Raw genomic sequence first — 240,940 nt, 5'->3', positions numbered from 1 at the left:
AAGACAGCAGCGGTGCTGGACCGCGAGAAGGTGGCGCGCTACTCTCTGGTTGCCCGGGCAACGGACAGCGGCGGTCTGTGGTGCGAGGCAGCTGTTGCCGTGACGCTGCTGGATGTGAATGACAATGCTCCCCAGTTCAGCATGGCCCACTACACAGCCAGCGTTTATGAGAACACCGCCCCGAAAGCTCTGCTTACACGCTTGCAAGCCACGGACCCTGACCAGGGTAGGACATAAACACAACTCCCCCAGCCTCTTAGTGCACAGTCAGGGGTGTGTGTGTGTGTGTGTGTGTGTGTGTGTGTGTGTGTGTGTGTCGCGCTCGCTCTCTCTCTCTCTCGCTCTGTCTTTCTCTGTTTCTCTCGATCTCTCTTTTCCTTTCTTTTCTATTTCTCTGTCTCTTGCATTTTCTCTCTCTTTTTCTGTCTCTTTCACATGCCCAAACTGTTTGTTTTAATGTCTTTCAGGCTCCCAGTTGTGTGACGTGCAGGGCGAGTTCACCTCCATTCACTCCTTTATTTTGTAGGTTGTATAAAATGCAGTGAAGTGTAAGGAGGCTGCTCCAAGCACCGTGAGAGGTCGATAAATACAGTAAAAGTAAAATAAGGAGTACAATAAAATAATAAGCTAAAAAATATACATGAAATAGACAAGCCAAATGTAAAAGGGGAAATATGAAATAAGGGATCATACAAATAGTGCAAGTGTGTGTGTGTGTGTGTGTGTGTGTGTGCGCGTGTGTGTGTGCGCGTGCGTGTGCGTGTGTGTGTGTATGCGCCTAAATGATGAATCTAAATTATGAGGTTTTAGCTGTTTATTGTCCATTTGACCTTGAGGAAGAACCTCCTTCTTAACTTCTCAGCCCTGACCTTGAGGGAGACGTTTCCCAGAGGATAACCACTGAAACAGGTTGTGGTTTGGGTGGATACTATCCTTGGTGATACGAATTGCTGATGCCCTGCACAGACTGGAGTAGATGTCATTTAGTTCAGGCATTGCTGTGCTGGTGATGTGCTCAGCACAGTGGATCCCTCTGTGGTGGGCTTTCTTGTCCTGTGGATCCCTGTGTGGTGGGTTTTCTTGTCCTGTGGATCCCTCTGTGGTGGGTTTTCTTGTCCTGTGGATCTCTCTGTGGAGGGTCCTGTCCTGTGGATGTCTCAGGGAAGGGCCTTCTTGTAATGGGAGCTCCCGTATGTGCATGCCTGTCATGACACATTTAGGTGATGTCGTAGGTATGAATCAGGGGATGTGAAATGTAGGGGACATTAAGTTTAACACCCAGCTCACATCCCGCTCAACATACAGTTCATCACCCAGTTCCTCACTCATCTTAACCAGTTCAACATTCATGTTCATGACCCAGTTTAATACTCAGATCAACATTCAAGTCAACAGGCAAATCAACATTTAGCTCTCAGCTTGACACTCCACACTATCACAAAAAATTATAACAAATAACACCTCTCCCTCCCTCCAACCCCTACCTCTCTCTCTCTCTCTCTCTCTCTCTCCATCTCTCTCCCTTACACAGGAGAGAGCCGAAGAGTCGTCTACTCCCTGGTGGACTCTGCCGACGGCTTCTTCTCCATCGACAAGTTCACCGGCGTTGTGGCACTGGAGCGTGGGCTGGACCGCGAAGTGCAATCCACCTACCTCATAACGGCGCGCGCCTCCGACCAGGGCGTGCCAGGCCGCCTATCCTCCTTCGCCAACGTCACCATCGCCGTGCTGGATGTCAACGACAACCCGCCCGTGTTCGAGCGACGCGACTACCTGGCCACGCTGCCTGAAGACGTCGCCGTGGGAACGGAGGTGACGCGCGTGTTTGCCGCCAGCAAGGACATCGGCACCAACGCTGACATTTACTACAGCATCAGGTCTGGGAACCAGCAGGGCCACTTCACCATCAACATCCAAACAGGTGAGAGAAGGCGTACGTGTCTCGCACACTCAGGTCACACACTGTCAGCCTCCACAAGCACGCGACGCAGACACAGACACTTCATAACTCCTTATAATGCCGCGATACACTACACACAGCTACATGTCATCTTCGTTGTCCATGCCTAGAAATTTCATGTAAACTTTGTAAACAGTGCAGTTAGGGTTGATACCGCAGTTGGCAGGAACCGCCGACATTCACACGTATAAGGTTTCGTTAGGTTCTAACATTCAGCTGGGACCAGTGAATGAACATCCATGAAGATGCCGTACGAGTTACTTTTATGGCTTTTTCTTTGATCTCTGGGCCCTGCAAGCCAAACATCAAACAGCAAGTCGCTCGTGAGAAAGACTGTCTGGCACACAAAGCCCTTGAAGAAGAGCTTGCTGTTCTGACAGTGCCAGCCTTAATCGGGCCAAAAAAACTGTTGGATGTGTTTTAGGTTTAGGTTTGTTTGTTCATTCGATTATTATTATTTGCTTGTTTGGTTTTTTGTCACCCACCAGGCTACGCTTGCTTGATCACACAAGTTATTGTAGGCGTACTTCACAACCCACACAAGCAGACACACATGCCCCTGCAGACTCACACACACACACACACACACACACACACAAACACACACACACAGAGTAAAGCATGTGGACATGCCTGCCTGTTCACTTCACCTCATTACCTCAGAGCTCAGTTCACACTCCTGCCCCACATGGCACGCTAGGACACATGGACACAGGGCCCAGGGCTAGCTCCGTGGTTAAGATACTCACCATGGAAGTGGAAGGTTCCCAGTTCAAGCCCCCCCACTGCCCAATTGCCACTGTTGGGCCCTTGAGCTCAAGTTGTGTTCAGTCAGGATTGTCTCTGTGGGTTAAATGCCATAAATGTTCATGTGGGCTTGTGTGATCGAGTCCAACGGTGGCCGGTGTGATGAATGACGGTGCGGGGACAATTAATGTCAGCCAAGCTAATGTGTAGTATGGTGATGCCAGACCTGTGGTATGACTGTACCAGTCCTGCAGTCTGACTGTTGTAGTTTGACTGTACTAGACTTTTTTTTAAATGTTCCTGATGATGAAATGTGGTCTTCACCTAAGTGTTAGTGGAATAAAAAACTTCATATAGTGCTGCAGCTGTGGTGTTAACTGTTGTTCTTATATGAGTGTGTGTGTGTGTGTGTGTGTGTGTGTGTGTGTGTGTGTGTGTGTGTGTGTGTGTGTGTGTGTGTGTGAATGCAACCACAGGAGCAATATCAGTGTTTCGCCCCCTGGACTTTGAGTCCTGCAAAGATTACTTCCTCACAGTTGAAGCTCAAGATGGTGGAACGCCGCCCCTCAGTGCTGTTACCATGGTGAACATCAACCTGACGGATGTCAATGACAACGCACCAGTGTTTAGCCGTGACGTCTACAGTGCGCCCATTAGTGAGGGTGCCAGCATCGGCGATGCTGTTGTTACGGTAAACAAAACAAACTATTATGATGCAACATGGCCTTGTTAGTGACACAGCTGCTGTTGGGACAGCAGGTGTTTCTAATGATTAGACAGTTTCTGACGTTCCTGGCAGACGTCAATTTTACTGAGAGCTAGTTTCGGTTTGGTCACCTAGGTCACCGCTGAGGATATCGACAGCCAGGTGAACAGCGACATCTTGTACTCCATCGTTAATGGCGACCAAGAGAACCAGTTCTTCATTGAGCCAATCACGGGCCAGGTCAAAGTTAACAAACAGCTGGACCGAGAAACGGTAAGGAATGCCATTACAATGACAACATATCAGAAGCTTAATTATGCTATCGGTACTCTGTATTTAACCCTTTGCTAGACATCCTTTTCAGAGAGACTCAGTGCATTTGGTAAACTGCCCAGACAAAGTTGAGGTGCCGTGCTAATGGCAGTGACCAAGCAGATGAGAAACTTTTAGTGTGTGTTGAGGTCTCTCGTTGTGACTTTTACAGGAATCTTTCCCCGTTACAGCCCGTGTGTTAAAACTTCTGCCACGTGATGGACCCACAGTTCTAAAGAAATGGCAAGCAGGTTTTTCTGTTCGCTGGCGATTACCTTGTTCGGGTTTATATTTAGCGTGTTTGCTTCCGACTGTTTAATTCGCTCTTGCGTTGACCGATATTGACAACTCTTTCCTGCTGCGAGCGGTGTGGTGGTGTGTGGCTGGGTGAACGTGACCTAGGCCGTGGGTGTCAGGTGCATGTGAGAGGCTGGCCCTGAGGCCTTTCTCTTTAAGACTGCGGAAAAGGGGGCGAGTTGTTTGGCTTGAAAAGGCTCCGACCGCGCACGCAAGAGCACTGCCGCAACCTCTCCCCTACCATTACCGTCTCCAGGGTTACCGTTGCCATGGTGGCTGTCAGTCATTTCGAACCAGGAAGACCCTGTTGTGCTCGCAGTGATTTTGCCTTGTGGGATGCGGGGATGGAGGCGAAGAGAGGGAGGGAGGGAGGGAGGGAGGGATGACAGCAGGAGAGATGGGGAAAGAGAGAAACAGCAAGAGGAGATAAAAGAAAAACGGTGTAAAGGTTGTCAGAAAGGAGAGAGACTAAGAGTGATAATGACTAGAAGAGGAGCCTGCAGAGAGAGAGAGAGAGAGAGAGAGAGACAGAGAGGGAGAGAGAGAGAGAGAGAGAGGGAGAGAGAGCGAGAAAGAAAGAGAGAGAGGTAAATAGGGAGAGAGAGAGAGAGAGAGAGGTAAATAGGGAGAGAGAGGGAGAGAGAGAGAGGTAAATAGGGAGAGAGAGAGAGAGAGAGAGAGAGAATGAGAGAGAGAGAGACAGAGGGAGAAAGAGAGAGAGTGAGAGAAAGAGAGAGAGAGAGAGAGGTAAATAGGGAGAGAGAGAGCACAGACAGAGAGAGATAGAGAGAGGCAGAGAGAGAAAGAGATAGAGAGAGGTAAATAGGGAGAGAGAGAGCACAGACAGAGAGAGATAGAGAGAGGCAGAGAGAGAAAGAGATAGAGAGAGGTAAATAGGGAGAGAGAGAGAGAGAGAGAGAGAGCACAGACAGAGAGAGGTAGAGAGGGAGAAAAGTGTATGTTAAAGAAGGATAACCGCAGAGATTAGGTAAAGGTTCAAAAAAATAGTAGTTTAGGGGAAGAGGGGAAAAAAGATAATGACTCCAGTGTGTGTGCGTGCGTGTGTGTGTACACATGCGTGCGTGTGGTGCCTGTGCGAGTGTATGTATAGGTATATGTATATGTGTGTGTGTGCGTGTGTGCGTGTGTGCATGCGTGTGTGTGCGTGTGTGTGCGTGTGTGTGCGTGCATGTGTGCGTGTGCGCGTGTGTGTGCGCGCATGTGCGTGTGTGTGTGTGTGTGTGTGTGTGTGTGTGTGTATGCGTGTGTGTGCACTCATGTGCGTGGATGGTGTTATCATTGCCTGTCTTGCTCTGTTTGCTTCCTCAGAGTGGGTCTTATCTCATTGCCATGTCTCTGGGACTGAGAGTCTAATAGAGTCAAAGGTCTTTTTAATTAACCTTCCATACTGTTCAGTCAAAGCAATGTAAACACGTGTGTGCTGATTTACACTGTATGTGCTATTTTACATTGTATGTTCCTGTATGTGCTATTCTACATCTGTATTTTGGTCTCTCTCTCTCTCTCTCTCTCCAGACTGCTGATTATACTCTGGTGGTAAGAGCCCTGGACAGTGGAACTCCTGCCATGTCCACCACTGTGCTGGTTAACATCGACATCTCAGACATCAATGACAACCCGCCCACCTTTTCCCCAGCCAATCACAGCGCTGTTATACAGGTACAGTTAAAGAATGGCAGACGTGTCAATCTTATTTATTAGTCTATTCATGCATAACAATTCATTTTCTTTTATCTCTTTGTTATCGTGCTTTCTACCTCACTGCCACAGGAGAATAAACCAATGGGGACGAGCATCCTGCAGCTGTCTGTCATCGATAAAGATGCTGCCCACAATGGCCCGCCCTTCCTCTTCCGTATCCTGTCAGGAAATGAGGGGGTGTGGTTTAAATTGGACAAGGAGGGGCTGTTAACATCGAATCAGATGTTCCGCAGGTCAGAGGGCACTGAATACACCATTCAGGTGGAGGTAAGCTCGCTACCAGAAACACACTGAAAACCAGAAGTGAAAAAAAAAAACAATTAAACCAGTGATTATTTGTAGAGGGAGATGGATTAAATGCATTTGGTATGAAAAAAGTTACAATACATGCAATATTTATAAGTTATGTATTTATTTATTTTTGTAAAAAAAAAAATTTATATATAGGTTAATGAAATCTGCTTTAAAACATTGAAAAAACTTTTCAAATTGCTTCCAGGTAAAATACTAGTGAAAAGGTTGCAGAATTCAGATTCTTATCCTGACTGGTTTATTTTCTTACTCACGGTTTGACAAATCGGTGAATCTCATTGCCTGTGCTAGGCCCGGGACTCTGGTAGGCCCTCGCTTTCGTCGACAGCGCTGGTGCACGTGCGTGTGATCGAGGAGAGCGTGCACAAGCCTACGGCGTCACCGCTACACGTGCACATCATCACCATGGAGGATGAGTTCCCGGGGGGTGTGATTGGCCAGATCCATGCTACAGACCAGGACGCCTTCGACATCCTCACCTATGGACATGCACAACAGCAGAACAGCCTGTTTAAGGTTGGTGAGAGATACGGTGTGTGTGTGTGTGTGTGTGTGTTGGTTTGCATGAGATGTCACTGCCGCTGTTCCGATATTCAGAAACTAAATGCGGCCTTGTTTTTTGTACCATCTCTAATTTCCTTCATTCATTATGCGTTATTGGCATGTCTGAAAATACAGTTTCGCCAAAACAACATGAATGATGAGCTGTAATACGAAGCATGGCTGCTATATTAACGTGCATGCATAGCTGTGTATAAAGAAGCTCTCTCCCTCTGTCCTTTCATGTGTCTCCTGTTCTTTCTCTTTTCTTTCTCCCTTTCTCCATGTCATTCTCACTCCATCGCTCTCTTCTCGCTCTCCCCCAGGTGAGCCCACGTGATGGGCGTATCATCGCCTTGGGCGGCCTGGACGCGGGCCTCTACGCCCTCAACGCCACCGTGACGGACGGCCGCTTCCTCGTAAGCGTGCCTGTGAGTGTGCACGTGGAGCAGGCCTCGGCCGAGATGCTCCGCGACGCCGTGACCGTGCGCTTCGACCGCGTGGCGCCCCACGACTTCGTCTCCCGCCACCTGCCGGCCGTGCGCCGCGCCCTCGCCGCCGTCATGGCGACGCCGCGGCCCGAGGCGCTGCGCGTGCTCAGCGTGCAGCCCGTGGAGGCCACGGGCCAGCTGGACCTGCTGGTCGCCGTGGAGACGGCAGAAGGCAGCGGCTTCTACAAGGCAGCGTACGTGAGCCAGAAGCTGAGCTCGGCACGCAGGCAGCTGGACCAGGTGCTGCGCGTTTCCGCTGTGCTGGATAAGAACTGCTCGGGCCTGGACTGTAGGGAGGCGCAGTGCGAGCAGACCATCACGCTGGACTCACACACCCTGCTCACCTACACCACGGCCAAGAGCAGCTTCGTCTCGCCACGCTTCCACAGGAGCACGCACTGCGTGTGCAGCGGTGAGTCCCGCGCGTGCGCGCTCATGCGCACTCACACTCACATGCACGCTCATACACGCCTGCACGCTCACGCCCACCTGCACGCTCACAATCAAACGTGCACTGATACATGCACTCTCGCCACCGCACGCGCATGCACACGGCTCATGCACGTGCACATTTGCATACATGCGCTTGCTCGTGTGTAAATCTTACACACTCACTCATGCATGCGCACTCTCACATAGAAATGCATTTAAAAACATGCATGCACTCATACACACAGGCAAAGGTACGTTACAAAATCAGCCTCAGAATGACTTTCTCTCTTTTCATCTCTCCCTCTCTTTCTCTGCCTTACTCGGTATTACAGATGGGAGCTGTTCTGCAGTCTCGGAGTCGTGTGAAGACATGGCCTGTCCGGCCGACATGCAGTGTGTGAAGACAGACAACAACAGAGGACCTTATGCATGCCAGTGTCCACCCGGGAAACTTGGAGAATGTGCAGGTGTGTGTGTGTGTGTGTGTGTGTGTGTGTGTGTGTGTGTGTGTTTTGCTGCCACTTTCTGCATTGTGAATTCTGAGGATTTCAGGCATTTTACGTCACTGTTGCTGGAGACTCCAGCCCTCTGGGCTTTAATATTTTCCTGCTCTAACACACTTGACTGAACACCTGTGTTAAAGCTGGAAAAGGAGTCAGAATAAGGGCCTTTGGCCAGCAGGTGGCAGCAGAACTCTAAATAGTGGAACACTAGTGATCAGAACTCTTGCTAGCAGCTGTGTTGTGGTGGTAAAATTGTGGACACAGAAGTGTTAAGGTAGGCTGCAGCTGTCTCTCAAACAATGTGTGCAAAAGAACATGCTATTATTTATTTAGAGTCATTTTGTTAGTTATTAAGTAAGTACATTAGGCATTACATAAAAATGACAAACTTGAATTTTTGTATCCACACTCTTTCTGAATACATTTTGCAATGACATTTCCCTGCATGTGTAAACGTGTGTGTGTGTGTGTGTGTGTATTTTAGGCCACACGTCGCTGAGTTTCTCTGGTAACAGCTACATAAAGTACCATGTGATTGACAGAGGGAGGAGAGAGGAGCTGAAACTGCAGCTGAGGATCCGAACGCTGCAGAGTAAAGGCATTATCATGTATACACGCCCCGAGCCATGCACGGTCCTAAAGGTACCTCACACACACGCACGCACACGCACGCACGCACACGCACTCACACACTCACACACGCACGCGCACACGCCCGCACACACACACACACACACATGCACGCGCGCGCACACACGCACACACGCGCGCACACACACACACACGCACACGCCCGCACACACACACACACACGCACACGCCCGCACACACACACACACGCACGCACACACGCACGCGCGCACACGCACTCACACGCACTCACACACGCACGCGCACACGCCCGCACACACACACACATGCACGCGCGCGCACACACACGCGCACACACACACACGCGCACACGCCCGCACACACACACACGCGCGCGCGCACACACGCACGCACGCGCACACGCCCGCACACACACACACACGCACACACACACACATGCGCGCGCACACACGCCCGCACACACACACTCACACACACACTTACGCCCAAACCCTACCCCACACTCCTCCTAAACCCCATTCTTAAATTCACTAAGAAGTTTTCTAAATGAAGTTGCTGATTCTGACAATGTAGCTGCACAGTCCTTCATACTCAGGACATTTTTGTCCAAATGCAGACAAAAACCCAGCTGTCCCTTTTTTATGTCATTTGATTGACAGATTGAGGAAGGCCGTCTCTGGTTCCAGCTCGACTGCGACAAAGGCCCTGGTGTCCTGGGCATATCCAGCTGGCCTATCAATGATGGCAACTGGCATCACGTGACCCTCGAGCTTGGCGGGAACTTCAGCAGCCTCTCACTGGATGACAGCTCCGTGCTGAGGCGTCAGGCCCCGCCCAAGTTCCACTCACCAGGCCCAGATTGGTCAATATATTTCGGGGCGCAGGTGTTGCCGGAGCGAAAGGGCCCACGAGTCAGTAATGGCTTCCAGGGCTGCTTGGATTCTGTGGTGCTGAACGACAATGAGCTCCCCCTACAGGACAAACGGAGCCGCTATGCTGAGGTGGTGGGGCTCTCTGATCTCAAGCTGGGCTGCGTTCTGCAACCAGATGCCTGCAGCACTCAGCCCTGCCTCAACAGTGCCACCTGTGTCAGCCTGCCATCAGGAGGTGCTTGCAGGGAGTGGGTGTGTGTGTGTGTGTGTGTGTGTGTGTGTGTGTGTGTGTGTGTGTGTGTGTGTGTGTGTGTGTGTGTGTGTGTGTTTGTGTGTGTGTGTGTTTGTGTGTGTGTGTGTTTGTTTGCGACATATTTTCTCCAGTGGCTCAGGGCCTATAATCTGTGGGAGCAAGCCCCTATCCTTCTGGCCCCTAGCCTACTAGACTCTAGGCCCCTAGCGTCCTGGACCCTAGGCCCCTAGTCTCCTAGCCTCCTGGTCCCTATGCAGCTGTCCTCTGGCCTCTTGACCCTAGACTCCTAGACTCCTAGTCCCTAGGGCCCTGGCATGAGGAATTGTTCTGGTCTAAAACTCCTCTGTTATATGAAAATAGTCTGTGCAGGTGATGATGGCAGGCGAGCTAGACACTAACCATCAGTCTTGTCATCACTTTGCAGGCAAACCATGTACAGTATTGTGCAGTCCTAGTACTCCAGTATTTGACTGGTGGTGTACCTCATATTTCATACTTCTCAAATATTTACTGTGAGTAGATAGCTAGCTGGCAGCAGCGTTCGTACTGAATATGGCATCATGCCTGCATATTCTTATCGGTGCATCCCTTGCACAAGCGTGCGTGTATGTGTTTTTGTGTGAAGTAGCCTGTATAATGAAGATTACTCTGTAATTATTGCATAATTACACCACTTAATGGCTGTAATTAGTCTCCCATTCTCTTCTAAGTACAACAGAGCTAAGTTCTGTTTAACTCAAAATGAACACACATGAATTTCTCCATCTTGAAAATGAGGGTGTGTGGCTGCATTTATGGTTAAGACAGAAAGACTGTGTGTGTGTGTGTGTGTGTGTGTGTGTGTGTGTGTGTGTGTGTGAGAGAGAGAGAGAGAGAGCGAGAGAGAAAGTATGCAGTAAGTAATCTTTCATTTGTTGGTGGACCACTCTCCTCTCCTCTCCTCCCATCTCCTCCTCTCCTCTCCTCCCATTTCCTCTCCTATCTCCTTTCCTCTCCTCTCTTCTCCTCTCCTCTCCACTCTCCTCTTCTCCTCTCCTCTCTTCTCCTCTCCTCCCATCTCCTCTCCTCCTCTCTCCCCTCTCCTCTCCTCTCCTCCTCTCTCTCCTCTGCTCTCTCCTCTCCTCCTCTCTCCTCTCCTCTCATCTCCTCTCTCCTCTCCTCCTCTCTCTCCTCTCCTCTCCACTCTCCTCCTCTGCCTCCTTTCTTCTCCTCTCCTCCCATCTCTTCTCTCTGCTCTCCTCCTCTCTCCTCCCTTCTCCTCTCCTCTCCACTCTCCTCCATCTCCTCGCTCCTCTCCTCTCTTCTCCTCTCCCCTCCTCCCATCTTGACTCTCCTCTCCTCTCCTCTCTCCTCCTCTGCCTCCTTTCTTCTCCTCTCCTCCCATCTCCTCTCCTCCTCTCTCTCCTCTCCTCTCCACTCTCCTCTCTCCTTGCCTTTCTTCTCCTCTCCTCCTATCTCCTCTCTCTCCTCTCCTCCTCTCTCCTCCCTTCTCCTCTCCTCTCTTCTCCTCTCCTCTCTCTCTCCTCTCCTCTCCTCTCTCTCCTCTCCTCCTCTCTCCTCTCCTCTCCTCTCTCTCCTCTCCTCCTCTCTCCTCTCTCTCCTCTCCTCTCCTCTCTCCTCTCCTCTCCTCTCCTCCTCTCTCTCTCCTCCTCTCTCCTCTCCTCTCCTCTCCTCTCCTCTCCTCTCTCCTCTCTCTCCTCTCCTCTCTCCTCTCCTCTCCTCTCCTCTCTCCTCTCCTCTCTCCTCTCCTTTCCTCTCCTCTCTCTCCTCTCCTCTCTCCTCTCTCCTCTCCTCTCCTCTCCTCTCCTCTCTCCTCTCTCTCCTCTCCTCTCTCCTCTCCTCTCCTCTCCTCTCCTCTCCTCTCTCCTCTCTCTCCTCTCCTCTCTCCTCTCCTCTCTCTCCTCTCCTCTCTCCTCTCCTCTCTCCTCTCTCTCCTCTCCTTTCCTCTCCTCTCTCTCCTCTCCTCTCTCCTCTCCTCTCTCCTCTCCTTTCCTCTCCTCTCTCTCCTCTCCTCTCTCCTCTCCTCTCTCCTCTCCTCTCCTCTCCTCTCCTCTCCTCTCTCCTCTCCTCTCTCCTCTCCTCTCTCTCCTCTCCTCTCTCCTCTCCTCTCCTCTCTCCTCTGCAGGTGTTCTATCCCTTTGTTTTGCTCCCCTCTCTTTCTCACTCCCCTCCTTCTTCCCATGTGCTCTCTGACCCCTCTCATCTCTGCCTCCCTCCTGTGTCACTCTCTCTGGATTTGGGGCAGGGTCAACCTCATTGTAAAGGTCATGTGTGCACTGAAATGAGGGTCTGTGTTGGATCAGGTGCCCATCTATGTGTGTGTGTCTGTGTGTGTAGCAATGATAAGAAAAACACCAATGATCCATGACATTTTACACATGATTTCCCAAAGGTGGACATGTATGCGTGTGTGTGTGTGTGTGTGTGTGTGTGTGTGTGTGTGAGAGAGAGAGAGAGAGAGAGAGAGAGAGAGAGAGAGATTGCAGTTGTACAGATCCTCCTCTTTTGGCATCTCTTATGTAATAATCTCTCTCTCTCTAAATATTTTTCTAATTCAAGTTCAAATATATTTATTGGCATTCATACATATACAGATATTGTAGACCCAAACATTCTCTCTCTCTCTCTGCTTCATGTTTTTGATCTGTGTTGTGGGATGATAGCATTGTCACATTTATACATGTATAAAGGATTAAATATCTCTGTGTGTGTGTGTGTGTGTGTGTGTGTGTGTGTGTGTGTGTCTCTTCAGGTTTCTCCTGCACTTGCAGTGCCCTGCACACTGGGGGGCGCTGTGAGACTGAGATCAGTGTGTGTGTGCCGAACCCCTGTCAGAATGGCGGCATGTGTAAACCTATCGGGAATGCCTTCATATGCAGTTGCAAGAGAGGATACACCGGAATCACGTCAGTACACACACACACACACACACACACACACACACACACACACACACACACACACACACTGAAATAGCTACATTAGCCTCCTAAAGCCTTAGTCAGTAGATACTGCCATGGTGAAGTAAGCTTGTTACAGCTGCAATAATAGAGGTGTTTGAATGATACCTTTCTGAAGGTTTCTAACACTAAAGGGCATCATTTCTTTATCCTTGTCTCAGTGGCAGTTTCTGCTCTCTCTTAAGTTATTTTTCTATCCCTTTAATTCTTTCTGTCTCTAGTGAAAGGAACATTACATCACTGCACTCTCTTGGGCTATGCTACTCCATAGCATATGTAACCACAGAAGCTTTATTTGTAAAAAAAAAAAAAAAAAAAAAAGACACATGCATGCACACACACAATCCTACATACACACATCCAACCTAAAACATTATTTTTTACAATCTGTACTTTCACTTACGTGGCATTTAGCCGTGTATCTCCTCACACACAGATACACCCTCACACATGCACACAGTCAGTTGTCTGCTTTTGCAGTGCACATGCGAGTGTGTGTGTGTGTGTGTGTGTAAGTATGCATACATTTATGTATATGTGCATTTCTTTCTTATGTAACTGATACAAGTGAGTGTTTGGCTTATTTTAGCACAGTATCCCAGTCAAAGCCGTCTTGTCAACATACTAGTCAATTGCTTGTGTATCTGACCAGGAATTCACAAAGATCACAATACTGTGTATATGTGTGTGTGTGTGTGTGTGTGTGTGTGTGTGTGTGTATCTTTGTCTGTGTGTGTGTATACGTGTGCGCATGGGTGTGTGTATACACGTCGTTTTGTGCATGTGCATGCATTTCCCGGCAGGTGTGAAGAGGATGTGAACGAGTGTGCGCGGGAGCAGTGCGAAAACGGTGGCGTGTGTGTGAATACGTTCGGCTCCTTCTACTGCAACTGCACGCTGGGCTTTGTGGGTGGAGCCTGCACGGTCCGGCCTGTCCTTGTGCCTGACATGCAGGCTGGCCACGCCTATGTGGGCAAAGAGGAACTCATCGGCATCATGGTCGTCCTCTTCCTCATCATCACCCTCATCCTCCTTTTCATTGCATTCCGGAAGAAGGTCTTCCAGAAAAGTTACTCGCGGAATAACCTCTCGATGATCCAGGATCCGGCCACTGCCGCCCTGCTGCACAAGGCCAATGGGGGCCATTACCCGCCCCTGCCCTGTGGACTGGGAGACCCCATCAACTTGTACACGGAGGCAGGGAATCTCTCAGGACCGCCCCAGGTCCCTGTCCGACCAATGGCGTATACGCCCTGCTTCCCTGGTGATGCCCGTGGGAGTCTGGATAAGAGAGGTGGGGACAGGAGAGGGGTGGAGCTTACAGAGATGAGCACGTTTCACCCAACAACCGAGTCTCCGCGGATTCTGGGCGGAGCCACGCGACGAGGGGTAGTGGTGTGCAGCGTGGCGCCTAACCTGCCGCCGGCATCACCATGCCGATCAGACTGTGACTCCCTGCGCAAGAGCCCCTGGGAGGACGAGGGTGAGTGTAGCTGTAACAATCCAATCACAGAAGCTGCATTATTTAAATGAACTTGTTGACACACACACATACATATAAACACACACACACCATAATTCATAAAAACCATACACACACAAATGACATACAAAATTTTGTTCACTCTTTCATCATCTTACACCCACACACCTGTGCACATATAATACTGTTCCTATTTTGGCAGTGCAGCCCTGCATTATTATTGATTCTAGTTCATGTCCCAGTATATTTTCACCCATAATTCCTGACCTCCTGGCACAAATTAAGAGAACACATGGGGGAGACCCTCCAGTCAGAGACTTTCCACCCTGTGATTTATGAATGAGAAGCAGACATGCACACACCTTAACACCATTTCAACTTTTTAATGCCTGCTGGCTCTCTTAATTAGATTAAGCCTGGAAATTAGATTAGATGCCTGCTAATAGGATCTGCTTCTTGTAGAGAAGCGCTTACATGAACGCTTTTGGCCCGACGTCGACGTCTTCTGACGCTTGTCCCCATCTGTCCATGCTGACACAGATTTTTCACTTTGCATTGAAGAGCAAACATGCATTCAACCAGTTCCACCGATTTTGGCGGGAGAACAGAACGTTCTCTAAAAAGGATTTATATTCAGTGAACGTATTAAGCACAGAATCACTCTGCAGGTATCTGTTGATTTTGTATGTATTAAAACTGGTGGATTTGGTCAATTAGTGATACCATCGTCTACTCCTGTCAAGGTTAAACATACGTCACTGTTTTGGACATGATAGGGAGGCCCTTCCTCCCTCTGAACCAGAGAGGACATGAGCGTGGACCGATGTTCAAAAGATCTCATCAGGAGGCAAAACACTTTGGGAAACTGGTTGCACAATACCTTCCCTTTTTGCTTAGATGCTTTTCATTGCTGTATACATCGTGTTTTTCCGTACAAACTGCCCTTTATTTGCCTGGTATTTCTCATTAAACTTAACATATAAGTCTTTTCTCTGGTCTGCTGCTGCTGAGATTATTATCCATGCTTTTGTAACATCTAGAACTGACTACTGTAATGCTGTACTATACGGACTCCCTGCTCCGGCTTTGAACGGGTGTGCAAAATTCAGCTGCAATGGCTTCAACCCATAACAGATTCTGGGAGCACATCAGTCCAACTTTGAAAAATCTTCATTGGCTCCCAGTACAACGGCTTTGCTGGTTTTTAAATCTTTGCGTGGTCTCGGTCCCTCTTACCGTGGTAGTCTGCTACAGTCTTACTCTCCAGTATGTGCTTTTGCTCAAAGTTCCTCCCTCTTAGCTGAGTCCTCTTGGTGAGGTCGCTTCCTTTTAAGTTGCCGCTTGTTTGTCTGCGGCTATGTTCAAAGCTAGTCTTAAAAGTCTCTTCCTGCCGGCAGGCGGGGGAGCCAGAAATGAGATTTTTAATTGATTGTGTGTATTGCATTTGCATGTTTGTACATTGTTTTTATTATTAGCCTTATTGTACAGTGTTCTTGGGTGTCTTGAAAGGCACTTATCCAATAAAATGTTTTTATTAACATGCCCTCTTTGGACATAACAGAATGATGTGGGCTTATGGATCTCAGACAAATGGTCTAGAAACAGTCGGGTTTTCTCAGCATTACAGAGAGAGAAAGAGATTGAATTTCTTCAGTATGGTAGTTTTATTTTTCTTCTCATTCTGACTGCTGTGCTTCACAGCTTTGAGCGTGTGTGTGTGTGTGTGTGTGTGTGTGTGTGTGTGTGTGTGTGTGTGTGTGTGTGTGTGTGCATGAGTGTAAGTGCAAGTGTGTGAGTGCAAGTGTGTGCCTGTGCTTGTATTCGACTTAGACAAAGACTGTGTGTGAGAGAAAATGTATGGGCTATGTCTGACCTTTCATCTTTGACCTCGGTATGTAGGGAAAGTGGACATGTTGGAAGAGGTCACATGTTTCTCAGGCAGTAACAAAGGAAGCAACTCTGAAGTCCAATCACTGAGCTCCTTCCAGTCAGACTCGTGCGACGACAATGGTAAGCCCTGCCTACCTGTTTTTGAGCGTTCTTGTGTGTGTGTGTATGTGTGCGCGTGAGTGAGTGTGAGACAACCTTCATAATTTTTTTGCACAGCACATGGAATGATGACATGCCTGCCTTCCCATCTGTCACAGAACAGGTCATCATCAGCCAATCAGGTCACAGAAGCTTTGGCAGTGGACCAATGGGAGCTCGAATTAATGTGTTTTAAAATGTTTGAATTTACACTGTGATCGATTTTTGCCTCTGGTCTGTCGTATAGGCCTGTGCTGTCGTCAGGTCCTTGTGTGTGCGAGTGTGTGTGGAGGTGTGTGTGTTTCTTACCACTCTCCATTGCTCTCTCCTTCCCCAAGCTTCCATAGTGACGGTAATTCGACTGGTCAATGATGCAGTTGAAACTATCGAAAATGAAGGTACTCGCCAACACCTTCATACTGTTGACCGATATCTCTCACTAATGTTAGCCCCACCCACTCTGCAAACACAGACTCACAGACCAACTCACATTCAACAAATGGAATGGAGAACTTTATATCGAACGTCATCATTGTAGCGCAGCAGACTGAGCTGTGAATAAGCGAGACAAATAAGGTGTGTGTGTGTGTGTGTGTGTGTGTGTGTGTGTGTGTGTGTGTGTGTTAATTTGGACTCTGTCCAGCTTTGCCTGGAGCTCCTGATAAACCCACACTTACATTATATCAATCTCTCTCTTGCTTTCTCTCTCACACCCACATTCAGTCCCAATCTTTCACTCGTACGCACCCACACACACTCACTTGCTCAGACTTCCACTCTGGCAAAAGGATTGTTACTCTGCTTTGAAGCTACACTCTGCATTAGGCCCCGTGTCCCCTGGACTCATGGACTGATAAGGACTGCTGTTCCTGATTCAGTGCAGCACGTGTCCTTGTGATCAGTCCACTCCAAGATCTTTACAGCAGGCAAAAAGGAAGCCACAAAAATCTGTTTAAATTCAAGTTTAAAAATTAGCTTAAAAATGAGATTACTGGTTTAGGGAACCTGTTTGACTGGGCTCACCTCAGCAACCCAGGCAGCAGTACTGCGTTGTAGTGCATTTTTTGGTTTGTCTGCAGTTTCACGGGCTGCATGGGAAATGTAGTTCCATGTGACATGTAGAAACTGCAGTAGCAGCATGGAGTCCACACCAGCGTAATCCTGCCCAGCTATCACGCTATGCACAGACACGGTGTTGCATCTGCGCACAAATCCTGCTCCCAACAGCCACTTGTAGCTACTCTAATGTTATATGTGCATTTTATGTGCACAGCCACAGGCTGTAATCTGCTAGCACATGTGGTTGGTCAGCCGCCTAGTGACCCACGTATCAATGGTCAGAATTGGAGAGGTCGATGGTTGAAACGTCCGGTTGTCAGCTGCAAAACTTTCTCATTCTCTATGAGACAAGGGTATCAGATGCTGCAGTGTTCTGGGAATTTTTATACGCACAGTGGCACTGCTGAGTGGCAAACTGGAATACCAAGTCGCCAGGGGTCCCATGGTCAAAAAATGGCCGTTGGCGAAGAGTCCGAGGATGGCTAATGCAGATTATGCAGGGAAAGAGAGAGGCTACACATCTGCGTGGTGTTCCTACTAAAGTGGCTGGTGGAGTGTATTCATTTCGATCAATATGTAGGCTGCAAATGTCTGCTTGGATCGATGAATTCAAGGTGTAATGAGATCAAATGAATCCCATCAAAATGCAGCGCCCAGCAGCAGGGCCGCGTGCAGATTCAGCCGAGGTTTCGATCCCACAGGATTGAACGCCATCATTTTTACCTGCAATCAATTTCTGCATCCACGCAGAGAAAACCCAAATCGCCGCGCACACTCCCCCACGGCTGTAGATTCATATTACTAGCAGTATCTAGCAGTTGGTTTCAGAGCTACTCAATTTCCATAGTTGTGTACCGGTTTGCTGTTCATGCTCCGGTTAAGACTCCGCGGGCTCCGTCGGTACGTTACATATGTATCACAGACACCTTTGACAGGGGTGTCTGGCATCTGGTACGTGAGCTCAGAGGAGTCCCTGGAATGTGGCTCAAGCAGAGAGCATGATCCACTCTCTGTCCTGTGCACCTGCATCATATCACCTGGTTTGGGGAATGGGATGAAAATGTGGACTGTGTGTATGTGAGAAGAGGGCAGTGATCAGTGAGAAAGACGGATGCTGTTTGTGCAGAAGCTTTAAAGGTCACACTGCACTGGCACTCCTGACATACTCAATCAAAGAAATCAAAGGGAAAGCCCCCCACCACACACACACGCACACACACACACACGCACACGCACGCACGCACACACACACACACACGCACACACACACACACACACATACACACACACACGCACGCACGCACGCATGCACGCACACACGCACGCACGCACACACACACGCACGCACACAAACATGTACACACACATACACACACACACACGCACACATACACACACGCACGCACACAAACACATACACACACACACGCGCGCGCACACACGCGCGCACACAAACACATACACACACACAGTGCTGTGTTGTGCAGTTGGTATTGTGCTGATGCAGAGCTGTTTGTCTCCTCTGACTGCCAGTTTCAGTTATGGACCAAGGTCAAACCTACAGCCGAGGTGACTATGTCCTCCTCCCCCTGCCCCCGCTGTCTGCCTTGTGCTGCATTACTGACATAGTGTGCTGTTGCATTTTGGGAAAATGTCATATCATCCAGCAAACAGATGATTTTTCTTGCACATCACACCACCACATTTATACAGGCACAGTACCCGTTTCTCGCTCTCTGTCTCTCTCTGACTCTCTCTCTCTCTCTCTCTCTCTATCTATCTCTCTTTCCCCCACTCACCCTCTGTTTGGTGATGGTCAGGTTTAGGCTGTTTACAACGTGTGTGTTTGTGTGTGAATGTGTGTGTCACTGCGCTTCTGTGTTCCATGCATTTCTGCATGTGCTGCATTTGCATTTGTTTCCATATTCTTTTTCTACTTACTGTTGTTGTTTTGTTTTGTTTTTTGCTTTTGTATTTTGAACATTACATTTTTTTGCTGTCTGACCTTTGACCTCGTGACCTGGCTGTTCCACAGGCATGCCACTCACTTGCTGCACGCTGCAGAATGTTGCATGCCATGTCTGAAGCATTCCTGAACAGCATGCAGAGCAGACATGACCCTGAGGACCCCACGAATACATCTTAGCCGTCCTCACATGTGCCTGAAGGACCTCACACGGCATTTTTGAAACTAAATGCCTTGTTTATGATCTTCATTCAATTCTTGCTTTGTGTTCACAGCATATCACTGGGACACTTCTGATTGGCTGCCGAGCACACGTCTCCCTGACATCGAGGAAGTGCCCACTTATGAGACAGGAGAGGTGGGTGTGGCCTTGGAGGCGGATTACTACCTGGGAGGCTTTGACATCGACAGTGACTACACACCCCCTCAGGAGGAGGAGTTTTTGTCACATGATCAGCTGCCACCGCCCCTTCCCACCGAAGAGTACGAGAGCATACCTGCCAATCAACCCGTTTCCACACAGAGCACCCTGAGTGGAGGCCGCGGGTCCCGCCCTAACTTCCACCCTAGCCAATATCTGCCTCCACATCAGCTGCCACTTGGCTCTGGGGGGGAGGAGTTTAGCACTTTTCTGGGTGGCGACGAGCGCCTGTCTGTCAACGCTTCTTCCGCCTCAGACGTCTCTGCCCCCTGTGGGTTTGACGATTCAGAAACGGGAGGAAGCTTGGACAGTTTAGAGGAAGCACAGATGCTGCCTCTAACACAACAGACCGAGGTCTGAGCCACATCCCAACACACACACACACCCAAAACACACCGCACACACACAAAACTACAGACTCACTTTCTGACTGTTCCACACTCTCCGAAACGGCCCTAAACATCCACCGACAATTGTGTGAGTCTGGTATAGCTTGCGAGGACAAATTTACACACCCTTGCAGAGACTATCTGAGTTATAGACTGAGGGTCAGAACACCCAGCAGGAAGTGGAGCCGCCCACACATACAAGCACAGGAAGTGATGAGCGGGGTGTGGGACTCTTTTGACTGGAATGACAGAAAGTATTGTGAAGACAAAAAGATGGAGTCATGTGAAATAAATCTCCAGTTTGTTGGAATGACAGTGGTATTTTGGAGCAATTTTATACAGGCAAACAGCACAACTTTTCTTGTCTTTGTGGCCGCTCAAAACTTGCCGACTTGTTTTATTGTTGTTGTCATTGTTGGTTTTTAAAATGTGTTTTAAAACAAATGTTTTGAGTGTGGATGCTTTATAGCTTTGTGTTTTTTTGTTTGTTTGTTTTTTTGCACTAAGATGTAAGACATCATATACAGATCTGTCCCTGCCAAAATAATAATGTTATAGTGAGTGTCTTTCTGTCTCTCTCTCACAAACACACGCACGCACACGCACACACACACACACAAACACACGCACACGCACACACACGCACACACGCACACACACACACACACACACACACACACACACACTTTTTGTAATCAGAAACATTGCAAAGTGAAACATTATTCTGTTTAACTGCATTCCCACAAATAGCACTGTTTTTAAAACTAACCAAGACCATGTAGGTGCTCTGTATAAAAATGTGTGTGTGTGTGTGTGTGTGTGTGTAAGAGAGAGTATGTTTTTTTGTGCTTTTGTGGTTCTTTTTCCTTTTTTTTGGTTAACTATTTTTAAAACATAGACATATATCAGAAAGCCATATCACTGGCACATGTGTTTGTTTGTGAGAGAAAGGGTTTGTGTGAACGTGTGTCACACAAACATACATGCAATGATTGCATGCACTTCTCCTTCTCTGGAATCTCCTGACGCATGCTGTCTCCTACCCCTCAGAGAGAGGGAGAGAGGGAGAGAGAGAGAGAGAGAGAGAGAGAGAGAGAGGGAAACAATGCATAATAGAACTGAAACCCCTGCAAGAAGAAAGGACTGAAGAATTTTGCAGTGAGCTGGAAGAAGGAAAGGGAAGTAAGTCATAGAACAGCTAGGTGCTGTGACCCAGTCCATGCAGGCTCGATGCCAGTCCACGTTTTGGTTCTGTTCCTGTGCCTGGAACAGCTAAGACAGTTACTGAAGAGTCCTAGCATGGTAATGACCCTGCTCAGGTGCACGAGGAACCAGAATGGGACAAAGCTTGGAGAACCCAGAGGACCGGACGCTGAACCATGGGAGTCCTGTAGGGGACCAGGGTGCGTGCGCGAGAGGAGAGAGGGGACCAAATGCAGCAAGCGGCCTGCAGAACGCGTGCGAGAGATGTCAGTGTGATTCGAGTTTTATTTGTTTGTTTGAATTTGTACAGTGTATATAGCTAGAGGTTGTTTGAATGCCAATTTTGTAGATATTGAACTGGGATTCTGGCAGGGGTCCTGGATACTGTAAGAGTTGGTTATGGACAAAAACATCAGACACACATACACTCATACATGTGCAGACATGCTTCGCAAACACTTTTGCACACACAGACACACTAATATACAGACACACGTGGGCTCGCCACTTTATAACTATGTTTTGTTACTAGATGTCATTTCAGGATTTTTCTCTCTAGAATAGTTTGGGTGGGTTTTTTCATATTTGATTGAGTACTCATCTTCTTCTTTTTATATAGAAGGAAGAAATCTGTCTGGACCTCCCAATTGCTCTCTGCAGAGATCTGACTCCTTCCACACTTCATTCTGTTCTGTACATTTTGTCAGTATTAAAACAACTCTAATCTAAATGAAGTGTATAAAATGCATTTTTAACTGCTGGTTTTGTTTGTTTTTGTTTTTTTAATCGATGCAGAAATTAAAAAATAATCTTGATCAAACGAAAATATCTATGGAATAGATGTGTGTGGATGTGTGTGTGTGTGTGTGTGTGTGTGTGTGTGTGCATGCATTTCAATTACCATATTCACTGTATCTGACTATGTTTACCATCTATGCAAGTTTCCTAATGATCTCCCCTAACTGTGTGTGGTTAATTACAGTTAGCCAAATACCAGAACAAAGCCACACAAACACACACACACACACACACACACCCTCCTGCCCTCACACACACACGCTATGTCATTAAGTGCATCTGAAGCTTGTATAATCCAGCCTCTGAGTCAGCCCGGGCCAAGAATTCATTCAATATTGTGACTTTGGAGCTGTTGGAGCAGTCAGCTTGATATCTCACTCGGAATAATCTTTGGCCAACTTCTCCTGATCCCACCTTCACTGAATCTGAGTAGGATTGAGGTTTGCAACCATCTCCAAAGAGGCGTTATCAATTCAATAGACACTTTTACAATTTGTTTTTCACAAATGACAAATTTACAATTTGTATTCTGACTACAGTTGGTCTGTGGGTTCATATGAAGCCAAAAGAACTTCATAATGGAATATTCCATACTGGAATATTCCATACTGGAATATTTACCATTGTGTTCTGGGTCCCAAAAATCACTTTATCGCCTTATGAAATAGAAAGAGTTCAGTATAATACCTGATCTACCATTTGGAGATTATCCATGTTTTACACTGCTTTTGGGAAACCTACCCCGGATCAGTCATAAAGTATCAAGACCTCTATTGTTTTGCAGTGAGAAAAATGTTTTCCCGGGAATCTTTGTTCAACTAGAGAAAGAAAAAGCCAATAAAAGTGTGTGCTTACATATATCAGATGTCACAAACACTGCATTTACATTTGATTACATTTGATTGTGAAAATTAATATTTGATTGTGCGAGGGGGAAGAAGTACTACGTGGCCGCCTGGCAAGGTCTCGCCTGGGCCTCGGCCACTGCAATGAATTTAGTGCAACAAATACCCTGCATGGCATGACAGGAGTCACACAACTCGGGGGACTGATGTTTGATAGCATTTGCTACTTTTGCTAGCAAGGTAGCTAGCGATTTGGAAGTTCTAGCATTCATAATGTAGGTTAAGTAAGCCAACTGTTCACTTTTTTATAGCATTTTGTAAATGATCCCTCAGGCTAATTTTGTCACATTTCTCGGAATTGAGTGCTGTAAATTTATTTAAACAAAAATACAAAAGTGCTCCTGTACTGAATACACAAGCTTCAGGCGTTACTGCAGGTCCCCAGTGGTTTGATTATTATTTACCCATTTCATGTAATCTAAATAGTTCTGTTTCTCGCTTTAGGCTTATTGATTTGCACTCTTTTAGACAAAAGTATAAATATAGATATTTGAATGGTTCAAACATATGTGTTTATTATAAAGAATAATCAATCATCATTTTTGGCATATTGTAACAGCGCTATCAAGCATATGCCATGATCTTTGGCAAGAAAATGGCATCTTATCAATCGTATTGATTGCCTTCATTCAATGCAGTCATTGCTTAGTAGTATTACTAAGACTGATACTTCATAAATTGTTAAAAAAAAAAATGAGTTTCTTTTCATTTAAGCAAAACAAATGTGTGAGGTGGCTCTGACAGATGTATCTTAGAATGTGATAGTGTTATTAATCTCTCATCTGTGTGGCGCGACATGTCACGTATGGGTGATCAATTTCTGGTCTGGAATAACACTGGAGCATAAGGTGGTTGATGAGGTTAATCACAGAAATTGATTTGACCTTATTAAAACAGATCACATGCACATACACACAGTGATATTATGAAGATTTCCTGGGGCCACAGAATCATTATAGATAAGTGTGTGTTTGTTTGTGTGTGTGTATATTTCTACATGACTATACTTACCTATATTGTCTGTCCTGCTCTGCTCACTCACCCTTTCTCTCAATGTCAATCTCTGTGTCTCAGCAGGTTTCTCAGTTTAAATGATAGAAGTCAAAAGAGAAGCGAATAAAAGACGGTTCAGGCTTTGTCAAGAAGATAAATAAGATGATAAGGTTAATCTTACTTTATAAGGCTACGCCCAGAATGTGTGTGAATCAGCACATCACCTTACATTGCACCTTCCTGAATTGATTGAACTGGAACCTGGCCAAATGTGTGTGTGTGTGTGTGTGTGTGTGTGTGTGTGTGTGTGTGTGTGTGTGTGTGTGTGTGTGTGTAAATTAGCCTTAAATTGCCAAGTATGTGCACCCACATTGTAATGTGCGGTGGGCCGAGCACACTTTAACACAGGTTTATATACATAAAGACGAACGAGGTGCAGGTGTGGTTACAGACAAGACAGTCCTCCCACTGCACATGGCGGGCCGAACCACGGAGGCGAGCGTTCTGTGACCCACGTTAGATATTGGCAAAGTGTCAAAGCAGTGATATGTGTTTGCGGGATTTTCTCTTTATCCTTTCTCTTGACTCCATGTTTTCTATCATAGTTTTCTTGCTTCTGCCCGACTTGTTTTCTCGTTCTTATCTCACTCTCTTTTTCCATTTCCTTTTCAGGTCTGCCCTGATTTAGAATCAGGTGCAAAATAATAAAGAAATGAAAGTTTATTCAGAAACGCAGCACCATATTTAGCGTTGATCTGTTTTAGCTCGCTATTAATCACAAACATCAGGTTGTTGTTGTTGTGCCATATTATGGTTTATTCATGTGTGCCCCTTAAGGTTCTGTCACTGGTGGAGGAGTTGGCCGTGATGCCCTAAATGCTGCATCACCAGCTGTCAGACTAACAGTCTACCTTGTATTGTACTCATTAATGATTTGAGGTATTACTCTATTGTTTTTGAATAGGCTCTTCTCTACAGGATTCAACACTCTATTGCTTCTTCAGTAACTATCTCACTTATAAGATTTAGTTTACTGCTGCTTCTGTTGTGCTGAAGCAATTATTGGATGTTATTAAGGGAGTTTCTCTAGGCTTTATATCAGCTCCATTATTGTTTACTACTTTTATTAATAATGGAGGTGCTGAAATTATATAGACTGCAAACCAGGGGTAGTAATACTGCAAAACATGTTTGTTTTTCAACTGTAATGTAATTCGGTTATTAACAATGCAAAGACCAAGTATAAAACATCTCACAATACTAACTGGCTCATATACGAGTAGCTCAGTGGATTTGAATATAAGAATGGGACATATCTGGATTCTTGTCCATGTATATGGCTCGGTTTCCCAAAATTACAATTATAATATAATCACCATTATGATCACAGTTGTATGGCAGGACACTGTGCCTCCTTTATTTATTCTCCACACCGCAGAGACTGTGATAGATGTAAGAGATGAGAAGTTGAGCTTTTCATGGCGCCTTTAAAAGAACTCTTAATGAATGGATAGCCTTATACGCTGCCTGGCCAAAAAAAAGGTCACACACACTAATATTTTGTTGGACCGCCTTTAGCTTTGATTACGGCACGCATTCACCGTGGCATCGTTTCCACAAGCTTCTGCAATGTCACAACATTTATTTCTGTCCAGAGTTGCATTAATTTTTCGCCAAGATCTTGTATTGATGATAGGAGATTTGGACCACTGCGCAAAGTCTTCTCCAGAACATCCCAAAGATTCTCACTGGGGTTCACGTCTGGACTCTGGTGGCCAATCCATGTGTGAAAATGATGTCTCGTACTCCCTGAACCACTCTTTCACAATTTGAGCCCGATGAACCCTGGCATTGTCACCTTGGAATATGCCTGTGCCATCAGGGAAGAAAAATGCATTGATGGAATAATCTGGTCGTTCTGTATATTCAGGTAGTCAGCTGACCTCATTCTTTGGGCACATAACATTACTGAACTTAGACCTGACCAACTGCAGCAAGCCCAGATCATAGCACTGCCCCCACAGGCTTGTACAGTAGGCACTAGGCATGATGGGTGCATTACTTCAGCCACCTCTCTTCTTACCCTGATGCACCCATCAGTCTGGAACAGGGTAAATCTGGACTCATCAGACCACATGACCTTCTTCCATTGCTCCAGAGTCCAGTCTTTATGCTCCCTAGCAAACTGAAGCCGTTTTTGCCGGTTAACCTCATTGACAAGTGCTTTTCTTAAGGCTACACAGCTGTTTAGTCCCAATCCCTTGAAATCCTTTCGCATTGTGCGTGTGGAAATGCTCTTACTTTCACTATTAAACATATCCCTGAGTTCTACTGTTTTTCTACGATTTGATTTCACCACACGTATAAGTGATCGCCGATCATGATCATTCAAGATTTTTTTCCGATCACGTTCCTTCCTTGAAGATGATGTTTCCTCACTGTGCTTCCACTTTTTAATAATGCGTTGGACAGTTCTTAACCCGATTTTAGTAGTTTCAGCAATCTCCTTAGATATTTTCTCTGCCTGATGCATGCCAATAACTTGATCCTTCTGAAACAGATTAACATCTTTTCCACGACCACAGGATGTCTTACAACATGGTTGTTTAACAAATGAGAAGCTACTCACTGCATCAGTTCGGGTTAAATAACTTGTTGCCAGTTGAATCATAATCACCCATGCAGTAATTATCCAATGGGAGGCTCATACCTATTTTATATCAGGGCTGCCACTCATCCCGTGGCATCCTTGGTTCTCCCTTTTCCCATGCTCTGCGTGGTGTTTAGTTTTTTCCTCTGGTTTTGTCGTCCTCCGTTCCTTTGAAGGGCAATATAGAGACTGCTAGTTGTATAGCTGCCGCCGTCGAGCGGGTATTTGTTTACCTTGCAAAAAAACGGCTGGGGTTCATTCTCCACCTTTGGTAACTGTTTCTTGTTTTACCGGTTCTACAATCTAACTGTTTCACCAACTGGTTCATCCTAAAGTAGGACAATGACCATAAAGGACATACGCCCAGGATATAACAGGGCAGCCTTAGACAAGACTGAGGTGGTAGGCTTCCAGTGATGGAACAGCCAGCACAGTCTCCAAACCTAACCCATATCGGGCTGGTTTGGGATCAGTTTCAGAGTACACTTACACTTTAAAAATATTTTAAAATTCCCCACTTGCCCTCCCCTGCTTTGCCATTTTGCTTTCGAGCTCGTGTCCACTATCCGAGGCCCGAGAACGTGAGGGACCTGCGTAACATCTTAACTGTCCCCAGGACTGCACTCTTCTAGATGGAGATCTTAGATGGTGTTTCTGGGATCTGCCACAGACAGTCTCCCAGAGTCCCGAAGCCCCTAGAGCTTTGATTACCACGAGAACCACTATTGCCTTTTACTGTCTATATCTTCTAATTCTTCTTTCAGCCCTTGGTATTTGGCCCTCTTCTACTGTTTGTTCATCACTACTATGTCCAGTTAGCCATTGTCATTATGTCAGTCTGTTTCTGGATGTCCCACAGGATATTAGCCTGGTCATTTGCTTTCAGGTGTATCCCACTTTGACCTTGGATCTTCCAGCCCATAATAGTCACAGATGTTTCTGAATAATACCACTTGGTTACATCATTCCATGTATGCTCTACCTGCTAGCATCTTGCATCCTGCTATATGCTGGATTATCTCAGGGGCATTTTTGCACAACCTGTATATGTTTCAGTGTCGCTCTAGATGTTGGGTTTTGTGAATCAAAGAACAAAAGGTTTGTGAATTATTTTTTGGACACACAAATGGCATATTAACCCAAAATGGTCATATAAAAAATAATTCCCATTTAGTTTGTCTTGAGATCATGTAAAAGTACATATACATTTATACATTTATAAACACTTGTACAGGGTGGAGCATGTCTACACTATAGCTCATATGCTCAATGTGCACAAAAAGGTAAGATGATGTAGATTCATTAGGGAGAGGGAATGATGGAGAGAATGATGGAGAGAGAGATGACAGTGCTACAGGTATTATAAATACTGGCAGGCACTTTTAAGAATGCTGTCTGATCATGCGTTGCATGTTATACTGACGTTACCCAGGTTAGCCTTTCCTATAAGGTCTCATCATGATTACATGAATGATCCCTCATTCACAGCGAAAATGTGTTCCACTTACAATGTGTTCATTTATATTTAGGCTTACACATATATACATTCAGTAGGCATTGCTGGGGAGTTTACTGTCCTTTCCATATGACAATGACTATTGTGCAGCAAGGCTTTTGAGAAGCCAAGTCCCACATGGTGTACCTCAAGTCAGCATTGACGGTGTGTGGGTAGAACTCACACTGGAATGTTCACTTGCCTTATGCATTTTCCAGGTTTGGACAGTGGGAGAGGAGGTATCCAGCATTTCACACTGCTGTTATATTGAAAGACTAATCTCTCTCTCTCTCTCTCTCTCTCTCTCTCTCTTGCTCTCTCTCTCTCTCTCTCTCTCTCTCTTGCTCTCTCTCTCTCTCATTCAGCACATTCAGCACAGATCCCGGGAGGTTTTCGACAGACCAACATCAAAGGACTCGCACTCAGAATCCAGGTACACACTTACATATCTCCATCGTCTAATGAGTTGTGCACTGTAACAGTCAAACAAGAACTCGACAGCATGATCACTTCACATGTTATTGATAGTAACCCAGCCACATACACACACACAAACATAATTGCAGATAACAAGCTTGTAAAAATCTATTCATATAAGTGATTTAACATCAATGCACCTCATTTGTATTTGGCCATTGGCTCATGGGAGCCCCAGGTGACTGCCTCATGCAAAAAAAACCCATGCCTAAAAAGTGCAAAACCCAAATCCAGTTAATTTTTTTTTTTATTCATGATCTGAGCCTGAGATCTTTGATAAAGGCTAGCATAGGCATAATTTTATTTTTATTTCATTTTCTGAATGTTTGTAAACTTTGTCTAGCTAGATAAGCAGTTTGTATGCAATGTTGTCTAGCAAACATAGCGGCTAGCCTGTTCCACATTATATAGCTAGTAAACTATCAAAAACTCACATTATTATGTATTTCTAGAGGTTTTTTTAAAGCTTATACTTACCTTTGGTGCTCTGCTCTTCCAAAATGTATGCAAGAAACTCAGTATATGGATCAACTTTTACTTTTCTATTCTTTTATATGTATTAATTAGTATTTTTCTGTACAAAAATTTCAAAAGGTTCCAAAGTTACGGAACCCCATGATCTAGGGTTTTCCTCTCTGAAACAGCACAGTCTTAATTGATGAAGAGGAATCACAGGACATGACTGTTTGTTTGTTTGTTTGTTTTAAGTGCATGCAATACATATTGCATCATTTACTTGATATATCTGTTTTTTTTTAACAAGTCCAACATGGTCTCTCTCAAACACACTCTGTGCTTTAAGTCTGTATTTTTTTACTTGCATAACTCTAAAAACCCCACAAAAAAAAATGCATCTGCATAAAATCTGCGCACTCACAGACACACTGCACAACCTTCCATAAAGGTTTGTTCAGTTTCAGTGGCTTCCATGTTATTGCATCCTCAGGTCAGGCGCCAATCCATTTTTCACACAGTTTCAGGTGTTTGACAGGGGAAGAACCTTAGTGCTTTCAAGCAGTGTTCATTCGAGCATGGTAAAAAAAAAAAAAAAGTTTAATGAGAGGTTGTATATTCTTACAGGATTGTCAGACATTTCCTGATTACTGACACTGTCGTTCTTATGTGCCGATTTTCCCGTGGGAAACCTATCAAGAGAACATTTGAGGTGGAGATAAGAAGTGTGTCATAAGAGCTTGCACTAGTGGAAATGTCAACAACTTGGAAAAATAAATTGTTCAAACTCACTCAGGTAATCGGACAACTTTGTCCACCCCTCCACAGAAGAGGCTGAAGCTCTATAACCTTTGTTATCATTCGATCTCACCGCGTGAATGTGGGTAAACCGTTTAGTTGTTACAGAGTAATCACCTGAGCATGCGGGGAGTATAAAACGTGCGCTCGCCCGGGCTACTGCTTTAACTAGGCGTGCAAAAACTATGCCCGCGTGGTCGCCGCTGGAGGCTTCTTCACGAAAGACTCTGGGAGGTTTCCGGTGCAGAGTGGATTTAGTGGTGTGGAGTTAAGACTAATTTAACGACAAAAGCAAGCTTCCATATGGAGACACGGAGGATACCTGTAATCCGAGACACTGTGGTCTTAAAGCCATGCACCGTGAAGTTTTGAAGGTCAGAATCCCCATGAAAACGAAACCCGTTCCCTGTTTTCATGCTGTATGAAACCTCTACCGCTGCTGCATTAATAAAGCCCAAACGACCGGACACACGAGAGACGAGAGCCCCACCTGACAGCGCTGAGGTAGCTCGCGCTCACCATCTCAGTGAGAGATCTCAGGAGAGTCGATGCAACTGACTCGAGACGAGACGATGTAAGGTGCTCGTTCGCGTTCCTCTGGACATCGGTGGGAAATGCTGGAAGACACAAAGAAGCCGGAGAGCCCGTGCCAGCCGGAGCACTGCGTTGGCTCGTAGCAGAGCCACTGTTGAGACACGAAGCATCGGTGTACCTCAAAGTTTCGCAATATTTATCAGTTAAGCTGAACAGTTCGCGGTGGCCACGCGTTACTCCGTGACTCGCGTAAAGGAAAACGGATCGGAGCGGGGAAGTGCAGCGTGGTAGGCTACAGAATGTCGAGGGAGTGCTACGAAATGTCCCGATCGAAAACTGTAACGGTTTTCCATTCCGGGAAGAGGAAACCGCTTTAGTGATCAGGGCACTAGTTAGTCGACATGACCGAGAATGTGACGCTCATTAGAAACCGGACAGAAGTTGGGCAGGGACGCACGTGGGGCGCTGGAGCGAGTGCGCAGCCCGCGTGGGTCGTTATAGTGCTGGCGAGCGTTCTGATCTTCACCAGCGTGGTGGACGTGCTCGGTAATATGCTAGTCATCGTGTCGGTACTCAGAAACCGAAAACTCAGAAACGCAGGTGAGTGTGTGTGTGTGTGTGTGTGTGTGTGTGTGTGTGTGTGTGTGAGACGATAATATTGACTACCTGTAACTTTAAGATGTTTCAGTAAATTACAGTTAATATGTTCCTGCCAATAGCTCGTGTTGGTAATTGGGTGAAGAAAAATGGTCAATGAAAAACGCTAAATGAATAAACAACCGAAAGTTTTATTCACAACACTACTCACGCGCAGTTTCTCTCCCTTATGAATGATAATCTATAAATGAAATGAATGACGCGCACGAAACGCAAGCGCGCTGCGGGCTTCCTGTGGTATAAAATGAAACTCCCATATACTTTAGAGTAACGCGAAGTAACACGTGTTACAGAAAATCGCTTTGAGAACCAGTGTGCTTTCACTTGGACGGATTTACGGAGCCGGAAACAAACGCGGTTGGAATCGGCATCGATGTCTAGTACTAATCCAACAATGTAGGTAGATACTACTGTCTGGAGACTAGTGTTAGGTGTTGTGAGGGAAAGCACAATTCAAAGGGCCTGCAGATGACCGTTACCCAAATATAGAGCATTAGGTCATTTTCTTCATGGGGCACCAAATCCTTGTGTAGTGGTTCGTACTGTAAAACAGCGAACAAGTTGATCAACAGACTGACAATCCATCAATACGTTTTTGTCGTTAATTTATTTGAACAATTGCCAACATTCGCAGCTTCGGGTGTACTCTGGTGTACATGTTAAACTGGAAGATTTTACCTCAAACTTTTGTCGTTATGCGAGATGCTTATACGTTACGTAACCCAACAGTCAACAAAACTGTTCTAGCAAATGTAAAATATCATTGTATGTGAAGGTCTGTATGAGACCTAACGGGAGCAGTAACCCTGTGTGTTGGGGAAGACTGCGATCCGTTACTAGCGCATTAAACTCAGGTAATTGCGGTAGGCTTTCAGGCTTTTAAAATGTGACACAAACTAAGCTAGCTCTGTTTGCACCATTGGATTTTATAGCCTTGGATATATCCTCATTTCCAAGGCTATAAAAAAACATAATGCTTGTGTGGGGGGTTTGTGTGTGTGTGTGTGTGCTTGTGTATTCACGCACATTGTGTCTACCTACACGCAATATGCACCCTGGCTTTTCACTAAAACTATTATTACTACACAGTTTATAGCAGTAATAAGGTGCATATGATTTAGAATGATGCCTCTTCATCTGTGTATCTTCACTAATAGACTACCATCTCTGTATCATGCTTTAAAGTCCTTACTTGGAGTCTTTTCCTAGAGCCCTTACCTGAAGTCCCTGGGTAAAAAATCTCAATCAAACTACTCAATCAACAATTAATATAAAAATACAAAATAGATGAAACTAAAGCACTAACATCCACATAAGCACAGCAAGGAGTGGGTTGGATACTGGGTAACCAGGAGCACGTAGCCCATGAGAGCAGCATTGATTTCGAACAGCATCATGCAGCAAATGTGCCAAAGCTCTCCAGATGGTTAAGAAAAGGCCATTAAGGCCATTATAAGCCATAAAGTGCTTCGAAGCTCTAAAGAGAATACATAGTCGCAGTAGCTAAGGTGATGGATAGAAGCTGTTTATGTGTGTTTTGTCGAAGGAATAGATGGAGAGTGGGATACAGAGACAGTGAAACAGAATGTTACATGAGAGAACTAAAGAGAGAGGAGAGGACACTGTAGATGCAGGATCGAGGGGCATATAGTCAGTCCGAGCACTCGGCCTTGGCATGTACATTCAGTAATCCGATCTTCGTTTCCGTTCATTTCATAAGAGGGAACGGTGAGAAGGGAAAGTGAAGATGACCCAGAGAGAGAAAGGGGGAGACAGATACAGGATAGAGTTGGGTTTTAGACATTTTGACATTTGTTTATCTGCAAATGTGCTACCAACATTCAACACATCATCACAGTATCCATGATGACACGCCCCCTTTGATGAGAGTTTACCCCAAACACGAGTGATTGTGAAGAGTTTGTTATAAAAGGGGACTTGTTAACAGGACACAATTGCAAGATGCAGACGTCACGGGAGGGGCAGACAATCTCAGAATTAATTAAGAAGCAGAGGTTTAGGTGATGAACAAACAACAGCGTGTGGGGTACTCCAAAGACAAGGGCAGAGATGAGTAAAAAAGTTCAAAGAATGCCAGTGCAGATCTAGATAGTAAGGTTTAGTCCTTGCTGCAAAACACAAGAGGCTTCACAATAGATAAACAAACAGGCCTTTAAATGGGGGAAGACGATTAGGCATAGGTGAGGGGGCGTGGCAAGTGTAAGATGGGGCTGAACACTGGAGGAAGGTGGAGACATAGTAGGGGAAGTGATAGGGTCTCTTAGATAAGGATTCTCAAACGCTTCTGCTTGTAAGCCCAGTACAAAATAAGAGTCTGTCTGTGTGGGTTTTTACTTTGTTTTATTAACTTAGAGTGATGAATTTGTCAGCATTTTGCATAGCTGGGTATTCCTATATAGTATAGATGTTTTTTAAAATTTGCATTGGTATGCTCATTGGCCAGTTCCTACATGATGGACAGTAATAGTCCAATTCTCCTCCCATGCACAGTAATAATCAGCCGTGCCTGTGTAGCATAGTACATAGTAGGTTGAGAGTCTGTGAGCGCAGGAAGATTAGCATACTCACTGGAACATTAAAGTCAATGTCAAAGTCAAATTTATTTATATAGCACTTTTTACAACAGCCGGTGTATACACACGTCTGAGTCCAAGCCACCAGTGAGTAAGCCACGGGCGACAGTAACGAGGAAAAACTCCCTAGATCATGAGGAAGAAACCTTGAGTGGAACCAAGACTCAAAAAGAGAGGGCCCATCTTCCTCTGGCCAACAGCGGACACTATAATAGTAACAGTACAAACAATAAGGAATCAGGGGGTGTTGGGATAAGCCATGGCAACTGAGACGTGTTGAGACTCAGTAACAGTACATCAGGAAGAGGTTTACCTCAGCAGAAAGAGAGAACAGATTATTAGGTGTGTAAATTCGGGAACTATAATGTACAAAGATGGACTCCGGCAGATGTAGCTATGACAGCACAGCTATAAGGATAGAGCCGGAAAGAACCAGCGGCATGAGGGCACCCTGGACTCCACTGCTCTCAGTCAACAAACTTGAGTGACAAAAGAGAGGTGAAGTGACAGCATCAGAACATCCCAGTTTACCATAAGAAAGTGTGTAGGCAGTAAATATAGTAAGCAAGTGGAAGGTTTTGAGAATGATCAGGGATATAAGTTCAGGCTCTTGGATAAGAGTAAAGGATTCCAGAGGGGTTTTTTTTTTGGCTTGGTTCTGATCTCTCAGTAGCTGCCTGATGTCACGTTAATACTTTGAATGTTATTTATAATATGCTTAATTTTCTCATTAAAAAGAAATCATGAACTCATTACTACTATGTGATGTTGTAATCAGAGCACTGGTGACAGTTTTATTCCTACTTAGATGTGCAGTTGTACTAAATAAAAATCTAGGATTAGTTTTGTTATTGTGTAACTCTTTGGTTAGTGTCGAGAGAGTAATAAGTTCGAGTGGTAATAAGTGCTTTTCTATGCTTGAGAAGGCTCTCCTTCAATGTGAATGGGAAGACTACGTTTAGTTCTGCACCATTTATGTTCTATCTTTCTGTTTTAAATTGCGAATGTGGTCATTATACCAAGGTACTAATTTTTTGTCCCTAGTTTTTTTATTCCTAAATAGAACATCATTGAATGTGCAGTGAAATAATGTTTTTAAGCATTCAGTCATTTGATCAAATTCTGTGGGGTTTGAGGGTACCACAGTCACAAATGATAAGTCTGGGTGATTTGCAATAAATCTAGATGCAGTGGGTGACGTGATCATGCACCTGGTTTGGTAGGGAGGTGAGGTCATTATATTGTGGCTCGTATGTAGTTCAAATGAAATGAGACAGTGGTCTGAGATGGCATTAGACTGGGGTAGTATGACTATGTTCTCTATGTCTACACTGTATGTCATTACTAAATCAACCGTATCTCCACCAGAGTGTGTGAGTTCTCTTATACATTGAGTGAAATCAACTGATTCAAATATAGAACTAAAGTCCAATTTCAGAGGGTCTTGTTTACACCTAATGTGTCACTATTAATAACTGCAATGCCACCCCTACGGCCAGTTATGACGGAGCTGTACATAGCTGTAGCCAGAAAGACACGATTCATTTAAAGCTATGTACTCATTTAGCTTGATCTAAGTTTCTGTTAGACAGAGTACATTAAATCTATGATCTGTGAGGATTTCATTTATAATGAGTGCTTTAGATGTTTGGGATCTAACATTTAGTAATCCTAGCTTGAGATCAAAAGTGCTCGCAGTGTTCTGTGAGTCACGTACTTTAATACTAATTAGGTTTTCTGTATTTCTGCTTAGCTCAGGAAACAGACACAGTGTCAGTATGGTAAACCTTGAGTGACGTTTTGTAGAGACCGGCAGACGGTTTGTGTAGCCTCTTTGTCTGCTGCCTGGCCTCTGCTATAGATTGTCAGAGATGAACTAGGTCTGTTACAAAACTGTATGTTACAAGAAAGAGGAGAGCAGCGCCCTCCCTGGCAGGATGGATGCCATCCTGCCCTAAAAGCAAGGCTTGCCCGCAAATGTGGTCCAATGTGACAGTGCCCCCACCTCAATGCGCCCCCACCTCAATGCGCGCGAAACAAAAAACTAGCAAAAAAACAAGAAACACGGAACAGAACCAAGACTAGATCTGTACACAGGACACAAGAAACATGGGTAGAACAGGGCACTGCACCATGGAATGGACTGCAGATTGCACAAATGACACCAGGACTGGAACAAAGAGAGACATAGGCATCGGAACAGAGAGTCAATGGCACAGGGACCGAAATGGGCAGACAATGGGACTGACACAGGTATAACCACAGCGACTGGGACTTGAATCACAACAGACATTATCATGGTGTTCTGAACAGGTGATTGGAGGAACATGGGGGTAGTCACAGGTGCCGGCTTGGCAGGCACAGAGGGTACAGGAAACACTGGGGTCTGGGAAGCCAACAAAGAGGCCTCATGAGTCACGCGAAGCAGCTAGTATGGGCACAGGAGAGCCTCGAGGTGCGGCCAATGGATCAGGCCTGGTACAAAGCACGGGGACAGGCCTGGTACGAGATACGGGGACAGGCTGAGTGGCATCCACCATGGGAACAGGAGCTGGCAGGGTGACTTCTTCCACAGCAGGAACAGGAGCAAGCTGGGTGGCGTCCTTCATGCCAGGAACAGGAGCAGGCTGGGTGGCGTCTCTCCTCCGTAGACTGGTTGAGACACGTGACAAAGTCAGACGCTTCCTTGATAATGTCCTCTAAATTTCTAAGCTGGATACGCATGTCTTGAATTCGATAACTGCCGACTCCAGATTTGGTGAAGTCTTCTGTAAGGTTCTGAGCATGTGCAGAGATGGAGCCGCTTGCAGTAAGGCAAATGCAGCTTTATTAGAGGACAAGGGAACTCCACAAATGTAGTACAAAGTACTAGCCAGGGTCGAAATCCAGGAATTAGTCAATGAAGCAGCCAATCAGACAGGGAACAGGCAAACAGGGCAAAAAGAACATGCGGAAATCCAAATAACCAGGGAAACAGCCACGATAGCAACTGCTCAGAAACATAACCAAGTTGGCAAGACTTCACAAAGACAAACTGAACACATGGGGCTTATACACAGAGTAACGAGGAGAAACAAGATACAGGTGATTACAAAAACTGGTAGGTAATAGAACTAACTAGGGGGTGGAACCAAAAGAAATCAAAACAAGGAAACACCAGGGAACAGAGGTGCTGCCATGGGAACCATGATGCCATTAAGCAATTCAGGTTTTTTGTGGTGTGAGGTCAGTTGTTTTCTAGGATTTACATTTTTGCACAAGCACAGGCTTTTTTTGCATTCTTCTATTTTTAAGTAGTATTTGTATTTTTCTGAACCAAACTAACCTGTATAACTAGAGTTGTAAAGAATCATTTGAGTCTTTTTTGCAAGTTTTGACATCAGAAATAAAAATTGCATCAAACCTGAAAATGTGCATATCGATACACCTCCAGGAATGTGGTAATGTTATATGATATTTTTATACAGGTATATACAGCTATCGATAATTAAGATTGGACAGTTTGAACTTCAATAATGTACTCTTAAGCATTTTAATACTTAAAAACAATTACAAATTACATAAACTACATTTAATTACATAAATTAAAAACACACACTAAATGTTAACATCATAATAATGGTCCTCATCTTTAAAAAAGGGGAAAAAGTATGAATTTTCCATTGACCTACTTAAAAACCATACCTACCACTGATATATCTAATTTTCTTATTGTTCATAGTAGACAAGTTGTTAGAGTTATTGGCTTGCTATGTGGAAGATCTTTGGCTGTAACGCCGAAGCAGAGTAAATGGAAGAGTTTGGTGTTTCCAAAATATTTATGGTGATTTTTCAAACATATGTGTGAAGATTTATGTTTAGGAAGGTTTAGGGAGCTGTGAAGGTTGCCAGTGCTCCTTGTGACTCATGTGTCAGTGTCAACAAAGCAGTGTGAGATATGATCCGAAGCTTATGTAGAAAATGTGCCTGGTGTATGTGTATATGTGTGTGTGAGCGTCTGTGTGCATGTGTGCAGACACCCCTGGAATGTTATGTAATTTGGCCTTTAGAATTGACTACCTTTCCACAAATGACCAACATTTTCCTAATCTTTTATCTTGGTATAGGTTATTTCATTTGTTACTTTCACTATGCAGTTGACTGTAACACGTAGAAAACTATGAATATAAGCAACATGACTACAATTTCTGCCTGATCACATTTTAATCAAATATACAATATACATTAACTTGTATGTATTTGAAACGATGAGCGGTTAGGAGGCGTATGCATACTCTGAGAAGTGTGATATTTATTAAGGGCAAGTCCACAATCAGAGTCCAGGGTCAGTGAGCCAGCATGGGGAGTCCGGGAATACATAGCAAACAAACAAACAAAAGCACACAATCACAAAAAGGGGGAAGCAGCTATAACTATAACACAAGCAGAGAAATCACAACAGAGGCATGGAATAACAATAACACCCAGAGAAACCAAGAACAAGGCATGGATTAACACACAGAGGCTAGGAATCGCAAACAGCGACTAGGATTAACACAATGACCAGCAAACAAACAGGGAACAAGACAGTTTAAATACAAGTACTAATGGGGTTAACAAGACACAGTTGCTACAAATGATAGGCAGAGATCAACGAAACATACAATACAAAACAAATACACGAGACAGGGTAACCATGACAAGACACTAGGAGGGGCCAAATGTGACAGCATTCAGTCAGAGACTAGATTCCATTTGTTGCGCAGTTTTTTTGGTCTGCAACATTTAATCTCAAATTAGGTTCTTACTACTGGGCAGCTGCTGGCTGGATCCTACTCTCAACCCATCAGTGACAGTGACACGTCAAACCCACCAGCCACACCGATGTGCGTAATATGCACTACCGGGGCAGTGGCAGGAGTAAACAGTAAGGAGCAGTTCTGTAGTCAGAAACTGACCAATTTCTGGTCAAGATGACTGATTTCATAAATGTAGGCAAAATGATATCAAGGGATGTCAAACTGCAGCCAAAACAAAGATTTTGTACACAGGATGTCACCCATGTTTACTGGTAAAGCAGTATTTGGCATATTGTGATTTTGTCTCCCCATAGTTTCCTTTGTTTCCATTTCTGTTTTCCAAAAAGCCGGAGGGCCATGAGTGATTTGATTGAACAAGTCGCTGTAAGGTACCTTCTCCCAAGCCGGGACTCGGTTAAACCTAGTGGGGAGTGGGGAAAGGAAGACCAAATGGAGTACTGTCTGTTCTGCCTTTATATAATTTAATGTCAATAGTTAAACATTAATAATGATTGAATTGTTGAGCCTCTTGTCTTTGGTTGGGGCCATTGCGATCATCCTGACCCCGCACTCCCAAAATGTGTGTGTGGGGGGATGCATATATGTAAGTGTATGTGTGCCTAATGTAAGGCCAGAGAATCAAATTAAGATGTGTCTAGTGTCTGTCTACCAAATGCAAGCCCCCAAAACAGACGTTTCCACATGCCCAGTGGTGCTGATTTCTGAGTAGGATTTCAGTGGCTCATGAAGCCACTTTTTGTTTCATGGGATATCAAAGCAGGACCAGTAGTGTGCAATCCTGATATACTGAAACACACACTGGCATGCAGCCACCGAGCATACCTGCAGAGATGTGAACACATGGCACTGCAAACCTTCCACGATGTAAATATAGAATACTGCAAACACTTGATACTAAAAAAATACTTGATACTAAAAACATTGCAAACATCTCATATGCTGAATACAGTGCATTATAACTTATCTGTCTTGCAAGTACACCACACTGCAAACATGCCACATTGCAAATACACTTGTCATGATTGCTGTCTACCTAACAAAGACCATGAAAAAAACCCAAAAGGTGTCACCGTGGGAGTGGTGTCTTTGTTGGCGTTTTTGTTGACTTACTGGTCTTTGTTACACGTGTTTCTTTGTTTTGGTTTAGGTTTTATCTGCCTCCTTAGTGGATTCACCTGTGCCTTGTTAACCTTCGTTAGTGTGTGTATATATAAGCCCCGTGTTTAGTTGGGCTCATTATTGATTGTTTTGGTTCTCTTCCTGTTTTGTGTTTTTGTACCTTTTCGATTGACCTTTTCCGTGTTCCGTGTTCTCTTGCCTTTGTTTGTTACATTTTGGTTTGCCATTTTTGTTCCTACGTCATCGTCATTGTGCTTTGTCACGTTTCTTCCTCGTGTTGTCCAGTTTATTTTAAGCAGTAATCCACTCCTTGTAATCCAGTAATCCTGCCTCTCGCCTAATTACTGCGTTACATCAGTGCACTGCAAACATTCAGTAGTAAAACATTTTGTTTTGCAAACATTCCACACTACACACATTTCACTCAAGAGATTACACCACACTAAATATTTTACACAACAGTTTCACCATACTGCAAACATTCCATGCCTCAAAAAAATGACTCACTGCAAATGGTTCACACTATAGCACTCTGGTTTCAAACATTTTAGGTTGCATGTGTTTATTACATTACACTACATTTATCTGGTTTCTAGATAGACTTTTCAAAATGACCCTTTATAATAGTAATCAATCAGAAATGATGCAATTCATAAACGTGTGTAATGGGTAAAACAGTTATGTAGTGAAATTCCTGCTAAATTAGTTTGGCACATCCTTTCTTGCATCATCTTATGCAGCTCTGGCAAAATTAGAGAATTGGGATATTCGCGGTAGAACACATTTTGCACTGCTGTGAGTAAGAATGAGCTCTTTGCCGAGTTCAATGAAATAATGACGTAATGATAAATTGAAGCGACAAAAACTTTTATATCGAATGTCAGTAAAAAACACACACACAAAATTAGTTATATATGGACACTTTCAGTTATTTTTATATCCGAAGCTTTTCAATTATAGTTTTTACTAATATTTGCCAGTTTCATGTGGGCAGACGCCGCATGCTGACGAGACTACAAATTAATATATATTTTGTGGTTGCCGTAGGAATTACAGGTCAGTGTTTATTTTTCTTTCAAACCTGTACAACATGAAACATTAAAGTTGAGTTTATATTTACAGGCACATACTACCAAACAAGGCCGCTAAGAGTTGGCTAGTTAGTTTTATGATGCAATACCATGCAGTTGTACCAGACTGTGATTTTTGTGGTACTGCCGACAGGTATAATTTTGTATTTTTGTATTCCTTTTGGTCTGTTAAATTAGTACTAATGGTACAATGTTCTTTTGAAAATGGACAATTGTGTGGCGTACTCTCTAGCTGTGTCTATGAAGTAGATATTGATAGTTTAACTCCAGGCAGAGCAGATTTTGCACTGCTGACGAGACTACAAATTAAGATATATTTTGTAGTTGCCGTACTCTACAGATTATACACTGCTGCGTGTGCTGAGAATAAACCACACATCATCCACTACAAAGTGTCCTTCCTGACTCAAGATGGGTGTTTTTTATGAGAATGTATGTGTGCATGCAGGCATGCGTGGTTCTTGTAAACCTGTGTGCCAGCCCACATGACTCAACTCATGAAGTCCTTGATATTTGCCACTAGTTGAAGGGGATTTATTATGACAGAAAATATATGAAGACATTTTAGAAGTGTCCCAAAAGTGTGCGGTCCTTCTATATTTCCTTCTCTGTTCCTTGACAAAGTCCAATGAAAAGAATCTGACTCATTTCATTACTGTTTAATTATCGATTGTGATCATTAGGAACTGTCTTTTGTTCATCTATGTATGCGTGTATGTGTGTCTGTGGTGGGTGGGCATGGGTATATGTGCTGTGTTCCGATTTCATGGAGCCTACGCATGCACGCACACACATGCACGCGCACACGAACGCACGCACGCGCACACACACCTTCCCAGAATGTTGTGAAAGTGAAACTCTACCTTATTCTTTTCCTCTCTTTCCAGAGCTCTGTGTGTGCGTGTGTGTGTGTGTGTGTGTGTGTGTGTGTGTGTGTGTGTGTGTGTGTGTGTGTGTGTGTGTGTGTGTGTGTGTGTGTGTGTGTGTGTGTGCGCGCATGCCTGGATATGTTGGTGGATATGTACTTCTCAGATGCTGCCAGGCTGCACATCTGCCATAAATGTCAAAGTTAAAACCAGTATTTTCTCTTTCCCTCTGTCCAGATGATTCAGTGTGTGTGTTGGGGGGTATATTTATATACTCAGAACTCATATGTGACATTTAATGAGACTTGCTCAGATCTGAATTTCTACTGCTCGTTTGCATGCTTGTGTATGAATTTATTTTTTAGTGAGTGACACCTTTACTTTTCATATAGTTTAGAGAGAATAGAGAAATTAAACGAAAAATGAAAGAGAATAACGTCAGTAGAGAGGGGTAACAAAGCAATATTACTGTAAAGGAATTCAATCTGAGACAAAAGAAAGAGATGAAGGATAAAAGAGAGAAAGGATAGAAGAAAGTTATGCGAGGAAGAAAGAGAAAAGCAGAATGAGAGAGAGAGAGAAAGTTACTGAACAAACAACACAGAGAGAGAGAGAGAGAGAGAGAGAGAAAGACAGTGTTACTGGACAAACAACAGAGAGAGAGAGAGAGAAACACAGTGTTACTGAACAAACAACACACAGAGCACATAACATTATCCTTATCATTCTTCAAACTGAATCCTTCAAATTCTTCAAGTGGTTTAATTCATTCTGATCATTGATGGAAAAAGAATTATAACATCAAAGATCATGACCGTTGCAAGGACGACAATTCAGTTCCAGTCAGTCATGGTGCGGACTGACCTTCCCTGACCTATAAACGCCCACACACATTTGGTTACCTGCTTCTTTTTGCAACAGAACTCTGCTTAACTGCGATCTGACTTTGGATTTTAGAGGACCTACAAAACTTTTTTTGTCAAGCTCAAGACCGGAAGGGGATTCAAAAGAATTTTCTGAAAACCTGGACCTCTCCCCATCCATAGTGAGGATGAAGCTTTTACGAATGGAAATGCAGCAACTTTCCCCCTAGCAGCGGGTGCCCTGCCAAGACGAGTGCACGAGCACACCAGAGAACCGTCAATCAAGCAGGTTAGAGCCCCAGGGGTAATAGCTGTGACTTCAGTGCTCCGAAACATCGGAGTAAGTGAAGAATGGAATCGTGTAAACTTGGGAGTAAGTGAAGAATGGAATCACGTAAAACAGAATAAATTCTGTATTTTGGAATAAGGAGTATTCCCACAGCCTGTGCCAGATTAGTGCTTGACAGGAAGCAGACCGTTAAAAATATAAACTGAAAGTGTAGGGTATAAAAGATTTGATCATACAGATATTCAGAATCAGAATCAAGACAATGGTGCAAACAGAGGAGATTTCACATATTGGAATCTAGAGTATTCTTGAAATGAGAAAAAAAAATGCCATCATTTGAAGTTGGCTGTTCAAAACATAGAGTTGACTATAAAAAGCGCTGAAGGGTTTCTTAATGGTGCACAGGACTGATCTAACAGGAACTTTAATTAGTACGTTAAATATAAAGGTTTGCATTGTATTTGAGTCAGTGACCTTGATTGTTTAAGCTATTTGGTTTAAACTCTTCAAGGGACATCCAACTGAGGGCCTAGTGTCTATAGGTCTTTGGGCATAACCATGCAGAGAAGCACCAGGGTTCACTAAATTAGATTAGAATCTGGGTTAAAGAGGTGTGACTATTAGCAAAAGGTTGAGCTCCATTTTTGCTCTGGTTAATCAGTCTTCTGTTAAATAGCCCTGGTCTAGCACAGAGTTAATCAGTTCAGGACCTAATTTCTACAGATTTGTGAGCCAAATCTGCAGAGAGGCATCGGATTTCACTAGATGCTTCACTAGGATCCTTGTGTTTAAAGAAGTGTCATGGTTAATGAAAGAGGTCGAACTCTGCAACAATGGACCAGAGATCTGCCGACTGAGACGTTTGACTCAACAGCCCTGCTTAAAACCATTTATTCGATAAAGATGCAGTAAAATCTTTGCATTTTTGTAAAATAAAATGCCTTAAATAAGATGTTTCGTTTTATTATTATGATGTAGACAGATAAATACTTCCTTTTACTGCAGTGTCTGGCTCCTTCAGGTTCAATAAAAGAAAGCATATAAAGTGCATGGTAAGAGCATAGAGTGGATATTGGACAAAAGCTTCCTGTGAGAGTGATAAAAGTGTTTATGCGACATGAAGACATTTTCCCTCTGAAAATATGGTTAAAGTGAGCAGCCCTGAGCGTTATTTTTTGGTTAAATGGACCATAGCAGACAGCTATACTGCAGCAGTACACATATCCCTCCTGGGGTAACAAGCTTCTTGAATTGTTGGGGATGTTGGTGGAATATGGGGAATTTATTTCTCATTCAATAAGATTAGGTTCAGCAGAAGCAGAGTGCTTCTGATTGGTTGAGTAGTTTTGCAGGAGGGAATGTACCACTGATGTTTAGCAAATTCTGCAGATGCTTCTGTTAAAAAGGAACATGAAATGGAAATTAATAAAAAATAAATAAATAAATGAGTATTTGTGGATATTTATTGTTACTGAAAAGTGTGTGTGTGTGTGTGTGTGTGTGTGTGTGTGTGTGTGTGTGTGTGTGTGTGTGTGTGTGTGCGTACGCACATTGCAGGTAACGTATTTATAGTGAGCCTGGCATTTGCGGACCTGCTGGTTGTGTGCTACCCCTACCCTCTGGCGCTACACTCCATGCTGCATGCAGGCTGGTTGCCGGGGGAGACGGAGTGCAAGGTGAGCGGCTTCCTGATGGGCGCAAGCGTGATCGGCTCCGTCTTCAACATCATGGCGATTGCCGTCAACCGTTACTGCTTCATCTGCCAGGCGGGAGCCTATGAGAAGGTGTACGGGCGTGCGGGCACACTGGTGCTTCTCGCCCTGGTGTGGGCGCTCACTGCCGTCGCCATCCTGCCCAACCTGGCGCTAGGCTCGCTGGACTACGACCCTCGTATCTTTTCCTGTACCTTCAGCCAAACGGTCAGCGCCAGCTACACCATCGCAGTGGTGACCGTGCACTTCCTGCTGCCCATCACCGTGGTGACGTTCTGCTACCTGAGGATCTGGGCACTGGTGCTCCGGGTGAGGAAGCGCGTCTCCAGCGATGTGAGGCTCCGCCTCCGCCCAAGCGAGCTTCGCCACTTCCTCACCACGTTTGTCGTGTTCGTCTTGTTCGCCATCTGCTGGGCGCCACTCAACCTCATTGGCCTGGCAGTGGCAATGGACCCGCCCCGCATAGCGCCCATGGTACCCGATTGGCTGTTCGTGGCAAGTTATTTCATGGCCTATTTTAACTCATGCCTGAACGCGGTGGTGTATGGACTGCTCAACCAGAACTTTCGTCGGGAGTACCGCCGCATCCTGTTGTCACTCTGCAAGCCCCACCTCTTCCTCCTGGAAATATCAAGGGGCGGTACAGAACGCAGCAATAAACAGTTGCCTGGCAACAACAACACGCAGCAAAAGGCAGCAACTATCTAGCTCAGCCGCCACATTCCAGTAACGCCAATACGACTCTTCAGAACTTTCCAAACCAAAAGGCTGAGAGAGACAGAACTAAAAAATGCCAAATATTTTCATGCTTATTCTATATTTGTCACTCAAACATTTTGAGAATGTTTTGCTTTGGTTACCTATGAAAAAAGCCTCAACAATACCCCATTCACAGTTCTAAAACAAGATGTACAGATCTACACAAAGTAGATTCTCCTATTAATTTTTTCCCTTCAGGTCTCCATGGTGTCATGTTTCTTGTAGCAATTACCACAATAAGATATACAACCATTCTACTGTGGTTTTAAATAATTGTGTAAAATACCAAATTGGATAGTGTAAAACAGATTTGTTCTAAAAGAGAGCGTGGTTAAAAGATGTCTATGACAGTAGCGCTGTTGTGTAGTATTACTGGCCTGGCAGTGGTTACGGTATTGACTATCAGAAGCTTTATTGTTTACAGTAATGGCTCTCCAGTAACATTAATGCAAATATACTTAAAAAGTGTTCCCCCGCAAAGCCAAAGAACACGATACTGTGTGCAATGGCCAAGAGCAAACTCCAGTGCCCCCACAAACTCTCACGCATTAAATGTTAAAACAGCATCTTCTAAAGGTTTCGGTGGGCCCAGTGCACTCATTTACATTTTCACTATTTGGCAGATGCACTTATCCAAAGCAACATATGTATATTTACCACATAGGCATACATCAATAAAGTGTGTGCTTCCAGGAAATCGAGCTCCCGACCTTGGAGTGCTAGCACCTTGCTCTATTCAAATCCCTTCACATTTTCTAAACCTTATGAAAACTTTAAATTGTACGACCTTTCCCCCAAAGCATACACTGACTTCTCTTAAGCCTTCCTCTGCATTTTGCTAAAAGCTAATGAGAAACTCTGAGCAGAAGCTGGAATGTCAGTGATCCCACATTAATGTTACTTCCACGTTTCCCAAGCAATGCAGCACACACTGTGTTGGGTGGTCAAAACATTTTTCAGTACTCTTATTGAACAGCCAAATTACACATGGATGCCATGAAATATGTGCTATTTTAAAACTCTTAAGTTTGCTTTCGCTCTTCCTCTACACAAGGAGAGATTTAGTAAGACTGAATATTATTGAACATTTTACCACATTTTGCACAATGGGATACATCATTATCTGGGGAGCCCAGAGCTTACACGGATATTTCACAGACACGTCAGTGAATTTCTCTTGTAATTTACCAATGGAATGTGTTGTTTAAATGAACATATTTATTGAAGGAAAATGTTTATGCTTTTTTGATAAACTAATATGGACTTAAATATTTTGGCAAGAAGCATCACAGATGATCAGTTAGACGTATAGAGATTTTCCAAAAGCTTTATATTTCTAAAGAAGCTTTTTGGGGTGATGTGTTGAGAAAAACTATGATGTGATAAGACATTGCAAAGTAGCCATTTGTGATCAATTGTTTTACTTCAAATTCAAATTCACTTAGTGAGTCCTCATAATAATAATACAGTTGCCCCTTACAAATGGACCCTTGTTGGGTGACTTGTTGCCCAGTGAAAGTGTGATTAGGTGCACCAGGCAATCCTTCAGTATCTTAGTAATGATGTTTGTCTTGTGATTTTATGTCTGTGTGAAACACTCTATGCATCTGAACTCATCTCACCAATAGTCAAGATGATCACTCTTATCTTAGTGCTCAAGTACTCTTAGTATGTATTAGCCACTATCTTTCTTAATATTATCTTAGTATCTTTGGGTACTCTTATGCAAGTGTATAGGAGGAAGAGGGCATCTTAGTAAATTTGGAGTACAACCTTAACCATGCGACATTGGTGGGATTGAGTGTTGTTATCTTAGTATTTACTTTTATAATAGGATGTAACAAGAATATTTATTGGCACCCATTCTCCTGTTTTAGTGGTCCTAGTAGCTGTGATGAAACGATGTTTCACAACTTAACTTAGCGTGTACAAAAAGCAGCACAATCTTGCTCTCTGTGGTGCCAGATTGAAACGTTAGCGTGGAAAAGAATGAGAAAGGTGCAGATATTACAGCAGCACCGAAAACCAGGCATACTTTTTTTCTGAGTTTTTGCGTTACTTGTGGATTCGTTTTGTTCTCATACACATTGAGCACCCATACCTCGAAATGACTCTGGATAAGCCTCCTGTCTCTGTAGCACCGGGATATAAAGTAAGGGCTCTAAGTACCGTTGGCCAGTGCTCTTTTCATTACCTTTAGTTCATACTTTTCTCAGTGCTTACAGAGACTGTTCTCTGAAATGTAGTAACAACCTTAGTAACAAATGCTGTTTCTTGGTGGTATAGTATTTACACACGGATTCCTTAAAAAACGTTTTGTACATAAGAAAATTTCAAATTATAATGAGTAAAAGTTCTGAAAAGCCAAAACTTGAGATATTTCATAAGGCAAAGGAATGTGCATGAGCTTTTTAAAATCTTCTGACTGGCGACAGAGCAAAGCACCGAGGCACTAGAAGACACTGGCTGTGATCTGCTTCTGCACGTCAGACGAAGACTGAAAAATGGCATGTGGCTCAAAAAGAAGAAACTTTACCAAAAAAAACTGCACAAGGTGTTGCTATGATTTCATTACATTTACCTTTCTGATGACCACTGGTGTAAGATTTTCCATGTTAATAAAAAACTTTATTTTTAAGGTGTCAAATGGATTTCATCTGTTTGAAGTGTGTCTGAGCTGCTGTTGGAATTTTAATAGTAGGATAAGTCATGGGTGGGGAACTGAGCCAATAGGAGAAACACGTGTAGAAATATCACTGTGGTCAAAAGCGTTCTCTCTCTCTCTCTCTCTCTCTCTCTCTCTCTCTCTCTCTCTCTCTCTCTCTCTCTCTCTCTCTCTCTCTCTCTCTCTCTCGTACAGTGACTATAACCCATCTGTATCTGTTTCTATTAATTCCTAATGGCATAGATTCAACACGGTGCTAGAAACATTCCCCGGAGATTTTCATCCGTAATGACGAGAACATCACACAGTTGCTGCAGCTTTGTCCGCTGCACATCCATCATGCAGAATTCCCTTTCCACTTCATCCCAGAGGTGCTCTATTGGATTGAGATTCACTGAGTGTGGAGGCCTTTTAAGTACCAGTTTGAGATGATTTGAGCTTTGGGACGTGCTGTGTTATCCTGCTGAATGTAGCCTTCAGAAGATGGGTACACTGCAGGCATAAAGGAGTGGACATGGTCAGTAATACTCTGAGGCTGTGGTGTTTTGATGATGCATTCAGAGATGCTCTTCTGCATACCTTGGTTATTACAAGTGATTATTTGACTTACTGTTGCCTTTCCATCAGCTCGAATCAGTCTGGTCATTCTCCTCTGACCTTTGGCGCAACCAGGCATTTTTGCGCAGAGAACTGCCACTCACTGGATATTTTCTCTGTTTTGGACCATTGTCTGTAAACTCTAGAGATGTGCGTGAATATCCTAGTAGATCAGCGGTTTCTGAAATACTAAGAATAGCCTGTCTAGCACCAACAACCATTCTACATTCAAAGTCACTTAAATCATCTTTCTTCCCCTTTATGATGCTCGGTTAGAACTTCAGGGGGTCATCTTGACCATAACTACATACCTAAATGCATTGAGTTGCTGCCATGTGATATTTGCACTTATCTAGTATATATTGTTTATAGCACTTATCACTGTTTAGGATAGACCTTATATATTTTGCACTTCTAGGTATCAGCATTCATTCCTGTATTCTACAGTATTCTAGTTCACTGGTATGTTTAATTCTAACCTACTGTACTGTACTTGGATGTATTCTATGAGTAAATGACAAAGCACTTTTGTAAGTCGCTCTGGATAAGAGCGTCTGCTAAACGCCGGAAATGGAAATGGAAATTTGCATTAAGGAACAGTTGAGCAGCTGTACCTGATAAAGGGGCCAGTGAATGCACGTATATATTACTACCACAGTGACACTGACATACTAGTGGCATGGCAGTTGACACTGCACCCCCACTTAATGTATCACGTACAGTAATGTTGCTGGAGTTTTTACACGGTTCTTTTTACCATTGTTCATTTTTTCATTTTCACATTTCTTCTAGTTACCTGCTTGTTTCGTCTTTGTCTGCTTGTTAGTCAGCCTTTGGTTTCTGTTCCTGTATTCTAGTTTTGTATTCCCCAGTATTTCGGCCTTGGATGGTTGTATGGACTGTGTAACTGGATATGCCCTTAATAAACATCTGTATGGACTATATAACTGGATATGCCTTTAATAAATGTCTGTATGGACTGTGTAACTGGATATGACTTTAATAAACACCTGTATGGACTATATAACTGGATATGCCTTTAATAAATGTCTGTATGGACTATATAACTGGATATGCCTTTAATAAACATCTGTATGGACTATATAACTGGATATGCCTTTAATAAATGTCTGTATGGACTGTGTAACTGGATATGACTTTAATAAACGTCTGTATGGACTATATAACTGGATATGCCTTTAATAAATGTCTGTATGGACTGTGTAACTGGATATGCCCTTAATAAACACCTGTATGGACTATATAACTGGATATGCCTTTAATAAATGTCTGTATGGACTGTGTAACTGGATATGACTTTAATAAACACCTGTATGGACTATATAACTGGATATGCCTTTAATAAACATCTGTATGGACTATATAACTGGATATGCCTTTAATAAACGTCTGTATGGACTGTGTAACTGGATATGACTTTAATAAACGTCTGTATGGACTATATAACTGACTATGCCCTTAATAAAAGACTGAATGGACTGTGTAACTGAATATGCCCTTAATAAAAGACTGAATGGACTGTGTAACTGAATATGCCCTTAATAAAAGACTGAATGGACTGTGTAACTGGATATGCCCTTAATAAAAGACTGAATGGACTGTGTAACTGAATATGCCTTTAATAAACGTCTGTATGGACTATATAACTGACTATGCCTTTAATAAAAGACTGAATGGACTGTGTAACTGGATATGACTTTAATAAAAGACTGAATGGACTGTGTAACTGACTATGCCCTTAATAAAAGACTGAATGGACTGTGTAACTGGATATGCCCTTAATAAACATCACTCTTCTCAGCACTTGCGTGATGTGCTCATTGTCTCATTGTCATCACCAGTCAGGCTGCTCTATGAAACCTGTCTCTGTATAAATGAGGCGTTTTATTCAAAGTCACCCCAACTGCCTTCATATCCCATTTTGCCTCTTCATAATAAAACTTTGCTTAGAGCCTGTGCACACAGAAGCTATCAAAGCAACAGACTAGATGAATACAGATTGGTGAGCACAATGATGTACCCCAAGTGCCCTGTTCTCCTCTCAAAAGCAGTCACACAAAATCTTACGCATGCCAAGTACAATGAAACACTGGCTTTTGAAATTCCTCCAGATTAAATATCCACATCGAAGTGGAACAAGTTCACACAGTGCAAAGTTCCACGAGTTAATAGATTAGGGAAACAGTGGAAGAGCGAAGGGGACTGCAATAAAAACGAAAATCCTGACACTGTGTGCCATTAGTTGCCATACTGAACAGGTTTATCCACCAGCAGCTTAAGAAAAACCGTGGCCTTCCGGTGAGAATGAGCTGCCGTCCATCATAATGGTTATCATAGCCGCGCATCCGACAGTGCAACCAAAATGATGAAAATGAATCTTAAACTTTTTGCGTGGCCATTCGACATACCACGTCTCACCAGCCTGGAGGGGAAGTTCAGCGGCTCTCATTTATGCTCCTTCCGGTTCGCTAACGACTTGTGATGTGGCAGTTTCCCAGCACAGGCTTCTTAGGAAACGTGACCTGCCCATCGTTTTAGTGCTGTCCACCGGAGTAAACCGCACCCTTTTGCTGTAGCTCATATGTGTCCATTGACTCTCGTGGTTACGAACTGCTGTCATGCGCATCAACTGGTGTAATGAATACAACCCGATGAGGGATGAAGGTATTAACTGTGATGTGTCTTTATCAGTTCTCCTCATCACAGCTCCCAAGATAAGCTAGAACCTGTTGAGGTATAATAAATGGCACAAGGAGGTGCAGTGCCGTATTCCCCAAGGCTGTCACTATAGCTAAATAATCCACTGTCACAAGTACTTCTGAAACGTCTGACATTTTGCCAGTGACATTTTGCCAGTGATCAGATTGTACCTGAAGGGACTGGAAAGTGCAGTATAGTGCCAAGCAACAAGCTCACTTTTTATCTTACTGTCTCTGGTGCTCTTACGCAAGTATGCAGGAGTCTCTAAGTGTATCATATTATGCTTTGTGTCAGCACCTGCCCAGAACTAAAGACTTTCCCAAAGTTGATCCAATGGCCATGTTGTTATATCCAATCTGGGCTTTTCTCCATCACTGTTGCAGTTGTTGCCTTCTCTGACATCTTTGTAGCTGCTTGTGACCCTGTCTTTCAACAAAAAAAACATCACTGTGAAATATCAGGTTGAAGATATGCAGTGGAATTCCTCCTGTCTAGGAAGACACACCAACATGGCCACAAGCACCCCACACATCACAAATTCAGCCAGTTCAGAACTGACACAAAGGAGCTGTCCAATTAGAAATCAATACTCTGTTTGCCCACATATGCATTGGCATAAAGTCTGTTACCCCTCTGTTATCCCTCTCTTGTGACCAGAAGAGCATCTTGTAGATCAGTTTTTATGTAAGTGCCCTCAGGAGTCTCAGTATAAGTCTCAGTATAACTGGATGCTGAAGTCTCTGTATAACTGGATGCTGAAGTCTCTGTATAACTGGATGCTGAAGTCTCTGTATAACTGGATGTTGAAGTCTCTGTATAACTGGATGCTGAAGTCTCTGTATAATTGGATGCTGAAGTCTCAGTATAACTGGATGCTGAAGTCTCAGTGTAATTGGGTGTTTGTGTAATTGTCATGTTGTCGTGGAACTCATGCTGGACTCTCAGAAGATGCGCATCCTTTAGATGTTTGACAAAAGTTCTGATCCACTCCTGATCCTGCTGTACAGTCAAATACATGGTCATATATCATCTGTAAGAGTCCAGAGTGTGAGGGGCTGTTTGAGATGTTGGACAGTGTCCGTACTGACTGGGTTGGTGATGTCAAAGTCAAATATAGTGCTTTTTACAACATCCGTTCTCACAAAGTCGGTTTTATACATATCCAAGTCCAAGCCCCCAGTGAACAAACCAAGAGCATCAATGGCAAGGAAAAACTCCCTAGAGCATTTTCTCCCGCGTCATGTTTCCCTGGGTAATTTAGTGCATGCTGACCCATTTGAAACAGGACGATCCAAACACGTCTTATTCATGTCACAGCTCACGCATTATGAATGGTAACTCCCAGAGGGCCACTTCACCACATATTACAGAAATATTATGATAGCTTTTCATGTGAAAGGAAAATGAGAGTCTGCGCAAATTTGCGAGAGTTTGGGTGTTGTCTCTGGAAACGCAGCTGTCTCACTCACACCGTGCAGGCCTGGTCTGAGAGCTGAGAACGATCAAGGGGCCTCCAACCTTCTGTCTCACTGTGGCTCTTTCTTCTCCACATAGCACAAGCTATTATGGATGTAAACCGTCTGACTTGCCCCAAGTGGCACGGATGTTAGAGCTCCTTCCACGCTGTCATTCCTCAGACGTATCTGCAGTATCCTGACTTGTGGGAGCACGAAACGCCTCTGTGTCTTTGCCTTGGTGGGTGTCTTTATATCGCGACATTGTCACAATTAGAAGCAAGCCACATTCAAATCAGCAGGCTGTGATTTAATGGGCCCCCATGCTGAAGTGAGGTGGAAGTCTGGAATATGGCATAGCATGTACACGCACAAAAACACATAATACACACACACACACACACACACATGCACACATACACATACATTTAGAAAAAAAAAGATGAGCAAGCACAAGACAGCAATAAAAGACTACATAAAAGACAAGACATGAAGTATAGTAATAAATGAGAATGATGTGTGAAATTCTTTCCGCGTGTGCCGTTGTTCTGAGGTCTGTACTGGTTGCTAGCTGACAAGATTGCATGAGCAAAAGCACTAGGGCTGTGTCCTAATAAATGTGTCCCAATAAATCCAGTACGGATTTATTGAATTATTCCTGTGTTCACTTGCTTCCTTCTCTTCCTCACTAGCTCCTTACAGTGCAGCCGATGAGCCGTGGTGTCTGCAGATGCTCTGAGTGGACTCGATGCAATAATGAGGGCGAATGCTATAATCCTACCAAAATATGGCTGCATACATACATATATACTCATGCCGAAACATACACAAACACACGCCCACACACTCACATATATGTGTTACACATATGTCCTCTTGCACATGCACCTTATTATTGCTAATCTCCCTCAATGTGTTATGGGTTGGTAGAAGTAGGCTCCACCCACTTGTACCAGCTATATGGTCAAGGACATTCATCTTTGTTGAGATCCATATGGCATGCACGTGTGTCTCCTGCGCAGGCCAGTGCATTTGCATTAGGATAATGTGGGCACATGTGAGTGCATACCCATGTGTGGAATGTTCACTATGTGGTCGGTCCCCAAATGTTTCGAATCCGGAACAGATAAGTGAATTCTAGACAAATCGAAGAAGAGAACAATGAAATGAACACACACACACAAAAAACAGTTTATAACACAAACACAACAGGGCTTGTTACATCCAACTAAGAACACCAAACACAACAGAGGCTGACACTAAAATTAAAAAAGGCAGCACAAACACAACAGAGGCGGGGAATCACAATGACCAGCAACAAGACTGAGCAAACAGGGTATAAGTACTAATTAGAATTAAACGAGGAACAGGTGATATAAATGCAACAGTAAAAACCTAAACAAGGAGCGGAACTGGGTCAGAGAAAATGAAACAATGATGTGAAACCACAGGAAGACAGGATGCTAGGAGGGGCCAACTGTGGCACAAACACAATACATTTTGTTTCTGGGATTTCTCTTATGGCCTCAAACATAGTGGAAAATGTGGAAAAATATACCGAAAAATGAAAACATGCAAAGTAATGCCTTAACATGTGCAAAAGTGCAGCATTTTGGGGGTTTAGAGCAGTCAGGAGATCCGTCAACGAGGTGAGAGTGGGAGAACGTCTTTTGTTCAAGATGAACAAGTTTGAATTCCAAATAGACAGGTGTGGAGGTATATAATATTTAATTTAATGGGATATTTAATTCAATATGTAATAATAAAAAATAAAATAGAAATCTCTCTCTCTCTCTCTCTCATATGCAAACACTGCCAACGAATATCGGCATGTACAGTGCAAGCTCAGATAAGGTGAAATAGTGCACTGGAACTGCACATAAAAATTATGAATTATGTTTAATTTAATGTATAAATGTTATACAGCCTAAAAGATCTGTTTGACCGTTAAGAAGCAGGCTCCTTTCTAACTATCCTGCTTCAAATTTCGTCTCTCGTATTGTAATATTAGGTTTTTATTATTTTTGCCATAACACATTCCGCTACCTACCATAACACGACGGCGGCGACGGGCAACGATGACGCAATAGAAAGATTGTTTCATGAGCTTCATACACGATGAAACTACAGATGCACTGCAGACGCAACAGTCTCGCCGTGCCCTGGGGCAGACTGTTTTATACTTGGGTCCTGTGTTTTGTACTACTCGGCACATTATTGCCCTCCAGAATGTTGACAGTGCAAACTGAGGTGCGTAAAGCCCCCAGTGCTGGGTCGCAGAAACTTTTATTTCCTTAAATGATGATAATATGACCAGAATCGCCAGTCGATAGATCTTTATTACTTTTATTACCACTGGTAATTATTTGGAGAATTCTCTCCTCCTGTCGACTGCGTCTTAGACAAACACTTCAGCGCGGTTTGTAAGCCGGTGCGAGAGACGACTAAGTAATCGCACCTCCTTCTTTGTGCAATGTTCCCGCTCAGGTTAGTAAATCTCCGCATCTTGGTCATTTGCACAAATTCCTGCACTAATTTGGCGCCTCAACAATACCGTTCCTTAAAAAGCATATGCTGGATATGGCACTAAGATATGCAGCTCAGTGGCGACCTCGTCTGTGCGAGCAAATGTGGCGCATTCCTTTGATAAAACAGCCTTTGGGCATGCAAAATGCATTAGTACACGCAACATGCTTGGTAAATGTGGCCTAATGGGTATTAGTACATTCTCCTGTAATGCATTTTACATTAACATTGTGTGCGTGTGGTTGTTGTAAATTACAATATAGTTCTATAATGGATATTACTTACTGCACTCAGCAACATATTACAAAATTGAGGCAATAAAGTCAGGATGCATTAGCAATTCTCAACCTGATAGGAACACATAAAAAAACAGTCAGTAAAGGCAAACCTTTACCTGATGTCTCATACTGGCAGTGATGCTCTCTGGTCAGTTTGCACATGTGCAGTGCTGTTCATTGAGATGCAGAAGTCTGCTATATTAAGCATGTTGTTAGAGAGAGAGAGACTCAAATCCAGGCCACCCTCTTCACTCTGATGAGACAAGCAATGGCTCGCACAGTGGCAAATTAATCAGCCCCCAAAATGTGCTTGTTAGACAGAACGTCTGTTTGAAGTACTATAGTGAATTTGAAACATGAATTTAAATGAGATGGAATTAGAATATAATTTAATTGGATTTGACCCAAATGTTGATGAGCTCATTAACATGGCTTGTTAGTGTGATGGATAAATATAGTATGTTTGCTGATATTTTAATAGTCATGGCAAGATATTTGTGTGTGTGTATGTGTGTGCACACATGTGTGTGTGTGTGTGTGTGTGTGTGTGTGTGTGTGTGCGCGCACGTGTGTGTGTGTGTGTGTGTGTGTGTGTGCGCGCACATGTGTGTGTGTGTGTGCGCACATGTGTGTGTGTGTGTGTGTGTGTGTGTGTGTGTGTGTGTGTGTGTGTGTGTGCCTTTCAGGGCAATTGTGATTGCTTGATGGATTTGTCCCACCTTACTCATAATCAGAGTGTGTCTGGGCATAACATTTAAAAACTACATACTTCAGATGAAGGCAGATAACGCTATTCTGACTTGTATTCTTAGGCTAGTTTTTTATTTTGTATAGCCCCATTTTGTAAATTTTAATCTTACTTTGTGTCACTATCGGACTTGCTCACACTTTATTGTGCAAATTTGTTTTTTAAAAATTTGATCTGTTATGTTGCTCTTCTTTTTTGGCTTAGTTTAGGGTGCTAGTTCCGGTCCTCACAGCTGCACCCTTCCCCTGATTAAGCAGGGACGTATCTGTGAATATTCAAAGAGGAACATATAAGATCTTGAAGGATTCGGCTGTACCCAGACCATGATCCAAAAAAGCCTAGCCAAAGACAGGGATCCAGTGGGTGGAGCAGTGCCAACATGCTTTAAATTGAGTTAAAGCAGTTGTCTGGGGAACCACCTTGCTGTTGCATTCACTGGATTTCTCAGGTCCCTTTTGTCTTGCAGACATGCCAGACAGTTTTGTTTCAAGGTGGTCAACGGGGAGGACTGACCTGTGCTGCGCATTAGCCGCAAGCTAAAGCATGAAGTGCAGCACCATCGAGAAGGACAGTGTGTTGGTTGCATTAATTACACTAACTAGCTTTTAAGTATGTAGTATGCATTATAGGCACAAATGGCACTGATGCCAATGGCAGTGTGTGTGTGTGTGTGTGTGTGTGTGTGTGTGTGTGTGTGTGTGTGTGTGTGTGTGTGTGTGTGTTTTGGGGGGGGGGGTTCGCTGCAGGCCAGATGGCTCCCTGGCGTCAGTTAGGTGGTGAGGGTGTGTGGACGCACCGTTGTACTGACACCGTTGTGAGAACTGGCGTGTAACTAAAATGGTTGCACCTGCATCTCGTTAACGGTAGCCTATTTAAACTCTGTCTAGTCTTTGAGTAGGCTCCCGGATACAGAGAGACTTCCCACAAGCAGCTCGGCAGCACAAATTTGACTCCACTGAAAAGTGATGATGAAAAGAACAGAGAATGTTGACTGATCCTGCTTTTGGGGTGGGGTGGGTAACTTTGGTTTTCTTTATGTGAGATTAAAGAGCTCTGTATCCACTCCTACGTTCCTCAGCGCTCCTTGACCCAGGATAGTTTACAGGTGAGTTTTGGGATTTATTTTTCTTAGTTTTCATGCTTGCTAGACTCGTATAACGTTGTCGTTTTTATTTTGGGCTATGGGTGTAATGCGCGGTGGCCCGAGTGCCGCAGGGCACTTGGCAGGATGCACATTTATTAACATTTAAAGACATAAAGGCACTCACACTTATCACAAACAAGAAACGGTTAACGCGAAACAAACACGATACACAAGAATACATCCAACAGAAACACGTTATGCATTAGACATTATGCCGACAATAACCAACACCCTGCACACTTTAACACGGGTTTATATACATAAAGGTGAACGATGTGCAGGTGTGGTTACAGACGACACAGTCCTCCCAACTGCACGTGGCTGGCCGAACCACGTGACTCGCGGGAGGCGAGCGTTCCGTGACATGGGTTGCGGAGCCGAGTTTTCTTTTCCTCACTCCCCTTTTTAATGTCATTCCGCCACTTTAGATTGGGATGTGTGCGTGTGCATATTACTTTGAGTTAGACTATTTTATTAAATTTTCTTAATTAAATTTCAGCGCATCTAATGAAGAAAGACCTATTTGCATACACAATAAATTTATCATAACAGTGGGTGACAGTTTCTCATTCATACCATCTGGCCCCTTTCTCTTTCTCTGACTTATACATCAGATATTAAGTCAAAGTCAAATTTAGTTATATAGAGCTTTTCACAATGGGCACTGTCATAATCCAGCCATACACATGTCTGAGTCCTAGCCTCCAGTGAGAAAGCCAAAGGCTAGGAAAATGTCTCTAAGAGTATGAGGTAGAAACCGTGAGAGGAACCAAGACACGAAAGGAGAGGCCCTCCCTACTCTTGATATCCCTCAAAATGCTAAATGTGTCTCCAAGAGGGAAGTCTACATTACATTACATTTATTACATCATGTACCCGAAATAGGCATATAAGGTGATAAAAGCTCATTCTGTATGGATGAAACTCTTAACAATAACAATCATGTATGTTATTTTAATTCATATGTAGTAGCATTAGTAAAAGTTATGCATTTATGATTTAGGCATTTGTATAAGACTAATTATTTGAAACTAAATTGTTAATGTAGAATTTTATAATCCACCTGAAAGCAACATAATTTGTATGCATAGAATGACAACACCTCCCCCTGCAACCATCTCACACACGCCAACAAGATTTCATAACTATAATACACACACAGTTTCATAGATGCCCACACAAGGTTTCATGAGTCTCCATGATTCATGGAGAAGAGGAAATGACCCGTTATCCAATTTCCTTTTGGAGGTTATTTCCTTTTGGAAATGATCCATTATCAAATTTGAGTTCTTAAAAAAAATACAATTTGCTTCCTATTTTTTCAAAACAAATGGCCAAAACATATACACATTTGGCATGACTAACATGACAATAAGACATTTCAGTATGCATAACAGGGTCCATGACTGCAGACGGAAATTAAGTGTGAGTGTAAAAGTGCAGCGTAGTGCCAGTATAAAGTGGCAATGCATTAATGGTTGTGGATCTGAGGAGAATTAGATTTGAGATTTAAAGAGTGACATTTAAAAGTCATATGCGATAACGTGTGAGTCACATCAGTTAAAATATCACGGTATCTTAGTGCTGTAAACAGCATGGTGTTCAGGAGTCTTCCAGCCAGGAGGTTGGAGCTATTGTCCAGCTTGGCAGTCCTCGGGCAGATGTTGCAGGACCATATGCCAGATGGCATATGGGGTCCAATAGACTGTGGTAGGAGTGGGAGGTATTGTCCGCAATGCTGGACACCACGAGGACGCTGCGGGAGTGGAACATGTTCTGCACGGTGGGGAGAGGCTGGCTGGTGATGCATACAGCTGAGTCTAGTGATCATGATCAGTTAAATCAACATCTCTGATGGTCTTTGGGGTGGTCCAATGGAGGTCTGTGTTCCTGTGATCAGAGATGTTGCAATTGCCAAACCAGGCACTGATGCAGCTGGTCAGGATGGTCTCTGTGGTGCCCCTGTAGAATAGAGTGAGGATGGGTTGGAGGACGTTTGCCTTCTCAAAGAGCTGGAGGAAATCTGGGCTGCTGGGATCTCTTGGCCAGGGTGGTCCAAGTGAGGTTTTCTGTGATGTGAACTCCAAGGAACTTGGTGGAATAGTAGGGGGGAGTCTGGTCCCGATGTGATTCATGAATAGCCACTTAAAGCCACCTGAAGAACATGATGACTGGCCTGAGAGCTGCAGGTCGGTAGGCATTGGGGACTGACACTTAAGGTTTGGGAATTACCTGTAGACTTGACTCATCTGTACGGCCCTTCGGGAAAACAGTTTAACCAATGCTAACAGTGCCTCAGAAGGCCTTCATAAGCATCATACATATTCATATCTGATTAGAAAACACATCTCTCTAGTAGGTGTGTCAGTGCTTACATCTGCAGAGCTTTCTGGAGTCCTTGTGTTAGTGCAGTACTTTAAGCATGTTTACATGTTAGTGTGTTCCCTGCACTAATGCTGCTCGCAAGAGATCTTGTAATTAACGGATGAGTTGAGGCACGAGTGAAAGATGAGTGGACACAAACATAAACGCATGCAGATGTTGTCATGTTGAACCATTGCTGGCTACATTGCTCTAATATGGCAAGTCATTTATATTTATTTGTTTTTAGATTCGTTTGTCTTTGATGCACATTATATTCAACGAGCTCAGAGCTGCCACTACCCTGAACCACTGTATCATACAACTATACTTGATTGTCTGATTTAACATGAGTAAGGGAGCATGTGTTGTCCCTGATCTAAGACATCAGAGTGCACTTATGAAGAGGTTGCTTAAAGCAGAGAAAAACGCATTAAAATGCACTGTGGCTAATGTAGCAAGATGGTTGTTCACTAGCACCTTATTACAAACTCCTGAAATCACTTTTACATTGCACATTCACAAATGTACAGTTCAGTTAGTTCACAGATCTGTGCATGAATATGTAAAGTGAATATGCATATATTCCGAGTTTTAGTCTTCTACGTCTGTGTGTGTTTACAGCTGGGCTACACAGTATATCTGTTCCTTCATACAATGTTTGTTCATGCTTTGTGTCTAACAGGCACAGCTGCAGTTGTGAAAGTGGCTGTATCACAGGGAAAAACCATAAACCATCTTGTAAATGGAAATAAACATTAGTAGGCCTAGATCATCGCATCAGTGGGGGCACATGCTGCCGCAGACTGAAGGTGTGTCGCCTTGCTTGCGGCCCCTGAAACATGAGCGCTTTCGAAAGGCTCCTGAGAGAGAAACCACTGGACCCAATAAACAGAGAACAGGAACAGATACCAGAGTGAGTAGGCAGGGAAATGCAGAGTTGGAGAAGACTGTGTGTCTGTATAGGCTGTGTGTGTGCAGAGAAAGGAAATATGGTGTTCTGGAGAACAGAGAAGGGATGACAAACGGCTAAGTTAAATGAAGAGAAAGGTGACGATATGCGATGACAGTGTGTATGCGTTCGAGTGTACGAGAATGACTCAATGTACGCACGTGTGTATGCCAACATTTGCGTGTGACATGCGTGTGTATGTGTGCATACCAAATGTGTGTTGTGAGTGGGCACATTGGGCTGGTGTTTGGGTATTGAGAACCAAGCATTGACTGGCAGCGTCCTGCTGCTGCTCTGGCATGTCTGAATGGTAGCTGCATCCCTGTAAACTGCTCCCAGCATTGGCTTTTAATTCTCCTAAAGCAAGTGTTTTGTCAAGGTCAGGTTTTCTCCATGACGCATCCATCCTCAGAAGTGCTGCTGGCCAGGTTCCCTGCTGTTTGGTTAGAGAAAGTATAACCTAGCATAAGATGCATCTGTTAAATATAAAGTGATCTCTTTAATTGGACACAGTGTCCAGCATTGTTTATTTATTTATTTATTGTCTTCATATATAGAATATCTCATAATCTAAGCTTTAGTATCTTTTACCACTAAGATGTACTCTCCATAGAAGACCACTTACAGCAGGAGACTTAGACGCATTGTAGGTCATGCCACAGGACTGATGGGTTAAGTTTCAGAAACATAACAAGGGCAAAGCAGAAGAACTTTATTGTTTTACATGCTTCAACTCTCACTCACACTCACCTTTTTCACTCCTTCACCCTCTTTCACTCTCATACACATACATAGATACAAGACCTTTAATTCTGTTTTATGTGTGTTTGTGGAGATCCAGTCTCTAATCTCCTTTTTCTCATCCTTCAGTTAGAAACCACAGGCATGTGGTATGGCAACAGGAGCTTTCAGTGATGCAGCAGTTATTCATCGAAAGTAACCCATTACAATGATTAATTACTTCTCTCAAACTGTAATGGGATTAATAACTAATGACCAATGACTAATGACTTTCTAGAAAAGGTATTCATGATATTTATTACTGTACTTCTGAGCAACTCTTAAAAATCTTCTGTAAAGATCACTTCAAAAGCATGTTACTTTAGCCATGATTTTTGCAGCATGCAGTCTGATCAAATGCTTTGATAAATGGGTCTTTGACTTTACAGCAGCATACAACAGCATAAAACAGCAAAATTAATCATTTAAAATGTAATTTCATTACACCATTTTTTAAATAGGGAAAAGTAATGTGATTACATTAATGTGTTAACGTGTGCCCCATTATGTCATTACACAGCCAGTCATATTTCCAAAATGGAAAATTTTATCAAGTCAGCTGCTGTGAAGTTTGAATTATTGTAGGTTAAGTAGCTCTGTAAAGTCTGACTCTCAAACGGCAAGATGCCGTTAAGAGTAATATACATAGGATCTTTTTTACATAAAGCTTTTAATATAAAATGCACCGAGGGGAAATTAATTTTAATATGATCATATTTCTTGACAATGCTTCATGATAAATGGTGTCTTCCATTATATGAAACTAATAGGTTAGCAGTTCTTGAACATGAGGCTAGAGAGAGAGAGAGAGAGAGAGAGAGAGAGAGAGAGAGAGAGAGAGAGAGAGAGATGCAGCTAAGTGCAAAGCAGTCAATAACCCATGAGTCCTCAAGTGCCTACACACACACACAGTCTTGTATTATTAACATTGTGGTGTTTGTCTACTGAATTGTGTATTATTGTAACTAAATAATAATAATCTCACCAAAAGAATGATACTTATTTAATAATGATAATCTAGCCAAAAGAAAATCTTTACTTCTATAAATAAAGGCTGCATCTTGTGTTAGGAAGAAAAAGACACAAGACAAATGGCCCACACCTTAAACATTCACATGTATTCTTATCATCATGGGGACATTTAGTCTCCACAAAGAGCTAAATATTTTAAAGACATGAAACCAGACTCAACCAAACCACCCCCAATATTTCTCTCTCTCTCTCTCTCTCTCTCTCACCCCACAGGCTCATAAGGTTTTCCTGAACTGTCTGCTAAACCCCAGTGCCATATACACTTGCAATGTTTACATTTGCACACAAACACACACAATAAGAGCCTATAAAACTTTAGCAACCAGAACATTCCCAGCAACTTTGGGCCAGTAGAAAGAACCGTAACAGTGGCCAGTTGTTACTAATGCTGTTATAGCATTATAGCTTATAGGCAACTGGAACATATCAAGTGTTCACAAATGGGTTTTAATTAATTACAAGGAATGGCATGATCATAATATGTAATGATAGAATTGCGATGGCTGAGTTTGGGCCATATTATGAAGCCCTATGCTGTCACCAGCTATTCTTGACTGAGAGTGGAGAAAAGCACAATAGTGAGAAACAAACACAGGAGTGTGTGCTTGTGTGGAGACAAACACCGAAACATGAATAGACACTGCAGATCAAAAAAGAAAGATCAAAAACTGAGCTTTTAATAAGCAGTCCCTCAGCCTACTCTAAATATATGAACCAGAAGAAATGTGTCTCCCATGAAACATGTAGCAGGGCGACGGACTGGTCATGCTTACTGGGAAGAGAAATGCTACACTGGTGAGGTCTATAAATAGAAACCTAAACTGAGAGAACATTTTCAGAGGGTGCGCCACTTAAATATCACTCCTAAGGGAGCCTATAGGACGACTCTCTGGGACTCTCAGCCGTGGTCTATAAATAGAAGGCTATTTTAGGGACGGCTATTTTTTTCCTCACGAGCCAGACTCCCGCTCCTTTGTTCTCACACGCCCTTTCTCTCTGGTGCTTTTCCCTTCCACTTTTAAAGGCCTAATTTACTCCAACTTATTTGATCTGTTCTATCACTTCTTCATTCCCTGTCTCTCGTACCTGACCGCAGTTGTGTGGAGAGAAGAGCAGGCATGACGAGAATGCAAACACGGCTGACCTAATGAGCCAAAGCCGGGGGACGGAGGGAGAAGGAGAGCATATTGAGAGAGAGAGAGAGAGAGAGAGACAGGGAGGGGAAAAAAAACCAGACAGAATGGAGAGTAAAAAAGAGGAGAATAACAGAATAAAAGGTACATTCAATGAGAAAGATGAGGATAGAAACTTCCAGCAGCTAACAGTTTGCGAGTTTATATTTACGTGTGATCTTAAAGTGCTGGGGGAAAAACGGTGACACAGGGCCACTGTCCACCTGTGCGAGGCCAGATTAAAAGCGTATAATCAGCATTAATGCAAACATTGCCAACATTCAGATCACAACGAGGGGCGGTGAAAACCGCACGCTTAGTTTTCCACAACATTTAGGCAGGAAAGTCCTGAAATAACACGCAACGAAGTAGGTCAGATATGTCCATGCTCATACATTTTCATCATAAAACCTTACGTCTCTGTCAGGTGTGACAAACTGACAGCTGCACACTCCAGAAATGTGACAAAACATTTTAAAAGGGTGATGTTCACAAAAGGCGCTTTTCGGGTCACAGCACGCGGACTGACCCACTTAGGAACCTTTTAGCACAACAAACATCGGAAATGGCACAGACTTTACGGCAAGCTAACCCATAGATTAAACTGCAGCCATTTCATCACAATGCGCCGTGCTCCAATCCAGAAGCCATGTCTTCTGCTGCAGTCTGCACGGGTGGTCATTTGCATTTCTCATGCTCGTTTAATATTTGGGCCACCATACAGGACACTGTTGGCGATCATTATAAATGTCTTAGAAAGAACAGTTAAGAGTCTGGAATGTTTGTTAAAATATTTCATTGTGGGCTGAGAAGTAGTTTGTGCTTCACGGTGCAAAACATTAAGACCCCCTGCCACCGCCCAAAAACGTGTTTTTCAGACTGTCATAAGGAAAAAAACTCATTAAGATATAAAGGCCAAGAAGCATGTGAAACACGTGTCGGTCCTATAATGGTATGCGATTGCATATTAGCAGGTGATGTTGGTGTTGTGAAATTAGAAGGCATACTGAATTCAAAGAGGTATCAAGAGATACTTGTATAACAGATCTCAAAATGATAGAGGTAGTGTGTGTGAGTAGGGTGGCTACCTTCAGCCTTCATTATATGTGGTGTGGGATGACGTGGTGGCCTTTGGGCGTGTGCTCCAAGCTGATGAACCCACCTTTGCTGTGCGAGGACCCCTGATGAGGGGCATGGGCGTGGCCCTGATGGAAAGGGCAGTTGTGCGGTGGGACATGTCACGTGCAGGGGCACTCAAGGACACTCCCTGGAGGTGACGGAATTGTGATGGTCACTCTCTGAAGGGGAGGATGGTGTGATGGAGACCATCACTGAGGAAGGTTAAATGGCTGCTAAATGGGCACTATGCCAGGAGCTGGCTCTTTGGTCTTGCGGTCAGATCTGGGTTTGAGTCCTGGGTAGGGTGACTGCCTTCAGCCTTCGTTACAGTGTGGGATAATCTTAACTGTGATAGACAAAATCCAGTCAAAATCAAAAGAACACATCTAAGCAACACTTTATAGTGGTTCAGTGGCTCCCACTGAAGGTGTCCAAACAGATTTGTGTGAAGGTTTACTAGTCTAGATGACATTCAAGCTACAATTTTGAACCTTATCAGCTGTTACCCAAACGTGTTTAAGGCAATGCAACCTTGTACTAAAGTGAGCTTTCTCCAGAGCATTCACATCCCTTAATATATTGTGATTGTTCATGATCATTTTAGCTTTTTAAGGGCCTTTAGTATTAGGCAGATATTAATGCCTTAGGCAGTCCATGCACTACTCATCCAGCAGCTGCTCAAACATCCCTAAATTCTCATCGGCTAATTAAGATAATTAGTCATGCGTGTTTCTAAACGCAGCCCTCGGGAAAACCGGTGGCCTATGCTCCTGCTTTAGCCCTGCTAGCAGTACACCTGCACCAGGTGCTCGGTGCTCTTAAGGGCTCGGTTCAAGTATGCTGGGAGCCCGAACAGAGCAAAGACCTCAGACCACCTGGTGAGCTCTGAACAGCGGTCGAGACAATGTGAGGAAATACTGTGAAAAAAAGAAATTATAGCATGTCAAAAAATGAATTCCCTCACACCCCGACGAGAAGAATTTAAGGGAAATCAGCATTTACATCTTCACGTTTTGGCAGATGTGCTTATCCAGAGAGACTTACATATATTCAGCAGTATGACGATATTCAGCAGTTTGTTGATATTCAGTGGTTTGACCGCTTAAGGTGCAGTCTGTCGGAGGAACCACGTTCCCAACAGCCGTTCCGGGACCTCATTTTAGTGCTCGCTCTCTCTCTCTGTTTCTGCAGGAAGATCTTGCTATATAGTGCCTCATCACTGGGTGAGTGTACAGAACGTTCAATTGCAAGGCCAGTGTTGATTAACCACTAGAAAGCCTTTAGTCTTGGCAAAAGCTGCATCTGGGAAATTGGTATGTTGCGTCTAATCCTGGCAATTGAAATCTGATCAGTTGAATTTTCCACAGTGTGGGAGAGCTGTGGGTATTCCAGCCTTGAATGTGGTGGAAAAACAGTTTTGCATTTCAGAAAGCAAACACATCAACTGCTTCCTTATAAGCAAATGCCTATGAGTACCACAAGCACCACTTGCTGATGTGTTTAGAAAAAAAAAAACAGCCCTAGAATTCAGAAGGATCAAGCAGCAAAAACATTAGAGCACTTATTATTGTAGTATTAAACATCTTAGCTTTGGATCAGATATACATTTGAAAGCGTTACTACTTGCAGTGCCTTGTATTGGATGATATGGTGGATTATTGTCAGTCTCCGCTCTAGGCAACAACACTGAGTACTCTTCTCCTGACTGGCCCTCTTCTACTTTTTTTTGGATCCACACCCCAACTTCTATGCTAACTTGTCTTGCTAACTTTAACAGTTCATTTATAAATAATCTTCCCTGGGTGCTCTGCGTGGAGTCTTGCTTGAGTTCACTAACGCGTTCCTAGCTCCGTTACTTCCGCTCACTTCCTTGGCTGTTAGCTGCTGGCTTATTTTTGTAAGTGGACTCTTTAGTAAACCTGCCTGCCTTGGAGTTTCATTACTTTTAACTAAAGCTCTTGCAAGACTTGAGCTGACGACGCCTGTAAATTTAAATAATTTGTCATTTTGGAGACTTATGGAAATATTTAATGTAATCACCCTCATCTTTATTTTTGCAAAATCTCAGTCTTTTACATAGAAAAGATTCAACAAATTTTACATGATTAAGTATAGTACATTAATGAAGTAACAACACTGCAAATGATGAAATATAAAATAAATCCCAATAAACTACATACAGGTCAGCCTAAACAAATGTATTTCTAAAACACCCACAGATCTTGCATTCCAATTTTTCCCCCCAGTGTTTAGGAGCTAAATAAGAAAACAAACATCCTTCAGTGTAGTTTTGTCTTTTACAGAATGGCCACCAAGGTCTCATAAAATAGTAGTACTCATTAGCACTTCTGCTTTATAAGAATTTGTAAAAAGGAAGTTATTGGTCATCTCAGTGTTTATCTTAAATGGAGTCTCTTTTTGTGTAGCCATTTATGAACTTATCCAAGTGAAAACCAAGCATTTGTGAAATTGTGAATTGTATATCCAAAGGACTGTATGTGAAGGGAGGACAAAGGACCTAAACCAAAACTTTGTGATGCATCACTGCACTCTTTCAGGTTCTGAAAAAAATCTGCATTTATGCCAACAAGCTGGCACTCGTTTGTTGATTTAAAAAAAACAAAAAATAATAATAATAATTTGTGTATCTAAACTGACCAGCTTCTTCCAAACCTTGCCCTTTAAAAAAAAATAAATAAAAAATCATGGTTGATGGTGTTAATTGCTTCAGTCAGTTCCAACATTACATAAAGAGAAATATATATCCACAGGTTGAAGACAACCTGTAATTATGCTTCCGTAAACCAGACACAAATCCTTGGCTAAGCTTAAGTAACAGCTTAACCTCCTTAAGTAAAGGCTTAAAATGGCCTACACTGAAAAGTTACCTCACGTGGGGAAAACCACTTGTGATTAGTCCTGTGGTTAGACACAAAACCCAACCACTGTTAACTGGTGAGCTAAGGAGCTTTAAACCACTGGTTTGATGCACCAACAGACCTCTGCAATGAGTATAGATTGTTTTGGTTGGGCTGCACAAGTGTGTACACAAGAACATTTTTTTGGTTGGGATGCACATGTACGCATTAGAGTTTGCACCGCAAATGTAAACACCTACCTTGCGTTTACACAAACTAGACACTTAGTTTTACGCCTGTAAAACACAAAATGTCAGTCACCTTCTTCTCTGTTCATTACTGATCAGTTTCTGACAACTAGACTGCCTACCAGATAATATTTGGTTAATACATATAAAATGTGCAAAGTTATTAATAAATAAGTCTACCAAAATATTTGGCACATACGTTACAAATCGATAAATCAAATATGTAGAATAAAGTTTCAGGGTCAGATATTAATTTATTAATGATATCTCTGATTAATCAGAGAATAAGCACAGTACATACAGGCTATGCTGCATGACACTATCTAGCACTTTCAGAATACATTTATTGTTTCATTTTATATTTTACAGATATCCCCTTATCTGGGTGAGGCGACTGGCTAAAAGCCATTCTATCTGGAAGTCTATGAAAACATCTCAGAGGTCTCTCATGAAGACCCCTTGTCCAGTCCATCAGCCTTTCACAGGCACACCTACTCACACTCATTCAAATCATAGGAGGTATACGATTTCCTGCAAGGTGCAGACAAAGTCAACCATATATTCACCAGGTGCAGACACACATGGGCACACACACTCACACCCCCTTTTGGATATGGCAGTACCTAGAAAAAGATGCACAACAGATGTCAGCCACTATACGACTGAAGAGCTCTCCTGTAACCACAGTGTTCCTATATTTCACAATCTCTGCAGGGAGTTATCAGGGTTGTGTGTGTGCAAGTATGAATATGTAGTGTTTAACATTAGAATGTAGTTATCTTATATTTGTTAATCCCATTTTACATCATATAGTATTATTCATGTTGTAAAATCTAGTGAGTGTGTGTGTGTGTGTGTGTGTGTGTGTGTGTGTGTGTGTGTGTGTGTGTGTGTGTGTTTTTCTCTCCTGAGGCTAGTGGGTGTGATCATTAAGAGGGCGGGGCAGTAGGTGTGGTCCAGTTCCTGGCGTCATGGAGACGAGTCTGTCCCTGGCTGTCAGGGTAGATAATCTCTCCAACGGTTACGTATGTCCCTGTGAGGAATCCAAGAAATCCTAGTCCAGCGATGGACACATCCTTTAGGATGAGGAGGGCAGGGGGCCGTGTTGGCATGGCGACAAGCTCCACCAGTGGTGGGAACACAAGCGCAAGGGCGGAGCTACTCACAGCACCCACCAATGAGATCACAAGGTCTAGTCGAGGAACCAACACTGCAACCACACCTATAGAGAGGGGACCCAAACGAGAAAGGAAAGAAATAGTCATCTTTAGCCTTGTTTTGATCTGGGCAAGAATAAAATTTCCCATCACAGTGGCTTGTGAGTTTTATATAGTTACAGAAATAACATCACCAGGGTAACTTTAGTGTACCCAAGCTACTGACATATAACCCAGTGCAGAGTGCAGAATACACACTCTACATTACAACATTATCTGTTACTTCAGTTTGTGTGCTAGATTTTTAAAGTATAAACATATTCCTTGAGAAAAGGCTGTTTGGTAAACCTCATTAGTCCAGTGCCACTGTACCCACCAAAAATACACCATATAGGTAATCTCTGCCTTTTTATGAGTAATGTATATGTGTTAGCAAACTAAAACTAAAATGTAATCGAGTCTAAAGCCAAAAACTAACCACATATGGAGGGCAAAATGTGGGTGTTTTCCCTCCTGCTGAAACATGCCATTTGGCATATTTATTTGACCACTCTGGTCTTGCACTTTGTGTATTGAGGTATAGCTCACGCATGTTGCACCAGTAAGATCTGTGAGAAAATACTGAAAATACATTCTACTGGCAGAATGACAAGTAAACTGAATTTAACTGAATTGCTGTAGTGGAATACAGACATTGTGTCTTATTCAGTTTGGAACCAACTCTGCCTCACTATAATCCATTGAGAGAAAATTTGTGACCATTGAATTGGGATTACTGCATTACCGGCTCAGAAAATGTGATCTGTTCTTTAACTAATACAATAACAGACAAATGCAATCCACCTAAACTAATAAGACAAACTGTATTTCTTGTCAGTACCAATCACATTATTTTAATATTCGATTGATGTTGGGGGAAAAAAAAATATGGAAATCTCCATGCTAATGACTTCTTCAATAGCAAAGCAGAGGCAGGTGTTCCAGTCAATAAGAGGAGATGGGATTATTATGCCCTGCTAAATTAAAATGCGCAATTTAAAATTTTGCAGGGCACAAGAAGGGTTCATGCGAACCCTGATCAAAAGAAACATCACAGGACCTTAGAAGGTGTTATTTAGAGATGCATACATTTGGGGGAAAAAGCTAAGCACATTTCTGAAGTTCATGATTCCAATGTAATGGTGCTGTGCTGGATAACCCTATTACCGATAAAAGGGAGTAGACCATGGATAACAACCCAAACGTCTAACAAAAAATAAATAAAGATTCTTACAAAAGATAACCTGAATGCATGTCCCAATATGCTTCTGAGATAATGTTCTTCCCCCCCAGCAGCAGATGCTTTAACCCAGCTGAGCACGGTGGAGGGAGCATCGTGGTGTGGAGCTACTCGTCCGTCCTATTAATACCACAGCCTTTCGTGGCGAGGAGACTAAGGGGACTAACTTCCACTGCTCTCTCGGGGGAGGGATGGCATGCTGCTGTAGGGATCACGCATTTTGGCGGAAGCATGTGCTCCCCACAGCCTTCCTGGCCGGTAGCCGACATATAGTGGGGGGAATAGGCCAGCGAGTTGGTGGCTGGGAAAATGAAGGGTGGAATAAATCTGATCGGAAAATAAAATGAGGAAAAAACAGCAGCGCACCAACGCCGCAGTTTACAGAGTCAGCTGATGTCTTTTTACAGTCAAACTGATGGATGTAGAGAGAGATGTGCACCAAACACACCGGGGTTGACAGAAAGAAAGAAATATGAAAAAATAAAAATAAAAAATAAGATGATTGTGGAGCTGGAAAACCATAGTGAAAACAGCTTTTGATATGGCTGATTTTCTGCTTGAACAATCAAGTAAACTTTAGCACTGTTTAAGTAAACTAAACTTCAGGGCATACAACAGTAATTTAAAGGCGATGCAAAGTTCACGATTCACTGGAGAGAACAGACACCGCTCACAGGTGTTGTTTAACACGACGTTAATTTCAGCTCGCGTTCACACAAACTTCTTCAGTTAATAAACTGTAAAGGGAATATCCATGGATTGCAGGTTAAAATTAGCCTCCCGGGATTGGAGACATTTACGGCATTTAGCTGACGCTTTCATTCTAAGTGACTTTCAATTATGACTGAGTACAACTTGAGCAACTAAGGGGTAAGGGCCTTACTCAGGGGCCCAACAGTAGCAACTTCGCAGTGGGGGGGAATGAACCAGCAACCTTCCGATTACAAGTACCTTAACCACTGAGCTACCACTGCCCCTGACAGACGAGTTACCCAGCAGACCAATATGTGACTTTGCATAGTACAGATGGCGTGCGTTTTGTGTTTGAAATGTAGTGCGTGTCAAGGTATTTGCCGATGGGCATCTAAATCAATATCAATACTGTGTGTTGTGCCAACAGTGAGAACAGAACTTTTCCACAGCCCTGAAAAATGAGGACAAGCCAATTAACGCACAAACAGCTCCAGGCTACAATGGTTCATAAAAAGGCTACACAGAAAGGCAGAGAACACACTTGATTAGTTCATGATACGATACTCTTAGTGTCTTCTCTTTCAAGCACACACACACGCAAACATTTGCCAATATGCACAAATACACATAAAAGACAAAAAGTGCCGTTCTCTCCTTCTCTCTTGTGCACCCACATGTGTGTGTATACACACACACACACACACACACACACACACGTTTATAAACCTGCCTGATGCTGCCACCCTGAGGACATTTGTGCACAGAACAACAGAACACAGAAAAGATAGGAAAGAACAAGGAGAGAAAGAAGGGAGTGATTGAGAGAGAGAGACTTACAGGAGGTGTAAGACACAAACAGGGAGAACGAGAGACAGGCACAGAGAGAAGGGAGAAAAGCATCCGAGTCTGAGTTTGATGCCCTTTGTGTGCTGTAGCCATGAAGCCATTTTGTTTAAGCTGCTCGAGTAGGAATACCGCGATCTCCAAGGGGAGGGGTCAGATCGACTGTAGCGCAGGTATAAATGCTGAGAGCTCCAAGTGCTGTGCAGATACCAACGACTAAGAATACTAATGTCATTTCTTTCATTGACAACGCAGCCTGACTGCAGTTTAAGCCGAACTGAAGGAGAGGCGCCTGATCCATCAGTTTTAACATTGATTAGATCCATTATGTTGCATCTCATAGGCTCAAGATATTTTCTTGCTATATTAACATGTTTTCAGTTACATTTATGACAATTGTGACAGAATATGAAAATGACCATAGATCGTCTCATCAGAACACTATGAAATGGATTTTTTGTTTGTGTTTTGCTTGAAATATGATGCCACCATAAACATATAAGCCTCACAGCTAAACAACACTGCGTCCCACCATGGAACTTCCATCACAGGCCACAAATACAGACAAAAAGCACACGGCGCAAGTCAGGAACTTACCCAGCACAGGGTACACGTGCACACCCACTCATTCATAATGCAGCAATTTAGAGATGCTATTTGGCCCAATACACACATCTGTGTAACTTGGGAGGAAACCGAGACAGAGGCCAGGAACTGGTACCAACCTCTGGCCTCTGGAGCTGTGAGGTATGACTGCTAACACTAACTTTTACATCAAGAATAAAAATTTGTTAGCTGGCTCCAACAGAACAGGATAATACATGGAGAACAAATTTCAGTAGTCCTAAGAGACATTTAAAAAGAACATGGACGATGGAAACAAGATAATGAAAACTTGTCACATTACCATCTTTCAGAGAGATCCACAAATGACAGGCTTGTTGTTTAAAACCTCTTACGATTCTTACGGTACAAGAACCGCCATTGTGAACATCACTACATAACCCTCTCACAGGCTCACTACAGAGCTAAATGAGGAGTCTCATGATTGAGCTCTGTAATAGGGATCTCCACAGAGCTCTGGGATAGGCCTCACCACAGGCGATGGTACCCATGGTTCTGTCATAACTAAGTGATGTGTGTCATGGTTGGTAAATGGCCTTAAGGAGGAACCCTGAGATGGGCCTCCTGGTGGAACTCCATGACAGGTCTGTCACCATAGGGGCGGCAGGTAATATTTCAGAGAGACTCCTGGAGACAGAGATAAATGAGTGGACACTGGATGAACCCTCAACTAGGCCGTGCCCCCCCCCCGAAAATCTATATCTTCACATATACTATGCACAATGAAGATATCCAAGCCAAGAGTCATGTTAAATAAAAACACACACCACTTCAGCCACTCACACACAAACAGTGTTCAGGCGCTGGTCTCAAACCATTATGGAGCTCACAAGGACAGGGAGCAAAGGCCAGACAGTGAGGGAGAAATGTAGGAGCAGAGATGAGAAAAGGAACAAGCGCAGACTTACACTCACACTGATGAGGGAAAAAAAGTACATCTATCCGCAGGGTGCGATGTGATGGACAAAGTGCAACACATGGAAAGGAAAGTGGAGAGAGAGAGAGAGAGAGAGAGAGAGAGAGAGAGAGAGAGAGAATAAGAATAAGATGAAGAAAAAAACTGAACAAGAAACTGTAAAAGGAGAGTAAAAGAAAGAGGGGACAAGCGAGAGAGAGAAATAGACAGACACAGACAGAGATGGGATAGGGAGATGAGTAAGTGGTTGCTTAAAGAAATATTCCAAGGCTGAGTACAACTATTATAAAATTATTATTAAAAACTCAAGCATCTCACAAGCACACAGAATCACACTCACTCTCTCTCTGTCTCACACATGCATGATCACGTTCACCTTCTCAATCTCTCCCTCACACACACACCATCAATCCTGTATTCTTTCTTTCTCCCGCGCGCACACGCTTCTTGCAACAATACAAAATAAAACCTAGATATGCATGCCGGTAAACATTGAGAAGAATCCTGTGAGAGGAATCCAATTGAAGAGCACAATTCTCCTCTATCCAAACAACCAGCAGAGGAGAGAGGGGGAGATGGATACACACGCAAATATGTGCGCACACAGATTTACTCCGTGGTTTATTGCTGCCATGGTCAAACAGAACAAGCGGTTAAGTCTGAGAGAGAATAAGTGTGTGTGTTACACTTACAGGTGAGAGTGGCGAGCAGGGCTCTGGTGAAGAGGTCAGCTGTGTACCTCCATGGCTCTGAGATGTTCTTACACACCACAGGCACCAGTATCTCAGCAGGAACAAAAAACTGAATAGCAAAACTCACAAACACGCCAAACGAATACAGAACCTTCACCAGCAGATTAGACCTGCAAGACACACACGTGCACGCACACACATTTAAATACTTCATTTGAATTCTCATCTAAGATAAATGCTCAAAACATAATCCATACACTTGTTCAGAGTCATTATGCAATTCAAACTTCTGCCCACAGTAAGTCACACCTTAAAGATACAAATAACAGAGTCTTCTCCAGATACGCAAGCTGTCTATAATGGCTGATACCGAGCAGTCCTGTAATAACTGATACTGAGCAGTACTTTGCTAGCTTGGCTTTACTTTACCCAAGTCCAGCAGTGTGTAAAACCCTTACACACATTAGTCTTAACAAACTAGAGAGAGCCTCACCCACTTGTCACCATTAATACAAACTAGAGGGAGCCCTGCCCTCTTTGTGCCCATTAATACAAACTCTGCCCCTGTTACACCCACATTAGTGGGCCTGCACTAGCCTTGGCAGTCAATTTTAACTTACACAATGTCCAACAGAGTTCTTTAGTTGCTGTTTAGCAGCTCAAACACTTCTTTTTTGGGGTTCTCCTTGACTGATTTTTAGAATAGCCAATAGCTAGAATAGCTGTAGCTAATTGAGAGATACATGGGTTTTATAACTGAATTTTCAGATAAATATCAAAATATAGCCAAAAGTTTAGAATACAAAACAAAAAATAAATAGTCATATCTAACAGAACAAAAGTCAATCAACCATACATATAAGCATCAAACTTTTGTTCAAAGTTAGACAACATAAGAAACAGATTAAAAGATAAGTTTACGATGATTGCTTTACCAGGTGTCATGTGGCAGGTTGAGTGTGATGCTTCCTTTGATGTCATCACCGAAGTGCAGGTAGCCCAGCGTCGCCAAAGAAACGTAAAGCACAATAACAATGGCCATACCGATGTTAAGAGCCTGTTGAAAACGCCTCGACTCTCTCATCTGGTTCTCTAGAGGAAGCACCTGAATTACAGGATAGAAAAGGACTGTTTTTATGTATGTGTGACACACCATGTACACACACCCCTCAAAAATGTTTAGAAGGACAATACTCACCACCCCAATCCCTTCAAAGGCAAAGATGGCAGTCCCAAAAAAGAAAGGGAACTTACTCCATGTGGAAACATATGGAAGCTGCCGAGGATCCCCCACATCCTACACACACACACACACACACACCCCAATTCCAACACTTTCCAAAACCCAGAAATACATAGACACACCATTTCATGCTTACACACCACAAATATCTTCTCTTTTGGCATACACTTTAGCATAAAATTCTTTGACTTGCTTTTAAAGGGGAAACAACTTTGCACATGTGCCCAATTCAACTGTGTGTGTTCTCAACTGAAAACATCCCAAAGTCCCAATCAAGCTCATTTACAGCTGTCTGAGAACTCTGGTGATTATTTTATTTCAGTTTCTTCCTGATTATCGTCAGTGTTCCATTTGTGTGCTATTTATTTGGGATTTATTAAATTGTTTTGATAAAGTGCATTTTTATTGGAGTGTTAAGCACTTCAAACTGCATTTAAATTTGTAAAGCATGATTAAAGTGTTTCCTTCGTCATCATCATCACCACCACCAGGTAATGCTTGAACACTCACACTGAGGACATAGGTGAAGATGAGCACCAGACTGACGGCCATGCAGAGGTTGGCGGCCGCACAGAGGGTGGCCATGTTCCTCAGATCCCTGATGAAGGTCAGGAGGATGAGGAAGGGCAGGAGGAAGAGAATGTACAGCCTCTGGTCCAGCCCCGTCATCACAGAGACGGCAGGCTCGTCCAGAGGGGAAGAAACACTCCCTTCTGAGCTGTTGGAGTACAGCATTGCCACTACCACTGCAGTTGTGTTGGTATAGTGACCCTCCACTACCTGCGTGTGCACACACACACACACACACACACACACACACACACACACACACACACACACACACACACACACACACACACACACACAACCACACACAAACAAACAAACAAACTCCAATCAGTTACACTCTCCAACCATAAATGTGGTGGATTCTTACTGAACAATTGTGTGTGCTGAAGTGTACGACTGGATCGGGGTGTTTACCTGTTTGATGTTCTCAGCCAGGAAGACAAAGTAGACGCTACAGAAGCCCAGCTGGGTCAAAACCAGAAAAAAATCAACTAGTTTTCTAAAAGGGGAAAAAACAAATCATGAAAACATGAGAGAGGCAAAAAAAAAAAAACCAGCTGATGAAGATAACGTGGAAGTGTCTGGTCTCATGTCAAATCATTGGAGGCATCACAGATCACAGAGCCACTACAAAATCAGGCATAAAAGTCAATTGTCCTGAAGAAAATGTAGTTCTAATGGTTAATATCAGAAAGTTGTCCTTTCCAAAATATGGTAGATTATGTCCAAACATTGTCACATAAGATAAAATGAGGACAGACACTTTTCAGTGACAGAGGAAGTTCATTTATAAATTAGGAAAAACTAATTAAAAAAAGCTTATTATACACTCAGGCATTATTAAAGCACTTTCGCACACGGGGTCTCTGTTCAAATAGGGACACAACTGGTAAACTGCATGATGGGATAGCTTACCTCCCAAAAGGGGCACCTTTCTTCAGGTACTGGGAGGAGCTCATCTCCATGGCAACAGCTACAGTGTTACTGTAACCAAGGGTAGATCTCTTCAATCTGAGAGAGAGGTGTGGGGGGAAGAAGAGAGATTGTGTCTCTAATGTGCTAGACATTTGGAATGCTGTAATTCCTGGCCACTTCAGACCTGTACTACTCTTTCATTTTTCAAATCTAAACTTAAATTTTGACATTCAGTAAGTCTAATCTTCCTCAACCAGCATGACTTACACTGTTGTTCTTTCGTATTGTACATGGACCTTTGATCTGAGAAAGCCGCTTTAGTAATTAAACATGTTAGCAGTATTACTACCAGTAGTAGCATAATTATTTGGCTATTCTAGAGAAAAAGAGAAAATTATTGTGTGAACTGATAAAAACAGTAGATCCTACAGGTGTGCTTATAGATATGTTTTCTGCGTGTACAAACTGTACCATGCAGGTGTGTATGAGATCAAGGTACTGTCAATCTTACTCAGTCTCTCATTCTCACTCAAGCATGAACACGGACTTTTTTCTATGATGCCGTGTTTGGAAGTCTACCACTTTACTCCTATAGCTGGGAATTAAGTGACTCGTGTGGGTATAGGTGTGTGTGAGTGTGTGTGCTAATAGAAAGATGCATGTCCACACACACCCAAGGTCACAGTTTTGTTTGATATACAAGTGCACTCATAAGGGCAAATGGCTTTATGTGCCTGGAGGACTAATTAAGGGCTGGATGCTCACCTTTCACTCAGCTGGTGGCTGCAGTTTACCAAGATGTGCATACAGTGAACACAGACCACACCCATCAGCACCAAACACACCGGCCCCAACTACGGGGGGAGGTCAGACAAAGACAGACAGAAATGTGAGGGAAACCAGGTGCATACAAGATTTTTACATGCCCCAGTGTTTGTATAGTCAACTCACTCCAAGCAGAGGCCCATGTATAAGAGCGAGTAGAAACAAGTTGAATTGTACCTGCTGACAACACTGAACTACTCCTCAAGATGGAGAATTAAAGAACGACCTCTCTAAGAGAGGCACAGGCAATTTATTAAGGATGCGAGAGTAGGGTCTGACGCTCATATTACCATATGAATAAACCCACTAACAAATACAGGATGAGTAAATAACAGCACATCATTTCAAACACACATTTAAGCTTATTAAGTAACATTCAGATACATTGGTAGACAAATACTGTCCGAGATCTACAATATATTACAGGTTGAAACTACGCTAATGGGATAACCACACTGGCCTGGAATCAGCTGCAAGCTTTTCATATTCTTATGCTTACATTAAATGACCATGAGAAAATAAAGATCATTCTTGAGGAGCATAGAGCCTGTGCCTATAACAGGCAGTATAGTATAATCACATCACTAACTTTTATCTCAATTGCTTTATGCCCCAGACAGATTGTCTAATTATACCTTTTATTTAAGTAACATGATACTTAAATGTGACTGTTTTCATATAAGAACATCTATGAATGTGTCATTAACTACCATTTCAAACGAGTGAATGAGCAAAGATATACAGTGAATGATCCAGAACTGCAGTCTAAACCCATGCTTGCACTTCTGCAGGGTCATTGTGTCACAGCCACAAAAAGGGCATGGTTAACATGGGCAACTTCTCCTGAATGGGTGACAGGCCTAATACTGAGCCAAACCAGATTTGAGAGATTGCTACGTATAAGTGAAGGGGCAGCAGGAAGCTGGTCCAAGACCGGCAGTGCCGGCCAACGAAGCCAAGCCAGGGTGAGGGCAGGCAGATGTTACCCACCACTATCCCAGCATTCTTCAAGGCCAGAGGCAGTCCAAGCAGACCAGTGCCAATATTGCCTTTTAACAGATGAAGTAAGGTCTGAGTGAACCTGAGAGAGACAGACAAGACACAGAAAGAGAGATGGACAGAGTTATAGAGAGAGAGAGATCAGGAGACAGAGATACAGGAAAGAGAAAGATGGACAGAAACAGATGAAGAGAGAGAAAGACCAAGTTATGGTTAGTTTTAAAAATTATTAAATAGAGAGGCTGCTCATTTTGCACATGGATGCAATGCATGCTTGTTTTGTTCAGCAGAGTTCCACTCTGGACCCAGTAAATGGATGCACATACAGCCTTATGTCAGTGACAACCCACAGGCCTGCATCATGAGCACACACCCTGGTGTGGAACCCCCTCAAACAAGTTTCATCAAGTCCTCAGAAAGGCAACACAAGATCTTCATTTTGGCTAGACTGGAATTCTGGACCTGTGCTCTCATTGGTCAATGCTTTTGGCTGTTTCTGACTGCTTATTTTTTGAAATGCTCTCAAGGCCCCCTTATTACAGCCACTGAAAGACATTTCATCCTTCTTTGTGATTCCACTGGCTGCTAGGGACACTTTTATACTGTAATTTCTGTAAGTAAATGAACAAGCAGGTAAGCAAAGCCAAGAAGCATAACCTTACCCTTCTTGATGTTTTGTTTTCCAGCAAGACCATCTTGACTCGCTTTGGGGGTCTTACACTCTACTTTAAATTCTAAATGCAACAGTTCCAGAAGAATGTGGGTGACAAAAGCTTTGGTAAGTTCACCAGGCTCACCTCCGCCCTCTAGAAGAGTGGGTAGCTCGCACACCAGTCCAATTTCATTTAAATGAATAAAATGCACTGGCCAAAAGTATGCGGATGCCCCTGTGAATTAGTTCATCTGTCTCAGCCACATCAATTGCTAACAGGTGTATAGACTCGAAACACACAGCCATGCAATCTCCATAGACAAACACTGGCGGTAGAATGAGTTGTATGGAAGAGCTCAGTAACTTGGCACCGTCATAAGATACAACACTTTATGCCATGCTAGGTCTGCTGTAAGTGCTATTATTATAAAATGGAAAGAGCAACAACAGCTGAGCCACAAAGCTGCCAACCGCATACACTCTCAGAGCAAGGCTACCCAGTACCGAAGAGCAGCCCATGTTAATTACACATACTGTGTTACGTCATTGACCACAGAGCTCCAAACTAACCCAGGAAGCAACACCAGCACTGTGTGAACTGTAACTGACGTTTCACAAAATGGGTTTCCATGGCCGAGCAGCTGCACAAAAGCCATATGACTCGATATTAACTCGATATTAATGCTCTTCATACTGGAATGGTATGGCTAACAAGCTCATACAGGTGTTATGGTCAAGCACCCAGACACTTTTGGCCATAGAATGCATGTGCCTGACTTGTGACCTTCCGTATGCTGTCACCCAGGTTTGCAGGAACCAATCAGACTACCGCTTCGTTGGTCTTCAGAAGTGTGCGAAGAATGCTGAGGTTGTGCAGCACTCTGGACGGTGGGAATCGGGAACCGAGGAGAGCAGGCAGGCATGCCCGCGGTTTGGCGGTCAGACTCACGTGATGCCATGCGGCTGCTGCTCCTTGTCGAGGTCTTCGTCAGAGCTTTCCTCGCCGCTTGCCTGCTCCATCAGTGGCGTCAGTACCTCCATATCTACTCAGGGCCAGAATACAAGGCTCAGCAGGCCACACTGTGCCACCACCACCTTCCTGAACGTGCAATCTTATGCGCACATAAAGGAAGATGGGAAACACTGCAAAGGCATGTGCCAGTGATGTTAAACAAATGCCAGACACAGCATATTGTCCAACTGTATCTCAAAATGATCATTTTCATATCGTCTCTGAAACACAGAACTAAAGTGCAGGAGGATTCTTTTACAACCACGGGAATTAGCAATTAACAGTTCATGCACCAAGGAATGACCATGCCTTCAGCATAGCGCAAATGACGCAGTGACTCTAGGATTTCCTGTGGTATAAGGTAACATCTGTCTTACTCCAGTGCTCATCTGCAACAGCCTTCAAAGGTTTCTCCACTGAAGAACCTGCCAGGTCCCCAACTACGTCTCCTTTTGGTAGGTGAGGTGTCTAAACATCCCCAACTGGTGTTTTCACAACTGCTTAGACTCAAATTTGTGGTAATGAAGAGCCATTGAAGGGCTAAAGTAATAAGGAGTTAAGAGTCAGAGGTCAACTTTACCACAGGCATCTGGTAGCCTGGACCTGCCGGGCCGGAGTAGTCCATGCTAGCAGGCCCGCGAGGACAGTGTCACGTGCTGCTAAAGTCATCTCTCTGAGTGTTGGCACGCTCACATGAGAATCACATTTTGGAATGTAACTTTGGAGATTTGAGAGAAAGTGTACTTGGCTACATAAAATATACTAAACAACAACAGGGGAGTGTACTTCCCTACTTTATATCAATACTATTAATAAAGATACTTTACTTCCTTCCAAGGAAGAGAAGGAACCACCCCTATATAGGGCAAAGCTCCCTCACAGGAAGGGAGAAAGAGATCCCTAACCCTACACTACGGGTAGCCTGTTTGAGACAAAAGATGGGGAAATCGGCTTAAAGGTGTTACGGAGATTAACGAAGGTTTACCTAGCTGTTCCGGTGATGCCATCTTCTACAGGTCATTTGTGCGGCGTGAAGGAGTAGTTCGCATGCGGGCGAATGCTTTGCCTTCCGGAGACTATAACCTGCCACTTCGGTGGTACCGTCTCACACACCACACACACACACACTTATCAGCCCTGCGGTTACATTGATCCCGTGTCGGTGAACCGGATATCTGCAAATAAGGTTTACTCAGCGCAGCCAACAGCGGCAGAGGCACTAAAAATATGCCAAGTCCATCCAAAATACGGTTGTCTTATGCACCGTTAGACTGATGAGAAACCGGTTACTAGCTGCGACCACATGGGATGGATGCCATTTCAGTTTATTAATCCGAAGAATAGCGAAGCGATTGTACACCGCAGCTTCTTACCCACGGAGCGCAGAAGCACTCTCGTCCCCACTGACGTGGAAGCAGCGTCGGCTGTGCGCCGTGGCAAAACACGCAAACGACTGGCAAATTCGTCTGTCGAATCGCGTTACGGAGAGCACATACACGAGATAAAAAAAAAAAAAAATGTGCACAAATCAGTTTCGCTCGTCCTCTCGAACGGTTTCCGGGTCCTCACGCAACTTGTATCCTGCCTTCCATAGCGTACATGACTGACTCTCGCCGACAAAATGTGCGGAAAACGTCACCCGTCCCTCTCCCTGAGGTCCCGTGACGGGAGCGCTTCTTAAAGTAACCGCAACTCCACGCACAGTATCAGATTAAATCGGCGCTGAACTCACAGCGCGGTACCGTTCCTTACCGATATCCTCATCATCTTGGCAAGTGTCCCTCTAGGGACACTAGGGTCCCTCTATTCTCGGTCATGTGGACGTATATTATGACTAGTCTATAAAAGCTAGACTTGCTGATCATCCGCATTGGCACTATTATTTGGATTGTAACTTGTCTGAAGCTGTTAAGTATTCAGACTGATGTAGCGCTTAGTCTTTTATTTACCAGTCATTAATATAGCCCTTTGGTTTGATTTGTAGAAACATTCAAACTAACGCCTAATCTTCTTGTGGAGTTTACCAAAGATCCGGCAAAACGGGCTTTTCCCCGGTATAGGAGCTGACATTCCTAAACGAGTCTTGTGGTAATAGAACCTCCCTTCAAACAAGAAGCACCACACCCATTAACTCACACTACTAGGTCTAGTTTGAGTTTTCTTCTAGGAACTTCTAGGAATCAGGAACTTTCTGCGTTTTAATGCGGAGCCAACACGTTTAAATAAACCTATCATTCACCGCTAGGGGGTGCCACTGGAGTAAAATAGCCGAAGCAAGAATTATACAGGAGTGTCTGTGTAAAATGTTACGTATTATTGTGTCATTTTAATTAACTCATTCATTATATGCAACACATTCCAAGTTAAGGCACGTTTCCAATGTGAGGCCAATCTGACAAAAATAAAACCTGCATATGTATGCTGGCCTCTGCAACTGTACATTTCAATTGTACACTTCACAAATACAAACTCAGAATAGTGAACACATGTATGTGCATACACCCCCTCGCTCACACACTCACAGACACACAAACTTTGAACTGTGAACATAACTATCCCAAAACCTAGCTTCTTTAAGGCACACTGTCTGGGTTGTCTGAGTGCTCCGTTGCTGTCACTATGTGCTAGCTAATCAACTATTTCCAGAGTGAAGACATGAGCACACTTTAACCAGGCAATGAACTCTGAGTAACACTTGAAAAGTCCAGACACAGATAAGATTATATACACAGATAAGACTATGTACACAGTTACATACATCTGGTAAGTGTACTGCTAGAAGTCTCTTTGATGGTCATGCACGGTTTGTTACCCATCCTCCGGCTCACCATTGGTCAGTTTCTGACCACATGATGCTGCTGGCTGGATGTTTCCAGGTGGAGGACTACCCTATTCAGGAGTGACACTGCTGCATGAATACTCCTAATGGACAACACCCACTACTATGCCATTATGATAATATCACCTGCCCTCATTGAGGATGGTCCTCCACCCAAATAACAACTGCTCAGCTGTGGTCCCACAGACATAAACTGACCACTGGTGATTAAGGCAGGAGGTGGCTGATGATTTGTGCTTGGCAACAGACAAGCTAGAGTCTCCAGGGAACTAAACTCTGAAGGGGGATAGAGCTCATACAGCAGGGTTAATGCCAACTATTACTTTGCAATTACTAAATATGAAAGCATAACTAAATACCTTCAAATGGTACATTTACATAAAGAATTAGGGCAATTTTCAGAGAGAAGTGACAGTTCGAATGCATAAGTGGACGAACACTGTGTGCATGTATGTGTGTGTATGCTAGAGAGGTGTAATGTTAAATGATGGATGATTCAATGCATGAATGAGTACTGCTCCTGGCTCAGGCTGGAGCTGCTGAATTTTAGGTGCTTTGGCATGAAACTAGAACCCTGTAAACATGGCCTGAGCCAACATGGCTGCCTCAGTGGTTCTGAGCTTGGCTGTCTTGGAGTGGTTCCTCCTCCAACTGAAGCCAAAATGGCTCCTTCACAGTCATGTGGTGCAAAGCAAACTTCTCTACCTTATGCAATCAGTCCATGGACCATTTTAGTCTGTCCACTGAAGTGGAGAAAGAAAGAGAAGGAGGGATGTCTGGGTATTTGGGTCACATGTCCGCTGGACAGCTCCATGTTTGGGGGGTGAGAGGAGGTGAGAGGAGGCAGTGTCCGGTGGAATATTTGGTGCGCGTCTTCTGCACATCCCCGGGTCTGTTGGGATGGCTGTGATTGGGTATACTGCTCATCTCCAGGTTTGTTAAGACGCTCGGGGGCAGGTTATCCAAGTGCTGTGGTATGTCTGAGGGCGGGTTTTTCCAGATGTTGTAGATGTGGTGGGCGTGGCTGTGGGCAGGTCTTTGGGGGTCGAGAGCCTATTGGACAGCTCCGGGTCGGGTGGCCACGTAGACGAAGACGACGATGAGCAGCACGAGGACAGCGAGCGTGGGCAGTACCACGGTGGCCACCTGCTCGCGGGCCTCCTGCATAGCCTGCTTCCTCTCCTTTTTATCCTTCCACGACTCCTTCTTCGGCTTGCCCTTCAGCTGCCGCATGATGCCTCGCACTCATTCACACAGGAAAGGCTGTCTCACACTCTCACTCACAAACACAGACGCACACACACACAATCCCTCACACATGCCAGAGCAGCAGTGATCACATATACAGAGCCTCCAAATCAATGTTCTCAGCCTGCAAAAAAAGCAGTGTGTGAAAAAGACATTCATTATTTACTTACTGATAGTTGGCCTGCTTTTATGTATAAATTAGACTAGACCAAGAGTGCATAAAATGAGATTGAGTAACATTATTGTAATATATAGGCATGAGTTATAGGTCGATTCAGGAAAATTTGTGTTTTTCTCCCTTTCTAGGTTTCTGCAGAAACTTTCCACTTGTAGTCATAGCAACTGTGCAAAGACCAGCAGTGAAAATGCTGATGTGGGGGCAACAAAACCCCTTCCAAATACAGGGTAACATTCTCCCCACATACAGACATGTGCACACCCACCCCCACACAAACACAAACATGCACACACAAGCCAAAACAGAAATCGAGCTCCAAATGCCTCTTCCAGGCAAACAGGAACTGGGTGTAAAATGCTAAACTTCCTGTACGTGTATCTGCTATAATAGCTCACTCCACTGTACACAACAACCTTTAGGCGACAGTGTCATTTCTTTCATATCATCACTGACTGCAGTCAAGAAGGTCTGGTGGTGCTGTTGGCGACTTTGTGCAACTTTATGACGACGATCTAAAGATACTGACGAAAAACAAAATCAAACACCTCTCTGATCCAGATGTGTCCGGTTAAACCCAGCCTCCTCTCAACAAAGCCACACGTGGGTGTGACGACGTTCCTTCAAAACCCGACTGCTCGCGCACGTTTGATTTATTTACTAGAAAGGTTCGAGTTTTATGTTCGGCTTTCCAGGGCATTAAGACAAACTCTGTCCGAAATTCTAGTAATCTCTATCACAACATCTTTAAAGTTTACACTTGCTGTCTTAGCCAAGAGTTAGTAACTTTTTGTGCAACTCGTGGAAACATCTGACAGCCAAGGAAAGTTGCAGCTTCGCCACAGCCACGCAGTACCATAAACGGTCCGCATGTGGCAAACTCATTACCCCTGACAAAACACGGGACGAAAACAAGGAGAGGCGTTATAAACCCACTGCTCGATATGCTTGAAACGACCGTATTGAAAATCTCAAATCCACGCCAGCTAAAACGACAGTCTTGCTAAACGCATGAGTCTGAAATCGGACTCTGTTGCCGTTTATAGCAAGTGGATTGTGAACGACGTGTAGTCACATACTTTCCAACACTTTCGCTTACCTCGTTTAGTCCCGTTTAATCAAACGGGGAGTGCCGTTCGCAGCTCCCTGATTCTGTCAGCACTTCCAGTCGGCTGTATCACTATTTTCCCTCCGCTCGTGTGCTGTTCCGGCGGCTCTTGACTGCGCGCGGAGGCTCGTTCGCCGTCGCGTGTTTCGCTTGACCGGGATTACGTGGCAGAAGAGCAGTCAGTCTCGTGCACGGGGGGGGGGGGGGGGGGGAGATGCGCGAACGCGCGCTCTGTGGCACGAGCGTCTCCGCTTAGGAGCAGTTGCTGCTTGAAAACAGCTGCCGGGTATCTCAGTTACAGCGTAAATGAAAAAGTAAACTTGACAGAATATAAAACCGTAATAACTTTATCGCATCACTTATCTGCGAATATTCCCAAGATTACTCTAGAATTATGCTGATTTTCATGCAGAGGTGTATGTGAACTTTTTAGTTTTCACTTGCATGTAGTGACACGAAAGCACATCGTCCTATATATAATATAAATGTATTCTTATATATAAATTTTGTCCCAAATGCAGATTGTCACAACAGTTATTTGAACTCATTACTTGTTCAAATAACAGTAACTGACACTGTTTTGATCTAACCGTGAGCTCCATTTGAAAACTGGAGCAAATCATTCTGACACAAATGCCACATATGTTAAAATTTGAAAAACATGAAACATATAAATCAATTCACAATAGTTTTATTAGCTATAATTCTCTCAGAGATATATACCTGCATTATTTACCTGAGGCTCATAGCCTCAGGTAAAATGACAGAAAATATTCTACATTTTCCACACTCTAGTTTTTAGCAGCCAATAAATATAAATAGAGGTGTACCTCATGGATTTTCTAAGTACTGAAGCATACTTTTATACAACGTGGTGTGTGTGCGTATGTTAATGTTAGTGAATGTGCAGTGTGTGTGCGTGTGTGTCAATGTTAGTTAGTGTGCAGTAAGCGTATGTGTGCACGGCTGTGTTCATCCTGTGGGTTTGCAGCCCTGGGCAATGCGAGCCAGCTCTCTCTTTGTCTCCCAGCGCTGCAAGGTAGATTCCCAGCGCTCCACCTCTGGCTCAGCCACACACAGCAGGACCTGAGCACACAACAGCACAGGCTTCAGGGCTTGGAGGACACCAGTCATCTATTTAAAGTAGGACACATTCCCTATTCCAAAAAAGGTCCTAGTACCTATCTGGCTGGAGGACCAGTTCAAGCTGATTGCAGACCAAATTCTAGTGTTGCTGAGGTCACAGGACAGAGTCAATCTGTACCAGATCTAGATATCCTTGTGGAAGTCAAGACTGGTGGAATAGAAAAACTATAACAGGAGACTCATGGGTGGACTCATTGTTATGTTGTACTAAAAGTACTATAACCATATTAAGTGGGTTTGTTTCAATTCAAACATCTAGCAGGATTATAACATGTAAATCCTTCTAGTTATACTTAGCGTTTTGAAACTGCTTGTGAAAGGGGTAACCTATGAAAAAATTAAGAGCAGGCTGATTTAAAGAGGGATGGAAACAGAGTCCATGAGACCATTACCCTGGTGCTGCTCAGGTTTAGTTAAAAGCAGAGGCAGGGGAACTGAGGTAATCATCAGGAGCAGGACTCCATCCTTCCTGGTCTGAAATTTGAACCCACACAGCCCCTATTGGTCCTACTGGAGAGCACCTTGCCAGTGTCCTCTGTAAGAGAGCCTGTTGTGCTGTCTCTTGAGGTTCCCCTGGATTGCTCAGCACACTCCAGAGGTTCCACCCCATTCTGCTCCACCTCTGTTTTTAAGCTCTCGAACTTGGCACGGAACCAACAGTGTGCCTCCTGCAGGTTGTCGGAGATCTGTGCACAGAAAAGGGTTAAGATTGGACAGCAAAAATGAAGTGGAAGAAAAAGGAATGCTGAATAAGTCTCTGAAGTGGGAGCCAAATAATCAAAAGCCATCAGTGAATCGATCAATGACTATTTTACAAATTGATCAGAGACCAAATATATTGATCCCTGCAGTTTAACTTAACAGGTTTACTGTCTACAAAATTCCAGAGTCTCACATTGTAAGGGTGTTTCTACGATCTCCATTGTTATGGATTTTAAAAAACAACTTATAAAATGAAACACAAATAATAATATGCTGAGCATTTATATATTTCTGATGTTTCTGTAACATTTGCTAGTAGTAGGCGTGACTGTGTGATGGTAGCATAATGGAAGTGTACAGTGACAGTGTGTTATGAGAGCATTGTGACCATATGACAGTGTGACTCTGTGGTAATGCGATAGGAGCAGCTGTACCTGCTGGGACTCCAAACTGACTTCCCTCATTTTCACTTCTGCTTCATCCCTCTCCTCTCTCAACCTTGCTACATACATCTCCAGCATCTACACACAGAGTTCAGAACTAACTGCTCATTATTTATTTCTAGTTTTGAGGTAGAAGTGGTCTATTAGATATTTTCCTGGGTTGAAAGACACTAGAAGAAAAAGACAGGGTAAGGAAAGTAGATTTACATTTATTTGATGCTTTTATCCAAAGCAACTTACAATTATGGTTAAGGGTCTTGTTCAGGGGCCCAACAGTGGCAACTTGGCAGTAGCAGGGCTTGAACTGGCACTCTTATAATTACTAGGTACATACCTTAACCACTGAGCTACCACAGCCCCACAGAGTGGAAAGATTGGAAAGAGCCTGATGTACAGAGAGAAGAGGAGGAAAGAAAAAATTAACCTTGCATTTCTCTTGTAGTCTATGAGTGAGGTCTCTTGCTGCCTGTAGCTCCCCCTGCTGGCTGGAGGACAGACTCTGCAGCTCAGTCTGCAGAGATACCATTTCATTGCGCACCTGCAGCAATGACTGAGACTAACAGACACAGTTTTGCAACAGTAAAACTTTGGAATATAACCATAAAACCATCCTCTTTCTGTTCCAAAGTGAAATAGGATGTGTAAAGTATCTGTTATGTGCTGGTATCTGTAAATTTGTATGTATATGTATGTGTGTGTGTTTATTTGTCTGCTTTGTCAACTGAGTTCTGTGTTTTTGTTGTCTGTTGAGAATGTGTTTTTGTTTGTGCGCGTGTATATGTGTCAGGTACCTGTTCCAAACACTTCTTCTCATATTCATTCTTTGAGTTTTCCAGGCTTGTGATTTCTGCTTCCAAATCCTGTACAACAGATGCAAGGCTTTACCAGACTTAGGTTAAGTCAGTGTTATAATTAGGCTTAGGATAATGAGATGATTTAGATCATACTTACAGTAACACCAGTGTATGCTTGTGTTTAATGTGTGTTGACTGGATGTAAAAGCTACATGTTGATTGCAAAGCTCCTCTGGGTTCTGAGAAAGACACTATATAACTGACTGATTGACTGACTACCCTCCTTCTTTCCATTCTTCATTCACTCACTGATTCATTCATATCCTGTTTGTTTGTCTAGATGTCACACCTTGACTTTCTTTGAATGTGCCAAAGCCGTTCTGTTGTCCAGGTGCTGTTTTAGCTGGGCTTTCTGAGCTTTAATTCGAGACTTCTGACTGGACACTATCTTCTCCAGCTCTGAAAATTTCTCCCGTAGCTCTCGATTGGCTTGTGAGAGGTCACCTGACCTGGCTGAAGCTTTATCAAGTGCTTTCTTTAGCTGGTAGTGGAGCAGATAAAAGGAGAGGACAACAAAGATAACAAAAAATTATCTTAACAAAAAGAAAGAAAAGATAAACAAACAAATATTTAAAAGGTGCTGAATCAGATAGTACCTCGGATATTTCCTTGTCAGCCAACTTCCTCCCATAGTTCTTTTCTCTCTGGAGCTGCTGACTAAGGGTGTCAACCTGCTCAGTCAAATGCCCAATCTCTTTCCTCGCTTCGTCTAACTCCGCCTCTCTGATGACGGAAGAATGCATACATGTACTCAGAAAAAACTAAATGTCAAATATCACTAATTTATGCCCCCAGTCCTCCCCCACCACACCTATGCTTGAGGGTGCTACCCTACTGTTTTTGGCTTTGCTGTAATTTCTGCTGTGCGTACCGCTTGGCGTGTAAGGTCTGCTCTAAATTCTGAGAGAGTTTCCTGTTGTCCACCTGAGCTGTGTCCAATGCCTCTCCCACAACAGCCACCTAGAACAGCCTTTGAGTGGGTTCAAGACTTTGTTTATGTTCTTGTGTATTATGTGTGTGTTTATGTATGAATGTAACCTTTTCTTCATGCATAGTGTTTTTCAGCAAGCTATGTAGATTTTCCACTTCCTCTTTGAGCTTCTGGATTTCTTGTAGACTCCGCAGTCTAATGTAACACATACAGACCATGACACTCAGATTTCTCTATTACAACATGGAGTCTTTTGATAATCATGATCACACACACACACACACACACACACACACACACACACACACACACACACACCTTTCTCTCTGGAGAGTACGAAGCTCCTGCTCTTTGCCTCCCACTTCCATCTGCAGAGCCTTAGTGTTCTGCTGCAAACAGGAGTGAGACATTACAACATTCCCCCGCATCTCAGTCACTTCACCCTGTTACATACACACACACACACACACACACACACACACACACACACACACACACACACACACACAAATCCTCTGGTCTCTAGCTCTCTTGGTGTTGGTCTTGCCATCCAGATCCTCTTCCTCACCATGTCTCTGGGCTGTAGCTGCAGTGTGGTGAGCTGCTCTCTCAGCATGTCCTCGCCCAACATGCACACCTCACAATCCTTCATTCGTAAATCTCTCTTTGCCTGGGAGACAGACAGACAGACAGACAGACAGACAGACATACACACACACACACACACACACACACACACACACACACACACACACACACACACACAAAAAAAAAAAAGAGAGAGAAAACTTTCCCAGAAAACACAAGATAACAAACCAGCTGAATTCACTGAACAAACCTATCTAAGTCTGGATGTTGTACTAATATAATGGTCAAGCTGGACTGACATCTGACAGACCATCTACACTACTCACAACTACACACTGTCACAAGTGGGAAGAATCAGGCTTTTCCAGCCCTACTTGTACAAACATAGATAGTGATTGAAGAATGATCACAGTAGGCTACACTTGCTAAGTGAGCTTTTCATCGTGAGGGTTCTTTCACTGGTGAGGCTGCACAGATCATTAAAGTGGGAATTCAGTTGTTACTGATGTTATGGGGCGGGGCAAGCAACATTTGATTATTGAGGGTGAAATGTACATAAGATTTACCAATGATTAGGACTGCCATATATAAACTGAATGAGGAGAATCTCTGGCAAAGTACATGTAGACATTAAAAGACACTATTAATTCATACTTTGGGCAATATTAACCCATTTAGAAAGCAGCCACAAGTTAAGGCCTCTTGGGGCTTTAAAACTTTTGAAAGTATATTAAAGTGGCACAGTCACCATTTTATCAGGAAAAGTAATTTATATCAACCTTAATTAGTTCACAGACAGTAAAAGATGGTAAGAGTGTGCATATACCTGTTTGAGCTGCTCCTGCAGACTTTCATAGTTCAGCTTCACACACCTGAGCTCTGTGCTAACCTGAAATAGTCAGAGAATGTTACAGAATGTGTTATACTAAATGCAAACTCAACAAGGCCACTAGACAAGCTCAGTTTCTACGAACTGCCTCCAATGCAAAGCAATTTTTCTACTAGTGTCAACAGTATAACATCAAAAATGCTTGGAAATCTACAAAGGAAGCACAGAATGTGAGTGGTGTTCTATATCTTATTGCTTAGAAAAAAGCCTTGGTTCTAAGATAATCCGCTGTATAAAGTGCCAAACATTAGTTTACTTTACTGTTTGTTTGCAAGTGTTAGTCATAGCCACAGATAACAATGAATGTTAAATAAAGGGCAGTGGTAACTCAGTGGTTAAGGTGCTTGCCTTGTAATTAGAAGGTTGCCAGTTCAAGCCCCACTACTGGCTCCCTGAGCAAGACCCTTAACCCTCAAGTTGTATTCAGTCATAAACAAAAAACAACAGCTAAAAGTATTTCTAGAATAAAACTGTCATGTTCTTGTATAAGAGGAATTATGCAGTGGTAGTTTAGTAGTTAAGGTACTTGACTTGTAATCAGAAGGTTGCTGGTTCAAGTTGTCCCTGAGCAAGGCTCAGTTGCTCAAGTTGTACTCAGTCATAATTGTAAGTTGCTTTAGATAAAAGGTAGCTGGGCATTCATTTAAAAAACCCCCAAGATCTTTATAATGTATGGTTTCTCCAAAGAGCCTGACTGCAGTGATATGACAGATCTATCTTATAACATAGCTAGACAATAAATATGCATACTGTCTCACTAAGAGGCTTGTGTTTGCAAATCAGAATCATGTGTTTGCTAAGTGGAAAAATAAATTTTTTTCCGCACTTGACAACGTGGAAAAGGCTAATCTGATTAATGATGATTACAACAATCCTCATTCACATTAATCTCATCGTAAACATTCCAGAATACAAGTTAGCAAGTTCAAATGTTAACATGAACTGCCTCCAACAAATCCCACTAGTCAAAACTCATGGAGCCCTGCTGGTGACATTACTTTTAATAAAATGAAGGCATGGCCATGACTTGTTAAGGTGTCGGAACGGGATCCTAATGTGTAGAGTTACTAAGGAATAGGGTTGAGATCATTAAAGTATGGGAATGAGATCATTAAGGTGTGGAAACAAAATCAAGAAAGTTGTGGGAATAAGATCATAAAGGTGTGGGAAGAACTTGGTAAAGCTGGAACATTTGGTTGTGCCCACAGTTTAGGTATATATATAGGTACAGGGCATATGGCGTCATGGATTTATAATTACCTTATGATTGTCAAAGAATAGCAAGGCTGGCTTTTAGGCTGCTATTTCAACAGGTCTACTATTAAGAAAGGTTGTTAAATGTTTGAAAATAACATCTAATAATTATTTATTAAAAAGATAGCAAAATAAAGGATAAATAGCAATGCAAAACATTCACTCATTCACTCTGGTGTCAGCAGTAGTTAAGTGTGTCGGATCTTGTCAAAACAGTTAACCCTTACATTACATCCGCTTAGACTGTGGTATTATGAATCATATTGACGACTTTAATTAACTATTTTAAAAATAAAATGTATATAGAATAAATGTATATACATTAAATGCTGCCGCAGTTGTATTTTGATGCTCAAGCAGACTACAGAAGGAATTGCATGTAAAACTTTCAGATTTACAAAGACATATTACTATGACTAAAGCTTGGTTTAAAGATGAAAACAGATTATGCTGGGGACAATTCTGGTGGTCTACCAGGTTTTACAGTTGTTAGGAGTCCAAATGTCTTTGTAACATTTCTTTGAAATATAGCTAACTATATAAGTATATTTATATATATTTATAAAATACATGTACTTATATATTTAACTAAACTAATATAACTTTAGATTTGAAAACTCCTGTTTCTCCACTTGCATTTCCATGACTTCATTTCTTCTTCCTTATGAAAGATTATCTCCTGGAAAACTAGTAACTTGGACTATTTGACTGGAAATGAAATTAGTGGAGGGTGGTTTGTGACTTTTGCATAGTACTGTATGCTTATGTTAAGGTGATACTTCCAGCAAAGGTAGTCATTATTAAAGTGCAAATGATTTGACATCTTTGATGTGTAAGAGACAGGTGGAAGGAACATTTAACTTATATTAACTGCTTTTCAAGCCAGTGAATACAAAAAGACAGACTGAAGACCCATCTGTTTGTGGATATTTAAATGACCACGGATCTTGCTCCTATGTTGACTACCTGAAACTCTAATACCTATTGTAGGGTATTGTTTATTGCACTTATTGCTGTCTGCTATAGAGCTTATATGTGTTTTGCACTTCTAGGCATCAGCATTGATCCCTGTATTTCAACAGTATTCTAGTTCAATGGTATCTTGGACTCTAGCCTACTGTACTGGCTAGGATGCATTCTTGAGTAAATGACAAAGCACTTTTTAACTTGCTCTGGATAAGACCGTCTGCCAAATGCTGTAAATGTAAAATGTAAATGAATATAAATAAATGATGTTGATTTTCCACCATCTTTGTATAAGTAAACAAGTGTGGCTAGGCCTGTTATTTCTTTAGAGACAGAGTGAATGTATTTTAGCATTATATCCATTGTCAAAAATAAATCATGTAACATAATGTCTACCACCATATGAGGGTTTATTTGTCCTTTATGCTATGGTGAGGTTTGTGCTTGTGTAGCACCTCATAGTTTGCCATGTACCCTCCTTAGTTTTTCTTGAAAACTAATATATTATTCAATTGTGCCACAGTATTGGATCACTCAGTTCCACAGAAATTATTGATTTATTTTACAAATATTTGTACTTCTTGATTTCACAGATTGGTTGGTAATTCCACTGATGTCTGAGCAAGACATTTCAAAGTACATCCCCACTGTCACAGTGCACTGGCCACCCAGCCAGAGGGACATGCCCACTGATTCACACACAGGCACCACGCCTACCTGGTTCACAATCCCCCACCTACTGATCACCTGAACCTGAACCTCATTTATGTTTCTGCCTATTTAAACCCCAGAGGCCCCTGCCTTCAGTACAGTGCACTGCTCCAGCTCAGCGTGCATGCCTCGTTCAAGCCTACGGCTGCCAAGTCTATGCCAGAGAATTTACTGCCAGCGCAATTTGCTTCTGCTTTCTTTTTGTTCAGCCTCTGAGCACCTTTTGTTTCTCATCATCATGTTCAATAAAGAAACTCCACTGGAACACTTGCATCTCACTCCCTCCCTGCCTCCACCATCACACCCAGTTACAGAGACAGATTGGCAACTGTTGCTTTAATGTCACAACTGTCAGCCTGCAGCTTCTTCCTCTGGAAAAATCACTTGATCGAAATATCAAAAGCAAGACTCTGTGCTTCAGAAGAATAAGTAATCAAAAGAACAAAGACTTTAAATAAACTGAGGGGAAATGGAAGTATAAGCAGCATAGAAATCAGGTGGATGATTTTCAGTGAGACAGACAATGATTTTAATCAGGTATGAGCTGTGAAAGGTGGCAGGACATGTCAGACATGTCACTGTTGATTGGTAGACAACAGTGAACAGCATCCAACAAATGGCAGGATCACTTTTTCCTCCAAATGGTTTCTTCAAGTCACAAAAGTCACTTTTGTGACATCCATAACTTTTTACAAAACGTGATTGATGTTGACAGTTACATTGAGGATCTGTATGACAAAATCAAGTTGAAAATCCTTAGATTATATATCTGTACCAAGAAACAGATGGAAGACACAAAACACTACAAGTTCTCCCAAAGAAACAAATCTCTTCAGTCTCATAAATCATTCTAACTCTTAAGAAAAGCAATCTACAGAGACTAATTTAGTAACTATAGACTGAACTGTCCTGCAAGTTGTAGCTATAATTGGCACTTATAGACTCTGAAATAACAAGTGTGCAAGCAAAGAGCTTTGTGCAGTGTTATGTATACCTGTGTGACTTGAGAGATATCACTGAGATCGAATAATTGATTGGATAACAAGAACACAAATCACAGGAGAGGCAGAGACACACTTCAAAACAATAATAAAAGCTCAAAGCACTGGTATCCTGGGGACCATGAAACCGGGAAAGATTACACTGTTCTTTGTCCAAATACACCTACATTACTCCTCCAGATACTGATCCTCCCCAAATTTAAAACAGTGGCTGGATCAAACAATGAATGGTGACCTCACATTGGATTGTTTTAAATTCATGGAGAAGGAGCTGGATGGTATCAGCAACAGTAATTTTAAAGCATTGCACTGTCCACCCGAACACCGCCATGTTTCTAGCTACATTACAAAACTCACAAACAGTAATTAAACATAACTTCTTTAAATGCTAAAGTATTCAGAAAGAATCAACAATTTAACCTGTTTAACTAGGATGTTGAGGGTTCAGGGTTATTAAGCTTATTTGTGACGGTGCCCCCCCACCCTCTGCCTGCCATCAGGAGGCAGTGGTTTTTTGTTTATGTTTTGTTTTCTTTGCACATATTCTGTGTTTTGGTTTAATGCCCCGCCCCACTCAGGTAGCTCATATTGTGCATCATTTACTGCATCACCAGTATGTTATGTCATTTCCTTTATAAGCCTTTCTAAGTGTTTCTTTGTCTGACTGTCAGTCACTGAAGTTATGTTGGCTTTCTTTAGATGTGGTTAGTGTACCTTTAAGCTCAGTTTCATTTCACTGGTTTTTTATTAAACTCTTCAGTTGCAGACTGCTAAAACAGGGGCATATTAATCAACTGTGCTGATATTAATTAGATTAGTGCACTTTTATGTTTGGTTTCATTTCATTAAACTCTTCAGTTGGAGAGCTTCCTGCATATTATTAAAATTGTTGTTGTTGTTGTGTAAGAACAATGTGTTGTAGAAAGCATTGTGGGCAAATTATCAGATTCCTTGACATTAAAATTCAAATGAGATCACTATAGTAGCCAGCTCAGAAACATCACTTGCCTGGATGTTCCAAAAGCATAAACAATTCCTGGGGACTATTCCATAAAGCAGATTTAACAAACCTTAAACTTAACCTTGAACTCTGAGTTGAACTAACTTGACCCTACATACCCAGAGTTCTTGGTTCCATAATATCAGGTTAAAATTTCAGAGATAAAAGTCAGTAACTGTGACTAGACTGAACTTAACTGAAGCCCATTCATGGTTAACTTTAAAGGCCATCATCAGTTTAGCACAGATAATGGTATTCTACATAGATGAGAGCAATAAAAAACAGGAGAGCTTCTTATTACGTTCTGTTGGAATTTTAACTCATATAAAAATTCCATATATACTTTAAAAGGTCATATATTTTAAAGGGTAATACAACAATGTTAGCAAAGGAACAACAGTCAATATGAGTTCATAAAACTGCAAAATTGTATAGCCTAAAGCCTATTTAATCATTCAAAATGTATCAGCTATTTCGCTGGGTTATGATTTTGTTTTAAAATGTATCCTATATAATCCAAGGGTTATTAAACAGTGTTTACAGTGAAGAAAATGTAAAGTAAATGTTTGTAAGCATAATTCAAAATGTTGAGATTTTTTTTACTCATAGCTACTTGTAGTGATATGCATATAGTGGCAGTCTTATAGTTGAGCGTCACTCTTCTTAGATTACAGGAAGAAGGCTAATGGCTAAGGATTATTTAAGGATTATTTTGAGTATCGTACATCAAGTTACATAACATCTACATATGTACAAAGATGTAAGTGCATGAAAGGCAGTATGTGAAAAAAGCCAGGGTCATATGATTTTACAGACCTTTTGTAAATTGGTTGGGAGATGAAATATTCGCATGACATCAAACAAATTTGAAAACCTTCTTATAAAGATTTTACTACCGTTTTCAAACGTATGCAGGGGGATGGTGAGGGATTTGAGAAGTAATTTTATGCTAGTGGTGTTTCTTAAGAACTTTACCATCTCTGCCATGGTTTCTTCCTCTGGTCATTGTGTGGTATGGCAGGGTCTGCTGTACCAAACAACCCAAAATAAAGTGTCATGCCTTCTCAGGGATGAACGCTCAGGGCTCACCCCGGCACCGGAACTTGGCCTGGCCTAAGTTTCTGTCTCATTCCTGGCCCTAGTCCTGCAGTCAGAGAGACTTTAGCAGGGTCAAGATGTGGTGTCATAAGAGGCAGCAGGCAGGGATACCCTCTGTGATATAGAAAGAAATCCTGTTTTAAATCACATGTGAATGAACATGTGATTATCATATAATGACATGAAGTGACATGCCTTGTGCAAATTTGTTGGAATATAGTGTATCATATAGCCATTATTATTAGGCTATTGAAGACTATTATTATTATTATTATTATTATTACTACAATTTTTTGATAGTGGAGAAAGCAAGTGCATTGTGAAACAAAGTCTTGAATTGCAAGAAAACATTTTGTAATTGCCTTAACATTAGCTGTATGGAGAGATTTCAATTTGCATATATTTACTACTGAAGGACCAATAGGAATGTGAATCTATGCAGGCTATATGAAATATAGATTCATGATAAGAGTCATAGTCTTAAACTGGCCTGGCCACATATATATATTTTTAAATGTCTTGTTAATATAATTAAAATTTTATGGAGACCTTGTTGACTTTCACAGATGCCCAGGAAAATATCTGAGTAAGCTGAATGGCCTACATTTTTAATAGACCAACAATTGATGCCAAAAGGACATTCCCTACATAATGCTCATCATACTCTGTTAAAAGAAAGCTTAAAGTAGTAAAAATGTTATTAAAAATAAACAGAATACTGATGCATACAATTTGAAGTTAAATTGAGGGCAAATCCTACACCTGTTCTGAGCCCAGTTTTTTGAACGGAAGGCCAAGAGTTTCCACAATCTCTGAGATAACCAATGTGGATTAGTGGCTAAACCTGCTTTCTGGAATACCCCCCTGGTCTTTCACTTCACCCATCAGCTGTATCCAATACTCCAACGTTATCCCCAACAATTTCTTTATTCTTTGGTTTATGGTCATGATTGGCCACCCTCCTAGTGTCCCCGTCTCCATGGTTTCCCTGTCTCGTGTCTTTGTTTTGCGTTACTTCCTTGTTGTTTGGTTCCATAGTTTCCTAATTTCTAGTCTTGTTGTGTTCAGCATTTAAGCCCTGTGTTTGCCATATTTCAGTGCTGGTCATTGTCCTAGCTTGTCATGTACATAGCCTTCGTGCGTGTAATATCCTAGCCCTTGTTTGTTATTCCTAGTTGTTCGTGTTTCCTAGCTTTGTGTTTATTCTAGCCTTCATTTATCCTAGCCTCTTTGTTATAGCCAACTTCGCTTTTGTCATATGTTTTGTTTCATTTAGCTAATCCTGGACTCTACGTTGGTAAATTGACCCTGGACTGTTATAATGGTTGCAACTCTGTGTTTGCCCATAATAAAATTTGCTCTTCTCTGCACATACGCCTGCCTCCTAATCGCTTCATTGTAAACTTGTGGTACTTGATCTGCTGCTTTCACTTTTTTCCTCTGCTTTCTCATTGGTATCATGCTGGCAGAGTAATATCTGGAGGTCTTGAACCACCACATTCTTCAAATTTGCACGGACGATTCTGGGGCAGCCACCTATCTGCTCCACAGCCTATAACATGTGGGTCACCGTTTGTGTGTCACTTGAGCATGGGGTTTTAATTTGTCAAGAATCTATATGCTAGACATAGTTAAGCCCACCAGCAAAATACCACCTATGTTTAAGTCCCTTGCAGTGTCGCATGGCTGATGCTTCAGGGTTTACAGCTGCAAGAATTAGTCCAATGTCTTCCTTTCCTGCTTCAATAACCAATTCCAAACATTTGGTGTACACCTACCTGTAGTCATGTAGCCTCCCACAATGAAACCAGTCACTTCTGCCAAGTCTGCATACTGTCTGCATCTGAGGCCATTTGCTCAGAGTATGAGAATTAGATGTCTCTTGCTTAGAATTATGTCTCACTGCAAGTGACTCCAACATATCAGCATAATTCATTTAAAGGTTAAAATTTAAAAAAAAATCAAACAACTCTCCCTTTTCCGCAAAAACCTAGCAGTGTTGCCCTTGATGCTGCGTGTGGTCACATCTTAATGAACATCACCTTCATCATCTTGTTTGTTGTTACACCTTAATTATATCATTCCCACTTTAATTATCTCATTCCCAAGCCTTAATAACTCGTTTCTACGCATTAGGATCTCATTCCCACTCATTAATAAGTGGTGGCCATGCCATCATCTTATTAAGAAAGCATGCCACCAGCAGAGCACTGTAACTAGCTGATCTATACTGCTAATCACTGCTAGACACTTGTGTGTACTGCTAAGTTAGCTAGATACCTCGGTAGCTAGCAACTGCATAGGCTAGTTGGTCAGTCAGTGAGAACAAACACTTACAGTAGTGTTACACGTACAGTAGAAACTGGCTTGTGATATTAAAAGTGAATGTGTGCATGTGACTGTGTACCTCTGTAATGGTTTTCCATAAAATAGTTGGTATGCGTGTGTGCACGTGTGTGCGTATGTGTACTTGTGTGTATTTGCTCTCTAGAGAGGAGCTTGTCTGCCGTTCCATTGTGCATTCCACCTCCAGCTGTTGAACTTGAGTCTGAACAAAAACACACACACACACACACACACACACAGAGCCTGAGAATCATATATATATATATATATATATATATATATATATATATATATATATATATATATATATATATATATATATATATATATATATATATGTATGTATGTATGTATGTATGTATGTATGCATGCATGTATGTGTGTGTGTGTATGTGTGTGTGTGTGTGTGTACGTTTGTATGACTGTCTAGTGTGCGTGTCTGTGTGTTTATTAGTTTTTTCATGTGGCTGTTTAATGATTGGGTTAATGTGTACACGTGTCTCTTCTTTGTCACCTGCAGCTTGCTGTTCTCATAGGCCAGCTTGTTCTTACTGTCCAACAGCTGCTGCAACACCTGTTCTACTTGCTGCCGAGAGAGAGAGCGAGAGAGAGAGAGAGAGAGAGAGAGAGAGAGAGAGAGAGAGTGATGCTTGGAGGTAACACCTGCTCACTCTCTAAACACTGACCACCTGACCTCTTGGCTTCTATACCTGCTGATGCTGCACAGCTTCCAGCCTTCCCATCAGCCCCTTGTTCTCTTCCTCCCGATTCTGAAGGGTGGAGTTTGTTTCAAACAACTCCTCCTGTTAGTTATATGCAGAAACAGAAATAGTGGCAAAAAGAATTTACAAAAACTAAACAAATAAAAATACATTTTATTTTTCCATGAATCTGTACCTGGAACTCAGCAAGCTGTGTTTCTAAAGAGTTACGCTCTTTTTCCAGTTTAGAGATTGTTGTAGTCATCTGAGAGACAGGGGGAAGGTTAGAATGATTTTCTCTTTTACAAAGACTTTACCATTTATAACATTTGTACAGAAAATGCCAGGCATGTCCATTTGTAACGTAACCCAGCAGTTTACCTAAACACAGCACTGTTTCTCAGGCAGAAGCTATCTAAGATGGCCTCAAAGATGGCGTACTTCAGTCTTTACCTCATCCTTCTCCTTCTGCATGGTTTCTCCATTTCTAACAGCACTGCTGACCTCCTCCCGCAAGCGCTCAATAGTTCTCTCCAACAGTTCCTGGTGAGTGACAGCTGTCTCCAAGGCAACAGCAGAACTCTGCTGCAGTCTGACATGATCCGACCTCAGAACCTCCCTTTAGGGGGAAATGAGCACACCTGATTGGCTTCTGATCTCGCCAGTCATTTTATGTATCATGTATTTATATATAACTTATTTATATATAACTTAGTTGATATACCTACAAACATCAGCCAGGCACTGCACTAAAAATCATATCTACACTCATATCTAACTTTCTCTTAACCAACCATACCCTATATATAACTTATCTATAACCTTAAACACTGTTTATAACCTACCCTTTCACCTATCCCTTAACTATCCAATACCTACTCTTAATACTTTATACATATGCTACACAAAGCCTGTCCTCAATCGTAATCAAACATACTATACCCAAATCCTCCTCTATCTATCAAACATCTCCTGCATATAACCCACCCCGTACAAAGACCACCCTTTAGCCAACCATGCCATACACATAATATTAATCATAAAGTCATTATATGATTGCTAGAGAGCAGTGCAACATCCAGACTATCCTCTTTAACTTCATCAACTAGACTTTAGTTACAGTGCAGTCCATATATCACATGATGACACTGTTTTTGCTGTTACTTTCAGTTCCTTTAAAAGTTTGGGTTGGTTGGCTATTTACCAGATGGGCTGAATTTCCTCTGTGGTTCACCCAGTATAGATGTATGTACCCTCAAATTAAAGCTGACAATTTAATCTTTCTTTCATTTGTAATTCAATATGCTGGAGACAAAATAACAACATCTACGTCAATGTCTCATTATATACCAACTACATTGTAAGGAGAGTATATATTACCTATATTGCAGCAATGTGGTGTGTGTCTGTGTATCTGTACATTTGTGGTTAGCTAACTCACAGTTCCTTCTTAATCAAGAGCCTATCAGCTAGCACCTCCTGCAGTTCAGATTGGATATTTCTTCTGGCACTGTCTAACAACAGGTCCTGCTCCTTCACACGCTGGGCCACATGCTCCTGCTCCGCCTAAAAACAAAACAGTAACAATCCAAGCAAACTTAGTTTAACACATGACATGTTCAGGTGCATACATGACATATGGGAGGTACTTCATTCTAAAAAGCTGAAAAGACAAAAGTTGTTTAGACTTAGCCAGTCACATCTGTCTGGTCCCCTTTAAGTGAAACTGCTTGTTTTGACAGGCACTAAAACTTTTAAAAGCCTCTTATAAAAAGCTTAAATAACCCAAATGCTTCCTTGGCATAATTTCCTTCCAAAAGATCACACAAAAACCTTCAATAGAATACAAAGAATATATGGTAAAAACCCAGTGATTGGTCCCGCATGGGTCTTCATAGCAACATCATGCCAATTTATGGCTTGAAGCCTGCTTAGCCTGTGGTGAGTAGTGTTAGCTTCAGACTGACCCCTATCCAGCATGTGTTCAGTAGTGTTAGTTTCAGACTGAACCCTATCCAGCATGTGTTCAGTAGTGTTAGCTTCAGACTGAATGCTATCAAGCATGTGTTCAGTAGTGTTACCTTCAGACTGAACCCTATTCAGCATGAGTTCAATAGTGTTACCTTCAGACTGAACCCTACGTGGCATGTGGTGAGTAGTGCTACCTTCAGACTGATCTGTAGTCGGTTGTTTTCCACAGTAAGGGAATGAAGTGCTGAACTCAAATCAGAAAACTGAGTGTCCAACTGATTATTCAGCTCCTGAGAGAGAGAGAGAGAGAGAGAGAGAGAGAGAGAGAGAGAGAGAGAGAGAGAGGCAATTGATTACGAACATGAAATACAATGATTGACAAATAGGCTAGCAGATGACTTAGACTTGAATGTGGATGCACATTATTACATGTCTACAAGTATATACTTTGCATGTGTGTGTTTATGCTGCTTGTGTCTAGTATGTGACTAGTATATGTGTGTTTGTGAGTGTGTTTGTGAGTACCTGGACTTTATCTGCAGCTGCTCTCAGTTCTCCTCCATCCTTAACGAGTCTGCTGTTTTCCTGCTGCTGCTTCTGCAAAGCTATTCTGACACTCTATACTCACGCACATGCATACACATGCAATCATAAGTGGTGTCCAGTTTTCTGTTAGGTTTTTGAATGGTCATCAAATTTGAAATCTGTCTCTTACCTTTAACTCCTTGGTTAGCTCTGATATGAGATCTTCCTTATGCCCTAATGAGCACAAAACACTGTCCAGTTTCAGTTCAAATTCAATTAAAATTAATTTGTATAGCACTTTTTGCATGTACTGTCAGAAATCATCTATACAAAGAATGCAGGTTCAGACACTAATGAGCAAACCAAGGCAAGGTAAGTGGCAAGGAAAAAACTCCCTGAGAGCATGATGGAGAACTTTCGAGATGAACCAAGGCTCAGGAGGGAAACCCAACCTCAAATCATGTCCCTTATACTGCTCTACTCACCTAATTGGTCCCTGAGCTGCTGACACTCTTCCTGCAAGTACTGTATAAGATTGTCCTTATCTTCTAGCTCTGCCCTTGCCTCCTGTCCATCAACACGTAGGGCATGGCAGTCGGTTTGAAGAACCTTCACCTATAGAGCATTAGGAGGTGGTCATCTCTGCTTAGCTATCTAACAGTAGTTTGCTAGGGGAAGGCAATTTGGAAATTTAACTGAAAAATATATTGTTTTAAATTAGTAAAAGTGGTAGCACATTGCATCAAGGTTCCCTTAATTAACACTAGTTAACATTAACAAACCATGAACTCCAGTGTTAATAAACCAAACATGTTTCTTAAACATCATGAAATGGAAGATTGAGTATTTCTTTGATCTTTTTCAATCATGTTTATGGTCAAATTTGCAATCACTTGCAAATGTGTTCCAAATCAGAACCAAAAAAAAAAATCAGATTAGATTCCTAAGGAACAGCTCACATACAAATAATAGCTATTTGAAAAGAAATGTGCAGTTTGACTTGTCATAATGTAGTTTAAACCTTTCTTTCTTTTCCTCTCCTCCTCTGACCTGCTGTCTCTCTCTTTCCACCACTCCTTCTATCTCCTCCACTCTCTGAAGCAGGGCATTATGGGATTGCTCAGCCTCCAGGCGGGCCACTGTCTCCTGCTCCAGCTCCTCCTTCATCTGAGGTCAGAAGTCAGAGTCAGAGTAATGTGTTATCTGTCCAGGAAGAATGCAACTAATAGTGGTTTTATTGTTCTAACTGTATCTCTAACAGGCTTTCTGACCTGGATGACCTCTCACCTGCCGCAGTTTCTGACTCATCTGAACTTTGACCACCTTCAGTTCATCTGTTGCCATGGCAACATCCATCTGGGTCAGATAGCATGTGCAGAGAAGTACAAATAATAATAAAGTACAACAGGAAACTTCACACTGAAATCACATGAACACTGTAAATACTGGTTTGGTAGACATGATCTATTTAGACCGCAATTCATAGCAGATTCTCAAGAGGAAATGCATTTGAGAGGATAATATATAGAAGTGGTTAACTTCAGCTCAGATGTTCCCTAAAAGTGAGCTACACAGGTGATATACTCTATAAAGTATGCACTTCAGAGAAGATGTGCACAGTCACATCAGAACATTACGACCACCCCTGGTTTGGAATTAACTCAGCCCAGGACAATACAGGTGGCATATGACAGGGTTTGCTGCACATATAAATAAGTGAGGAGTTGTAGCAGAGCACAAAATGATCATTATGGGTATAGAACAAGATTTGACTGATGTCCAAAAGAGGATGGTAATTCGAAACTTGGGGAAGGATGGATCATCTCAGAAACTGCTAACCTCATGGGAAGTTCTAGAGCTGCCAAAGTGGAGGTGAACCGAGAAGGGACTTCTCGCACATTGAGTGCCTCCCAATGGCATAACATTGGTGCCCCACAGGCCATTGATGCCAGCGGGGAAAGCCAACTCTGGCGAGTACTACAGATCAATCGACGTGCCACAGTGGATCAATTCATCACCACTGAGCAAATACTGTTACACCTGAACCTGTGAAGCAGATACATGCTTAAAGCACCAATGTTGGTGGCAATGTTCATTTCTAGAGGATGGTTTCCTTGCATGATCTTGGACCACTAGTAGCACTGCATGAGTGTCTGAATGCCAACGGGTACTTGGAAATCCTAGCAGATCATGTGCACCTGTACATGTTGATGTTCTTCCCAGATGGTAATGGTACCCATCAACAGGATAACGACCCACCTCACCATGCAAGGGTGGTGCACGAGTGGTTTCAGAAGCATGACAGTGTCCTTGGTGTCCTTTCCTGACCTGCTAACTCAACCAATCTCAATCCAGTAGAGCACATCTGGGAACACCTGGATCACCAGGTTCACCATGCTGATACACAACCACACAATCTAAGAGATCTCGGTACTCTGCTGCAGTTGGAATGGGCAGGAGTGTGTCTGGATACCTTTCAACACCTATACCATCCATGCCAAGACGTTTCGCTGGTGTCATCCAAACCAAGGGTGGTTATTCCCACTAGTAAGGGGCACATCAGCTGTTTTCTAGACGTGTACTATATAGGAGCTGTATTCCAGATAAGACATATAAATGGAGCTGTACTTAAGAAAAGTTGTACTTTAGAGGAGTGCGAGATGTCCAGCTCTTGTCTGAGTCTGTGCGCCTCCTGCCTCGCCTCCTCTCTCTCCTCGCAGGCCTGCTGCAGCTGGTCCCTCAAACGCATCACCTCCCGCTGTGAAGAGCGCTGCTCCTCCTCACACTGCTCCTGCAGGGCCGCTAGCCGCTCCTGCAAGCGTGCTGTCACGTGCGTGCATGCACCCAGAATACGTCATTCAGGATGCAGTTTGCGCTCTCGCAGAAAGAGAGCAAAGAGTGCAAAACGAGTATGCACACACAGTGTAACGCATATACACAGATATACAGCAGCACATGCACATACAGTCACACATGAACAGAGGGAAGGAGATACAAAGAATTATGCAGGAAAAAATTTAAAGAAGCTAGATGAGAGAGAGAGAGAGAGAGAGAGAGAGAGAGAGAGAGAGAGAGAGAGAGAGAGAGAGTGTAAGAGATAAACACAATTAGCAAGTGAGAGATGCACAAAGATATGAAGTTAGGAAGAGAGCCAAAAAAAAGAAAGGGATTCAGCAATTACCCGTGTGGGATGGGTTAAGCTCTCTCTCTGTCTCCAGACGGAAGGTGGTCAACTTTAACGTGTGCAAGAGGCTCTCCAGCCGACACACTCGTCCCACCAGGGACTCACACTGCCGCCATAGCACTCCGTCCCCCACTGGCCTCAAAGCTCGGTACACCTTCACTGGACTCAACGGCCGAGGGGGGGGGGTTCTATCTGAAGTCCTTGCTTGCAGCTGCTCCCTGGACGCGCCCAGCGAATCCAGCTGCTCTGCAAGCTCTTCCGCCTGCCTTTTGGCCACCAGGAGGCGCTGTTGCAGCAGGGATAGAGACTCTGGGGCTGTTGCCCCAACACTCAAAGGTGGTATCGTTGGCCTGGACATTACTAGAGTGAGGACAGGAGACTCGTTTAAGAAGCATCAGTGACTCAGCTGAAATACGTCACTTAGTGTTCACACAAACGTGCAATCTTATCCCAGATTAAAGGGAAAAAATATTTTCAGTGGAGAATCACTGGTGACAGAGCAATTCAGTCCAAAATTAGAGTTCAAGCCTAGGATTCATGTCTCGGACCTGTGTTAAGCTCTGAACATATGGAAGCTCAGATGCATTGCTGAATGGACATGGCACTGGCAGACACTTTGCAATTCTAGGAACAGAGAGACGATACTGGTAATTAAGATATGAAGCTGGATAAAGACACCTAAAGCCAGGTTATCAAAAACTGACAAACATAACTGGAAAGTCATGAACCAACAGAGAAACCCAGAGAATGACGGTTCTATTTTTACTATGCTTGTACTTGAGTCAATCGCTCATTAATCATGGTACCAAGGTGAAAAAAAATCAATTGGGTTTATTAAAATATGTTTTTAAAAAACTATTAAATGAACCATAGTTATAGCTACTTTATTTGTTAATACTGTGTTTTTAAATGCCAGGAATTCTTATGTCTTGGCTCTCACGTGGGTAGGACAGTTCTGTGCACATTAGGAATCTGAAATCTTAGCTACTGAGTTTCAAGAATATATAAATTGATGTATACCTAGCTAATGGTAATGTTTTAGGCTTGGACAGACAAATGAAAGCCCTTTGAGATTTACTACGTTACCAAGTGACATTAGGGAGTAAGGCAAACAAACAACCAAGTTAACGTGAAATATAAATCATTACTTATTAAAAATAAGACTTGGCTAGCTAGTGTAAATGAAGAGAAGAATTCACAAAACTCGGCGCTTCATAGTGTAACTTAGTTAGCTATCGTTAGCTAACATCACCTGTTAGCTAAGATAGCTAACTAGCTACCACATCTAGCGTTAGGTTAGAGAGCTAACAGCTAGATTATTAAAGACAGCAGAGATTTAATTCGTATTACTAAGTAGCTAACGGCTTGGGTTATACCAAAATAGACAGGAATGGAAAATACTTTAACAAAATAATTTTTGTCGGATATATTTGTTTCGCTGAATACGTTAAACATAGTTTTGCCCAATGCGTTAAACACTGAATAAACTATATTGCGCTACTCACCCTATGGACTTCCCTCGCTACACTTGTTTCTATGGAGACATCTTAACGTCTTCCCCTCTGGTGCTCCTATAAATCCTCCTGTGCAGTAGGGGGTGATAATCGCAGGAAGAGCGGCCTGCGTGTTATTTGCATTTCGTGGTCGGCGGTGCCGAGGTTTCGATAAGTTGATCCCTTCAGTGTTGTCATTTGAATCTAGTTAACGATAGCGGATATTTCCTCACTTTCAGATGAAGATAGGTAGCTAAAGAAATACGAGTCCAAGCTACCTAAAGAGAACCATCAGGGAACATGGATGCGGTGAAAGCTTTTAACGCTGAGGTAGGACATATTTGTCATAGTTTTGTCGATGGCGCTGTGCGTGATGGCTATTTTAGCTAACCTCGATTAGCTTAGCTAGGGAGGTTAACGTCCAAGACTCGCTAGCGTGCAAGTATAGCATAACTTTACATAACACGTTCTAGCAGGACCTCCGCCACCGATTTTGTTTATATAAGCGTAGAAATCAAAATAAGTGATGTTGTGTAATTGTAATTATGTATCTTAGCTAGCTAGTTAATTGGTATAAAATTTACCCAGCTAGTTAGCTAACTCGCTAACGCTAGGTGTTCTGAGTGAGGCCTCCACCATCAAGGAGCGTTAGTTAGCTAATCTCGCAAATCGTAATCAAATTAAACCGGGTTATTTTTAAAACATGTGTTTCTAGATGTGTAAAGAGCCTTCCTTCCTTACTTCCGTCCTTCCTTATGTGTCTTGTTATACTTCTATGCAATGAATCCCACCTCAGATTTTTGGGGGGTTTAGGCCTAAACACTGCCAACCACCGATATGGTAACTTTGATCGCTTGCTTCAGTTGCAACAGTCTACCTTGTTTACATTAGTTACACTCGAGTCGAAAGTCCGTCAGTCAGTTAGGTTAGCTATACGCGGGTATTGATACTAACTAATGGTTCTGCAGTGAATGCCACCTGTTTGTCGAGTCTAGCTATAGATGTAACATCACAAAGTGAATATAACTGCGAAAACGAATTTTTAACGACATCAGTATTACGAAACGTTAATTCCGCCATGGCAGGAGTCGCCGACAAATACGCGCGCATTTCATAAGCAGAAAAATGTTATATTTATTTTATTTGTTTATTAATTGGTGTGGGTGTTTTTAATCTTTATGACTATAAAGTATAGCGCCAGTATGTATTGTATGCTGACTGGATTAACTAGCTGGCCCAATTAGCTAACGCTATCTTTCTTTACGGATCTTAACGCAACTGGAATGGTCCAAGTGTATTCTGCGCAATTAGTCTATAAGTTACAAGAATAACGTGTATAGCATTAAAGTAGTCATGTGCTAAGAAAGCTAACACAAATATGGTAGCAGAGGTTAGCTAGGTTTCAGCTGTTCTGGTTTTGGTTGATCTTTCGATTGGTGTTTTTGCTTATTTCCTTTTTTTGTTTATGCTATGGTCACATCTTTCGCCCACTGTATAACTATGGATGCTAGTCTTTTGACCTGGCAGGGCCAAGGTTTGTCCGCTGAATGTTCAACTTCCATCTTTACGGCAACTGGGAACTGCCTAGTTAGGCTATGTAAAGGCTATTTCACAACGCCGAACACTTATTTACTTTTCGTTACGAAATGTCATGATGCAGATATCCAGTTTTGTTAAAACACTCTCTGGATGATTAACCTACGTCAGTGAAGGTAGTATCAGTTATTCTTGCAATACAAACATCTATTACTGTGCTAATACATTTGCAATGTTGGCTTTTAGTAGTAATGGTGGTGGTGGTTTTTATCCTCAACAAGTGTGATATTTAAACCACTCACGATCAAACCTGTTTACTACCTTATTAAACGAATTTATTGAACCATTTATCCACTCACTTGTTTCCATCATTTTCAGTTTCTGAATCGAATTTGCTTTTCCCCCCTCATAAAAATTCACTCTGACTACCTTGAGTCCACATTATTGTACCACTCCTGAGGGTGAAGTACACATTGATCATGTGGCATCAAACCTATCTCCCTATTTTACCTATCTTGATGTGTCATTGTGACATTTCAGCATTATTAAAAAGGGCAACTAGGGAAACTTGTTTTATTTGGCTAATTATTAATGGTGTTCTTTTTTGCCTTGCGTGCCATACTTAAAGCAGCCTGTTAGTTTGGCTCATTTAGCATCCGTGTGATGAGTAAGGTTACTTTTTTCATAAAGATACTCTCCATGCTCTCTGTGGGATGAGTCACACTTCATTCTTTATCGGATTAGTTGTCCGAACCTGTTTGTGAGAGTGGTAGTGAGTGAATGAGAGAAAGGTTTGGACTCTTCCACCTAACTTCGACCACTGCATAATCATGGTAGTGTGTGAACACGGTAGAGAGCACTGCTGTCATGTTATCTGCCTAGAAATTGAACTGTAATGTGTGAGCACCTCGTTCATTAATCATTGAGTCTCATTGAGCAAGTCTGCCCTGACAGACTTGGCTAGCAGCCTGCCCCATTTTATAATGTTGAGCATATCCATCAAAGCTGAATGCGTTGTATAACTTGGCTGTGTTTTACTATTGTTTAAGTACATCCTTGTTGACGCGAGTTGTCTCTTGAAAGCTAAGCTTTGTAACAGAGTGAGTAATGTTAGATGCATGAAAGAGAGCTGAGTGCTTCTCTGTCCTGTGTACCAGTGGGATGTTATCTGCATGGATGGGTGGGGGGATATTGATAGCAGATTGTAGTACTAATAGGAATTTGATCACTTTAAAAGGGATCTTAAATGGCAAACCTGAACATGCACTCTTCAGACTGTTAAACCTTTTTTTGTTTTTGTTTTTTTTTCATTTGCACTGCACTGTGACATCTCACTTGAATTTATGCAGCTCCAGAGTTCGAGCTGCTGACTGTTTTGTGTTTGGACTGTTTACCTATGTGTTCTTTTCATATAGTGTATAAAATCTGTTTCTGTAACATGCATGGTTCTGGATGAAGGAATGTGGGAGTTGTGGCAGCAATTGTGTAATTTTTGCTTCTTTGATTTCTCACTCTCAGCTGCTGTCTTTGATGGACATGAAACCACCAATTTCTCGAGCAAAAATGATGTCTATTACGAAGGCTGGGATAAAAGCTATCAAGGTAAAGTAGGACACGAATCTTGAAAAAAGTGAAGCTTTGATCTGCTGCACATTTAAAGTTAAATTTGCTAAATGTTCAGTCTGTTGATGTGTGCTTGTTTCTTCTACCAGCTTTATAAACACGTTGTTCAGATAATTGAGAAGTTCATCAAGCGGGTATGTTGTTTTAATACAATATATTTGTAAAAAAAAAAAAAAAGAAGAAAAGAAAACCTACAATAATATGTATATTACAATTTATCTTATGTTGTGATTAAATTTATATTCTTGGGTTTAACCAGTTTGACCAATTTATTGATTTCCTGTTACTACCCATCAGAAAAAGCCACTTTTTATGATCTTCCAGTACTAAAAAAAATGGTTATGATGCCCGTCTGGAGAAGGTGAGAATTAACTTGTGTCCTGTCTGGATCTGCGCAGTGTAGTCCAGAGCTGAAGGTTCCTGGCCTGTATGTGGTGGACTCCATAATCAGGCAGTCTCGCCATCAGTTTGGGGAAGACAAGGATGTGTTTGGTCCAAGGTTCCTGAAGAATATCACCATAACATTTCAGAGCCTCTACCAATGCCCTCCTGATGATAAGGTACCTATAAAAAGCTTAAGACAAGAACTTTAAAATGGCCCTCACCCCACCATGTATGGTGACAGAACCCTGGTGTCTTTATTTGATGGTGTGATTTCTCAGCATAAACCAAATAAACTGCTGGCTATCTTCTACCACAAGTTTTTCCTTTCAGTCTTTATTTATTTTTTTAATATATATATATATATATATATATATATATGTATGTATGTATATGTATGGATGGACTGTTTGTTTATTTATTTTTTAAAATAAAATCTTGCCGCTTAAAAAAAGGATTTCAGAATTTTTAATCTCTAAGGGAAAATGCTTTATTTAAAAAAAAAAGTAGCCCAAAATAATGTTATTTTGATGATTTTGTTTGTTCATTTTTTCAATTCAGATTAATATAACTATATCCTGCCTGTTGATCATCGTTTCTTTTTTAAATAAAGGCCAAGATCTTGCGCGTGTTGGATCTGTGGCAGAAGAACTGTGTGTTTGGTATGGACATCATCCAGCCACTGCTGGACATGGCCACAGCTTCCCTGACACCTGTGCTGGAGAATGGCAGCATGCTGGAAGGTGCAGAACTGCACTACGCACACCCACCTAGACCTACACACCCTTTCTGCTTTATTCAGACTCACTGGTAGTTTATGCATTGAGTGGTCTTGTGAACTTCACCATGTCTGATATTCATGTGTGTATTTATTATATGGAATTTATTCCCAGGGTCTCCAGCTGCAGTGGGTCCTGCACAGCCCAGCCATAGCGCGGAAGCAGCAAACCCAGCAGCTCTACCACAGATCCAGACCCCTGCAGCGCTAGCAGCCATTGCTCAGTTCCTCCAGTCCACTCAGAGCCTAGACGTGAGTTGGCTCTTAGCAGATTTGTGAACTAACTAACAGAAAATCCATTTGAGCATTGCCTCTTGATTAACTGAGAGCTGAAAATATCTGGAAAAATTACTAATAAAATGCCATTTCATGTAGAAGATGCATCTTGAATTATGAATGTAATATTAGCAATAGTATTAACAATGCGCTTATAAACATTAATACCGATTTAATGACTTATTTATACATCCTTGTTGAAAAGACAAACACCAATTACGTTTGTCCTTTATGGGCATGTTTTGAGTATTGCTGCATTTTTGTGAGGAACTGTGTGCTTTTCTGCTTGGAGTGACCTGTAGCGTGGCGTTTGCTGTTGCAGCTCCAGCAGGTGCTGCAGACCCTTCAGCAGGGTGATGCCGCACAGCCCAGTGCACAGACGCCCACCCAGAACGCTGTAGCCACCCAACAGAAGAACTCCATTGCTAAGGTACCAGTCAGGACAAGTGCGATCATGGCTAATGATGTATGGAAGCTGGCATTTCCTGTTGGCGTGCTTTCGTACATTTCTGTTTGTTCTAGCCCAATGGCATGTTTTAATTTTACATTTTGCAGAACCACCAACAGTGTATTCCTGCAGTTTATATGACCTTTGACAGACCTCAAAACAGCATACTCTTGATTATATATTTTTTCTAGTGGCTTTATAATCTTTTTCTGTTGTTAAATATTTACATTATTAACAAAGCTGTCTGTCTGTCTATATGTCTCTGCTTTCATCTTCAGGTGTTGCTGGACCGGTTTGACTATGATGAAGAACCAGAAGTGGTGGAGGAACCACAACAGGAGGAAACGCCTTGTCCAATGTAAGACGCCTCGTGTCTCAACATTTATATAAGACTTTTTGTGGCTCAGAGATGATTTGTAATAGAACCAACTAGAAGACTAATGGCAATGAATTGACAAACATTGTACAATTCCACCATGTGCACAGTGAATGTTGGGTAATTTATTGGGGGTGGGGCAGGGGAAGAACAAGTCCCAAATCCCCAGACTGAGTAATTACAAATGGTCTGAAAAATCATTGTAGAAACCAAATTGCTTTTTTGCTGTGTAGAAACCTACCAGATCTGCAGCAGGCTTTGCAAGCTCACCTGCTTGGTCATCTCTCCAATCAGGTATTGTGTTTAACCAATAGTACAAACCTGCCTGGTTTGAGTAACACACTGCATTGTTGGAACAAGTCTGGAATTGACAATAGTAGTCTGCTAAATAAAGGGTTTAGCCATTGCAGTGATTTTTAGGATGGTCCTTTGTGGTTGACCTGCTTAGCTGTCATGCTATATCCTCGAATACTGTGGTTTTTATGTGAGCATTAAATGTTTACGCCTCTGTATACAGTGCACATGCACTGAGCTGGGTTACAATTCCCATTACGTACATATCAGTAGTCAAGCACACAGGTATGTAATGTCCTGTTAGGAGTTTATAAATCTAAAGGGCTGGTTTGTGGTCCAGGTGCTTCCTAACGTCCAGGCAGCCCTGCAGGGCCTGGTGGGCACTCAACCAGCTCAGCCCGTTACAGCCTTTCAGCCGCACGGGGTCAACACAGCCACCCAGGACAACAGCCTTGCTCATGCCATCACAGAGCCACTGGTACACACCACTGCTCCCTGCAGTCTGCAAGAACATGTTTGGCCTTCTTAGAAAGTTCACTTGTTCAGTTGCCCACTGAACGCCTTCATGGACAAAGACCAACATAATTTGATTTCCCTGCACATAAGAAAAAAAAAAAAGCCTTTCAAGAAATAAAGAGCCTTTAGTAGACTGTGATGCTGGCAGGCACTTTCGTTTATTCACTCATTTATTAGGCTAATGTATTAATTTATTGATTCATACATTTACTTTAATAGATATTTGCATTGCTAAAGAATTGTTTTAGTTCTTGTGTGGGAGAGTCCGTGTAAGTGTATGCTCTTGGCTTTCAGGCTTTGACGATGGAGCCGGTGGAGCAAAGGACAGATGCTGTAGATGGGCGGTATGCTGGCCAGTCAAGGTTGAGCTGCATCATAGTTTAATACTTTTAGTAAATTGCAGATTAAAGAGTATGCTTTTAAAATAGAACCCATGGCTTCTCTACCAGGTCGCCCAGGAGACGGTCGTCATCACGGTCCCGCAGGTCCCGCTCAGGGTCTCGCCCACGGCGGGCGTGGTCCTCCCGCTCGCGGTCCAGAGAACAGTGGCGGGGCTCGCCGAGGTCTCGAGTGGAAGAACGGAGGGACAGAGAGCGGAAACATAAAGGACTCCCATCCATTAAGAGGGAAACTCTGAGTGGTCAGTAGGCGGGTGCTAATTTCTCTTCTCTTCTTTTTAGAGATTAGGATTGTGTTGTCTTTCCCACTTATGATGAATTTAAACAGGGAAATGAATGTCACCTGGATGTGTGGCTCAAATGTCTGTGCAGTTTTTATTAAACTGTGTCTGTGTGTGTACATGCAGTGTGTAGCACTACCCTGTGGATCGGCCAGCTGGATAAGAAAACCCAGCAGCAGGACATCAGCTGCATGATGGAGGAATTTGGACAGATCGAGTCTGTCAATGTTAGTACCAACCAGCATGTTTGACCTCATGAGATTTCCTCAGACTGTGACGATGCCGGTGATTACGGTTCTTGGCCTCGCTTGCTCTGGCCCGTCGCTGATTCTGTTTGCTGGCTCTCTTCCCCCTTTTAGATGATCCCCCCTCGAGGGTGTGCCTACGTCGTCATGGTGCACAGGCAGGACGCCTACACGGCCCTTAACAGACTCAGCAGAGGCAATGCCAGAATCAACCACAAACCCTTCAAGGTACAGCAGATGTGCCATTTCCTCCGCAGTCTCTTCACACTGCTCCAGCCCTGCTTTGGAAACTCACGTTTTTGCATAACACTTCTGATCTGTGTGGATAAACCTGACTTGGTAGGCTTTTGGGGGAATTAAACATTACCTTACCCAAGTAAATTTTAACCCCAGTTTAGTTGTAGGATGATATTTGTCATGGATCTTTATTCCTTGTTGAATGTGCTTCCTGTTTCACCAGGGATGCATTTCAGTCGTCGTTCGGATCAACGTTTTATTGTTGCTGACTCATTAAAAAAGCTATTGCGTTCTCTCCCCGGCTAGATTGCATGGGCGATGAACAAGGGCATAAGTGCGCGTTTTAAGAAGTACTGGGATGTGGAGCTGGGAGTCACCTACGTCCCCTGGAGCAGGTTGAAGGCTGCAGAGATATCGGCTCTCTGCGAGGGTGGCACACTCGACCTGGAAACGCTCAAGCCAGGTACCCAGCATCCCCTCGAGCTCACAAAAGCTTTTATTACCACATGCAAATCGTAAAGATGCTGAGTATGAGGAAACCTAAGCAAGGATATAATTTTGCTTCTGTTGGGAATTGATTCCATTGTGCTACTGTTGTCTTCCTTTTTCTGGTTTCTGTAGCTTTTGAATAATGGGGAAAGTCATCATTTGTTTGAATATTAAAAATATAAGTAATAAGTAATAAGTAAAAATGAGTATCATTACACAACAATGTTATTCACCACAATACTGACTTTTGCAGATATGGCAAAAATCTTAAATGTGTAAATTAAGCTAACAAATAATTTTTCCACTGTGAGCATCCTGATCAATCTCAGATGTTCCAGATGAGGGTTCTTTAGGCTATTTGGAAATCATAGTATTCATTCCAAGAAAGCAAAATAATTTTTTGTACACAGTGTAGGCCAATGCAGCCATTTCAAATTGAGCAATGAATTGTTTGAGAACAGTGAAGATATTTCTAGAAGAGTTCTCATGACACATGATTTGGCTGAGGTTAGAGACACAGTTCAAAGACCCAGGTATTTAAACAGGGACCCAACAGAAGGTCAGCCTACTAGATCCTGTGACCAAATATGGAAATGCCGACAAACCTATAAGGCTACAGTCAGGGGGCATCATATTCTAAGATTATGAAAAGTTTCAACATACCACTTTTTTTAATCACTTGTTGGTGTTCCATGTGTTTCTTATTGATCCCTCTTCAAACCGATCTCTCCCTGTAGAGTGGGCTTCATTGCTGACAGACCTCATTAAGCCTACTGGCAGTGGCGGAGGACCTGAAGGAGAACAGGCAGATGGAGCAGCTCACACCATAGCTGGGCCACAGGTAAAAGCCGAGGGCTTTCCCTTGGAACTCCATTTGGAATTTTCAATGTCTTGTGCAATTTCTCTACTCTCCTTCACTTTTTTGTGTTTTTCGTTTGGGAGGCAATGTGTTTTCTACATGTCACATACTCACATACACATACCGGTTTATTTTATATTTGTCGTGTTTTGCGGAATCGTTGGCCATAAGATTCTTCTCCAAAGCATGGCTACAAACAAAGCATCAACACATTTCAAACCAGCGCTGAACTTAATAAAAAAAAAAAAAAAAAAAAAAAAAGGTTCTTGGTCTTGGTTGTAGGTTGTCTTGCATACTGTCCCATGCATAAAGAGTAATACCACAATCCTTTGTGGTAGCCTGTGTGCACACACTGAGACCTGCGTGATGTAAAGGTCCCATAAGTAAGCTAAACAAACTAAACATTGCTAAACTGTTAAATCACTTTCGTACTCAAATTAAAATGCATGTTAGGGCCTGATAACCAACCTGTTTAGCCAGCAGATGAATGCAGGTGGTATATCGCAGAGCAAGAACTGTACTCAGTGATTTCGCAATATGTGTGCCATCCCAGGACCCCTATATTCTGCCACCGTTTTATATACAGCCGTTTAGTTTTTTGGGTTTTTTTTAGCCCTGGTGGTGAAAACTAGGTGTCATTTGAACGGCACCCTTGACAGGGGTGGGTTGAAGAGAAATGGTGACTAGAGCAGCTCACCAGCTATGAGAAGACTGCACTGGGAAATCTCAAGCAGGTGGGTTCGTGAAATAGCGATGGTACTATTCCAGTGGGAACAGTGATGGCCAATGCAGGGTTGTCCAAAGTCAAATGCCTCTCTAACTTTTGGTCGGAAATGTTTAAAAACTGTCAAGCGCAGCGGTACACCAGTCAGTGAACAGGCGCTGAAGGTGTTAATAGGCAGTGGTGCCAATGATTAGGCAAAACCCACTTTTTTGCATCATTAGAAACTAAAGGATTAATTTGCAATGTCACATGTATGCACTGCTCAAATATGGACGTGATTTAGTTCGTTTTGTCCAAGTTCATTCAGTTTTTCTTGTTTTCTCTATATGTACTTTTGCAATTGGAAGATTTTTCAAAAGGTAAGCATGACGTTAGAACCTGCCATTATAAATTGTTTTGAAAAAACAAAAGGCATGAAGACATGCGTGACTACAACGCATTTTTTCATTGAGGTTTAATGTTTTAGAAAGGCCTATTGGAAACCTCAGAGCTACAGAGCACCTGCAGGACCCCGCCCTCCACCCGAGCTTTATAAGGCATGTCTGCTCTAGGAATGATGGGGAAACCATTTACAGTGTGCTACTCTGAAGGACTGGAATGCTTGCTTTTGTCTTTTTCTTTTTAAAATTAAACTCCTGTGCGGTTAATTGACATCTGTATGCTAAAAGCAGCTTATTTTCGTCCGATGTGCCGATGCCAGTAAGACGTGTTGCTCTAACATTGACACTGATGCAGCCATCTGACCAACGAGCTACCCAGATGCTGTGACCCATAATGCAAAAACTGATGCATTGATTTCATTCATTCATTTGTGCGGATTCATTTTATTAATTCTTATCTAGATATGGCTACAGTTTGTGTGCAGGAATTTCTTGCATTACAAATGCTGGACTTGTGGGAATTTCTAAAACCGTGAGCAATACCTTCTATCCTGCACTGAAAATCAGGCCCTGGATTAACGACTATTTATGTCCTACCGTTTTCAGGTAAGTCCAATGTGCCCTTCATTTTTGCGTTTGGGATATATGGCAGAATTAACAAATTCTCCTTTATGGGTGAAAGGATTACTTTTACAAAAAGCCTGGTTAAAGCATTATCGATTTACACCAAAGCAGTGAGAGGACACTGGATTGGCTTATTTCAAGCTTACTATAAGCATTTAAACAGGTCATTTTCAAGTATGCCATAACAGTAATTTTAAAAAACATTTTTAACTTAAAATGTCAGATTGCTATTTCAATTAAATTGCACTTTATGGGTAATATGCACATGCACATTTAACTTGGATTAGCAACATATTTGGCCTATGATGGCCACCGTCTTTTAAAGCCTTTTTTAAAAAAAACCAAAAAAAACCTTGTACTGAGTAATTGTGAGATGGGGAAAAATGAACACCATCCCCTCTCCTAGAGAAACATATTTTTTAAAATAATTTATTCTGGAAAGTAACAAATGTTTTGTTGTGATTTTGGCTATACTAGCACTGGTTTTAACATGACCCATTGATGGTTAGGTTTTTCAGTTTTCATTAAAATTTGAATCTTCTCAGGGCCACTATTTAAGAAATGCGATTGACATTTATATACGCAAAATATTTGGAGAGCTTAATTTGCTCGTCATACTTTTTAAAGTGTTTTCATAGAAGGGCAATTATCTGCAAAAGTAAAGCAGGTCATCTTCACACAATGAATTCATTAATCAGCCCGGTTGTGGTGTGGTGGTGGTGTTTTTTTTTTTATTTTTGTTTTTTTTTTTGTTTGTTTTTTTTTTGTTTTTTTTAAATAAATACAGGATGGTATTTTGCAAGGGATGTGTTGCGTATTTGGAGTGCTGGAGCATGTTTCATACCTGTCTTAAGTGATTGTGTACAGAGATTTATTTTTATTTTTTTCCCCTGAATACATTCTAACGTATCAGCTGTCTTGCTACAAGAGAAACCCTAAAGGAGTACCCTTTTGAACTGGTAGAAAGATGGATTACCTTTGCTGTCTGCTGCAGCCACATGTAAACTGTCAGCCTTGAAAAAAAATCTCTGCATCAGGCATCATACTATGCTTCTGTGGGAGATTTTTGAATATGGATTATGGGATGTCGATGCCAGATGCCGAAGTATTTCATAGTTCCGTGGAACACTCCGCTGATGCACAGGTAACCGTGCACACGCACACCAGATAACCTTCAGGTTCTCCTGAACCAGCGTGCTCTAGTAATCATGCCATCAGTACTGGCATGGCAAAATAAAATCGCTTGAAGGAGCTTTTTTTTTTGTGCAGTGTGAAAACAAGAAACAAAGGCACCCATGTCTGGGCAAAGGTGCTGTTCAGGGGCAGTTAAGTTTATGTGGCGTCATGACATTTGACCAGCATCATGTTGGCGGTATGTGACTGACAAGCAAAAAAAGATGGGGGGGGGGGAGAAACACCACATGGGTTCACTGTACACTAGTCACTTTGTTTCCTCCAACAATAATAGTTTGTGAAACAGTTGATCTCATGCAAATCCATCATTCTTTCAACACAGAAGTATTTAGTCATACATCAAAGGAAGAAAATGCTACCAAACCCACAGTTCTAAACGATCATGTCTCGCTATGACGGAGCACGCTCTCTTACTAACTGCTGCAGAGGTAATCTAATCTTCACGGTGGAATTGAGGATTGAATCTGTCAGTATAGAATGAGCCCAGCGGTTTATCGATGGAGTGCAGCTTCCAGACGGCTGGACACAGATGATCCAGGGTGCATAAAAGCCCATCTGTCTCCGGATTCTTCTCTCATGCCCCTCGAAGGAACCAGAGAGTTGGTAAGGCAAAGATTTCTTTTGCTCGACCGGTAATCCAGCCTGCCCTCGCTTGGCAGTTTGTGTGGTAGGAATGGACCTTTTTGTTCTCTGGCTTTAGACCATCAAGGTAGGAACATGAGTGCCTGTAGCAGGCCCTACACACTTCCCACAGATTTCCTCAGAAGCAGCTACCTGGTACTTGCAGTAAATGGCCACGTACTTACTTACGCCAGAGTTATAGATGGTTATATAGATGTAGTTACTCCAGCAGATCTGTTCGCCTGCGCGGAACTCTTTCGTCATTTAATCGATTTCTTATCACAGGATCACTGACTGCATATGGTTTGGGTGCCACCCAAAAATAAATGGACAACACTTCTATAGTTAGAAACTAACCACTGATGAACAGTTAAAAGTTGACTAATCTCTAACATGTTGATACATTTTTGTGTGCGATACCTCATTAAACAGTTTTCCTAGATTTACTTAATTCATTTATTTGTTTTAATTCAATTTGATTCTTAATTAGCCAAAAATGTATTGGGTGCAAGCTCTACTAGAGTTTGTAAAAAAAAATAATGTTCTGTTCAATTTCTTCATAATTTCCAATTTTATATTTAGAAATGTACATCATTTTATGTACCAACTTGATTAAACTACTAAGGTCATTTTGAGCCTTCAAGCATAACAGGGAACACCTACTCTTTTAGGTGAGTGATGGCCCAGCATAATTAATGTTACAGCCTGGTGGGAGCCAGCTAATGACACACTACTCTCCCTTTGAAACTGTACATGATTGAAAACATGCATGTAACAGCATGTAACGTTTTGTTAAGCTGCAATTATGGCTTGCTATGGCTTATAATGAGCACTGATCTGGTACGAGCACTTTGCTTTTTCAAAGAGAGCCTGAAACATACTAAATAGAGTTTTACAGTTCTTCCTTGAAGTTAAGCTACATTTGTCTGGTTAATATAGATACGTATCCGGCAAGCATGCACATGAATGGTAAACACTGGCCTTTCAATCTGGTATGGACAGCACCAATATAGGAATGCTGTAAAACTGTTTGTTTTAATATTTTACACGATAAAATGCAGATGATTAAATTTGTTAGTGAAAAATCAAACCCTTCAAAATTGACCGGTTTTAGGTCATGGTGAACACTACGGTGCATGTTACTGAGATTCTATGAGTCTCATTTTAGCACCCCAGAGATGTATAGCTACAACCGTCAAAATGGAAACGGGAAGTACATAGAACTGGTGAACTAAGTTTGGGTAGCACTCAGAACGCACAGCATGCAAATGAGCACATTGGCCTGCACTGAAATGGAAGTCACTCGAGCCTACTGCTGCCTCACTCCGCCCCTTCAGCTGTGCAGCGTGTTGGTTCACATCTTCTGGCTGCGGCTCCTCTGTCCTGTAGTAGTCCATCAACACATCTGTGTTTGTGGACAGAGATGATTTCTGAACTATTTTTTGTTGTGACCTTCTGAAAGTGTTCTCTGAGCACCTATCGAGTACAATGCTCAGAATCCACAGAGATTCAAGACCTGCTCAGGAGTTATTGAATATGTGAGTGAAATCTGATTTGGATCCTTGCCAACTCTTGTGTAGCCAGAGGGGTATGGGACCATGGTCTTTCCCGAATGACAGATGGAACTAATGAAGAGCCTGAATATTCCCTGTAGAGGAAAAATGTTTTTAAGCAACACAGCTGTGATCTTGAAAGCGGCTACGCTGGTGTGATGCCTCACTCCAGCGACATACTATTCTTCCTGTTCCTTCAGTCCATATTAATACAAGAATGATATCTGCCCATATGCACCATCAGTCTGGCTTGACAAGCTTCCATGTATTTCCTGCATTTATATTTTATGAACAGGAATTCATACTGCAGGTAGCGTTCTCATTTGGATCATTGCCAAATGCAAAGACGTGCCTGTTTGCATGGCTGTCCTGTTGAACTCACCCATCTCCCCACCTTTTCATCAAAGGTCTTCAACTTTACAAAGGTCTGAAATTTAGGGCACCAAGTAGTGCAACAGTGTGTCAAGGGGTGTCAGACTGAGGCTTAAGTGTTTGCCCTGTTTCAACACACCTGCCCTGAAATGACCCTTCCAGCCTGGGGTCTGAAACTCCTTTAACTCCAGAGGAAATGACAGGGCAGGTAAAAGTGCACCATTTTCACCGTTGGGTGCAGCTGCAGATAACTGCTCGATTAACTCTGCTGCTCCACAGGGTTTAAGAAAACCGTTGACCATGTTGCAATGGTTTAAGGAAGTCGGCAAAATTATTAATTGAGCTGGTTGCATTTTTTTAAAACCCCAGATTGTGCTAAAAGAATGCAGTGCTTCAGCCCAAAACCTCAAATCACCATTCATGAAAACTCCTTAATTAAGCAATCTATGCTAAACTACTAAATTTTGGCCCTCCAGAACTAAATTCATGCACTCCTGGGGTAAGTAAATAAACATGTCCATGTGTCCAAGTTTCCAGCAACACATCATAGCTGTTAAAAATGCGTTTACACACATCATACCTCTAAGATCTGAAAGGCAATATAATGTGATTTAATGATATTTGTGCCTTTTATACCTTAATATAACAAGGCTAGTGCACCACTCCTGGACAGCCCAAACTCACTTCGTTTTTCTGTTTTACTAATCTAACTGCCTAACGTACCTCATGGAGGAGTTTGTAATTGACCAACTAGCTCAATCAGTTGTGCATACATCATGGAAAATGGAAGAATGTTCAGCGCATGGGCTGTCCATCACTAGGATGGATGCCTGCTGAGTCCTGCCCCTCTTTGAACCCTGCCGCCCTGAGCCCAGACCAGGGTTTTCAAACTCTGCTCCCACTTGCTCATCCTGCTGCGTGTTCCCTGTGGTGTACGCCTAATCCGTCTCGTCAGCTTATTCCAAGGAACACTATCCTCTGCCGTCCTGCTGAGAGGGGGGAAAGCTCCATTTTATACGCCAGGCCACTGTGGATATTTTCTGCCGTGTTCTTATTAATGCAGTTAATATACACTTTTATATGCAGTTAATGCATATTCAAGTAATATACATTTACTGGACCTCTAGCAATGCACATGTAAATGCTGCCTATGCAAATATTTAAATATGAGCCAAATGGTCCCTTTATTAGCTAGCCCTCCCTTTTCAGTGAAGGATTTGGGCATTAATGCCCCAAATTGGACAGTGCTGAGAGCAATTCGGGGGCAGTTTGAATTTCCTTTGAATTTTCCTTTATTATTAATTTATAGAATTTATAGACCACTATAGAAGGTTTCAATCATTCATGCTGTTTGGTTGATTGCTTAAGACATGGCAGGCTCATAAGTACAGTTATGGGCTAGGTTATGAATGTCTATAACCTATAGTGTTTAGAATTTTTTTAATAATTGGTCATTAATCATTCTAATTAACATACATTGTTTTTATTTTATTTATGTAAATTGAATTCACCACACATTTGATAAAGCAGTGAAAACAAACCTGTATGGTTAGTGAATGTCCCCTTAATAGAATGGGACTTTTAAAATATCACACCAGTTCATTAAAGGTACAATCAGGGGTTTCATCTTTGGGCTTGTAGGAAACCTTGTAGAAGAATCTCTGAAGGAAAGAGTTGGGACAGGGAAAGCAGCTATTTAAAAGCATCTCATAAACCCACCATATAACATATGATGGCTAAATAAATAACAAATGGCTAAATTATGTTTGTAAACCAGTAAATTGATGATACTACAAATTTGTGGTATAATGGACACATTTGGGCAATTAAAATATTCAAGAGGTGATTATATTGTGGATCAGTGTAAACAAGTTATTGTAAGCATGTAAACTCAAATGGTTTTCTGAGTTGTTGGTTGTGGCTTTAAAACCCCCATCATAAAACAGCTGAACAGAGCTATTGCTTCCCCTGGGCTGTCCGTTTACTAATGTCAGAACCCAGTCTCTGACTGCTGAAAGGAGTCATTACTGAATCTTTGAATTGCATTAAAAATAAGTCCTGTCATATATGAATTTGTCACCCAGTTGATGTCAACAATTAATTCAGAAGGTTTTAGCTAAATCCTATACATGTTTCCTATTAAACATGAACTATATGCCATATTATAATCAGTGCAGTAGCATGGATTACAGCAGTGCTTGACTGATGATATAGTTCAGAGGGATTTAAACGCCTTTCATCACACCCGACTCCTAGGCAAAGAAAGTCCTGTTTCTTCAACTGTTCGATTAACTATCAACGATCATAAAATCCAGAACTCATACTATATTTGAGGTCCAGATTTGGTTATCACTAATATTCTTATAGGCACTAGCAGTATGAACATCAGTGAACATGAATTGCATGGTTTGTGAAGTTGCACCAAAATGGTCTGACTAGTGTTCCATTTTTTAAAATCTTTATGTTTATTGTTTTAACCGCTTGCCACATTGGGTTTCACAGTGCGACACAGTGAAATGGGTATTACGGTACTGCTGTTTTCATTGTCTGCTTCTTGAGCAGCAGTAACGGGCAGGTTGGCTATGGAGGGCAACCCACCTCCCTCCTGCACCCTCGAGCAGCAGTAGTCATACGGTGCTGAAGTCGTTTCCTACAACCACAACCACATTCCTGGTTTCCTTTTGTTTTTGTTTGTTTTTTGTGGGAGGTGACATGCACATGTTTCAAGATCACCACTTACTTCAGGTGACTGTAGCCCTGCTGGAGCAGTACTAAATTGGCCACGAGAGGTCGCTGTTTCACATGTAGGCTGTGTACATGGAGAGTACTCGCAGCTGGTTTGTTTAGAGAAGTAGAATTGTGTTTAAAATATTCTCGCACCTGCCCTGTCATGGATGTCACCAGAATGTTGACTACATCCAAATTTGCCATTCTAAACTCGCTCAATAAAATAAATGTTTTTGTTCTCTTTTTATTTTTAATTCAAATACATGCACAGAAAACACTTTGCCTCCCTTTTTAAAATGTAATCTTTCACATTCCTTTTATTTTAAATCATTTGTGTTTTGTTTCATGTTAATGCGGTTTCTGTATACGACAGTATCTTGAAGTTCAGACTTTTCTTTATCTCTCAGATACCTCCTCTTGTTTTGGATGTGGTTGGTGGGATTCCAGGGAGACCCTCTCCATCATCATCCCTGCCGCTCGCTGGATTCAATCCCACACACATGTCCCCAGGTAGGAAACCTCTGCTCAGCACTTTCTATTATTCTCTATTGTCTCTTCCTAATAGTTCCTTCATATAATAAAGATATGGCTAAAATGTCTTTTTAATATGATTATTACAATTTGAATAGAGATCATCACATTTTAGGAGCCAGTAATGCATAAATCTCGATCATTCATATTCAAATATGTATATGACTTATGTTGTATGTAGAGCATAACTGTTATAAGAAGATTCAGTATATCAGGGCAGCTTAAGAAACAGGAAATGGTGGTGGTGGTTGTTGTTGTTGTTGTTGTTGACAAGGGCAAGGCACCCATCCCAGCATATTCACCTATTTTTGTTTCATCCTAAAAACAGCTGACCACATAGAGGGTCCCTTGGTAGATGCTGGTGACCATCCCAACAGCCATACAGGATCACCAGCGTCTCCCATGATGAGTGGCCCCTGTGCAGGGGCTTTTATTGGGCCTCGGACAGGGCCCCTACCCCTTCAGCAGCCTCCACGACCTCTGCCTCCATTTGTGCCTCCCTTCCCCAACAACGTGCCCCCATTAAACATGCCCCGTCTGAATATGCCACCAATGAACATGCCCCAAGGCCCTGTGTTTAGAGAGGGGGGACCCCCAGGCAGATTCAGGATGCCCATGCCTGGACCGTATGGAGAAGATTTTCATTCCCCCATGGAGGGCTTCCCTTCTCATGGCCCACCCCCTGGCCCCATGGATGAAGATCACTGGGACGTTGGGCCTTTTATGGATGACTGGCGGGACTATGGGCCAAACAGGGGTCCAGAATGGTTTGGAGACGAACCGCCATTCAGACGTGGTGGGTGGGGCAGGGGTGGTCCCAGGGGGCATGGTCGCTTTGGAAATCGATAGTCCCAAAGACTTCCAAAGACTCACAGAGACTGTTGGTTAAGACTCAGTAATTTTGCAGGATGCAGAAGTTCATATAGAAATGTCTTTGGTATGGAAATAAGCACGTCATCCTGAGGTCTTGTAGACCAATAAATGTGTTTAGACGGGTAGAAAAATATTTTTCCCCTCCATTGTAATATAATCTTGGTCTAAACATATTCAACCTGAAGTCTCCAATTGCAAATGTTTTTCAGCAACTGCAATCAAGTGTATAAACTGAAGGAGCATCAGTATGTCTTAAGCAACTATGGACTGTGTACATGAATTTGAAAAGAGACTTTTATAACTTTTCCCCCAGATTTTGAAAAGTGTTGCTGAGTTACTGTTGCTCACTACTGCCACCTGTTGGACAAACACCCTAATAGTCATCTTTGAGGAGCAAGGTGCTGTTCAGTTCCATAAACTGTTCAATGGACACAAACTGGCTGAGTTTGCCAAAATTAAAGCTATAGTAAGTATATTTTTAGAAACAAATTGCATCTAATGTTTAAAGTAAACCAGTTTATATATCACTAAAATAGTTGTGCTGTGGAAAAACAAAAATAAGATCAAAAACAACTACTGGATGAAAATTCCAGTCAAGTAAAGCAGGAGACAATGTTCATATGTGAAAACATATTTGAATTTAAAGAAAAAACATGCAAAGCATGGTCTGAGAACCCCTTGGTGAAGCAAAGTGCATACTGTAACAATTGAACCTATGAAAGTTAACAGTATCTCCTTTATAAGTGAAAGAAACCATTTTCTGACAAATACATTTACAACTCACTGTCATTTCTGGGGTTTGTATATTTTGGGACTGCATGTTTGGACTTGTACCTTACTGTGTGGAAGGAGAAGAACCCTCAAACGGCAGCTGTTAATATTGTTCTGTTCTTTAATGGGAAAAGCATCTGCTTTTTTATCAGACGACAGTGTTCTCTTTCAATGCCTCACCATTAATTTTAATAAACCATTTTTTCTTTACTAATCCAGTGGTGGTGTGTTCTTCAGTAAGTGTGAGTTCACTTCTGCAGTACAATATTATGTCACTCTGTCGTAGTGGTAGCTCAGTGGTTACGGTACATGACTATAATTGGATGGTTGCTGGTTCAAGCCCCACCACTGACAAGCTGCCACTGTTGGGCCCCTAAGCAAGACCCTTAACCTTCAATTGCTCAAGTTGTATGTAGTCATAATTGTAAGTCACTTTGGATGCTGTAAATGTGTTAGTTATCCCAGAAACATGATTGACTTGGTTCCTTGGCCAGTAATGAACAGGGTTAGAACTCACTCTGCTAGTATAGGCTGTATAGATTAAATGATTTAGAAGATGAATGAATGTTGCTTTGACTTGAGGCCCAGCAAGGACATATGAAGAAAGGCCAACCAGGAGCAACAGAATTTACATAGCCTCTAGATGGCGCACTACCTCCACAGTCAGTAATTGACAAATCGAGAGAAAACACTTTTTAAATGATACCCCAAGGTAAAGTTGAAACTTAAATATAGTCCTCTCTCATAATTTTAGTGGATTATAGGTAAATGGACAGGTTAAATTAATCCTAGTCCTCAGGGTCCAGAGGTATTTGCTGTCACAATCATTCTATTTTATTTAGTATAGTACTCTAACTTTTTAAACATTTCCAGAAACACATTAAGACTTCAGAGGGTTTTAAATTAAGATGTTGTACTTGGTAAATGGTTGTACTTGATGACTTCCTGAATGATGATGACAGTCAATGATGATGACAGTGAAATACATAATCAGTAGGCTCTAGGTCAGAACTAGAGGGAAAAAAACAACAACAACTCCAAGTATCCAAGTGTTTACAGTCTGTACTGTAACACGTTTGGATTAATTTCATGCCATATATTGAGCAAAATGTCATGCCATATATTGAGCAATATTTCATCACAAGGTGTGTGTGTGTGTGTGTGTGTGTGTGTGTGTGTGTGTGTGTGTGCCTATACTTTTACTGTCTTTGTGTAGTTTAAATACCCTCATAATAACACAAAAGTACCGAGGCTCCATTGTGGGAATGTTTTGGGTTTCCATGGATAAAAACGTTTTTAAATATATCCTGCAGCTTTCACCTGAATAACTAGGGACCAGAAGATCTTGTTTTGGATACTAAGGTTATGGTTATAGTTGAGAATAGGTGGAGCTACAGTAATGCATGATTAAATGGAAAACCACTGGACACGAATAATATAAGAGGGACTGGGTGCGTGCGTGCACAGAGACAGAAAGCATCTTACAGATGGGTTATGTATCCCTGCTCCTTAAAAATCCATTCACCTGCCAACACTTAGGATACACGGAGCCAACAAGTGTCCGATCTTCGCGGATTGGTTCACACTAAACGTGGCGGTCTCGTGGTCCATTCGCGCGCCGTCTCCAAGGGCCGCGCGCTCCTCCCTTCGCAGCGGTCTCGAAACAGCATGCTATCGCCTTGAAGCGCACTGCATGGCGAAGGATGTGGTGATGCGGTGGATGCCGTATTCCACAACATCCCACATCGCCGTGCGGGGGGAATTAAAACGACTGGGATCGAAATGACACACGAGTTCCTTAGAAACAGAGCCTGCGCGTGTGTTTTTTTTTTTGTTTTTGTTTTTTTCTTGTGTAATTAACTGGACGCGTTAAAGGCGAGACGATTATGTCCCCCAGGTCCTAGCGAAGGGATGTCCACGACTGCAACAGCGCCAAACTGTAAGTTGTACGTACCGTTTATTTCTGGTTGACAAGCAAGTTATGATCCCTTATGCAGGGTATTCACGCACTGCTTCTATATGCAGTTCTAAGATCCAACATTATTGTTGCAACGGTATGTTTAAATATGGGCGGTGGGTGTTGTAATGTCAGTTCTGCTTTAACCGGTAAATTCAAGCGCATTCGAATTTCGTCACGTGCCGAGGTAAACGCAAACCTACACATTGAGAACGTCGCGCGTTGGCCTGTAAACAATTCCTAGAACGTGTACGTGCATGCGAATTCACGTTTGTGTCGCGCCGCGCCGCGCCACTGGTTCATCATCCACCTGTCAGTCTCGGTAACGGGGTGTTTGTCAATGCCAAGGGCATCGCAGCCGCCTGACCTGTTGTGTTCGCCTTTATTGACCAAATCATGTCCCCCAAAATCCTTCCCCTGGATTTATTTTTTAACACCGACATGACACACCCACCACGTATGTTTTATTCACTTTCATGTGGATTTGCCTTCTCTGATGGCTGTGATGTGGATTGTGTAACCTCCATAACTCTTGATGTGGTAAGTATACATCATGAAGAGCAACACTTGGGCATCCTTCCATTAAAACGTATTTAAGTGTAAATACCCTGATATTGATTAAGGCATAACAAATTATTCCACTTTGTACAATATAAAATTAGATATAATTCGGTCGGTTTGTTTGTTTTTTCCTGGAGGAGGTATTCTGTACAGGACTTTTAAATCTGATTCAGGACAAAGCACATTGTGTGACCATTTTTGATAATCTGATAATCTGACTTCTATGCTTAACATGGATTTGTCGAACATGAATTCTTGGGTGTGGGCAGAAGGGTGGATGTGAGCATGGTTTGGGTAGATCGGATTTGGAACGACGCTGTTCATGTTTTGTTGGATCTTAAAAACAAGACCAGAAAAGTGTTTAAAAACTCAACGTCTAGTCAAAGGTTTGGGCAGATAAATGCTCGTGACTGTCCATTGTCACGTCTCTCTGAGTAGCATACAGATATGCTCCCCACCTGCTGTGATGAAACTGTAATTCCTTGCATCCTTTGGCTAGGTTTCAGATAGGCCATAGCTGGTTAGTTTGTACTGTGCTCAACCTTGGGCCATAGCCAGCCCCACTCACAGCTCATTGGAAAGATTTCTTAAATTAGCCTCTGTTTTGCTTTAATACCAGCTTCAAAAACACAACAGGTCCACTTTAAAGGTTTCTGCACCAAAGGAGGCTCTCCACCATTTGCTGGAGAGGTTCTGGCCACTTGTGGGATGCTTTGGTGTGACTCATTTGTGCACGTCAGCCCATGCATGTTCTACAGGAAAGAGATGCAGGCGAGATGGATTGTTTGAGTCGCAGTTCTCACTTTGTCTCCGGGCAGATAGTTCTTGCACAACCACAATACTGTTTTGCCTGAAAAGCAAAGGAATGCCCAGGCAGCTGCAGCTGTGCTTGAACACCACTGAAGTGCTCTACGCTGGTCAGGTAAGTGGGAAAGATCAGTAATTCTGTCACTGGTGAATCAGCAATCGAACTGAAGAGTCTCTCCTTTACAGTTAGAACCAGGTGTACAGATCTCGTGTTCTCACAAGTGCAGCTTTGAATTTTTCATTGTAAAGATCCCCTTTATTGGTCCATTTTGTATGAAGTTTGTCTTCCACACATGCTGCATTACAAAAATATCTCGTGTACATTATATGTGTTAAGTGCACCAAAACAGGATCACAGTAACTATTTATTTGACTGGGTCTCACTCCTTTTTCCCTCGCCACATTAGGCTCTTCATGGAGCTTTTATAGATTCCTCCAGTTAGGCCGGCTTGATTCATCTTAATCTCGAAACACCTGATGATGTGCTGAAATTTCAGGGACAGGCACCGCCTGGTTTTTCAGACTTGTGACTCCAATCTCAATCTTTTTCTTCTGATTCTGAGATCATCTATAGCCTAGTTTCTCAGACCTCATGAGTGTAGGTGTCGTCAGAGAACTTGATGGATCTTGACCACAGAAGTAATGGATACTTAAAAATGTTCCGTGATATTTCTTATAGATTTATGTTACTTTGTTTATCTATCACTCTGCAGATAAAGAAAAGGGCTGGGTTGTGTGTGTATGTGTGTGTGTATGTGTGTGTGTGTGTGTGTGTGTGTGTGTGTGTATGTGTGTGTGTATGTGTGTGTGTATGTGTATGTGTGTGTGTATGTGTGTGTGTGAGTGTGTGTGTGAGTGTGTGTGTGTGTCTGTGTGTGTGTGTCTGTGTGTGTGTGTGAGTGTGTGTGTGTGAGTGTGTGTGTGTGAGTGTGTGTCTGTGAGTGTGTGTCTGTGAGTGTGTGTCTGTGAGTGTGTGTGAGTGTGTGTGTGTGTGTGTGTGTGTCTGTGTGTCTGTGTGTGTGTGTGTGTGTCTGTGTGTGTGTGTGCGTGCGTGCGTGCGTGTACATATTTGCATGTGGGGGATGATGATGATGATGATGTATGGGTATAGAGCTGCTGCATGAGTTGACTGTTGTTTGTCATGTAAAAACAACAACATGCCATCCCACTCCAAACATGCATTTTTTTTACATCTTCTCAGAGTCTTATGTGAGTTATTCATTGGGAATCCCACATAGCTCGTGCATAATTGCATGCATTGTTTATTCCCTCACCAAAGTGGCCAAAGCAAACAGCACGCTTGTGTTCTGTATTTCTTTATCATTCCTTCTTTACTTTTTTCCCGATGCCGAGTCAGGATTTTGGGTCTGACTTTAATGGGGCCAGCTGTAGCTATATTTCACCATTCCGCGATCCTCCTTATCTCTGAGTCGGCTAAAAATGCACACATTTGGTGATCATTTTTGGCATATGGCTTTAAAGTTATTGTTACAAATATTTCTTAAATAAAGAGAACTGCGTTTATTTCACCAAGCCCAGAATGTTCCAGAATTGAACTGTAAACTGTGAGACGTGTTTGCTAATGCATTGGCATATTAATTTGCATAACTCCCAACATCTCTTCAGCAGGGTAAACTAAGCCTTATTAAACATTTATAAAAATGTGCGAGGATTTGGTTTGCAAAATAAAAATGTTAAGTAAGTAAAAAAAAACAAATAGGTGCATTTGATTATTTTTGTTTCCTCCACAACTCATGGTTCTTCATATTAAAACATATTTATACTTAGTAAGCTCTTTGGATCAGGTTATAGGATATGTCAGAGGGTATATATGAAAAATAAATGACAAAGTGGGCCATAACCTTAGACAACAATATATGTTTTACACATGTAAACCTGTGATGGGGAAAATATTTTTTGGAGAAAGCACAGAGATGTAGCATGGCTCATTACATGGCCCGTGGTCAGTCATTGTCTACGCTTGTTTCTTGTAGACATCCTTTCGCGTTTCACGTCTGGCAGTGTGTGCAGTCACGGCGGTCGTGGGGCAGTCATGTTGGCAGCTGATGCGCTGGGTGTCTCGTGGGCCAGAGTGCTGGTGCGATTTTGGATGTTAATTACTCAGATGAGCTTTGCTTTCATGGTGGAGTCATCCCATCCACGTGTGCACGAGAGGACGGCCAATAAGCAGATTGCATAAGTGTTTTGTGGCTGTGAATGCTGGGTTTTGTTCAGTCGACTGTCAGATCTGCACGCTGCCCTTCAGATGAGGGCCTTGTGGGGATTATCTGCATCTCCAAAGACAACAATCGGTTTCTTGTTCTGTCCTTGTGTTGCTCCGTTTCTCTCTCTCTCTCTCTCTCTCTCTCTCTCTCTCTCTCTCTCTCTCTCTTTCTCACACACACACACACACACACACACACACACACACACACACACGTAAACACAAAGGCTTATAATCTGTACAGTGTCCAAGTGGGCTTTTTGTCCCTTTAACAAGTTATCTTATGGATTCTTTTGTGTGTGTGTGTGTGTGTGAAATGTGAGTTGTGTAAGGTTTCTCTTTTTCTATGGGATGTGTGGTCTTATCCATGTGCTGTCCAGGCTTGCTAGCTTTAGCATTTCAGTCTTCAGTCTTATGGAAAGGTTTTACTACATTTGTTGGCATGTTTCATTTATATTGGATTGTGTTGCTCTCAGTTTAGCAAATGGATGGATGGAGTATTGTCAATGAACAGCACTTCAACATATCAAGTTTGCGAAAATGCATGAAGATCAGTACAGTTAGTAGTGAGGCAAAGTTTGATTAAACTCAGTCTGCTTGTTTTTGACTTCTTTTGCTTAAGTATTTAAGGAAACGGATTATAAAGAATGCAGCAGTGAATGTAATCATCTTTTTGGCAAAAGCATGTTACTTTCCAAAAGTGCATATCCTCCTGCATTTATTGTCTTGCAGATCTCTTTCTGTCTCTCAACTGGCTGTCTCTTCATACATAAGCCTCATCATTTATAGATCCCTAATGGAGTCTTTACTGGAAAAATAAGAGAGACAGAGAGGTAGTAAATGTTTCCATGTAGTATATAAGCTTTCTTTGTGAGCAAAGGGCTTCTGAGGTTCTAGGAGGTGAAACCAATTGATGTTCAAAACTGTTATGTCTACTTTCATTCCATGGGGTTCTAAAGTTCTGACGTCTTGTTTCTCTGGAAACCTTGTGTACTACACAGCAATTATTACTACAGCTACAATTTTTACAACAGTTCACTGAGGTAACTCCCTGGATTGTAGTACTCGCATGCTAACAGTGGCCCAACGTCTGGACATCTTTGTGTTATCTCATTTGCTCCCTGGCTCCCACTATCTGTCATTTGGAATTACCAACGTTAGCAGTTTGTGGTGATGTATTGCATGGACTCTAACCAGGTCACAGAGATGGCTTGTCCCAGATCCTCTGTGCAGAAAGGACTCACTTCACCGCTGCACATTTTAGCAGGGCTGGTGCGTATGCAGTGACTCAGCACTTTTAGAATACGTTGGTGTCTCCCGTGAGCTATAGGTCATATTTCACTGTGACACACACTGTGGTCATCTTGGATACATCTTAAGAGAAACATGGGAAAGATTAACACACAGGCAAAGGAGCGTTCTTATATTCTCTCTCTCTCTCACTCACTCACTCTCACACACAGCATATTTCATTGTAACACATATGATGGCCATCTTAAATACAGCATAAGATACAGTTGCTTAACTGAAACGCACATACAGGACATGCCCACCCACAAGTAGTCACCGATCCGGTACTTAAATATGTTTCTGTACATGTGTATGAGAATGTTGGCTGATTTGACCTTTTAAAGTCATAAATGTTTCCATCATGGCAGATATGTTGTGGTCCCATACACCATCTCTGCTAGTAAAAGAACAGCTACCTCTTCAGTATCTAGGAGAGTGTGAGACGCAGTAACTGTAGAATAGACACTGGTAGCTCTTTGACGAAGTTAACTCATAAATGAGAAGTGACCTTCTATGCGTCTTAGTAGGGAGTGGGTGCACCACGCTGTCTATGCAGTGCCATGACCTGTCCGTGTTTGTTTGTGCAACAGGAGTGAAGGAGCAAGTCCGGAGACATTACAGCTCATCCTCAGCTGCATGGGACGGTGCCTGACTTCGTCTAAAAGTCTCAGAACAACAACAGAACAGGCTACAGCATACAGCCAACTAAGTGCAAGCCTCTCCAAAAGCGTGTGCGTGCGTGTGTGTGTGTGGTTGGCTGGCCTACACTGTGAATGAGTCTGTTTCTACGCTGTTTCTCCCTGTCCCTAACGGCTTGTTTCTGTACCGAACTCTTGGCTCGCACTCTTCTTCCTGAGTTTTCATACCGCATCTCTGGTGCTCTACAATGCAAAAACTCCTCCACACTGCAACGATTTACATTCGTTCACGGGGGTGGCGCCGTGCACGCAAGGGCCTTTCGGCAGCCGAAAACAGGACGAGTAGCGTTAACACACGAGTGTGCCCACCTCTTCTTTCCATTTTCTGTGCTGTCCTCTTCCTCCATTGCACTAATGTCTTCCCTGCCCTAAACGCTCCTGATTTAACCTATAAGCTAATTACCGAGCCCTCATTAAGCTTAATCATGTGTGTCTGAACAAGGGAAACATTACAGCAGTGATACTCAACTGTGGCCCACTGAATCAGACATCCAGTCCTGGACTTTGTAATCAGTGGTAGCCTGTTAAACAGATAATGCAGGAATGTTTTATTCGCCTTACTCGAGGTCTGGGTCCTATAGTTTTTCGATCTTTTCTTTACCTAGACGGCATTCGTGATAACACCCTGACCGATGATTACATTATCTGGGCAATTAAATACCAGGGATTTCAAAATCTGGAACAAAATTGTGCTGTTCGTTTTGCTGTTTATATGATGATATGATAACTGTACCACTCTGTACAGTTTAGGTACACCCTGCTACTAGAGACCTACCACACTACAACCTGAAACAGTGAAGATTTTTGCTAGTTTTCAAGACAACTACACCAAGTGTTCAGTGCTCTTGATGTATTGCTTGGTGCAGGAGTGTTTTGGCTCTAGAACAGAATAAAAATGTGGATCATCTGGATGTCCCTGCAGACTGGGTTGGAAAACACTGCATGGAGGTAGATTCTCTAGGCGCTAGAAGCTCAAGGGTTTGCGGAACCCTGATGCTTCCTGTAGTTGGATCCTTAGTCGGCTAAACTCCTGCCTCCTCCACCAACATCCGGATGCACGTCGGCCTCTATTGGGCTCGACAGCGCTCCCAGCGTGAGGTGGGAGCCGACTGATGTCTTAGCAACCACGGCAGTTGGCGGCGCAGGGTTGTCGCCTGCCGCGGCGGCAGCATTCCTGCGGTCACGCCCAGACACACACTCACGCCGTGGCCTTCCTGTTCCAGCCTATTGCACCGTGGTTTCTGTTAGTGGAAAGCCAAGTGTGCGCTGATGTGCTGCAGTTGAGAGAAGCTGTGGCTGGACGCGATGGAGTTAGATGGTTGGTTAAAAAGGTTAAAAATGGAGCGCCTGTTCACTTTTGACTTAACATCTTAGCAATAAACACATGATGCCCTGCTGTAAAAATGGGTGTGTGCAGCAGGCGCTTAAGGGGACTTATTGTCTGGCAGTTTGTGCTGTGCACATGGTCTGGGGGGCTTGCTGTTATAATACATCCTAGTGACACTTTTGCATGCAAAAATAAGCCCCAAGCAGTTCATAAGGTATGGCTTAGCAAGCAAGGTCAGCTCTAGTATTCTCTCTCTCTCACTGAAACACACACACACACACACACACACACACACGCAGACACACACACGCAGACACACACACGCAGACACAGACAGAGGCTGTCATTCTGCTTACAGTGCTTTGGAACACTACCTCCATGCTCCAGAAGGCTGCAGTAGTAGAAAATTCCTGACTGTTTCTTGTTCTGTTCTGTTCCATACAATTAGTATGTACTGTAAATCTGAGAAGGGGTGTGTGCATGTATCCAAGTACCTTTTTGTCCCCCAAATGAGTGCTCTGCAAGTGCCTCTCTGATCTACTTTCTCATAGATTTTGTGGTTTCTCTGCATATCCAGAAATAAACTGTCCAAATGTCACAGTGCCCTATGTGACTTGTGAATGTTGGCGCACTGAGAAGTTTTGATTCTGGTACATTGTATATCTTGCACTTGGCATTGGGAGCCAGAACACGGCTCAGTACACAACACTTCAGGAAAGCGCGTGGCTATGTACATCTGCTTCCACAGGATTTTACTTTGTTTTGAACTGCGGATCTTGATGTGTGTGATTTTCAAGATGTGTTGGGTTTTTGTTTTTTTTTAATTTAGGTTGTCGTCTTTGCTCCTGCTGAGCTGCAGCAGCTGTGGGATTCCGTAGTGGACGCCCTGTTTTTAGGTTCTTCTGTCTACCTTGGTGACAGTGTCACACTCTTGCCTGACCGGCACCCCCACCTTGAGAGCCTATAGCTTGTCTTAGAAGTTGTCCTGCCTCTGGACTGTTCGTCCTGCGTTATGGGCAGTCTTCCCATCAGATGCTACACTCTGCATTAAATGGGGATGTGCTGTGTTTGGGGAGGAGTTTGAAATGAATCGCAGAGTTCTGTGACTTACTGTATGAAAGACAGGACTGCGTCTGTGTGTTCGCTGTTTCTATGGCGCCGTGGCGAGCCGGAGTGTGTGTCCTTTAGGTGCTGTGTAGTCTCTCTGTTTCTCTCGCTTGCTTCTTCACTCCTCCGCTTGTCTTTCAGTCCCTCTGCAGCCTCAGCCTGGCAGGCCGCGAACGCTTCACTGCTGGTGGTGGTGCGGTGGCGGGGTCGTGACCTTGGCTGGAGATAAAGCCTGTGTGTGTGTGTGTGTGTGTGTTTGTGTTAGTGCTTTAGTAATAGCGCCAGCGCAATCTCCATTCTGAGCTGAATATGTTGGCTGATTTTGGCATTTTTAGTCACATGTCTAGACGTGAGGGCATGCTCTCCTCCCCTCCTCCACTCTGTGCTGCACCACTGTCCTCCCCCTCTCGTTCTGCTCCTCCCCTCTCTCCCTGCTCCTCTCGTTCTGCTCCTCCCCTCTCTCCCTGCTCCTCTCGTTCTGCTCCCTCTTTTTTTTTTTTTAACTCTGCAGTTCAGGGCAGTTCACAGTCCCTGTGTCCCCAGCCAACACGTCTGCCCAGAATCCAAGCATTCAAAGGGCTGCCTGAGCTCATCTGCACAGAACAGCCCCTCTGGTGTGTGTGTGTATGTGTGTGTGTGTGTGTGTGTGTGTGTGTGCGCGCGCACGTGCGCGTGTATTGGGGTAAAACCATTTAGCTGATGTCATGAATGACGTCTCCCCAGCAGAGTGGGTGCTATGACAACAGCACCACAGTACCCAGGTCTGCTTCAGAGTCGACATGCATCACACACACTCGCACACACTCCCAAAGACCCGCATCTACTTAGACACACACACACGCCCACATCTACTCACATACAGACAAACGGGTGATTAGATGATCTACAGACACATTTTTGTTGTAAACTTAAATACGTGAAAGGTGTCTTGGAAGGTTGCAAGGGTGAGGGGTGGGTGTGATGCAGAATTCATCTGTAATCTGATGCTCGTGGCTCTCACGAACAAAACACGAGGGATGACAGAGACACAGAACCCATCAGAGGGAGCGAGGGGGGCGAAGGAGTTAACAGACACACCTCTTCCTGACCATCATGCTGTAGCCCATGTGCGAGTGTGTGCCAAGCAGTCCGTGATCGCGCATGTGCTTGTGTGCACGAGGACAAGCGTGCTGTGTGCTCATCCACTCACAGATCGTGCATGGTTGCGAGTGTAACCGTGGAATTTGTCTTAGGAAAAACAGGAGCTGCATCCTCTAAATGCCCCTGTAGTGAAGGTAAGAACCCTGTCTGCCTCCTCTCGGGTGGTTGAGAGCGCTAGCAGTGTGTGTGTGTGTGTGTGTGTGTGTGTGTGTGTGTGTGTGTGTGTGTGTGTCTGTGTGCGTGCGTGCGTGCGTGCGTGTGTGTGTGCGTGCGTGTTTGGGGCAAACAAATGGCTCTTTAGATCAAAGCTGCTCAGTCTCAGGTGAGAGGAGGAGATGAAAGGGAATCCCCACATCTGAACCACAGCGCTCACTCGCTCGCTCTTTTCGTCTTCCCGCTTCTCCTTTTTCCTTCTCCCCTCATTCTTTCACTTTTGCCTTTCCTTTATCGGAGTCCACCCATGCTTTATTGGCCCGAGTGCTGTAAATTACATGATTATTAGAGCAGTTCATATGAACAGCGGGTGGGTCCTCCTGAGAAAGCTTTACCTCACTTCTTGGGAAAAGAGGCTCTGATTTTTGTAGCAGCAGTGATAGTTTCTTCTTCTTGTTCTTCTTTTTTCCACTGTTGCACTCTCTCTCTCTCTCTCTCTCTCTCTCTCTCTCTCTGTGTACAGATATCTCCTTGTCATATACAGATCAGCTACAGATCCCTGTGTTTCAGGTTCTTGCTCACTTTGCGTGTGCGCGTGTGTTTATGCTGGGTATTTGCATGTCCGGACAGCGGTCCGGTTAAACTGCTATGAGATTAGAGGGAGCAGAAGCCTCCTGGCCCAGAGCATGTCTGTTTTCCAAGCATAGCTACGAATGCTACCTAAATTCTCATTGACAATACCAGCGCACATGCTGTCTCCCTCACACACACACACACACACACACACACACACACACTTGCATTTACATTACATTTACAGCATTTAGCAGACGCTCTTATCCAGAGGAATTTACAAAAGTGCTTGATCATTTACTCATAGAATACATCCTAGTACAGTACAGTAGGTTAGAGTCCAACATACCAATGAACTAGAATACTGTAGAACACAAGGATCAATGCTGATACCTAGAAGTACAAAATACATATCTTAAACAATTATCACATCACAAGCATCAGATGGTGCAAATAGCCTGAATTTTTGTTGTTGTTGTTGTTGTTTTTTTATCTGGAAAGGCTCTTTTGTGGAGTGCTGTAAGAGAGACGACGAATTGCAAATAGGCAAGTCCAGCCGAGCCTGGTGCCCTGGGGTGAAGGAGCCTGGAGAAAAGCGCGAACAGGGAGGGGCGAAGGGCTCATAGTCTCTCTGCCTCCCCCCAAACAAATGGAAATGAGCGGAACCTGCGGAGCAGAACGGGGTAAGGGGTCCCAGAGAGAGAGGGAGGGAGGGAGGGAGGGAGAGAGAGAGAGATCATCTGTCTCTGTGCCTTGCTAGTTAGTTATGAGTTTTTGGTATAGGAATTTGTGTGCAGGCATGAAAGCAGATATTCTTGCTATAGACTTACATATGGGGACACAGAAGAATGTTAAAAGAAATATTGTTATAATAAAAGTGTCGTCATACTTGATGTATTACTATTGCTAGTATTCAACTTGTCCAAAAGCAAGGAGGAGAGGAGGAGGGAAAGAATAAGTGTTATAGCAAGAGAGAGATGTGGAAGGACAAACGAGAGAAGGGGAGGTAGAGAAAGGGGAGTCCCAGCCGACGCCATCGGGACCGTCGGCGGGCAGGACGTCCTGTCGGACGGGAGCGTGTTGCCCACCGCTGGCACCGGCAGAAGCGCCGCTCACCGTCAGCCCCATCACTGTTTTAACTGCCATGTGAGTGCTATTAACCCGGGCCAGGCCTCGTGGGAATCTCCAGAGCCAGTGAGCTGGGGATTAAAATGTGCTTTCCCTGCACTGGATTTAAGAGGCACAGCTGTGTTTGGTGGAGAAGGCAGAGGTTCCTCACAAGCGGCGTGCCTGCTTTAGGGAGACAGATTTGAAGGTTGAAAAAGAAGCTGGGTGGTTCACATGTCTGTTTTTTTTCCTACCTCATCTACCAGACTCTGTCCTCTAACTTCAATCACACTCCTCTCCCTCACTCGCTCTCTCTCTCTCTGTGTTCTTTCCACCGTCCTACCCTCTATCTTTCTTGGAGGGGGTTATAACTGCAAGGTCTTCCCATCCATGCCATATCCAACCGTCAGCAGTAGAGAGTGACGACTTCACACTGCCAGCTGTGTTTAGATTGAGAAAAAGAGAGTTTAAGAGGGAGAGAGAGTAAGAGATGGTTTACAGCTTTTGAACTGTGCCATTTCTTTTACCTGCTCTGTGTATTGGGGCTTGTAGTGGTTTATCATTCAAGCTTCAGCGGATCGCACTCGCTCTCTGTGCGTCCGTCCGTTTTAACGACTGCGTGTGCTGATCTGCGGTGTTATGCCAGTGCTCGATCTCCAATCTCCGTGCGTTGTAAATGCTCCCTCGACGTCCGTGCCCACTGTGAGAACGCAGGTGGTAAAAATAGAGCGGAGGAGCGAAAGAATACGGGAGAAAAAGAGAGAAAGGCAAAAACACAAAACAGCTCGCAGGCAAGGGAACATGGTGGGGGTTGCGGTCGCAGCTGGGGCCCAACGGAAATCAGAGACGCACGGTTGGCCGTGCTGGCGTGAGCCGCACCCGTAGCCCAGCACTGCTCTGTGCAGCCACGCCCCACTGCACCGCGCCACGCGGGGTCCCCGTGGCGGGGCGGACCCCAAAGGGGGGAGGGGCGAGGAGCTACCTGGCAGACTGTTTGGGCTAATCCAGCCTCTCCACGGTGCACAGGGACGAGGATAATAAAAGAAGCAGATGAAGCCCTGTGTCCTTCAGAAGTTCATTATCCTGGTGGGGCGTCAGTGGGGGGAAGTTTTCATGCGCGTAGTTCCATGCTCTCTATGGGTGTCTGAACCAAAGCAGAAACGGTCTTAAATTAGTTTGTACAAATGTGTTTTGTTTTTTGTTTTTTTCCCCCACCAAGAAAGTGTCCAGTAAATACTTGTGGCATTGGGATGGAGCTCGGTTTGGTTGAGCTATGTAAGGGTTAAGCTCCTATAAGCTAAGTGCACTGGATTGACTTTACAGCAAGGAATTCTGGAGATCACTATGCGGAAACATCTTGGCTGGATGTTTTGCCATGTCTACAGAAGTGAACCCTGAATGCTGATTAGATGCATAAAGGCCATCAAATGAAATCACAGACAGTTTAAGATCTGGTGTCAGACCTTTTTGAAGGTCTTGGTTAAGTGTTAAACTGCAGTCCTCAGCATTTTTATACTTACATTGTTTGTCTTGTCCTCTGTTGTGTTTGTGTTGGGTTTTTTTTTCTGCAGTGACATTTATTTCGCATTTCATGACGCGTGTACTGTACATGCCAGCACAAGACGCCTACAGAGTCAGATAAAGAGACAGAATGCTGTGGGAGTTGATAATGTGAAGTGTGACTTCCTGTTAATTATACACGCACCTGCGTGTCTCATGGGGAAATAAACAAGCAAGAAGAAATGGTTGCTCAACTTTGTTAAAGGACGTTTGGCCCAGGTGCTAGTTAGTGTTGCATTAGTGACATTATGCTAAATGTCTCTTTTTTTTTTCAGGCCCTGAGGCACTTGCTGCAGATGGCAAGCTAGTCTTTAATACAATGCCAACAGCGAATTCCAAAAAACTTCAGTGCTCACACTTAATTACACAATATGTATAATTTGGTGACCCCAGTACTAGGTATCTGAGCACAGTGCTTGATTCTCAGCAGGTCTTGGAACTTAAAGTCCTTTGATTGGTTGCTAATGCTAATATAACCAAGGTGGGGGTTGGCGGGGGGGGGGGTCTGTAATATGCGGATTACTTTAAACGGCACCTCTGAGATGTAAATGCCTTTTAATGGCTCTATACACTTGCCGTCCTGAGGAGCTGCGTCCTGCTGAGTTGTAACTGCTCTACGTTAGGGAATCAGTTCGGTCCCATTGCATGACAATGGCATCTGTGACTTTTACAAATGCGCTGAGAAGAACCCCCAGAAATAGTGACACTTAAAATGTTCTTGTGAAACCCTGGAAACCCCCCGAAAAAGAAAACAGGGGAACCTCTTCCAGATAACGGCATTTCTTGTGACTGAGCCAGACGTCCCAGACTTCACTGAGTCCTCCATCCTTTTATCTGCACGCAGAGCTGCCGATCTATATTTTCTTGACTAGAAATAGCAGAGTATGTTTTCTGCTTTGGGAGCCAGAGCCCATACACAGTGTCCTGTTCGTCTTACACTGCTTAGAGCATTGTTGGAATGGGAGGCCATTGTGCTGGGTATCAGGTGTGATTACAGCCCATGCCCCCAGAGAACGCCCGCCCTAAGCCGGTTTTGGGGGGGTACTCTAAGAAGGTTTTACCTACTCCGGAGGCGCTGGGGCTTGCCTGTGCTTACCCTCCAGCAGTCTGTGGATTGACACTCAAGACAGACGAGATGTACGGGTGAGTTTAGAGGTAGTATTGCTGGAGAAGTCACCCTGCTGTTTCACTGGATAGTGTTTATTACTGGATACACTAAGGCCAACGTTATGAATTAGGACTGCCGTGTTTCTGATGGACTTTCAGGTAAATCTGTGTGTATGCTGCTGGTGTTGTGGCGATGGTTTTGTATGTGTTGAACATGGTGTTGTTGTAATGTTGTAGCCTGACTAAAGCCTGACTAAGTGGGACACTTGGAAGTGCAGTGTGACTGTACAATTGTGCATTACTTGGTAACTGAAGCACTCTTGCCTCACACAGTCCATAAGTGAGCATGCCAGAAAGACTGTAACTGAATGAAAATCTTTGGTGCTTAGCCATTTACCTCTCAGCAGTATTAAATACACAAAATAAACACAGCATATTGAGTATTTACACTATACACATTTTCACTGTCATACTGCACTCAGTCATGCATGCACCATCATTCCGAAGTTTGATATTGTTGCTCAAAAGTTTGGAACCAATGTTTTTGATGATGTAAAATCCATTTTGTTGCAGGTACATATATAAAAGTATTATAATGTAGTAGATCTATACTACCTTATAACATTTAGAATAAATTTCATAATGGTGTAGCGTGCTGCAGCTGACACAGAGCTGTATTGAGAATGATGTTAGGATAAAATTCAATATCCAGAATGTGTTGCATTGAAGCAGATACTTTGATAAGAAATTATTGTATAAACGTTTAGTGAATTATTTTGCACTTAGTAGCCCCCCCCCAAATAATTGAAATACTAAATGAATCTAAAGCTACAAATGATTTAGTGACTATATTATGGTGTTTTAACCTTTGAATGGTAATGTACATCACACACACTGTACACTACACAATACACACTACAAGCTGAAATACAAAGACTGAACTGGCATCAGTAGTGCAGTTTATATTTGAGCTGTTAAATATTAGCTACTGTGTATGCTACTGTACATGACTGTAACAATAACATGCAGAGTTAATAAGGGTTGTTTGGGGTGAGGGCAGAGAAAGAGATCATCAACGTGAGTTCTAGGTGTGTCTGAGAACTCAAAGCTGCCAAGTTCTGCCTTTTATGCTACGCTACCGTCTGCCAGATGGCAGCAGCGATAACAGACTGTGGCTTTGGTGGGTGGAGTCTCGTGTGATCCTCCTTCACTCCCTCAGACAGTGCATGGTGTATAACTCCAGGAGAGATGGGAGCTCAACACCCAGGTGGTGCGCGGGCCGGTCCGTGCCACCCTCTGCAGAGCGTTGCGGTCGAGAGCAGTACAGTTCCTCCTAGCAGGCAGTGATGCGGCCCGTCGGGATGTTGTCAGCAGTTCAGGCGTAAAATGACCTAAAGATGCAGGAATTCATGCCACAGCTTCTCCTCAGAGGTAGACGAGGCACTGTTGTGCCTTCTTCATCGCACGTCCGGTATGTTCGGCCCATGCGAGGTCCTCTGTAGAGTGTTTGTCGAGGAACTTGCAGTAGTCCCAGTGGAAGCTGAGTGTGTCAGAAAACTAACTTACACAAGCTGTCTTGTCATCGTCAGAGATCAGGCCTGCTTTCGTGTCATCTGGAAATTTAACGATGACGTTGGAGCATCATCAGGGCATCTGTTTGTTAGGCAAATTGCAGTGGATCCTAGAGCCAAGATGGCAGTAAACATGGCTGCCGTCTTGCCAGCTTCCTCTAGTCCTGTACTTGGTGTATGGTGTTGCACTGAATGTCGTCAGAACCTTTGTCTGTGACTAGCATACGTTAATGGAAATCACATCAATGATCACTCAATCACCTTGAGTTCATTAACATGGATTTGTTGTTTGCTATCTCTGAAGAGACTCCATTCCTCTGTTTACACATAGTGTTACCATAGTGTCTCTAAACACACTTCATTACCACTGTGTATGTGAAAGTTCATGGGTGTGAAGATATGTTTATTGATCTCAGGGGCAAACTGTGTGTGTATGTGTGTGTGCGTGGGTGGGTGGGAGTGTGCATGCATGTCTGTGCGCATGCGCATCTGCATATGTGGTAAGCATGTTTATCTGGGTTAATGTGTCCAAATTTCAGCATCAGGCAACTGGTATTTTAAATACATGGTATGCATACAATATATATGATTTTTTTTTTTCAGGCTGTACCTTAGAAAAGGTAAACAGAGTTTCTGTATTTGTAAATATTTGTATAATTAAAATGTACAGCTATATATGATATGATCAAAGTTATCAGTATATGTAGGAGTTCAGCAGAGAATGACTTTTGATTCCGTTTATTTATTTCATTTACTAGTCTTTCTTGCAATAATACCTTCAGTGTTTTCATGCGTCCCCCCCTCTCCCAGGGGCCATGTGTATTGGGCCTGCGGTGCAGGACGCCCTGCCAGTCACCAGCCTGGCTCCGGCCCCGAGCAAAATTCAGCATGGGCTGAAGGGAGGAGTTGTCTTGGCTGCCAGATCGATTGGCCACTTCATGAAATTGGCATTCTGTCATTTCCGAAATGCCAGAAGGCTGCGGAATTTGTTTGTTTATTTGTTTGGCAAGCAGTCAATGGTGGGTTGGGGGGGAAAAATGGTAGTTTTCTGTTTGTTTGGAGTGTCGTTGGTGACTGCATATCACAATCGATATTATAACAATATTCAGCAAAATCATTTAGGTCTGATTTCTGTCCATATCGTAGTCCATATCTTATGGCAGTTTAAACAGTTTGCTGTTACTGTAACATGTCCCTGTGTGAAGGAGGGTTTGTTCAGTGAGGATAGTGTGTCAATACCGTAACTAATATTAATAGTTCTGTGGCCTGCAATGATTTACTAAGGACCTTATACTGCTGCCCTTAGTGACATCTGTAGTCTGTGCTGTCAGTGAAGTGGTTTGGTAAAGGTCTTATTGTGCCATCATTACTGCAACAACTATGTGGTTAGATCTGTGTGTAGTACTGTAGTTGTATTATTCTGTTGTCATTACCACTCAGAACCCTCCATCATTTCACATTTCACTGGTTAATGAAGAAACTCAGCAGAAGAGAGACTTCCCAGTGCTACAAAACATGCACACACATGTGCACCGAAGCTCAGAAATGTCACACAGCATGTGGTGTGTAGATAGGAAAGGGAATCTCCTCTCACATTTTCCTCCTCTGAAATGGTAGTGTTAAACTTTGGTCCTCTTCTACTAGTCAGGCATTTTGTGTGTGTGTGTGTGTGTGTGTGTGTGTGTGTGTACATGCATGTGAGGGAGAGAGAGAGGATGCATGAATGAGAATGCCTTCAGGTTCATTGTGTACCATCCTTGTGTTATGCAAATGTACAACCTAATGGAAAATGGGGAACCTGGACCTGTTCACACCTCAAGGCGTCGGAGCCTGGCAGGTTTAAACCTGAACGAGGATTGTGGATCGAGGAGTATGTAATCCTAAAAAAATCAGCGTGGCCACTGATTTCAACAGTAGCTAATAAAAAAGGATTTTTTTCTATTTGATAAACCATACTTGTCCTGGATGATGGGGCATCAGTTACATTATGGACATGTCTAGCATTCTAGGCTTTTTGTGTGTCTTAATTCTAGCACATGAAGACCGTCAGAGCTACTTTTGAGAGACACTCCAGGTGTGGAATCCCTGTGAATAACAAACATCTGACTCATCGTTTTAGCACAAGGGGATTCTGCTTTTGATCTAAGATGACTCAGCAAAAACACAAGCTTCTGTATGTGTACAACTCATTTAGAGGTTCACAGGCTTTGTAGCTTGTGCTTTTAGTTTTAACTGAGACTTGTACTCTTTGTTAGACTCTAGTCTTGGTTGTGTTTCATTCAAATTAATGTTAAGTAAATAACTGCAAACTTCAGTTTAAAGGGGTAATAAGTCGGGTAGCAAACGATATGAAAGTGTTTTTAGCATTTTTACATTTTTTTTCTACAAAGCGCATGAAAGAATCAAATTGCTTTGTAGTCCTCTGTGGTATTTGAGAGCTGGAATTCAGATACCTCAACTCAACACACATTATACACGTGGCAGCTACATATTGTCTCATGCATTGATAATTACTGCAAAATTGGACTATTCAACAGTGATATTACCAAAAGCCAGAATATGCTAATCCTAATAATCACACTACTAAATTTTTGTTCGTTATTTTGCTTCTTCTCGTTTATTATTGGGTGTGACTAATAAGTGTTCTGTGTGTTTTCTGACATAGCAAAGCATTCCCATGATTAAGCAAAATGAAATAATTTGGGTCAAACTAACACATAAAAATAACACTAGTGTCCTCTAACCTTAAATATACACAAGGTGTAACATAACTTGTTTGCAAGTTTTGAATCATGCAGTATGTTTGGCTATAAAACGTTGTTCTGGAGTGAAACTAAAAAGCTTAAAAAACAATGCAAAAACCCTGACCACTGGGCAAGTAACACCTTCACCTACACGGGCTGCATCCCCAGGTTTCTCCTCGCATAACAAGTGCCAGTTCTTAGCTCTAATCGCACGCACTCCGTGGGAAACCTGAGGAGTTTCCCATGAAGGAGGATCAGAGGAGAGGATCAGTTCATCTCATTCAGCTGGAAAACATTCAGCTGGGAAACAGAAGGGATTGTGCAATCTCTTCTGGGGTTTTATTTTGTTTTGTTTTGTTTTTGGAGAGGTTCATGGCACTTTTTGATGTGTTTCACCCATAATGTTTCAGCAGTCTCGGTGGGCCCAAACATCTGCAGTTTATGCAAGTGTGGTGATTTTTCTTAAGGCTTAATTTGTCGTTGGGAAGTTGAATGCAGGTTTTTTAATTGTTTGGGCGTTTTTTTTGCAAAATTTTGATACTGGAATAATTTAAGAGGACTTGGACTAATTTAAGAGACAAGTGTCTCGTAAACTTAGAGAAGGACTGTCTAGTTGAAGTGGCATTTGAAAAAAATGTTTTTGATGGACAAGACCATTTTATTTTATTATGTTTGTTTGTGTATGTATGTATGGCTAATGGGTCACCAGTTCTGGTTGGTTGGTAAATATCCCACTTTAATTTGTTATATCCAAAAAGCCTCATCGGTTTTGTGTGTAGGTTGTATGCTGAAAGGTACATTTATGTTTGTGTAGCTGTATGTTTGTATATGTGTGTGCATGTATGGAGACATGTGAATAAGTGTGGAGGCCCATATGTGTGTTTATGAGCATGTGTATTTGCACGTGTAGTTATGAGTATATAGTTATAGTGTCTGAGTTTGTGTGTGTGTGTGTGTGTGTGTGTGTGTGTGTGTGTGTGTGTCTGAGTTTGTGTGTGTCTGAGTTTGTGTGTGTGTGTCTGAGTTTGTGTGTGTGTGTCTGAGTTTGTGTGTGTGTGTGTGTGTGTGTGTGTGTGTCTGAGTTTGTGTGTGTGTGTGTGTGTCTGAGTTTGTGTGTGTGTGTCTGAGTTTGTGTGTGTGTGTGTGTGTGTCTGAGTTTGTGTGTGTGTGTGTGTGTGTGTGTGTGTCTGAGTTTGTGTGTGTGTGTCTGAGTTTGTGTGTGTGTGTGTGTGTGTGTGTGTGTGCGTGCATCTATGGGTTTTGTGTGCCAGGCATCCCTTCATGTCCTAGCATGTCTTGGTATTCCTCTAACAGTTACCTCAGAACTCTAATAACAAACCTGCCCCAAAAGCACCTGTAACATGTTACAGGCTGGCCAGGTAGACAGGTGTGTGTGTGTGTGTGTGTGTGTGTGTGTGTGTGTGGTGTGTGTGTGTGTGCGTGTTTGTGTATTTCTCCCTCTATGAGAAAAGTAGCTGGAATGTCAAGCGCTCATTTCAGGCCCCATACTGCCTGCAGGTTCTAACCCCCAACATCATCATCTGAGAACCTCTTAAACAAAGTCTTTAGAGAGGATATGGCAACACAACGTTTCAAAACTGCATTCAGGGGATTGCTTTGACTATGTTCTTTAGTCAGTCAGAGATGATCTAGAGAACCACGTAATGAGATTAATAGGGCTGGAGGATTTCTTTACTACTTATAGCTAAGTAAGTCTAAAGCAAGAAAATAGGAAAATCCATGAAATGGATAACATTCTTCAGCAATACTGAATGCTTTTCAATAGAACTGTGGCTCCTGTGGGAATGTTTGGGTGTCTGGTCCCCATGAGTAACTGTGGGTGTTTCCTGTGCATTCCTCCAGCATCTAGCTCCAATGGTTCAGGACACAGGTTCCTTAGAAAAGGATGCTTCACTTTCTTGGACCAGAGAAGTGCCCTGGTTTTATCAGAGAGGGAAAACTGTGGAGAAAGCAGGAAAATGTGAAAACTGGAGGGAGAGAGAGGGATGGATGCAGAGATGGGAAGAGAGGGAGAGATGGAGCCAGATTATTCATACTTCTCTAAGCAGCTTCAAAGAGGCTCATGCAGCCGGCGTGCTGCCTTCGTCTTCCTCTCATCCTCTTCTCTTCTCCACTATAATCGATTGGCCTCAAGTCCTCGAGTCCACAGCCGTGCACAGAGCGGAATGCTGAGAGAAGTGTGACAGGGAGACACACTGCTGGAACTGGTTCAGCCATCACTCTCTCTCGTGTGTGTGTGTGTGTGTGTGTGTGTGTGTGTGTGTGTGTGTGTGTGAGAGAGAGAGAGTGGGTGTGTGTGTGTGTGTGTGTGTGTGTGTGAGAGAGAGAGAGAGTGGGTGTGTGTGCATGAGAGAGAGAGAGAGAGAGAGAGAGAGAGAGAGAGAGAGAGACTATGAGGTTGTGATTGTGTTACACTCCCTACACACCCTGTCATCGTCAGTGGTGGAAGTTCCTTTCACTGAAGTGACAATAGAAATCAGTACAAACTGACAAATTGAAGTTACAGTATTGAAATGACTCAGGTTCCATTATCCACCGCCCGGTTCCACACCTACTCTTCTGGTTTTTCGTTCTCCTAGTTTGAGGCTTATGGCAGCTATCCCAGAATTGAAAGAGCTTTTCAAACGAGTTACCCGAATGCTACAATAGTGTTATTCTTCAGCTTCAGTTAGTGTAGGTGGCAGGAATTCTGCTATTTATGAGCTTAATGTCATGTTGTACAAACACAGGTCCACTCTGCCATCTTAAAGACAGTGTTGAAAAAAATGCTAACATAGCTGTCTACGATCAGGATCTCAAAAGCTCAGGTACAAATGGCACCCTGGGCTCCAATTAGTTACCTTAAATGTCAGCTGTCATCCCTATGATGTAGAATACGGCAGTTATGCTCTGTTGGATGGGTCATGTTTCTCACAAGACATATCTGCTGATCTGAGACCAGGTGTTACTTTTTGCATCCTTACTAATCTGATAATGTAGCTGGGCAGGTTAATCCAGCATGCATGACTGTAATGGCTAGTTCACATGTCCGTGTTTGGTACATGTGTTTGGTCTGTCCATCAGACGGAAAGACGGGGAGAGAGCAGCAGATTCATTCAGAGAGGTGTAGGCACTTGTTCAGAGATGGAGCACAGCAGTTGTTAAAATCTGAGAGCTGTAGGCCAGGACTCAGCTCAGTACTCCCAGCGCTGCATGTTGGGGCCTGGAACAGTCTGACAGAGTTTTAGTCCTGCTGTCTCTACCTGCCACTCTTCTTCTCTCCTCTCTCCTCGTCCGGTCTGGTCCATTAAGCCCGATCCTTTCACATGGACTCGCTCCGCTTTTCGACCCACAGACCAGCCCTGGGTACCGCGGAAACCGTCCGTCCAGTTTATTCGCCCCGTCCGCGCTTACTGTAGGACTCTCAGCCGCCCACCCAAGACTAAGTGGTTGCCATAGCAAAGCCATGGCAACAGGTTGGAGCGGGAGGCTGTGGGAGACAGCTCCACCGTCTGTCTGGGAGAGGAGGCCGAGTCACCTGCCTGTAACCCTGTAAGACAGCATTCTGTGTATGCGAGCCAGGTCCTGTAGGGAGCAGACCCACACACACACACACACACACACACACACACACACACACACACTTCTACTCTCCGAGCCCTCCGGCTCCAGCAGCGTGATGCAGAGAAGCCTCGGTCGAGTAGAAGTGACCTTAATCATTGCCATGAGCCATGTTTTTTTATTTGGGTTTTTCTTTTTGTGCTCTGCAGAAAAGAGGGGGGAGGAGGGCCGAAAAAAAAAGGCATGAAAATATGGTGAGCTTGCGCGAGATCCTCTTCATGGTAAGCTCTATAATAGAATCTCACACACCTCAACACACACTTTTTCCAGGACAAAGCCTGTGGGGGTCCTAAATGCATAGCTGAAGCATATGATGAAGACCCAAACACTGCTGGGTGTGGGTGTGGGTGTGTGTGGGGGGCGTTTGTGTGAACGTGATCTACTAAACATTGGACATGTTGGTATGTGTATCATTCTAACTCTGAAGGAAGATCATTCAGTTTGCCCTGAAAGAAAGTGTGTGTGTGTGTGTGTGTGTGTGTGTGTGTGGTCATCTGTTTCATATGAGTAATGAGAGCAGTAAATGTGGGAAATGGGAAAAGAGTGCATGTCTGTCCGCACATGTGTTTGCATCTACAGACCGACCTAGCTGTGTGTGTGTGTGTGTGTGTGTGTGTGTGTGTGTGTGTGTGTGTGTGTGTGTATGAATGGAACAGTGCATGTCCCTTCTAAGTGAAGCTTCACAGAGAACTCCAGCTGAGCCTAAACCATGCAGGCCGACTTCAGTTCTTCAGAGACCTGCTGAATTAACCCCCCCCCCCACACATTTCCTGCTTTCACTCTTTCACCACTTGCCCCCAACCCTCCTCTCCCAGACCCCCCCCCCCCCACAAACTGTCTGACTTACATGCTGCAATGCCACCCACTGTGTCTTGAGTGCTTGGCCTCTGCTGTTGTGAGGCAGGGTGATACGCCAAGACATTTCATCTACACAGCAGGCGTACACCCTGGACTCTGTAGGGGTGGAAGAGGAGAGGCAGAGAGAGAGAGAGAGAGAGAGAGAGAGAGAGAGAGAGAGGGAGACAACCTTGTCCTCTCAAAGGAAAACCATGTGACGACCGTGTTCCCAATGCAGCAGCAGCTACAGAGCGAGGCTGAAATCACCTCAATATATTGTTCAATATGGCAAAATTTAAAAAAAAAAAGAAAGAAAGAAAAAGATCATTACAAGCTCCAGAAGCCACAGAAAATGATGCCCTATCCAGTCCCCCTGGTGGACGCTTTGTGTATTGACGGCGGCCTTGTGAAGACGTTTGGTTGGGTAGCTGTATGCTCTCCTGGGGCTGCTGCTACAATTCCATGCGTGTTCTAGCTCCTGTCTGATCCCAGCCTGAGGGCGATGACTCAACCAGAGTGCTGCCATGGCTACTGCACTTCACTGCGCTTGTTTGCATGTGCCATCTCTTGCGTTTCGAATACTTCATATCGAATTTTTTTTATTCGATTCCTTTCAAAATAAGTCCAGGATGCTAATGGCATTTTTATTAATCAACTGTCCAGTTAGTTATTGTTGTTCATATGGAGACTCATAGTTCACCTTGAACCCTAGGACTGTTATTGGAGCAGAGAGTATTGATTAGTTCATTATAGTGCTGCATCCTCATAGTTAGCACTTGTTTCTGGGGGGGGTTGTGTTCTTACATTTTGGAGTACTGGAACCGCTGTGTTGCCAGTTAGTGTTTTCTGCTCTTTAATAGCTAGTAGATTGTGATTTACTTGCTAACTATATGTTAACATATGTGTTTATTATAGCTTGATGTATGTGTAAATACGAGTATGGCGTATGACTCTTTCCATGTGAAAAGTAGCAGTACATCTTGGGGTGCAAAAGCTTATTCACCTTTGATTCTGCCTTGGACTTAAAGAAGTAGTAAACGCTGACACACACTCACGCGTGCACGCACACACACACACAGCTCTTATAGGGTGGTGGTAAGATGAGCCCCTTTTACATATCGTTTACTAAAGCTTGCGTAACCGCACGGTCGTGTGTGGTCCCAGCCACAGAACTGCATTCTCGTAAATCTCTCACTCCTACACTCTCAGATCCAGCCCGGCGCAAGGGTTTGAGGGAGTGGGGGAATTGATCCTGCTGCAGGAAAACGCGCTCTCCTGCACTTGTGTGCGGGGCAAATCTCGCAGTCTGATTCGAAATGAGGCATATCAAGTACTGATAGGGACTGAGGGAGAATGCTGTGGTTTTGCATTCCTTCATCAAGCAAGAGATTTTAACTCTCTCTCTCTCTCATTCTCTGTGTGTCTGTCTGTCTTTCTCTTTCTCTTTCTCGTGTCTTCTACTCTTTCCCAGGGCACAGCGGGTCTCTAGGAGCTAAAGGAGCCTGGTCCCCCAGTGGAGATGTGTTTGGCTCTGTTTGACATGCCGCTGACGTCTTCACCACCCCGCAGGTAGAGCACGCCACATGATCCGGGATCATGGAGGTCCCTAATCATGGGTCTTCTTCCGTTTGTTTGTTTGTTTTGCTCCTGTTTTTTGTTTTGTTTTGTTTTCCATTTATCTGACCAGTTCTGTCAGGCTTTACCTGTTCTCAAAGAGCCACAACAATAAAACCACTGAGAAATAAAGCATGTTTTGCACTTTAAAAGGAGCGAGTCACGTGAAAAGTGTTGCGTGTCACCGTTTGGTGTTGGTCTGAGGGGGGCGCTTCGTGACTGCACGCAGGAGCAGAGCGGCTCGCGGCTTGCCCTCCTGTTCATTCCCTTGATAAAGGCTACAACGCATCCGGTGTTGAGTATAGAAACTGAGCTCTCCATGTAACAGACCTGAATTAGAAGTGGCTTTAGCTGGACAGGAGGCACAGTGACACGGGTGGTTTATAATTGTGGCTTCTCTGCCATCTCTAGACAGGTCTCTTGAGCTTGACAGACATCTCATCTCATCTCATCTGTCCGCTGAATTCCTGGGTACCGTCTTCACTCCTAGGAATACGAAAGTTTATATCGGCACAGAGTTGTTCTCGTTAGGCAATGAAAGGCAGCCACTGATCACTGCTAAGAGACATTTAACGTGCAGCTGATCCCCGAAGGTTCTGCACCAGTGGTCTGTTTGTTAACTGTAAAAATTGGCAGAACAGAACGGACGCAGCATGACCGTACACCTGTTCTGGGCAGAGGGCTGGTCAGGCCTGCACTGTAGATGTGAACTCATATGTATTTATAGCACTTATACCCCCCCCCCCCCCCATCTCTTTTTTATGTTTTCTTTCTTTCTTTTGCAGCACACAAAATATGAATGTATATAGAATATATAAGAAATAATATAGAATACTTGCCCCAATGTATAAATGCACCATCATTTTTTTCTAGACTCTGAATTATGGGTAACGTGGAGAGCCAGTGTGGCAGCCATAGTTTCTACGGCGACCGGAATCGTCAGCTCTCCCGGAAGCGCGTGTCCCGATCCTTGCGGTTGTCTGGGAAGCAGTCGTACCACTCCCGCCATGGCGCGTCCGGAAAGCCAGAGCACCGCAACTCGGAGACGAGCACGCGCTCGAGCAGCACGCCCAGCATCCCGCAGTCGCTGGCAGAACACGGCCTGGAGCCGTTCAATGACGCCGATGCCCTTCCGGACTTCAGCGGCACAATCTGGGTGGACCGGGTGGCCATGAACCTGCGGCCAATGCCCTTCCACGCCGAGACAGGCGCCCCCCTGGCCACAGGCCTCACCGCCGACCGCGAGCGGAGCGCCGACCAAGAGCCGGACGGCTCCGAGCCACTAGGGGGAGCCACCTCCCTCCAGCCCACCCAGGACGGGCCCCGACAGGACAGCGACAACTTCCTTAAGAAGCGCTCCAAGTCGGCAGACATGTGGAGGGAGGACTCACTGGAGGTGTCTCTGTCCGACGGGAGCATGGAGCACCTGACGAGCACGGAGGAGATCGCTGCTGTGGCCGAGCAAGGCCACGCCCCCGACGCCACCCGAGCCAGCTCATTGGATGAGCTGTACGGGCCACAGAGCCCGGCGGGTCGCCCAACTCACTTGCGCTACGTGAAGCGCCACAAAGGCGGCGCTGTAATGGGGGACGGTGACGAGGACAAGATGCTGTCACTGTGCGAAGATGATGGCGCCGCCTACGGAGCCTTTACTCTGCCCTGTCGCCGATCCCACTGTCTGTCAGAGGGACTGACCAATCACCAGGGAGCCATGCAAGGGAGGCGGGCACAAACCATACAGGTACATAACTGCTGTGTTTTTCAGTTCATTTTAAGGGTGAATTGGGAGAGACTCGAGGAAAAAGCCTGATGCTCAAACGCTAATACATAACAAGTTAGCAAGCAGTTGTCCATGTTAACATTTTGTTAGCCATGTTCGCACATTTGGCTAAATTACCTTTTAATAAATCCTCATTTGCTTTAAAAATCTGAATCCAAACAAAATGGGAGTACTTCAGAACACACATTCATGCTGAGATCTGTAGAATGTTACATACACACATAAATAATTCAAATGAATTCACTTAAAATGAGTTTATTACGCCAGTTTATTACACTGAGTTTATTACACCAGTCTCACATTACAATACTCTAGATTTCTCTTACTTTTTAAACTTTTTTTAATTAATAAGAATAGTCAAGTCTGTAGCTGTGCGAGATGTTTCCCATTTATCCAGTATATTAGCTCTTCTGAAGTGCCAAGCTCAAAGTTATTGTTGGACTGCAAAGTATCTCAAGAAATCAATGAGGAGAGAATGATTATTCCAAGATTGTTTACAGAAACCCTCAACAGCTTGAGGAACCCCTTAAACAGCTCAGAATTTGTGGGTGTTTGTGTTCCAATATTGTGCCAGCCCAGAACGATCCCCCCACCCCCCATTTGAACACGTGCGTGGAACATGACATGCGTGTGCAGATTCTTAACTCCCCCATTCACAGCTCTAGCCATGCTCACGTGGATGTGCTGTACTGTGTGAGCAGTATGCATTCTGAGCAGAATGCCATTTGCTCCTCCTGGATGTAGCATGCTTTCTGCCCACGCACGCTGTGCGCATGTTGCATATTTGCTGAGTGTGCAGTATTCCAGCTCAATATACTTGTATACGCAGACGAAACCCTGATTTGGGGTTCTTCGTTTTGTCACTGTTCTCAGGTCAAATAATTACTTCCACAAACCATGAAGCCCGAGCGCTAATGGCTCCTGTAAATCAGAACCCAAAAGCTGAAATGTTTAGATCCTGCCATTTTGTTCTAGCCAAGCAAATAATCTCCCCTCCTTCTTCATTTGTGGAGCCAATCTGGACAGGCAGTGAATACTGCAGTGGAATCATACCGTACTGAGACTCGCAGGCTCAGCGGAGCTGTTGGGAGACCTGTGCCTGTCGTAAGGTGGTGGTAACGAAGTATGGCAGTGTGAGGGCCAGTGGGGCTCTGTAAAGGGGTTGTTTATGCAGGGGTGAGAAGCAGTGAGGGTCACTAGTGGGCAGGGTTGGAGGTATTGGGTGGAGTCGGAATGGGTGGGAGGGTTGTTTTGTGAGTACACCAGAGCAGCGCTGCTTTTCCCAGCGCTTTATGGTTTCTGGGATTCTCCAGCTCTGCAGCTCAGATTCAGGAGACACACCACTCAATTGCTTTGTCATGCAAATGGGTTTTTAAAGTTCTTACTGACATGGGAACACAACAGTAGGAATTATGTGTTTGGTGTGTGTGTCCAGGCGAGATAGAGAGAGAGAGAGGAAGACAGAGAAAAAGAAGACAGGAGGGGCGAGAGAGAGAGAGAGAGTGTGTGTGTGTGTGTGTGTGTGTGTGTGTGTGTGTGTGTGTGTGTGTGTGTGTGTGAGAGAGAGAGAGAGATCTAAGTTGTGCTGCTGGGGTTGTGTGTCGCCCTGGCCAAAAGAATGCCGTGCTGTGTCACATGACCCTCAGCAGACGACAGGTTTGGTGTGAAAGCTCCCACCAAACCCCTGCCCTGCCCTGCGTGTAGCGTACGAGCATGCCAGCACTCCAGGCTGCATCCTGACTGCTTGTTCACTGGGAAGCCAGATCACTCAGAGGCAGGGCTGTGACCCGTTCCCCAGGCAGGCTCCTGCTCCCTTCAGAGGTGGCAGCATGCCTTCTGCTCGCCAGCCCCTGGAGGGCCTGTGGGAGAGTTACAAGGTGCTTCTAGTACCTGTGGGCCTGAGAGACCGCCTGAGCCGGATGGCGGGGCTGCTTTGATTGGTCCACTGTAAGATGACACCCTTGCAAATGATCGTGGGAACTTTCGCAGTGTCAACAACCTTGAGTCGCTTTTGCATGTGTATCGCGCATGTCTCCGTCGTCAGGACGTCACAGCGGGGGACGGTAGCGAGCTGGAGGAAAGTGGGCTCGATGGGCTGATTGGAGAGAGCGAGGGGTCCCAGCACCTCCACTCCCGCCGTTACAAGGCCATGTCCACCTCCTTCTCTGCGTACTCCACGCCAGCAGGGGGCGCCTTTGCCGGCAGTGACAGCGGCAGCAGCAGTGGAGCTGGGCCTGGAGAAGGAGTGCAGGTAAGGTGGAGGAGGCTTGGAAGGTTTTTGGTACCAGACAAAGGCACACTCCCAGTGTTTCTCAGCCTAATTGCGCACCGTAACGCGACTATAAACGGATGTTTAAGGGCAGGAGTCGAAGGCGCGTTGCAGTAGCTGCCCTTACTCCCATCATTTGAATTTCTAAGCACAGGGGAGTTTTTGTCCATGGTGATCGACCATGTGTAACAGATGTGGTAGAAGGATGGATACTCTGTCAAAAAATGTTGACAGAGAATCCATCAGTGTAATAGGTGTTTCCTGTTCCCAATGCAAGCTGTAAGAAACCATCCATTCCACTGCGATTTGAAAACTTCAATGATTATTTACTGTTTTCTTAGGTAAAAACAAGCTTGCATTGGAAATTCCGATATTGTAACGACTCACAAACCGCTGCTTACTCCATCTCAAACTGCAGGGGGTGTATGAGAACTTCCGGCAGGAACTGGAGCAGAGCGCGTGTGAGGCGGAGCTTCCAGAAGAGCAGGTGTCAGCTCTGAGCGACGAGCAGAGCAGCGTCACCCTGAGCTCGGCCTATCACACGGAGCCACTGCTGGGACTGGCCTATCACACGGAGCCACTGCTGGGACTGGCCTATCACTCAGAGCTTGGCATAGCCGCCGCCCAGGGCAGCGTGCGGAAGGCTGGCCGCCTCACTGTCAAGAACCTGCTCGTGCACAAGAAGAACAAAAAAGTGGAGCTCGCCGCCCGTCGCAAGTGGAAAAGCTACTGGGTCTCCCTGAAAGGTATCTGAATATTAGCTGTGGATAGCTCAGTTTCGCGAAGTAAAAGTCTCAAGGATTTTGTTACAGCCGCGTTGATTAAATAATTAACTCAATGCAGCAGGTACAAACGATTAGCAGAAACTGGGGGACACAAATCGATGGCAGCACTTTTATTTTGTGAACTCGACCTCAAACACTTTTGGCGCTACTCGGTTATCTCAGTAGTCCTGCAAGAGGTTTATGGTGTTAATATTACTATGTTAAATTCCCACCATGCTTTTATTCAGAAGTTGCCTGAAAATTGAGCTAACACACTGCTGAGTCACTGTAACAAGTTTATTACGGTGTCTGTTATAGTCTTTACGATGTTGTTTGGGAGTTAATTTCCCTATAAGTGCATGTATGGAGCTAATATATTTTACGTGATACTCATGATACTGAAAGAAGCTTATAATGGTGATTATTATAGTGTTTATAATCCTGTAAATTGAAGAGTTATGGAAGAATTTTTCACAATGCTTAATATCCATTTAGTATCTACTAACAGTCCTGTTCTAAAACCAAAAAAAAAATCATAATGATCATTATATTTTATGGTTTTAAATACCACATTATAACAACAGCTCAAACCAATATCATATCGATCAACTCCAAGCTCTTCCTGGCATTGTGTGGAATTAAATCTGTTGAAATTAATTTAGGTAAATCTGTATTAATGTGCACACTGACCTGCACTTCTTACCATTGGCCACTGGAGAGCAGAATTAAATCAATAAAGCCAATAAAAACTGGCAGTAATGGGATTTTCCCGTTGCTGTTTTAAGTGAGAGCTCCGTTGGGAAAAACATGAGTGGACTGAATCTGTTGGGCACACACCTGCTAAAGAGAGTGGACACATAGCACATAGCGACTAAAAGAATTGGACCGATTTTTTTCACTGGTGCAATCAAAGTGGACATTCTTTTAAGATCTGCTAAGGGAAGCTTGCACCTTTTGAAGAGCGGGTGAATATCTGTTTCCCCAGGATGCACTCTTTTTTTCTACGAGACGGACGGGCGATCCGGGATCGATCACACCAGCGTCCCCAAGCATGCTGTTTGGGCCGAAAACAGCATCGTGCAGGCTGTTCCGGAACACCCCAAGAAAGACTTCGTTTTCTGCCTCAGCAACTCAATGGGTGATTCCTATCTTTTTCAGGTACACACTCCTGTTTTTCCACAGAATGGACTGCGGCCCGAAATCTGTCTGAGGCTATCTGGACATGTAGTGAGGTCAATGTTGAGGATGAAATGTCTGATATTATGTGTGTGCACACTCTCTCTCTCTCCCTCTCTCCCTCCCTCCCTCCCTCCCTCCCTCCCACACAGACGTGTAGCCAGACGGAGTTGGAGAACTGGGTCACGGCGATCCACTCTGCATGCGCGGCGGCTTTTGCTCGGCAGCATCGCCGTGACGACACCACGCGGCTCCTGCGCTCCGAGCTCCGCAAGCTGGAGCAGAAGATTGACATGGATGAGAAGATGAAGAAGATGGGAGACATGCAGCTGGCCTCTGTCACCGACACCAAGAAGAGGAAGACAATCCTGGAGCAGGTAACGCAGCGGGGGGGGGGGGGGGGGCTAAACTGTGGGAGAGGCTATAAAAGGTGTGGAAAGCATTTGATATAGAGGAGGAACTACAGCTGGACGGGGCAGAGGAGGCTGTTTAAAGTTCTATGGCAGGACTACACAGATGCTACCTATAAACCCTGTCTGCCAACGAAGGATTCTGTCCATACAAATGGACATTCCATGTTTCTAGAAATCTGTGTCTGTATGCTTTACGCTGAGGAAGTCTTGTTTCTGAAGGTCCTTCTCATTTAGTCAGACTTGAATACATGAGTATGACCAGGTAGGGTTTTATCTACCAAGGTGTATAGTCCGAGTTCATACAGTAAAAATACCCTCCGGATTTTGTCCCGCCCACCTGGTCAATGAATGAATTGGCTCAGGCCATCTAGGAAGATGAATAAACTGGGCAATACAACATCCTGACAGCACTGCACTTCTACACATCTGTTTGGGTGGAGTTTCTCTCCTACAGGATATGACTGCTGCCACCGCAGTTGCCTATAAGATGATAAGAGAACATCATTTTACCCCAGTCACTAATTACCGTCTTTGTGTGCAACTTGATAGATGTTCACTAAAACAGGGAGAGATTGAGTAGCTCTTGTTCCAATGGGAACAAGTGTGTGTGTGTGTGTGTGTGTGTGTTGGTGTATGTGACTGCCAGTGCACTCATTGTGAGTTAATTAATGGCAGTCTGGAATGGTCCAGGAATGCACATTATTGTGTTTCTGAGTTACAGGGTACACACACACACACACCACACACACACACACTTCAAAATTTCAAACTTTCACTTTTAAATGTATATTTCAAACAGCAGTTCACCATTCTGTTTTGTAGTTCCTCAGACAACAGCAGTGTCAATCCAGAAAAGTGTGAAATGTTGTTGACACTGTAGCAAACATTCACCCTTCATTCTCTCCCCCTTTCTGCCACCTCCCACCCACCTTCCTCCTACCCTTTCAGATCTTCCTTTGGGAACAGAATCTGGAGCAGTTTCACATGGATCTATTCCGCTTCCGCTGTTACTTGTCCAGCCTGCAGGGCGGCGAGCTTCCCAACCCCAAGCGCCTCCTGGCCTTCGCCTCTCGTCCCACCAAGATGGCCATGGGCCGCCTGGGCATCTTCTCCGTCTCCTCCTTCCATGCTCTGGTGACTATCCCATCATCTTGCTCTCCACTTCCTCCCTCCATCTCCATTTCTCCAGTCTCTCTCATCTCCGCTTCTTCGTGTACAGCCGCACGCGTTGTGTGCGGTTTGGACAGGAACGTTCAGGACTGGGTGATGCCGCCCTGCTCTGCGCCATCTCCTCAGATTCCTCCTGCAAGTTTAACAGAAACCTGCCGCAGCTATATAAATGAATGCCAAGCAGCATTGGATCAGACTTATTTTAGTTACAGTGCTACCGGGGGCACCTGGCCCCCTTCCACTCTCATGTCTGTTAGAAATTGAGTGTGTGTGTGTGTGTGTATTGGACAGATTTGGGAGCATGTGTCTTTGTCAGACATGTTTGTGTGTGTCTGTGTGCTTCTTGGACATGTTAATGTTTTGTGTATGTGTGTGTGTGGGGGGGACATTCTTCTAAAAGTCTGCCTTGGTTTTGGCTGGTCGATATGGCGTGTATGTAGCCACCCATAGCCGGAGCAGCAGGAGGGGGAGAGAATTCTGGGAAGGCAGTGTATAGAAAGTGTTTTGAAAGGCTAAATGCACACCTCTATCCCAGCATGCTCGTTTGGTCTTTTAGTCTGGACTGGGCTTTTTGTTCCTTTGTCCAGAACATTTTAGAAAGGAAATCAGAAGAGAAAACAGTAGACAAAGAGAAAGAAAGAGAGAGAGAGAGAGAGAGAGAGAGAGAGAGAGAGAGAGAGAGAGAAAACACACCATGAGTCTCAAGTAAATGTTGAATAAAATTTTTGGGGGTGTGTGTGTAGGTGGCAGCACGTACAGAAAGTGGTGTTCGCAGGCGGGCTCACGCCATGTCACGCTCCACCAGCAAACGCAAGAGCCGCTTCTCATCACTGTGGGGGCTGGACACCAACTCCAAGAGAAGGAGTAAAGCGCACCCCAGTATCGAGCAGGTACACACACACACACACACACACACACACACACACACACACACACACCCCAGTATCGAACAGGTGTACACACACACACACACACCCCAGTATCAAACAGGTACATACATACACACCCCAGTATCAAACAGGTACATACATATACACACACACACACACACACACACACACACACACACACACACACACACACACCAGTATCAAACAGGTGTATACACATGTGCATATATACCTCCCTCCCCCCACACCCCAAAATCAAACAGGTTTACACACACACACACACACACACACACACAATGTTCACACATCAGCAAAAATTGGATACACACACCCTCACCCCAGTATCAAACAGGAACACCTACACACAGATACACACATACCCATTTAAACATAGTGATTAAATAACTCTCCTCCCCACACACACCAAGATTGAACGTGTACAAATGTACATAAATACACACAAATATACAAATACAAACTTAATACAAACTCCCACCCCAGCATAAAGCAGAAACGCCTATGTGAATGTGTTTTCATATTGTTCTTCATTCAGTACACACACCTTCCTCTGGCGCTGTGGTCTCAGTGCGCCCACACACAGTATTCAGTGCACGCCATTACAACCCCACAGTTCTGTTTGGAGTGGAGATTATTCATCCATTCACTTTTGTCATGTTGAGTGTTTTTGTATTTGAATGTATTTAGTAACTTAGACATTTCTTTTCGCAGGTTTTCGCAGAAGGGGAAGAGCCAATGAAGAGCGCTCTGGAGGGCATGTTTGGGGAATCTTCAAGGGAGACTCTCGTAAGCCCCACTTACCCGTCCGCCCTTCACTCCATCAATCACTCTGTCCATTTATCATCTCGCCATACATTCATTCATCCATCCTGCCTTCTCAGCCCCACTTATACATTGATTCAATCATCCTTTCCATTCATCATCTAAACATCTTTACTACCATCGGACCTAGACACCATTGTCACCCTGTCAGCCCTTGGAAAGTTCAAGGGCCCTGTGGTATCTGGGATTGGTTTTTGCCTTTTATAGTTACATGGGCCAAAGGAGCTGATCCCAGATCAGCTCTCTCTGTGAGTCTTGTTAGTTTTGGCTCTTGGCCATAGCTTTTAGACTCTCATCCTGCTTCACATTCCATATCTGTAGTCCTAAGAATTGTTGCTAATCTAGGAACAATTCCAAGATCATTTATATTTACAATTACGCCATTTGGCAGATGCTCTTATCCAGGGCGACTTACAAAAGTACTTTGTCATTTACTCATAGAATGCATCCTAGCTAGTACAGTAGGTTAGAGTCCAAGATACTCATCATAATCCAGGAGAATACAGTTCTAACGAATTTGGTTGGGGTTTTTTCGATGTGATGCAGGGTCAGCAGCCTTATTGCATAGAGAGCCTAGCACTTGGAATAAGCCAAATTTTGCTCTGTCCTCCATCTTTCTGAAAGCACCCCAGTTAGCAGTGCCTGGGTGTTGGTAATGATGTAGTGGCACCATAAGGTCATTGGTATGGCAGGTTTTGACTTGATGAGACATTCTTCAACACATCTCTTCTTTTTGATGGAGCTAGGCTTGGATTGAACCATTCTGTTTGGCTGTGTAATTGTGAAGGTGTGTGTTGTAGTGTATATCAGTCTAATACGCTTTGTAAGAAAATGTTTAGCCATGCCCCTGCCTTGAGAGGGTTTGTTTTGTTGCCGGGGGGGGGGGGGGGGGGGGGGTGTTCGTTTCCCAAGGAGCTCACATACTGTCATGCTATTAAATGTGTAAGTGGCTGTAGATAAGAGTGTCTGCCAAACGCTCTAAGTGTGTGTGCATAGCTGCTAATGTGTTGTTAGCCAGTTTCACGGTCTGTTTGCTGCTCCTGCTGTAGAAAGGTGACCCAGCATGTGTGATTGGCTCACTGAGGCCAGGAGCAGAGCAGGACGCCTGGGCAAGAGGCCACCTCACGCCCTCCTGGGTGTGTCTGCCCAACGGGCGCCCCGTGCTAGCCATCGTGCGACCTGGAGAGTCCGCGCTCGACACCCTGGAGACCATCTGCAAGGTAAAGCCCATTCCTCATGCCAGCCAATTACACACAGCCTTTCTGAAGAGGCAGGTTAGCTCATCGTTAGGCTTATCTTAATAGATGAATGTAGTCGCATGCTGGCATTAATTCATTAATTATTGACCAGCTCAGAAATAGCCAATCGTGCAAATAAACAAATTCAATCTCAATCAGTTTAGGTTTTGTTACCTATAGCAATGTGAGAAATGTGTAAATTTAGCAAAAATGCTAAATTGTGCAAGTGAGTGCTCTGTTAACCTGCTCGTGACGCTCTGGGTATTTGTCTCATGAGCCTCTGCCCAGTCAAGCTGTCTCCTTCCTTCTTCACACATCCTTTCTAAAGTATTGCTTCTCTGAAACGGCACACAATCATTCATGTTACAAAACATATAGCCATCACACTATGCAGGATATTGGGCATTAGATTGGCTCACTGCTCGCTCGCTCTCGCTCTCTCTCTCTCTCTCTCTCTCGCTCTCGCTCTCCCCCCCCCCCCCAGGCTAATGAGTTGGATCCCACCAAGCACTACCTGCGGCTGAAGTTCCTGATCGAGACACAGGTGCAGTTCTACATCCCCAAACCGGAGGAGGACGTCTACGACCTGGTAAATGTGCGGTGGAAATTATTATTATTATTATTATTATCCCCCCCCCCCCAAAACCCACAGCTTAAAGATGCGTTTGTGTAGTTAAAAGAGGCTGTATTTGAAATCATTCACTTAGTTTATGCCATTTTGGGTCACAAAGTTCCTATTAGTTTGTAATTTCTAGGATAATTATCACGTACATTTGTTCCACTAAGAATTTGGATCCACCTACATAAGAGTGGACAGTAAAAGCAGAAGTACTCAAACACTCAAAACAATGAACTACATAACAAGCAGGGAGTCATGGCAAATACTGCTAGCGTCTCGTTCTCTTGCTCACATGCTCAGTCCAGTTTGAAATCCCACACCACTGCCACCAGCAGACCAGTCCACAGTATTGCACCAGCAGACATATGAATACCAATTTTTCCAGGCTCTTCACCCATCACATACCTGTCATATACAAATTTCACACTCTCTTATTTCACAAATTCATTTTTAGAAGCTGCAAATGTGACTGAAATGATCCATTGATTAACGTGGCTGCGAATGACTATGCTGGCCAGGCTTTACCGATAAATGTTGATCCTGTCGGGAGCAAGATCTCTGCAAATAAAAACCACATCTTTTGCTGCTCTCTCACTTTTTCTTTCTCATTCTCTCTCCTTGGTCTCGCTTCCTCTTTCTGTCCATCTATGTATCTCCCTCTTTGTCTCTCAGTGTGTTTGTCTTTAGCTGTTGGTACCGTATGCAGACTAAACCATTGCAAAGCCCATGCATTGCAAATGGAGAGCTAGACTCGAAGTGAAATAGAACAAAAGCATATGTCTCATTTTCTTCCCCTCCATCAGCTCTACAAGGAGATTGAGCTCTGCTCCAAGATTCGGAAAGTCATACAGTTTGATCGGGATGAGTCCTGCATGATCGGATACGGTAGGCTCCATAACCCTCCTGTTAGTATTCCTGACAGACGATCTCTCTGTGCTGGGTGGGATGTTCTCTCTGCTCTAGCAGCCTGGGTTTGTTTGTGCATGCGATGTGTTGATAGCTAGGGCTGTCCTCTCTCTGACAGGTTTCTCCATCTCCGTGGTGGAGGACGAGGGTGTGCAGCAGCTCTACATCACAGATGTCAAAGCAGGAGGCTTGGCGTTCGCTAAAGGTGCAGTACACCATCTTCTCTGCTTAAGTAGCTTCTCTCTTTTAGAGTGCATGCACTCTTTCTTTCTGTTTTCCAGCTGTTTTTCTGCTCTCTCCTTGTTTTTTTCTCCCCCTCTTTCTCTCGGTTTCTGTCCTTCTGTTGCCCTCTCTGCGTCTCTCTCTCTCTCTCTCTCTCTCTCTCTCTCCCTCCTCTCTCTTCATCTCCCTCCCTGTGCTGTACTGTGGGCTTTGTGTTTCTGTAGACGCTAGTGGACTGTGTTGCTGTGCCACACAACATTACGTAACGCACGTATCGAGAGCTTTGTGGGGGTTCTGCAAGCCTCAAATTAGACATGCGAGCTGACTCATGCTCCACTCCGGAGGAAAAGGAAGGACCATTATACTATCCCAGCCCCATTATTTAAGCCTAACACCAATTTGCCCAGTGCCATATTTGACAGCGGAACTGTGCGCACATCAAGGCCAAGTGCCGGCAGGGTTAGGGGTACAAGCTGCATGCCCAGGCCTGCCTCTGGGCCCCATCTGACTACAACTTCGTGGCGATATCTCGCTTTTCTCCAAGACGTACATCAGCCTGCAGCTCAACAGAGCCCAAGTGCACAAAGAAGAGAAGCTAGCGGCTGCTGGACTCCATTAGAAGCTGTCCGGCTTTTACGTTTGGATATTTAATCGGAATATCATTAAGATATTTAGCTTGTGTTTAAATGTCAAGGTGCCCTCACAGTCACATTTTAGTCTGTAGTGGGTCATTAATTATAACGCAAGCTTGGTGGAAGTAAGGCTGTGCCTATGTTTGCATATGTTAATGTGGAAGTCCTTGTGTACTGTGTTAATATTGGTTGTGTTTGACTGAGTGGGTATTTGGGTGGGTACGCAGGTCTGAATGCAGGTGATGAGATCCTGCAGCTCAATGGGAAGGACTCCAGTTCTCTGACCTTCTCGGACATGAAGGCAGCATTCTCACAGACGTCCCTCTCGCTCACCGTGAACACGCTGCCCCTGGTGGACCGGAGGCAGCACTGCTTCCAGCCCCCTAGACGCTCAGACGCTGTCCAGCACCTCCATACTGACATCTTCTCTCAGAACCAGGGTGAGTTGAAACAGAACCGGCAGAACCAAAACGAGTGTAGTCATTGGAGCAATACACCCAGGGCGAGCTGGATTTTTCATTTACCCTACAGGTCAGAAGTGGGTCAGGTTAGAACCAGAGTGAGCTGGGCTCCCTCTGAAATCAGAACCAGCAGAATCAAAATGACCCAACTGTTTTTTTTTCTGTTTTAATAATGCAAACATGATGCAACCCTTTATCTAATCACTCATCCATGCTTCATGGGTTCTATTGTTATGCTAATCTGAGCATAGTTACTTCATTACTGCTACATAGAGTAACTTGGTGTAAACAAACTTTGCCCTCTTAGTTATTTATTTTTCTTAGTTATTTTGAATTCGTAAGGAAATACACAAGACCATTTTCTGATTAGCGTATTATATCATGGGATGGTGGCACCTTTACACTCCACATTCCAGCCTCTCCCTGCCACAACCCACCTGATTCAGAAAATGACCAATCAGTGAGCTGGGTGGAGGGTGCATCAGAGCTGCTGGAACTCTGGGTAGTGAAGGAGGAGCACTCCAGACCTTCAAAGTCTTCACTCAACTGTGCATCAGCTGAAGGTTGCAATGCAGGTGTTTCATTCTGTGCTAATCTGGTCCTCTCTCAGAGGAAATTCTGGATGACGGGGTTGGTCTCCTCTCAGAGACGTCAGGGGACAGCCTGGACGACGACTCCGAGCTCTTTGGTGAATACGATGACTACGGAAAGGTAGACATCTCTGATGGTGTGCAACGTCCCATTACTGTTACAGGATGAAATAACAGTTTTACCCTACTGATTATGGATTTACAGCACACTCACAACTTTACAGCACATTTAGTATGGTGCAAAGGCAATTTTACAATATATTAATGTGGACTCTGTGTTTACACAAAAATAGTTCAAAAACTGAAATGCTCTCATAGTTCTAAATATGGCACAGATGTACTTGTACGATTGTGCGTGGAAACACACACACACACACACACACACACACACAGGCTGAGAATAGCTGGGTGCAGTTGTATGAGGTTCACAGTGGCAGGCTGAAGGTCTGGGTAGCGCCGCTCGGTCGCCTACGTTCCACTATATTCAGCTCTTCCAGTACCAGCTCGCCTGAATTGTCTCCAAGAAATATCGGCCACCTGTAAACATACATCAGCAACCTAAAATAACTGGAAATAAATGGAAGCACTTTACTTGCTCCGATTAATGTTTTAAGGAGACACGCGTGTCAAGACTCCGTGAGAGAAGTTTTTTCAATGATAAGGTTTTGTTCACTTTGACACACTAGTACCAGTAGATCGATCTACACTTCCTAGTACATGATATGGACACGCAATGATTTACAATGTTTGTTTTACAATTGACAACGAGATTAGCAAAACTTGGGGGGGGGGGTCAGCAAACTTGCTGTATATGCATAAAATGGCTACAATATTTTCACAGCAGAGCTGCTAAAAAAAAAAAACACACAGAAACAACGAGCTAACGCTAACAGCTAGCCGTTTTTGTGGATTTGTGCGCTCCACGCAGAATTACAACGTTGTTAGCAATATTTAAATATTGTTTTCAGGTGTTATATTTTGCTAAAATAAAGTTGAAATGGCCTTCTAAGGCGGGAACTTACGCATTCCCGGCGTGTCGCGGCCGTGATTAGGCGCCGTTACGTAAAGTCTGGAGCAGTTTGTCTGGTGTCTCGGTCCTGCCCTCTGCCACAGATCCCTCCCGGCGGGCCGACGGTGGGACGCTACGCTCGGCGGACCTAGACGGGCTTTCTTTTTTTTTTTCTTTTTTTTTGTCAGACGCCTGCATTTCCACGTCTGGCGACTGCCGGTGGAGCTCGGAGAAAGGTTGGAATGCGGGGAGCGTTACGTGGGTCGTGAGGGGTCGCGCCGGGCCGCTTGTCGCTCCGCCTCCTCCGCGGAAGTCTCCCGGGGTTGGGGGAGCTCCGCGACCCGCCGTCCCCAGACCATGCAGCAGACTGTACGACAGAGCTGAGCTTCTCCATCTGACATGTCTCCAGCACTATGAGGCAGCGAGTCGCCCTGGTGGCTGGGGGCTCATTAGCGTGTTCAAAATGAGCACTAGAAGTCTTTGATTTGGGTTTGCATTCTAAATGCCGAAATAGGGGAAGTAATTAAGACTTTTGTAGGCAGATGTTTGAATGAGGAGATGAATGAAAGTGAGTTTGTGAAGGCCGTCAATGCGAGGGCTGTTTGTTTCCATGTGAGTAAATGTAATATGTAAGGAATAGCTAATATGTTACTCATAATGCTTTTATTTGTGTATATAAGCTTCAAAATGAGCTGTTTGTATGGGTTTCTTTGGCACAAATACTGTGTTTAAATGGCTGTGGGTGGTTTGGTCTTGGGGGCAGGCCAGGCTGCAGCGGACTGGCAAGGGTGTTCGTCCCCTGGGCAGTGATGAGGTGGTTGGGTCCTGGAGTACTGAATGAAGTGGAAAAGATGGAGGAGGAAGTGTGTGTGTGTGTGTGTGTGTGTGTGTGTGTGCTTGTTTGACTTTCTGGTAGCATGCTGCGATTCCACCAGCCTCTCTCTCTCGTTCTCACTCTTTCCTGCTCTCTTTCTTCCTCTCACTTTCTCTATGCAGCACCAGGGGACGGTGCTGATGGGTTCAGCAAAGACTGTAACAGAATTCCTAATTAGCCTAAGGACACACGCACACTCTCGCTCACCCCACCACAGTCTCTCACATGCAAGGCAAGCAGGTTGGACATATCCTGATGTTCAGACTGAGGCAATGATCTATAGGCATAGTGTCTGTTATTAGCGGGAGTGGGAGACCTGAATCTGCCCTGCACTTAGAGAGAGAGGACCGCCTCCATACACCCACTCGGTGGCTAAGAGAATACCTCACATGGCAGCTAACCCTCAGCCTAATCACTACTTCAGGTTCTGTCTGCACGCAGACCAATCAGAAGCCAAAGCACCGCAATTTGCCGGGCCAGTGGGTGTCCCGGTCTGATGGGCGTGTCTTCGCCTGATTCGCCCTTATGTTTTGCTGAATCCTGAGCGTCAGAGCAGTGCTGCAGCCAAGCCTGAAGCTCCGTGATGTTCAGCATGTATCAAGCGTATCAGGCTCTGAAAAAAATGCAGCAGCCCCCAATGCATTGCTGCTGAATTTACACTGAGCACCAAGTGGAGAAAACATCAGTGCTTTCAAGGGGGAAAAAGCTTCCCATATATAACATATGGCTGTGTTATTGTAATGTTGTGTATGGTTCTTGATTGTCCAACCCTAGCTATAGCTAGGTCAGCCTAATGGCTATGTCCATGTGAATCTTGAAGTGAGACATTTCACTGCTGCCAGGAATATCTTGATGCACTAAGAGTAGCCAATAAACATGCTCTTTTTGAGATCAATTTTATGAACCTTCATTTGGCACGGTATTTGTCTTATTTCTAGATGTTTTTACTTATTGTCAGTGAAATGGTCGTACCCCCACTTACTTTAAGCACATTTCTTCAACATCTTATCTCTCTGCCATTTGAAGAGGCTTTTTTTGGCAGTAGGTGGTAGCTTTGAAAATACGGTGCATTCTGTGTATCTGTTCAGGGCTTAGTGTGCCAAATCTGAGCCCATCACCTGGTCTGTGAGGAGCTCGGATCGGACGTCCCCTTATAGACGGCACTTCGGTCCGCCAGAGAACCAAATGTGTCGCCAGTGGCCAAATCGCTCCTTCATTTTGAATGGTGAATATCTGTGCATAATGAAATATCTCTGCACCGTAAGCTTTAGCTTACACTGAGCTTCATTCGTTTGCAACTTATGACAGTTCTCTCTCTCTCTGTCTAACTCACACTCTTTTTCTGTCTCCCTGTGAACTCTTCACACAGTCTGCCTGACCTGCTGCTGTGTGAATCAGACCCTTCTGTAATCAGATTCCGCCGTAATCAGACTGCAGCGCGTGGACTCCCATAAGGAGGCTTGCTCTCTGTTCATATGTCTTGCTTTGTATTTGCATTTGAATACAGTAGTCATACCGTTGTGTTCCTTTCTCTGTCGCTCTTTTTGTTAGCTTGTCTTAAAACCTCTAGCTTGGTTTGTGCATAGCTGGCTTTGTGAGAATTGTCTGCACATCTTATGCTTAAACGCTTTCCTATATAGCTCCCACTCTCTTCTCTCTCTCTCTCTCTGACGGTCTCCTTATTCTCATCTTTCTTTTTCTGCCTACCCCGATATCCCTCTAGTACTGGAGCAGCAACACAAACATGTGCAAGCTCTCTCCTATCTATCGATCTGTCTGCCTAACTTATCTGTTTCTGTGTCACTTCACCTGTCACTTCACACTCTGATATTCCCGCCGTGCTTCTGGAGAAGGAGACTCGGAGCAGGGGGGGGAAGAGAGACGGGATAACGGAAACGAGAGTGCCGTGGCAGAACCGAGGAAAGGGGGTGATGTAGCCGCGCCGCGCGTAGCGTGTAGGTGGGGGAACAAGTACGAAAGAGGAGAGGGAGTGAGAGGAAGAGACGGAGGGTGGAGGGAGAGGCTCCAAAACATCATTAGCACTGCCTCAGCTCTCTTTGCTGTCTTTTTTCCTTTATTCCTTCATCTGTCAGGAACTAGAGGTAGAGAGAGGAGGAGGGAGGCAGAGAGAGACAGAGAGAGAGAGAGGGAGGGAGGGAGGCAGAGAGAGAGAGAGAGAGAGAGAGAGAGAGAGAGAGAGGGAGGCAGAGAGAGAGAGAGAGAATGTAGATGCGTGTCTGAGCACTGTTCAGTGCCGGGTAGTCAGCGTCTGTGTGCGGCTGTCTTGCCTGTGCCCCGGTAGGGACTGGTCTGAGCACAGCGCTTATCGTCACGTGTGTGCGGCCGTGCCGTGAGGCTCGCTTGTTGAGCTGACCCAGGATCAGTCATGTCTGTGCTGAAAAGGAGCAGGCACAGCAAGCGCTCCTCCGAGTCCATCTACGGTATGCTGCACCTGGTGAGGAACGTTTGCTTTCATCTCTTTGGTTTTTCTGTATCGCTCATTTTTTCACTCTCTTTGTCTGCTGTCACACTTTTTGTGTGTGTGTGTGTGTGTGTGTGTGTGCTTGCATTGTGTGCATCGCATTATTTTGGCCTTGATTTGTAAGTGGCCCCACCCCAGTAAACTTTGTGTGTGTTTACTGTTTTTCCATGTAATTTAAAATGTATACTTTAATGGTGTCATGGTGACCCTCTGGATCTAACAGCGTCTCAGGCAATTGGACAACACCCACAGTTTGCCCTTTGCTTTGTTTTAGGTGCGTTCATGCCAAAATTAAGGTTGACGTTAACCTTTTCAGTGGAGCAGATCTCCGTTAGCACCTTGGTGATGTACTTTACAGAGGTGGTAGATCTCCAGGAGCAGGTTCTTAGCCAAAGTCTGTACGGGTGGTAGATCTACAGGTGCATGGTTGGTGCCAAACTCTGCAAAGGTAATGGATCTCCAGGAAAGGGGCTGGAGCTAAACTCTGCATGGGGTAGTAGAGCAGGGTTGGAATTTAAACACAGGGAGGTATATCCAGGGCTGTGCAGTCTGGGGTCTACAGAAGTTGTTTCTGATGCTCTACAACATCATGCTCTTTCCTTCTGGAGCTTTTTCCCGTTCTGTCATCACGGCAGTTCTACTCATCACACCACGACTTGGTGTGTGTCAGAGCAGAAAGAACACATGTGGTGTGTGTGCAGTCGGCACGCACCCAGAAACAGAGGTGTGAAGGTGCCATTTGTTCATAGCATATGATCCATATGTGGGTTCAAATGTGAAGTCATATCTCGCGCAGCTACTGCTCAGAAGGCACAAGGACTGTGTGTGTGTGTGTGACAGAGAGGCACCATTCCTCATCGATGTGAGTCCTTGCGTGGGATGACTTGGAAAGTGATTATTGTGGTTCTGTTTATGTACAGGATGAAACAGGTTGGTTGTTTTTGTTTATTCAGAAGGAAACGGTTTGCTAGAGAAATTGACATTTCCTGCATGCAAAAAGCCTCTATGAAGAAAAATGAGATTTAGTAAATTAAAGCTTGAAGGAATTTAGACTGACTGCCTACATATGAGATCAGGCAGAATGAACCTTGCTGGGATGGTGTATTTAGGTGTGCACTTGTTAATGTCAGCATTTTTTTTGGTGTAAAATGACTAGCTTGCTGTCGATGTATAACTGTTTGTTTTATCTGCTGTCAGTGTCTGTTTTGCTGTGTATTATAATCTTGTATGTAAAAACAGTATATAGGCTGATTTCAGTCTGACAAGCAAACAACATTTAACCAGCTACCACATACTATTTATCTGTGTGTGTTCAGTAGCCTTGATCTTGTCTTTAGGTGATTTCTGCTCTGAGTCTTCTGATTGTGGTTCTGTGCTGATGATGCTGTTGCAGGATTTACAGGAAATAGCTGCAGAGGCCAAGAACGCTCTCTCTCTCTCTCTCTCTCTCTCTCTCTCTCTCTCTCTCTCTCTCTCTCTCTCTCTCTCTCTCTCTCTCTCTCTCTCTCTCTCTCTCTCTCTCTCTCTCTCTCTCTCTCTCTCTCTCTCTCTCTCTCTCTCTCTCTCCATCTCTTTCCCCTCCTCTCTCTTTACCTGTCTGGTTAGAGACGTGTTGGTTTTAATGCAGGCAGTTCTATCAGAAACACAGAGACCAGTGAGGGTTTTTTTTCCCCTAGCTTGTCGTGTTGCAGAACCTCATGAATGGTGTGAAACACTGAAACCCAGCTCTGCGAAGGGCCAAACGACCACACGGACTCTGAAGACACATTTTCTTTTGTTCATTTTTTTTCCCCCCCCAAACCGTTTGAAGACAGCACATGGAGAGCTTCGTTTTAAACTATCCACTCAAACGATGCTTTGTTTGATCCAGAACATGTCCTGCTTTAAGACACACATTTACAGTTTCCTTTCCCACAGCAATTGATTTTTGGAATTGCTCAAGGAAAGGCGCACAAAAGGCTAACAAGTTTCATAAGCCATACTACGCAGTGTGTCTGGAAATAAGATGTCACACGCAGTATATTTTTTTCTGTGGGTGAATTATAGCAGTTATCATTTATCTAATACATTTGGTAAGTACATCATTCTCCATGCCAATAGTTCCTAAAGAAAAGTGGCCTCGTCTTGTGCGCTTCTCATGGTAAAGCGAGCCGTGTTTCTCCCCAGGCCGTGGCTCAGCTAGCGATGCCCTCAGGAGCATGTCAGTAGCACGGTGCTACCAGGTGCATTCAGGCGTTTGCTGAGGCTTGTACTGTGTGCGTGCGCGAGGACCCACGTTGGTTTACAAGAATGTATACCTTCCTGTCAGGACATTGCAAGTCAGCGGAAAAAGTCAGGCTCAGAAGTTGGAGTCATTTTGTAGCGGCAAGTTGGTGAAGAGGATGACCGGAGGGAGTGTGGGAAGTGACATGCAGGCTCCAGAGTGTGAAGCTGACCTCTGCCTGCTGTTCCACTCAGAACATCTAGTGCTTTGCTAAGTAACGAGAGGGAGAGACGGAGAGATGCTATGAACTGGCCTCCGATATCTCATAATGACCCATCCATCACGGTGTGGGGTGTGTGTGTGTGTGTGTGTGTGATGGATTCTGCTCTTCATCAGTCCGTCAGCATAAAAGCATGGCCGACACTTTCCCATGCGCCATGACGGCCGTCTCCATGACAACAGGATAGAAGGACAGGTGCTCGTGTTTTGGTTTGAAGGAAAGGAAGCTCGAAAAGCCAGCTGTCAAGAAGAGAGACAGAGTCAAAGAGCAAGAGAGAGAGAATGCATGGCTTTTATATTAACAAGTTTATACATTAATAAATTATTCATGTTATTTTCATGTTTTGACAAAGTAGAGGAGCAGGAAGGGCGCTGGTAGATTCAGAGAACAGGAGACACTGACTCAAAATATATCAAATGGCTTTAAGTGATTTTTTTTTTTTATTTTTTATTTTTTTTTTTATTTTTTTTTTTTCCCCCGTCCCCCGCCGTTGTGTGCAGTATATTAACTTGTGCAGAGCAGAAGAGCTCTGTGAGAGCTGAGACATTTCACACTTCTCTGAGCGGTCTGCTTCTTTACTCTCCCCTTCTGCTTCTTTCTCTCTCTCTTCCACCCCCCCCCCAGAGCACAGAGCAGGTAGCCGCCTTCTGCCGCAGCCTTCATGAGATGAATCCTTCACCGGAAGCCGTCTCCTCCTCTTCCTCCTCCTCTGGGATGGAGTCTTCCTCGCTCACGGCGAACGCTACCACCCCTCGACAGCTCTCCGACGCGGACAAACTCCGAAAGGTCATCTGTGAACTTGTGGAGACTGAACGCACCTATGTCAAAGTCAGTAACGCTCGGTGTGTCTGAACACACCTCATTATAGGCAGAGTAATTTATTACGGCAGAACTAACTACACACTGAATAGCACCGGCTCCAGTACTACTGTATCATTCCACACCCAAGACTCCGCCTCCCCCAAGAGCTAACACCTGTTCCTCATTACCTTCGTGTACTTCCTGTCAATTAATGCATGTATAAATACTTCTTGCTCATTAATGCAGATATAAGTAATTGCTCTTCATTACTGCATGCTTGAATACATGCTATTTTGTCATGCGTTGCCTGTTGGCCTCGTCTTGTCTGTGTTAGCGTGCATTTTCTGATTCATTGTACTTTTCCTCTGTTTCTATCATTAGCGTTTGTGAGTATGGGCTGTGCTAATAATATTCACCCCTCGCACTTTGGTCGTTCACGTTATGCTTTTACAGATTTAGCAATTCTTTGACCCTTTGCCTGTTATAGTCTAAGCATGGCTGGTTGTTTGCATGCAGTTCCTGTTCTCTCAGATTGACATTTTTGGTTTTTAGTTTTAAGTCACACTTTCATACCAGTTGAGTTACATTAGCCAGCTCTGGAGTGGTACAACCCGGTCTAGGTTCGGGCCAGTAACATGGTATGAAGACTTCGCATGTCGAGGACTGAGATCGCTACTGAGATCGCCTGTTTTCTTTTATTCAGTAGGAGAGATGGCTTCAGGAACCGACCATGCCAAAAATAATTGATATCCTCAAGCTCAAACAGCAACATGGGGTCTAGGGTTTAGATCAGAGGCTCAGTAGCAGCAGCCACTGGGGTCAAACCCTTGACTTTTAAAGCCAAATGTTTGTCTGCTGAACCCTACTAATCATGGAATGCATCTTATTCATTTGTAATTTTCTGTAACAAAGACTGGGTTAACAGAATCATTTTGCAAACTTTTTGTATTTCTGTAGGATGCAGGACATCAGAAACATTAGCAATGACAGTTAAGATCTCGGTTTTCTCTGGGTGGCCCTGCTGTAAATAGGCTGTTCCTGAGGTTGATTATGAATCCAGAGTACATACACTTTGAGTATCGTGGGTGTGCTGAGCTGAGAGATTAAATTATACACACTTTAAATGAGTGTTTGTAAAACTGTATTGATAGATTTATTCCAGTGTGAAAGGAGATGGCACTCTGTTACATTTCTTTAAATTTGTTGATTGTGGTTTTTATATATATATATATATATATATATATATATATATATATATATATATATATATATATATATATATATATATATATATATTTGTGTGTGTATACACACACTACACACATTTCCACTGCAGCCTGTGATGATGTTTTGCTATTTGTTTTGTGTTGCAAATATGCGCTGCATGCTCTCATTGAAAGCTCCGTATACAGCACTAAACACTGACCACAAGTAGGAGACTTTAACTGGTGTATGTGTGTAGTTTATTTTCTGTGGGGAGGAAAGATTCTCATAATAAATGCCATATTGTGGAGCCTTTTGATGCATAAGTGTTGTGTGTTTTTTTTGGGGGGGTGTTTTTTAATTATTATTATTAAATGCAAAATTCTGCTTTTTATCAAAACAAAAAATTTCCAACATGCCTACAACTTGCTTTTTGATACTAAGGTTAGGGTTATGCTTGGCTGCTGCCATGATTTGTTTAACTACAGTAAAATACAGGTTTGTGAAGCACATCCTAATGTGTGTGAGCTTGTCTGCGTGTGCACGCACCCTCTTATCTGCTCTAACACTTCCCTTCTTGTTTTCAGGATCTGAACTGTCTGATTGGAAGATATCTAACTCCTCTGCAGAAAGAGAGTTTTCTGACCCAGGATGAAGTAAGCCCACACCCTTACAGTGCAGTGCTCTATGCTTGCATGGCTGCAGAGTGATTTCATAATCACGCAGTAGGACCGGGGAAAGAAACATGGAAGAAAATACACATGCACTTTCCCACATAGGCACGCGCAGTCTAGGGGTGTGAATGTGGGGAGAGAGTATGTGCTGGGGTGTGTGTGTGTGTGAGAGAGAGAAAGATGAAAGTGATGTGCTATATTGAGCATTGTGTGGGATTAGACTGGCAGTGAAATATGGACGTGTCCATTAACACACACCTCGGTCACTGCATCAGCCCTCGCTGTAAATCAGACCAACATGCATGCATGCTAGCCCAGAATATTGTGGTTCATGTTCTGTAAATCATAATGACTATTTAATGCCAATGGGAATGTAGCCGTTACAGCCTCTCAGCGTATCAGACGTAACTGCCCAAAGAGAGTATCAACGGAAACATGTATTTTATTACATTGTATTACATTTGTAAGTGCATTAGAGAAAGGGAGAGAGAGCTAGAGAAGGAGGAAAAAACCAAGGAGAAGAGGCGCAGACTGTTTTTCGATGTGCGTTTCTCCTCCTGAGCCAGTGGGGGGAGCTCTACAGCACCGATGTAGCTACCGCATCCAGTGAAACTGTAGTCTGATACCTGATGTATAAAAGCAAAACTCGCTTGTGTTCTTTTTATAAACAAGGCATAAATATGAAGGTGTAACTTATTGAGTAGTTACGTTCTGACTAAGGTTCGACTCAGACTTACCCTTGTTGTGACTGTTTGGTGTGCTGAAGTCAGCCGGCGCGCTCAGCTGTATAAATCCTGAATCGGTTCCACATGGTTTATAATTCTAATGCTTCATCTCAGCTGGATGTTCTGTGGCTTCTATTTTCATCCACTACGGTGATTAGACTTTCCTCTGATTTTGCTAAAATGCGGCTGATTACTGTTGTCCATAACCTCATCCGTCTCGTGTGTGTGTGTGTGTGTGTGTGTGTGTGTGTGTGTGTGTGTGTGCATATCAGCTGGACGTATTGTTTGGGAACCTGCCCGAAATGGTGGAGTTTCAGGTGGAGTTCTTGCGCACGTTGGAGGACGGGACGCGGCTAGTGCCTGATCTAGACAAGCTGGAAAGGGTGGAGCAGTTCAAGGTGGGGTATCGATGAACAAGGGGCCAGAAAACTGCCCCCTCCTACACCATGCTACTGAGCACTGTCTCCTCTGCGCACCATCTACAATGTCCTGTTACACCACCCTACCTACAGCTTTCCTTTGCACCAGCCTACAGAGTACACAAAACTACTCCTCTCCTCCACCCACAACCTACAGCCTTCTGTCATACTATTCCACTGAGCACCTATACAGTATTTCTTGTTTATTCTAATACTGCATTTTATTTCCATATTTTGGGGCTATAGTTTCCTACAGGATCTAGCACATGCTTACTACCATAAATACAAATTAAATGCTAAAGAAAATGAATAATGAGGATAAAGCGAAATAAAAGCATTGCTAAAAGCGACTCTGGACAAATTGGTTTTGTGAGTTCAGTGCTTATAAACATGCAAACATGGACAACACAATTTTGGTTTATTCTATTCCTGATGCATTTTTAACAGTGACTGCTAACAGTGGGTTATATTTATCCTGTGTCTCTGAGAGTTGATCTGGGGTCAGTTTTTCCATTTAGGATGGAGCACCCATGTATTGATCTGGGCCAGACTGAGCCTTGATTTTGGTTTTTCGGCTTTACTTAAAGCCCTGGCTAATGCCTAAACCTTGTTCACTTGATCAAATAAATGAACATGGTTATAGCCTTGGTCTTCTGTCTTTAACACTTCTATAATATACTCATACACCTGGGCTCTCTTTCTCATTTTGCATCTCTTTCTCATTTTGCAGAAAATCCTCTTCTCTCTGGGAGGCTCTTTCCTCTACTACGCAGACCGCTTTAAGATCTACAGTGCCTTCTGCGCTAGCCACACCAAAGTGCCCAAAGTGTTGGTAAAAGGTAACTCCCCCACCCCCATAAATGTATATTCTGTAACTGGTAAAAATATTTCCTGCGACCACGTGCACACGTGTGTTCTCTCAGCAAAGACGGACCCAGACTTCAAAGCGTTTCTTGATGAGAGGAACCCTAAGCATCAGCACTCGTCCACGCTGGAGTCATACCTGATCAAACCGATCCAGAGGGTGCTAAAATACCCCCTCCTCCTGCGTGAGCTCTACACACTCACCGACCCAGACAGCGAAGAGCACTACCACCTCGACGGTAAGCCTGTGTGTGGGGGCGACGGGGTCTGTCCAGGCATCTCTGTATGACTGTTATTTGGGTGAATGTGTGGATGTACTTGTGCTTACGTGTGTGTGTGTGTGTGTGTGTGTGTGTGTGTGTGTGTGTGTGTGTAGTTGCAGTGAAAGCCATGAATAAAGTAGCCAGCCACATTAATGAGATGCAGAAGCTTCATGAGGAGTTTGGTGCTGTGTTTGATCAGCTCATCGCTGACCAGACTGGAGATAAGAAAGAGGTGCCCAATACCATCTCACACATGCACATGAATCCACAGACATTTACAACCACAGCGTTTAGCAGACGCTCTTATCCAGAGCAGCTTGTAAACGCGCATTGTCATCTACTCAGAGAATGATCCATCGGTAATCCTACTGTAATTGTTATAGATTTTCAGAGTTATCAATGGCCTGTTTTCTGTTATCGTCAATTTATGCAGGTGGCTGACCTGTCTATGGGAGACCTGTTACTACACACCACGGTGACCTGGCTCAATCCTCCCTCCTCTCTGGGCAAGTGGAAGAAGGAGCCCCAGCTTGCCACCTTTGGTATGCCCCACTAGCCCCTCCAACACCCTGATATACCCCTCCCACACCTTACCACACCCTTCCACACTTCCCCACATGCCTAGAAATAATCAGATCCCAGTCCGCGAATCCTCAGCTCTGGTTTGCGACGGGTTTGTTTTTGACTGTATTTGCCTGCCTGCTGGGTTTTGGATCCTAGCTGCCATTCTATGTCCTGTTCACCCCATACTGACATTGGACCGTTTGACTGCCATAACTCTCTTTCCTTTTCATTATTTAAAATATTGCATTCCCCATCAACCACTTCCTGTGACCTATGCCCTGTTACAGCATAACGCATCGTATTATACCTTATTATTCCATGTTACAGGAAAGGCTTCAAAGCACACTGAAGCCCCAGTATTCTGGTTACATTAGAGCTTCGCCCTTATTTCTCACCCCTTCCTTAATGCAGAAGTGACATTTACTCTTCTCTACAGTTTTCAAGACTGCCGTGGTGTTCGTATGTAAGGAGTTTTCCAAACAGAAGAAGAAAATGGTGAGTGACTCGTCTCTGTCCTCATCACTGTAATAATTTTGAATTTTTACTTTTTCCAAGTTGTGACTTGTGGTTTTACTGATATGATTTTTTTATTTTTTTTTTTAGAGATATGACACTGTGTCTCTTAAACACTCTCTCTCTCTCTCTCTCTCTCTCTCTATCTCTCTCTCTCTCTCTCTCTCTCTCTTCCGGTCTGTCTTAGGGTGGGTCACACCGTGCTTCTATCTCTGGAGAGGAGAAGGACCCATTCCGATTCCGTCATATGATCTCCACTGATGCCCTCCAGGTCCGTGCCCTTACGGTGGCAGGTGAGGAAGAGTAAACGCCCGCGCACACACACACACACTGAATTCTAGAAATCTATAATGATAATGATTGTATTTATATCCCACGTGTGTGTCTTCTGTCTGCAGATAGTGACAACGCTGCAGTTTGCGAGATCATCCATGTGAAATCCGAGTCAGAAGGAAGACCGGAGAGAGTGTTTCACCTGTGCTGCAGGTCAGCACACCACTCCCGCACTAAAACATCATCCACGTAACATCTCAGTCATGTTCCAACGCACACCTGCACCTCGCACACACAAAGTAACACAAATGCACTTCAAAACAAAAACACAAATACACTTCCTATATTAAATCATACATAACGGCACCTAATTCACACCAAAATTAAAGCCCCATTTAGGTCGAAGGTCATCATGAATTACCTTGAGTGTTTACTTGTTTACTAAATCAGTTCCATAACTTGGCTCTTACTTTTGCTTCGCCCTGTAGCTCTCCAGAGAGCAAGAAGGACTTCCTGAAGGCTGTGCATTCCGTTCTGCGGGACAAGCAGAGGCGTCAGCTGCTGAAGACGGAGAGTCTCCCACCCAGCCAGCAGTACGTGCCGTTTGGAGGGAAGCGTCTGAGCGCTCTAAAGGGGGCTCGCCCTGCCATGAACCGCGCAGGTAGCCACCACTGCACAACATCACCTGCTGGCTCCACCCACTAACTCAGCCTGCCAGCCTCACCTGATGATGATCATGTGCAGTAACCCAACCTTCTAGCCCCACTCACTAACCTAATCCGCTAGCCACACCCACTAGCCTCACCGGCTGTGTTTGCTAGCCTTACCTGGTATATTGAGCTCTTGTACTCAACGGTCATCTGCTAGCTTCATCATGCGAGACTACTGCCTAGCTTCATCTGAAGGGTTCACCGTGAAGCAGAATTCCTGCGTTTAACTTGGTTTAGTGATTCCAGATTTTTCAAGAAGCTAGAACGATCTATGTCGAACCTCCCACCCCTCTGGTACACTCACCTCCCAGTCACACCAAGGACTGTCACATTTCTTTGCCAGTGTATAATGCGTAATGTTGTATAGTTATTTATTTTTGTAGTAATTTCTATTGTACAACATATTCTCATGTTATGATGTTTAATTCCTATGTTTGCACACAGCTTCTGCCCCCACACGCATGTTGGGCCGTCGTAAGTTGGTGCGGAACCGTTTCACCATCGACACGGACATTGTGTTCGATGCGGATGGCGATGCGGATGGTGACTCGCCGGACTCCCAGCCTGCCCTGCAGCCGGGGGATACAGACCGCTGGGTGGAGGAGCAGTTCGACCTGCAGCGCTACGAGGAGCACGAGCAGGTGAAAGAGACGGATATACTCAGCGATGAGGAAGGTGATGAAGACCACAGCCACTCAGCGCTGAGCCCCACGACGGAGCAGGAGCTGGAAGGGCCCCTCTTGGCAATGTCACTGGGGGGAGACGCTGCTGGGAGAAAAATGGACGAGGACGAGCAAACCAAAACTGAAGGCAGGGAAGCCACATCCCAGCATGCTTTGAGGCTCTCTCATCTGGGAAAGCAGTGTGCCATGTCTGTGGCCAGCGTGGATGAGCAGGCAGTGCTCAGTGATGAGGTCATCTGGGTGCGACGGGATGAGAACAGTCCTGACGGAGATGCACAGGACGCGTCGCAGAGCTGAAGGCTAACTAGCGTCTTGAAGTAAAACAACTGATTCTGGATCAGCCACATCGGCTGCCCCTCAGTCCTCCTATAGGAGAACTTTTCTTGCAAAGTTCACGTAAAGCGCCACACCGCAGTTCAGAAATGAAAATGTTTCCCCAAGATAAAGATAAATATTCTTACCTACCATGGTTTTAAAATTATGACCCACATTTCTAAATGTTTTCCCTTTATTCAAGCATCTTATCAACCATTGTTTTAACACACCTGATCTCAAGATTTTAATTGGCTGGAAGACTTCAGCCAACTAAACTGCAATATGGGTCTCCAGGAAGTGGTCAGGCATTAGGATGAGGGAGGATCCCAAACCCCATTCTATATCAAACCTAATGCTATATCCTGTGAAATATGAAGCAATTGTCCTCTGGAGGGAGAAGGGAGTAAATTTTTCAAATGTTGTCCTTTTGAATTCTACCCATTATGAACCAACCATAATTGCAATTCAACCCAATCAGAACCCAATCAGAATCGGATAACATTTGACTTTTCTGCAGGGACCTGAGGAATGGTCTGATCAGTGATGTACAGGTGGCAGCAGACACACACACAAACGCACTCAAATACTCACTCGTATATTGTCGGTTGCGGTGCTTACAATCATTTAATTATACGTAACGGGTTGAAGAACACATCCAGCTGTATGATATAGTGCTTTTCCACCACAGACATCAGCAGACCATAGAAATCTCTCCTTCACAAGCTCGTACACTTTGGGGAACACCTTGAAGTACGACCAGGAAAATTTAATCAAATATTATATTTGCACATTCCCTATGGCAGCTATGCCATGCAACTCAGAATGCCACTTGCTGGCAAAACTGAGTTTTTTTTTTCCACTTTTTGTTGTTTTATTTGTTTATTTCTGCATATTAAGCATCTGGAAGTTGTATTCTAAAAAGGGTCTTTATTTATGCCCTTCTGAAGTACACAGTGAGAATTAGTATGATAAATATTACATGAGTTTAAGTAAGCTAAATATTGTCCAAAATGTGTACAGTGATGTTTTCAGAGCAGCCTTTTGGGTTGTATATATTTTCTTTTTTTAAGTTAATGTTTTTAAGGATTCAAGATTAAAGAATTCAGGTTAACACTTTGTACATAGATTATTACATACACTTATGTAAATTAAAAGTGTAGGGGTAGAACCTCAGATGGCATACAGTTATTAATCTAGTCATGCAGCATTTTTTGCTGTTTAACATAAAACATCCATTAAAACAAAAGGGAAAAGGAGAACTATGATGATGATGATGATGATGAACATCAGTTAGTGTTTCCCATGGTGTCTGTAGAACAATTTGCAGCTTCAAGTTCTTAAAACAGATGTAGCTATCTGCTTCCAGTCCTGGAGTCCTATCTTCTATATTGTTCGCTCTGGTTTAAAGCAGTCAATTCAACTCATCACCTGAATATCAATGAGTATAACTTTCATGAGCCAGAGAAAAACACTAAACTCTAGTATGGTGGCCCTTGAGTTGTCATAAAGGCCTTCTTTACCATAAAAACCCTACCTCCTGCACGTTTGGAGCATCAGTGAAAGGCAGTGGAATATTTCTGTCTCGCTTTCACATGCAATAAAGGCACAGTTTTTAAATATGATCATTTTAGAATTTCTTTTGTGCTATTTTCTTTTATGTTGGTTAATGGTTTATTTCCCCCAACGGATCCTGTTTTACTTGAATTTTTAATTGTTAGCAAAGGCAATAGTGTTGACAGTAATTAAACGGTGTTCTTTTTTTGGTTGATTGTAATAGTTACTGCTCTTACCTGGTTTAAATGCACACTCAATGATGCTTTTCCCCCCTCCCAAGGCTCACTTCAGTACACACCTTGATCCAGATGTCTGAAGCTTGTTCTCAGGGACCCAGAGCCAGTCCACATTTTAGATCTGTTCGAGCTATTCAGTGACTCTTGTTTACCCAGATCGGCTGGAGAAGACCAAAAATATGGGCTGGATTGGGGTCTCTAAGGACTATTTTTAGCCCCTGGTCATAACCCTGTACAATAGATTAATGGAGTTATTGTTGTACTTATTTTTCTTTCTTTTTCTACATACTGTTTTTTTCTCATTATTGAAATCCAAATTTGCTGAATGCAATCAAAAGGAGCAAATGAAAAGTGGAAAATATTTTAGATGGATTTACTGTAGAATAATACTTACAAAGTGTACTCATTGTGCTACAGAGTGTTAAATTTTATTTTGTAAATAGAGCTGTGTATTAATATTATATCAAATAAATTTGGTTTCATAAATATCCTTAAAACTGTCTGGTGTTGTCTGATGGTCCAGCTGTTTTCTTTCTTTTCCCTGTTAAGTTTAGCCAGTTTTCATTAGGGTGGGGCTGTGAGAATCGCAGGTTACTGCCACAAGTCTAGAGGGCTACAGGCTAGCATGTGCTTTCGTCCAAGGTGAATCACGCCAGTCCCAACAGCACACAGCTTTCACAGTGCAACCTATACAGTGTGGCATAGTAGCACAGTGCTTAGAACATAGTTCTACACCTAGCGAAATTGGCGCACATCTGGGAAAGCGCTAACGTTTTCTCAGCGGACATTCAATTGATGTCGACAGTCACCATTTGATCAGATATCCAACAAGACCTTCAGCTGAGCGGGTTGAAATCGGAAGTTACCATTTCGCTATCGTGTCTAACTCGCTGTGATTTTATCAGAAATTTAAGAGGTTGGTGCTATGAATGACAAGTTGTACAAGATGTAGTTGTAATTAAATCTGTACTGCTTGCTAACTACCTCTGAATTAATGTATCAAAAAGTGTTCTCATTGAAGATTAGCTGTATGGCTTAAAATGGGAATAGGTGTATATGAGTGAGCTGAAGAGAAGGACAGATATTCTGCCAGAGTTTCCTAATTATCTATCAAACAACCCTACCAAGCACCACTTTCCTGTTATATTTTTAGCATGATCATTTTGTATATAAAATATTGTTGCTAGTTAGGAGAAAAGGAGATGAAATGGTGAGTGGAAAGGATGTGGGGCTAGAGGAAAGTGGTGAAGAGAAATGAGTTTTTCATTGAGGATCACAGAAAAACAGTCTTAGGAACACATTAAACGATGCAATTAAATGAAATCAATGTTGTTAGTATTTAAAGGTATTTGACCATGTTTATCAGGATTCTCACAAAATTATGCTAGATGGAATAGTTTAAGTTTCATCTTAATCATTTATGTTTAAAATATTGTTTGTGGGTTGATTTTTAACCAAGAAGAGATTAACTGAATGACTCATTTTGAAGTAGCTTATCACTGAGAAACAACTATTGATTGTGAATATGAATTGAACTATGAATTGTTTCTTTGTTAGGAGAACATTTAAGGGGAGATGGTTGATGTGGACCGACAGGAAATGAGGAGAAGACTGAACTCAAATGCTCGAAGGAAAAAAGATTAGGGGAGACTGTCCATGCAAACCCAGATCATTCTTGGAAGTGTATTCCATATTGTATATGCTCCTTCAGACTAGCACTTATGTATATTAATCATCTGTCTCAGCGAGCAATAGTAAAAGTAAACAATAATGTGTATACAAGCTAAATGGAATGAATTACATTACATAAAATGTATTGTTGTTGCACTACTGTTTTGCAAACTGTTGAAGAATTACATTGGTGAAGAAACATTTCTGTGCTTTGTGCATAGTAGGAGCTTACATTTACACTTTTAGTTTCCTCTTTTTTTGCCTTAGTAGTTAATACGTTAAGTTTTGTTTCTGTTTTTTGCAGACACTCTTATATTTGTGCTCCATGGGTATCAAACACATAACCTTGGTCTTACTAGCCCCGCACTCTTCCTGCTTTAACGTGATGTCCCGTGTCGCATTAAATTAAAATGTAAAAATGAATAATTTTGGAGAATAACCCAAAACAATATACTGGGCTGAGCACCAAATCTTTATCTGCCCAAGCAATGCCCCTGACACCCAGGACATAGCTTGTGATATGATACCACATGCCATACAATCAGAGCATAAGGAATGCTTAATTAATACTGGTCAAGGCCACTACTGTGCTACTACTACCTCTGGTGGGGAGATGTGTGAAGTGCAGTAAGTTGGTATCATCTCAGTGCAGACAGATTCTATACCTAGTGGACTCAGTTAGAAAACTACTCAAGCCCCGCCAGCCTCAGCTAAATACGTATTTCATCTAGACCTATAATACATATATTATAGATTTTCAAAGTGTATTCTGGATTCAGGAAAGTGTATTCTGACTGAGCCCTGCTATCCTTTGCACCATGTTTGGTTCTGCAAGATGATCTCTGTTAGTTATAAATCCTTTATGGTCATGTTTATTTAAAAAAAAAGAAAAAGAAGTTTTATTGTGTATACAGAAGCAAGAGCCATAGTCAACACCTCAACCACTGATGCTTAGACCAAGACTATTTTTTTCTGTGACAACCAGGATGAAGATGTGTAATCGCAAAGCACACATACATGTATGACAGACAAAAGTCCCTGTCTGAAATGTTAATTCTTTCTTCAAATAAGCATTTTGAAGTTTTGCGAGTTATAGCTGTGTGCAGAAACTGCCTTTCTTCTCATATGTCTATTGTTATTCCAATGCACCTGCTGATCATATAACAGGTATGCAGAAATCATTTTTTTCTATGTGCTTTGCTTAATTCTAACATCAAAACTCCAGATAATACAAACAACCACTTTTTTTTTTAACAACAGTAAAAAGCCTTCATTAATTCACACAGCTTTATGTATATGTTTACTGATAAGTGCTGTGGTGTGCTAAAACAGAGACCAATGAAAAGAATACTTCTCATTGGATTCAATATTCAAACAAACCTCATTAAAATTCTCTCCATTTGTTCACACCTGGATGTCTGGACCAAAAACTGGACCAAAGCTTTTAGACACTGATAAGCTTAAACATTTTTGAGGGTGTAGCTAATGTTAAAGTGACTTGCATCACTATGTACATGTATGTGTAGAAAACCACACAGCCCATGTGAGAGATACTCAAATTTCCATCATCAGCAGATATTGCTCTGTGGCTTTGCCTCAATCAGCTTTTTGCTTTCCTAAATTTCTCACAGTCTTGAGACATTTTTCACGTCCTTTGAGTTACTGTCTTCAACACGGGCTGCATCTTCAAGAGGGTCAAAACCTGTAGGTTGTTTATATTTGACATTATTTTACGTATTTTTTCCTGAATGTAAGTGATAATGCGAGCCAGAGTGTTCTGGTCCACATCTAGAGCGTCGGCTCCTCTCATGTACAGGAAGAGAACACAGAGCATGAAACAACCTCTCAGAGCTCCACTGAGTGCCTGCAGTGACACAATACCAAAGGCATGAAAAGAACCAACACTCACTATAACAACAGCCCGGTCCATTTCCCAAAATCTTTGCAGCATTACGGCTGTAATTATAAGGTACAGAGAGGATGTTCAAACTGAAGCCTTACTCCAGCATGCTAGTAATGCTTGTTGTGCTGCAGTGAATGGGAAACCTGTTGTTCTCATGAACACAGGTCTGAGTGCATGTGTTTGATGTTACTACATAGCATACATACAGAGATGAGTCCTTCCCAGCAGAGTAATCAGGTTATGATCAGTATAAATAACCGCTGCTCAATGTTTGACAATTTATGTCAAAACACTGAGTAGACTATTTACACAAGCTCATTATTTATTTACAGGAGTATGTAAATGCCTGTAGGTAAACACCGTTTACCAACTTAACCCTTCTTTATTAAGTACTAGGAAATGCATCAATGCATATTATGTACTTGCAACTGCATTTTTGTCTGAAGTAAATTACTATATCCTACAAATGTGATGGATAGAGATTAGACTGAAAAATGATGGAATATTCCTTTATTCAGCCATATATGTTTTGTCATTCCATTATCAGAATTTTGTCTCATTAACTAATTAAGTATCCCATAGTCCAGTAGCACCAAATATCCTATATCATTACACTGTGGCATATATTTGGAACCAGCCAGCGCCAACAAACATTTACTCGGACACAACGCTGAGCAGTTTTGGCTTTAATATTCTAACTGAATTATGGGTTTTAGCTTGGATTGTTTTTTTCTGATACCAAGCAGGGACTGAAGCAACTGTATTACGTTTCCGCTCAGCAATATAACAGTAACCACTAGGTGGGGCCACGTATGTGTAATGTATATTACATTTTTAAAGCAGTCTGTTTTAAATATTCAGATAAAGACATTTATAGGAAGAGAGTGTCAGCATGTGAAAGGGAAACAATCTGTGTAATTTTGTGATATTTAGCTTTTTTTCATTGTTATCTATTCATGCAGAAAGTGCATATACTGTATATGGTATGTGTTCTTTTATAAACGCCTCCAGAAATTCACTGGTAAAATATTGACTGTTGGTTGGTATCCCTGAAAGCCTAATATTTTTTCTCTGTATCTTGCTGGCTAAAATCTCATCTTTGGCTCAGACATTATTGGAATGTTTAAGACCTAAGGAAAGCACCACCTGCACATATCATCACAATTGCTTCTTCCCTTTGTTTTTAACTTTTAAAGTGGTTTTAAATAGGTTTCATTTTTATTCCATTAAACTATCAAATGAAACATTATTTTCTGTTTTATCATAAAGAATTGTAGTTTCTGTTTTAAATAAATTAACCTTCCCTAAAACAGGCTTCTGTAAGGGTTTTTTTCCCCCCTGAGGCTGGACATTTTGTTTTTCTGTCCCTGCTTTACTAGAAAAGGAAAAGAAGTTGTGTTTACATATCAAACTCTGGACAAGGATGACGTTGCTGAAGTCTGACCAGTTAGACTGGTTTTCAGGTTTCTGTCAAGGCTCCTTGTCCTGCACAGCGCAGAAAAGCAATCTACACAAACAGTTTCAATTGTAGCCAGAGAATTCCTCAAGTGACCTATAGCATCAAAACAAAAAGGCGGTTCTAAGGTGTCTCTCTTTTAAACAAACTTACATGAACAGGCACTGCCTTAATATGGAGAGAGATTGTAGTACACAAAGTTTCCAGAGAAACAGGATGTTGTGGTGAGAGGTCCTTCATCTGGTAGTTGAGGATATGGCACAGTGTTTTGGCTGTTCTAGGGCTGTGCTCTTCTGGACTAAGATTGATCTAATCATCCCTGAGATCTGTTGGAGCTAATCCAGCATCTTTGGCGTAATAGCATCAAATTCACCTGTCACTACTGGGACAACCTGGTGTAAACATTCTACATTTTCTCTATTTCATCTTTAAGTCTGTGGTATTTTTCCAACTTCTCATATTCATTTCTTTGGATGCTTCTATCTTTTGGGACTGCCAATTACAAATGTATATAAATACCTTATTTTCTTTAAGTGATTTATGGAGAAGTTTTCCATTAAATATCAAGACAAAAATAACATTGCACAGTGTTGCTCAGTGTAGCCAGGTGTGGAATGTAGCAGACATTGCAGGTAAAATGTACAGAGAGTAGTTTCAGACCTGTTGCGGAGGCTGGCCTCAGTCAACTTCCTGTTTCCCTATTGTGATAAGGAAATTGCCCACTTTTGTAACCATGAGAAAGCCTGCAATATGAACTCCAACACAGGAATGAAAATGTGTACAACTTCAACATCTTCAGTTTGTCTAATGATGAGTTTAACCTAGTAAACATGTGCAGCTCACTTTGGTGCTGATAATATATAAAACCAATTGGTTCTTAAACAATATTTTGCTATGGTTTATTAGTTTTTAGGCATTTACATGGGTGTTAAGGTAACAGGAGAATTTGTTAACAATACACAAGCCAATAATTCCATGTCGCAATACAAATAATTAAAATATAAATAATTGAATTTTAAATAATTTATATAATTGAAATACAGCATGGGTAAGACAGAATATATATATATATATATATATATATATATATATATATATATATATATATAGAGAGAGAGAGAGAGAGAGAGAGAGAGAGAGAGAGAGAGAGCAAAACATTTTTATTAGATTTACCCAAGTTTCATCCCTCAGTTCCAACCCTGACTCCTCCAATTCATATTATTTTGATCTAGTCTTATTGTTTAAACACTGTTTGCCCACTACTGACCAATTAAAAGTGACCCTAAGTCAATCATTAGGTAGCCCAGCCTCAGGCAATCATTCATGCTAGCATTGATTTGCTGTTCAAAATAACAAAATGGTATTTGTGATTATGGTAGGACTGAGCCAAAGTAAGTATTGGGATATAATTGTCCTGTCTTTGTGAGAGATGACAGATGTGCCTAGCAGTGGGGCCAGAGAAACCTCAGAGGTGGGACAAGGTCAAAACTTGATTGAGTTTGGCCTATACCATTTCACCTGTTTCAGATGTTTGAGAGGGGTTTGGGACTGACATTCTCAAATCCTGGAGAGTTGTGACGTTTTATCCCCACTCCTACACACCTGACTCAACCCACCAGCTCATCAAGTTAAATTGGGAGCCACTAAGCTGAAGTGTTATCCACTGATGGTTCACTGTGAAAACCCTGCTCTACCTGTTCTGAATGCATTTCTCAGTGTTGTAAGGATTTCACTTTCTAGGAAGGGAGTGTGGCGTGACATGCACTCTACAAAGACTCATCAACAGTCAAGTTTCAATGCACACCAATGATACGCATGGCTGGCACATGTAACCCCTCCCCTTTAGCTCCCTTCCACATTTAAATGTTGACATGACATTAATCTCCCATGTCAGCTCTGGTATTGGTTGCTGTCAGCAAGCCCACGTCCTGCGAGTCACTGCAGATGCATGGTGGGTGTCATTGTGGTAACCTCACTACCCGTGAGCAAGTTGCCGGCCCATATTTTTGCCAGTGTTATTATCATGGAGAGGCACAAACATCAAGCGTACACCTAGATGAACGTTTACAGCATGAGAGCAGACATTCATTCAAAACAAGGGGCTATATACCAATTTTCTGAAACATTTAAGGATTTCGCTGATACTTGTTTGCATGTTTATTTCATGAACTAATTTTCACCACACCTGAAAACAACCTCACAAACAAACAGACAATATATGGACACGCAAACTTCCATATGTAGGCTGCATTTGAAAAATTAGTGTGCGCTGAACAGACAGTATGTCATAAGCATCTGAAGTTTATAATGAACATTTTAAATGGTACATTTAAAGGGTGTTCTGTATCCTTTATGCTCTGCTGGTGAAGATGAGAGAGTCTTTGCTTTTTTTAGTTCCCAAACATATTAATTTTAAGCAGACGCTATTGGCATCCCATCATAAACACCAATGTATTCTATCAAAGCCCTGCTGAACTGGTTTTCTGTTGACAGGTATATGCCACATGACAAACTATAATTTCAGATTTGTGTAAACTTTTTGACTGCAGCTGAATAACAGTATTTTTATTTTAGTCTTTATGCACTTTGTAATTAACCCCCTGATGCATATACAGTCATGGCAAAAAGAAAGTAAATCCTCCTACAGTTTATTTATTAACTTCTATAGACGACTAACCTCAGATGACAAAAAAAAACTCAACATACAAAAGATTTTGAAATGTAGCCCATTTTCCCATAAAATAAACCAACATTCAGAAACCAGATGGGAGAAAGTGCATCCTATAATTCCAGGCTATGCACTGTAATTCATGTTGGAAATCATGTTGCCATATTCTGTCTAGTTAGTAATATGGTTAACTGGCTATTCAGGATCAGTAGTCATGAAATGCAATAACTACAATAACTATCCAGAATCATACCCATGAACTGCATTAATTGGCTTTCCAGGATCAACAATTAGACCTAACTGGTTATCTAGAATCAATATAATCAATAATAGGAATACCTGGCTAGCTATGCAGGATCTGTATAGCCGACAATAAGGTCACATGCTACACTGCAAAAACATATCTCTTGGCATGTTAAATAATCTAAAATCTAGTCTAAATAAACAATTACATTTAAATCAAAAATGTTTTTCTTATTGACTGTTTTTACTTGATTCAAGTACTTGATTCAGTTCAGTGACTGGACAAAACTGGTGTTGATCCAGGAAAAGAACATAAATGATGATTATCCAGTATGAGTCATCCCAAATGAAAATCACGACATGTGACATTTGCAATGCCTATTTGCCTTTTAGGGAGGTAATGTGGATGTTGGCAGTGGTGATGATGCTGTGATAGTGTGATGATGGGGATAATGAAGTAATAAAAGACACTCAATTTGTATTAAGGGGCTCAAAGTGTGCCAAGAAAACACACCATTATACCACTACTGGTAGCCTGAACCATTCATACAACGCAGGACGAATCCATGCTTTCATGTTGCCATAAATATGCTAAATTCTGACCCCACCATCGCCAGAAGAAATCAAGACTATTTAGACCAGGCAATGTTTTTCCAATCTTCTATTGTCTCATTTTTGCATGAGCCCTTGCAAACTATAGCCACAGTTGCTTCTTCTCAGCTGACAGGACTGGCACCCAGCAAGTTCCTCTGTTGCTGAAGCCCATCTGCTTCAAGGTTCAACATTTTGTGCATACAGAGACTATCTTCTGCAAACCTCAGCTGTAACGAGAGGTTATTTGAGTTGCTTTTCCTTTCTATCAGCTTCAACCAGTCTGGTCATTCCCCTCTGACCTCTGGCATTTTCGCCCAGAGAAGTGACACTCACTGGATGTTTTGGATGTTTTCTCTTTTTTTGCACCATTCTCTGTATATCCTCCAAATGGTGATGTAGGAAATCCCAGTAGATCAGGAGTTTCTGAAATACTCAGACCAGCCCATCTAGCACCACCAACCATATCACTTTCAAATTCACTTAAATCCCATTTCTTCCCCATTCTGATGCTCAGTTTGGACTTCTGCAGGTCGTCTTAACCATGTCTACATGCCTAAACACATGCTGCCATGTGATTGGCTGGTTAGATATTTGTGTTAATGAGCAGTTGAACAGGTGTACCTTAAAAAGTGGCCGCTGAGTGTTTAATCCCTTCGAATTTTGAGGAATATTATCAAATTATCCCAACTCATGGGTATATTTCTTATATTTCTAAAACATATTTAAGACAGCAGTGCATCACATAGCTCAGGTAAAAATATTATATAAGTCAAAGTTACTTCAATTAAATAATACAATATGGATAAAAGTAAACATCTTGAGTAGGAATAAACAACAGTAATAAATAGTAGGTTAAAAAAAATTGGGTAAAATGATAAATGAGAGGCATGACTGATAGCAAAGCAACCATAGCAAACACGCATTTACAAAAGTCCACTTTTGCAGGTTTAACTTTTGAGGATTCAGTAATTTGCAAGTTCGCCATCAATAATTAAATGTCTTGTTTTGTTTTGTTTTGTTTTTTTAGATTTGTGATTTACATCTGAAAATTGCAGATGATGTGTGTAGATTACAAAACTGAAGAAAACAAAAAAATGTTTATTAAGTCATAAAGGCATAAAATATTTTAATTCTTAATCTATTACTATCACAAATAAATACAAAAATGTATTATAAAGCTAAAATTTGTAAAAACGTTCAGTGTGCTAAAGAACTGCAGACTACACACTCTAGGGATGCTACACTCTTTGCCTTTGTGCTAAATATGGTCAACAGTGTTGTGGGCTAATGTTTGATGGTGCCTAGAGAGATTTAGTTTTCCATGTGGGCCATGTGCGTTGCCAACAGTAATATTAATAATAATAATAATAATAATAATAATAATAATAATAATAATAATACATTTGATTTATATACTACTATTCACACACCTAAGGAGTAGTAGATAAATGTGAAAGACTAAAACGTAGCTACTTATTTATTCTCTTTATATCCTGAAGTTCTAGAAGACTTTATATTTTAAAACATTTCTCAGTGTTTGAGTTTTCAGTTGTGTTCTTAATGTTTTTCTCCTTTTCTTCCTTTGGACACCAGCTGACAGGGTAACATGGGTAACATGGGTAACAACCGGTTCTACATTTTTCTGGTTGTTTGAACAATTCAGGTATTGCCAGTTGCTTTTACTGATGCAGACAAACCTGTCGGGGCACATAGCATTGTTAACACATTTTTTTTCTTGCCACACAAAATCTTCCTATCTGACGTTTTGGTTCTCAGTTGAGACACAGCAGCTGTGAGTGAAACCAAGAGAAACGACTCCAGGTTGGAGACGGAGTTAAGAGAGAGCGAGACGTAGGGGGAGAGTTGCATCAGAAGACGCTGATTCCCTCCTGCGTGTCCCACCTATTGGTCTACCATGTCTTACACGGCTGAGTCCTACGCGGGCAAGTCCTACGCAGGCAAGTCCTACGCGGGCCAGTCCTATATGGATCGCTCGCTCGTTGACAAATCATACATGGACAGCGCATACATGGATCAGGCAGCCAAGGACGCATACCAGGAGCAGCTGCTGAAGGAGAAGAGGAAGCGTAAGGAAGCTGTGCACTGCGAGTTGGTCGCCCTGGTCATCGGCTTCATCGGCCTGATCGGCGTCGCCACCGTGACGGGCCTCCCCATGTGGCGGGTCACAGCCTTCATCCAGGAGAACATCATCGTCATGGAGACGCGCTGGGAAGGGCTGTGGATGAACTGCTTTCGCCAGGCGAACATCCGCATGCAGTGCAAGGTGTACGACTCACTGCTCTACCTGCCGCCGGAGCTGCAGGCCTCCCGCGGCCTCATGTGCTGCTCTGTCGCTCTCACTGCCATCGCTGTGGTGGTCTCCTCCGTGGGCATGCGCTGCACGCGCCTCGTCGATTCCCGCCCGCGCGTCAAGCACATCGTCCTGGTGACCGGGGGCTGCCTCTTCCTGGTCGGCTGCCTGGCCACCATCATCCCGGTCTCCTGGACGGCTCACGTCATCATCCAGGACTTCTACAACCCCCTGCTGATCGACGCCCAGCGGCGGGAGCTGGGTGAGGCGCTCTACATCGGCTGGGTCACGTCCGCTCTGCTTTTTGCTGCCGGCGTGATCCTGCTCTGCCGGCACGCACCACACACCCAAGAGAAGGAGGACCAGATGGCAGTGCTGTACAGAGCCGGCTACACTCCCAACAGCCTCTACAAGCCTGGATACACCTACCAACCAGCATACACCTACCAGCCAGCCTACACCTACCAACCAGCTTACACAGTTCCCCCACCACCAGGATCTGTGGTCTACAGTCGGCCTGGTTACTGAGGAGCTGTAGCCAGGGTACTGAAAGCTGGACGGCCGTTCTACGTGACAGAGAGGAGCCACCACCATGAGCCAGGTTCAAGGGCTCAGCTGGGTTCTTCCATAAACAAAACACGAGTTCAAAACTCTTGGTTTTATTTTATTTTATTGCTTTGTTTTTGTCTCTGTGGTTGTGATTTCCGCTCCATCCATTTAGCTAGCTGCGAATATACTGCAATGATTCTAATCTTGAATTTGGAATGCAGCAAAAGAAAGACTGCTTCTTTGATCTCAAATGGACATTTTCAGAAGGACTTGTTCATGGATACCATTTGCACAAGACTAGAGGAGCTGGTGCTTTCTGAGAAGCTGAATGTGAGGTATTGCTTTGGCAGGCAAATATTGGCCTCAAACATTCTTGCACTCTCATATATACTTTCCCCTAAAGATGCTTAATTGGTGAAAGCACTGTATTCTGCTTCAGAAGTGTGAATATTTGAATATGTAGTTTTTTTCAAGCACTGAAATTTGGACTCATTGTTTAAAAAAAAATCTAAATAAATATTTGTACATAAATAACAATGTACGCTGTTTTATTTCTCCCCACTAAATTCACAAACATTCTCTTTTGATGATTAACCTGAATAACGAGCGGAAGCTATTCTGCACTAGTAGCTCCAGAGCAGACGTGACTGCGCTGGACAAACCTGTTTGTGTGCATTTCTAGATAGGAGGACGCTGTGTTTGTCTGCACTCTTACCAACCCAAAATGATCCTGAACACCACGGTTGCATAGACATGCCTACAACGCAAATGTAGCCACAGGGATTTGACTATAGCTAGGCGACAGAGCACACATGCTTGCACACACCACTGTGCACTTTCATGGCCTCCCTTTGGGACTACTTGGTTACATTTTTAACACAACCCATTTTTAACACAACTTAAACAGAATTGCATAAGCAGTTCTTTGTTTTCTCCACCCCGTAGAATGTAGTGTCCGTTGCTCCCGAGTGGTGCAAATGATCATGGAATTTGTGTGCTATTCCCAGAACTCAAGCTCAAAGAATGGTTCTGTCTTCCATGTGCACCGAGCTGGTCAGTGGCTGGGCCCATGTGTCTCAGAGGCAGCACGTGTTCTTCCAGGTTGCCGGGTGCTGTTGTCCTGAGGAGAATCAGGTTGTTGGAGAAATGGTGCTGACAAAAACTAAGGAAAGAATTGTACAGTAATCCACAAAAACGTGCATCGTGTCTGACTTGGATTCCCCATGTCATGTTACACCTATGTGTAAAAATGTATATATTTATATACTTGTTATCTGAGGATGTCTGTAGCTAAGCACACCTACAGACATCCTCAGATAACAATGTTCGATATCATGTTGTACCTATGTGTAAGAATTATATACTTTCTATATACACACAGACAACAATGTTCAGTGTCACATTTGTTTCTTGATATACACCAAACCAAAAGAGGGGTAGATGGATCAGCTGATCAATCCATTTTCTACACTAATTACACTCCATGATAACCACTTGTTTATGTCCTCTATATACATTTGTATTGGGAGTCTAGCTCTGGGTCTTTTCTTGCTATATTGTTTACATTTATCTGACACTTTTATCCAAAGCAACTTGCAATTCTGACTTGAGCAATTGAGGGTTAAGGGTCTTGCTCAGGGGCCCAACAGTGGCAATTTGGCAGTGGTGGGACTTGAAGCAGCAACTATCCAATTACAAATGGATTACCTTAACCATTGAGCTACCACTGCTCACGGCTGTAAACCAGTTCAAGTAAAGTTGTTTTTCCATTAGTTAAACAGGCAAAAATAATGCAAACAATGCAATCAGTGGACCGAAATATGTTTCTTCAGCTTACTATTTATAGGTTTCTTTGGGTAACACCTGGATCAACAGCACTGTCTGCCTATGAATTTATAGACAGACAACACTTCCAATTTTAAACCCTTTTTATCATTAGATCAAGTTGAATTACCACAGTGTTACATTGTAAAAGGTTGTCTCAAAGGTTGTCTCATTGCTAAAGCCTATTGAACATTTATTTTTAAACCAGTGCTTTAGCCAAAACTCTTAAAACAGCTTGTAAATAAAGTGAAACTAAGATTTCCTAACCACAACATAGTCTCACTATGATCAGCATTTTTACTTGCAGGGTAAGTAAGTTTTCTTACATGCAGATTTGCATTTCCTAGCATTTGTTGTATTTGAAAACATCCTGAAAGCAACTAATTTTCTATAGATCGTTCTAGTGATGTATGCAGTCTTTCGACTCTCCGTTGATATAGCAACAGCCCATTAAGAGTGATCTGAGTGCGATTTTTGCATCACCCAGACACCTTTTGACATGACAATGCCATTATCTTTTGTTTATCATTAGGCACGTTCTTGATCTATAGCTCTCTGCTCTTCCTCTTCCTTATGGCTTAGTACCCTGGCAACATACAGGCCCAGACACAACACAGCGATTGTTCCAGTGAACCCAGGGTTGACTAGTTAACGGAACTCAAAACAACTTTCAAATTTCAGATGCAAATACAAAACCTTAGGTAGCTTTTTTTTTTTTTTTGGTGGAGGAGGTTATTAAAATGCACAGTGTGCTGTGTTATTGTTTTATGATGGCTTTAGGCAATAATGAGCGCTCAAAGTCACGCGTGCATGCGTGCGCGTGTGTGAGAGAGAGAGACTGTGTGCTTGTGTGTGCAGGGGGAAGGGTGTGAGCATCCAGTGGATGGCCCGGCGCTGTTCGCTACCCCTCCTCCTCCTGCACAAACAGTCACAGGTGGATACAGTTTCATGGCAACTGTCTGGAAATCCCTCCCATCCTATCCAGCTTTGGAGGAGGAGGCAGCAGGCAGCAGCAGAGGTGCTCGCCTTTCAGCGGCTCATTGGCCGGGACACGGAGAAGCACTTCAGGTGAGCGGCACTCTCCTTTCCTCCCTTCAGCTGAATCCGCTCCTGCGCCCGTCTCTTCCTCGGCCTGCTCAGTGTTGCTCTTGCCAAAGATCTGATCTGCTTTTATTCCTGGTTGAGCATCGAGCACAGGACTTAGAATGATTTGAATCGGCTTCGGTTTGGTGCCGTTCCCGAGAATCTTCCTCACGCCCTCCGAGCCTGAGCTTATAGACAGAGAATGGGAGGCAATGCACTGGAGATAGCAGCGATGTGTCTGACCTTGGTGGGCCTGATCGGAGCTGCAGCCAGCACGGGCATGCCCATGTGGCGGGTCACAGCCTTCATCCAGGAGAACATCATCGTCATGGAGACGCGCTGGGAAGGGCTGTGGATGAACTGCTTTCGCCAGGCGAACATCCGCATGCAGTGCAAGGTGTACGACTCACTGCTCTACCTGCCGCCGGAGCTGCAGGCCTCCCGCGGCCTCATGTGCTGCTCTGTCGCTCTTGCCTTCATTGGCCTCATCATCTCCATCGCCGGGATGAAGTGCACCGTCTGCATCCAGGGCAACGATAACACCAAGCACAAGGTGCTCGTCGTGGCCGGCTTTATAATCATCCTGGCCTGCATCTGTTGCCTGATCCCGGTCTCCTGGACGGCTCACGTCATCATCCAGGACTTCTACAACCCCCTGCTGCTCGACGCCCAGCGGCGGGAGCTGGGTGAGGCGCTCTACATCGGCTGGGTGGCGGGGGGGCTGCTCTTCGTGGGCGGCTGCATGTTTACTTGCTGCAGCGGCTCCGCAGACAAGGGCGTGGAGCGGAGCTACGTGGCCTACCCCCAGAGCGTGCCCTACGTAGCATACCAGTCGCATCCCATGGCCTTCCAGCCCAGGCCAGTAGCAGCCTACAGCTACCCATCCAGAGACCCTTCGTTCATTCAGCCATCCAGAAGAACTTCATTCATCCAGCCATCCAGACAGCAGTCTATCCGCAGTGCCGTCGCGTACCTGTGAAGACTTCTTGGGAAAGGCTCCAAAAAAGGACCTGAAATGAGACACTTGGGGAACTTCAGCGATGTTTATATCTTTTGTATATGCATATATATGTGTGTGTGGTAGAGAAAAAGGACTTCAGTTTACCTTAAGTGGCTGCATTACGTGCATATAGACACCATCTGCTATGTGGAAAATGCCATTTACCTTTTGTCCAGACATTTCTCCATTTTATTTAAGATGAATGATAAGTTGGTCCAAGATCTTAATAACTGACCTACATTGAAATTCTTGGACACGTTGCTAAGAAGCACGCAAGATTAAAAATAACAGGATTTCTGTGAAGGGCATAATAGGTGGTTATTTTTCTGTGTAATCTTTAAGGAATATATCGATCATATAAAAAAACACTGAAAAAAGATTTAAATGTCGGTTCCATTGGTGGTTTTTAATCATAGCTTTAGATTGTAGATTTAGTAGGCACGAGCCAGTATATCTACCTAATCCTTATTTTTTTGTCCTTACTACATTCACATTTTATATAATGTTGAACTGTATTCTGATGACAGTGTGCTTTTTGGAAAGCCCTTTTCTCCATTGTTGAAGGACACTAGAGCTATTGGCATGCGACTCAGTTTTATTGACTGATGTCTGTACCTTTGTTTACACGAGCGTCTTGGTGATCTCACTACCCCGTCGTCCCAGTCAAACAGGGAGTGAAATATAATGTGCAGCCATTGTTTGAAAAACCTTTAACTGGACACGCCCTTACATCTATAGAAACCGAACCACACATAGCTACAACTTAACCAGGAAATGAAGAACAAATTGCTAATCCACCTTTTACTGGGGAGAAGAATGCACATAAATGAATTTGCTCAGTGCTGGAGAACAGATTTCAGTTTTACACTTATTGCAAGAGCAAGTTCCAAGGTCAAACCTAAAGAAAATGTTTTCAAAGTGAGATTTAAACTCAAAAGTGCACAGGGAATCTTTTATTCAGAAAAAAGAATCTTTTAAAAAACAATCTTGTGTCTTTAAAAGTGGAATGTTTATGCGGCGGTTACTAGGTATTGAGAGTTAATGTTGGAGTAAGGAGCCTAGCATTCGTTGGGGTTCTGGACATGGGTTATCCAAATTTTCAAAAACTGTGAATACAAACTAATTTCTGGTAACTCCATCAAGCACATAGGAAAACAGGCAGAGCAAGTGTGGGATGAGTGAGAGAAAGGTTCAGTTTATATTTAACAATGTGACCAGACTTTACTGTGAAGGTACACCTTGAGATAACATGGACAGTTTAGTAATACAGGAAAATTACATAAACCAAATTTGCATGTTCTAGAGCTTTGTCACAGAAAGACTCATAGCAGTACCATGTGTATGCATAATTAACCACTGTGTCCATAATTATATGTCATAATTAACCTTTCACACTTTTATACTGGGTATAAATGACCTTTAAACTTAACATCTTTAAACTGTTTAAACATAAAGCATGCAGGTTACAGTAAACACCATTATTAGTTAAATACATCTTTTGTCTCATGAACTACCAAGCTATTGAGGGTAATATTTGTCAGTCTGAGAAAGCGTAATTAGTACATATATTCAACAGGTCCACTATTAGAGACTGTTTCAGGCTTCAGACTGCTCCATTATTACACTGATCACTGATCTATGCCCTCTGGTGGTAAATCCGAGGATTTCTCTTATGTGGCGATAACTTTGAAGTTAAAGTAGAAGAGTAGAACTTCTGGCAATTAAATTATGATAAAGGGAATTTAAATTATAATGGGGAGTTTACAGTATACCATATATGATTATATGATAATGGGGAGTTTACAATCTAAATGATGCAGACACGAATGCCCGCAAAAACAGGCCATGAAAGAGAAAGTAACAGCAGAAGGACAGAGAGAGCATGTGGGTGTCTGTTTGAGTATATTAATTTTTTGAGTGTGAGATGGTTACTGTTATGTCCTTCATGAGCAGGGCACAACAAACATTTAGTGACCAGAAACCCTCATCGGCCCTAACCAATCCAGAAGGAGCAGCTCACTTCCCAAAACGATAGAGACCATGAGTCAGCACGCTCTAAACCATTACAATTTATACTTGACACAAAAGTACAGCCTGTGCCATGCTGCGCTCTGTCTAATTCTTGTGTGGATTTAATAGGATGACATAACTTAAGCCTGGGATTATGCTCAACATAAACTGCAGACAACCCACCTTCATTCTGGGAAAACTAGCTATGCCTTGTCCTATCACTGGGAAAACTGTGTAGTGGACTTTAGCCACTGGTGTAACTGGATAATAGTCAGTTCTTCTTCATCTTGCTTAGGAACAGTTGTAACTCTGACCACTGAGTCAGGTTCAGGCTTTTTGTATTGGTGTACTGCTCGGGCTTCAGCTCCTATTTGTGGTGAGAACGTGTTTGCATGTTTGTGTGTGCGTGTATGAGCAATGGTTAACGCATGTGAGATCATTGCTCTCTGCCTGGGTGCTATCGGGCTGGTGGGCACTGCTGCTACAACAGGCCTACCCATGTGGCGGGTCACCGCCTTCATCCAGGAGAACATCATCGTCATGGAGACTCGCTGGGAGGGGCTGTGGATGAACTGTTTCCGCCAAGCGAACATCCGCATGCAGTGCAAGGTGTACGACTCACTGCTCTACCTGCCGCCGGAGATGCAAGCTTCCCGCGGCCTCATGTGCTGCTCTGTCGCTTTGAGTTTTCTCGGAGTGCTGGCGGCCCTCCTGGGTCTCCGTAACACATCCTGCCTCCAGGACCAAAACCGCCTCAAAGCCCTCCTCATTGTGATTGCAGGGGTGATGCAGATCATGGCTGCCATCTGCGTTTTCATCCCAGTCTCCTGGACGGCCCATGTTATCATCCAGGACTTCTACAACCCCCTGCTATTGGATGCCCAGCGGCGGGAGCTGGGTGAGGCGCTCTACATTGGCTGGGTCACCGGGGCATTCCTCTTCCTGTCTGGGGTTGTCTTCCTCTGCTGCCGTTCTACTTTGAACTCGGACCGCCTCTACCAGCCTGTATACGGGACCGCAAGCTCCACATTGTCGCGCTTTCATCCGCTCACCTACACCCACAGCTCAGTCAGCACTTTGCCCCAGCAACCACATCTATATGGCCATGGCCTGGCTCCTAAACAAACCTTTCACACAGCCTTCAGGCCTGCTGTACCTCCCGCTGGTGGACAGCCTACCTTCAATGAAGCCCAACTCACTCCTGATGTCCTCCTGCTGAACCATGCTAACATGGTGCCCGCATACCATCGCCAGGGATCCATGCATAGCTCCCATGACACTTGGAGACACTCCACGCCCAGAAACTCCGCCAAGCCCAGCCTCCTGCCTGCACCTGTCCGCGCCGGTCATGATGGGCCCACCCACAATCTGCCCACTGATGTACAGACCTCCCAAAAACTATTTGCACCATCTGGATATGGCAACTCCTGGATTAAACCACACAGGACACTGTCCCCTTCCAACTCTGGAATGTACATATGAGGACAGTTTCATTAAACTATTTCCAACAGTAAATAACAGAATAATTATAAATGATATATGCTGATTAGCCATAACATTAAAACCACTGATATTAAAACCACAGGTGAAATAAATAACACTAAACATCTTGGTACAATTGTACCTGTCAAGGGGTGGGATAAATTAGATGGAAAATGACAAATCAGTTAATGTGTTGGATGCAGGAAAAATTGGCAAGCCTAAGGATCTGAGCAACTTTGACAAGGGCCAAATTGTGATGGCTAGATAACTGAGTTGGAGCAGCTTCAAAACAGCAAGTCTTGTCTTATGTTCCTGGTATTCAGTAGTTAGTATATTACCAAAGGCAGTACAAGGAAGGAGAACCAGCGAACCGACAACGGGGTCATGGGCATGCAAAGTCATTGAGGTTAGCCTTTTTGCTCCGATCTCACAGAAGAGCTACTATAGCACAAATTGCTGAACCATTTGGCTATAACAGAAATATGTCAGTACATACAGTCCAATGCTGCGTAGCTGCAGAGCGGTTAGAATGCCCCCTGACCCCTGTCCACCACTAAAAGCACCTACAATGGGCACATGAAAACTAGACCATGGAGCAATGAAAGAGGGTGCCCTGGTTTGATGATTCACATTTTCTGTTAAATCATGTGGATGGCCAGGTGTTTGCACGTTGCTTACCTGGAAATGAGATGCACCAGGATGCACTTTGGGAAGACAGCAAGCTGGTGGAGGGAGGCAGTGTGATGCTGGGAAGCTTTGGGTCCTGGAATTCAAGTGGATGTTACTTTGACATCTACCACCTACCTAAACATTGTTTCAAACCAAAGAGTAACAAAGAGTTCAAGGTGTTGACTTGACCTCCAAACTCCACACATCTCAATCCAATCAAGCACTGGGATGTGCTTAGAAAACCAGTCCTATGTATTTGAAGCCCAACCTCACCACTGACAGGATCTGCTGCAAACATCTTTGTGTCAGATACCACAGGACCATACCTTCAAATGTCTTCTGGAGTCCATGACTTGCTGGTCAGAGCTGTTTTGGTAGCACAAGGTATCCCTACACAATATAAGGCATGTGGTTTAAAGGTTATGGCTGTATATTACGTATAAATAAATTATATTCAAACTTGCATAAGGGTTACTAGAGATTAAGTAGTACAAAAATGATGATAGAATAAGTATGAATACAAATGTTGCATTTATGTAGTGTTTTTAAACAGAAAAATGATATCATTTTCTTTCTGCAGTGCATTTGATTTAATTTTAGATATGTAATTTAAGGGAATTGCTTTTTGTACTGAGCCAGTCATACACTAGTTATAACTTCCTGCTATTTTCCTACTGTCTTTCATAAAACTCAACTTGTACTTGATTTTGTTGTCAGCACTAATGATGTTGGTTAGAATATTAACATATTGATACATTTTAGAGAGTAGGATTTTACATTAGAAATAACAGCTGTAGCCATACTTTGTGATAGAGTTGTGATAATCTTTCAATAAAATGTAATGCTAAAAGTCCAGGAAGAATGTGATTTGTGTGGTTTACCATGTTGCCATTAAGAGGGATGAGGCCTCTTTTTAAATATTAGCTCTGGGAAAATGTGACTCTATAACTACATTTAAAATTGTGTCAACACTAGAACTCTGAAGGGGTGTATATCATTTGCAGCTATATTTGAGGACTCACAAATACTTGTAAATACATTTAACAGATATTTGATTACCTGAAAGAAATAGATGGGTGGGTTTCATTTTTCTTCTTGTTTTTTAGAAGAAAAATGAAAGGAAAAGAACTCCAAACAAGGAACTATAAAGAAAGAATGGGATGTTTAAAAAGTTTGTCATGAACAGGCGATCAAATAAAAAGGGGATCTACAAACATTCTCTGGAACAGTGTGTGTGCTTTGGTAGTGCAGTAGTAGAGTTTAGTTTGTACTAGTGGAGGCTAGTAAATGTTTTCCTCGGCGAAGCTCTGCAAAGCCAACGAAGTTCACGTTAACACCCCAACACCATCTAGCATAAACTTAATAAGTTTAGCATTAAAGTCAAAACCAGTACTTCAAAATGTATATGATAACCCAAATTATTGGATTATTTAATATTTTAAGATTTATATATATATATATATATATATATAGAGAGAGAGAGAGAGAGAGAGAGAGAGAGAGAGAGAGAGAGAGAGATAATTATTATCTTATTTGTTATCTATTTTTAATCAATTATTAGATAAAGCCTACATTTGTACATTACTGTGAACACTTTAGATTCTAAATATAATCTATGCTCTACAGCGCATATTTTTATGCACTAAATGTCTTTCGTTTCCTTCTAATTGTCTGAAATTTATGAACGTGTCTTTCTCTAGCACCCTGTCACCTCAGTATGGCCACCGTCCCTCTTCTCAGTCTTTCGAACATCTTGGGTTTGACGTAATGGTACATGCAGGAAATCAGCAAAGCACGACAAACTGCGATTAAATTAAAGAGTATGCTACCTATCTAGCTCACGTTAGTTCATGCTAATGTTAACCCATGAAATTCACTAGATAAACTGTGGAGTTGTTAGTTTTAGTTCCAAATTACGTGTGAGATTCCTTGCAGTTTACCCTGCTTTAGGTAATGGCTGCAAACGGCCACATTTATTAAAGTGACAGATCTTGTTAACACACGAAACGTGGATACAAAACTGGATAAGGGACAGGAAGGTGAGCGAAGATGGAAAAAGAAAGTCAAACGAGGACATATACACAGGCCTTGCCAAAGCTAGGGAATATAGAGTTATAGGCTTAGAGAAATTAAACTTTTAATATCGACATAGGCATTTTTGATCAGCAGGACATTTCCAGCACTGGAATTTGAAAATTTGAATTTAAATGATATAACTTTTTCTGTGTGTTTTGCCTACCCCGCGCTGCTAATTCACTCGATCTAAAGGAACGTCTGTCTGTCAAGAAAGTTTCAACGGTACATTTCTTTACCAGAAGATGGCAACAAATAGAATCATTCTGATCTTAACATGCGTTTGCCCCGAGAAAACCTGCACGGTGACGTTGACTATAATTTATATTTGATGGGTGTTTCCCCCTTTAAATTTACATGAGAGTGACAAATCTATGTTACCACTATTAATCAATTAATCAATGTTTCAGGCAAATTACATGATAAGTCATTATGAAATCCTGGTTTATCGGTGAGAAAGCGGATTAGTGGGCTATTATGTTGTTTCAGACTGTGTGACTCTTGCGCTTTACACACGAAGACGAAATCATGAAGATGTTTTCATATTTCTTTTTTTTCACGCAAATACTAGTACTACTATATTGTTATGTTTCCATATACTCAAAATGCATGTGGTTGAGTTCATAGGAATAGCCAGCCTATGCCTATGGACGGAGAGAAGATCAGTTAACATTTCTGATCTCTAATCTTCTTGACTGCGTACTTGGCAATTCATCGGTAAATCACAAAACCGGAGCAGGTACTTTTTGAAGCGTGCTGACTTGAACAAAGCATTTGAAACCAACATCATACTATCAGGTCCACTTTTCAGCATGTCCAGTGTTTTTATCCAATCCAATTTCTATTCAATCAGTTCAAATCCTATAATAACTAGATGGTCTGGATAGCATATAGCCTTCTGCAAGATTGCAATTTATTCTGCACCTCCCACTACTCCGTCAAGTACAACTAGTCGCGTAAAAATGATAATAAGAAAACAAAACATTTTAAACTTTAACGGAATATCCTAGCCCTCGCTTCCTAAATATAATGCAATGGCAAGATATGTTGAAGAGGCGCTTAATCTCCACGGAGCGCTCCATGGATTAAATATACGTTTCCAGCACTGCTGCTAGACATATTTAATCATTCCTCCGTGTAACCGGAGCAAAGACTTTGCCAGGACTCGACTGCTGCCAGATTGGAAGATAATCCTGCGGACGGACGTTTGAGGATCAACATCTTGTCTATACTCTCAGTATTGAGTGCGCGCACGGAGAGCGACGTTCGCGCCGCGGTTTGTCCGCGCAGCCCCAAATCTTTGTAACCTGGAATGAGTACTCGGGGTAACAGTTAAGTGTTGAGTGATCCACGCGTGTGGGCGCGTAAAAGGAAAGGCGGAGCTCGTTTTGAGTTGAGCACCGACGCATGCCGGAGACGCGTGCTGGCACCAAGATGAATGACAGGAAAAAGGCGCGTGGCAGTTACGCTTGGACTGGAATGTTAAGCGGTACTCTTGTTGGCATGAATTGACAGAAGGATACCAATGTTAAAAACCAACTCTGCCCGAGTATCATGGCGAAAAGGAAAGGACTGTTATTCTCGTTGCTGTGTCTCATAACAGACCTGTGTGCGAGTTCGCAGCAAGTCTTGCGAATTGGTACGTATTTTATTTTACACAGTAGATTATTTGACTAATCTTTGTTTTAGTCTACTGGACATATGAATGGTACTTGTAAATCAGGTGTGATACTCCGTTATTGGCCGTTAAGCGCTGGAAAACCTGAAATGCATGTGAAAAAGGGTAAACCTGCGCTATTAGAAAACACGCGTACAAACACGCACGCACGCATTACTATCTATAAACAATACTGCAGTGTTTTTATGTGTCGGGACCCAAAAGGTTTTAGAATGTGTGTTTCTGGATTGGGTTAATAAAACTCATTCCTAAAAATATGAGACGCACGTGGACGAATTGTATAGCTAGTTATTTGTTTGTCTTGTGTTGCTTTGTTTGCATGTTCGTTTTTAAAGCGAAGACAGCGTTTAGCTGCAAAACACCTGTTGATAGATTCCGGTGTCTACGATTTTCAAACACACGCGGACAACATCTTGCGCTCGTGCGCAATATGGACTAGCCTATTCAGTTAATGTCACATTAAGAAGCATATTTACTTTAATCCTTTAATCGGTGTAATCCTTATTTATGATTTAACGCAACAGTCAGTGCGCTAATCAGAGTTCGCAATGGCCTGCTGTTGATCCGAACAAACCCTGATATTGTGGAATGAAGAGCCGGGTTATTAGTTATGATGCAGCATCTGTTCTGGTTTTATACCTTACGTGGTGAGGACGAATAATGCTACTTCGGCATTCTTTATTTATTTGTTGCTATTGTTTTTGTTTGCTTACACCTTTTCTGCAACAAAGAGCCCATGACCCTGACATTTTGTAATCTACACATCACAGAGGATTTGACCTCCAAAATCTAATTTTGAATCTGGCTCGAGCATAAATGTAGGTCACCGATGTAGACATATCAAACATCTTTATCTATGCCTTACTGATAGAAATTAGCGGAGCATACCTTTCATCACCTTTGCTTCATTTAAGATGCGTGCAGTAATATCATCTCTCTCTCTCTCTCTCTCTCTCTCTCTCTCTCTCTCTCTCTCTCTCTGGTGTTGCCTAATCTTTGTCATTCTGTTTGGAACCACTTGCTGAACACACAATGTTTTCCTTATGCTGCATGCTTTTATAACCACCTGATTCTGACCCCTGATCAGCCATTACCTTTTTTTTTCATTGCCTGTACTCAGTATTTCCCAATAATCCATCTGTGCTAATCTGACTGTGGATCGCAGCTCCAAGTCTGAGACAGCCACACAGAACACGGTCAACACTTGTCTGCTCTGATAACGGGGTGCTGCTGTGTCCACCGAGCATCACACTAAACCACTCAAACTGGCTGGCGATGCTGATTTAGCCTGTCTGTTGCTCTCCTTAATGTGGCCCTCTTGGTTTGTGATTTAATGAGGCATTTTTGTCTGGATATGACTCGGGAATCTACTGGAGTGCAGTGATGGGAGTAGAACTAAGTTCATTAAAAATGTAAACAGTGATATCAGCAGAACACAGAGGGATCTCAGTGGCTCACGTATCAACGAGGCACACATGTGGATGTGCACATGTGCATGCACGCATGTGTTTGTGTGGCTCTGGGATAGAGAGATGTGGGCTAGGCAGGCCTTTGGAATCCTGCGTGAAAGCTTGGACAGAACAGTGACATCATTGTGCTCTGGTCGTTTACATGCACCCCCACATGGCATTGAGTGTTGTTTCACAAAAAACAGTGCTCTCTCGCTGTCTCTCTGTGTCTGTCTGTATCTGTCTATCTATCTATCTTTATATACCTATGACATCTTGCACAGAAAAGTTTGAATGAATGAATGATTTGAATGATTGAAATAACATCCATCGTGTTCATCTGTGTCCAGCTGGTCTTAAATGAACATGGTATGTGCTCAGTCTTTGATGTTCTTTGATTCTACACCATCACTTTTCTGAGATGTGTATGGAAAAATGGTCATTTAGCTGATTGGCTGGCTTAATTCAAATTTATTATTATCTTATGTTTTTCATTTCTGTATTTGCTGAACATTGGCTAAAAATGGATGGTGATTTGGGCCTTGCCATAATAACATAGAAATATTTGGGACATTCATCTTGTGGTATACCCAACAGGAGTGGTCATTTGGTTCAGCTTTAAAATTACACACATCAAGAATTTTTCATCATAACATCTATTAAGAATCAGAGATATTAGATAGATAAATCACAGAATGACCATTTTATGAGTCCTGCTCTTGACTATGGTTTGTCTGTCCCAGGGTATTATTGTTCCGGTCATACTGCCAAATTAGTAGAAACAGTCAGACAGCACTCGTATACAATGCAATGTATTTAATTGACTCAGGAATAAAAACACGAATGTTTCGGCCACTAGGCCTTCAATCATCATTGTCCAAGAATAATATCCAATCATACAGTCCCCACACTAGCCACTATATCTGTTCCAATTTAAGCAGCAGAATTGCAACCTCACCTCCTGGTACCCAGGAGACAGCAAAGCAAAATTCCAAAAGGTACCCATGTGTGAACCAGTTGCTTAAACAGTGAAATTTGCATGTCCTCATTAAGTGCAAGTGATGATACATGGAGAGACCCACGAAGAGTTGATGTGGTGTGTATTAGGTATTTTCTGACACACACTGGTGGAAATCAGAACAGAACAGAGCTATTTGAACCTCTTCGCCTCTGACTTAATATGTTTTTATTCAAGCATATTATTTAGTAGTGAATAATCAACAACAGTAACAACACTGAAACTAACATGAAAAGCATGTAATTACAAGGATAAGGAATGAGAGTGGGAACCACGGGCAGGTCCTTGAAAGACAAATGGGAGACAGAAGATCAAAACACAGGCCAGCAAGTGAGAACAGGCAGCATGCAATTACATCCTGAGCTCCCATCTCATCGTACAAGGAGCGAATTTACACATCCACCTTAATCCTGTTAACTTCAAGAGTTACACTGATGTTTTAATTCAGGGTAGGAGACAGCTTAATTTCCATTGTAGCTAATTAACACATTGAGGGAGGATTGATTCTTTGCCCTCATTGTAATTTAGTTCTGTGACTAATATGAACAGTGTCTTATGTCAATAGCAGTGAGAGGACAAGGGGAAGAAACAGCCATCATATTAAACTGACAACTTTCAAATTACATAACTAAAATGACTTTACTTTGCCTTGCAGAGTGAAGTTTAAAGATGAATAGCTCTGGGGTGGATTAGAGTTAGGTAAGAGTTCTGGACTCAGACTCAGATCCCACTCAATTCAGGGGCAAATAAATCATTTGTGTTCTGTTTGACCTTTGCAGTAGTCATGATAATACTTTCTATATGCATTCATAACATGTTAGGTGCCATGTATCATTGCTTTTAATACAAGAAACAGACCATTATAACCGCACTTAAGTATAGTCACACACATAATTAATTATGTTACAATTGTTAATTGTAATTTAACACTATATTACAGACATTCATAGATATACCCCCAAAATAAATTTCCACTTCTGAATCATCAGTTAAAATTGATTGCCTCAATTCATTTAATCTTGTGTTCTGATATGAAATTGGTAGTTGTCACAGAGTGTTCAATCAGCTATCCACATCATAATTCATAGTTTAATTACTACCTTCACTAATGACCTGTTAAGATCAGGCATGATACACAGTTAGATCTTACAAATACTACAAAACATTTGATTTTATGCATTCAAGAAAAATCAAAGGTATTTGCTAATGTATAATGCCTACATCCCCAAATCTTTTTAGGGTATGGGTTATAGTGCATTTCTACGTCGTTACAGTGACTTTAAAGTGCACAGTGCTCCTCCATGTGACAAGGCTGGCAGCACATGACGAAGCAGACTGCGGATGTCCCATATTCATTTACGTTTCTGCGGATTGGGAAAACAAGGCAGTTAACTAACACAAGAGCAAAACTAACAGAACCAGAACGAGGCTAGAAAGAACTCACACAAGGAACAACACACTGAGAGAACAAAACCAAGAACTAAACCCTAGCATACACAAAGTACTTGAAAACTAAAAGCAGCACAACATTTATTTATACATGCCTATGCGTAGCATAGATTGTGTTATCAATGTATGTACAATATAGTATTTATACTAAATGTTATAATGGACACACATTCTATAAAGTTTTTCTGTTCTTTACAATTAGTCATCTCCCTGACCTGGTGACTGAAACAAGGTCACAAATTTAAAGCACCCAAACCGTATTAATCTGCATGCCAAGACTGGATTAGTGATTTTGGATAATTACTGGTATACGTTTAAAGGAGACCTTTGATGCTGATTTTAAAGTTCATAATTGTATTTTTGGAGTCTACTAGAATAGATTTACATGCTTTAATGTTCCAAAAACGCATTATTTTTTTCATGCTGCACATCTCTTTTCACCCTGAAATGCTCTGTTAGAGGTCCCCCCCAACCTGGCAGAGCACTTCCGCTCCTACACATTCTGTCCTGTCTTGCCGTCTGCAGACAGACCCTTCTTTCCCGAGCAGCTATAAATACCAGTGTGTTTGAAATGTTAGAAATCATTACAGTGTCCAGTGGTTTCCAGTCCTATGAACATACCTGCAATTCTATGCCAGCAGGCAGAAATTGGCATAATACATGTTTAAACATACCAGGTCAATAGAAACTTAGCTAGCTGGTTAGCAGAAGCCTACGGTGGATTGCAACCGTAACATTACCGCTTGTAATCATAAACCCACCTCCACTCTTGAACACTGTTTAACATCTAGTGATAAAACAGGTTTCCATAGTTTTATGTAAAAGTGGGCAGCTGATTATCTTAAGATTAGTTGCCAAGTTAACATAATTAGCTGAGAAGCCTAAAGCTGGGCACTACAGACCACAACTCCACACTTGAACACTTATAGTAGCTGCTTTGTTTGCTTTAAACATCACAAATCCACAAATAATAATGCATACTTACAGGTTGGGACCCATGGCAACAAAACTGAACAAACCCCTCCCGAGCTCCAGTGCTTGCTGTGCATTGTGTGAGGGTGTACCAAACTTGCCGTTAAAACGGGCAATATGCATCACAATAGTCTAGCTTTGAGATGACTAGAGACTGCACAAGCACCTGGGCAGCTTCCTGTGAGAGAAGGAGCCAACTCCTTCATATGTTACAAAGGAGAAATATTCAAGAACAGGCCAGATTTGAAACATGAGTCAAGAATGAGTTTGAACTGGTTGTCCAAAGTTATGCCCAGACTACAAGCATCTTCAAATGGTGATACCAGGGAGTTCTTGAAGGAAACTGTGAGGTCATGGTAAGGGTTGGGTAGTTCTTGGGATGTACGAAGCTCAGTTTTACTGGGGTTAAGCTTCAAGTGATGGGCTGTCATCCACAATGCAATGTCAGTCAAGCATGCTGAGATACGTCTGGGAAACTGCGTGTCAGAGGGTGGGAAATACAGAATTAGTTTGGTGTCATCAGCATGTCTGAGTAGCCAGGTGTCACCAGGTGTAAGGTGTCATCAGACCTGAGCGGTCTTGTATGCCATGCATTTAGGAACTCTTTTTTTATTACAATGTTTTTATTATTTTTTTTATTTATTATTATTATGGTTTTGCAGTGCACCCAAATAAATGTTTAGCTTTCTTATTGAAGTTCAGGGTTTTTTTTGAAGTGACACAAAGCAGAAGACATGTTAGAATCACAAAGTGGTAATAGGTCATCATCAGCAGAAACCCAGGCATCAGGCAGAAACCCGTGATATCAAGCTCTGTCACTAGCACCTTAATGATGAGATGTTGCTGTTGGTATATCCCATCACTGTAATCTAGATTAATATTTGTTTTTTTGTACATATTGACAGCTTTGACTGTAGTCACTTGGGATTTTACAGATTTTACAGTCAGGATTTTACAGAGCACGGCCCTTGACATGGCTGGCTCACTCCATGCCTGAATAAAACTTTAATTGCAAACACAACTATTGCCAACAACACATTGTGCCCTACATAAATATTTAAATTTAAATGCAGAACTCAGTTGAAATCTGTTTTGTCTGTGTTTATGTGTGCACATGTTGAATGTGGGTGAACGTGTGCACACTTTTCTCTGCCTTTCTCTTCCTTCTCAAAATGCATGCAAATGCATGCAGTTGTAAATTATGTAAAAATGCATCAGCGCATTGGTTACCGAATACCTTTATATAACCTTATCAGTGCAATCAATAAACTATTCAAGTTATCCAGTAAAACCCTACGCTGTTGACAAAGAGCTGGGAGAATTCTCACAGATCTCAAGGTGTCTGCTTAACCCAGGCAAGACCACCACCTTCACCACAGTGGGGGTTTGAAGACCAAGGTCCCAGGACAATCAGCATCAGGAAGCTTCCTTCCTTCCACAACCCCCCCACCCCCCCTTCTACTCTGTCGTTCCCAACCTATCACAGCAAATCCCACACGGGTGGGTTTTCATAGAATGTGGGATCAACAGCTACTATTTCACTATGGGTTATCCAGGGGTTTGTCAGAAACAGGTGGGATAGATGGGATAGATCAAGGGGAACTGCCCTGCAGCTGTGAGAAATGGAACAAAAGGAAGAGTTGATTTCCTGGAGACAGTTTGAGGTGACAAAATGACTGTCACTCAATAAAATGTGTCGCGGTCAAGACTGTAACACGTCTTTGTATTACAAATGACATTATGAAACTTTCCAGTTTTTGTCCATAATCTTTTAATCATTTAATTCACACGTAATGTCTGTCATTCAAGTCCAATCATATTTAGCATGTACAGGAAGGTATTCCAGTTCAAGGATCAGCAGAGTCACTGGCAAGACTCAGATCATTAACGGTATTGGTGCATCCACCATAGCTTACTCTCTCAATGTTATTACTATTGCTCTGCTGCCATGGTTCTTCAGCCTGCAAAGAAGTTATGACATGTTTTCATATTCAGATGCCTGTGTACAAAATCATACAATTAATTAGAATTATTTTTAATTAGACTACAGGTAACGTGTATTGCTCAGATACTACTCAAATGAACCTAATATCTCACCTAATATTATTACCTGGTGTAACATTGAGCGGTAAGGAGGTGGACTCGTGTGCGGAGAAGAGCGAGATTTAATAGGGGCAAATCCAGAATCATAGTTGTTAAAGCAGTCCAGGGTCAAAGAGCCGACAGGGGTACATGATTAACAAAACAAACACACAGAGGCAAACAAGGGAAGCAGGCTATAACAAAGAGTAAGGAAAACTCAGGGTTAAGAAACACAAAGGCTAGGATACACGGGGTACCACCCAACACATTCACATAAACACAACCATTCAACATAAACACAATTCATTCAAATGAACAGCCAAAACACAGGGAGCAAGACATGGTTTAAATACATGAACTTAACAAGGGACAGGTGTGGAAAACCAAACGAGGGGCGGAGAGAACGAAACTATGACACAGAACTAAAAAAAACACAAGTCAGGGAAAACACGGAACCCGGGAAGGACTGATCATGACACCTGCTTTATAATGGTAAATAGTAAAGATATATAGAATAGTACTTCTTGAAAATACTTTTTTCATCATTTAACTCAAGAATGATGTAACAATTAGGTACAAGGCAGCTAAACACATTCAGAGGAGAGTGCTAACAGCAAGCGCAAGCACATAGACACCCATGATTGGCTAGTGTTAGTCTGACTGACAGTGCTAGTCTGATCTTGTCCTACTCCTGTCTGAGTAATACCATCCCTCCCTCTCTGAGAGTACTGTCACTTTTGCTCCCTTGGACTCCCAGCCATGGATGCCCGCTGAATTGTCGGGGCTCGAATCAGCGAACCCTCGAAAATAGGGCGAACGCTTTTCTGTTTCGTCACTCAGGAGGCCTGCTATGACTTTTTGTAAAGCACGTGGGACTGCACCTCTGACAGCTGCACTGAGGTGTGCAAAGGTCAGTGCACTCCCAGGGCAGTTTAGACAGCTCAGTTCTACCTTGTTACTGCAGACAGCAGTTTATCCTGCTGTTTTCTTCTCGTAGCAACAAGGGGGGACATGCATGATTTCATTTTATTCTGTGTCAAATACATAACACATTATTCAATTTAAAAAGAAACTGAGCTGGATTGGAAAAAAAATGTCTGCAGTTCAGATTAAGAGAAAAAAACAACATCAAATAAAAGTTTTGAGTGCCAAATGGAAATGTCGTCTTTAATTTTCTGAACTAATCTGCCTGAAGTATGTCGGTACATTTGTGTGATAAGATATACGTTAACCTCTGCTTTCTCTTAATGAACAGTGACTGCTTATGACTTATATTAAGTATTATAACTGACCACTCCTCCCAAACACATGATAGCATTTATACATGATGCTGACATCCTGGTTGCTGGATGTGATCTATCGAGCATGGAAGACATGGCCATGTGTGACCCATGTCACCACGGTGCTCTTTCATTTCAGTGTGCTGGTGTATGAGTAATGGCTGACTTGGGTTTTTGTAAGGCTAATGGGATTTTTCACTGGGAGGGGATTTACTTACAACGCAGAATTCTTTAGTAATGTTCAATGTGTTAGCTGAAGGGTGAGGCACCCTGACACTGTTCTTTTAGATCTGTCTTTTGCTTCCAGTGTCTTTTTTTTTTCTCATATTATCAGATTCAGAGCAGATAAATCTGTCACTTCGGAGTGATGTGCTTATTTCTACAAAGCATTTGCAGTTCGGTGGGCATTGTGGTATAGTTATCATCCGCTGTCACTGCCAAATGGATTAAAGAAGCCAGACGACAAATGAGATCACATGTGTGACAGAAAAGCCGTGACATATTTGGCCTTGCCCCAGCATGCTGCAGAAGCAATCAGTGAGCCAGACTATCTGGAAGGACAGCTGAACCCCGTAATCCCCATCCAAACACACATGCTCAGCCGGGGGATGTACCAGGGAGGGTAGATAGGGACACCCTGCACTGAAAACCAAGGCAGGGATGCATCATAGCTTCCAATTACTACATAAGGATAAGAAGTGGATGCCTGTGTTCCTGTCTGCTGCGCTGCTCTCACTGGTTATCCAAGTCTCGAAGGGTCTTATGCTTCCACAGACTTGCAGAAGTTTTGTCTGGATAATAGATACATGTCAATTCAATTATTGAATTGAGTTTTTTATGTTTGTTTTCATTGCTTTTTTTCAATGGAAGGCTAGGCTGAAATGTGTTTTAAATGATCTAATCAGATCAATTAATCCCCTCCAGCATTGCCAAAACAGCACTATGATTAGTTCTTACAAAAACCAGGATTAGCTGGAAATTTGCACACAGTTCTGTATACTTTAGATAATGCATGTTTAATATTTTAATACTGTGTGAAGCATTCTAAATTAGATTGAAGTGTGTGTGTGTGTGTGTGTGTGTGTGTGTGTGTGTGTGTGTGTGTGTGTGTGTGTGTGTGTGTGTGATGAAAGGTCATTGGTTGTAATTGTGTCATTCCTGCTTACAGGGGGCATTTTTGAGACACTGGAGAACGAGCCGGTCAGTGTAGAAGAACTGGCCTTCAAGTTTGCTGTGACAAACATCAATCGAAACAGGACACTAATGCCAAACATTACGCTCACTTATGACATCCAGCGCATCAATCTTTTTGACAGTTTTGAGGCCTCTCGTAGAGGTAAGAGCCATCTGAGTGCATTTTCCAATGTTTTCTATCAAATAAAAAATATTACTACCACCACTACTACTACTACTATTAATACTACTACTACTACTACTAATACTACTACTACTACTAATAATAATAATAATAATAATAATCATAATGATGTTTTATTTATATAGCTCCTTTCTTAAACCCAAGGTATCTTTATAAAGTCTAGAATAAGAAAATATAGACAATATCAACAACTAAAATACAGTAAGAAATATGTAAGATGCAAAGAAATATAATTAAAAACAATATGGAGAATTAAATGTTTGAAATAGGGAAAATGTAAAACTATAGAATATTACTTGCTCATTTAGTAATGTAAATGATATTCTTCTCTAAAAGGAAGATAGTGTGGTCATGGATGTGTTGTGAGAGAGCATTCCTGAGTTTGGGAGCAATGGCACTGAATCTTGCTTCCACATTAGACAGTTTAGTACATGGAATGGAAAGCATGGCTGTGGCAGAGGATGAACATGAACAATATGGTGTTTAAGGATGAAGACATTCAGTGAGATGAGCGGGAGCAAGACCTTTCAGTGCTTTATATGTACTGACAGTAATGGGAAGTAAAAGTACAGGAGTAATATGTTCAAATTTCTCTCTGGGGTCAAAAAAACAGAAGTAACGTGTAGATTTTTTTGTGAGAATAAAAGTGGTTCAAGGTTTGAACCTTGATGTCTACCACAGCAAGTATAATTTTTTTGATACACCAAAGGTGTCATCTGTATCATTGGTATTCAATCTGAGACCATTAACTACTTTAGCCAGGGCTGTTTCTGCACTACCCAGACATGGCTTGGGCTACTAGTCAGAGAACAGGGAGCGTGAGAGAAACTGCATCAGAAGGAAGCATCCGACTTCTTCCTCTCATTGCAAACCTCTTATTTTTTGCTTCCCCTGCTGGTGACCAATTGCGTCTTTCCATGTGACCCAACTTACAACGTGCTGTGAAAAAGAAAGACAGACTTCAGCAAAGAAAATTAACCACACATTACGACCCATAGGGTCATGAAACGACTTTGTGTTTTTTTGCATGTGGACTTCATATTCATTCATTTAGTTCACTCTCTCTTCTCACAACTCTCTCTTCTCTTTCACTATGCCTTTGTATCCCAATTGCCTTGCCATAACTTGCCACTAAAATATCTCTCCCACTTTGCCCCAACTCCATTCTTTCCTCTTCCTGCCCTGCCCTTAGCATGTGATCAGCTGGCCCTGGGTGTGGCTGCCGTCTTTGGCCCCTCCCACAGCTCATCGGTGAGTGCAGTGCAGTCCATTTGTAATGCCCTGGAGGTGCCCCACATCCAGACTCGCTGGAAACATCCATCTGTGGACAACAGGGACAGCTTCTACATCAACCTCCACCCGGACTACGCCTCTATTAGCCGGGCTGTGTTGGACATTGTGCAGTTTTTCAAGTGGAAGACGGTTACTGTAGTCTATGAGGATGCCACAGGTGGGATTCAATGGCATTTCCCATTTACAAATAAAATGTCCCTTGTTACTACTGGAAGACCAGCTACTGCTCTCAGGCAGCTTCAGACTAATCAGATCTCTAACTGCGCTTCCATTAGTATTCCTGTATATAGACAGGGACAAAATCTACAAAAGAATTTATGGAAATAATGAATATCTTCACTAGATATCCATTGAAGATCAGGATCATAATAAAACAGAGGTGCATTGATTTGCCTATATTACAGGAAGCTTTCTTATCTCACTAGTAAGGGAGTTTTTTTATTAGGAATAGGACAGATAGGTGCTGACCTTGAGTATAAGGAGATTAATTTGGCCAATTCTCAGAAACTGACCTCAGTTCATTTCGGCTTACATACTAGGAGAATCATGTTTAAGCAGATCATATCCTTGATGCAAGTACTAGTATACTAGCAAGTACTAGCTCAAAATAAGGGAAAAAATCTGTATGTTCTGATAAATATCAAGTAAGCACATATATTGGTTACATTTGGATCCATGAGCCATAAGAGATACATAGTTGAGCTGAGAAATGCTTTAGACAATTTATAAATAATTTCTTGATAAAAGGGCCCCTGTTAGGGGAGGGTGCACTTTCACTATTGTATCCATACATCTTAATAAAGTGAGTCTCTAGGCTGGATATTAAAACAGATGTGTCATTTATATTAATGAAAAATGCTCTGCATTGCTCCACTGAGCAATGTCATTCTTCGGAGGAATTATTAAGTCCTGTAGAGGAACTTTATGAAATAGAATAACATAATTTTAATATGATATACAATGCTGTATTTTTTGAGCTGAATATGTGCATTAATGCAATTTCTAAAACAAGCAGGGAATTCTGAAATGATTTGTGGGGGACCTTAAATATTTAAACACTGCTAAGCATCATTTGTTGCTTACATAACCTACTTTATGGGTTCCCGATATTTTCTGTGCATCTTCACTGTGCTAAGCTTTATCAAATAAATGTTTTGAATTGTGGTGCTTTTTATGTGTTTTGTTTGTTTTGAAGGTCTGATTCGTCTGCAGGAGCTGATCAAAGCTCCATCCCGATACAGCATTAAGATCAAGATCAGGCAGCTTCCAGTCGGGAGCAAAGATGCTCGGCCACTTCTGAAGGAGATGAAGAAAGGCAAGGAGTTCTGCGTCATCTTCGACTGCTCATACCAGAGCTCAGCTGAACTCTTAAAGCAGGTAACACAAACACACCTGGTCATAGAACAGGTAGCACACACTCACCTGGTTGTGGAACAGGTAACACAGAAGCTGAATTGTGGTGTTCTTTCTCTCTACAGTTACTGTCTATGGGCATGATGACTGAGTACTACCATTTCTTCTTCACCACTCTGGTAATATACACACCCCTGACCATGTGAGAGAGCTCTTCAGCCATTTCTGTAGGCCACTGTTTGTTATAGGATCTGTAGGTGTGTGTGCATCAGGCATATGCCAAAGTAAAAGTCAAATTTACTTATACCGAGCTTTTTACAACAGTTGTTGTTGCAAAGCAGCTTTACAAATGTTCGAGTCCAAGCCCCCAGTGTACAAGCCAAAGGCAACTGTGGCAAGGAAAATGTCCCTAGAGCATGAGGAAGAAACCTTGAGAGGAACCCAGACTCAAAGGGGGAGGCCCTCCTCCTCTGGCTGACAACAGACACCACAATAGCAACAATATAAACAATAAGGAGCAGAACGCATAGTGAGAGACAGAGAGAGAGAGAGAGAGAGAGAGAGAGAGAAGGGGGGGGGGAAATAACTAACTAAATAAATAAATAAACAATTAATATCTAGTCCAATTTTCTAGAAATCCTAGTCTGGTCTCAACGGTGTGCACGTGTCAGAAACTAATCCTGCATGAGAACATACATCAAGGGCAGTGGAGAAGTAGTTGGCTAGGGTGGGGGTGTGGTGGGCTACAGCAGGGGGAATCGGGGTGGCGGATGGAGCCATGGCAGCTGAAACAGGCTGACAGCATAACATAAGTGGTAGGTGTACCTTTGGCGGAAAGAGAGAATAGGTTATAAGGCATGTCCAGGTACGGGGGTGTGTAAATTAGGGAACTATAATGTGCAAAGATGGACTATGGCAGATCTAGCTATGGCAGAACAGCTAAAAGTATACTATTTTGGTTTGGTTGTTTTGATCTCTAAGCTAGGTTGATCCAGGTTTCTGTTAGACAGCGTACAATACATTTATGATCTGTGAGAATTTCATTTATCATGAGTGCTTTAGATGTTAGGGATCTAACATTTAGTAAACCTAGCTGCAGGTAGTCTTCTGTAAGTCACTTACTTTAGTATGTTAATGATATGTTAATACTTTACAAGGATCTGTAATAGTGTGTGATGGGTGCAAGTACTGAAGTATCTGTAATAGGAGCAGACTATATCAGGTATGTGTACTGTAGGATATGTAGCAGTGTGTGGCAATGCTGGATGTGTGTGTGTGTGTGTGTGTGTGTGTGTGTGTCCTGAAGGATCTGTATGCTCTGGACTTGGAGCCGTACCGCTACAGTGGGGTGAATATGACAGGCTTTCGCCTGGTCAATGTGGACAAGCCTCAGGTGACTTCAGTGCTGGAGAAATGGTCCATGGAAAGACCACAGTCTCCACCCAGACCCGAGAGTGGCCTCATGGAGGGCATGATGACGGTTAGTCCTCATGGCTTCTTTTTATGGTACAGCACTGAGACTCCCAGAAAAGTTTTTTTGTTGATTGGTTTTTGTCAGTTAGCTTTCTATGTAACAGTACAAAATTAGGGCTCTCTGTATTGTTCTAATAATTGATTTAATAGGCACTCGAAATTGCTTTAATGGAATTTACCTTGTGTCAAAAAACCTTTTGACTTGAAATAAGCTTGTAGGGAAAGCCTGAGAGCAGTTCATGTGCTCTATTTCAACAATAGCCCTTAAGCTTCCAATATAGTGAAAGCTTCATTGTTCCTTCAGCATTTCCCTGAAGAGGCCTCAGTTCCAGTTATAGCCCTGCAAAACCACAGCACTGACCACTTAAGTATCTTTCCCTGCTCTGGCGCACTCGTTTCAGCATGGCAGGGTACCAGGAATCTCTTGCCTCCGCTCCATCAGGTGTGTGTGAGCGGTAGCCTGTGCTGAGAACCGTGGTTCGCGGTGACGCCACCGCTCACCTGTGTTTCGCTCCCCCAGACGGAGGCGGCCCTGATGTACGACGCCGTGTACATGGTGGCCGCCGCATCGCAGCGGGCCTCCCCGATCACCGTGAGCTCGCTGCAGTGCCACAGACACAAGCCCTGGCGCTTCGGCTCACGCTTCATTAGCATGTTCAAGGAGGTGAGTGCATCTCTACAGGGATCCCCACATGGTCCCTCAAGCCATTGCTTATACAAACTCAGTGGAAAACTCAATGGAAACTGCCCTTCCAAACTCACCAGCCTCACAGAACACAGTGCACACTAGTGTGATTTATTTATCTCTTTCTTATACATAACGCACCTCATCCATGGTAGACATTTTCAGATGGAGTGTCCCTCCTAATTATTCAGTTTTCATGTTTCAGCAACACCCATTTCTAATGTAACAATTATTACCGAAAATGTCAACAATAGCATGGCAAATAAAACCCATGTAGTATTTTTATCACTAGATAGGAAAATAACTTTTTAATTGGCATGTTGACCAGCTGTATTCTGTCTTTGATCCATTCAAAATGAGAAAGAAATTGGACTGGAATGTAATGTTATTTTCTCTTGTATTAAATTTGATGGGGCTCTTCAAATATAGACAAAAATCAAACAAACAAAAAGCAGCAACCAAACAATATATATAAGAAGCACTTTTCTTGTACAGCTGGTGAAGAACCACTGGCTGAAACATCTGTTTCTCTGGAAACCTTCTGTACTTTGCTACAATTATTACCATACATGGTTTAACGGTATCACCAATGTGTTAACTCAAGTGTCTTTGTTCAATATAATGTAAAGTATATTTCTCCCAGAAATGACCATGCTTGGCAAAAGAAAACATTTATATGCTGTCCTCAGAGCCCCCACAAAAATATTCATGAAGGCCTGCAAAACCTTATACATGGAAAAAACAATTGTCCAGCAGTGTATGCAGACTCACTTTCCACCTTAGATTAAAATGCCAGACAATCCTCGCTGAAAGGACCACTTTACACCACAAACACCAACACTGGTTGAGAATGCTGAGTTTCCAGGGACCAGTGCACTACTTTAAGAAGACTTCCAACCTGTCATCAAATTGGATACCATTCAACAATTGAGGTACAGCCAATTTATGAAAAGGTTCAGTATGCACATTTTTCCGATTGCCATAAACCTGTTGCTCACTGCTGCTGCAGACAGTTGTTAGTCTAGCATTCCCTTAAAGGAACATGACCTCATTTGAGCAGTGATAATTAGCCTGATGCTTCACCTCACTGCTTATAATATATAGGCATAGTTTTACAACAGACACCATTTTAGCATGGGTTACACTTACTGGTGGATAAAATCAAGTGCACGGCCACTCAGTCTCCAGAGGCAAACACTGGCAGTAGGATGGCGTGTACTGAAGGGCTCAGGGACTTTAAAAGTGGCACAGGATGCCAGCTTAGCTCAGTCAGTTCATGACATGTCTACCTTGCTAGAATTGCCCCTGTCAAGTGTAAGCTATTATGGTGAAATGCCCACTGCAATTTGGAGCGGTGGAAACGTGTTCTCTGGAGTGATGAATCATGCTTGGCTAGGTGGCAGTCTGATGGACAAACCTCGATTTAACAGATGCCAGGAGAACACTGCCTACTAATCTGTGGTAAACACAAGGTGATTGACAGTAAAGATGGCATTAACCTTGTTGCCTGTGAGGAGCGATTGTGGCTCTCCCATAATCATGTATTAGGTAAGTAGTTATACAGTTGGATTACATTCACAAAGGATTATTTTCACTAACGTTAGCTAGTGGCCATGTTGGAGATAGGTTAAACTTTTAACTTTCTGGCCTATATTGTGGGATATCAGTGATGCTAATGGTGATGAAGATTATTGTAATTAATATTAACCTGCCGTGTTTTGCTTTGCCCAATGTAAAAACAAAGACACGCTGTCATTGATGTGAAGCACCCCTGTGTTATTGTACCTCTTATAAGCTTGCAACACAGCAAACCTCCGGGAACCGAGGCAATTTCCTCAGCAATAAGACAAAAGAACACTCAAATTCTGCACTTCCTTCAGAGTGTTTCAGTTGTTGTACTGTTGACCCTGTTCACAGTTGGTATTGAGGCTGCACAGTAGATTGCTCTCAGCTGGTGGTGGGAATTATTAATAGGAATTAATAATTATAATTATATTTTTAATATTATAATAGTACATGTCCTTTCGTCACTAGAACTCATTTTTCTTCTTCTCTGATTTTGTATTCAGGCCCAGTGGAATGGACTGACTGGGCAAATAATTCTAAACCAGACAGACGGCCAGAGGAAGGAGTTTGACTTGGACATTATCAGTCTGAGAGAGGACAGCATGGAAAAGGTGAACACCCGCATGGCCTTGCTCACTCAGTACTGCCACACTGGAGATTACACTGGCAGTGGCAGAATTATTAAAGCGATGACCTTATTATAACAACAGTAGTGACATTGTTATGACGATGACCTCATTACTAAAGTGAGGAATGTTATTACAACAAGAAAATCATTAATAGTGATGACCTCATTAATATGTAATGATGGAGCGGAGCTGGATAAACCTGACGTGGCTGAACCAAGCCCGAGCCTCCCATGCATGAGCCTCCTGCACAATGTCTTTTTCCTGTAATAAATCAGAGCTGCTATTCAAATATCCTTTATATTTTCTTCTCATTTTCCCTTTCACGTTCACAAGTCTGTTGCTGGGTTTGTTTTGGTCTCTGTCCTTAGGGTTTCTCCTTCCTTTCCGTAGCCCTTAAGCTTCTTTTTTCTTTGCAACTCCTAACGTTGGTCTGCCAGTAGTCTACCACTTTCTTTTAATATTAGTAATCTTTTCTGTCTGCAGAAGTAGTGCCAAGTACATTTATGCTAATTTTGAGGCAAGTTACTAAGTTTAATAGTGACTGCACATTACCAAGCAGTGAATAAACCCAGATTGTCAGAGATAAATGTGGATGCAAAACATCAGAATAATAATGTTTCTCCTCACCATCCTAATTATACATGCTACTTATATATCCCACATATATGATATATACCACAAGATATGAACATAGCAACATTTATTTAGCTCTATTACCACACCCAAATTCAATGCAAGCAGTTTCTGTGTCAACCTTTGGCCATAATCATTAAATGCTCAGTCAGTCTGCCTTTACCCTCTTCGGCCCAGTAAATAGAGCAGCTGGGGTCAATTGCTAATCAGACGCTTTCAGTGTTTTATCCTACTGCTTCCTGTATGCTCGCAGAGCAGAGGCTGCTTTTGACAGCAAAACTCAAACTGAAGGGATGAAGAGTAGCAAAAGACTCCCCTCCCTCCCCTCCCCTCCCTCCTCTGTCTCCCTGTCACTCTCCGCACCTCTGGGAGAGATGGAGGAGTAATTGCTGTCATTTATCAGATTCCGTCTTTATCAGCTTTACACCCACAGCTGTCTGTGTCTAACATCATGACTCAGGAGAGTCTCCACCTCAGTGGTGTGATCCATATACACTGTTGGATAAGATTAGCTTGGTGTACCCCAAAGGCCTGACCGCCATAGTACATCTGTTTAATGTATTTAAGAAAAGGTGCTTAAGTTCGTTAAGATAGGCAACGTAAGAGCTATGGGAACCACTTTATGCAGAGACTTTTTTCCTTGCTACATGTCTAACTTGAGTATATGTGGATTCTGTCCCCCACCTTTTCTTTCCATTGAAGTCCTGCTCTTACTGTTCTTAGTTGTTGCCGCATTCTACTCAAGTCCGATATGTCTTCCTAATACAAATTAGACTGTATGCATATATATTTTTATTCAGATTGTGCAGATTATATGTTGTCCCTCAGAATGTTTGTGATGTGTGACAATAAGTGGTTCTTTGTTTACATCAGATTGGGGTGTGGAACTCAAATTCAGGCCTTAATATGACAGAGACCGGCAAAGAGAAGACAGCTAATATTACGGACTCCATGGCCAACCGCACCTTAATTGTCACAACTATCCTGGTAATTATAGTATTATGAGGATACTTCATTTTTAAAAATTGATGACATATTCTTCCACTGATGGTCTGTAATATGGATCTATGGCAGGAACACCCATATGTTATGTATAAGAAGTCAGACAAGCCACTGTACGGAAATGACAGGTTCGAGGGTTACTGTCTGGACCTGCTGAAGGAACTGTCCAACATCCTTGGGTTTTCCTATGAGGTCAAACTAGTGTCAGATGGCAAATACGGTGCCCAGAATGACAAGGGGGAGTGGAATGGAATGGTCCGCGAACTCATCGATCACGTAAATCCAATCATTTTTCTTTGAATTCTTTGTCTACATAGTGCTCTTACATTACTTTCTAGACATGTCTGAAATTCAATCAGCATCTTCCTGTTCAGCTAGTGGCGATGTTAAACATACCAAACCCAAACAACAAAAGTCACAAGTAACAAAAAAGTTATGAATCTTAACACTTAAGGTCAGAGATTCTCCATCTCAGTGGCGTTATTCATACATACTCTCAGATCTGTGCCACTTGGTCCATGTCCAGGCAGCAAGCTGTCTTTGAGGCGCCTCCTGTTCCACTTTGCAGGTGGCTGACCTAGCTGTGGCTCCTCTTACCATCACCTATGTAAGGGAGAAGGTCATTGACTTCTCCAAGCCCTTCATGACCCTGGGGATCTCCATCCTCTACCACAAGCCCAATGGCACCAACCCAGGCGTCTTCTCCTTCCTGAACCCTCTCTCGCCCGACATCTGGATGTATGTGCTCCTTGCCTGTCTTGGGGTCAGCTGTGTACTCTTCGTCATTGCCAGGTAAACAGATCTAGATTTGGGGTTCTGACACAGGCCTGCATGGACCTTTTATGGTTCTGACAAAGGCCTGCAGAGAACAGTAGTCTGGAAAAGGATGGTATAAACCTAATTTCCATGCCTGCAAAAATATGTAAATTCAATTTTCAAAAGAAAATAGACTTAGCAGGCCAATGTTTTATACTCTGCTCCATAAGTCTAAACATGTTCTCTGATTTTCTGAGAGTTAATGAAATTTAGAAATAGCAATAAAACTGAGCATGTCTGGAAAGTTAAAAGAGTGAATCGAGTTAATATTCTGCGCGTCAGGCCGCTTGCACAGTCAAAATTGGCTACAAATTTAACTGCATGTTGTAGGTAGGATATACGTCATTAGAGCATTTCATAAACACTTTTCTAAACCACTTTGATAAAAATAAATATAAATAACAGTTGTAGTCACATCAAGCAATGTGAAGAAACAGCAGAGATGATTAATTCATTAAACAGACGCATCTAATACCTAGTAATACACTGGGTGATTCTGACATTGATACTGGCTCCCACAGACAGTGCTGACTGACCCACCTGTTTCAGGCATCTTCATGCAGAAATAAAGCGATTTCCAAATGATACAGCCCTAAAATTGATCCCCCACAAATTGAAACTAAGTGCACTTTACTCTTTGGTAGACATATGACCACTTTTCTTTCTTTTTTTTTATCCCTCTGACTGTCTGTGCTTCAGTCCTTAAAAGGAATGCAGGATTGTGATTAAAAGGTTCTTGTCTCTGTGCCCAGTGCTTTGGCAAACACATTGCATTTAATACCATGCCCTAATGGCTCAGACAACTCATCTGGGGTGGGAGATCTGAACCCAGCTGTTAGAGGTGAGCTAATGTTAAAGGGATCTGCTTGCTGTTGTTTCTCTAGAAGGGCTTTGTCAGTTTAGTGAATCTTATCCCTCTGCTTCACCACTGCACTTGGAGAACAGATGCAGAAGAGAGATTTGTGGAAGTCAAGGTGACCTCTGTTTCATCTGTCTGTTTCATAAAGGGGAGTGATTGTAAAGGGAGGTTTACTGTCCTGAATATGCTCATCTTATAGTTTATATTGTCCAACACCACCCCACCCCCCCACCCCCCAACACCCACGGCTCCCTTTGTTCAGACTCAAAACATCTGTGATAAACGTGATTAAATAACAGTGAAATAAATGGAGGTCTTTATCACAGATCATGACACCTACAGTATGACATTGCCAATACATTACAATTCATACTCCCCCTATTTGTGGATGCCATGCAAGGTGTTTATGTCTCTCTGTGCAGATTCACTCCATATGAATGGTACAATCCTCACCCCTGCAACCCTGATTCTGACATTGTGGAGAACAACTTTACTCTAATTAACAGCATGTGGTTTGGTGTTGGAGCCCTTATGCAGCAAGGTATATCACATAATATCATCTAAATAAACTACAGATTAATGGAAATATATTACAGATTACTAATTTCCTTTGTCCCTATTTTATTAGATTATATAGACTGTCCTCCTTGATTCTGATGTGAGTTTAAAGTGAGATTCTAGTAATTTTTGTTATGGCACAAATAGATTGCTAAGTGTGTGTCTTTTTTGCTGTTTGATAATATAATAATTCAGAGTGCAACATAATAATGCTGGAAGTCTGATGAGAGAGCACTTATTCTTACCGTTACATTTTTCATGTTGATTTTCAGACATTTTTGGGTGCCAAATTAAAGTCTCTGTTTGGATAATTATGGTTAGAGAAAATGAGGCAGTAATCACAACAGATTAAATCAAAACCAAACTATATATTAACGCATTGTGCTTTCCCCCTCAGGTTCTGAACTGATGCCCAAGGCCCTGTCCACAAGAATTGTAGGAGGCATCTGGTGGTTCTTCACCCTCATCATCATCTCCTCATACACAGCTAACCTAGCTGCCTTCCTCACCGTGGAGCGCATGGATTCACCGATTGGCTCAGCCGACGACCTGGCCAAGCAGACCAAGATTGAGTACGGAGCAGTGAGAGATGGCTCCACTATGACCTTCTTCAAGGTAAGACCACCACACACACTCACTCCATGGGATTTACTGTAGGGATTCATTCACCTACTATACTAATTGCTTCAAGGTGAAACTAAACACACACACACACACACAAATACACACTTACACATTCTACAACCCCTGAGGTCAAACAACATTCACACGAGGCTTCTCTTAGGTTGGTTGTGGTAGGCTAAGAGTAAGACATGAAACCCAGCTCTTGCATTAAAGCTATTCTTAGGACATTTTTAGAGCCAGATATGGCACCAGACTGCCTTGGGCACCTTGAGATTTTTGTATTATGCATTTCCTTTATTTTATAATTTAGGTATTTAGGCCATTCCACCAAATGGGTGCCATTTGCTTGTTGAACTACTGAAAAATTAAACTTCAATTTTTATCTTTTTTCAACATTGAATCTAATAACACATATATTTACATATTCAAAACTTTATTTCATTTTTTACAAAGTTTTTAAGCGGAAGTCCTTAAAAGTCCTGTTACCAAAACTCATGTGTCATTTAAAAATCATGTTTAAAAGCATGTCAGGTAATTCCTTTGATTTCCCCCAAGAAAGTGTGCATTTTAAAGAAATAGTTGGTTACATGTTCAAATAATTGGCATTTGTGAATAAAAAAATCACTATAAAGGCACGCAAGTAGTATTTTTCTAAAAATGCTAAACCATTTTTCCTTTTAAATGAGACATAAACCTCAAATTTATAAATATTTTATCATGTCATTTATTAAAACAATTGGATGAATGACAGACCAAATAGAATTTTAAAAAGAAGTGTGATTACCTTTATTTTTTTAGAATTTTAGAGTAACACTTTATGAACTCTGGTTAACAGGAATGTGTGCCCATAGGTGTGTGCATGCATCTCTATTTTGTGTGTGTGATTGTACTTCTCTTCCTACCTGAGTCTACATCCTGTTTCATGAGGCATTTCTCATGTTGCTTCTCTAAATATTTCTCACTCTGTCAGCATCCTGTCGGGCACTATAGTGTCAGCCTTTCTCTGCAGCACTTAGTAGATTGGCTCCATGTATTCACATTGTAATTCTAATCTTAAACATCAACGACTTCAGTCATTTCAACTACAAAACTTAAAAATCAGGTGAATTAGTATTCTCATTAATACATCAATAAGACAGAACATGACTCATTCCTCTTACTCAGTCCTCTTTACATGAGTAACAGGACTAAATGTAACAGGACTGACATAATTAGCAAATACATTAAATATATTCACTAGGCTAATAATAACAATTTACCAAAAATGTATATTTGTGTAATAAATGCAAATATTAACATGTTACTTTTTTAATCTTTCACATTTTTAAGATAGGGGATTGTGTTAGGGTAATAAGACTGAGTGAAACCTTGGGACATGTGTAACTTGTGTATTTTAACTACAATATTATGGATTTCTTGTGACAAAAATGTATAAAAATCTTATATGTAATATAGAATCACACAACAATGTAAAACATGTTTTTTTTCTAAAAGATTTTAGCAATTACTTTTCTTGATAAAGTGTCTAGTCATGCAGCAGGGACAGGAAACAAATGGTTTTTTTTCAGTGTTGTATGTAGTTATTTGTTTAAAATATATACCTTGAATTTGCAATTGCACTAAAGTGTAAATCACTTTGCTTAATAATAAAAGGTATTGTGCAGTTTATTTTCATGCATATTTACACATATAATGTCCATGTGACAGAAATGGCACCCATTCAGTGGAATGGCCCGTTTAATGAACTAACCCAGCAGTTCCTCTGAACACTCTGATTTAACCACCCAACACAGTTTATGGTACTGAATGTCTGCATGATGCTCACTGTGTGCTAGTGATGTCCTTTCCCTTTGGCAGAAGTCGAAAATCTCCACCTACGAGAAGATGTGGGCCTTCATGAGCAGCAGGAAGAACTCTGCACTGGTAAAGAACAACCAGGAGGGCATCCAACGAGTGCTGTCCACGGACTATGCCCTCCTCATGGAGTCCACCAGCATCGAGTACATCAGCCAGCGCAACTGCAACCTCACCCAGATTGGGGGACTCATCGACACCAAGGGCTACGGGGTGGGCACTCCTATTGGTGAGGAAGCTAGGGTCAAATTCACCAAGGAACTCTGCTACAAACAGTAAAATTGTGCCTGTACACAGCTGCAGCGCAGTTAATATCTTGCTCTGGCAGGCTACATTTCTATAATACTTTCACTCTCTGAAGTGGTGAAAGATATTAATACAAATAGGAGACATATCAGATAAACCTGTAGCCTGTAGTCAGGGAACAAACTTAAAAATTTTTACGTGGTGCACATTAGGTGGATCAATCTATCGATAAATTATTCATCACGATCAATTAATTGATTATGCTTGATTTCTACAGCAAATATTTTGCAGGATTATGATATCATAGCAGATGGCTAAATAATATCCAGTAAAGATGAGTGTAAATGCAGGAGATATGTTTGTTTTTGGCCAGGCTCCCCGTACCGTGACAAGGTGACCATCGCCATCCTGCAGCTGCAGGAGGAGGGCAAGCTGCACATGATGAAGGAGAAGTGGTGGAGGGGCAGCAACTGCCCCGAGGAGGACGGCAAGGAGACGAGCGCGCTGGGCGTGGAGAACATCGGCGGCATCTTCATCGTCCTCGCCGCCGGCCTCGTGCTCTCTGTCTTCGTGGCCATTGGCGAGTTTGTCTACAAGTCCAGATGGAACCCGAACACGGAGGAGGTGAGCGCCAGGCCGTGCGAGTTGCACAGCAAGTTCTGAGTCCGAGGAATGGCAGGACCTCGTCTGGCCTCACAGTGGTGCCATTTGCTTGCTTGCTTGTTTTGTTTTGTTTGTTTGTTTGTGTGTTTGTTTTGCGAATATTTTTGGAGTAAAAATGGGCCATATTTGTGCGGGTTCAGCGATGGCTGTCCACAAAGAGTACAAGGACACAGCATTGCCAGATTGCATATTATAGGCCACCAGCACTGAAAAAGGAAGTACACTGATCTGTGGGCTAGTTCCTGAACAGCCACAAAAGTAATGAGAGACTTTGGAAAAAATCTCATAGAGTAGCACATATCTATGTAAGTTTATCCTATAGTAACACACTCTTTTTTTTTTTCTACAAAAACAAAATGGCTTGTAATAGCCATTTTGAAAAGCTTTTGCTTTTGATGCTGGACAAATTAATTTAATTTGAACACAGACATTTTATAAACACAAGATTTACAAAATAGTAGGTTTAAACACTGAGATGCCATGCTTTCACATTACTGTAATTCAGGTGTTGTTTTGTTACATTATTTAATTCTGGATGCCATTACAAAATAATAATGTCTACCTTCATATTATGTGTCACGGATGAAAATATTAGTAAACATTCTGCTAGTTCCAGTTATCTCTTTGAAATGTTAAAGAAATTTCTGTAGTTTTCTTTTTTTCGTTCATTTTTTGTTTCATTTAATTCCATATTCATGTCCTGCATACAAGGCTTTTGGTTGTTTAAATGCATGTGTATCTTAATTAAAACTGTCCATGAGTATTCTGAGATCTGTCACTAGAGACAGTGATATTTCGAGTTTAATCACAGGGGGATCATTTTATTTTTAATCTGTATTGTCCTAACATACAATAAAGAAAAAAAAACATTTTCTAATCAGAGGGTTTTAAGAGCCCTATCGCATTAAAAATGCTTTCTGATCACAGCGCCTGCCTGGTATACCTTTACAGGACAAGTTCTAAATCCCTAAGCATTTTTTAAGCTTCCATACTAAGTAAAAATTATATCACGCTTCTGAGAGTTATGTGAGTAGGAAAAACATTTATTTTGCTTCCTGTCAGTCATTCCTTGCCAAATTGCGTCTCGCCTCAGCTCGGGTACTGTTGCTTGCCCAGAACCCCCCCCTCCTCCCCCACGTGAAATTCACACTCGTCCTGCCTGTCTTCTGATATCACTCCTTTTGCATGTCTCCTAGTTTCCATATAATATCTGCCTCAGCTCTAGGCCTAAGCCCATCAAAGGACAGTCCTTGAGCTTCGAAGATGAGCTCTGGAGCCATTACACGCCAATAAAAATCTGGCTGATACTGCAGACCCTCGTGCAGGTTCAGCTCTCAGCTAGATATTATATCCTGCAGATACAATATCACTAGAATCACTGCACTCTACTTACAGGAGAAAGATCAGACGGATGCAGCCACTGGCAAGATATTAGCAGGTTTTCACTTGAAGGTGCATTGTGTGTTATTGTGTGTTTACATGTTATTTAAAGTAGTTGCAGCCAATTCATTTAGTAGTTGACATTTATGGTCTGCTTAGGAAAGGCTTGGAGGCATATTTGGGCAAGGCTACAGATTTTTCTGGGTCTTGTGATGTTGGTGGGTGAGATTACATTATGTTGGGAGAAATTCCACATTGTTTTAGGTATAGCATACCTGTCTTATACATTTTGATTATGAGCCCTGAAAGCATAAGACTTGTCGAGTTTAATATTAAGACATTTGTAAACTCCCTTGAATCGTCTCCTTGCAAAATATAATAAAGATGTTTTCTACTTTCTTTTCTATCATTACTTTCTGTCTGTAAATTGAAAACATGCGGAAGTCATAGCTGTGTCTTCATTAACTCAAGCCAGTCTAAGCAGATTTGACAGTCTCCTCAGAAAATCATCCTGGGAAAACACATATGCCTACTAAGACATCAACCACTAATCTACCACATGCACCATTGGCACTTCATGTTTGATACAAGCTTGTGTGTGCATGCACACCCACATACACACAACCACACACAATCTCTATGTGTTTCACATGCACATCAGTGGTGTATTAAAGACTTCATCACCCACTGCTGAAATCCCAGATCCACGCTAACCAGATTCAGGTCTAATTATTTTCACTTCTGTCATGTGTGTGCGTATGTATGAGTATGGCATGAGTGCAAATACAAGTTTCTTTATTCTCCATAATGAGGATAAACAAGTGCACACAGTAGCGAACTGCACAAAAAAACACAAATGAAACTAAAACACACTGGAAGTAATAACTAAAGGCACAGAAAGGCTGACAAGCAGGCTATACATGGAGTGTCGTTCTCAGGCACTGTATAGATGAGCAATGCACAGCGCTGGAGGAGACATCTGGGGAGAAAACAAGAGGCAAACAAGGCACAGCTGCTCCTGATCAATAATTTGGTAATTGGGAGTGGGGCAGGTGCGTTGTGTGTGTGTGTGTGTATGTGAGAATCAGTGGGCATGTCCCTCATGCTGGGTGTCCAGCGCATGACTTACATACACATCAATATAACATCACTGATGGTAGAAAATGAATTCTCTCCAAAACAGCAACTTTTTAGCTGAGGAAAATTATTTGCCATAGTCTTTCTATTGACTCGTGATGTTGAGCTCCTTGCTGGAACCTTTGTCATAGTAAGACCGCACATCAATGCAGACCTTCTTATGCATGACCATTATAGGTGAGCCACAACAGAAGCGCAGAGTGTGTGCGTTCCTCCAGACACAGCAGCCAAACACATGCCCTGCTATATAAATCACACAGGGCCCGCCAGCCGAGGCCACTTAATGAAAACATTCATCAGACCTGTCCATAATCAGATACAGATCCAAATTCAGATTTCAGACTGGAAGAGCTATGGTGAGTTCAGCTGAGGCTAGATATTGGGAGTATTATAGACACACCTCATTCAACTTAATGAGATGCTGAATAGGTGATCACCTTAACAGAATCCTGTTCTAACGAGCAGCAGTATGAAAAAAACCCACTGCTGCTGCCATCACTATTCTCTCATTATAGAAGCAGCTGGATGGGAAAAGCAGTGCTAGGACTACCCAAAAAGTAAGTGTAGTCAAACTACAGCTACAGACCATGACAGAAGAGTTGAAAAGAAAGGTTCTTAATGAGGCAAAGAAGGGTTCAATTGTAGCTTTACTGACAGAGGGAAACAGTGAGCATCAGGTTGCTTCCATCTTGAACATTTTGAAAACTGCAGGTCATGAGAACAAGGTCAAGCAGCAAACACATGGGACAACAGCTTCAGACTGGCAGAGGTCGAAAACGACTCTCTACCGACCGTGATGATCGCCATCTCATTTGAATGTCACTTAACCGTAAGCTGACGTGAAGTGACCTACAAAAAGAATGGCATGCAGCAGCTGGGGTGAATCGCACAGCGAGGACGGTTCGAAACAGGCTTCTGGATGCAGGGCTGAAGTCGTGCAAAGCTAGAAAAAAGCTCTTCATTAATGAAAAGCAAAGAAGAGCCAGACTGAAGTTTGCGAAAGACCATAAGGATTGGACCACAGAGGACTGGAGTAAGGTCATCTTCTCTGATGAGTGCAATTTTCAGCTTTGTCCAACACCTGGACGTGTAATGGTTAGACGGAGACCTGGAGAGGCCTACAAGCCAGAGTGTTTTTCATCCATTGTGAAATTTGGTGCAGGATCGGTGATGATCTGGGAGCTGGCTGGAATCAGGCAGATTTGTCTTTGTGAAGGACACATGAATCAAGCCACTTACAAAATTGTGCTGGAAGAAAACGTGCTTCCTTCTAATCTGACAATGTTCCCCAACTCTGATGATTGTTTTTTTTCAACAGGAAAATGTTCCGTTACACAGCCAGGTCATTCAAAGTGTGGATAAGGGACCACCAAATCAAGACCCTATCATGCCCAGCCCAATCTCCAGGCCTGAACCCCATTGAAAACCTCTGGAATGTGATCAAGCGGAAGGTAGATGGTGAGAAGCCATCAAACAAAGCCAAGATCCTGGAATTTCTGTGCCAGGAGTGACGTAAAGTTACCCAACAGCAATGTGAAAGACTGATGTAAAGCATGCCAAGACGCATGAAAGCTGTGATTAAAAATCAGGGTTATTCCACCAAATATTGATTTCTTGACTCATCCTAAGTTGAAATATCAGTATTGTGTTGTTTATAAATAAATATGATCTTGTTTTCTTTGCATTATTTGTGGTCTGAAATTTCTGTAACTGTTTGGTATTTTGACCATTAGTCATTTTCATAAAAAAACATGCTCTAAAATACAATATTTTTTAACTGGAATTTGGAATAAATGTTGCCAGTAGTTTATACAAAACTGCTCAGCTTTTACGTCAATTGTAAAACTAGAGAAACTGATCATTGTAGCGGTCTCATTGTTAATATATATATATATATATATATATATATATATATATATATATATATATATATATATATATATATATATATATATATATATATATATATATATATATAGGCTATATGATATATATATATATATATATATATATATAGGCTATATGATATGTACTCAGGTAATAAGAGAAACATGTCACACCAGCTGACCCTGGCACTGGATATTAATCACTCTGTACTAATGATGCACACAGGGCAGCAGAGTTACTATGGCAATGAGTTTGGATTGAGAACAAGAGGCAATTTGTCGTTGTTCCCACGCAGGGTTTGACTACAAGAATTATTACTGTCACAGTTGAAAAAAAGATGTGCTCTAAAGATGTGACATAATGAAGTGCCATTCAGGCTAAGCCTTGTGGGCTATAGTAGTACAGTAATGTTAATCCTGACAACACTGCCACAGGTGTGTTGGATGTGTATGGCGCAAAGCTGAGAGCAGTGTGTGTGTGTGTGTGTGTGTGTGTGTGTGTGTGTGTCTGTGTGTGTGTGTGTGTGTGTGTGTGTGTGTGTGTGTGTGTGTGTGTGTGTCTGTGTGTGTGTGTGTGTGTGTGTGTGTGTGTGTGTGTGGTTTGAGTGAGTACAAAGAGGGTGAGTGTGTGGTGCTGTTGAGTGGGATATAGTTTCTTGGGAAACTCAGAGACAGACCCTCAGCAGGGAAGCAACAAACTGGTCTTTTAACAATCTAACAATGTTTAATATTGTCATTTAAATGTCTAATAATGTTTAATGCTGTCATTTAAATGTCTAACGATGTTTAATACTGTCATTTACAGTTACTGTTCTTATTATTATGTTGGCTTGACAAAGCCCTGTCATCCAAATTTTTCTCAACAACTACCCCCATGGCTAAATAACACCTCAACAACAACTACCCCAACAGTTAAATAACCCCCCAGCCCCAAGTACCCCACAGCCAACTACCCCTTAACACAAATGAAAACCCCACAGCCCATCAACAGCTACCCCATCAGCCAAATTGTCCTCAACAACTACCCCCACAGCTAAATAACCCCTCAACAACAACTACCTCCACAGCTCAATAGCCACACAGCCGCACTTCTTAGCATTTTCCTCCACTCATTCTTTATTTCTTTCCATGCATCCCTCCATCCTCCCATAGGAATCTATTGGTTTTATAACTTTTTCATCTGTCATCTGTAAAGATAGAACAACTATATTGAACTACTAGTCCTAGTCCCGGAAGTGCATTTCACACTGATGGCATTTATCTAGCCACCCTGTCTGTCCTTTCTCTCTCCATCCTCCTTTAGGAACCCATTGATTTTATACCTCCCATCATTTTCAAGCTATAGCCATCAAACTTGGTGAAAGGACTCAACTGCTGACCCCAAGCATGACACTGTCAACTCACTCATTTCAATCATTTCATTCATCCCTCCACCCTCCCTTAGAAACTCATAGATTTGAAAACGTTTTGGATTAGGACTAATTGACTTTGAGGTAGTTCAGGCAGAATGGTTATTTAGTTTAGGACTAAGTCTAAACCCATACAAAGTGTCTTTTATACATTCAAACACAATCATACTCCCCCTCTATGTGTGTGTGTGTGTGTGTGTGTGTGTGTGTGTGTGTGTGTGTGTGTGTGAGAGAGAGAGAGAGAGAGAGAGAGAGGAGTGTGTGAAGAGTGCACATAGTATAAAGTCAGTCCTAGGCTGGACAGGGATTTACATTAATCCTGCTGGATAATGAGACATTAAGGGTTTGTTTGTTTTTTTTTCTGATGAATTCTGAGATTTCATTAGGTTGTCTGATCTTTAATCTCATAACCCTGATGTTTAATGAAACCTGGGATTACAATCTGCCTTGAATCTTGGCAGGATGCTGTTTCCTCCAATCAGCTGCCTCTGTGTAGAATGGAATAATCACATTGTGGTTCTCTCTGGGTGATTTGCTTTATGTGGTGTGAGTGGGTGTGTTTGGGTTTGCATGTGTGTGCATGTGCATGCATGTATCTGTAAAGTCACCTATTTTTTCCCACTGCCAGAGACACGCTGTCACAGCATAGCTAATAGAAAAAGGCTGGTGGGTAGAAGGCTACAGCCTGTCAAAGTCATCAGGAGAACAGAAGCATCAGTTAATAATGTTGATCATCAGCGCCACGTTGATGAATTAATTTAGGATTAAACCAAATAATTATATCATCCAAGTTATTTTAGTTAACACAGTGTATTTGGGCAAGGCTTGCATGGTCCGCACCAGTCTGAACCACAGAACTCCGCTTAGAGTGGTGGCTTACAATGTGCTGTTGCTGTCTGTACTCTCCATAAATCCTCCTTTGCATTTGGTGAAATGTAGCCACTTTGCTTTTCAAGTCATCTCAAATACACATAACGAAAGAAGGCCAGCAATGGTGGAGGTTAGTGTTTAGTTTGTGATGTACGAAGGAAGGTTATACATGTCGTGAGATTGGTACGTGTTACAGTAAAATAAGGTTAATGGATAGAATAACGGAACATTACCAACGGCGAAGGTGAGTTTTCATGTGTGTTTGAATGAGAAGGATTGGTCATCTATTACTGGTTGCTATGCACTTAGCCACGCCTTCTTTCTCACCTCAGCATTTTGCTTCCCTGTTGACAACCGGCTCCATCCAGTTTCCTACATGCCCCTACAGCATTAGAGTCACCTTTTTCATATTATGTTCTCATGAGTGATGAGTGGGACTTGTAGTCCTTCAATAATACATCTCATGCCTGTTTGAATCAGAGCAGTGCTGCTGCACACGCTGAACTAAACACTCCACTGTACAGGAAAGTGGGCAGATTGCCTCTACTGTTTGCATTCAAAATGGAAGTTAACTTTTTGCCTCGATCATGATTTGGTTTGACGAATTTACTTATAGACATAATTATTGATATTGATAAAATTATTAATAGAAGTCTTATCTCATATGATATAACAAAATTGATCAAAACGGTATGTGAAGGTGTGTGTGTGTGTGTGTGTGTGGTGGGGGGGTTGTAGCAGTTTTACAAGGGGAAGGTTGTTTTGTTTTGTTTTTTAATGGGGGAGGATGACATCTCCTTACATTCTCTCTCAAATGTACCAGCATGTACTGACCTTTGGTTGGTCACATCCAGTTTATAAATTTCATTTCTTCTCTAAAGTGTTAGCCAGTGTGTTTTGTCCATTTACTGCTTTCTCAACCTCATTATACAGTTCACCTGCATTAGCTTCTCTACCTGGATCCTAACCCAGGATGTTTACCTGCTCTTGGGCTGTTTACTTGTGTCTCATGGGACTGGATTCTCCAACCAGAGAAATTCACTGTTAGGGCAAATTGTGTACTGTCAGTGTTTAGTTCAGAAACACCATGATAAACATTACTTATTCGCCAAAGTAATGCTTATGTTAAATCAGCTAAACATACACCTCCTTTATTCATTAGAAATACAATTCCTCCTTTAACTATGTTCATTGAAAGGCAAAAGCCAACCCCAGGCATGCAATCTCATAATTTGGTGCACACTGCCACTTTACCTTGGGTGCTTATTAAGAGTCTACCATCTGTGTGAGCTATGATACTCTATTTGGAGGACATTCAAAACTGAGAAGAGGTTCACAATATGTGTGACCCCAAAAAAATGTTCAGAAGACTGATGGCTATGGTCTTCTTTTCGAGACAGAAGTGATGATGGTACAGAAATGGCCGTGGAAGGGGTGAAGGGCTGAGCCTGTTTAAAATGCAGCTCGAGTGGATCGACCCTTCTCAGCTGCTACCACAAATGAGCCAGAGCAGTGACATCTCTTTAAAGTCATTGTGTGACTAAAATCAAAGGGGCAACTTCCGAATGAACAGCCGTTCGAGTGCAGTTTATGGTGTGCAGTGCTGCTCAATCATGTACATCAGTCATTCAAAAGTGCCAGCAGCTTCACATGCAAAGCAAAGCTCAAAATCTTTGATGTTCTACAAGCGACAAGGGTGAAATCAGAACAGTTGGCTTTATTGCTGAACGTTAGTCATAAGTTCTACAAAATGTCTTGCTGATCATATAAGAATTCCATAGTTAAGACATTTATGCTGCAAATGCATGTGCTCTCCTTTTATACAGATTATTTAATGTAATATCTTGAGAAGCAGAATGATACTGCAAAAGGTCCAACATAGGGAATAATTAACTTAATGATTATGTTTAGAACCAGCAAAATAAAAGACTGGTTCTTACATTCAGTCCTGGGAAGCCCTGGAATGCATACATTCTCTTCCAAAAACTTGAATTAATCCACAGCATCGTATGATACAGATGATGTGTTTTAACAGTGTTTAGACTTAAACAGTAAACTGTTCACTGCTGGGTGATAAAGCATCCATTATTATTTTTAGTACATGTCTAGATGGTGAGTGCTGAGAAGAACGAGCCAGTCATACTGGGTTGCAAATGTGTGAATCATACACTATGGACTGTATTTCAGTTATTGGGTTTGTGGTAATGCACATCATTCTAGACTCTAGCATTAGGGGAAACTCCAGTACTGTAGTGCACTAGCTCTCAGCTTCTAACACTGGACACCGATCCTGAAATTTACATATTTGAAACAACTGAGGGCAAGAAAGAAAAATGGAAGAAGTTAAAATGTCAGATTTTCAAAAGGCCCTCTGAAGTGATTATGGGTCTTTCCTAGATTACCAAAGTAACTTTTTTGGTCAAATGTATGGAAGGATACATCACATTTAAATGTTGCAAAGTACAAACAATTCTCTGTAAATAACCAAACAGAATTATTAAAAAATGAAGCTGAGGTACAATGGTGGAGTACTTGTATTCTGTTATTCTCCATCACTGCAAGCTGACAATTTAAACTTCACTGCCTTTGTGTTCAAAATAAAAATGGAAACATTGCCCTCTCGTGGCCACTTAGGTAAAGTACATTAAGGCAAGGTAAAGTAAGTTTATTCGTATAGAACTTAACACAGGGACATTTCAAACTGCTTCGCACAAACAAAAAAAATTCAAAGCTTATTGCACCCCAAGATGTAAGGTAAGGAGCAGGCAGATAGGGTTTTAACCAAGATAAATCAAAGGATTTGTTTTCTTGCTAGAATCGCAAAATATTTAGAAAGTAGATTACATTGATTACACTGGGGGCTTTGGTATGGCCATATTTTTGATTATGCCTGTTTATGGTATGATGGAATTACAAAAACAGGTTTCACATTTCTCAAAATAAATTGGTTAAGGTTGTTTGAAATCTCCAAATGAGAATACACTTGGAATTGTCTCATAAAATGATGCGCTAGCTAAAAGTACAGGACAAAGCTGCACTGATAGAGCAAAATTAGATTTTGAATGGGGTTTTTCCACTGTATTTTAAACATTATTTATGCAGCTGCAAGAAGTTCATAGTTATTCTATGAGAAGAATAACCACAGATTTGGTTCTGCCTACTTTTAAAAGTAGAGTATGTATGCAGCTGCAACTCTGTGGAATCGGTTGCCAAGGTATTCTAAAATTATTGAAAGTATACAAGATTTTAAATATGTTGTTAAAAAATTAATATAGTGGGGACAGGGAGGGATAATAATTTGATGGATATGTTATGCATGGCATGTTTTTAGGTGTAATTGTATTGTATTGTGGTAATTGTTTTATTATGCCATGTTTGCTATATTTTCCATCTGTCTGATATGGGATTTGGTGTTTGGTAAGGGACCACAATGGAAATAGGTTTTTGGACTTTTTTGTGTTATCCCGTACTGTTTCTGTTTTCATTATAGTCACCACATGTCAATGTAGCTAATGATTGTATAAAATATGACATAGTCTACACAAATCAAATCAAGATCTATTCTCGGGAAGGTTTTTGCCAAAGATAAAAAAAGAAAATGTTACAAAAATTATTTATTAAAATAAAGGTAAATACAATTTATTTAAACAGAAAAGTAATTAATCAAAAATCTTTAAAAAATGAAGATGAAAAATACATTAAAAGATTAAAAGATAAATGATTAAACCTGAACTGACTTTAATATAAAGAAATAAAGTGAAAAAATGAGATAAAAGTTTACTTAAAATAAATGATTAATAAAAGTTATAAAGTGCATAAAATCAAACAGATCGAACAGCAGTGCAAAACTACCCCCCGAGAGCTAAACAGAGTCAGGATCTTAGTTAATTTGAAAGACACAGAAAACAGATGTGTTTATACTCTCGTTTTAAATGTGTTTACAGTCTGTGCACATCTCTGCACATCTCTGTGCCTGATCCCTCAGTGTTTAGTTCTCGGTCTAGGGACTGTTTATAGGACAAAACTGACCCGAGGTTTCTAATAAGCCTGGATTTGGCCAAAATGTCAGTAATTT

General features: G+C 42.7%; 10 protein-coding genes and 3 long non-coding RNA genes across 52 annotated transcripts in view; 8 read left to right on the top strand and 5 right to left on the bottom strand.

The window, feature by feature from the left end:
• Nucleotides 1-20,756, top strand: part of fat3a (FAT atypical cadherin 3a) — a 110,603-nt gene extending 89,847 nt beyond the window's left edge. For 2 of the 5 annotated variants that reach the window (XM_035534105.2, XM_035534104.2), the window contains 17 exons: nt 1-226; nt 1,532-1,921; nt 3,184-3,398; nt 3,549-3,686; nt 5,559-5,702; nt 5,814-6,011; nt 6,348-6,572; nt 6,923-7,499; nt 7,852-7,986; nt 8,507-8,664; nt 9,294-9,741; nt 12,512-12,665; nt 13,523-14,202; nt 16,102-16,212; nt 16,569-16,628; nt 18,823-18,858; nt 19,531-20,756. The exon at nt 1-226 is cut by the window's left edge and continues 8 nt beyond it. In XM_035534105.2, coding sequence (XP_035389998.1) covers nt 1-226; nt 1,532-1,921; nt 3,184-3,398; nt 3,549-3,686; nt 5,559-5,702; nt 5,814-6,011; nt 6,348-6,572; nt 6,923-7,499; nt 7,852-7,986; nt 8,507-8,664; nt 9,294-9,741; nt 12,512-12,665; nt 13,523-14,202; nt 16,102-16,212; nt 16,569-16,628; nt 18,823-18,858; nt 19,531-20,036 — 4,401 coding nt within the window. In that variant the 3' untranslated portion in view covers nt 20,037-20,756. The remainder of the gene's footprint in view (nt 227-1,531; nt 1,922-3,183; nt 3,399-3,548; nt 3,687-5,558; nt 5,703-5,813; nt 6,012-6,347; nt 6,573-6,922; nt 7,500-7,851; nt 7,987-8,506; nt 8,665-9,293; nt 9,742-12,511; nt 12,666-13,522; nt 14,203-16,101; nt 16,213-16,568; nt 16,629-18,822; nt 18,859-19,530) is intronic. The other 3 variants (XM_035534106.2, XM_035534107.2, XM_081700000.1) reach the window with 2 other exon arrangements.
• Nucleotides 20,757-30,095: 9,339 nt separating this feature from the next.
• Nucleotides 30,096-48,200, top strand: mtnr1ba (melatonin receptor type 1Ba). The gene is made up of 2 exons (XM_027012162.3): nt 30,096-30,971; nt 44,207-48,200. The coding sequence occupies exons 1-2, from the start codon at nt 30,773-30,775 to the stop codon at nt 45,067-45,069; spliced, it is 1,062 nt and encodes a 353-aa protein (XP_026867963.2). The 5' UTR covers nt 30,096-30,772; the 3' UTR covers nt 45,070-48,200.
• Nucleotides 48,201-66,693: 18,493 nt separating this feature from the next.
• On the bottom strand, nt 66,694-82,216 carry slc36a4 (solute carrier family 36 member 4). Of its 2 annotated transcripts, XM_035534017.2 has the most exons (12): nt 81,569-82,216; nt 81,181-81,370; nt 80,133-80,226; nt 78,523-78,613; nt 77,473-77,561; nt 76,708-76,803; nt 76,207-76,291; nt 75,733-76,002; nt 75,178-75,276; nt 74,915-75,084; nt 73,980-74,149; nt 66,694-68,997 (listed from the first exon to the last, which is right to left on the bottom strand). In XM_035534017.2, the coding sequence occupies exons 2-12, from the start codon at nt 81,200-81,202 to the stop codon at nt 68,705-68,707; spliced, it is 1,479 nt and encodes a 492-aa protein (XP_035389910.1). In that variant the 5' UTR covers nt 81,203-81,370; nt 81,569-82,216; the 3' UTR covers nt 66,694-68,704. The 2 variants fall into 2 exon arrangements, with proteins under 2 accessions (XP_035389910.1, XP_026867942.1); XM_027012141.3 differs by having other exon boundaries at nt 81,181-82,216.
• Nucleotides 82,217-84,203: 1,987 nt separating this feature from the next.
• On the bottom strand, nt 84,204-85,753 carry LOC145651813 (uncharacterized). Its single transcript, XR_014117866.1, has 2 exons — nt 85,557-85,753; nt 84,204-84,406 (listed from the first exon to the last, which is right to left on the bottom strand). It is a non-coding gene; the product is annotated as an uncharacterized LOC145651813 (long non-coding RNA).
• Nucleotides 85,754-86,240: 487 nt separating this feature from the next.
• On the bottom strand, nt 86,241-109,431 carry ccdc150 (coiled-coil domain containing 150). 18 transcript variants are annotated; one of them, XR_014117855.1, is made up of 28 exons: nt 107,381-107,521; nt 105,873-106,235; nt 105,336-105,514; nt 103,979-104,047; nt 103,742-103,858; nt 103,177-103,306; nt 102,882-102,925; nt 102,692-102,784; nt 102,361-102,456; nt 101,637-101,761; nt 100,637-100,814; nt 100,392-100,460; nt 100,205-100,297; nt 100,009-100,080; nt 99,619-99,696; nt 91,056-91,118; nt 90,210-90,311; nt 89,960-90,030; nt 89,749-89,836; nt 89,582-89,670; nt 89,307-89,433; nt 89,000-89,191; nt 88,648-88,716; nt 88,281-88,412; nt 87,848-87,934; nt 87,233-87,397; nt 86,747-86,859; nt 86,241-86,651 (listed from the first exon to the last, which is right to left on the bottom strand). XR_014117855.1 is itself a non-coding variant. In XM_081699924.1 (27 exons), exons 2-27 carry the CDS (start codon nt 106,231-106,233, stop codon nt 86,538-86,540), a joined length of 3,003 nt encoding a protein of 1,000 aa, XP_081556050.1. In that variant the 5' UTR covers nt 106,234-106,235; nt 108,110-109,431; the 3' UTR covers nt 86,241-86,537. The 18 variants fall into 18 exon arrangements, 10 of the variants coding, with proteins under 10 accessions (XP_081556050.1, XP_081556047.1, XP_081556052.1 ...); XM_081699924.1 differs by lacking the exons at nt 86,747-86,859; nt 107,381-107,521 and adding an exon at nt 108,110-109,431; XM_081699921.1 differs by lacking the exon at nt 86,747-86,859.
• Nucleotides 107,515-126,685, top strand: scaf4b (SR-related CTD-associated factor 4b). 2 transcript variants are annotated; one of them, XM_027012149.3, is made up of 18 exons: nt 107,515-107,698; nt 110,423-110,506; nt 110,617-110,661; nt 110,926-111,087; nt 111,522-111,651; nt 111,802-111,938; nt 112,285-112,392; nt 112,689-112,768; nt 113,020-113,080; nt 113,421-113,558; nt 113,891-113,958; nt 114,046-114,236; nt 114,402-114,502; nt 114,635-114,748; nt 115,064-115,220; nt 115,984-116,087; nt 124,708-124,810; nt 125,160-126,685. In XM_027012149.3, exons 1-18 carry the CDS (start codon nt 107,669-107,671, stop codon nt 125,678-125,680), a joined length of 2,334 nt encoding a protein of 777 aa, XP_026867950.2. In that variant the 5' UTR covers nt 107,515-107,668; the 3' UTR covers nt 125,681-126,685. The 2 variants fall into 2 exon arrangements, with proteins under 2 accessions (XP_026867950.2, XP_081556058.1); XM_081699932.1 differs by lacking the exon at nt 113,421-113,558.
• Nucleotides 126,686-128,007: 1,322 nt separating this feature from the next.
• Nucleotides 128,008-183,574, top strand: tiam1b (TIAM Rac1 associated GEF 1b). 9 transcript variants are annotated; one of them, XM_081699779.1, is made up of 29 exons: nt 128,008-128,414; nt 150,172-150,243; nt 152,331-152,428; nt 153,347-154,214; nt 156,298-156,504; nt 156,941-157,268; nt 158,272-158,444; nt 158,615-158,839; nt 159,824-160,009; nt 160,789-160,935; nt 161,665-161,739; nt 162,825-162,995; nt 163,498-163,608; nt 164,436-164,517; nt 164,657-164,743; nt 165,620-165,832; nt 166,464-166,564; nt 173,916-174,119; nt 175,883-175,951; nt 176,967-177,092; nt 177,844-177,952; nt 178,037-178,216; nt 178,354-178,472; nt 178,674-178,782; nt 179,241-179,299; nt 179,505-179,610; nt 179,716-179,803; nt 180,079-180,251; nt 180,745-183,574. In XM_081699779.1, the coding sequence occupies exons 4-29, from the start codon at nt 153,357-153,359 to the stop codon at nt 181,278-181,280; spliced, it is 4,842 nt and encodes a 1,613-aa protein (XP_081555905.1). In that variant the 5' UTR covers nt 128,008-128,414; nt 150,172-150,243; nt 152,331-152,428; nt 153,347-153,356; the 3' UTR covers nt 181,281-183,574. The 9 variants fall into 9 exon arrangements, with proteins under 9 accessions (XP_081555905.1, XP_035389920.1, XP_081555904.1 ...); XM_081699780.1 differs by lacking the exon at nt 128,008-128,414 and adding an exon at nt 141,990-142,245; XM_035534027.2 differs by lacking the exon at nt 150,172-150,243 and having other exon boundaries at nt 163,498-163,602.
• LOC145651808 (uncharacterized) lies at nt 138,471-140,796 on the bottom strand. The gene is made up of 3 exons (XR_014117829.1): nt 139,947-140,796; nt 139,674-139,859; nt 138,471-138,978 (listed from the first exon to the last, which is right to left on the bottom strand). It is a non-coding gene; the product is annotated as an uncharacterized LOC145651808 (long non-coding RNA).
• On the bottom strand, nt 156,368-167,830 carry LOC113578712 (uncharacterized). 9 transcript variants are annotated; one of them, XR_014117823.1, is made up of 11 exons: nt 167,466-167,821; nt 166,835-166,980; nt 166,291-166,598; nt 165,726-165,917; nt 163,528-163,599; nt 163,257-163,351; nt 160,803-162,988; nt 160,570-160,622; nt 159,816-160,178; nt 159,213-159,355; nt 158,612-158,737 (listed from the first exon to the last, which is right to left on the bottom strand). It is a non-coding gene; the product is annotated as an uncharacterized LOC113578712 (long non-coding RNA). The 9 variants fall into 9 exon arrangements; XR_004776890.2 differs by having other exon boundaries at nt 158,612-159,355; nt 160,803-160,884; nt 162,856-162,988; nt 167,466-167,779; XR_014117826.1 differs by having other exon boundaries at nt 158,612-159,355; nt 160,803-160,895; nt 162,856-162,988; nt 167,466-167,778.
• A 6,301-nt stretch (nt 183,575-189,875) lies between the features above and the next one.
• Nucleotides 189,876-195,031, top strand: cldn8.2 (claudin 8.2). Its single transcript, XM_081700608.1, has one exon. The coding sequence runs from the start codon at nt 193,539-193,541 to the stop codon at nt 194,460-194,462; it is 924 nt and encodes a 307-aa protein (XP_081556734.1). The 5' UTR covers nt 189,876-193,538; the 3' UTR covers nt 194,463-195,031.
• A 2,120-nt stretch (nt 195,032-197,151) lies between these two features.
• On the top strand, nt 197,152-198,779 carry cldn8.1 (claudin 8.1). Its single transcript, XM_027012171.3, has one exon. It carries the CDS (start codon nt 197,593-197,595, stop codon nt 198,367-198,369), a length of 777 nt encoding a protein of 258 aa, XP_026867972.1. The 5' UTR covers nt 197,152-197,592; the 3' UTR covers nt 198,370-198,779.
• Nucleotides 198,780-198,977: 198 nt separating this feature from the next.
• LOC113578733 (claudin-8-like) lies at nt 198,978-203,684 on the top strand. Its single transcript, XM_027012174.3, has one exon. The coding sequence runs from the start codon at nt 200,818-200,820 to the stop codon at nt 201,880-201,882; it is 1,065 nt and encodes a 354-aa protein (XP_026867975.2). The 5' UTR covers nt 198,978-200,817; the 3' UTR covers nt 201,883-203,684.
• A 1,974-nt stretch (nt 203,685-205,658) lies between these two features.
• On the top strand, nt 205,659-231,962 carry grik1b (glutamate receptor, ionotropic, kainate 1b). Its single transcript, XM_035534254.2, has 15 exons — nt 205,659-206,263; nt 215,720-215,887; nt 217,122-217,379; nt 218,418-218,599; nt 218,701-218,754; nt 219,882-220,055; nt 220,569-220,712; nt 222,803-222,910; nt 224,435-224,548; nt 224,636-224,839; nt 225,132-225,355; nt 226,661-226,779; nt 227,194-227,411; nt 229,278-229,503; nt 229,894-231,962. The coding sequence occupies exons 1-15, from the start codon at nt 206,179-206,181 to the stop codon at nt 230,181-230,183; spliced, it is 2,568 nt and encodes an 855-aa protein (XP_035390147.1). The 5' UTR covers nt 205,659-206,178; the 3' UTR covers nt 230,184-231,962.
• Nucleotides 231,963-240,940: the final 8,978 nt, after the last annotated feature.

Source organism: Electrophorus electricus, chromosome 17 (genome assembly GCF_041902795.1).
Source record: "Electrophorus electricus isolate QZ-2024a chromosome 17, ASM4190279v1, whole genome shotgun sequence".
Taxonomy (NCBI): Eukaryota; Metazoa; Chordata; class Actinopteri; order Gymnotiformes; family Gymnotidae; genus Electrophorus; species Electrophorus electricus.
Note: the sequence above shows the minus strand (reverse complement) of the source record. Positions and strands in the feature narration are given on the sequence as shown.

Coding starts and splice junctions, on each gene's coding strand:
- scaf4b (XM_027012149.3), top strand. CDS start 107,669: ATGGATGCGGTGAAAGCTTTTAACGCTGAG. Junction 111,652..111,801: donor GAATGGCAGCATGCTGGAAG/GTGCAGAACTGC, acceptor ATTTATTCCCAG/GGTCTCCAGCTGCAGTGGGT. Junction 114,237..114,401: donor TAAGAGGGAAACTCTGAGTG/GTCAGTAGGCGG, acceptor GTGTACATGCAG/TGTGTAGCACTACCCTGTGG.
- cldn8.2 (XM_081700608.1), top strand. CDS start 193,539: ATGTCTTACACGGCTGAGTCCTACGCGGGCAAGTCCTACGCAGGCAAG.
- cldn8.1 (XM_027012171.3), top strand. CDS start 197,593: ATGGGAGGCAATGCACTGGAGATAGCAGCGATGTGTCTGACCTTGGTG.
- LOC113578733 (XM_027012174.3), top strand. CDS start 200,818: ATGGTTAACGCATGTGAGATCATTGCTCTCTGCCTGGGTGCTATCGGG.
- tiam1b (XM_081699778.1), top strand. CDS start 153,357: ATGGGTAACGTGGAGAGCCAGTGTGGCAGCCATAGTTTCTACGGCGAC. Junction 164,518..164,656: donor GTCCTGCATGATCGGATACG/GTAGGCTCCATA, acceptor TCTCTCTGACAG/GTTTCTCCATCTCCGTGGTG. Junction 166,565..173,915: donor AATACGATGACTACGGAAAG/GTAGACATCTCT, acceptor CCCCCCCCCCAG/AGCACAGAGCAGGTAGCCGC.
- slc36a4 (XM_027012141.3), bottom strand. CDS start 81,202: ATGGCATCACCGGAACAGCTAG. Junction 76,003..76,206: donor TGGCTGAGAACATCAAACAG/GTAAACACCCCG, acceptor GTGCACACGCAG/GTAGTGGAGGGTCACTATAC. Junction 74,150..74,914: donor AACCTGCCACATGACACCTG/GTAAAGCAATCA, acceptor TGTGTCTTGCAG/GTCTAATCTGCTGGTGAAGG.
- mtnr1ba (XM_027012162.3), top strand. CDS start 30,773: ATGACCGAGAATGTGACGCTCATTAGAAACCGGACAGAAGTTGGGCAG. Junction 30,972..44,206: donor CCGAAAACTCAGAAACGCAG/GTGAGTGTGTGT, acceptor CGCACATTGCAG/GTAACGTATTTATAGTGAGC.
- ccdc150 (XM_081699924.1), bottom strand. CDS start 106,233: ATGTCCAGGCCAACGATACCACCTTTGAGTGTTGGGGCAACAGCCCCA. Junction 100,815..101,636: donor CTCTTGATTAAGAAGGAACT/GTGAGTTAGCTA, acceptor TTCCCCCTAAAG/GGAGGTTCTGAGGTCGGATC. Junction 88,413..88,647: donor AGAAGAAGTGTTTGGAACAG/GTACCTGACACA, acceptor TGTGTCTGTTAG/TCTCAGTCATTGCTGCAGGT.
- grik1b (XM_035534254.2), top strand. CDS start 206,179: ATGGCGAAAAGGAAAGGACTGTTATTCTCGTTGCTGTGTCTCATAACA. Junction 218,600..218,700: donor CAGCTGAACTCTTAAAGCAG/GTAACACAAACA, acceptor TTCTCTCTACAG/TTACTGTCTATGGGCATGAT. Junction 226,780..227,193: donor TGGAGCCCTTATGCAGCAAG/GTATATCACATA, acceptor TTTCCCCCTCAG/GTTCTGAACTGATGCCCAAG.